Raw genomic sequence first — 288,358 nt, forward strand, 5'->3', positions numbered from 1 at the left:
TCGTAGTTTTCAATTATGCTCGTTGGACACTTTGTTCAATTGCGTTTCATTCAAAAGTTTATAATTTAACCCTTAACTACCCGCGCCCTGAATTTTCACGTAACTACCCTTAACTACTACTACACATGTAGCATCACTGTGTGACTGAGTGCCAGAGTAGGGCAAAAATCAACTAATATTTAAAAATGACTAATAGTCTGATTGATTGTTAGACAAAACTTAAAAAAAGTCAGTTAAAACTTTTTGATTAGTTGGTCATAACTACATAGCACTAGTTAGTCTCAACTCTAAGTAATAGTTCGTTATTGCTTATTTAGTTATGATTAATCATTAGTTAGTTTAAATGATAAGTCATCAATCTTTAGTCATCAGTCACTATTGTGCAATTAACATACATTAATATGTATGCTTAAACTATATCGGAATTAGCAGTGACCAAACGTGTCACAATCTGTATTTTATATGTTTATAAACTAATAGGCTATTTTTTTTGTTATTATTATGTCTTATTTTAACTTATAACCATTTTTAGTCATTGGTGATAGTGAAATTCTGAGTGGGTATTTAGTCATTAGTTATGCCAATAATAGTCAGTATTCAATATTCATCCCTAATAAAAATGTAGTCATTATTCATTAGTCATTACGCTCAAATACTTCTGTAATCATTACTCATATTCACGTTCAAGTATTTACTTAGTCATTAGTTATTAGTCACTTTTGTGGAGCTTATGAAGTTATTAGTCAATAATCATAATTGTGACTAGCGTTTGCCCAACTCTGTTAGCGAGCCCACTCTACTAGATAGCCTGCTGTGCTAGCGAGCCCACCGTGCTAGTGAGTCCACTATACAGTGGATAACAAAAGTAAGTTAATACTCATATTTTCAATAATGAAATCACGATAACAGTAATATTTATTCACTTATAAACATAAACAAGTTGATTACATATTTAATGGTAATGTTGAAAACAAAATTTATCACGATAATCACAGTGATCTGAAGATTTATCAAGATACTGATCATTCTATACTAAATATACAAAATTTGGTGTGCCAAAAGTAAGTTAAACTATCGTTTAATAACACTGTCCAACACCAAATTTGTTTCACAATTACATTGTGACGGTGGTACTTATAGAGTTTTATGCGCTGATTCCGAATCTGCCCTTAATTTTTCTCCTAGACGAACAGTTCTTGGGAAACAAGACTTCGAGAAATTAATATTTTTCAACTTTAAACAAATATTGTGATGGTATTATAAAAGATATTGAATTGTTCTTTACAGCAAAAGATTCTGTAGACTTTCAATAGTAGACAATTCAATATCTTTTATAATACCATCACAATATTTGTTTAAAGTTGAAAAATATATTTTTTTTTCGAAAAATTAAGCGTCGTTTACTATTAAATATGTAATCAACTTGTTTATATTTATTAGTGAATAAATATTACTGTTATCGTGATTTCATTATTGAAAATATGAGTATTGACTTACTTTTGTTATCCACTGTACGAGCTAACTGTGCTATCGAGCCCATTGTACTAGCGATTCCACCGTGCTAGCGAACCCACTGTTTCGTAGATCAACGCGCTGTTGACGTTTACGAGGAACGACAGTTTTCCAAGATTTGACGGGCCGAGAGGTGCGCGAAAAGGCGGAGGATTCGATCTCGAAGGTGTGCGCACGTAAACGGGTAACGGCAGCATTACACGGCTGCTTTCGGAGAGATCAAATGTCAGGTAAGGAACCGTGGCATCGGTCAGTCTCGGAGAACCTCGGGGATGTTGTACGACAATTAATCGAACGAGGCGGCAGCTGCTCCGTCACGGCTGATTTCCGTAATTACGATACGTCTTCCCCTTTGGTTGTCCCGCGCTGAAAACGCTGACCGGTGCCGCACACGAGCATCGCGAAATTCATCGGCTCATCTTTCGAGCCGCTATGTCACGCGTCAGCTTAATTTGTAATACACAGACCGGGCTGCGAATACAATTAACTTCTGCCAATTTCCGCACACTCGCTCGCTCTCCTTAAATAACTAAATTAATTTGTCAGCGATCTCTGAGGAAGCAGGTCCCGTTATCATCTCTGATAGCTTCGCAGCTTGTTTTCCCAGTTTTCTGCTCGCTAATCCCTTGCGAAGGTTTGGCACTGTTCTCCAAGTACCATACATGTAACTTTTTCTTAGATATGTGATATGGGTACCTTGCAGATTTTTTGTTTCCATTATATTGATAATTTTAAGTATCTTCGAAATATATTTATATGACTGAAATCTTCAAACTGTTGGAACGACTAGATTTTCTCTAATAATTGCTTAACAGAAAAGGAAATTGATATGTATCACATGTCTATATTTATACATATGTATAAATACGTTCACTGTCATTTCATCCATAGGTATATGGGTGACGGAATTATTTGTCCATATTTGAAACATGAAATTTTATTCATTGTACCAAGTTTGCCGAAGATCTGAAAGTAATAGAAGTTTGTTGTACTAACTCTACACATTTTAATCTTTCAATTTTCGCTTCATTGAATAAATTACTTTGATTGTGTAGAATTTTTTGAGTTTGCTGGAATACTTTAATATTGATAACAAAGGGACACAGAATTTTATTTCGACTTGAAAGAAGATAGTAACTTTTATATTTCTTTAAACTGTTACAAAATGATTAGGAGTAAAATACAATTGATATCGTATGTTTACATTTATTCTAATACTTGAATATTGAAGATGATTTTGTTTCGATTAACAGAAAAGAGTAGTTTTTATAAGAAGTTTTGTTTGTTTGACGTCTGCATTAAAAAATTCATTTTCTGGTTTAATTATTATAAGCTAATGCTGAAATGAAACAAAGTGATGAATTTTTATTTTCATCGGAAATATTGTATCACAATATTACGTAATCGAGTTAATATACGTTGGTCTGAATATTTGGACACCCATGTTTTATCCATCTGTCGTGCGGAATACACCACTAAACTTTGAATGAAGGTACCGAGCACAGCGCGAACGTTTCATGGAAGGCCCTTTGCAGAAGGGCGTGGGATCCATCTCGAAACTTTTCATTATGATACATTGTGTACACGATATAATGCATATGTATACAATACATATAAGAAATAGCTAATTTTCGTAAGACACGCGTGACAGATGTTTCATCCGAAAGTGACTAAGGACTTACCGATTAGGACGCCACTGTCTTTCCACTAAAAATTAAGGTGGCCATTCAAATCGGATTAGACTGTCCTAACTTACCGAGAGGAGTATATTAAACCGGAAGTAAACGACCGTAGATTAGCCATCGTGTGAATTATAATATTCAAGTTGTATTTCCATAACATTACTCTTCCTCCGATTAAGCAATCAATTAAAAGAATTGAATTTTTCATAGAAATTCGAAATGCTTGTAAATTAAACAATGCTTTCCAGAGATATAATGCAAATTACATTGTATTTTCTAATATAATATAAATGGCGTTCGCTTAAATTTAAACTATTATTTTCCTCGCAGAGTTTTGTACAAACAAAAAATAAATAAAAATGAATTTTTAAAATATAACACGTCATCCAGTTCTGAGCTATGTTTAAAATTTCAAGTCTAGCTCATCGGGAAGTTAGTTTAAAATCAATCGCAAAATTTGTACCGAAGAGACAGACAGACAAGAAAGCAAGTTAATAAAAACGTAGTAAAAACGTAGTAATATGGCAAGCTCACTATTATTTCTATTGTTGCATGTTTACGATTAACGCTCGAAATTCTTTTTGTCCCCGCTCTACCTTCCCGTTGTACTCTATCATCTCTCTGTCGTCCGTGTGTCCGGTACTGGCAGAAAGAGGGCAACTTCATCCCCTCGATTTGTGCTTCATCACCTCATCCGGCGACTCTACCGTGAATCGTTGCATCTCAGAACGCATAATTATTTTCCTCGAAAGTTTCGTTCGGCAAATAAGTGACCGTACAGTTTGCGTGAGTGAAATACGAGCGGAAGCTTCCGTTTTTCTGCATTTGAATTCAGCAGAACCGGAGAGAAACGATCAAACAATAACATGCTGATGACCCGGCCTTTGTCTTCGCTACTAAACCGCGTCTGTTGCAAAATATTTCGAACTCTGTCCATTCAGATCCTACTTTTATTCAGAGTTTCCGTTTTTCCAAGCGGAGACTAACAAAGCAAAAAAAAAAAAAAGAGAAGAAACGGCTCGGATACACGGTCCGAGTTTGTGGGAAAATAGCGACGCGGATAATTCACGAAAGAAACCAGATGGAAACGAGAAGACAATGAGACTCGAAGGGCGGATGAAACGAGAGAAAGAGGGACAGTAATTATCGTAGGAATTATACACGTAATGCTATTGTGAGAATTGCTACCGAAACAGCAGCTGTGCGTATGGTAGGACGCATTCTGCACGGCAGTACTCGCGTTCGCTTATGCGAACGTTCGTGTACGTAAATGTCGTTACGCGTACCATGCGAGTATCCTTTCGAGATATAAATGCGCTCACGAACGAAAACGAGACACGCCGGATTGCACGCATTCGCAGCAATAATTGCCCGGTCAGCTGTGTACGAATATCAAAATGACAAAATAGCTATACCAGTCACATTACGGACGTGGAAATTATTTACATTGTGCCGTAACAGTCGTGCGTGACACACAATTATTTATGATACTTAACGACTAATACTCGCAACGATCTGGTAACTAGACAGCGGATTTTATATGCATTTATGACAAAAAGGTGTTGGTTAAAATAATTTAAAAATATTGTTATATTATTTTCAACCTGTGTCAAACATATTAACCCTTCGCACTCCGAATTATTTTTCAATTTTGTTGCCAACAATTCCCTACTATTTTAAGTGTTTCATTTTTGAAATTTACTAGAAATGACAGTTCTTGACTGCTACTTATTTTAGACAATTTTGATTGCTAATCACATTAAATACTTTGTTTTTAACCAGAAAATAAGACAATCAAATAAAGGAAGAACCGAATTCATATAAAAATCCGTTTTATTTACATCTTTCTTTCTGTAATGTCGAGTCACACTCGACAAAGGAGTGCAAGAAATATAAATGTTTATTTCACTGCAGTTTGTAGCAGTTCAAGTGGAAAAGTATTATTCTGCATCAAGAATAAAGTGAAATTGAAAATAGTGACGACATTAGAAGAATTAAAGAATATCATAATCATCGTCATATCAAAAGTGGTAAATGGCCGAAAATCTTGAAAAATTGCCAATTTTACCAGTTTCGAGTGTTTATAACTCGTGAACCAATTAACCAATTTCAATGAAATTTTCAGAGCGTATATAATTTATACGAGTTGACCAAACACATGTTTTAAATTTTCGTTATTGGCTCAGCTGAAAAAGTCAGATGTAATTTTAAATGTCATTTACTAAACTAATTCTTCTAGCCTTACAGAGAAATTGAAGTCGTTTGGTCCATTCATAAAAAAGTTATTCTGATTTAAAGTGTGTGCTATCCAGTTATGCTCCTAACTGTATGCTTGCCTGAAGAAGTTGATTTGTAAATTTCTGATAAAAATATTTTCACATCAATGATTGCTAAAGAAACAAGTAGGAACCAGTAATTTTTTGGTGTGCACTCGATTTTACATGGCCACAATGAAAACGATCCTAACGAGAATATTTTAGATCAGATGAAACGTGTTACTACTGGAACCAAAATGGCGTTAAGAGCAAAAAGCGTTAAATAACCCCCTCTCCAAACCCTACGTCCTAAAGTATCTCATCTGTCATACTTTATATTATTTCACGCGCGCGTATCAGACTTGATTGAGATGCAGGGATTGAGATCTATAGGAAAAAGATCAATCTCTCAGGATAGCCGTTAATCTCGATCAGCCCGCAAACCTGAATCTGCATTTAAATAAAGCGGGCGTAAAATCCATGACGACAAGACCGGGACACGAAACGCAGCCCTGTTAGTTCTGGCAATTCCGGGTCGGTAATTGGCGGCTTCGAAAATTGGCTAGAGAGTGAAAATCAGCCAGCAGCAGCGACGAACGTGCAGTTCCTCCTCGCTGTGGGTGGAGAGGACCCGAACGCGGTGATTACCGGCTTAATTCGCTCCATTATCGGGCCACGAGTGACCCACATCTCCAAGGCTTCCGCTTTCGGAGAACCATTTCGGAGCCAGCGATGGCTACGAAATCTCTCGAACAGTGTAACAAATGTATTTAACACTAAACCTACCACGATCGGTCAAAATAACCGGTTCCAGATTTATTATTTTACAATCGTTGAAATATTAAAAATTATTTTATAAGAAATGATTGTATAAATATCTTTAGTAGAGCCACGTATCACAATAGGAGCCGCACAAAGTCTAATTAAAATGAATCTTATAATTTTTATAAGGGAAAATGTAGTTACTTTTAAGGCTCGGTGGATTTAGCGTTAAATACAGTCGAACCTCGACAATTCGAATCTCAAGGGAAGAAATAAAATCTTCGAGTTATAGAAAAGAAATATATATATAGTAAGAGAAAATTTACGAAAATTCGACTTTTACAGGGGGTTTGTACAAGAGTTAATAATTTGCCGCTTGATACAATGACAGTGAAAATAATGATCCTTTTATCATTTATTGAAGAAATAACGTGAAGAACAATAACGAAGAAGTAACGTTAGTTATGATAACAATCTGTTAAAATTTGTAAAAAAGCAGAAACAACGTGACTCATGACAACAATATTTTAAAATATATAAAAAAGAAGAAACAACGTACGTCGTGATAACATTCTTCCTTGCAACTCTGTCAATATTTACATATTTATCAGATCAAAAACATGAAACACTATTTTACTCTAAACACAAATTACAGAAGCGTTTCATGTTCCACAACATGATTCAATGTAAAATGCCATGGTATTCGTTAACAGATTTACATATTCGATAGAAGTATACGGTATGTTACACGTATTTCAATTACAGACGCATTGCTCGTCACTGCATGCTGTGTGTGCAACAATTTCGTTAAATTGAAATCGAAACATGTCACTGTTCATCCGGCTGTAACTGTACTTGATTACCGTGAACCAGAAAATACCATGGATAATTTCTCGAGTATTTTTCAAGTCCGGTACCGGGAATCATGCTCGTCACGTGAATGGCAATCGCCGATCAGTAATCAACGATACGAATGGCCAGTCTTGCGGTCAAAATCCAAGCAGGAGTGCGATTCGAGACGCATCGTACGTGTCTCGTCCGAGGATGATCCTGATATCAGTGACAGACGTTCAACGCGTGCGTAGCATCTTCCGACCTAAAAGGCGTCATTCCCGAAATTCTCAATCACTGAGAAAAATTCAGGTCACGTATAGAAGACATAAATAAACAGACTTATTTTAATGCAAACTAAAAAAATTGTCTGCATTCATTTTAAAATACAGAAGCTACTTACACGTTTATTTCTTTTCGTAATAATTTTAGTTCTGCATATTATCTATTCACTTTGGTCATAAATTCATCAAATCTATATGTATCTGCGGATCTTTATGCAAAATAAAAATTTTCTTAGTCACTTACAAGATGGAGGAACGACGACATATTTTCTGTATATCTTTAACAATTTTAATAACTTGATAATTACATATTGGACCTTGTTAAATCGTCTTAATGTTCTTTCTAGTTTCATTTACATCCACCCATTTTTGTCACAAATGCATAAAATCCGCAGTCTAGAATAATAATAGAATAAAAATAGAATAATAATAGAATGAAAAACTGAATATGTGTAATGCACAGGTCAGTTCTTCTTTTAATAAGTTATAATAGATCATTTTTACATGGCTTCTTCCTTCAAGACATTTATATAATATAAAAGAAATTATACGAGATATGCATAATGCACAGGTCAGTTCTTCTTTTAACAAGTAATAACAGATCATTTTCACAAGGATTCTTCTTCAATTTTTTAAAATACTACGAATGTACAATAAGTTATACTAACAATGAATATCATGAAACTATATTTCCCTTTTAGTTTATTAGATTAAATGTCGTGCAAAAATGAATTTTTAACAAGTAGATTGCATTTGTTTACAGGGAAAACAATATATGTATATTTCTGAAGCTACGAAAAATATCAATTTACAAATGATTGATAACATTTGAAAACAATATTTGGTTAATAAATCAGCCCAAGTAAACAGAAGATAATGATGATCATTACAGAAATCATTTCAGTCATCGTGGATGGTAAATACAAAGAGGGATGGGTTTGATTAAATCATAATAAGCTCACGATGAATGCTCGAAGATAATTTTCTCTTCGCGATATTTCGTCGATTGTGCAAACAAAAAACCGACTAAGTACACACGGTCATCGGCCTCCCCCATGAAAAAATATAACTAGCTGACCACATAATGCTCGCGAAAATGTATTCGTACCTACCTGACAATAAGTGCAGTAGAAACTGCATCTGATTGCAGACCGCCGATCCCATTACGACACGAAAAATCATCTTGGTAACCACTACCTGTGGAGATTCCAAAAATTGCTTTCCGAAATTTCCCTCGTCGATTACGTGGAAAAATTCGGGTTATAAATTGTGGTCGCTACAATCAATAAGATTTCAAATTTTTTTATGTAAGTGTTAAATTCATTTCACGAACTTATACAAGTTTTAAAATATTTTTATACTTTCGGATCAATTTATAATTTATGCAATTGACTCATAGTATGGAGGAGAACTTTTTCTGTCGTATTTTAAAGGAGACATTTGAATCCATCCATAAAAATATATGTTTCATATTACTATTATTATTATTATTATTTATTATGCACGGACCGAGGTCCATTTACAATAGAATAAAGACTTAACATAAATTACTAAGAAAGGACATGCATAAAAGAAAAAAAAAACTATTGGTATAAAGGTATTGATATTATGAGTTAATCCTGCGTAATTTTTTTTTGAAAGTTTGTAACGACCCATTAAAATAGTCAATACTATTATATAGAGTGTTGGAATTGGAATTATTCAAGTATGTAATTTCCATTGTTTGTAATAACTCGTTGCCATTTTTCAGATAACCTTTCACTTCCTGTTTCCCAATGACTCTCAATGACTGAAGAATTACCTCCTTATTTCAAATACGACAGAACTTTCCATAGCTTACTCAATTTGATACGAAAATATTAGGATAAATGTTGTGGATAAATATGGTAAATGTTGGGGTGAAAAAACCGTTTGGGTAGTAGAACTATTATATATTCTATTTTGAAAAAGTGGAAAATTTGTTATTTATCTAGAGAAGTATGTATTTCCTTGGGTGCCTGTCTCAAAACGGAACTAGCTGCACAGAGGCCACCCATGCTCCACTTTCAGTCAGCTTTTAGCCAACTTGACTCAGCTACGCAAGGTGAATTTTTGCGCAGATGGATGCGCACAGTTGAAAAGCTAATCGGACTTAATATCGGTTTCGCATTCATCCGAATGTTATAAAGTTGAAGGTGTACCAATCCCGATTTCGATTTCTCTTCTGCACGGCATGAAAAACGTCGACACTTTCACAAAGCGAAGCAAGCAGCTGTTCCGAGTGGAACTCCCTGCATCTGAAAATTGCGGATAAATGTCGACGGGGTTGAGGTTGAGGCTGAAGCTATGTACATGTCCGCTAAGTGTGCACCTCCACTCTGTTACACGTAGCGTCGTTACGATTCCATGTAATATGTGTCTTATATTGCTGTTCTATCAAAAACAACAATTTTATTGCCAGGTGTTTCGTATAAAGTTAATTCTACAACGATAGAACAGAAATGATTTCTGCGAAATCTTTCGAATTCCTTAACAAATGTTGGAAATATTTTTCTCGGCTAGCTAAATCCTATTAAGTTGGAAAGAAAGTTCTTGCGGTTTTTATCATAAAATCAAAAGAACGAAAACCGCAAGAGCTTTCTTTCCGATCTAATACAAAATATTTTACTTTATACAGGATAATCTATGTGTAAGGGTGGTACAATCGAAAAGAGGGTGGTCCTACATCAAGAAAATACATGGATACAATAGAATTAAATATTAATATGAGGCTTTGTTTTCGAGTAAGGTGGAGTGGGATAAGTGTGTGCCCTAGTTTTTGCAAAGTTGGACTTTAAACTGATGTATTTTCAGTCTGGTATGTAAAAACTTAACGCTCTTGGTATCAAACTCTTGCCACAGTTATTACTGATGAATAAGTATTATGTAGGATTCTAATCTCGCTTGAAAGTTATCCTTTTGATAGGATATTGTTCAAAGTATCAACTACTACGCACTTGACCAGAAAATGGGGCGGTGTATATTGACTTCGATATCCCCCTCCCCACCATTCTAGTCCTCGAAGAAATTTTACTACATGATTGTACTCTTCATACCGAACAATTTTTGTAAACAAATCTTTTTCGTAACTTCAGTGCGTCACAAGATATTTCCGTTGTTGGACAAACGAAACACCCTGTAGGGGAAGATGACGCAGGCGGTCGTGTTAGGTAGGGTAGATGGAAACATTTTCGTACGAAAGCGAGCCACATATACAGAGTGAGTGTACAAAGTATTTGTACACCTTTTAAAAACTAATAACTTTTTTATATAATAATTGTACCAAACGACCTGATTTTTTATAATCAATTAGAATCATTGGTTTACGAACTGATATGCAGAAAAGATTTTCCAAAAATTACAATTTACAAAGTTGAATGCAAAAATGAAAAAGGCATTTTTTAAAACTTTTCTATTTGGGCCCTTAATGTGAAAATTTTAAATATTTGTTTTCTAGATCTATGTTCTTTATACACATGTTGCAAATTTTATCAGAAAAAAACAACAGGCATCGAAAGAAAATGGATTTTAAGCAGAAACTGATCAAAAGTCGTGGAAAACTACGATTTTCACCATTTTCAACCGCTCGTAGATCGTGTGTAGGTTAATCGATTTCAATGAAATTTTCGGAATGTGTTTGTCTAACATAAATCTACAAAACATATATTTTAGATTTTCATTAAGTACCCAAATAAAAAAGTTTAAAAAAATGCCTTTTTCATTTTTGCATTTAACATTGTGAATTATAATTTTTGGAAACTCTTTTTTGCATACCATTTCGTAAACCAATGCTTCTAATTGATTATAAAAAAATCAGGTTGTTTCGTACAATTATAAAAAAGTTATTAGTTTTTAAAAAGTGTACGAATACTTTGTACACCCACAGTATATTTGTATGTATCAAAGAAATACTTCTCGAGTCCATTATCAAAGCCATTGAACATCATTGCGGGCGTACCTTCTATCACCTGCGACTTGAATCGAGAAGAGAAACCGAACAACCTTTGCGGTATCGTTCACGTTTTCACTGCCACGGTAAATCTTTAAGTTTATGGGAATATTGCGCCGAAATTGTTGAAAACAACGAGTGATCGTGCAATCAAGGAGAAAACGACGCGGCGCGTAACAACAAACTCGCGTGTAAGCGCAGGTAGCTGCACCGAAAACTAAATTGGCCATCTGTAAGAGCGCGATGTTGATTGCGAACGTGAGTGGTGGAGAAGAGCTTCCTGTGAGAGATACAATCAACCGATAACCAATCTTCCAATGCATAATGAACAGTAGGTATTAAAAACAAGCACTTAACCTTGTGTAAAGCAACAAATGTATGTACATACACCTCGATTTATGCAGACCAAATGTACTGTATCATTCTATGGTACTCATTGCATTTTTATACTGGTAGCGGTTTAATACTTTTTTATCGCGTTATGGCGGTTTCGTACTCTACACGTTGGTCGTGACGGGGATACAATTCTTCGCCTTAAATAAAGTTAATAATAAATTTTATAAACACTTTTGAGATGCCAGAAAAAATTCAAAGAAATAATAACTCTTTGCACTCCGAATTATTTTTCAATTTTGTTGCCAACAACTCCCTGCTATTTTAAGTGTTTTATTTGGAATTTACTTCTCAAAGGGCAGTTGCTCTTTAATATAATTATAAATAATTATTTAAAATATAATATAATTATATTAAATATAGCTCCCAAATTTTGTTGAAATTTATATTTGTGGAACTTATATTTGTTATTAACTTAGAGGATAAAACGATTAAATAAATAAAGGAAGAACCACATACATATAAAGACCCGTTCTAATTATATTTTTCTTTCGCCGATGTCGACTTAAGCTCGACAAAGGAGTGCAAAGGGTTAATACCCATAATCAATCCTAATTTTGCAACTTTTCTTTTGTCTTTGCTTCGATTTTGTGGAAGTTTTACAAATCAAGCAATAATAAACAACTAGTCTGTCAATAAAATTTCAAAAAATTTTCAAAAAGTTTTGGAGACGATATTTTATTCTATTAAAATTTAAACTATGTAGTGCCAACATCGTTTCATAACTTTCTTCATTATTTTAGTGTACCTACTCATTCATAATATCTATTTGGATATCACACAATTCTACAATTATTCTAACTAATGTAATTGAAATATCATTTTTAAATTGAAATAGTTAATGAAATAAAAATGAAAAACATCTGTTTTATCATAGTGATCATACTTTCATACCTCTTGTAACAAGCAAACTATTAACTAATGTATTAACGTGATGATCAATGAGATACAATAAACAAATACAATGACGAAGAAGAGTAATCTATAAAAGTAAATAGACACTAAAGTCTCATCCTTAAATGGGGGACGTAACAGTCAACACGTCAATAAATAAATAAATAAGAGAACAAACAATAGTCATCTTTAATAGTATCTAATAGTAAACTAAAATTATATGAAATAACTATCACGGTAATGAAGGGTAAAGTAATTAAAATCAAAAAACTTATTTTATGATTAACTGCCATGACAATGAAAAGAGTAAATTGATTAAAATAATCATAAAATAGATTTTTTGAAATAACTACAATGACAAAGAAGAATAAACTAATCATAAATTACAATGTCTTGAAATAGAAACATATGTGGATCAATAAATACAAATTGATTAGAACAATCACGAATGAAAATTTGATAAGATAACTACGATGACAAAAACACAAAAAATGGTTTAAAATAAAAAAGATAATTTTGTACGAACATTAAGCGTTACATAAAATGATCAGTAATTGATTTACCATGCGTACATGATTATTCGCAAACGGCACCGAGTTATATCACGGTTAACGGGTAGAATGAGTGTGCCGGTCAGCGTGAACGCGATACAAAGTGAACGTTCCATGTAGGAATCGTATAGCCGGTGTTGTTTGTCAAAAGTAAACGCGAGCCAGTAAAAAAGGTGAAAAAAGACGGGTCGCGTCGTTGTACGGTAAGCCCTTAAATGGCGTACAGCTGCGAATATGCGACAGCAAGTGCAAGCTGCGCATTGAGAAAAAGAAACAGAGCCCGCGAAAGAATTATCCGGATCAGATATTTCAGTTTCTCAATTGGACCGGCTCGATTCGTTTTTGGACTGACTTTACCACCGAGTCGGCCAAAACCGGAACCACCGCAACCCGACGCGCTGCTGCTGATTCTTGGAAGCTTATGGTCTTCTTCCCTGGCCAACCACTGCCCTGACCGATTTGGACTGTCACCGATACATCAGATATCGAAATGTAATGCGACGCACACCATTATTCGTCTCGATTCTGCGACGGTACCGCGCGTCACTATTTATATATCACCTTTTTCTTTATCACATTATTTATTACCCGCAGCCAGTCAACATGTTAGTACACCCTTCGAGAAACATTAGTTTTTTAAAAATAAGTTCTTACGACCTGGAGCATTTTTTTTTGAGACGTTCGAAAAATTAGTTTACCAGCTTGTACACGGGGCTTGAAGGAAAATTTTCAATTAGTTCTGATATTCTTGATCTTACTTTTAATCTTTTTATCGCGCGTTTTAAATTAATCTGCTTTGTTAACACTGAACATACAGCCGCCGGTGAAATAATCGGTTTTATATTTTTCATGTTACAATTAAGGTGGAGTGGGGTAAGTCCGTCAACGGGGCAAGTCCGTTAATTGGTTATTTTTGTTATAACATCAACGAAATTTCTCTGGCTTGTATTTATTAATGTAGCATAAGTTAGTACGAACTATTCGACATAGATGTCGCCCAAGAATAAAGGTGTTTTCCTCGCTTAGTTTATTCAATTTTGAACATGGACGTATTCGGAAGTTTAGCCGAGATTAATAACATACATATTTATTAGACTGTGTTGAAAATCTTTAACACGAGTCTGACACGATATTGTAGGGCAAGGGGTTAATAAACAAGAAGGTATTAAAGATATAACCAACTGTATAATGCCCAACATTTACTTTGTGTAATTGATTTTTTTGATTTACTTCGTACAACGGTATTACAAGTTTCTACCTATAAATGAATCGAACGAAAATGAAAATCGACATTCAATTAAATCGTTCTTCCGATTCTTCCTTCTGGAAAACGATCTCGCGTTTACCGGTTAAAAGAAGACAGAAGTAGGCCTGATTGTTCGGCAAAGATAAAACAGCATCACGGTGAGAGATTCGAGCAAAAAGACAAAAAGGAGAGAAAAAAAGGATACGAGCGACGTTTAAATGGTTCATTGGTCGCGCGAGAAACGAAAAAGGGTTTGGAAGTTAGCTGGTACGGTGGTAACACGGTTAAATAACTGGGTCGAAGACGCGGGTCCGATTCCGATCGGGCCGATACCTCGAACAATTACGGAAATTGATTTTTGAATTAATTCTCGGCTCGTGTCCTATCATGTGGGGAATGTGCCGCCGGGTTAAAAAATGTTTCATCCGACGATCGTTATCACCGGCCACGACCGGGAAACGATGTTTCATAACCGTGAGGATTTTTGGCCAATATTCGAATAATTTATTTGTGAATAAGACTGCTAAGGGCTAAAGAATTATTCATTATTAAATTATTTCTTATTCTTTATATCCAGTCTTCCCCTTATTTATTATTCATTTAGGAGCACCCTTATTCCTGATTTGTCAGTCATCATTTCTTATTTGCGGTTACATCTCTAGAGGGGTGTAATAAATAGACTGCGGATTTTATGCATTTATGGTAAAAATGAATTACTCAAATGAAAAACTGTGATAAATAATCAAACAAATATCAAATAAAAAACAGGTATTGCATTCCAAATTCACCGTTTTGCAAGTTTTTGTAAAAAATATCAAATCAAATGTAAATGAATAGTTATGAAATTCTCAACATTCTATCTATTGCAAAGATATACATCAAACACTTATTTGAAAGTGATTGTAATTACTAATTCATTAACGTTCTAGTGTATGAAAATTGTGTGATTAATAAATTTTTAAAACAAAGTAAAAATACGTATGTGTTTTATTGCTCACGTGTGAACAATATTGTAACAACTAATTTTAAATATTGTTAATGGGTGAACTTGATTGCAAAAGGTTAAAATTGATTTACATACAAAAGAGTGAATTTAGAGTACAAAATCTATATTGAGTCTTATATTTCCATCGCGATAATGACACCATTCGATATAGATAAATAGATAATTAATTTTAAATACCCTTAACGGGGGAAATTGATTTGCGAAAGGGTGAAATTGATTTACAAAAAGGTGAAATTGATTTGCATAAAGTTGAATTCAATGTGCAAAAGGTTGAATTTAATTTGCAAAAGGGTGAATTTAATTTGCAAAAGGTTGAAATTGATGTACGAAAGGGAGAATTTAATTTGCAAAAGGTTGAAATTGACTTACAAAAATCAATTTTGATAAGGTTTATAAGGTTGAATTTGACTTGCCAAGGGTGAATTTGGAGTGCCAAACCTATACACATTATAGTACTGTTGCGTAGTGTATGCAAATAAAATGTTATTCGAATAATGGCCGACAGTGGCCTGTGCGTACTCGCGCCGAAATGGAACGAAAAATGTGAGTAATTGTAACGAACGCGATTGCTCTCTCGCGAGAGTAGCCATCTAATTGGCTGCACGCGTTTGTAATTCCGAGCTTTTCGCGGTGAGGGACAGAGGGACGTATTTCATCGTCACGCTCCAATAAACTCCGATGTACCTACCCACTCGGTTCCGACTGTCGTCAATTCCGCCAGTGGAATAATTGGGCCACGATAAGGAACATTACAGACTTCGATTTTCTTCATTGCATCACAATTAACGCAGGCCGTATAATTATGCAGAATCCGACGCACTTCGGATTATTTTATTTTTACGTTTGCACGCACTATATGTTTTACTTCCAAAATTTTACGATGGTAATTAACAACTATATTAACCTTTTTTTATCGATCAATTAGCGTATAGCACGTAAGTAAGGTTATTGGAATAGTATTTCTTTTTTTTAATTAATACAAACTTTTTAATTGAAGTTGTATAAAATGTTACTTTCAACCGTCGATGGTCACGCGCTTTATCCATACACAGGTTATATGTATATTTCTCTGGATATAATTACAATACTTTACATTTCTTCAATGAAAAATAATATATGCAAATTCAAATTAAATCAAATTAAAATCTATTTGAAATATATAAGCAATCATACTAAATATAAATAAATAAATGTTTGTTTTACATCGTTACATAATTGGGTACATAATTTTTACTAAAAAGTTACACGATAATTACACAATGAATATTTGTGGTGGTATTATATCTGGCCGACTATGGTTTTTTATTCCATTTTATCGAAGCGACGAAAACCTTGCGCCTTTAAAGTCCTCTGAATAATTATAATTGTACGAAGTTTCAAGTTTTCTGTATCAACTTCTTAATTTAGGTCGAGTGACAATAAATTACCTACGCAACGGTAAGTATACAGGGTGTCCCAAAATTTCTTCAACAGCCGGAAATGGGAGGTTCCTGAGATCATTTGAAGCAACATTTTCCTTTGCAAAAATGTTATCCGCGTCTTTGTTTAGGAGTTATTAACGAAAAACACGGACCAATTAAAGCTCGACTTAGACGCGAGTTGGCACAGTTGGCCAATAGACAGTTGGCGCGGGGCAGTAAGTCGCGCTCTAATTGGTCCGTGTTTTTCGTTAATAACTCCTAAACAAAGCCGCGGATAACATGTTTGCAAAGGAAAATGTTACTTCAAATGATCTCAGGAACCTCCCATTTCCGGCTGTTGAAGGAATTTTGGGACACCCTGTATATTGTACATACATATACACATATCTGGTGTAGAAAGTTGCAAGAACAGTTGAAAAGTGGTCGGATGCGTTGCACGTATATATATTCAACATAATTAAAAAAGTGGAGTTATATCGCGAGTTTAAATGCATTCGGAAAGCAATAAAAATTTATCTTGTAGCAGGTGGTCTAAGACATTTGCACAATACCGGCGATATGTATAGATGCAGGTATTCCGAAGCCGTTTGTCTCAATCCTTGCAGGCACGCTTTCACCGATATCGAATCTCTTATCTTTCGTTCGCAACTCCATCGAAAAGTTAATCGACCTCATAATCTCTCGCATGTTGACTTCCGAAATTATCCCTTGGAGCTGTTCATCAAGGTCTTCTGCGTGACTATCACATTTGAAAAATATCTTGGTACGAAAAGGAAAATCAAGATGGCGTTGAACATAACAGTAAAAAAATATTTCAAAATGATTAGTACAATACAATAGCTTATACATATTTTAATACATAATTACAGTACTATAAAACACAACAAAAATATAATAAGAGCTCTCCATTAGTAATTTCAAATTATTATACGTGTTCTATACTGCAGAAGTATTTTTAGTTCTCTGAAATTCTATACAGACAGAAAATTTCTAGAGAAGTTCTCTAGAGAAATAATAGTAATAATTAGACACTGCGGATCTTTATTTATGGCATCTGATAATTTTAGAAAAATGCTGGAACGTAAAATTCGATAGAAAATTTGGTACGATTTTTACTTATTCCAGATTTACAAAGGCTACTACCACTGAAAATAAGATTTCATTTAATTCCACCTTCTTGAAATTTGCCTACAAAAATTAAAAAATTGCATAAACATCCGCAGTCTAATGTTTAGATTAAATGGTTGAATGATTAGAAAAGTTGGATGAATATGCAAATATTAATATTAAATATCTTAACACATTACCTGTTGATGGTGATTTAACAGCTTTTAATATTGATATTAAATATCTTAACACATTATGGTGATTTAACAGCTTTTAAGGATTTATGATTTCTAAAGATGATCCACACACCCACATATACATATATGGAACCACTCACCTCTAGTAACAAAACCTAATTTTGCAGAATTATAATTATTATTTCAAGAATGATTTTTTAAAGATATAATAGTTATTTTATATTAAACATACGAGGTTAGGTCTATTTTGTCAATATTTTCTTGAAATATAACCATTTGTTTTAACCTACTTTTATTTCACTCAACTACAGTACTTTTTATAAAGATAGATACTTTATAATCGACATCATAACATTTTTATAACAATAACGATGTTGAATCTATATTTTCCAGAAGTTTAATTTTTCAGACTTCTCTTAAGAAACCATCATGACCAGGTTCGATACTATACTTCTCACATTATACCTGCGCACCTGTACACCAGTGACATTTCTTGAACTCAATGAATTTCATGTGAAAATATCCAGGGGACACCGATAAAACGAAAATGTCGCTAGGTATTGTCAATTAATCAACCTTAACGGATATTCCAGAAAAGGAACGTGTTAACATTACAAAACTGCAGGTGTATAGCAGAATGAATTGGGGTGGCTGCTGAACATTGTTGGTCGCACGTGCGTGAGAAAAGCCATCCCCGAAGAAGTGTCTTGAAGAAGACCGCAGGCAATAGATAGGGGGTAAAACAAGCCCAAGTCAATAACACTTGGCCAAGACTGCCAAGAACATGCGGGAATGGTTAACGTACTTTTCACTTTTAAACTCTTGTTACTATGCAACACGTGTGTTAGAATCGTCGGTTATCATCGGACAGCGGATTTTATGCATTTATAAGAAAAATGAGCAGGTGTTATTTAAAATGGTAGAAACATTAGGAGAATTTAAAAAATATTGTTATATTACTTTGAATCTATTGAACAGATTAAGAAAGAAAATGAATTTCTATTTCACTCCAGTCTGTTGCAATTCTGGTAAAAAAAATTTATTTTGGTGTTTTATTTATTTCGACACACCGTAACAGTCATTTTTATCAACCAGAATTGACGAAGAACGTTCGAGAATTTTAGCAGAAATATTTAATGTCAGTCAACATTTCTCCACAGTTTGATTAGTTTGTTTAAAGGCAACCTGTACTCAATTGCGGAATACGAAAACGTGAGATATACATATGCACCGGAAACGGCATCCGTTATAGCTTCTCCACCATCTTCCGCGCCATTGGACAATTTGAATATAGGCGACGTTAGGGTGAGACAATGTCCAACCGTAAAAAGTACACCCCGACAACGATCTATTTAATTATACGCAAGAGTATGTATGTCTTGCAGGTGTACTTCTGAACACGGCTTTTTATTTTCATCCCCCGTTGTCTCGCGTGCTATCGAACTGATCGACCGTGTGAACCAATTCTCGGCTAATGCGAGGAAAGAAATTATTCTGCCCGCATATCAAAGAGTCGTCGTGGGAACGATGATGCGTGACATTTTCATTTACGAACGTCGAACGTTCACCAGTTCCGATGAAAATTAATGTGATTGTTTTCCTAACGAACATTTACCATTGTCCCCAACAAATACAAATGATCGTAATCCTTATTCGACAGAATAACTAGTTGCCAATATTCACAGGATTAATTATTATATTTAGGATCTATTGTGCTATATATTGTAGTGTTTTTTATAATATATTATGTTTTATAAGTTCGTTCAGTTTTTTACATTGGAATAAATCACAAAAACCGAACGAACTTACTTGCCAACCCAATATGTACATGCGTGAAATAAAAAATATAATTTCAGATTAACAGTTTCCATATGTAGGATAGAGTACCTGCAATTTCGAGATTTGCATATTTTCAACCGAGCCTCGTTATATGCATTTCTTTTAATGGTCGTCTTAAAATGTTCAAAATTAATGATTATGACAACGGTAACGTTAACTGCACAACATTAATGAACAGAGTAAGTACATATGTGGGCTGATTCATAACAATTTAATTACCCAGTCGTGTTATTTCTTTCTCAAATGTAAATATGTAGGCTCAATCGATGCACGGCTGAAATTGTAATATTAATTATTTTTAATCATTGATCTTTCACATTCTCTTAGATTTCGAAGATCTAATTGAACTGTTTGCTAAGTCTTGGTATTTAACTTGAAAAGTTATTTAACACTAAACCGACCACCACCGGTCAACATGACCAGTTCCAGATTTATTATTTTACAATTATTGAAATAATAAAAATTATTTTAGAAGAATTGATTGTATAAACATCTTTAGTAGAGCACGCATTATAATAGGAACCGCACAAAGTCTAAATAAAATCAATCATGTCATTCTTATAAGGGAACATGTACCAGTTACTTTTAAGTCTCGGTAAGTTTAGTGTTAAAGTATTTCTTTCATTACTTATTCATTTTGGTAGGTTGAAAATACAATAGATGCTATCCAATACTTTTCAATTTTCGTCACAAATGTATAAAATCTGTTTTAATACAAATCAAACAGCAAAAAAGAAAACCGAAAACTAATTGCGGCTGAAAGGAAAGGGTGCACGTAGGCGAATCTGTCTGAAAGGAAGCGAAACGTTGAAGAAAGATAGAGAGAGAGTGGAAAGGAGGAGATAAAAAAGGAGAGGCAAGTTTGACGAAGGGGTGAGAGAGAAGATGAAGAAGAAGAAGAAGAAGAAGGAGTAGAGCACGAGCCATGCGGCTCCTGCACCATCTGTTGCATCGTTTCGCTGCATGCCGAAGTCTTCGTGGGGACACCATATGCTCTCTCTCTACTGCATCGGTACCTACAGCCGTTCCGATGCAGGCATACTTCGCATACGTAATGTCCTACCGGTTTTCTCAATCACACCGTTTCATCATGATTTCCGTGAGCCATGTGCCGTGTGCCATGTACCGTGCGCGGTATACCATGCACCGTACATCGTGCGGCTTCATTTTATTGTGCTTTTTGCCAGCTCGCCGAGAAGAACCTTTCTGCAGAATTTCTAACGAGCCGTTATAATTCGACAAATCGCTTCTTACCAGACACAACTAAACCGTCCCTCGGCTTTTTATGGCGGCGATGATAGGCCTATTCTCGGCACACGACCAAGCAAGTTCTCTTCAATCCTGATTCTCTTTCGCCTTTTCCGAACCCCTTTAACTGGGAATCTCTTTCTTTCCGTGCAAAATCTTGCATTTTTCTTCCAAGACAAAGTAATTAATTAATTTGAAACTCCGTAGGGTCTTTTATTGTGATTTTATTAATTTATGCCAATTTTTTCTCTAGTATCCTGAATATATCTATTGCTATTAACTCTTTAACGGGTGAATTTCTTGCTTTCGTTGAATAATGTCGATCCTGCATTTTTCTTTAAATACGAAGGTGTATTTAACCAATTTGAAACTCCGTATAAACTTTTATTATGCTTTCATTAATAAATCATCAATTTTTTCTCTAGAATTTGTTCCCCATTCAAGGTATACATATATGTATACCTTTCTATTTAAAAAAAAAAATAAAAGATAAACATTTTTTACCAAAAGTAAGAAAATTCCACCTAAAGGGGTTAATAACGAATGGGGAAAAAATTCTAGAATAAATAAAATCTCTATATATATTTACCATTTTCATTTATATTTTTTAAAATGTTATGTAAACGTGCAACTAATTTTAAACTGTGTAAACTGTGTACGTATCTAATTGGGCCGAATTATAACTCGATTTTTATTGAAAAAAAAAAATAGTGCATCACCTAGCAATGCAACTGTTCATAGAAATGCATCGAGGCAGTAAACAGTAGATATTGACAAGGTTTTTGCAAATTAAAGGTTCGTCTGTATATATTCTCATTTGTTGCTTTTTTTCAAATCACATATTTGCGTTTGGAGGCCTAGTACTATAAATATTAGCTAAACCTCGTTACAAAATTGTTGCTTCATTCATAATTGTGCTGTTTAAAATCGCGTGAGGTGAAATTGGCTTCCCCAGATAATTCACATGGTGGTTTAATGTTTGCTATTAAATGCGAATCTGACAAATTATGTAGCAATTACTCCTGCACCGTTATAGGAAACATCTTTATTTATTCGTACATTTATTTTATGAAAATAATAGTTCTCGGCGCAAATAATTTCAATTATAGTGATTTCAGAGAGTGATTTATTCATATATGAAAAATATAATGGTATAAGCTCGTGAATATTTATAATAATTAGCAATATCATTAGATTGGAGTGACTTTAAACTATTTCAGTATTTGTATTAGAATTTTTCCTATTAACCCTTTGCACTTTATTTGCACTTTATTTACACAAATATAAATTACAACAAAGTTTAACAGCTATATTTAATATGTATAATTAGTGAAGAAAATTGTTTAAAATAAGTAGCAATCAAGGAACTGTCCTTTCAAGTAAATGTCAAATGAAACACTTAAAATAGTAGGGAATCGTTGGCAAGAAAATTGAAAAATAATTCGGAGTGCAAAGTGTTAACAATTTTATTTTCATTCGTGTGCTCGTGTCAATCTTTGGATTCACTTTTTAATCTAATAAAAGATCTAAACTGCTTTTATGCATTTATAATCCCAAATACATACATACGTTTATCAGCCGAAAAAAGATTACAAGTTGATAATATATTTGTCATACATGTAGATTTTTGAAATGGTTTTTGTGCCGATCACTGGGTGATCGCGAGTATCAGAGCTCGATTCGCATTGTCACGGCGGTATCACAGTCAGCGTTACAACGTCACCGAGTGGTTCCACGCGACAGACGGAACATCGGCGACCGAGGGGCCCCTCCAACTGTCCCCCGAGGCTAGCACGCGTCGCCACGTGGCCAGGTAACGAAAAAATAAAAGAAGAACAGAAAAGGTAAAAGCCATCCTCGAGGAACAAACTTATTTCTGTACGAGCGGTGGCGGCGGCCTCGTTTCATGGCCCCCCACCCCCATTCCCCCGGCTTTCAGGTAAATACACGTCGATGCTTTTTCAATGCTTTTTGATCTGCCTCTCAATCGTGTCCGACGCGAAACATTTGATTCTCGATTGGCACTCTCGTCGGGATTATGACCCTACCATTCGTCATCGTCGAACCCTGCACACCGAAATGAAACTCGTTCTTCTTATCTGTGATTAATTGCGCCCGACTATGCATTTTATTTCATTCTGAGGACACCTTTCTCTCAACTATTTCATTTGTTGAACCCTCGCGCGACCCTCGGATTTGAAAATTCACCTATTTTCTCTCTTGCCTTATTTACAGCCAACACTTATACATATTTCACACAATTATAACACGATCGCCGAAAAATGAAATGCAGCCCAAGAATTGTTCGACCAAGATCTGTATTTAAACTTTAAACGGTGATAATCTCGTAGAAAATGATCGCACGACAATCATTAATTAATTGTTAATCATTTTACTTTAAGATTGTTCTTCATGATGTAGCGGGTGAGAAACTGTAGTCACGGTTTCTTTCAGAAGTGCTATGCACCCGAGAACGTCTGTGAAAACTTTGAAAAACTTTTTCCGTGACTGAAACTACATATTAGACTTAGAGATTGAAGCTTCCCCTTTACATTGATATTTGGAAAAATAGTCTACGATTTTTTGAGTCATTTTATCGAGAGCTTTGGATGTGCGGTGCGCCGCGAACTTTACACGACCGAACTTGTTCCTAATTGTTGTTCCACAAAACAGTGAAAGAAAAAATGGTATCAATTTTTCAGAAGCCGTTCTAAACAGTTGGCTTTTCTCTCAGAGATAAAAATAAAAATAAAATGAAAATGGAAAATACAGGGTGTCTCAGTTGAAGGAGGCCACCTAAATATCTCCTTCATTTCTAATGACTCAAAAAATATTTATGGCATAATTTGAATAGTATCGAAGGAGGAATATCATAGAAGAACAATTTTTCTTGTCCGGTTATTTTTTCATAGTTCTTTCAAGGTCATCGTTATTTTTTTATCGGGACAACTTATCTTGTTTTATTCCGTCTTGTTAATCACTTAAGCATATTCAAATGTATTTTTTCAGCCGCTACAAGATGGAATAAAAAAAAGTTTTCCCGATAAAAAAATAACGATGTCCTTGAAAGAACTATGTAAATATAACCGGACAAAAGAAATTGTTCTTCTATGATATTCCTCTTTCGATACCATTTAAATTATGCCATTAAAAATAAAGGAGATATTTAGGTGGCCTCCTTCAGCTGGGACACCCTGTATATTAATTTTTCCAATTACAGAATGAAGATGCTGACATCAACAGCCGAAGAAAGTGAAAACGACTTTTTAAATACTTAAAAAGAAATATTCTTTGAAAGAATTATGTTTCTAAATAATATGCAGATTATTACCTCACGACAATCGCCAAAGAAATTCAGGTTTTTCGTTGTACTCAGTTCATAAAGCAAATTTTGATAAACGTAATTCACTCGATACTGCGGCGTTGGACGTTTTACGAGAGAAGAATACGACAGCCGTAAAAAACGACGTAAAGCGCAATTGCTGAGGACGGTGTATCTGTCCCGTATATTCGCTTCAAAGCCATATATTTAACCCCATATAGTCTGTCACGTGATCCCCGAGCGTTTTATATTGCCAGTCTGTGTTTGCTGTGGGTCATATGCATGGGAACTTTGGAAAAAACATATACTCACGGCTTTGCTTGCATCGATCAAAATTCATCCTTTCCGGAGGCAAACATTTAGGTTGTTTTATGTACAAACTGTCCAAATTTTATGTGTTCTCATGATGAAGATATTCGCAGTAAATTAGTAAATATTTGCACATATACAACAACAACTTTACTTATGTACGTATAACTTTAACTTATTAAATCGACTACCACTCTGGTCAAATTCACCAGTTTCATATGTTTTATTTCATAATTATTGAAATTATAAACAGCTTCCCATGGGAAATGATTGAATTAATTTCTTTTACTCGAGCACGTATTAGAATAAGAATTAAATTAAATTACAAATTATTATTTTCATAGAAATCTACCTTCCATCGTGATCGAACTAAATGCTGTACAATTAAACAATTCATTTTCTGTAGCAACGATATAAAAGAAATGATTACAGATGAATACTATTGTATCTGGAGTTACATCATTGCCAAATTGAAAATTGCATACAGATAAGATATTTAAGTATTTCGTTAAAATTGAAAATTCCCTGCTATAACGAAGAAAATAGGTAGAGTAAATGATGTATCTGCACATCCTTTCGAGAAGGCGAAAGGATGGATGGGTTCTTTTGTATTTAACAAAATATAATTCCGCCGTTGTGTACACAACTGGCGAGCAACGAGGGAACGACTCAGCAGCTTCATCTTTGTAGTTTCATCCAATTAGGATCTCGGAAAATCAGGCGTGTCCGATCGAAGTGTGAAATTGTGTTTGCCACATGGCACGCGTCTGCGGACAGATTGTTAGCGAGAAATTAGCAAAAATTTTTTTTCTTTCACAAGAAAGAATTTGATTATACGGTGTATGTTCATTATCCATCGTCTTCCCTTGTAATTAATTCAGCTTGTGCAACGTACGTATCGTGCTTGGCCCTCATACATCTCTAGCGTATATCCTATGAATAATACACCTAATTTCTTATTTTCCGTGGCGAATGTTAAATATCCTTTTCATTATCATTATTAGACTGCGGATGTTTATGCAATTTTTCTAGGCGAATTTTAAGAAAGTCGAATCAAATAAAATCTTGTTTTCAGTGGTAGTAGCCTTTGTAGATCTGAAACAAATAGAAATCGTACTAAACCCGATCGAATTTTATATTCTAGCATTTTTTGAAAATTTTCTAATTACACTGTCCAACAAATTTCAACTTGTTTTTGACATTTCGATTTTTACTATGCGATTCTTATAGAGTTTTCCCCTAGACGCACAGTTTTTGAGAAATTTGATTTTGAGGAAAGACATATTTCTCAACTTTGAACAACTATTGTGATGTTATTATAAACGATTTTGAATTGTTCTTTACAGTAAAAGATTCTGTAGACTTTCCCGAATACAGTGATATCCAATATTAATACGTTATGAAGATTTTTAAACATTCAGGATCAGTTTCAGCAGATTCGAAATCAGCGCAAAAAATTCTATAAGATCCGCATAGTGAAAATCGAAACGTTTTTTGACTGTTGGACAATGTTATTACTATTATTTCTCTAGAGAACATCTCTAAAAATTTTCTGTCTGTTAGAATTTAGAACTTCAGAGAACTAAAAATATTTCTGCAGGATACACACACACACACAATATGTATAATAATTTGAAATTATTTTTTATTTTTTATTTTTGTTGTGTTATATTGTACTGTGTTGTATTGTATTGTATTGTATTCAATGCAGTCAATGTATTGTATTGTGTTGTGTCGCGTTGTATTTGTAAATTCCAAACAATATTCAAGGAGAATACATTTGGCATAAGTTCCCAAGGATAGGAATACCTGTCACGAAAATTTCACATAAACAGATATTTTGTTGAATGAAATAAGTAACGTTAAACATTTTTTTTTCAACAAAAAACAGAATACGGAAGTTCATTTCGAGTTCTGATTTTTCAGACCGCTCGACGAACAATTTTCGCCGATACTGTATTATACGAAAATGAGTAGAAAGTTAGTGTACAGTCGAGCGTTCACGATCGTGTTTAATTTTAATGATTGATGATGATTATCGATCGACGATAATAGAACGTGCTGTTCCAAATGAAGTTTCGGGATTCAAAAATCGCAGGGGCCAACTGACGTTTCCACGGTAGCGTGGCAGAGCGATCAAGCTGGATTACCGATATACAATTAACTCCGACCCTCCAGGAGTCCCGATATCTGGCTGTGTGCTGAAGTCTACCCGCTCGTATCCCTCTGCCCATCAGCTCTCCGCCGATTTCCGCTCGTCGGAAACGTCATGTGGCACATTAATTGGACCGGTACGAGATAAAGGAAGATTCACTTTCAACGTTGTTGCTCGAAAGTCTGCGAGCAACCCCCCATTATAACATAAATCCATACGCTGGCACTGTATTGTTCGCTGAAACGCGAACGTCACGATTTCATTTTTTTTCATATTTTAAGCGTTATACAGTGGTCCCGAAAAATTCAAGAATAATTCGTCCTTACAAACGAATACTGGATTATGACATTCATAAATATTATTTTTTACAAAGCAAGTGAGTAAGGGAGCGAGATTTTCAAAATTTTTGCATGTGTTTGATTATAACATAAATATTATTTTTTACAAAGCAAGTGAGTAAGGGAGCGAGATTTTCAAAATTTTTGCATGTGTTTGATTATAACATAAATATTATTTTTTACAAAGCAAGTGAGTGAAGGAGCGAGATTTTCAAAAATTTTTGCATGTGTTTGATTATATTTGTATGTGTGTAATGTATTTGATTGTATTTGAATGAATGTATAAGGCATCTGAGGACATATGCCTTTTCAGGACGGCCGAGTGTAGGAGCGAGATTTTGAAGATTTTCTATATACGTGTAATTATATTTGGAAGAGTGTATTATATGTGTGTGTGTGCGTCAGTCGATGCGATACATCGATTGACTGCGTAACCAACGGTGTAAATAAAGAGACAAACGAAACGCATGAACAAAACATGACAGCGAGAAACATATAAAAAAGACGCGTTCACGCAGTTACGGAGATTCTCGAAAAACACGAATAGATATTGACGTAAAAGTTTATACGATACTATTACGATTAGGGAACGGAACACGACGAATTACGGCTACGCGATTTACTATTAAAGAGTTTACGTTTATTCAGTTACATATACATATATTGTTATTCTCAGTTGTGTGCTACTTTTCGTTCAATAAATATTTACAGTTTAACATCTTTACTCTTACACAGTTTTTCCTTAACTCAGTTTAAAAATACAGTATAATATCTTAATATTGTAAGGAGGCTCGACACGACACGTTACGATCCGTTCCTCCTTATTTGAGCGAATTTTGGACTGGGTGAAGACTCATTCTAAAGAGGAAGGTTAAATGCAGCGCGCTCTGGTCATGATTTAACGAGATTATGTTTATATCGAATAATACGAGTGTCCAAAGTAGTCCAAACCCACCAAAATCTAGTAAAATCTAGTTAGATTCTAGTTCTTTGCTAGTTTTGTCACGTGACTACCCTTCCATCTTAAGAGGAAATTGAGAGAAAAAGTTACCCTCTCTCTGCCAATATCGGATTAGTCACGTGACACTGTGACATATGCGCGACAGAGACGGAACGCGTCACGTGACCGGACTGTGGTAGAAGCGGAGGGGAATAGCATCGTAGAAGGAGAAGGTAGGAGATTTAATCTGGCGACTAAATGACCCTGAAAATGCTAAAGATATTCAATATGAAAATTGAAAATATTGTTCGTTATAATGTGAATCATTATACTTCTGTAGACACGCAGATTAAATGACAAGGTACATACTTTGTCGTGGTGAAAATAATGAGAGACAAAGCATCAGAAACGTAGCTGACGTGACTTAAATGTTACATGACGGTTGTACAGGGCTAAGAAACATGAAAGTACGAGACTGTCTCCGACACGAGCAATTACGACACAAAATTATCCAATGTAGAAAAATGAATTTTTTCCGGGCGCAGATAATTGGCGAGGAAGGCAAGAAACCGGCGAAATGCAGAACCGCTTTCCTTACGGGCATAGTGCGCGTTCCTCGGTGCAACACGAAAAAGGAAGAGAATTCGCGTGGTCTGCGCTCGATCTGTTCGGATTTCATGGTGCCAAGGGAAAAGACAGAGAAAGTCTTACTCCCGACTTTTCGATGGCGAGAACGTGGTGACAAATTAAACTGAGTGAGAGAGGCAGGTGGTAGTATCTCGGTGGTTCGTTTGAAGTTATGTATGCCGAGCCAGTTTTCGGTGCCATATGCCGCAACGAGAGACATTACAATTCGCGTCGCCGCAAAACATGTCCCTTGGAACGATCTTCCTTTTTATTCATGAGCCCCGAGCCACGATACGATTCACTCCACTCAACGGGCGCGTAATCTATACCGAGGATTCAATCAACGCGGCTATTAGGGTCGTCGCACAGTCACAATGTTTAGCCCGAAAACTCGGAAAAAAGTCGATCTTAAAATTCTCCGTTAGTATGGATTTATAGTGGAGCAGCAAGGTGAGCTGTGCGGTGAAAAAAAAGAAAAACAATGAAAATACATATGTACTTTTTCTTTAGTATGTGTCGAAATGTTGTCACGAATGTTGGTTTGTTTTCACCGCGCCTCTATCATCGATGCTCGCCGCTCCACTATAAATGCACCCTTAGTCGTACAATTTTTGCTGTTCGACGTACTTAAAGGTCTGAGAAATAAGGCCTCAGTATTGACTTTTCTTATTTGTACAGCCGTGAATTAGTCTACTTCATCCAAAGTCGAGACATTTTATTGCACGGTTTGCGTTCTGAAACAATCTCTGGAACAGCGTTCATTCAGTAGCGATTTTCAAGTGTTTTAAGGAAATGTATAGTAAATCTCACGAAAGAGTAATCCCGTTTCGCGTAGCTTAGAAGATGGTGGGGGCGCAGCGAGCCTATCATCTCTCACTCCACTACCCACTCCTCACTTTCTTGAACCAATTAGGGCGAAGATGCGCAAAGACGAACGAAAACTGGTCTTTCCGCGGGGTTACTCCCTCGTGGGATATATCATTTAAGTGTAAATTGCAGAACTTACATTGCAGAAGCTTTTTAAGTAGGTGCACAGAGCCCTTTCGCACAGATTTAATTTCGTGTTATCATCTAAATTAGTATAGTTATTACTATTTGAACGTAATCAATCATCCTGTAAGCTTTTTTACGATTATAAAACTTTCGAGTTACTACTAAAAATTGCTGTACCGTTGTTCACAATATTGTTTGCATTAGTAAATATGTTGGTATCTAATTAATAGACTGCGGATCTTTATGCAAAATAAAAAATGTTTGCATTGATTGCCGGACGCAGGAGCCAAATGAAAATTGTATTCTTCTTTTAATCATCCTATTAAGGTGAAAATAATAAAAGCTGAAAATTGATGTCCTCGAATATTTTTAACATGTCCACTGCTTTAAATTGTACGTGGCCGTTTTTGTCATAAATGCATAAAATCCGCAGACTACTAATTAATTACTAAACATTTAAATATTGTTTGAAGTATTATATCAATTTGATATCCATAAAATGAAAAAAATCATATCGAGCGGAATTGTTCTAGGTCGGAGGAAATATCAGAGTTCATAAATATTCACTTGCACTGTATATAATAATAGGTAATATTATTCTTGTGCTTGATTCATGCAAAAACCGATTGCTACGATCTTTTATTGTCGACTGACCAGATGCGATATTGAAGGATGTCGTAAAAGCCGACTTTGTTCAGCTTTAACGGCAATGTCGCGTGATGTTCCCGAAATGGATTTACATGGATATCAAGGGACAGCAATGCCCCGCTATCGTGAAAGCAAAAATCTTCCCCAGGGACTCTATTCCCCTTCACTTTTGTCATTAAATGCGCATTATCGCGCTGCTTGCACAGGAAAGCCGATCGACTTTCGTCCACGTGACTTATAATCGAATCGATCGACAGCACCCGTGACACGAGTATTTCTATTTTGTGCTGTACATACAATTATTCTGTAGTAGCACATGGAATCACTATTAAGAACAGGATGAATGATCAAATTATATTGTTTCTTCGCCACGGTACGCATTCAATACTTTTTCTGATTAACATTTCTAAAACACAACTTTTAGTACTTTCTCTGCGATTCCAACCAATTGCAATTTTTTCCAAATTTTTGCCACGCAGTGTAGTCAATTGTTCTAACTTCGTATAGAAATCCAAGTCGCGTGGTCCAATATTAAAAAAGTTTTCGTCTTTTTAAGAGTCTCCGAATGTTATTGCGATTAATTGTAGCGCAAATGGATAGCCGAAGTTCTTCCGATTAAAATGATTCCAAACACGATGTAAATCGGACTATTTTTTCGATTTAAGTAAATAACTGTGATGTAAATTACACCATATTAAATCAGTAAAATTAGTCCGATTTGTGTCATGTTTGGACTCGTTTTAATCGGAAGAATCTCAGCTATTCAATGGTGCTACAATTACAAAGATAAGACGACAACTACTGAAAATAAAATTGTCAACAAAGTTTAAGAATCGACTAGAATAAACTGCAATTTAATTATCTAAATTGCAGCAACATTAGAAACAACCCTTATGTTTTAATAGAAAATTCATATTTACAAATGTTATTGAACAAATAGGAAGTACATTTTCTATATCGTTATTATCAAAAGGAGAATAACATATTTTCCATATTGTCATTATTAGACAGCGGATCTTTATGCAAAATAAAAATTTTCTACCCTATTTGCAACAAACCGGAGTGAAATAGAAATTTACTTTCTTTCTTAGTATGTTTAATAGGTTGAAAATAATATAACAGTTTTTGTCATAACTGCATAAAATCCACTATCTAGTCATTATCGAAAGGAGAGAATAACATATTTTCTATCTGTCAATAGAAGAACTCTTCTGCAAATGCTGTCGCACCGAACAAAGGGATTGGTGAAGAGAAGTCAATTTAAAAGACTTGAATCGTTTCAAACCTGCATATTCACCACGAAATACTACATAAAAACAGGACACTTCGGTGTATTTCGAAACTGAAGCAGCTGTAAAAATATAAATCGTCGAATATAAGAACATCGGAATAATTGGAAACAGCAATTTTCTCTTCCTTCCCGAGATAATTGAGGCTGTCGATATTGATGATACAACACTAAATGCATATACCGAATGTCACTGCGACGCCGTACATCATTGCCGCTCTCATTCGACGCGGATATGAATTTTGATGATGAATAATTTTCAGTTCCATGGAAATCAGAATTATTTATAACTTTCACATAGGGTGTTTCTTCCGAGGCAATGCATCTTGGCATACTCTATGATATACCAATGCTTATATTTGACGAAAAGAACAATTTAATATTAAAACGCGTGAAGCTTTCTAAGATGTTTCTAAGACTTCTCATTTTCAATTGAGTGCTTTTGAAATAAATTCTTTTTGTTAATATACAGGGTGTCCCAAAATTTGTGAAAATCTCGAAAGGGGGTGGTTCCTGAGACCATATCAAGCGACATTTTCCTTTGCAAAAATGTTATCCGCGGCTTTGTTTAGGAGTTATTAACGAAAAACACGGACCAATCAGAGCGCAACCTAGACGCGAGTTGCCACAGTCGGCCAATAGACATTAGGCTTCCGGTAGGTAAAGTGTTAATAAAAGTCACACACGTTATTCATATCCTGAAGTAGTATGCAGACATAAGTTTCGGTTGCTACCTTTTTGTCCCGGAGTGTAGCTCCGGCAAGACAAGACTCGCCTGTGTAGGACCGTAAAACGGAAAAGCATACACGAAAAGAAACAAACTGTACAGGTGGCGGTGGAAAACGGTCAGCTGCGCGTTCCTGACTTCACGAACTGGCTCGTACAGGTAAGTAACTCTGTCGTAGGCACACTCATGCTACCCGCATATCCTGACGTGTCTCCTTAGTCCACAATTTTAGATTGTTAATTTCTTTTGATATTTGCCGTGCCGATGTCGAGTATAAATGATCTTTGGTAAAGATATTACATCTGATAAACTAACATTCTCGACATTTTTGTAAACTAATGTGTTCAAATCGGCATGAACAAGATGAATAAGGAAAAAATGTTCACATCCCGATCGTTATCTGTTAAATTGTCTGTGAGAATTCATTAGCGTATATCTTCTCTAAATACAATGTTGCTGATTATTTAATCGATACCTTGTATGAGAAACAAGAAAGCAAGAGAAATTTATTACTTTTCTTGATTTGTTGAAAGCAATGTAATATTGTTCTGAAATTTCTTTGATGTTTTACTTTCTTGTGTTTAACCATTCTTGCTACGAATGCATAAAAGCCGTTATCCAGAGAAACAATTTAACATCAATATATCTAGAATTATAAATATAATATTTCCAACTTTCGTGCAAGTCTTTTCAATTTAAATATTCAAAAACTGCAATCCATTAAATATTTCAAATTGGTTTACACTGGGCATAGTCTGGTCTCATAGTGTTTTGCTACAACTAAATGTATAACTCCTTGCCTATATATGAGATAAACATATACAAAATATATTTATAATTGTTCAGATACAGTTTCTCAAAGTACGTCAGAAATAATTCTCTAAATAATTTGTATCGTTTACTTCGAGAAGCCCGTGAATCTAAATTCATTTGCACATTCTGTAGAATTACTATAGTGATAAATAGGCAGTGGCTTAATGAGGTAGACGTAAACAATTACGGCTATTGAAAATTTTCAAAAAATGCTACGATATATAATGCGATAGAATTTAGTAATTAAGTAACGTACACATTGAGTAATTTACATTATATTGTATTCCGATAACACTCATGATTCGCGTAATTAGCAATTACATTAAGGAAAAGGTTCGAAGTATACATACAGGGTGAGTCACCCAACGTTGCCACCTCAAATATCTTTGTTGTTTTTAAAGATACGTCAAATGTCTGAAGGACAAAGTTGATTGATAAAATGGGGCTCATACGATACCAAAAAAGTTTTTGTTTTTATGTAATTTTTTGTAGAGATATGAAGGACACCTTCATTTCTTAAATGGAATGTCCTATTTTTTATACCATAGATGGACAGAGTATAATATAAAAGTGTTGACCTTCATATGTCCTAAACCTAATAGTTAACGAGATATTATCGAAACAATTTTCTTTTTTCTTTGGATAATATCTCGTTAACTATTAGGTTTAGGACGTATGACGGTCAACACTTTTACACTCAGAATTTGATACTCTATCGATCTATGGTATAAAAAATAGGACATTCCATTAAAAAAAATAAAGGTGACCTTCATATCTCTAAAAAAATTACATAAAAACAAAAACTTTTTTGGTGTATCGTATGAGCCCCATTTTACCATTCAACTTCGACCTTCAGACATTTGACGTATCTTGAAAAACAACAAAGATGTTTTATATTGGCAACGTTAAGTGACTCACACTGTATAATGCAATTACAGTGTAAATCAATTACGTAATTTTCTGTTCACATGTAAACTAGTGCCAAAAACAGATTGGCAACAATGAACTGCTAGAAATATGCAAATATAACACATACAGAATCGTATAAAACATAAGAAAAGTTCTAAAAAATGCTATCCAGAACCTGTACAATGTAATCAGCAACTGTTGACGTGTAAATTAGGACAGAATAGATTGTATGTAAAATAGATTAGATTAACCCGTCAAAAACGGTCTTTGACTGTAGCCGAGGTCAAAATGAATTCATTTGCGAGCGTAAAAGATACAAGCCACAAATGATTAATTAATTTCAAGCGGCACGAACCATTTGCATAATTCAGGGTTCATTGTGGCTCGTTGATCCCTGGCAGAAGGAGCTGGGGAGATGTCGGCAGGTAGTTCGAAAAGAAAAAATAAAACAGGTGCAACGCTCAGTCCCGGCAGCTAGACTCGTTTTATCTTCACTGATTTATCGGCGCCGAACAAATTGTACGCTATACTTCACCTGTTGCCGCCATAGCTGGATTCTACCCCGTGGTAAGACGTAACAAATTTCAAACAGTGAAACCGAATATCTTCGTTTAATCAAACGCAACGATCTTTCAATTTTCAATTTCCCCGAAAACAATAAAATCTGTTTTAATTAGCAAACATTTTAGTTTGTTTCGATTGTTCATGCGTGATTCTTTATAACCGCTGCGATTGTGAAAATAACCAATTTAAGCCACCACGCTTAAATTAGCAATTTAAACGTGTCGAATTAATGAATAATTTTTCATAAATATTTCCCATTCATTAATGAATACAGCTATACAATATCGAAATATTACTTAAATTAGATTAGTCACGTACAAAGATAAAAAGATTTTTTATTTGATTCTCTTATTTCTGAATACACAGACAGCAATTACTTTAATCCTGGATTGAAAAGCTTTAAAAATAATGTATTTTCCAATATGACCGTATCTTAAAATCTTAACTGTAATTATCATTATAAACGAGATAAAAATTATACAATCTAAAAGGGAGAGTTGAGCTAATAACCATCAGATGAGACATATCAAGCACTCCACGATAAGAACACATTTCTGAGATAAAGAGGATTACAGCGAAGCATCGCGCGAATACTCATTTTACTTGTTTTGATTCAAATTTAATAGCCCAAGCATATTAACGTATTTTGGCTGTATTCGTGTTCTCCGGTAAGCAAGTATTTGTGTCACTTTTGAAAACAAAGGTTCCTTAGATACACAAGTTGCTGGTATACACAAATATTCCAATGCAACTCCCATAAGTTTTGGAAATAGAGCTTTGCCTTCTGTGTTCCACCATGATATTGGATTGGATTTCCTGTTAATCAGCTTTGATCGTAGGTACCTGCAAAAATTTAAAACAATTACATTAATGAGTGCTGACTTTGCAAATTATTTCATGTGATAGTACCATAGTAATTAGAACTACTATTGTAAGCTGATATATGATCAAAATTTATCGAAACATACGTTTGCTTCTAAGATCTGAATTCTGGGATTTCAAGGCCAACGAATGGTTTTTTACCGCATAAAAAGTGCAAAAGATCAATCTCATCAAGAGCATCGATCAAAACTCGTGGGGCGCATGCAGTAGATAATTGATGCATTAACACCTAAATCACTAACAATTTTATTGCACTGCGAATGATATGAACTGTTGTGCGAGTTTTCTCAACGGCAGCTACTCTCTACACCCCTTACTATGTATTATTATCTTGCGCCCCACGTTTTTCGTTTTAAACCTTTTAAACAATTAGGAATCTGTATGGGGCTAGGAAAAATTATTTTATACTTTTTAGTCCGATTTACAAACGTGGTATTTTTAAAAAATTTATGTTTATTTAAATAATTATGATCCTTGTAACGAGTAGAATAAGATGCAATAAAAGAACTTGTTGGCCTCTTGACCTTGAAAATTATTGTCCGCTTTTTGTGCGTTTTTATTTTGCACAAAACTCCGCAGTCTTCGTTACTCGTCCGATGGAGTGCACAGAGAGCGATGATATTTTGGAATGAATTTTAATTAACAATCAACGAATCCACGACGAAAGGGTTTCGAATGAATTTGTTACTGCCGACACTGATTAAGAATCTTCAACGGTCACCTTTCCAACTCATCTTTCAGCGAGTTCGATGAGCACTCGGTCTCAGCTGCTGCCTGCTGAACTTTTTTATCAAACTCTGCCCACAAAGTATCGTTGGCTCCAGTAATCTCATCGTTCATTTGTTGCATTCTGACACGCGCGTCCGAATCATTGTTACCACTTTCGCCGAGTCTGCATCGGGACATCAACTGATTCTTAACGAGCACAACAGACTCGTACGAATGAAACGCGATGTTCTTGTACCGAGGGTCCAGGAACGTAGCGAACGAATAAACAGGGTGAGTCTCGATATTCTCGAAGCAGACGCCAAGTTCGTGCAACAAATTCGCGCGCAACAATGTTACATCTGCCGGCAGTTCCCCCTGGTTTTCCAGAGCAGCCTGTACACAGTGAACGATCGGTATAACTTTCGATATGGCGACGTTGCTGTCGCTTACAGACACCTCTTCCGTGGCCTCGTATATCGGCTTCAGAACTTGTATCACTCCAGAAACGATCTCCCATTCTTTGTGCGTTATGCGCGGCACACCTTTCGGCGATAAATCCGTGTTTGTCGCTGATAAAATAGATCGCAAATCCAAAAGATTGCACAACATCAAATACGTGGACTTCCACTGTCCGGGAACGTCCCGTCTCAAGGTCAAAGGTTTCGGATAATTCTGTCGGACCTTCTCGGTCCTCAACGCCTCCACCACAGCTTGACTGGACTTGGAGAGCTCAACGATGTCCCGACATTTACTAAAAACGTGAACAATATTTCTAGCGTCCTTAATTGCATTGCGCACAACCATGTTCAGCGTGCTCGCGAAGCAGCAGATCTGTCGCCAGGGTAAACGGGTGTTCGCACCTGGGATGTTGTTCACGCAATCGTAGACAACGGTTTTGACCTTGGGCGTAATTTTCCAAGCGTCTGCGGTTCGACTGATGATCTCGCACAAACTTTCAGTGTCGTGCCGCGCTGGGATGTACGACACCTGCAAAGCGTTGTCCTGCAGCGTCTCCTGACCGCAGTAGTACGCGGTGATCGACAGAAACGACATTTTGCGATTAACGTCTGTCCACGAATCAATCGCCAGATGAATGCTCTCCACGCTCGACAGCTTAGCCGCGATTTCTTTGCACCTGGACAGGTACAGCGCCGGTAAGTATTTAGACGTTAGGGCTGCTCGGGTAGGCAACTTGTACCTTTCGTTCAGCGTTCTCACAAAGCTGATGAATTCTTTACCGTTCACTACGGAGAATGGGTACACGTCTGCAGCTATCATTAGCAGCAAAGAGTTAGTTATTTCTTGAGCTCGTTTCGAATCCGCCGGGTACTGTTGCACCGTGTCGCCAGTGCTTGATGGAGCTTGCATATCTTCCCCCGGTAGATCCATTGCAACAGTGTTCGACGGAACCATACACTGGTTAGGGGAACTTTGACGTTCCGGTTCCAACGGATTCAGCGATCTCAAGGTGCTATTTAAGATGCTCTTGTGATGTATGCGAATGTGCGACCACAAGTTTGTCGTGTTCCTGCAGTAAGGTAGCGCAATGTTGCACTTGTTGCACTTGACTACCGTGCTTCTGTCGTGTTCACTGTACTCCGAAAAATGCAACCAGATCGCACTCCTTTTTGCTCGAACTTTCGGCATTTCGGTGAGACAATTCGCGTAAGCACACTGGAACTTTAATTCGTTGATTTAATAATGTAGATTAATATTTGCGGTGTACGTTGGTTTTTTCCTCTTCACAATTTTGCGGATTTTTCGATAACAACTCACTCGCGAGCGTCTACGTTTCTTTCTACTGAAAATGGATGACTCAACATATTAGAGATGATACATGCCTTGTCGATAAGGTATCGATAATATATCGAACGAAGTTAAGATATGAACATTAGAAGCGATCAGCGATCGAATGATCGCTTTTTTTCAGCGTTTCACTATAATGTTTTGTACAGGGTGTATAAAAAGTAATGGTCATCCGTCCTAGGGGTGAATCTACGCCTCTGGATCGCGGTGGACATTTGTAACTTGCCGCGGAATTGTTTTTACCGAAGAAAATCGTGGTTAAAGTTTGTTTTTACATCAACACCCACTACTCGTTGGGAAGAGAAAAAGTTTGAAACCAACCATATGTCGCAAACAAATATGTATTAAGATATAAACTTTTAAGGTTTTTGCAAACCTTGATTATGTGGAGTTATACGTATACATGGACGAAAGCCTACTACTACAGTTCACCTGACCGTGTCGACGAGACAGAACATGACCGTGTGCGTGTCTCGAGACAAACGAAATTTAACCAAGTCATCATCGCCCCCCTGTCCATTCAGATCATAAATTTGAAAGGAAAATCCCAATTTTGTTATTCAAATTGTAGCTGTCGCGGCTTTATGAAAGTAGCCAATAACTTTATTAAGCTACCAGAAAGATGGCAAAAGATCATCGAACAAAATGGAAAATATTTCAACGATTGAAGTTCATTGCTTAAAGAAATTTTTATTTCACCATAAAATACCGAAATTACTTTCTTGCCAACCCAATATTAAAATAATCTTGTATTCACTGTCATCTTAAAAATTTCTGGTTACGCAAGGAAAAGAGCAGCCTTCTTTCCAGTTAAGGTGGAGTGGGGTTAGTCCGCCAGAGTTTTTGTATTTTCTGTATTTTCAGTCTGGTATGCAAAACCTTAACGTTCTTGGTGTCAAACTCTTGCCACAGTTATTACCGATGAATTAGTATTATGTAGGATTCTAATTTTGCTTGAAAATTATCATTTTGATAGGATATTGTACAAAGTGTCAACTAGGACGCACTTGCCCCGAGAATGGGGCAAATCCGTCCCTGAGAGTTAAAAATGCTTTCGAACCTTGTTTCAAGTGCTACGGGGCAAGAAACAAATTATTATCAAGCCTGCTACAAAATGCTTTTTATTGCAGTTTCATAGGTACCCATACAGTACGCACTTACCCCACCCTGATAGTACGGACTTGCCCCGTGTAAAATAACAACACAGAATATATTAATAACTTGTAAACTATTGCACGTTCAGGGTAACCTCAAAGTTGTACGTGTACCTCGTACGTGACTGTTGACGTGATTGGTTGATTTAAGCGAGGAAAACACCTTTATTCTTGGGCGACATCTGTATCGAATAGTTCATACTAATTTATACTACATTAATAAATACAAGCTGGAGAAATTTCGTTCATATTATAACAAAAATAAACAATTAACGGACTTGCCCCGTAGACGGACTTACCCCACTCCATCTTAGTAATAATGCCACATCATTACCGATATACGCGCTCTCTGTTGGGAGTCGATTCACCAAACGCGATCCTACATAAATACATAAAATCCACAGTGTATTAATAAGTAAGAAACAATTACCCACGCGAAAATCGTCCGATTTCATTGCTGGGTTTTACTGGGTTTAGCCCAACTGATATTGCCACGCAGCGCTGAATACAGGTGGCCACGGTATTTCAAAAGTCTTGAAAAAGTGTTTGGTTTCCTTCCAATTATTAACGCAAGCTGCTGGAAACTCGAACTCGTACACGGCGCCCATACATACGAGCGACGATGTAAAAATTAGCGATGCATCCCCGTTGCACCGGGAACGGCACGCGCGTGTCTTAAACTGGGCCAAGTGCACGATAACAAATAATTCGTGTGCCTGACCCGATCCGGTTTAATACACGGTGCACCGTCTCACGTCGTCCTTTTATAAGTACGTACAACACGTACTGGCCGATAGCCCGAACGAGTACATATGATCGGTCGATTTAGCGGATCGGCCCGAAATTTCCGAATATCGCGTGACACTTTAAACGTGCAAATTGCGACGGCCGCAAATGGACCTGGTCCCCGTGCTAAACGAAAATCGGCCGAGTGTCAGGTAACATTAAAAACGCTGGGAGATTTAATGGGCACGCTTATGGATCGATTTTTAATCACACTATCACACCGATTTTCTTCTTACAAGCATCTTGCCCGCCGAATTCGGGGAAGCGACCACTTTCCCGACTCGCATCGCGGCGAATTGCCGATCGGACCGAACAAAATGCGAGATCGGCGATATTACGGCAGGTAATGCATAGTTGTTCAGGTTGTTGCATAGGAAATGTCCGATTTTTAACACTTTACCTACCGGAAGCCTATTACCAGCCTATACCAAAAGAAAGCACCGAAATTTTCTTTTACATTGCAGTTTTCAATGAAACTATTAGATGACGTTATTCAGGGGGAGTTATTAGTTTACAATGAAAATTGCTGTTGCTATTGAAGGTACTAAATCTAGGGATTTAGGGACTAAATCTAGTACAGAACAGTGAAATAAAGGACTGCCTCCTAAAATAAAGGACGCATAGTCGCCGTATATCATAGACTTGGAAGAAAATTGAATTCCCGAATTTCGTCGACGAGCATAGCGTTTGGTAGTTGCTGATTTTCTGTAGGAGATCGAGATGTTTGAATGATCGTGTATCGAGGCGCGTAAGTGGTTACGTTCCTCTGAGTATGGGCACGCGAGCTTCTTCAGCTGTCCCTCATTATTTACGCGCCTCACGAGCAGTGGATAGAAGGAGCAGCAGACATTGCCTCGGTAGAGACGCAGGAGCAAACGAGGAAGCGAGCGAACGGGCCTCCGTCGAAGGAACGTCTCACGTCGGGAAAAGGGAGAGTGGCGACTCGGTTCCGCGTGACATTTATTTTTATGCCCGCTTATAGTGCCGAGCACGTGCTACCCGGATCGATTGAAAGGGGTCCGCACCGCCTCCATAACCCATAATAAACGTCGCTCCACGTCTTGCCAAGAAATCGTTTCGCGCGACGCATCGTTCGCGTACCGTTTCCATCTTCCGATCGCGATACACCGCATCGATAAAGCAAAAAGGCTAATCATTCCTCGGTGCTCTCCTTTCGCCCGGTAGACACCGGTTGAACGAAATCAGTATTGTTATCCATCCAGCCCGATGCCGACGAATCAAATACGAAAACGAAAGCGATCAGATGCGAGCAGGACCAGAGTACCGGTTCCGATTCATGCAAAACGATCGACGACGTTCTCCGAGATGTCGAGAAGACGACCCTACAGCTGGTGGTCGGCCCGATTCAGCGATATACTAATTAATATTAATGTACGTCGGGTCTGAAGTGTATCAATTCAAAATAAAAATGTTCTGCATTGATTGTGGAACTTTTTCCCATTTCCGAAAATGTAGAAGTTTTTTATATTTATATGGAGTCGATTTAAAATTGTTCTCTTAGAACAGAAAAGTTAAAAGTGAAAAAAAACTGTTACATCGGAACTAATTGAAAATTTTAGCAGTTTCCATGAAGCCCAGCTTAATAATATTAATGATTTGTTACAGTGGAGATGCAGACATTCTTTATCAGAATTATTACAAACTAATATTTACCATTATCACACACATACATTTAGCAAATTCTACAATTTTGAAGATTTTCTAAGAATTCGAAATTCCACTCACTGTATACATATGTACTGTCCAGCGAAAGAGTGTAAACTAGCGGGACGGGGAAAAAACAAAGAGTCGGACAATAAAATGGAGGACAAGTAGAGCGGAAGACAAGGGAGGACAACAGATCATTGACACAAGATTGGTGGTCTGGAGCGGACGAAGTGGTTGAAGAGTGGAAGAGAAAGGAAGGGGGTGGAGAGAAATATCAACGGAGATATTTAGAAACGATGCTGCGAGAGAGGGATAGAAAGGGAGAGATTTATTCCGGGTCCCGGTCAGGTTCCGGAAAGCTGCAACCGGTTCGAGTTTCTGTAATCGGAGTTAAACGCGCCTCGAGGCAACGCGTTTAAATCCAAAAAACCGCGGTAACACCGGCGATACCTTTTAAACCACTTTAATAACGCTTCGGCGCATCGCGAATTTAAAATTACACTGACGACTTACTCGAGCGGTGCCGATAAAGATCGTGGACGATGCAAAAACCAGTCCAAGTCAGTGGCGCAAACTGATAAACCGCGATAAAACGGTGCACGTGCATCGAAGATATCGACGTATATCCTACGCGGCCGTGTGCACGCGTACACCTTTCGCAGAGATTGCAACACTTTCACGAGCAACACGAAACAATTAACAAAGCTGCGACCTTAGGTACTCGAATAAGCTTCTGCCGTTTACTAATGGTTACTAATCAATTAATAAAATGGTACGCTATACTGCACCTGTGGCCGCCATAGTTGTGAATTCCACCTCCAGAATTGTTCCAAATAATTAAAAACCAATCTGTGCTAAGTGTGAGCTCCATCGGATAACGGGGAAACGTGTCCCAAGGCCACCAAACATTAGAATAATTAATTAAATGCACATAAAATCATTTCTCTCGAATATCTTCTAAACTATTTACTGCATCGAAAAATATATTAGACAAAACCTGTAGATCTGGACAGGCTGCGTCGTTTATGTCGTATTACTTTTTTTCGTAAAACAAACGGTTGGACCAAAATCAAAAGATATTTTCTGAAATTTGAAAATTGAAGTGAAGATTTTATTATCTTTCATCGATAAGCATTAGCGAAAAATGTATGCTTTTTTTAACTCTTTCCTTCCTTACTTTTTTGTTTCAATTGCACATTATAATAACAAACTTACTAAAAAGTTAATAAAACATAATTTTTTAAATCTTGTACGATTCCTACCAATTGCGGTTTAAACAAATATTTTTGTTTACTCATTCTCTAGCAAACTAGTCGGTCTAACATCTTGAAAAAATTCGACTCCTTTGGACCAATTTTAAACAATTTATGCGATTTTTTAAGAGTGTCCACTTAATATTGTCCCCGACTGTATGTATTATGTATTAGTTTTAAAATTTAATTGCTGTTTAATACAATGCAGAAGAATATTTATAAATAAAACGGCACCTGAGTCGCAGCCAAACGAAAGCAATGAACATCCGTGATCGCAATTTTACCTGCAAGCTGTAGAAATACCGGCGTGCGATACGATAAAACGATTAAGCGGTTCGTTGTGAGTTTGGATGGCAGGTGCCAATAAAAATCGGTTAAGCCTTATTACGGGTGACCTAGATTTGGATACAACTACAAGCAGACCTTGTAATCTTAATAAGGTGATCCACCGAATGAACCAGGCCCGGCTCGGCCCGTGCCACTTGTCCCGTGATGATTGAATAATCTCGCGGGAGAAAATGAGACCTGATGTTCGCGGAAATAAAATGTCCACGCACGCAACATTTTTTTCCGCCTGAAACCGTGAAATCTGCTTCTGCTCTGCAATTCCTCGTGATGAACAGTTTCACAAAAATTATTTACGATTCGTCTTTCAATATTCACGCTTTCGAGAATTTTATACATATAAACTGCTCAGCTGGCGAAATAATTTTGAACTATACATGAAATTGATTGTAAAATAATGTCGTATATTATAAAGTAGTTAGGTACTGCATCAATATTTTAGAACACGTACGTTTTTCCAGTCTTTCTTAATGATATATATATATAACAAGAAAATTATGCGAATGATTTAAAATTTCTGTTCCTGATGTAATTCACATTAAAATTCATTTAGCAACAATTGTCATATATATCTGATTATTAAATCTTAATTCACTAAATATAATATTAAAATTATGTAGTGATATTTATTTTAAACAATTTTGTTTACTCTAATTATATTAAATATATATATCTCTCACACTTTGTTGTAATTTGTATTTGTGGAACTTACGTTTGCTTTTAACAAAAAAATAAGATAACTAAAATAAAACCCGTTCTATGTCACACTGGACAAAGGAATGCAAAGGGTTAACTTGTGGGCGGTTACAGATTAATTGTCAATCACAAAGTCTTATAAAGTCTTATAAACTAATAAATTGAGAGAATTGTGGGAAATAGAAAATGAAATCGAGAATAATTATAAAGTATAAATTGAATCATTGGCGCCTGCAGTGTGCAGATAAAGTAGATTTCTGTTTAGGTGAAGTTGCCGTGTTAATGGAGCAGACATCCCCATCTAGCGGGGATGAACGGAAAACAAAGGTAGATTGACACAATTGGCACAACGCGAGCGTAGCCCTGGGGATTTGGTTCGGAAACGAGCAAATCGGTATTTGGTGCATCGTGCATCAGAAAAGATCTCAAAATGAAAGTGCTGTCGTGATATATTCTGTTTAAACCTTGCGTGTTGCATTTGGAACGTGATTTGGTTACCGAGCACGACAACGTTCGGCATGTGACATCATGCTATAGTTGTAACCATATCGAGAAAAAACGAAGCTGAACACGCATATCAGATCTTTGTTTATTACTCGCCAGCTGAATAACTACCTAAATTGCGTCGAAGTCTTATCAAGTTTGTCAAACGTGCATCGTAAATCGTCACGATCATCATACAGTGAGTGTCAACGATGTTCCTATCACGCTTTCTCGCATCTACGGGTTGTCGAATTTTTTAAAAACACTTCACACGTTCGAGTGCAAAGACGATAGTGTACGTATCAGAAATGCCCGATAGAGGTTCTGTCATTTATTCAGCATGTCAAACTGTGTTTATCTGTAAAAACATTTCCCCTTCTTGCTGTCTTTCTTGTTTTGTTGTTGTAAGATACATTTCTACTAAAGATTTCATTTCGGAGGATTCGCATGCTTCAGCTTTTAAATTGCAAACGCTTCTAAATACAATCAAACCTCGATAACTCGAACCTCTTTAACACTTGAAAACCTCTATAAGATGAAAATTTTCCTCATGCCCTTCCGCTGCACTTTGAAAACCTCTATCAATTGAAATAAAACTTCCTTTAACTCGAATTATTTTCCACAAATGTGGAAGCTAAATAAGCCAAAACAGCAGTAAATGTTTTACCAAGTTTCGTAGAGAGATGCGATGATATTGAAGAAACTGTATTCTCTGCTTTGGGTACATTAACAATTTCCATTCGTTCCTTTTATTACATATGCCCTGCAATTGGCACCCCTAGCCACTTGACGCTTGTCGCTAAGACCCAAACACTCTTCTGTTACACCTTGGCCCTGACAGCCTTCCTTTCATCAGGACCCAAACAAGTTGGCGCCATGATGTGGCATCCACGGTTACTCTAAACATTCACACCCCTACATAATTTTATTAATTCAAATAAGAGAGACTCTCCTGCCTCTGTTCTGTCACAAGTAACATCTTTCCGGCTCGCAATAATACTTGAGACAGTAGAAAAATGAAAATATGTAGACGAATTGAAAAATTGAGTAAGACATGTGTATATTTGAATTGCAGGAGTTGGAGAAGATTAGGGGTCCTAGTGCCAGCACGTTCCAGAGCTGTGGTGGTTGGTGAATGGTGTTGCAGATAGACTCGGTGTGGGGTTGGGCGTCACCCCCACTGCGCCTCCAGCTAGGGGGGTCGAGGGGCGCCTCGGGGAGAGCGACCGCGGGCGCCCCATCCTCGCAGAGGATGGGTGAAATGGTTGTGGAACGTGCACCTTCTCCAGCCCGTCTCAGCCATACCTCTGAGAAGCATCCTCGTGCTACGCTCACAGAACTGAACGTTCTTCGTCGCCATCGGGAGCTCTGCGATGTTGTGCTCAATGTCGGCTCTAGAAAGATATTTGCGCACCGCGTCATCCTTTCAGCGTGTAGTCCGTACTTCAGGTGAAACATCTGATTCGTAACCAAGGATCCTTCAACCAAATTTGACTGGTAACTAATATTCTATGTATGTCTCTTGTAGAGCAATGTTTACTGGGGAGTTGGCGGAATCTCGACAAACTGAAGTCACGATCCGCGACATAGACGAAATGGCAATGGAATTACTAATAGACTTCTGTTACACTTCACACATCATCGTCGAAGAAGCAAATGTTCAAACTCTCCTTCCAGCAGCGTGCCTTCTCCAGCTAGCAGAAATTCAAGACATATGTTGCGAGTTTCTTAAACGCCAACTCGACCCCTCTAATTGTCTAGGTATACGAGCGTTCGCGGACACTCATTCTTGTCGAGAACTTTTACGAATCGCGGATAAGTTCACGCAACATAATTTTCAAGAAGTATGTTTCTAGACTCTCTCTGAATTGTCTTTCTAATGTATTGTTTCTAGAGGTCTGCGAGAACCTGAAAATGTCGGATACCCGATGATCGGTTGGGTGGGGAAAGGTAACGGATCGAGAATCCTAATATGTTCTCGCGCGACGCAACATTTTCGGGTTCTCGCACAGCCCTAATTGTTTCACGTTGATTACTGTAACATCTATTTTCATTTTGAAATAGGTAATGGAAAGCGAAGAATTTCTGTTATTACCTGTCGGCCAATTAGTAGATATTATCTCCTCGGATGAGCTGAACGTACGAACAGAAGAACAAGTATTTAGCGCGGTTATGAATTGGGTTAAGTACAATGTTACCGAGAGGAGACAGCATTTGGCGCAAGTTCTTCAGCACGTTCGGCTACCGCTTCTTAGCCCAAAATTTTTAGTCGGCACCGTTGGGTCCGATCTTTTAGTACGATCCGACGATGCATGTAGAGACTTAGTGGACGAAGCAAAAAATTACTTGTTGCTTCCTCAAGAAAGGCCTTTAATGCAAGGTCCTAGAACACGCCCTAGGAAACCAACTAGACGCGGTGAGGTATTATTCGCCGTTGGAGGATGGTGTTCCGGCGACGCGATTGCGAGCGTTGAAAGATTCGACCCGAACACTGCAGATTGGAAAATGGTCGCACCGATGAGTAAAAGACGATGCGGTGTAGGAGTAGCAGTACTGAATGACTTATTGTACGCCGTAGGCGGTCATGATGGGCAAAGCTATTTAAATAGTATCGAACGATACGATCCGCAAACGAACCAATGGTCCTGTGATGTGGCGCCAACTACGTCTTGTAGAACGAGTGTAGGTGTTGCAGTATTGGATGGTTTTCTTTACGCCGTGGGTGGTCAGGATGGCGTACAATGTTTAAACCACGTCGAAAGGTATGCTATCTTGTGAATATACAGTGTGTCCGGTTTAACTGAGAACATTGGTGTCTAGTACTTTCTACTTGTGGGATTGAATGTATGGAACATTGTATGTAAAAATGTAATAAAACAAATGTAATATTAATAATCAATTCGATCTAGGTACGACCCTAAGGAAAATAAATGGTCTAAAGTATCACCGATGACTACCAGAAGACTTGGTGTTGCTGTTGCTGTGTTAGGCGGTTATTTATATGCCATCGGCGGGTCTGATGGCCAATCGCCTCTAAATACAGTAGAAAGATATGATCCAAGGCAAAACAAATGGTTTCAAATATCTCCTATGTCTACGAGACGTAAGCATTTAGGCTGTGCTGTATTTAATAATCTAATTTATGCCGTCGGAGGACGAGATGACTGTATGGAACTCTCGAGCGCAGAACGGTATAACCCTCACACGAACTCATGGAGTCCGATAGTTGCTATGACATCAAGAAGAAGCGGGGTAAGCGTACATTTTTTATAGTACGATAGAACAGCGGCAGCGCTTATTAGAATGAATTGGATGGTACACACATAATCTAATCGATTTACGCTTTCCTTGTGTGTTGATGCGAGTGTTCCTTCTTAACCCTTTCACTACCGTGGACGAGATATGTCGCTTCTACGATGTCGAAGAAACGATGCTGTGGACGAGATATCTCGTGTATCTTTATTACTGATATGAAATGTTTCCATTGTAAGTTTGACACAAGTAATCGATTTTTAAGGCATGTCATCGTTGGTGGAAAGTACTTAAAGATGATAAATATTGAATACTCCATATTTGACACAATTAAAGTTTTAATTGTTTATTTCGTATGGAATGCTTGAAAGGATGGTGAAATGCATAATTTGACGGAACAATTTTTACTGTAATATCTGGTCTCCTTCTGTCGGCCATTTTTTTTGCAAACTATACATTCTACTGTTGAATGAGATTTTTTCCTGCATTCCATATACATAAAATAAACAATAAAAACTCTAATTTTGTATAATATGAAGTATTCTATATTTATCATGTTTAACCACCTTCCACCGACGATAACATGTCTTAAAAATCGATTACTTGTGTCAAATTTTCAAATAAAACTATATACGACGACATGATGGCAAGATATCTCGTCCATAGCATCGTTTCTTCGACATCGTGGAAACGAGATATCTCGCCCATTGTAGTGAAAAGGTTAATATAAGTTTGCATTGAACTGTGACGATCTGTTTAACATTGTTTTCTTTGAATTTCTCCTAGGATAGTGTCCAATTATTTGTATCACATTACAGGTGGGTTTGGCGGTAGTGAACGGTTTGCTATACGCTGTAGGTGGCTTCGACGGTACTGCCTATTTAAAAACGATAGAAGTGTACGATTCGGAACAAAATCAATGGAAATTGTGTGGTTGTATGAATTATAGGAGATTAGGTGGTGGAGTGGGAGTAATGCGGGCCCCGCAAACCGAAAACTACATTTGGTAGCTCAGGCCCCCCTCTTCAGTCCAAGTGGCTGAAACTCCATCAACTCCTCTCACACCGGTAACTCCTGTTACACCTGTAACTCCCCCCGCTCCTGTATCGGTTCCTGTTGTTATAACTAATACTAGAAAACGCTTCCGCCGATCGATGAGCATTATATAATATATGCATTTTACAAGACTTTGCCTTTCTAAAGATAAAGTCGTTTTTATTGTAAAATCGCGTTGCATTAATTTTTTAGCTTATCAGGATGTGAGATAATTAGTTTGTACTAAATATGGATGTATATTTTCCTCTGTTCACGTAGAAAATATGTCCTTCGAATGTTTATACTGCCGCGAGTCCAGCATTTTTTTTTCTCTGTAATATCTTAGCTTTTTTAAGGTATTTCCTTTATATTATTTATACACCCTATTTACTAATTGAGAGACACGAATTACGATAATTTTAAAGATAAGTATTGTATTATTGTAATTTTGTTGATGGAACAGTTGTGTATATCGTGAACGTTTAAGCAATATATGTAAGTGTGAAAGAAAGCAAATAGAAAGGCAAAATCTCTTCTAAACTCTTCTGGAACACAATACTCATTTCGATGGGATGCTCGCACCTTCCATTTTACAATGACTCAGAGACATAAATTTTTACAATTCGTATCAACGACAGAACTTCGTTGTGGAGGGCTGCTCGCACACCCACCGATATAATAATAATAAAGAAAACGAAACAACCAAACAAATGATTTCTGTCTCTACAGTATGCTTTTTACATGCATCGTATTTATCAACAAGACTGAACCGAAACCAAAAATTACTTAAACCTGATGAATGAAACTACCGCTTCTGGCTCTAAGCATGTTTCTGTTTACAAGCAGTGAAAAACGCATATGAATTGTAACACGAGCTCATCTCTGACTATATATGTTGGAACGCATAAATACCTTATTTCTTTTTGTTCACATCACAAAAGAAGATTACATTTTATAAGTTCAAGTTTCTTTTAAAGTGACAAAATAGTCTTATTGTACAAAATGGTGATAGGGATCATTGTCCAACAATTTCATAATGTAACGTTTGTGATAATAAAATAATAAGAAACAGCAAATTCGGCTGGGAGTGTAAGCAATATTTTACTATCAAATATGCTTTTGTAATTATTTAAATAGAAAGTTATAAGAAAACTGTAAAGATTTTTGTCGATTAATTACAAATTGAAAGTTTACAAATCACTCTAGGTTTGTTACATCTATGAGATTGTTGAAGGAACCAGAACACGTGTCTAGTATAAGTGTATACTGACGATATGATGTAATTGTCTCTAATAGCTTGTTAAAATATTACTATTAGAAATTCTGTATGTTTTCGATATCATATTTATCATTTGTTGTCCGAATTCAGACAAAACGATTTTGTTTCGATTAATAGTAAAATATGAGGACGTCTCATCTATTTCTTCATATCTACAATATATTTCTAAAACCCCTATAGCAAATGTGAAATATTTATGTTGAGTTCGAGTAATCCGACTAGAGATTTATAATGGTACAAATTACTGTAATCACTAAACAAAGTTCAAAAGCAGAGTGTTCAATGTGAAACTTGGTTTACAAGTAGACATCCTGTAGTTTAAACATAAACTACTATATCTTTTTCTAAGATTCTCAATCTCCATTTAGCGTTTAAATTAATAAAAATCTTTATTAATTGACAAACATCTTTCAAGGAAGAAGGTGTACCGTTTACATTTATTACTTTTCATTTGGTTGTAATATCATGCTCTCCATTAACAGAAAACTTTATTATATTTAATCCAATAAACCAATCGTCTTCAACTTTATTCGATAGTATATTTATTAGCACAAATTTTCGACTTTATAGCAAATTACGCAATTAAAGCAGACAATCAAAATAAACGATTTGTGTACACAAGATATAGAGTATAATTCACGATGAAATTGATACTTAAGTAATTTAGTATGATACAAAGACAGCATAATACAATAATTGATTATATAATAAAAATATGTTTTACTAATTGGTATATTAAAAGATAAACTAAAATAACACATTAGATAAGCGTGGTAAAAAGGATATGTTTGAACAAAATTTTCCAATCATACCATGAATTAGAATCCATCTTGTGTAGCAAATTAAAAGCTACAAATGTTTCCATTTCTATATTTCATTACCATGCGTAAACATCATAATTCATATTACAATTGTCGCAGTTTTTTTACTTTTTACTTTACTTTTAGAATGACTATACATATATACGATGAAATAATAAAATTGTTGCATTTCTCATCAATAATATATATCTTTCTTTGAAACACGAGAGCGATGATCTTATTGTCATATAATTGTTCAAATTGTAATAATAATTAACTTACTATTTATATAAAAAGAATTAATTCGAATAATTTGTAATTAATTGTTATCTGAGTATATTTATATATTAATGCATTTAAAATTCTTCAAGCACACAAGATAATATTAAACGTAAAACATATTTTCATTTCATTCTTGTTTTATTTTTCATTGTTTTATTATAAAATCGAAATCTTATGAATGAGAAATTTTCCATGATCAGAATGTGAAAAAATTATATGATTATACAGGGTGTTCGATCGGAAGTTTTGTTAGTTAGAATAATTATGTTCAAGTAGAGCATTAAAATGATTGCACCAAATTTTTTGTCAACCTTCATCACCTTCTGCAGTTTTTTTATAGATGATAAACCTACCATTTTTTTACACCCATCTTTTAGGGGATACTGGGACGAGTTCGGCAAGCATCATATAAATATTTGTTTCGAAACAGTGAAAACATTAGAAGAATTTAAAAATACTGTTATATTCAGAAAGAAAATAAATTTTTATTTCACTCCAGTTGATTGCAAATCACGTAGAAAATTTTTATTTTGCGTAAAGATCCGCTGTCTAATTATTAATAGTTTCGTCTCGCAGAGATTTGAGTCGAGATAATGCCAATTTTTACGTGAATGTTACAAATTTGTTTCTTCATTCTTATTGGATATTTTGAACGTACCGCCAATATTATCGAATAGAATAAAGCCACAAGTTCCATACAAATCACATTTGTTTATACGGTGTTACAACAATTTATTTTACGGTTTGTACCCTGTACATTAAATAACAAAAGCATAAAAATTAATCAATTGCTTTTTCTATTGTTTCCGCACTTTATGTTTCTCGTATAACGGGATAATAATTCAAATATATAGTTCCATAGTGTAATTATTAGAATACCTGTTCAGCAATGTGGTTGTTGATACGAACTTTTTTAACTTGTCTGTTACTTGCACACTTTGCAATCGGTGGTCCAGAAGAAGAGCAAGGTGTTAAATATGCAAATAAATGCGAAGGTGACTTCATTCATGTTATACACCGTATACAAATAATCGTATAACCTTATATATCTTGCACAGTGATGAATACTATCGTTTTACTTTATAGTTTGCAAAGTCGTGGCCACGGAATTGGAGGCCAGACTTAACGAAACTGGAAAAACGCACGATGTACTTGAAATTGGCTACTCCGTCGATGACGTTTCGCCCAAGAAAAGGAAAGAGTACAAAAAATCGTAAGTTACTCTATATACACACTGTGTGTTTGGAACTTAAAAAATAATACTAATTTACGTGACAATATACAATACGAATTTTCAATTGCAGAGAATTACGTTTAGTAGAAAGTATGGAGGGTCTCTGCGAACGAATACTGGATTATAACATTCATAAAGAACGTTCGGACAGTACCAGATTTGCTAAAGGGATGAGTCAAACATTTAAAACTCTTCATGATCTCGTGTAAGATATTTTTATATTGAAAACACAGGAGATCCCCTGTAACCAAATGTTCTCTCGACCAGATCACAGCGTGAATAGTTTCTACGCCTAACGATTTGAATACAGAGGACTTCGCTGCATTTATTTCCTATGTTTTTGAAAGTCATTAGTATTATTTCATATTTATAGAGACAGAGGTGTTAAAGTTGAATTGGGACTTCCGTACGAACTATGGGATAAACCATCTGTAGAAATTACAACTTTAAAATCGCAGTGTGAAGACTTATTGGAAAATCATGAATCTGACGTAGAGGAATGGTACCACAACCATCAGGGACAAATTCCTTTGATTAGGTATTGTCAATGTTTCCTCGATCTTTAATCGATTAGACTTAACTAAACTGTATAATGTTTATGTCCTTAGATATTTGTGCTTGGAGAGAGCGTTAAAGAATGGAGATGATTCCTGTCTGAAAGAAAAAGGTGACACTGCTGAGAATAAAAAAGAAAAGAAGAAAAAACAGAAAAAGGGAAACGAAGATGAAAACAATAAAGAAAAAGAAAAGAAGTTGAAGAACGAATTATAAATCATCGACAAATTTTTGAGGTTCTTCTTTGTAATTATAATGGCTACTATACATTATACGTGATAATTTTAAACTGTATATTTGCATCTAGTCTGTAAATAGTAAATATTCTTCCAATTGTTTGCCATTTATGTACTTTTGACTATTTTTTTATTAAATAATTTTACATATAATAAAAATTACAAACTTATGATATAGTAAACTTCATTGTTGATAAATTTCAATGAATATATCAAATTATCAGATGATTGCATAAGTTCGTGTGCGATTTTCATGGATGTTGCAAACTACTGCACAGCGGAGTGTAAAAAAGAAAAATTTTATAGTCACCATTCTTTTCTACAATTAGAAAAGAATCCCACCCAACAGAATTCAATAGTTTCGAATTTTTACTACAGTTTACTATTAAAAATGTAGTAATTCTAGCTCCAACATTGCTACTACAAGTAAGAATATTTATTTTTCAATCTACATTTTGGTTTATTTTTGGTTTTATTTAGACGGAATACATTATGCATTGTAAGTATATTATATATTACACGAAATACATAAAGCAGTTTAATAAATATTATTTCCTATGGGGTGGAGGAACCCATTTCTTTTTACCACGTAATTCTCTCATACGTTCATACTCTTCTTTGAAATCTTGATGCTCATCTCTGTATAGACCATAAAGTCTAAGTTGCTTCATTAATAAATCAATTTCCTGATGTCGTGGATAATAGTCAACAATTTCTGGACGTTTTTGAATAGGCTTTTCAGTGAACAATTTTACAACCTTCATAGATTTTGAATTGGTGTCTCTAGTTACTTCACCGAAAAGTTTATTGCTTAGACGATTCATATGTTTAGCATAAGAAGTACCCACTTTTGCAAGATCCACATATTTATTAGCCATTTCGGTAAATTCACAAACACGTTGTTAATCCGTATTCTATCCTAAATACAGAAAGACAAAATTGAGGTTATAAAGGTTATAGTACAAAACGTTATGTTTTACATTCAAACTGCAATTATTAATTGATAAATAATAGTTTTTAATTCATGAAGATTCACTATTTTCTGTACAAGTGTTAGTTAATGAAAATTGATTAAAACAGAATTTTGTAAGAGCCCCATCATTTCATACCTGGACCACAAACAATATAGAAGACAGAGAGGAAATGAGATGATTATGCCGGGATATGGCGCTAGTGTGCCATAATTAGGGATGGCGTAAATTGCTACTTTCAGATCACTCGGGATTTGATCACGTTCGTTCCCAATCACGGTGATTTTTCACAGTTATTCGTGATTTTCGTGATCGCTTCTGATTGGTGGAAAGCATAACTGTTCTTTGCGCAAGTCACAGAGACATAATCAAAATAAAATTGCGAGTTACATCGCATGTTTACCAAATTTATTAGATTTGTAAGACGTTTCTCAAAACTATCATTCGCATTTCCTATAATTAATGTTAAGTAATACCAGAGAGTATATGAGAGTGCTCACGCATGGGGATTGGCCGTGCCACTTTTGTCTGCGCATCATGTTTAGCCTGGAACAGCTCCAGAACAGCTCCTACATCATCTTTAGTATGGAACAGAACCTAAATTATCTTTAGCAGGAAACAGAACCCACTATACCTTACAATTGGTTACAATTTTTAGTGATCTGTCACCACAGACGAGATATAGGAATTAATTGGAAAAAATTATCGGAAACCTCGAAAATTGAGTTTTGTATTAAGATAACATGATATCAAAGAAGGTATTCGTAATTCAGTAGTACAACTCAACGACAAGTAAGACGGTCGAAAAATTGTGTTTTCAAGGTTTCTAAATAATTTTCGGGAGTTTTGGATTTCTACAGGTTGAAAAATAAGAACACAATAATTTGTAAAAATATGTTTTATTTATTACTGTGTACAATACAATTTTAAATGTGTATATGTAGAGTTTGAAAAATTGCGTACAAATTTCTTAATTTATTCTTTATTTATTTTTTTTTTTATTAAAACCGCTTGATTCTTCCGCACGACTGTGAACCATGATAGAGTGGAAGACCAGACCAGCCTTGATCTAGCAACACTATTGTTCTTGGACTCTGTAACAGCAAGAACAAATTCGTTTAAATTCAATCGATCGCCGTAACACAAGAGGATTGAAAGAAAGAAAGGAAGAAAGAATTGAAATCAGTGGGAAATAAATAATTCACTTAAGCACAAAATTCATTTTAAAAGTAATGAAAATCAAAAAAATAATCTTGATATCTATCGAGAGGACGCGGGTTCATATCTGCACCGACGAGATACTAGTAGGCGGTGGTTCGGCGCTCTTTACCTAAACAGAACCAGAGACTGAAGAGAGACATTTAGAGAGATTGAATACTACATATATTTTGTTCTGAATGAAGGTGAAATTGCAAAATGTTATGGAAGGCACACACACACACACACAATAGGTATAGGAATAGAATTGATTGAAACTCAACATATTTATTAAAAGTGCAGCTATTAGCTCGATATTATCCTTTATTCATAAGACACTAGAAGTCCTTACAAATAGAGGATAATACCGATTGCCCATGTCTCACCACGAGGAACTTATACGTTTTATAAGTTTTCATTACTTCTTTTGCACAGTTTTATTTAACACGGTGTTTGGAGGAACATATCTAGCGTGTGAAGAAAGAGTCGAGTGTATTATGCGACCAGTAATTAGAAGTTTTGAACTGCAACACATTGTACCTGAGATTTTGCGCTGCTTCCCGCAAAGAACCCGTCCAGAAGTTTCCTCGATTCTCTAACCTTGTTAGGATGGGATCGTGTTGCAGATGCCTTGGATTGCCTGTATAGTGAAGTATGTAAGTAGGGTAAGGTTGCTCAAGTCGGAACTACGGCGACAACAGCACATACAACGGCAACCAAATACATATATGTATTGTCTGCCATAAACCAGCCTCATTATAAATCCTGTCATCAAGTAAGTCTATTTCAATTTTCTTATAATTCTCTGCATATGTTTGGTAGTTAATCTTGCAAGTAAATTATTGATAAAATTATGTTCTTTATTAAATATAAATGCAGCAGAATTTACAAAATCGTTTGGTCGAAACGAAATCGTATTAATTTTATTCAGTTAGCTTATGTTTACTTTTTAAATTTAACTTGTGCCGTGTCTTTAAGTCGTACCCATATGAGATTCCTAAGTCGTACTACCTCGTCAGTCGAAATAACGTCAACGCGGAATAAAGAAAACATAAAAAATGCGGCAAATAAAAGAAACGCAGTAATTAATAAAAAGGAATTGGCATTAAAAATTAAAAGGAAGAAAAGCGATTGGTTTCGTTTTATTTGTGGAGAAGATCGGGAGGAAAAGATGATTCAATGCTTGAAATGCAAATCATGGGTGCACGATGTATGCGCTGAAGTTGATAAAAGAACAAAAAAATTTGTATTTATGTGATGTTTGTACCAACTGAATACCTATGTGTCATGTAAACAGATTAATAAAAAATACGTTTTAATTATTATTGTTGCTTAATCGAATTCTTAGGTACGACTTAGGCTATAGGTGGTACGACTTGGGAAAGTTGGGAAATTTAGTTTATTTTAAGTGAAAGCATATAGATTTTCTAATTTCGCTATAATAAATAGCAACAATATTAACACAAATTTTGAATAACACATTTAATTTCGATTTATTTGATAAATCCTAAGTTTTATACGGGTTTCTTCTTAAGGAGTACGACTTGAGCAACCTTAGCCTACATACGTACAAAAAGGAGTAGAGGTTGAAGAAGGGCATATAAATTATTAGCGGCCGTGATTGTGTACAACGTTTGATCTGATAGTTTTATTTCGAAACATCGAGTTCCCCGACGTCTAACGTCTGTAATGCAGATACCAATGACAAAATGATCGTAACTTATGAATATTATTGACGACTTGTTAAGCATCGTTAGGAAGGGCCAAGCTGCTTGCACGCTTCTTGTCGTCATGCGGGCGCGTCTTTTCTCAATGACCCGTCGATCCGTCATCGATAGTCTCGAACGAAACGGATTGCGAATCTAAACGGACGCATACATTGACAACATTTATTGTTCTAAAAATGTTTTTAACACTCGGCAGTAGGAAAGGGCTGTGTAGGAAGATGTAGAGAACGCGAGCCTCCGATTCGTTTATTTGTTTCGCTTTTCTTGTTCATTAATTCGCTGCGTTTCGTCATACACACGCGTACATTCGATACATTGCTTCTTCTCCCCGCTCGTTTATTTTTTTTTTCTCGTTTTTATTCAGACAGAACGATTTTCATTTCTTGCGCACGCTTTCTTTTTGTTTCAATTATAATTTCGCAACACACACGCACACACTCTCCAACATTCTTCGACACCGTACACATACATGCACAAGCATTCTTGCTTTTTTTTTCTTGTCCTTTTGGCACAAAGTTATCCGGCACTCGGTTTAACAGTGACCAGCAACGAATGCCTTCTTCACCGCGGCCAGAGTAGCACCGGTATAAACAGAAATATAGACAGGAAGTGTGATAATTTGTTGCTACGTCCGGTGAACCTTCTGCTGCGACTATTGGCGCCTGAACTTTGCGCAGCTTCGGCTAAACCTAGAAGAGAAATCGAATTTTTAGTATGTTCGAGTCCCCTGACAGCAGTAACAAAATTCTGTACACGAGCCGACAAAAGTTGTAAGGCGACTACGAGGCCTTATGCAAAATAAAAATAGTGTACATCTGTGAAAGCAGGATCTATGTTTCCATTTACTTCCGTGCTCAGAATTGGATGAAATTTTGGGAATAGGTTCTTTTTTGACTAAAATGATGATTGTCAGAAGGATTTTCGGCGACTCGAAAAAATTTTTTATCATTACAATGTGAGTCCCTACCTCTCTCTCTCTCTTATCGACAAATTTTTTTACTATTTTAATGTTATTCTAAAGTTTAAGTAGAGGTGGCATTAAGAATGATTAAGTAGGATCTCATTTATTTGTTTCATTCACGATACAGTGGGATCTCGATTATCCGAACTAATCGGTACAGCACGAGTATTTGAATAATAGAATAGTTGTCTAACTGCGAAAGCTAGATGAAATATTTACTGATTTGAAGAATATAATGTGTTGTCAACTAAATTGTTAACTGATCAAACGAATATACTCTGACCTACGTCATGTTTGCTCTCATTTTAATCAGAAAGATGCCTCTAGTATGTTCGCAAATGTTCCCATGACGAAACTTTTGTATTATTCTCGTATTACTCTCGAATTTTTTAAAATTATTATAAAGAATAACTTACCACCGATAATTGATACATGATCCTTCCCGCCTGACGACCTGTCGAAGCCAACTATTTCTGAAAATGAACCAGAATTCTCGTTTTAATATTCACGTAAAAAGTGTTTCTTCCATCCTTTATTATCGAAGTGCAAAAAATTCTAAATGATATTATTACTCGTAAAGTATTTAAATGTTAAAATGAAGGTGCGTTAAAAAACTTCGCCGAGGAAACCAGAAATTTTTAACTCTTTCAAATTTAATCCTGTAGATTTCGGCGAGAAAATTCCGAAAATCCAAAGTTTAACCCTTTAGCTACGGCTGTCGTCAATAGACGACGGTACGAAACTTTTGTGAGATACAATTGAGATGGATTATGCCGGGAACGGGGTTTTTTCTTTTTTTGTTTTGCGTTTAGACAGACACAATTGTAAATATATACCAGTAGCTAAAGGGTTAATCTTAGGAATCCGCTGGTTCAAAAATTATGCGTGTATGAAGTTCAGCGTTTTTAAGCGTTTTTGACTGTTACGGGCGCCGCCATGTTGGTATGTAGTGCGCGTCATTGAAAAGTGGGCCGCAAAACTATACATTGGATGATAGGTCTATCTTTATACCTAGTCGGTGGTGCAGAGTGTAGGTAAACCATAAGTAGAAGTGTCCTTTTCTCGTTAGTGAAATGATTAACAACAATTACGGTAATTACTGTAACCACGAAGAAAATCGTACGGCAAGGGGTCAACCTGAAACCTTGGATCGAAATTATAAGGCAAGGGGTTGAAGCTCCGTAGATCTAGTGTTAAACGAAGGAAGGAAAGAACGCAACTAATGAAAAAAGGGATGAACAATGAAAGTTATGTCATTGTCGAAGCGTGTACGGCTAACGCAAGTAACAGTAAACTGGAGGGACCATTCGGTTCCGTTTTATGTCTTGGAAGAACTTACTGTACAGCCTTAAATTGCCGTCGGCCTTGCCAAGACTGTTCGTCGACACGCATCTGTAGCTGCCCATGTCATGTTCCGTTAACCCTTTGATTAACAGCTTCATAAAAACTCTGTATCCGGATCGTTCTTCTCGCACGCTGTACTTGGGTCTGCGGCATCGAACATAGCCATAAGTTTACCATTCGTAGAAAGAATTCAGAATTCCTAACCCTTCTGTTCATGACTGACGAACACACTGTTCCATACCTGGGCTACAATCACTGAAGGATTTGTTGATTAAAATTGGCGAACGAGATTTATTTAGGAAAATTTCGTTTGTTCAGTGTCACTGTCAAAAATCATTACCTGAACGGGTTCATCAGGACTGTAAATAAACTCTGTAAGTACGCGTAATTAAAAAAAAGATTCAAGTACCTAAATCCTATCGAGTTCGTGCCCGACTTGAAAATAAATTCAATGATTAAAAATTGAGACATTCCTGTCCGTTTCTCGCACGCTCGGCTAAACTCGGGGAAACCGAGTTTACCCGAATAGCGTTTCACCTCGGAGCGTGACGGATCAGATTCGTTCAGTGCTCAGCAGTTATGTACGCGTGGTGCGCCTAAAGAAGTTTCCACTTAAAAAATGTTTAGCTCAAATTCCCAAGTACCCGGAGTCATGAACAGAATGGTTAAAATGACGGGAACTAATGATCTCTCACCCTTCGACCAGCATTTCGTCCTCCGATCCCTGCCGGTTCTTCACCCAGTAATTTATTGTGTTCGGGAATGCCTCGACCATGCACTGCAATTGCACGTTCGGACCCAAAGGTGTTCCCAAAAGCTGATTAGGTACACTGACGACAGGTACAACTGTGGAAGCGGTTTCAAATTAATTGCCCGATTTATCGCGATACACACGGTTCACCAAGATTTTGATTAATGTCCTCGCCAGCAGAATATAGACATCCATAATTTGTCCGGATTACATATCTCTATTACATGGTTTTCTGAGCGGAGCCGCGTGATTTAATGTACCAATTAGAGCTGTCCGAGCAGATGTGAAAAATCCCATAAATTTTTATTTGGCACACTCACGAATGAATCATTTGGTTTTGTTCTATTCGCCCCTTCGCGGACGAGCGTTCTGTACATGCGCTATCAAACATATTTTCCTCCGAGAGATAAAGTTGTTGATACATTGATTGTTAGTGTGACCGATCGGTCATGTCGGTTGTGATGGTTAGAAATTAATCCTTAAATTATTAATAAGATTATTGCTTTTCGCCATCTTACATCAGTTTTATAAACAACGATTTACTTCATGCTAGTAATACTTTGACTGGCAACCAAGCAACTTCGAGAATTCCATAAAATTTAAGTAATTTGTCCAATGAAATAAAAATTATATAGTTAATATGTATAATACTCTTTGCATCTTGCCGATTCTAAACCTCGTTACATTGAATAAATCAGCACAAAATAAAAAAATTAAACCGACTTCGAAAAAACGCACTAAAAAGTATGGAATAATTTCCATTTAATTTATGTGAATACACGCGAACTTAAATACAATACAATCCTTTCGGAGGCGGCGCAAAATTGAAAATTTTCCAAATGACAGATCAGAATGATGCGGCGCTCAAAGTGTTAATTAATAATTTGTTCACGACTTCAGGAATTAGATCTGTAGACTTCAATATGGCGACGCTCGTCCGCAAAGGGTTAGTACACGATCTCTCGAGTAAATATTTTCTGCGACATTTGACCAGATGATTTTCCACTCTCGCCTGAGAAAACATGAGAATATTGAAATGGAAATTTCCGTGTAAATTGAACAACAATTTGATCGCTCGAAGTAACTCCAACGCAGCTTCTTACGCTTATTATCTTTAAATACTTGTTTCTTGCAATTTCGTCGTTAAGAAGGACAACATCGTTTATTCACTGCAACGAAATTAATCAAGAGTCTCTCGATTCGCTTCGTTAATTCCTTTATTATTGTATTATCAAGAAGACGATTATTTGTTTTCTACGGTTCAGAGAAATCTACAATATCGACTGCAGTACTGCTGCTGCAGCAGCAGCGTGCATTTGTGAAGTTGAATTCGAAGTGCAATTTAATTGTAATGTCTCGTTCCATTTAGAAATCAATATTTTCTATTCCATTACCGCGGATGGCGTTAAAAGAGCGCCGAAATTAAAATACCGCCGACGGTTTGCTCTATTGTTACTACTCGTATAACAATACAAAACTATGGAACGTATAACGCATTATCGCAGCTGAACATAATTAATTCTCGGCCGCGTCTGCTGTTTTCAGATAATTAATACTGATGGTAGTTATGCAAACTGCGTACCGGCACACACTATTTCGCATCTCGAATAACATATAGATCTGTAATCCTTATTGTTACCACCGTATCAATTTGTTCGTACACGAGCAGCAATTGCGAATGTGTGGTGACACAGCTATCAAAGAAAATTGTAAAAATGTAAAATTAATTGATTATGTATTCACTGGGAATGAAAGAATAAATGGTATTTAAATTTAAACTACGGCCCCACTTGATCCTTTGCAGTCGGAACTATGTTAACTTGAAAATTAAATTAACGCGAATATTGACAATATTATTGATCGTGTACGGACCACTTAAGAATTTAAACAATTTCCATAAAACACTTGAAAAACGCTAATGAATGAACGCTGTTTCAGAGATTGTCTAAGAACGAAAGCGTGCTGTACAATCTCTCGACTCTCGAGTAGAGAAAAATAATGAAGACGTATTCTTCAGACCTTTAACTACGTCAAACAGCAAAAAGTGTACGCAAAATTTTGTAATCGACTTTTCCGGTGAAATACCCCACTGTGGCGATTCACGGTTTTAAAAAATGTCGCAGCTCTTTGCCCAAGTTTCATTAATCCCTGCAGCTTTGTCGACATGCGACGCTTACACGGCGGACAAAACAAGGGGACGGTCGCGCGCAACGCTGTCGAACTTTAATATCCCGACAGAAGGACTCCGAGTCGTTTGGTCGCGGCGTATAATTGTAAAACTGTAATTTTTACTGATTGTATTTGCCCGGAGGAATTATCTACCGCGAAGCATTATTAAAATTCACAGCGGCTACGCGACGCGACGTTACGCCGCGGCGGCTTTCATTGTTTACCGAGAAACAAAAGCATTTCTATCCCGGATATAAACGTTATTGCGTCGCGCAATAAATTCGCGAACAGCCCCCGCAAGCTTTTCTCTATATCCCGGGGTTTAATTCGCTTTGATTACAGTTGATAAGCAATCTGGAATCTCTTTCGCAGCATTGTCGGTAAACCGAGGAGGCGGATCGAGCTTCAACGGCGCGGTGGCTGTTACCGGAATGAAATTGCGCGGGAATCTGATAACCCCGGTGATTATCAATGCTTGCATCCGGTTACAACCGAGGAAAGAATCAACCGAGGAACGAATCAACCGTGGCGGGGCGAGACGGGCAAGACGAGCGGTCAACGATCATTTCTTGTAGAAATACTGCCACTTCACAGGAAATATGAACTCTTAAAAAACGCTTCGAGTTCAAGCAGCAGCCCCACTCAGCTTGCGAAGCTTTTTAAACGTTCTAACGATCAGTTTTCCTCGTGTTAGGATCTTGCTTTTTACCGTGCTCTCTGCTTCGATCGGGAGCGTGCCGTTTTCAATACACACAGGGTTGCCGAACAGTTTAACCCTTTTATGGTGGCAACCTGGTACCAGAGTTGGGCATTAGTCAATGAAAATTTTAACCAAGATTGATTGTCTGATGTGTACGATTAAAAAAGGTAATCATTGAGAAATCGGCGATTGATTCAATCGATTGATGAAGTTAATCGTCAATCGTTGATTAAAAAAAGAAATCATCGAAAAATCGGAGACTGTCTATCCATAAAATTGTAATAAGGAGGGAGATAGAGACAGAGAGCGGATTTATATTTCTTTCATTAGAATTGAAGAGAATGTAATCGTTAACCGCAATTAACGATTAAAGTAGGAGTTCTATGTACGTGTACCTCGCACGTGACTGTTTGGCATTGGTTGATTTCAGCGAGGAAAACACCTTTATTCTTGGGCGACATCTATGTCGAATAGTTCATCCTAACTTATATTACATTAATAAATACAAGCTAGAGAAATTTCGTTCATATTATAATAAAAATAACCAATTAACGGACTTACCCCACTCCACCTTAATTAATTTTGAGACGCGATTTATGAAAACCGTGTTGTAAGAGAGTTGACTCTATTCAAATAGATAAGATAAGAAGAATTCGATGAAGAATATTTGAATGGGTTTCTGGAAGAAGGGCCTATGTGAGGTTTTAAAAATTTTATAGGAGTGCGCGCAATTAGGAACTTATTTTCTTTCAAAATTTAATAAAGCAAACCGTAAAAAAAGTCTTTCAGTTTTCAGCGTTATTCCAATAGAAGAAGGGCTTACGGCATTTTCAGCTGGTTTTTAATTCACGTTTGAGTTTAAAATTGCGCTCCTATAAAACCTGACGTAGGGCCTGTTTTCAGACATCCATTCATTTATTTTGCATAAATATATCCGCAGTCTCATAACCAGTTTTAGTGCTGGGTTGCTTCAACGTGACGTCGCTCGTCAATTTTATGGAGCGGCGTGAGGCACAGAGTTCCGTAGTCCCGAAAATCGGTCTTATTAGACGCTTTTATTCGCCAATAACTCGTAACGAGGGCGGCTCGTCGTTGCCTATTAGGCATAGAAGCTCGTGGCGAGGTACACTCTTCGTTCCATTGGGGTTCAGAGTTAACATGCCTATCTTGGCCCGTCCGCCGCGCGCCGGTTTGCCCGGGGGTTTCTTGTGGAGGGGGCCGGAATCGCTTTAATTCACGGTAATAGACGATCCTTAGCGGTTTACCGGAGACGAGGTAGATCGTAAAGCCCGTGGAAGTCAGGCGCGGTTGCGCCAATGGCCAGAGTGATTCGTCACTGCGGAGAGCGTGTCGTTACGTCAGCGACGACGACGACGACGGCGGGGGTTTTCGCGTCGCATTTTGTCGTCGGTTCGGAGCCTTTCTGCCGGATACAATCAGGGATTAGGAGGGAAACGTGCTTACAATTCACGGCGAGTGTCACTCGCTTGCTAACAGCGGGCGGCACGTCGTTGCTGGCGATGCAGAGATACGCCCCCATTTGTCGCCTCTCGACACGATGGAATTGCAGCAGGGAACCGTTGTAGGTCTCGTGCTCCTCGAAAGTGTTGCCACCTGCGCACCCAAGAAAACGGTATCTGTCTGCATATTTTCTACAAAATTAACCCCCGATCGCTACCCTCCAACCCACACCCTTCAATCTCTACAACCAGGATAGACCGTCGCTAGACGGCTCTGACCTTATTCAAGGCCGCACTGAGATCGTCCTTTACTTATACGCGATCCAACGAGACGAGTCAGTGTTGACAAACAAAGCTGGCGCGTCCTACGCTATAACCTTAGACTATAATCATTTTTTGATTATTTTAGAATGCTCTTTTTCCATCAAAAAATTACCAGTTGTAGATGCATTTCCTCCCTATAAGATTCCGGGGTCAAGTTTGTCCAAAAATTAATACAGTTTGGGAAAAATATATGTTTTTGGGGTTCTTAATATGGTACACCTTGAGTCCTTGGACCCTTGGTAGTGCCATATTGGGAACTCCACGTGTGGACTGATAATACTAGCTACTGACAAAGAGAAAATGAATTTCAGCCCAAACATTTGGCAAACATTAATATAAATAAACTGAAACTGCAGATATGTTCGAACACTTCAAAATCACTTACCTTCCTCGAAAAAGATACAATCGAAAATCTAACCACAACAATATTCAACACGTGGAGACACACCTGGCGGAGGATCGATACTAAAATCTATGGAACGGTGCGATCTTTTATCTAAATAGCGCTTTTGTCTACTGAAAACCCCTATTTTTGCATTATCGAGAAATAAGACGGTGCATCCCGCAGCCTTGCAATTCTAGAAACGAGTCTACTCCTAACCGTCTCGTCAGACTACTCGGACCATCTTCAAGGCCACGGAGATCTTTACCTGGTAACCTCGGCCCAGGTCTTGTATCTTCAACGTTACCGAAGGCAGAGAGCCGACAGGTTAAGGCCGAACAGCCCCGTGTCCTTTTCCTCTAGTTCTAGAGGTACATATGTACTGTCTTCGACGGTGAAGGTTCACAGTGGGTTGCTGCGAGCTCTCTATCGGGATAAATGGGGGACTTTGGGGACAGAGTTATCGATGCCCCGGATTTGTTTGACGCTATCGGCGCTTTTATACGTCAAAAAGGCTGCCTCCGTGCACCCTCTTGTACTCTTCCGCTCTTTAGCGTACGGTAACTCATTCTACGAAGTGTACACTTGACGATGCTTTATGGAAATCGACTTGAATAAATTGGTTTCGGGGCGTGCGATGCCGGATTGCCAGGCAAATGGAACCATTTCTCTGCTTTGTTTTATGGGGGGGGGGGGGGGGGGACGAACATTGCGCGGTTTCATGCAGTTTTCAGATGTGTATCTGATTGATCTGTTTTTTGGATCGTCAGGAGCTAACGGGTGGCAAGATTTTTTCGACTATTGTTTCGTCAAAGTTTCAGCAACGTGTCCGTCACATTTTTCTAGTTGAAATGAGTCCAAAGACGACGTACTTCGGAGTATGTTTACTCGTTCAATTCACGATTTAGTAGAACCTCGATTATCCGAACCGATGCATGTATTGGTAAAGATTTTATCTGATACTGTAGCTACGTCACTGTTCTATTATACGAACGTCTCATTGATTAGTTCGGATAATCGAGATTTCACTGTACCGTGAATTAGACAAGGTAAATATGGTCCGACGATGTTTGGCGACGTTTCAGTCAGAAAAGTGAATAAAATACGTCGATGAAATTATAATAAACATACATTATAATAAATTATTATTTTAATTCGCGCATTATAATCAATTATTATAATGTATATGTTTATTATAATTTCATCGCGATGTATTTTATTCATTTTATTATTAATTCAAAATTAACAAAAAATTTAAAATATGTTAATTGTAGAACGATGTGGAGAACAACGTACATGAAATTATAACAATCATACATTATAATAATCAAAACGAAAGGAATGAATCCAATCTTGCCACTATTCCAAAGTAATGATTAATAATGGATGAGGAGGACATTTGTTCAAAATCAATAAAAAATAAAAAACAGACGAAGGTTAATTTCTAATGCAACATAACTGCACAGTGCTTGAAACGATAAATGGTTCCACGAAGAAAAATTAATGTATAATTCTGTAACACCTCGTAATAGTAATATAACAGACAGAAAATGGATGGTTAGTGGGATGAAGGATATTACCTCTCCACTTTTATTATAATATAATATTCAAGTAACCCCTCTGGAAAGCAAGTCAATGCAAAGCCGCATGCAAATGAATAGAGCACACTTTGAAACGTGAATGCAATTGGATGGAAGTTACTTTACTTTCTCCCGTGGCGCGATTCTTTTCTTATGTTGTCACTGATATTTTTCAAATTCAGTCTCCCCATTTGATCCCGGAAAGCGCGTGAAGCAGTTATTAACATATAGAATATTTCGTTTTGATCCTTAATGATACTGTTTATACTGCATCCGTGGAATAAGAAACCCGAACAAATCCGTCTTGCTAAGCCAATAACTTACCTCGCAGTTGTATCTGATACGAACACGGTGCTTGGGAATTGATACGAATCAGTATTAATAAATACAAGACCCAGCTTGATCCATCACTACTTCAAATATTATTTCATGTTATTCAATGTCAAGATTATTTTATGTTTGGCGTTCAATATCAAGTTTTGTCGTGGCAAGAAATAGCTGCAGGCTACTAGACTTGTGAATCGTTTTTATCTTATTTCGAGTTTGAACACATTTCTATGTATACTATACAGGGTGTCCCAGCTAACTTGACCACCTTGAATATCTTTGTTGTTTTTAAAGATACGTCAAATGTCTGAAGGACAAAGTTGAATGGTAAAATGGGGCTCATAAGATACCAACAAAATTTTTTTTTTCATGTAATTTTTTTTAGAGATATGAAGGTCATCTTCATTTTTTTTTAATGGAATGAGGTATTTTTTAATACATCAATCGATGCAGCTGGACATTCGTTATAAAAAAGTACTAACCTATGTATGTCGAAAAGTTAGTAGTTCAGGAGATATTTCAATTTAAAAAACTCCAAAATACCATTACTGTCGTACTAATTGTAAGACGTTAGTGTTTACTTACTTATGTAACGTATATATATGGAAAAAAATCAGTTGAATGTTTATATAAAAATCAGCCAAACGAAGGAATTCAAATTATTTTTTCGATCATAGTTACTGCATCGTGTTGTCGAATTAAAACTATATTGAAAATTATAATATCGTGTAACACAATTATGAATAGCTTGTTTTTAATATATTATATCTAGCAATATAATTATAACTGTAATGAAAATTAACAGACAGTTGAAATTTTCATTGTTTTCAGCAATTCCATGCTACATCAGACTATTTTGGACAGTATAAGTTAATTAGCCTAAAAGTATTTGAAGTGTTGGAAATGGCAACATAATTAAGTGGTAGTACGGTCGAATGATAATACTAAAATATACTCGCGGTTAATTAATTATTATCGTGCTTCATTTAATGGGAATTGAAGTAGGAACTTGACATATTTAGGTGAAACTTACCAGCTGCGATTTATCAATAAAAAATATTCATGCTTCCTCGATGATGTGAATAAATAAATAATGTGATATAAAATTGACACACATATGTATATTGATACACGTATAAGTATAGTAACATGAATAAGTACTGGTTACTGGTATAACAAGACGTTTTCTTCCCGACTACAAATTTTTTTATGAAAGCTCAATGAATTTTCAACTCGCAGTGAATAACAGAAAGATAACAAATTTCTGCAACATATTATTCCAATATTCTCCAGGAAATCGATATGCGTGCACTAAATTTTTAAATACTCGTGCTTGACTAACATTAAGATTGTTCAATATTGTCAATAAACATTACTATCATAAAAATCGTAACAATCAAGAAGAGCAGCATGCAAATGTCGAGTACAACTACCTGCAACATTTAAAGTTACACGAATTCTAAAAAACAAATGCTTGAGGTACTGAAACTGTATTTTTACAATTTTCAGTTATTGTCTTCAATACTTTTTCTTTAATTGATGCTAGTTACATTAATGGAACTTTTGTTGGAAATAAATCGATACAAAGATATTTTTCATTTTGGTCACAACAGTCACTTTCCAGACGAGTGGCCACGATTTTTCAAACATTTCCAACAAATGTTTTCAATCAAAATTGATTCACAGTATTCACTATTCTCTACAAATTGTAATATAAAAGATTTTTAAAAAATTTTCTAAAAAATAAGGTCACCTCCATTGCCAAAATAATTTTCGCGATGAAAAACAGGTTTCCAGCACATCGTGCGTGGTCTGTCAACCCTGTGACGTCAACGTTCCATTTCACTCGGTCTCGATATGACCGCTGTCGTTCTTCATCATCGTCATCGGCCAATAGCAACAATGCGCGCGCTGATATCGGAGTTAGGATAGTTTGAGAACGTAAACAATATACCAAGCCATCATCTAGCGGACGGACAGTACTAGAATAAGTTTCTGCTGTTTACTAATAGACGTCGCAGCTAATAGTGCTTGTATGCAATTTGAGATGATGTAGCATGCAATGGCCACTACTATAAACAAGCTTCAGAACTTAGTGTATGAGATCCGAGTCCGTTTTCATGACATTGAAAATGTTGAATTTCGTGTCGACGAAACAGCAATGTTTATCAAATAATATGTGGAAAGGAAATAATTTGCAATTGTATTTCTTCTAATCAGGACGCATAACTGTTATAACCAAACAGAAAGAAAGTCATAGAACAACAAGTATTTCATCGACTAAAATCGTATTTGTTACAAATAAGGATTATAAGTAACCGAAAATTTTTTCTCTTCTTGGTACATAAATGTTATCGTTGAGAGAAAATTTCGATCACTTATAACAGTCATCAATGAGAGAAATTAATTTCGCTGATAACAGTTATTGATGGAGGAAATTTGTAATAGTTATTATGAAATAGTACAAATGGTAGACAATCAATTATTTCATGAACTTTTTATTCGTAAAACTGACTGACAGATTATCAAAACCTTTTGGGTACTTCCCATTGATCTACAAGCTTGAAATTTGGTACACGGGTCCACCATAACAAACACTCAAAGGAATAATGATCAAAGTTTGAAATTTTACACCTTAAAGGGGTTGTATTCGACCTTCCTCCGACTTTTCGGGCCAAATACCCTACTGTGCGGTGAGTTCGTTCGGCAGTGGATATTACGGGAAACAGCAAAATGGCGTCGAAAGTGAATGTATAATCCATTTATAAATTCAGCGTGGCGGCGCTAAATCATTTTCGGAATGGCGGCCGTGCGTTTATTTTGTGTACGAAGGACAAGAAACGAGAATAGAATTGCTAAGCGAGGGTAACGTTCGTCGAGTAGGTTCTTGAGCAGGAAGGCGGCGACGATAGTCGGAGGGGAGGATGAAAGATTGCCGACGGAAAGCCGCGAAATGGAAAGAACATATCTTGGGACAAGAAGTTACAGCTCTCCGTCCCGGTGGAAACTTTGATCTAAACGAAACCGGGTGGGGAACTTTTAACCAGGTCGAAACCGCAGGCTAATGCAATTGAACGGAGGAACTAGCTTCTGCGAGGCATGTCGCATGTAAAACAAGAGAGAGAGACGGGTAAACAAGAGGAGAGGCCGAAGGGGAGAGGCCGGAAACTCGATACAAAACGTTGTAAGCGAAAGAAAAGATGAGAAGATATATGCTTAATTCACTACTTAGCCGGCTAACGAGTTCCTTAAGTGAGCGAACGCTAACGAGTTTACAAAGCTCGTAAGAAAAGCACTATCGTGTCGGTTGTGAGAGCAACGCGAGATGCATGGCGACCGGCTGCAACGCGGTTTTCTCGGTTTAAAAGAAAACCACCGGCGTAGACAGTGCCCGCGAAACCGTTTTGTAATTTGCGCTCGGGGAATTTTTCGTCCCCCGGCAGCCTCGCGACCTTTGTCTCCGCAGATAGAATTTTTATTCTTCTACCTTTGTCGTGTTTCACGACTCGCGTCCACTATTCGAGTATCAGGATTGCCAACGTTCGCTCACCGCGAGCGCGAATGCTTAATGAAATTTCGAAAACTCGATCGTCGAAACAGATTTTCACCCCTTCGAGCTTTCTTCTCAAATGTCACCACAGTGTACGCCACTCAGAGTTGTCCTAATTCAATTACATTGTAGTTCAATTACATTGTATTTCGATTATACAGGGTGCTCATTTGAAAACTTTCCAGCCAAATATCTCGAAAAGTGCGAAAGATATTAAAAAAGTGTGAAACACGTGTCCATGGATTTCGAGGGGGAAAGAGGGGGGCAGTATGTATCAGTTTTTTATTTGACTGGCTTTTTCAAGGTCATTTGAAGGTCAACTTTGTTTTTCCAAATGGAAACCTATGTTTTTTATTATGGGATCTTATTGTACGTAAAAAGATCAGCAATTTTCGTTGGATACTTTTTTTTATCCGCGCACTTTTTGTTGTCCGGTTATTTTTTCATAGTTCTTTCAAGGTCATAGTTATTTTTTTATCGGGAAAACTTATTTTTTTTTTTTATAATCACTTAAGCATATTCAAATGTATTTTTTCAGCCGCCATAAGATGGAATAAAAAAAAGGTTTTCCCGATAAAAAAAATAACGATGACCTTGAAAAAAACTATGAAAAAATAACCGGACAAAAGAAATTGTTCTGCTATGATATTCCTCCTTCGATACCATTTAAATTATGCCATAAATACTTTTCGAGTCATTAGAAATAAAAGGAAAATATTTAGGTGGCCTGTGTTGATCTACAATTAGAAAAGGATGGTGACTATATAATTGATTAATAACGCTGTATTCTTTCTCTGTATACGTTAAAAATTTACAAAAAAACTGCTAGATCATCTTTACCATTTTAAATGTCACTGTCGGTAGCGTCAAGACAATTTAAATGACTTCGAGAACAATGAACTTGGGGATGACCTTGATCTGAGAAATCAAACATTAGCGAAGGTTTTAACATTCGTTGAATTTTATTTTTATCATTAACTAAATTAATATTTAATATATTTAAGAAAATGAATAAAAGCTTTTGTTTGCAGTGTCCGTATCTGATATCGTATTGTACGTTTTCCTTTGTGTTCCTATAGTCCAGATAATTTATTAATTAATATTGACAGACAGTAGCGCACACATTGATCTGTGACCCAGATTAAGCACATTTCGATTATGGATGTTCGTTATTAATTGAACTTTCAGTATCTGGCATTATCATTATCTGCTCTATGAAGACTGCGGCCATAGAATATTAGAATATCATATTGTGTATTGTGACGTATGTCTACTTCTAAATGAACTTCATTGTCCTTGCACTGATCATTTCTCGCTTGCATGGTGTATTCCGATAGTCGGACAAAGGCGAATAGTAATTTTGAATATGTCAAATTCGGTGGTAAAGATAACAGCTTTCGGTTAATTACTGGTTATTGGTAATGCTAAAAGGTTTAATGAGTAACATATGGAAGAGCATGGAAATTACATAATTGGACAATGTTGGTGGTGCATACAATATGAATGGACATATCACAAAATATATAAGATAATTCAAATAAGTAAAATATATAAAATAAGTGTGTGTGTGTAAAATATACAGGGTGTCCCAAAATTCGTGAAAATCCCGAAAGGGGGTGGTTCCTGAGACCATTTCAAGCGACATTTTCCTTTGCGAAAATGTTATCTGCGGCTTTGTTTAGGAGTTATTAACGAAAAACACGTACCAATCAGAGCGCGATCTAGACGCGAGTTGCCACAGTCGGCCAATAGACAGTTGGCGCGCCGGGCCGACTGTGGCAACTCGCGTCTAGATCGCGCTCTGATTGGTACGTGTTTTTCGTTAATAACTCCTAAACAAAGCCGCAGATAACATTTTCGCAAAGGAAAATGTCGCTTGAAATGGTCTCAGGAACCACCCCCTTTCGGGATTTTCACGAATTTTGGGACACCCTGTATAAAACAAGTGTAAAATATATAAAACAAGTAAAATATATAAAATAGATAAAATAATACAGTTATTAAAATACATAAAATAATACAGTTAATATATAAAATGATACAGTTTTTGGTAAATTAGACAAATAGCATGATTTAAAAATTCTAAGTCATGATAAAATAGTTTCATTCACTGTTACAGATTTCCCACAATTTCTCTCTTAATTTATGATACACATTTTAATGGTGTTAACGACGAACCAATTTTTGCAAATATTTTCTTTCTCTTATTTAAAGCCTATTAAATAAATCTCAAATGACATTTTAGAAACAATCACTTGCGATTTTACATTTTGTGAGACCATGTTTTATAACTGCCTGTCGAAAATTTCGTTAAAACAAGTGCCAGATTTTTCTCCATTCACTCGTCTGGCCAAAGTTCTGAAAATCGTTTTACGAATTTGCATCACAGGCGAGTATATTCGCGCACAGTCAAAGCCGGCTTTGCAATAAAAAGTAATTAAATATCTGTGATCGAGTCAGTACGAATTTATACACTAATAATGAAAATTTACTCTGTCAAATCGCAGTGCCTTTATTTTTATTTCGACGGTATTTCAGACGATTCAATGGATACAGATACGAGCAAAATTCCATACATGATTTTATTGCACAGAGCAATATTTGGACGCACAAAAGAATTTTTCAAACAACGATTTTTCTCTGAAAATCAATCGGAGCGTGAAAATAACGGGGTTCCAATCGGTTTTATTTGATGTCGATCTCCAAAAAATTCAACTCAGCGATGTGGATATATTTCTCGGATCGACCCTAATAACACAAAGTGATAGAAATAGTGATAAGAATAAACGATGTGCATTATTGTTCGATTCTCAAAGATATATTTCAATTATCCGAATTAGATTCGAAATTATTCAAATTCTGTATGAATCTGACATAAATATTACTTTTTAATAACATAATATCTAAATGCAAATGTTGAAGATTGCAGGAGATTTATCAATAAATCAAACGATAATAAAAATTGAAGAAATTAAAAATTGAATAAATATGAACAAATTAACGGGGTGTCTAATCGTTTTGTGCCAGCAATTACCCAAAATAAAACCGTTTTGTTACAGTTTGAAGAACCGAGGAACAGTGCAACGACTTGTACACACATTTGTGATACCTACCGAATAAAAATGAACAAATTAACAGGGTGTCCTTTCGTTTTGTGCCAGCAATTATCTAGAATAAAACTGTTTCGTAGCAGTTTGAAGAACCGCGACCGCCAGCACACCGGTCCTCGAGATGTACGAGCAATTTCTCCGGAGGTAGGTGGCGTAGCCAATAGCGGTTAATCGAACCGCCATTGTCGAAGAAGAGCGATTTATCTTCGTAATGAGTCTGCACTTTGGCTCTCTTCCATTAATTCATAAGCATGAATATGCCTATTCGTGCATTCAGCTGGATCTTAATAGCATTCTTCGCGACGACAATCGTTAACTACCGCGGCGGCGGTGGCTGGGGGAAAAATATCTACGGTCGAAAAGACAAATACAGGGAGCCTTGAAGCGTTTCAGCCGCATCCGTCGTCGGGGGTTGAAACTGGGGGGTGGAAAGGTGGTGGCAAAGGGGGGGGGGGTGAAACAGAAAGCGTGGGTGGTGGAGGGGGACAGGAACAGCGGTGGGAACTACGCCGGTCAAAGTTTTGCTAACTCGGGTCTCTGCAGCGGAAACTACCACCTGCCTCCTCCTCCTCGTTGTATGTGCGAACGATATTGCACGTATATGCGTGAGGCTTCTATGTACTCTTCTCTCCTGGATAGGACTGTGGAGAAGCGTTCTCTGCCGCGGTTCGTTGTACGTGTCCGTATACACGACCTTAAGTCCTTCGACGGTTGTGTGTGCGCGCCGTACAAGATACCATGAAGAGAGAATTCTCATCCTCTGTTTCTTTACACGCGCGCCCGCTGTTCCTGTCTTCGAGTTCAAAAGGTGAAACTTGTTTCAACGACCTGCCTCGTTATACTCACTCCGCCATGTTCTTACGCCCAATCTGTGTGCTCACGTCCGAAAATTTTCCCGGCTCTTGACTTCACACTTTCCCTACGGTTAGCCTGCCGCCGTAGCCAGCTCATCATCGATGCAGGGACATAATGGGATTAGCCTCTTACGGATGATCGAATCAACACACTCACTCCATTTGTTTCCTTCTTCATCGACTAGCTAGCTGTCTGGCTCATTTATTTCTTCGTTCATTCGGAGGAGAGGGACTTAACGATTTTAGCTACCGAAAGCCTATTGGGCTTTTAAATCATTCTGCTGTACCAACAGGAAGCTTAAGAATCATAATTCTTACAGCAGCTTCTGATAGCTACGACACTAGCAGTTAATTTATCGATCGACCGATTTATTATCGAAATCGAAGTGAATTTGTAAAGTTCTTAAATAATAACGCGGGAGATACGTTTTAGTACAGTATAACAAGCATACATAATTAATAATTAAAAAGAAAGTATTAGATGTGATTGCATAAGTTCGTGCTCGATTTGAAAATAAAATTCAATGATTAAATTTTAAAGATTGGTTAAATTAAAATTACTACAATTAGAAAAGAATGGTGACTATATGTATAATCGATTAATAAAGTTGTATTCTTCAAAATTTAACCATTGAATTTTATTTTCAAATCGGACACGAACTGATGCAATCATCTAATACATATATACGGATAAACAATTCTTCCACGTAATAATACAGTATACTTTCAAAATCTGTATACAATCATTCGCAACAAATTTTCAGTTAATGTAATTGTGAATAATCAAGATAAGGTGAAGAATGCATCTAAGAATATTTAATTCTTTATAAAAGTGAATGTTTGTTAAATAAAATATCATTGTTAACTAGAGACTTGTTTTGTTTCATTTTTAAAAATTGATCTAGCCTAGCAAACAAGCTTTTGCATCCACAAATTTTTAACCAACCTGTCAGAGTCCTATGACTCTCAAACAAATGGAGTTTGGTATTAGAAAAGCAATTGTTTTATCATCAGAAAATTTAAACTGTCGAGCGAAAAGTTGGATCGATAAATATTCGAATAACTAGTCAAAGTTGATGTCTTAAAAAGAATAAAATTGATTATAAAAAAAAGCAATTCTTTTATTACCGGAAAATGTTGTGTCGAATAACTTTAATCATAATAATTGTCTACCAGTAACAGAGGTTAATAGTTTCGAATAAATTCCGTCGCAACTAGCGAGCAATTAAACAATTAAGTCGAGCAGCGTTGTTTACTGAAAATCTCGAAATAAATGTTAACGTTATACCGGCTGTACTGTATAAAAAAAAAAGAAACGTCTAAAATTACAGGCGCATCATGTCCGTAGAAACTTTTCCAGTGAAATGTAGAGAAAAGTTCTTTCCTCCAGTTAATTAACGAAATAAGGTTAATAGACGCAATGAAAAATCTCGCAAATATAGAAAGATACGTGACCCGACTGCGTAAAAGGTGTAAACCAAAAGTTTCACATGTCATGTCAAAAAAAAAAGCTTTATCCGAGTGGTGCTGCGCTGACTGACGTAATTTCATCCTAACGTCCCTTTCATTCGTTACACGGCGTCTGGAAAATAATTTCGTTTTTTTCCCAGATGCCCTAATGAGCTAAGTGTATTTTACAACACTAATTACGCTACAAGCTCATGAATCTCGCAGCCTCCATCCTTCTGTTTCGTGTGCACAGAATACTATCCAATTATTTAAATTGCTGGTAGGCAAGAAAAAGAACGAAACGCCGGTTTTGTAGCGGACGTTTAAGAAGCACGTGACGCAACATACGCTGGAACTCTGGAACAAGACGTCACGAGGGCTGATTTTATTTTACCGGAAACTTTGACCTGCTCTGACACTGGAATTCTATTCTCCTTTTTAATTGTTTCTCTTCCCTTGATTTTGTCCAGATATGTAACATACAGGGTGGTTCACCGAAAGGCGCAGCCGTAAGGTATTCATATTTAATCATTTTTAGAATCACAGATCACTTCAACGTCATTGCACTATCTCTCAGAAAATATGTGTACAGGGTGTGTCCGTTAAGTTATGTCACCATTTTTTAGGCATTTCCGGTAGTATAATTTAAAAATGTTTTAGACAAAAGAGTCTCAGTACTTGATGAGCTACATGTTCGCATATTTTTAAATCTGAAAAAATGCTTTTTACGTAAAAATTAAAGGTCACCTTGACTTTTTTAAATGGCACCACATGCTTTGGACATCATGGGATTGTTTCTGACGTCGAGACGAATGTAACAGTGTGTTACACTATGACCTTGAAATGACCTCAAACTCGGAAATTTTGTGCAAACGTAATGTTAATGAAAAATTATTTCTTACAATGTAAATCAAGTTACATCAGATGTTCGAACTGCGATCAATCTTCTACGATACACAGCTCCGTCACACCCTGTATACATATTTACAATGGGTGTATGTTAAAGTGGTGTTGAAACAATTTTCAAGGTCTCGTTATTGAAATGTAACGTACAAATGAAATACTACATACAGTGAAATACAAATCAGAAGAATTAAGAATATTGTTACGTAGTATTTGTAACTTATATTAAAATTATTCCGCGAAGAAATACATTTTTGCGTAACTTCAATTTTTTACTGTTGACAAATATTTGGAAAATATTTTCTATGCAATTTGTCGGAAACGGAGTTCATCTTTAATCACTTTTGGAATCAAAGGACACTTCAAAAATATAAAAAATATATATTAAATATATCTTTTGTCAATTTTTCAAAATTTTCCAAATGAAATATGAAATATCGAGGGGCACTTCCAACTTGTTTCGAAAATATAGGAAAAAGAGGTTTGAACGCAAAATATTGCAGCAATAATATCTGGATGATAAATATGTATACAAACGAATCTGTGGAAGTCGAAAAATGGCAAAGAAAAATGTTGTCACTATCACCAACGGTCTCCAAATGAACAATTTACAGTACTCTGCACTTTGAGTCTAAATAATAAAATCGAAGAAGAAAAATTAGAAAGAAACACGTACGCGATAAAAGAGTAATTCGCATGCCGGCAAAAATAATACATAGTTGCCGAGTTTCTTATTCCGTTCGGCGAATCAAGAAAATCGTCCGTTCCACAATTGTCACGAATCGCATGAAATATTTACCATTGCAAATCTTCAAAGTGTTGACCGTTCATTTGAATGCAGGCTTCTACACGTTTCCCCAATGGATTTCAGACACGTTCCGAATTGACATGCTGTACTTTGAATATACATACACACGCCGTTCTATAGGATACGTTATGTAGTCGCATAAGGAAACATCGATTTACGTACCAAACAGCCAGAATATTTCTGAAATTTATATGCTGATTATATTACGCTACGTGTTTGCGCGCAATCATTTTTTCTCTCGCCAATAAATCCTCTTGACTGTGAATATTTTTACGAAAACTGTGAAATACTGTTACACGTACCTTCGGCTCGTTTCGAAAACAGAAAAATGTCTAACAGTAGTAAATTATGTGATTTGAAGGAATAAATATTCTGCATCATGTTTATCGTTCTGAATATTTCATTTCCGAAATACTCACTCTGTTGTCGGCCATTTTGACAAATAACCAAAGCGTTGACAATTTGCATTAACTATTCAAGCACACGAAATTATTTAAATATTTATATAAAATGTTTCTCGGACCAAAAATTTATGGTTATTTTACCAGTTAATTCTGTTGGTACATTTCTCAATCATAAATGATTGAAAATTAGTTACAATTAGAAAAATAATTCTTTTTATTAATATTTGATGCATGTGACATTTATCAGTTATATTTCTTGTGATAGATTTTGTAATTATAAATGACACAGACATAAAAAATAATAGAAATACATGCATTATTGAGTATCAAGTAACCACAACTGTTTAGAATTTATTCAAATATACTACACAAATCGAATTTCCCAATACCAATTCTTTTCAAATACAATTATATAATAAAAACAATTATATGATATAATATATTATATGTATAATATAAAAACAATTTATATAATAAAATAAATGGAGAACTTTCTTATTGAAATATACCAACGAATTCAAGAAATTTTCATATCCCATAGAATAAACGTAGAATGCGAAACATACTGCAAATGTTTACCGTGCCCTTTATTTATGATAAAACAGATTCAAAGAGTTCCATCGGCAATAAAAACAATCGGGACAAATAAATGTAACGTTACAAATTAATTTCGTCAAAAAACATCAATCTCTGCGTGGAATACATCGAATACAAATAAAATAAATTGAATAAATTGGTCTTCTGTATGGAAGTAATTGTCGCATGCAACAAAATCATTAAAAACATTGTTGGATCAACAATAAGACAGAAATGGAATTTCCGATATTCTGTATTTTTGTAATTGCATGCAACGTGAGGCAAAAACAATCTCGACTTCGATTAAAATTATTTAAATAAAAAGAAATATTGTTCGAGGACTTCGACGTTTATTCATAGTTCTTTGCGATCGCTCGTTCGCTCCTCGAATCTTAAGTTACGTGTGGCACCGTGTATAGTCTTATTACTGTAGTAAATCCTCCTCGTTGCGCGAAGAGAACTTCAACTAGGATATTAGGGCCGCCTAATTACCCTATTAATACCGAATTAATGTGGGGTCATATGGCGGTGAATAGCGAATATTCTTTGGTACTTACGCCACCGAACAGCCTGGTAGTTAAACTTCAAACTACATACGTACTATCAGGCGGTAATTAACAGCCGTGCCCCATGAATGTACAAACTCGATGTATGTGTTTACACGACCGCGGAATTATACGTAATACAAGTGGCCGAATATCGAATGCCATTTTGTTTTTTCGAGTATCAGTCTCGCAAAGCGGTCGGGACAATAAGCAACTCGTATCGGTATTAACACTTACTGAAAGGCAATCAAAATAGGATTCTCAATTAGCGTATAATAGAAAGAAGATCACGAATATTCATCAAGGGGATACTCTGGCGGTTTGCCATTTTTGCATGAATGTTTGGCAATTTTTTCAGAGTTTTAAGGCAAGGCTTTAAAAATAGCACAAACATCATGGCGACCGATTAATGGACCACCCGAAGAAACTCCCAAAAAATGATTAAAGGTTTCCCAGAAGTTTCTCATTGAACTATCGTATTATTATACATACATATGTATAATTGTACAGTTGCAGTTATTAGAATTTCTCTTTGAAGTTCATCATTTCTTGAAAGAAGAAGAAGAAAAGTTATACTCACGCGTAGCGAAGCAGGGTAGGAGCAATATAAAACAGTTGATAGTGAAGAAACGGGGCATCGGTAGTGGGGGAACCGATACACTGATAGAGGGGGAACCGGTGCACTAGTAGTGGGGGAATCGGAACACTGGTATTCATTGGGGCATCTGAAACACTGGTATTGGGGGAAGCGGTACACTGATAGTGGGGGAAGCGGTACACAGATAGTGGGGGAACCGGTGCATTAGTAGAACACTGGAATCCAGAATACTGGTAATGGGGGAACTGCCGGTACAGTGATAATGGGGGAACCAGTACAGTGATAATGGGGGAACCCGTACACTGATAATGGGGGAACCAGTACACTGATAGTAGGGGAACCGGTGCACTAGTGCACAAAATTCAAAAATAATGACATCATCTAACAGATTTTGTGGAACCCTACTATTTTCGTTTCAAAGATTTTTCCAACACATAAATACTTCCCGAGAATTGAGTATTCCGCAGCTCTAATTTGTCATGTTTGACTGATTATAACTCGATAACTGTCCATTATTGACCTTTGTACCCATTACATCTTTTGATGAAAAATCCAACTGATTTTACCGGGATAGATTTTCCATATGATTACTGCGGGGTTCTTTTTTATAGAGTACAAGGAGTTACACTGTTACAAATAACCTCAAACATAAAGGCAACACCAATTCATGTGCCATGCTGTATATAGAGAAGCTCAAAAAATGATGAAAATATTCCGTCAACTGTAAGCGCCATAATTTTAAACGAACGGTTACGTCTACCATTAAAATTACTGTACATGCTATCACGTCGACAGCCACGTGCATCTTTTACATCGCGCGGCGTAAAAATATTACTGCATGCAATAAACCCGGTTACTGGGTTTAATCAAAAACCGTTAGCAATCAAAAGCGTAAAAATTCCAAGTTAACAGGTCGCGCGAGCGAGCGAGCGTTCCGGCGATGCATATGCAATACGTATTACGCTGACGTTAAATATATATTCGAATAAACGGCAGCGCCGCCGTTGAACACATTCGGACAAAAGCCAGGAAATATAAAAACGGACACGATCGAGAGGGCGCGGCGTCGCGATATTGAAAATGTCCCGACGACAAGTCCACAAAACATGCAAGTCGAACTGTGAAATTTGTAAAATAAAAGCTGGCCGGAGCACGCGAGCCGTACCAGGTGAAAATATCGGGTCGGGCGTCGCGCGTCGGCGTGACCGGTGTACGGTTTCGATATTAAAAGCATAAAGTATTGCGAGCTCGCGATTGAGGGTGTGTAACCGACGCGGCGGTGGAGGAAAAAAAAATGCGGGGGCGGTACGGAGGTAGGACGGAGGAGAAAAAAAAGAGAACCGCAGATGTTGCACATTCCGCATTCCGTTATCGGTGTCGTCGCCGACATAAAGAGTCGAGGCAACGATCACCGGTTATAAGTATTGTAATAAAGCTCGGCGCAACCCCGCCTCCGATGGAAACCGAGGGAGAAGAAGCACAACAGGACACTGTGGGAAGAATGGCCGGCGGAAAAAGCTCGTGGATCCTTTTATATTTTAGGACAGAAGAAATTTATTTCGAACGGATGACTTTACGTTGCCTTGGACAAATATTTGCACGCTAAACACACGGTTCTCGAAAAATTGCCTGGATTTAAACCATGAAAACAGTTCATTCGACCCTCGGTTCCTTTGAGAATTTTGTGTTTCTCGATAAGTACAATCGTGCAAACATGTGCAAAGTTTGAGACTAATTAATATAATAGTTGTTTGAATAAAAAATAATAGAAAGTCGACATTCGTTGACCAAGAGAAAAGCAATTCCCTTAACCCTTTCACATGTCGAAGAAACGATGCTATGGACGAGCTATCTCACGTATCTTAACTATTGATATGACTTGTTTCATTTGAAAATGTGACACCTGTAATCGATTTTTATTTTACTTATCTTTGTTGATGGTGAAGGTGCTCAAAGATGATAAATATAAAATACTCCCCATATTTTGTATGGAATGCAGAGGGACAATTGTAATCGATATAGAACATCTAATATGCAGAAATACAATTTACAGAAAAAATCTCATCCATCAATAGAATGTGTAGTTCGCAAAAAAAATGGCCGACGGAAGGAAAGCAGATATTTCTGTAAAAATTGTTCCGTCACGTTATGCATTTTACCATGCTTTCAAGCATTCCATACGAAATGAGCAATACAATCATTGATTGTGTCAAATATGGAGTGTTTAATATTTATCATCTTTAAGTACTTGTCACCAACGATGACGTGTCTTAAAAATCTATAACTTGTGTCAAACTTACAATGAAAACATCCATGAAATGTCCATAGTATTGTACGACGAAATCATGGTGACGAGATATCTCGTCCATTGTAGTGAAAGGATTAATCGCTGGCCCAGAAAGCTTGGAAATGTCTGAGAAGATACAGCGATGGCGGACGTATCGGTTTGTAACCACAAATTTTTTCCATCCAAGCCGTTTACCGTTAAAGGGGTTGTTGAGGTAGTAGGCGGGAAGGTGTAACGGGACCACGGACAAAGAGAGTAATGGTTAGCAAACGAAATTAAACCAGCAACGTCTCTCTGCCTTTTTCACGAGGGGTAGCAAGTGAAAGAGGTCTGTCCGCGGAGATATCCGCGAGTTTTATAGTGTCATTATATACCTGGCTTAAGGGCTGAGGAGGCCCTTATAAGAATGGGTTCGCCGTCTTCCCTTCTCCAGGATACTCTCGGGGCCGGTCGTCCCGTCGCGCTGCAGCTTAGAGTCGCGTTCTCGCCCTCCGAAACTGCCAAGTCGGCGCTGGTATCGCCCCCATAAACGATATCCGGTGGCACTGTCGGATAGAAATGAAAAACGGATGACAATGAGATGAATCCCGACCGTGGCGAGACGGCGGCGTGCAACGCCGCGCTAACAAATTCGCCCGGCTTTTGGCAACCGGCGAGCTTGCTCTTATTTTAGGTCTCTTGACTCTGCGGAGCTCGCAGACACCTCTTATTGGGCTAACGTGTCGCTGAAGGACACCGGAATCTCAAATCTCTACTGCGAAACTAGCTTCTCCATAAGGATGCAATTTCAACCCTTAAGGGGGGAGACCCGGGGTGACGGATGGACAGGGACCATTATTTTCAAGGTATTGCCGAGCTTCTTATTAGACATTTTTTATTACCGTACTGGCACACAATACACGATGTACCAGCCAACGTATTTCTTGCAAATAATTGAGAAAACGATGGGAGGACCAAAAAGTAATACTATCTTTTGCAAGCAATGGCCTATGCAATTTTTTTTTGTGTAAACACTAGTTTAAGGGAAACGGAATGCTATACAGGGTGGCCCATCTGAATATCTCCTCCAATTGTGGGGCTACAAAAAATATTTTGTGTACTATTTGAATGGTTTGAAGAAACCATTATATTGCAAACAATATTTTATTCCGAAGGTCATTTTTTTCGGACTTATCAAGGTCATCGATGTTTTTTCATACATAACTACATTTTTTTTTTGTAATCGCATCGTGTAACCGATCGAAAAATACGTTCAGATATGTATAATAGCATGACCTTGAAATGACCTTAATATGTATACTTAAACTATATCGAAATTATAGCAGTGACCAAACGTGTCATAATCTGTATTTTATACGTTTATAAACTAATAGGCTATTTTTTTGTTATTATTATGTTTTATTTTTAGTCATTAGTCATGAGTGAAATTCTGATTGCGTATTTAGTCATTAGTTATGCCATTATAGTCAATATTAAATATTCATCCTTAATAAAAATATAGTCATTATCCGTTAATCATTAATTATTAGTTATTTTTGTAGAGCTTATGAAGTTATTAGTCAATAATCATAATTGTGACTAGCGTTTGCCCAACTCTGCCACGGTGTTCGCACGCGTGACAATAAAAAGAGGGTAGTTCCGATTCTCTTTCGCAGCTCGGTCGAAACAAAAGACGACGGTGACGGATCAACGGTGACCGGTATCTGCGGTCTGCGGGTTGAACTTGAACCGAAAATGGAACAGCACGGCTTGCCGTCAGATATTCCAGCCAAAGCTCGCCAGAAGGGTCTCTTTCCGCGTGCGATGTCAGGGATTTTGATGAAATTGAGATGCGACGTATTTCCGAGAAAATTAGGAGCCGGGTTACGCCGTCGTCGTTTCGCTCGAATATATTTCGAATATATGAGACGTAAACATTTAATACTTCTGAAGAACTAGGTGTGCATGTTCAATCAGGCACGAAAATCCGTTAATTCGCTAGATTTTCGTGCAAATAAAATGATGACATTCAAACTCCCGGGTCTCTTTTACGACACGGAAAATCCTGCATTTTCTCGAATCCGAGAGCCTCGCAAGTGTGATTCCTGTAACTCCTGCCACTCGTGTAACTAGGGAAATTATGTATGCTAGTAATTATGGAAGTGGGTTAATTGTAAAACGAAAATCTGTGGAAAGTGGTCGCTTGTTTAGTTTTCCGTCGGTTTAGTTTGCACACGAAACTGTTTTTGTGCGAGTTTAAATGACATTTTTAATCATGGGATTTTGAGAACAAGAACTCAAGTATTTTAACTGAATGGATCGACTAGGAAAATTGAATTGGGACAAGAAGTGCGTGGAATATAAATTCCGATATAATTCAATTTTAGTAAATATAATAAATGAAAACAAATATAATGTAATAAATAAGAATAAATATAATACAACATATAATAAAGATGAACAAATATAATATGATATATAATATAATAAATAAGAATACATATAATATAATGAAGATGAATAAATATAATATGATATATAATATAATAAATAAGAATACATATAATATAATGAAGATGAATAAATATAATATGATATATAATATAATAAATAAGAATAAATATACTATAACATATAATATAATAAAGATGAATAAATATAATATGATATATAATATAATAAATAAGAATAAATTCTAAATATCTTAAAACACAATAAACTATATGCGCTAGATAAAGTTCATAATCATACGAATTTGAAAATTAAAACATGCAACTAAACCGATTAAATAAGTGAATAAAAAATAGATCGGAGTCTCGATAAAATACGAAAAGAAACGAATGTATTGTGGAGTTATAATAACTGTTTCGTTTTTCGTATAACTTTTAATAGTAATTAAAACAGTAGTATGTACGAGTTATTTGGTATGACGCATTTTGACGCAGCTAAGAGTGTACGCTGCAATGAACACGGCTCATCACGTTTCGAATTCTCGAGATCTCGAGCATTGGTATGTATGTACCACGAAACTTTGGAGATCTCAGGAAGACGTACATGCGAGATTCCGAACCGATCCCACTTGATTTTTTCCGACCCAAGTTGTACCCGTGATCTCGACTACCACGGCTGCGATGAATTCCACCAAGTTTCTATTAGGACGCAGACATTGTCAGGTTAGCAAGAATGTTTCCTCTATTTAATTAAAACTGACTGTCCTGACTAAAAAATATGTATATATTGTTTTATAAAAAGTACAAAATTAAACTTATCTAGATTTCCCACAATTTTGTTAACAATATGTGCTTGAATAAAGAAGAACGTCCAAGTAAGTTCAATCTCATTTTTCTAAGGCAGCCGATAATTTAGTGGTTAAACTTCACCTGAGGAAATCAAACATGTTTAACTTCTTTAAATATAATTTTAAATTGGATCAGCTCATTTCTCTTACAAATGCACAAAATCCGCAGTCTAATCATTACTTGCCATTAAAATCTAGCTTTTATCGAATTTATCAGAGCGTTTATTGATCGTTAATTTTGATCTAGCCATCAAACATGCCCGAACAAACAAAGTACATAGTTTGATCTCTACCACGGTGTAGCATCGCGGTGCATTCGGTGTACGTTCTTCAATTTGCTTTGTAGATTCGATATACACACACGCAGAGCACTATGACAGCGGAACTGCCTTTTTTGCACGAGCGACGAGGGTTGTTTTGCCGGTAAAGTGTTCTGCCGTTCAGATTTCTATCCGTTTAGTGTGGGGAACAGAGTGCGTACAACTGTGCGCCGCGTCGGTTTGAGAGGGATGTGCGAGAGCTCGAGGATTTACAAAATGGAGCACTTTCAACGCGCGGGACACAAGTGACCGTGTAGAGGACCGTCTATGGGAAGAGAATTCGAGGAATGTAAGGTACCGCAATTGCTGCCGCTATTTACGCCGGCGATATTAATCCCGGAACAACACACGCTTTCATTTTACTGCGTAGGCAACACCTTATTAGTTTGTATTTGTTCAACGTTCTATTAGGTTGTCGCACGCGATTTTGTACAGTAACGTTGAAGAAACATATCTTTTATCGAGATACACCCAGTAGAATAAGTCTCCGCACAACCTTCAAAACAGAATAACTTTCTAATAATTATGCCAAATATAACCTGATGTTTTGTAAGCTTTTACAAGCATTGGTTTACTCAATGATGTGCAAAAAATATTTTCTAAAAATTACAATTTACGAGGTTGCATGCAAAAATAAAAAAAGGCACTTTTTAAAACGTTTTTATTTGGGCCATTAATAAAAATTTAAAATGTATGTTAAAGGGTGTACGGAGACTTATTTTTCTGAGTGTAGATTTATTGATGAAAGTAAGCGCCATTTTAATTCTCGATTAAATTCTTATATAAATGTTTGTATAATTTATAATAATAAAGATCTTGGAACAAAGTCAATGATCGATTACGAAGAAAAAACATAGAGCCTTTCTCTAGCTTCAAAATGAGTTAATATTTATTGCCGTACGATAATTTTTTCAAAATCGGGTATTTACGTAGTGTTCAAATTTTTAGTGAACCCACTGCACGCGAAACTCGTATAAACACCATGTAAGTTCGTGTAAACCATATAAGAATTTCAAATAAACAAATAAACATGTTTCTACTGCAGAAAAAATATATTTTTTGTACTTAAATATCATACTTTCCATAAAATTGCCAACAGAAAGATTTGATTCTACAATTTCAATTTGTTTTACTATCAATGACAACATTAATTACAGAATACCTCGTAACATGCTAAAAAATTCAATAGTTGTGTTAAATATTGAGAAATTTATTTGTAGAGCAACCACAACTCGTTCACACCATGAATCGTTATCAAATTATGAACGAAAGAATTATACAATGGCCAGTAATTGGTAAACGATTTTCACGAAGGTATTTCACGAAGGTAAGCACGTCCTTCGCGAGAGGCATTGTAATGAGAAGGTCTTTAATGTTTAGTCAGTATAATTAGAAGCAATTTAGGGTCAGGAAGATAGGGACTGGGCAAGAAATTGCTAATGTTCAGGTCGTCGGGAACATAATAATTACCCTTACCAAGCACGCCCCTCGATATTAAGTCGCAGTTAGAAAAGAAAAGGGGACTGCTGGTGAAGAAGGGAAAGATGTACACTTCGCTACTCGTTATAGTGCACATTATGTCCGATAAAAAGCGTTGATTATACCGGGTGGTCCACCTAAATGTAGCCACCTAAATATTAGGTGTGCAAATAAAAGTTCTTTCCCCTTTTTTCCAAATTCAAGATTTTATTACATTTTTACGTACATAAAATGTAATATAATATGTTTCATTTTAATTTCAGTATACTCATTGAATGTTGAAACAAATTTTTTTAAATTTGATTATATGAAAAAAAATGGATTACGTAAATATAAAAGTCTTTATAAAATAAATACAGTGTTCCTCTGTTCTCTTCAATTATCTTTTAATGAAGCTTGTTGAAGGATGTCTGTGTGGTAGTTAACAGTTTCGCCAAGACATTATATTAAATCAATTATTGCATAATTATTACAAAATATCGGTCGAGTGTAGATTTTTCAACACGTTGACTTTAATTTCGAAAAGTCGTTATGGCATGTGCAATTAGTTTCATAAACACTCGCCGGTATTTAATCTAACAGCCGCCATTAACAGCGTTCAACTATAATAAATTCTGTTTAGACGTTAATGTTCAACAGAAAATGAGTATCGTAACTGTTGGCATAAAGGAATGCAGCTTTAAATTAACTGCTTCGCCAGAAATAAATTAATCTGGCCGTCGTTATTACTGTACATGGAACACTGTAAAATTCATGAAGCTCGGATGATCGAACTTTGAAGTAAATGTGACTAAATGATTGTATGATACGTTGCTGGTATGTTGCAAAACAATTGTTTCTGTGTCGATGACTTTGTTTCGAAACCATTTTACCACGTTTTTACTAACTCGCTTTCTTGTCCGTCTGTTTGTCTGTTCGATAGAAAATTCTGAGGTTTGAATTTTGGAAATTTATAAAATGAAATTGTTACTTATTGGTAACATATTGTTTATATAACATTTTGCTAGTTTCATACAGCATGATGCACGATTAATAAACTATAAATTCAAACGTACAGCAATTTTCAAATATTTACGATATCCATGAATTTCTCCCACTCTAACTGGGTTAATATACTCCTTGCCGGACATGAAGAAATAAAGCTTGAAATCAAGTATTAGGTTTTATCGGAAATCTCTGTGTGTTTGTTGCGAGCAAGGAAGGATATAAAAGTCTAAGATTGTGTACAATAAAGAGTATAAAATACATAAAAGTATCTGTATGTACTACGATTTTATTTTCATTGACATATGTTTGAGAAAACTGTTGTTACATACTACATATGTACATACTTGGTTATGGATATACACTTTATACACACACATGTACATATAACTAGACATGTCATGATCTTCTCTAAATTTTGATAGAAATCCAACTTTCGTTCCAAAATATTCTTTGAATTTATACACACAATCAAGAAGTCTATAAAAATCTTACAATATAACTAATGGTATAAGAACTTGATTTTGCAACAAATGAAGGTCTGGAATTCGCGAATCGTGGTAACGTCTGCGGTAAGAACACGCCCGCCCCTCATTACAAAGAATTAAAAAGACTAAATCAATAGGGGCATTCGACTGCGATACCAATTTCTCGGCAAAATCGATTCGTCAGCGAAATAAACGAAATACATATATACAATTTGCGCCGGGAGACAGCCAAACCAGAATTGCGAACATAGATAGACAAATAGATGGATGAATTTGTTGGCGAGTGCCCAATGACTCAGAGGTCTCCTTTTTTTTTTTATTTTGTCCGTCGGGCTCACGATGCACTGCGACCGGCAGTAGGCAGTCGTAAGGGAAACATTTCTCTCGGTCGGGAAAATAAAGAAGCTGGAATTTTCCCGATGCCGTGGAACAATCCGTGGAATCCATGGTCGCTCGGACGCGCGGAAAAACGTATCCGGCTGATTACATTATTACATTATCAAATTCCTCAGCATAATTATTGTTTGAGTTACGAATTCGGTTCATTAAGAAAGCAATATTTGCGAGTTGTTCCTCGGAGTTCATTTCTCGATGGAGGATGCACATTTCGCTATAAGACACTATAGGATGTCCCAAAAGTACACTTCCTTGAAGGAGGTGATTTCTGAAGTCGTTTGAGACAACTTTTTCCTTTTCGAAAATGTTCTACGAGGCTTCGTTCAGGAGTTATTAACGAAAAAATATATAGAAAAAGCTTTTTAAAAACCACGGAAGTGGTTTAAAATTCGATTACAAGATTCGACGCATACAAAAATGCGGGCCAATCAGAGCGCGGCTATGACAAGCTGATTGGTCCGTGTTGTTCATTAATAACTCCTTCACGAAGTTGCGGAGAACATTTTTGTTTGAAATGATTTTAGAAATCACTTTTCTCAACGAAATACATTTTTGGGACAGGGGACACACTGTAGATCGAGTCTGAAGATTCTTTGTATCAAATAATTAATATAAAATATGTTTTGCTCCACGTGACGCGTGTATGTGTACTGTATATTGTTATTTACTGTAACATTGCTAACACCTGCTTTAATTACAGTGTGTCAGCATTTAATGGACAGTATATGAGCAAAGAAGTTGCAAGGTAAGTCTAAGAATATTTAGTTAATTATACCAAAAGAGAGGCAACAAGTTATAAATCATTATTTTTGTAAATCAAGAATTTAGAAATTAAAATTCGGGAATGCTCGTAGTTTCGTAGCGCGGGAATTTCAAACGATATCTTAGATTTGATCGTTTTATCTGTGCCCGAGAGGGCCGAGGGCGCTCGAAATAAATCGGAAGTGAAATTAGCCAAACTAGGTCGTAAAGTGTAGTTTATGATTAATCTTATCTGCATATTTCCAAGATCACGAAGAAGTTATCGATCGGAAGCGGGCGCGGGTATCAAGCCGGCGCGGAGGCATTAAACTCGTAGATTTGCGATGGCCAATGCAAACTATATTATACGGTGAAATATACAGTAGAAAAACTTAGGCAAATTGGTTGGAAATAAGGCAGTAAACTGTTGCAGTTTTTATGCGAGCCGTATGCGCGCGAGAAAGAGAGAGAGAGGGGGAGTGTCGGGTTGTACATAGTGTATACAGGGTGCGCCCGGTAACGATGGCACAAATTCACGTGAGCTGATGGCTCGTGTAAAAATAAAGTGAAATTGCGCACTGAATGTAACTCTTCCGTGCGCGACCGTACATTTCTGACGGCTTCTGACCGCGATAAACGCGGTTAATTGGCCCATGATTGTCTGCGAACTTATCATACGAAATCAATGGCCACGGTAAAATGAAAGACTGAACTGATTTCATAAGATACATTGTTCACGAGCTTATCGAATCGTAACAGTAAAATAAAAGATTGAATAAAATTCATGAGACACACATTGTCCTGGAGCCAATTGTTTATGAATTTATCAAGGCCAATGGTAACAGTAAAATAAGAGACACACACACATTGTTCTTGAACCAATTGTTCCTAATTTGATCATACAAGTCCAATGGTAACAGTAAAATAAAAGATTCGATAAAATTTATGAGACACATTGTTCTTGTACCGATTGTTTAGCAATTTATCATACAAGGATACTGGTAACAGTAAAATGAAAGATTGAATAAAATTCATGAGACACACATCGTTCTGGAGCCAATTGTTTATGAATTTATCAAGGCCAATGGTAACAGTAAAATAAAAGATTGGGTAAACTTGTCGACGTACTACTTCTTTTGCAATTTCGATGATCTTGAAATAAGTTGTCAAATGCATAGATTAGGTCTGAATACAATTCAGAAGAGACACATTGTTCTTGAACTAATTTTTCATGAATTTATCATAGAAGGATAATGGTAACAGTAAAATAAAAGATTGAATAAAATTCATGAGACAACTTATTCTCGAATTCTTCATGAACTTATAATAATTGTGATGATGATTGTTATTATTAGTAATATTACTTGAATTCACTTCAATTGTGCAAGTATTAATAGTTCAACTGGCTCATTTTTGCTTTTAGTTCATTAGTTATAAATTACCAATACCTGTGGGTGTACAATTACCTATATCCCCTATAAATAATTGCTATTAGCTGAAGCGAGCAAAATAAATACAGTGGTATTATATGTATATGTATTAATGGTCACTATGAAGTAATAGATTTGTAAATTAATATTCATACGAGGATTTCGTGAGAGATTCGTTCATTTCATTTAGATAAAACGAGAATCTGTTGTAAAATTGATAGCACTATTCTGGTAAAGTAATGGAAAAATATTGAAAATCATTTTTGCAAAGGAAGCAAAGACGTTTATTTTATTTTCATACTGGCAGGTAATTTTTCCAATATCGACATTTCAGGGTAAAAATACATTCTGTGATTTTTCGTGTATTATTAAATATGTATATTTCTATAATAACGACAGCTTCTCTCAAAATATTTTTATTTCTTATCATTAGACTGCGGAAAATGAGGAAGTACAATTTGGAAAAATGAAAGAATTAAAATATTTAAGAAATACCGACGTATGATTTTGTGATTACAAAAATTATTAGTAGGTTAGTTCATTCAATTTATGTGAACACGAAAGGACTGATAATATTCGCATCGTTAAGCGAACACAATAGCGAGAGAACGTACGTTTCAATTATGATTTAGGTAATTGTAAGCAGCATTGAACGAAGACTCAAAGACGAGAGCAAAGTTCGAAAAATCTTGGGACTAAATTAAATCGTCTGAAACTAAGCTTCCATAGGTTCGAGTACTTCCAAAAATACACAAACAAAGGATTTTAATGATCAAGAATGGAAACTTGTTAGCGAGGTTCCTTTGTGCTCTGCTCGTGACGGTTCCATGTCGTCGCAATTCAAATTACGTTCATACTAGAGTGGAAAGATGAAGTGTCCGATTACCATATTAACCTGCCACTACTCTGTGTGGAGTAACATTCATTACAGGCCTCGCTAATTGCAGTTATATTTCATCGTGCCCGCAATATATGTACAATTTGTACGATTTAAAATCTGTCCAATTCTATCGTATGCATTAAGTGCCGCGAGAAATTGAGAAATGGTTCATATCGTTATAATCTGAAACGCGAACACGCAAACTCTTTTGCGGATTGATATCACCGTTTCTGCTAAATCATCGGAATTTATGCGACGTGTCCTGCGCGTTGCACGATTATTATAATTCTTCAGAATCCCGCGGAACGCGGAGCATCCGTGCGTTATGAAATATAATTTACCACTGCGTAATACACTATTCTCTCTCTACTTCGGAAATAAAAATATTCCACATACAATCGTGAAACGCTATTATGGATTTTATCAATTTAATTTAATGAAGACCAGAGTATCAAAATTTTGTGTAAACAAATCTGGTATGTACAGTGACAAACGCGATTTTTAATTTCGCGGGAATGATTCTATTTTCTGTTCTCTGTTCTTTTTCTTGGTAAACAAACACTATAGTATAATAATACGTAGTAACTTTGTAAACACCGCACGGAGCTCGAACGCACACTGAGCTCCTTCGGTGCGAAGCGGGTCAGTGGAGTGGGGATGAGTCAGAGTGGGAACCGAGTGGGTACTACCGAGCGTCGCGCGGGGAGGTGTAACGGTTAAATTTTTAATAGTTTATATCTCCTAAACGCATAGGCTTTTTAAAAATTTTTTTAAAAATATTGCATTGTCATCCAGTTCTGAGCTACGTTGAAAATTTCAAGTCTCTAGCTCATCGGGAAGTTAGTTTAAAATCAATTGCAAGATTTGTACCGAACAAACAGACAGACAAGAAAGGAAGCTAATAAAAACGTAGTAATAAAAAAGCGAGCTAAATAAAAACATGGTAAAAAGGGAATATTCTTACCGAGGATGTCCAAACATCCGAGCTGCGATATCATCGGGCTGGTGTTAATCTGGCACATGTAACAATCCCTATCCGACTCCTTCAGCTGACGAATATGAAGCCGCCACGTGCCGTTGACGACTTCCTCGGTGGCTTGGCTACTTCCTGTCACCCCAAAGGCGTTCCCGGATACTACGCCGGACCCGGAACTTCCGCTGGCCTCGTACGAGACCGCGATACGTGCATTATGCGTTACCGTCCTCGTGTTCAGCGAGAGAATCGTCTGGTCCGAGGCACGTAGCCAGCCAACCTGGAAAATCCATTGTCATTTCCCTGGTCTTGCTTTGCCAACGACCAACTCGTTACCGCAACAGATATTTCCATGTAGTTGCTCTCGGATAACCTTAATGATTCTCGAGTGTGTCCCCGTGCCGCTTTAATTGCGAACGCTTTGCCTTCGATGTGTGCTTGATAACGCCGCTGTCATCCCAACCCCGCGGGTATCGCGAATCATCCGACAACTACATGCAAAATCCTTTTCTCTCTTTTTTTTTTTGTCGTACGTGTACAGCCTTTAGCATTGCGGCTACATTAAATTCAGTTTTTCTTTTTTTTAACCGCGCGTGCTTCGTCTCGATGGCGAAACGCTCTAGGCTGTCCAAATTGTTACGCATGAACTGCCAAGGTGCACCGAAATTGTCTACGGCCCCTTTTTGCTTGTATGGGCTCGATACGGTCTGGATTTAATGGGACGACACCCTGGGGTTGCCACTGACAACACGTTTTAATCTTGCTTATGGCGGAGAGTTATTTAGTACTACGAAGTTAGTTATAGACGCGTGCAGTACTCTTTTCTTTCCTCTCTAACAGGTATCGCAAAGTGCAGTTAGCGTTTCTTACGACATCTTTTAGGAGGATGGTAATCAAACTTTCGGCGGATATTACCACAATAATGCTGAATAATTGATTGTAGAAAATAATGTCCAACTAGCAGGAATGTGTTTGAACGTTAAATAATTGATTTGTCATCTATTTGAGTGTTAACATATAATTTTACTGAAGCAAGCGTTTCAATAGCAAAACTGTGTACTTTTTAATAAAGAATCCAGCTGGCAGAACAGATTCCCGGAAACTCCCGTTTGTTTCAATAACACACGGAAAGACAGTGCTGTTTTGTGAATTTTTTATCCACTAACTAGAGTACCGAAACTTCTACCGCAGTTCTAGATGCCGGATTGCGTTCCGACACACCAGCAATGGTGGTTGTGGTACTTGGATCTACCAGTTCCCATAAAAACAGGGCTCCACGGATCAAAGTTCTGATTCTTCTGGCCGGTGGAATTTTCCTCTTGGGCATTCCTTAGCTGCTGTGCACTTTCGTTACCCGTATAACTCGTCCGGTTTAGCTCTCTGTGACTGTTCCTCGGTCCCTGAATTGTGTACGACAATGAAGGGATGATAAATCGACTGCGTTTCGGACGTTTCAAACACTCTGATCGCTTTTTTCCGATCGATACAGAGTGTATTACAGATATTTTCCAATTTGGTGTAATTACCTGAATCGCCGGACTCCGATGCCGACCTCTCCTGACCGCAATTTTTGAATTACGGCGAATTAACGACACGGAATTTTAAGGAGGAAACCCCGTAGTATTTTTTCAAAATTTTAAACACTTGAACAAGAGGTCAAATTTGCAAAATAAAAATAGTTTTGCATTACAGGCGATATTTGCGTATAAAATGATAAATAATTTGCGAATAACAGTGTCTTAAATTAGTTGAACTAAAACAGTGATTTAAATTGTTTCGTACAGACAGTTCTCGTATACATATCGACCAAAATGGCAAACTTTGATTTGTACTTTTAAACAACCTCGAAGATGACAAAATGATGACTCGAAAAACGAACCCTATAGAAAGTTTTATTTTAAACTTTAATATACTTCTACTTGTAAAAATTAATATTGATATCCGGCCGTGTGATCGAAATTAGTTATATTTGTCTTGTGTGTTTTGCAGTAATTAATAAACAACTAGTTTCTTTGAATCGAGATGAATCAAAATAATCAACGAACATTAACAAATGAATTAAATCATAATTTACGTATGAAATCGAATATCTATTTCTAAAGAATGAGAAATATTATCTTCTCAATTTTTATTCCGTTCTTATTTTCACTTTACTATACAGGGAGTCCCAAAAATGTCGTAAAAAAACCAGCGTACAAAAAGTGAGTGGAATTGTTTTTGACTCGTTAAAAAGTTGGCTGCGAATGAATACAAATGTAAATATAGAGGACAGATTTTTTCGCAGATCTTTTCGAATCGAAGCACGCAATTTTCCTGAACGGTAGATTAATGTTGCACTAATTTGTAGTATTCCCTAGCCCCAGGACCGTTAACGTAGCTACTGGAACAGGGACATCAAGATTGCAACGATATACGAGAACGATATTTTCACTGAAGTCAACTTATCTCGCCGTTAATGTAATTTATCATAGTGGTTCCAAGGATCTCGGCACAGTCGTATGGCGGAAGGCAGTGAAATTAGTTACAGTGTAAACTAAACTAGACCGTGTACAGGGAATGACGTTGGAACTCATACCACCGCCGATGAAGATGCTAGCCGGTGCTATGCATCGCCTGCAGAAAATGTACCCCTGGGATTTAGTATTATAGAAATTTCGACTGGGACAATGCACCAATCAAATCAATGGGATGCTGGCGAAACGAGATACCATACTATCTACAATATTACTCCTTGTAGAAAACAGACCGGGTCAAATTTTATTTCGTACTGAGATAAGAAATTTGAAATCATTTACAGTGACTCCCACTAATATATCGGACACTGATAAAAAGACAATAACTTTCTTTATATTGGATCATACTATTTGAACTTTCTTGAGAAAGGACCCCGCACTAAACCACGTGAAATGTCCTCGGTCCTCGGCGAAAATGGCTGAATTTGAAATATGTTGTATCTTTTGGATCACTGAACAAATGTATGAAAGGTAAAATGTCTAAAAATGGACAGTTTTGTTGTTTCAACCGATCCAGAGGTGTAGATTCACCCCTATGACGGATGTGACCATTACTTTTTATACACCCTGTACAACATATTTCAAATTCAGCCATTTTCGCCGTGGACCCATTTCACGTGGTTTAGCGCGGGGTCCTTTGAGAAATTTCATCAAAGTCGGTTGACGTTGCAATGAGCTACAAACGTTTAAAGATGGTAAAATTTGCAGTTTTCCACGATTTTCTGAGATTGGTACATTTCAACTTTTAACGTCTGTCGTTTTTTCCCGCATCAATCGATTTCGACGAAACTTTCACGGTGCATATAATTGACACAGATTTACGAAAAGTATTTTTAAAATTTCTGAGTATAGATCCACATTCTATTCTATTTATTACCTTAAAACTTCCTACCCTTTTAAAATTATTATATTGCTAAGAATTAACATGATGATTTTATACGAATCTCAAAATTGTAGGAACTACTAAGAACTGCATAGGTTCAATAAATTATGTACCATTAATAACAGAATTGCAAAATTAGAAAGTTTCAATTTTTTAATTCCAACCCACGAGTTTGCAGTCACTGGTTTAATTATCCAGTAAACCATTTTCTACATATTCAGGATGGAATAACTATCTCACACAAAAACGTTCGATTAATTAAAAGCATTAAAATGTATCCAAAGTTGCGCTATGTGTTAATCGTTAATCGTTCGTAATTTCAAGAAATCTGTTTTTTCAAAAATGGTCCCCATCCACGGTCGAACTAATATTTTATTTAATTTCTTTCTACTTTTCTTCACTGAGATCCCAGCGATTAATCATTAAAGCCAACTGCAACGACCTCGGTGTCCTCAGATCTCGAATGGATGGATTTGCCCTTTCTTGAAATTAAGCTGTTGTAAAAATACTTTTCCACCGATTTAAAAAGACAAGAAGATCTCGCAGTCGACAGATATTTTATGAACTGAAAGAGTTATCCCTACGGTCCCGTTCAGTTAGTAGATTAACAAGAAAACGGTTGAAAGAATTTTTAACGTTGCATTAAAATTTAAGCTATCTGAAATCTCGTAATTCTTGATTGTGAAGTTAACTGGAGCGCCAGTCAAGAAATAATAGATGATTCCTCTTCCGGCTGAAATTTTCGGCAGATTTAATTATAACGCGTGTATTGATTCGGCGTCTTTCGTCTTTCCAAGCAGACGTTCATTTATTGTTAACTTCAACGTTGGTGAATGTGAACATCATTCATTTTCTCAATAATTTTTAGAATCATGCCAGCTGAATGTGATCGAATAAAACTGTGTTAAATAGTAAGGTAAATTACTGTAGAATAATTTCAGAAAATATATGTACTATATATAGAATAACTAATATTTGCAGTCGTATCAAATGAAAATTTGATCAGGCAAACCAGGCCTATCCAACTTCTTCGTCGCGAGTCACATATGGCCCCACCATCGATCAATCCGTTCCCCCACTACCTAAGCCTATGTCAAATAGTGGGGGAAGTCCCATCCTTCCCTTCAGCGAAATGAAGAAGTGGAAGAACGAGCCAAATGTGCAATGTGCCTGAAGAAAACAATAACAATTAGAAGTCACAACAAAGTGCAATCAATAATTACTAGACTGCAGATTTTTTGCAGGTGTATACTCATTAGAACTAATGGATAGAAACAAGAATTGTTGGTCTTGCAGTTTTCCATAGAAGACACAATTAATTCTGAATTAAGCAATTTTGTATTAAGAAATAATACATAACTGCTTCCAATCTGTTGTGCAAGAATGAGCACCAGCAGAATTAGTCAACAATAAACAGCTGTAGTAGAGAATATAAAATTTTGAAACTCGATTTTATCAATAATCGTAGTTTATACAAGAATAAACAACAAAACAATAAACAATTTAAGATGCTAACAGTGATTAATCAATGATGATTAATCAAGTGGAAAATCAATTAATAAATATCTATATGACAGGCAAAAATAAATATCATTTGTTTAATTTTCCAGGTGTTAGTGTTTAAACTTGCAGACGAATATGTTGTTATTAACAAAACCAGGAGTCAGGAAACAGTTAGAGATTTCAATGAACCGATCGAACAGGTAAAAGATAAAGTATCTTCCATGGAAACATTTATTTCGTTTAACTCTGGCGAGCAGCATCGGCCACAAACACATAAAGATCTCTCGATACCACCGGCTACAAGGTCCCTGAATTTCCATTGAAGTAATATTGCCTGTTCGAAATAAGATCAAGTAATTCAACTGATGAAAGCTATAGCGGAACAAGGTGGCTGATAGTTTAGCTGAAAAGAGTGCGAAAGGGAGCCTCTATTGGAATCTTCCGTCCCCTTTGGTACCGGTGAAGATGGAGCTTAGAGATTGGAAGTAAACCGGGGAAGAAGAACGTGTACGGCTAGAGGAAGAGCTATGTCGACAAGCGAAAGCCTTCTTAGGATTAGGGCAATCGGCAAAGCGTTGAAAAGAGTTGTTAAGTGTACTTGTGGCGGCCGGAGGGAATATAGAGACATCACTGAGATAAATCTAGGATCATTTACACATCCTTGCGTCGCGTCGTACACTCGAAAAATTCAGAACCAAAGTATCACTTGCATTCTGTACAGGGTGTTTCAAAATTATATGTCGCGACCACTACAGCGTGATTCTGCACCTCTGGATCGGTGGAGATCTGTTACAAAAAATAAAAATAAATTTTTAAAAAATGCCACGTTGTTACAACGTACTAGAAAGTATAAAATAATTTGTCCTAGCCTCATACAGATTCCTAACCCCGTACAGATAGTCCTGAAAATTTGTGATTGTGAATTTTGAATAGCCATGAAAATGATTGTAAGATTTAAAACGAAAAACGTGGCGCGCAAGATAATTCATAGCAAGGAGTGTAGAGAGTAGCTGCCGTTGAGAAAACTCGCACAACAGTTCATATCGTTTGCAGTGCAGTAAAATTGTTAGTGATTTAGGTGAACTATTCATGCATCAATTATCTATTGCATGCGCCCCACGTTTTGCGTTTTAAATCTTACAAGTATTTTCATAGCTATTCAAAATTCACAATCACAAATTTTCAGGACCATCTGTACGGGGTTGGGAATCTGTATGGGGCTAAATTGAATAGTTTATATCTCCTAAAAACGCATAGGATTTTTTAAAAAATGTTTAAAAATATTGCAATGTCATCCAGTTCTGAGCTATGTTTAAAATTTCATGTCTCTAGCTCATCGGGAAGTTAGTTCAAAATCAAGAAAGCAAGCTAATAAGAACGTAGTAAAATGGACCGCAAAATTCACCTTAACACTTTACCTACCAGAAGCCTATTACGGCGATGGACTCGTTTCCAGGATTGCAAGGGTGCGGGATTCGGCTTCTCATTTCTCGATAGTACAAACACGGGGTTTGTCAGTCGTCAAAAACGCTAGATAAAAGATCGATCTAGGGCGTTATCTCTATAAAAGCTATGAAAATAGCTGACTGAATTACTATTGTCTCAAGACAGATCATGTTGGACACCTCGACGATGAAGCTACCGGACCCCTCAAGGGCGCAGCTCTTTCATATAAATCGAGACATCGCGGTACTCCATTTTCGAAGCGCAATTCCACTTTTCCCCGGATTTGAGGTGGCAATAAAAATGCAAATTCACGTAAAGATTCGCAGTCCGGTTACATCGCAGACGGTGTCCTGATGAAAAAGTTGAAACATCGAGCCAGTGGACATGGAATAGCGAACGGTGATAGAGAACTTTGTTAGGGGCCGAGGGTCGGAGAGGTGCGAAAGTTATGAGAGTCGCCTCGTGGATTGATGTTCTACAGTGAAGCGATCTGCAAGACTGTCACCTAGACCCCCGAATTCATGGCCTCCCGGTGGCTAGACTAGCCCCGGGCTATGAAGTATGAAGTAATAAAGATGGAAGTGGAAGATTGACCGTTCTCTAGGACACAATTTCTTATAGATTGTCAAGCAGACGTCGAGCAGCCTCGCCTTTCATCAAGACGATGATACCTCCCGTAGTCGGAGAAGGCACATAACTTTGAAGATTACTCGTCTTAGGAACAGATCCCGCGATGCTTCAACAGAGTTCCGGCCAGGCCACCGGGTTGAAACGAAGTAACTAAGCAAAGTATTGAAGCGTGCGGCCACGCGAAATTCTCCGACGGATTGCCGTGCGGTCTAAATCCCGGAGTTTCGAGATGATACAACCCATCTTGCGCGGTCGACGAGAGCGAACAGAGATCCCAATTGTTATTCAGTTTATCATATCTACCTACTTATTCAGGCAGCAGCCTGGCTTAGCTGTTTAAACGACCTGACTTATGAAACGCGACTTTCGGGATTTATTTTTCAAGGCACTTCATGGAACAGTTCCTCGTGAGACTTTTAGGATAATTTATTTGACGTTCAAGGAATATGCACAAATTTTCTCGCTGAAATACATGTATGGCGTCGAAATCGGTATATGTGAATACCTACACGACTCATAAGAGCAAGGCGACTTTTTTAACTTAACCTAATTTAGTTTCTTTCGCTGACTTAAACTTTCAAGAGAATGATTCATTATTGATCCATGGTTCCTGTGAGACGTTTCCTCCTCTCGACGAGCAGCACATGATAGAATCTTAAAAAAAGCTTGACGTTCAAAAACTCTGTCAAGGTCAATCCTCACAAAAACGTTTTCACAGATCTTCGCCGATCCTAAGGTGTAGAATCACGCCGTAACGGTTTTCTTTACAGATAATTTCTTGACACGTTGTACAAATTTTTCGTAAAAGAATACGTGGTACTTCATAAATTTACAAAAAAACAAAGAACAAATATTGATGGAATGGTAGGATTTTAAATTTGAAAAATCAGAAATTTTCGTGTTTGTGCATTTCCAAGTTTTAAACTATTAGGTTGGCAACTAAGTTCGCGACCTCCAGATTTTCTCAAACAAAGTCATTTATATATATTTTTTAAGCACCAGTATTTTATATCAAATTAATCGCAAAATTCAGAGCGTTCCAATGACATATAGTTCAAAAGGAATGGTCACTGAATGACATTATAATGATGCAATAAAAGAATTACAAGGCCGCGAATTTAGTTGCCAACCAAATACATACAGTTAGTGTAATAAATATTTCTTTGTTTTAGAATTTGTCTAGTAATTTATTCGAAGTCTAGTCATGTTTCTACTGCAAATATTTTCATGATTTAGAATTATGAACCATGTGTAACAAGGTTTTCCTTCCGTTTTGTTTTCGTAATTTCAAAAAACGTTATATATGAGCGATTTTCGAAGTAAATCTGATTTAAAGTTTACTGAATACGACTAGTTTGTATTTCATTGTGCGAGAGGTCACAATACCAAGTCATTGTCCATCTCCAGTTTCATATAATATTGTCCAAACCACTTCTGAGATCGATCCTTTCGACCTATTCAACTTACGTGTCCTTTATGCTCCCGGAATCATTCGGGCGAAACGATTGCAAGGTTTTTTCCCTGCTTTTCCTACTTATGGGGTTCACTATTTCTGAGGATGTACGACGTTTCATGGGAACTTAATTCTTTTCCAAATGGACATCAATTTGTCTTCGATAAATCGTTACGACGTTCGAGAGTAATAGGACCAGTCGATCATGAAGAGTTTGTGGATGCTCGAGTCTATACAGTAGTAAAAAGTTCTTCCATAGGGCTAGAATTCTTCTTTTGCAGAATAACGTTCGCGAAAATGTTGAAAACGCTTAATATCTTCTGAAAATATGAATATCTATATTTACTTTGACTTGTAATCTCTTACATTTTACAAAGACGTCTCAGACATGTCGTACGACAATTCATATATTGCACAGAGATTTGCAGTTTTTTCATCAACAAGCACGAGATAATGTACGCAATTCAATTTTACTCACAAAGATGGACACGCTGATGACCTCGGTCAATCATTAAAATTGGATAAAGCCGATGTGAAAAAAGAATTGATAGAACCATAGTTTTGATAAAGCAGACTGACACTTTCAACAAAGAATAATGTCTCCGCCATTCATTTATTATAATTACAAATCCCGCTCATTCCGCAACATAATCGAAACGTCCCAGACATTTCGTCCCGAGGAGACAGAGGATCAAAGCAGCCATAAAATCCGAAGTCTAATAAATCGACACTGCGAGGAACCAGCCGGTTCCGAAGCAGGGTAAGCCCGAGCTCTCATTTCTCGGTTAGAGGAATGATTATTCCCTGATTCGTACAGTGTCGGGGCGCAAAACAAAATGGAAGTAAAACAACACGAGTTTGGCTAGTATTTCCGCGGAGAAAAGATCCCCGGGAACTATTTGGACTAGGCCTCCCACCACTCCCCCGAGCGAGCTTATCTTAATCCTTGCCTGCCTGCCAAGCTGCCTTGAGTGGCTTTCTATAGACCGAATATTTCATCTCAGTGGATACTTTACGGGCGGAATCTGTCGCTAGAGAAAATGTGTCTCCGTCTCTACTTTCGCCTTTCACGGAGAGATCTTGCCACCGCCTAGCGCCTGTTCCCTCTTTTCTCGTTCTTCCCGTAGCTCGTCGTCTCTCTTTCCCGCGCTCTTTACCCTCGCCCGTGGCTCGTCCATCCTTCTTCCCCCGGAATATATAGATTTCGATCGGAAAACTTATTACTAAATATAGCCGGCGTGGCGTCGCGAGAGAGGACGGCTTTCGGCCGGATTAGGACGGAGAAGAAGCTGAGGTGAGGAAGAATTTTCCGCAAACACGTACACACAAACGCAGCAGCCGGAATGCGGACGAAATCACTCTTCCTTCCTTCCTTCCTTCCTTCCTCTTTCCTTCCTTCCTACCCTTCTTTTTTTTTCTTCTTCGTACCTGTACCGCGTGCAAGCGATTTAAGTCGATCCCAGCACGATCTGTTTGACTTTTACGCGGTCGCGCGAGCACGTACCCTGTTGTATGAAGATTAAGTGGCCGTTGATGTAAGAGATTTAGAGAGCAACGGAGATAGAGAACCAGAGGAGAGGAAGGGGTCCGACAATTTTTCGTTTCCGGTGATTCAATTCCGTCTCGTATACGTCACCTTGCTACACACCCATTCTGTAGAAGTGTGCGCCACACATTTTTGGGTTTCGTCTCAGCCATGGGATCGTGTACCGTCTCCTTTTTATTCGAACCTCGTGAGCACGCTCCGCAAGGATTTCCTGTCTGTCGTGGATGGAGCCGTTCAAATCTTTGTACATCGATCTTTCGACGTGTACTTCGAGGACGTTTTTTCACCGATTTTTCGGACTCTCATAGATTCTGATGTATAGAGTGTCGAGAAATTATTATTATTATTATTATTATTATTATTATTATTATTATATACGGACCGAGGTCCTTTTATACAAATGTGTACAGTTTTGACAGTATAACTGATATAACAAAAAGAAGATATGACAAAAAATCTTGACATAAAATCTTAACCCAAGTCTTAACTAAAATTGACATAAAAATGGACCGTGCGAAACTAAACAAATACAGGTACGATTAACATATAGTATTGCGCAATTTTATTTTGAATGCCTGCAACGTGCCATTAAAAAAATCGATATTGTTATAAAATATGTTAGAGCAAGCAATAATGCGATTTAATGGATTTCTTATTCCATATGAGGATTTGGATTTCATTGTTTGAAATCCTGCTCTCGTTCTCAAAACACGTTCAGGTACGTAGAAATTGATTTGCCTAAAGGAGTGCGGGACAATCTATATTGTTATTAATTAAATTGAAGATAAAGCTCTGGTCGGAAACTGTTCTACGATCGGATTATGTGCAAAATGTGCGGAAATTATGTGCAAATACCGTTACAGCGTGATTGTACATCGTAGGATCGGCGACGATCTGATAATAATAAACCTACCGACCATCAAAAGTGACTGATGCGCGTGTAGTATTATAAAAATAACAAGATTAAATTTATTTATATTTTGTGTGATTTTTATTACTATAATATTGTCACGTCCAGTGTTAATAATAATTGATAAAATGAATCATGTATAATTCATGACATACATTTTCTGAATTTCTTTTTATACATGCTGCAATAATGATGTACGAGAAATAAAAAAATATTATACCACTGAAAACTGTAGAAGAAAATTGTTTGATAGATTGAAGTGAGCGTACCGGTGATAAATTATTAGTTCATGACTCAACACACGAGCATTTCCTTTATGATATAGCCGATTCGTGTAAAACTGTTTGACTCATTACAAATTGAAGAACTCTCGATAAATGCACTAAATTATGCACGGTACATGCCACGTCAATGGCGTTATCCATTTTGTTATCGTAATTATTCTGAATGGTGGATTTACAGTTCATGAATTTAATACAATAATTACTAGACCAGTAATGAACTGGCTTTCATCGTGAACTTTTGAAATTAACATCAAATATTTAGTTTGTAGGTATAATAACAGTGGGATAGCGCACTCCCAGAGATGCAGGTGATGAAAATACAGAAGTTTGTTCAAAATAGTTGCAAAAAATCGTTGTACTGAGAAGTTCTAAGTATTCATAACATTTAAATAATTTAGCAAGAAGGTAAACTGATATATGTATAGCTTGTGTGGAATGCATTCACGTCATAACTGGAGAAATCAAATTAATTTGTCGTTTATGTTATGTATGTACATACCACCTTTTAGTAACTTTCTATTTTGTTCACCATTCGATCAATAATCCACCAATAATAATCAATGAAGATACAAGGAGAACACTCAAAATTGTTAACAATACGGAATTGGATTTATCGAGGAGACAATACTAATCCAATGACAAAACATTTTTGTTTTAAACTACTTCTTTACAACACTGTTGTAGATACACACTTGTGACATCGTCCTGATTAAAATGAGACCAAACACGACACAACTTGGAGCACATTTATTTGCGCAATTGACGATTCAGTAGAACCTCGATTATCCGAACCAATGATTTCTGAATATTCAAGGTGCTCACTATCCTAACGCAGAATCCTTTTATTTGTTAAAAATTCACATTAATGCTTTTATAAACAAGACTAGAGGCATCCTGTACAACACGATTCGTTGTACAAATCCGTTACTGTTCTATTCTACGTATAATATATCTTACCTGTTCTATGTTCTGAATATATACACTAATTACCAGCGGATTTTATGCATTTATGACAAAAATGAGTAGGTGTAATTTACAATAGTACATACATTAGAAGAATTTAAGAATAGTGTTATATTATCTTCAACCCACTAAACATATCGAGACAGAAAATAAATTTCTATTTCACTCCAAATTGTTGCAATTCAGGAAGAAAATTTTTATATTGCATAAAGATCTACTGTCTGCTGATTACCTCCTGATCACTTCGGATAATTGAGATCCTACAGAGCGTCGTGAATTAAACAGGCAAATACAATCCAAATATTGTGTAATGTTTGGAGTAATTTCAATCAAAAATACACCACGAATACGTTGGTACACGTTTCAGTAAATTACATTTAAAACAAAAAGAGTTTAATCATTGAATTAATATTATCTCACTCAGTCAATCATTAATCATGATTACAGGAACACATATTCGCGGACATCGAATTCTATGGACACTCGAGAATCGTTTGAGTTTCATTTTGAAAGCTAATACCTGTGCAACCATGGCGCGAGAATTTAATTGCTATACTTCGTGCGGTTTTATGTCGTCCATTCTCTACGTGATTACCTGGTACTTTCCTATGTTGCGAACGGTGCAGGAAAAAATGACTTCGCGGCCAATGGCGGCCGTTTGATTTCCAACTGGAGTGACGAATATTGGTCCTGAGTTGATGTTCGGATCTGAAACAATGAACATGCAATTAGATTCGAATAATCCATTCATTTCTATTAGAGCTGAAACTTCGTTTAAACTGCAAATACATTATGCGATCTGCCGTATACGAACATCCATTAGCCAACTACTCTGACATCTGCTTTTCTCTCCTCTGTTCGGACGAGAATGTTCGTTAGCAAATATGTAGCTGTTACAACGGCTCCAGTTACGTGTACTCTAAATTTCAGTTCTATTAAATGAAAATGCAATAAAAATTATGCTTTTCGCGGGGAAGAACACGCGGAAGAATTTATAAACCGTAGAGGAGCATGCCAGCAATTACAGTCGAACCTGTTTTTGTCTATGGCTAAAGTAATAGAGTAATTTTGTGAACACTTGTGAATGGTCTTCCATTAAGAGGTGTCATTTTAATTTTCGCTCTACTTTTAATTCGAGAAGATTAGAATTGTTAAAAAATTGTTAATTCTAAAAAAATAGCGTTTTTTCAATAACTTTTTATAATTGCATGTCACAGTTTGGTAGAAACTTCAGACATGAATATTAAAAACGAAAAATGGAAGAAACTTAAGAAATATTTTATTCCTTGCGAGATATGCTATTTTTAATTTGCAAATTGCTGGCTCCAGAATTTATCGTTTGGAACAGAAATGAATGAGTGACGTGTTTAACTCGAATAACTGAAACTTTGTTAAAAATATATCGAGTTTACAACTACAATTATGAGCAGTTAATGCGGTTGATAGTTTGATCTTGTTTGCTGCATATTGAAGTTAAAATTTCTCGTGAACTTCGCTCACGAAACTTCTAATGTTCGTTGGATCGCCTTAATATACATAGGACGCAACATAAATTATGACTGTGGTTTCTTAACATGGATAGTTACATCCTGAATCTATTATCATCATGCTGCGCGCTGAAGCGATATTTTCTATGGGGTGGCCTCTGGACATCTGATAGAAAATTATCTAATTAGGTTCGAATTTGTATTTGAAATGCTTTATGTATTCTTTTAATATGATAACCATTTTTTTAAAACTGCGTGGTACGATTAAAATGAGACCAATAAATGTTCCGTAATTTTATGTACAATTACGAACACATGCATTAGACTACAATTTTATAATTTTCTACAGATAATTTATATTTTTAGTATTGTCACTATTGTCATACAGCATCATAATATATTATTCACTGTTTAAAAAGAATGCAGTTAATCGTACTGTTAAAGAGTTGACTAAACATTTAATAATATTATGTACAGTCACAACAAATTTTTATAATTTTGTACAGACAATTTAGCATCATAATATTATTCACTAAATAATAAATCTTAATATTATTCATTTAAAAAGAATATAGTTAATCGTACCATGAAAGTTGACGAAATATTCGATAATATGATGTACAGTCACAAACTTAAGTATTGGCACAGCTACTAAACTAGCTTTTAATTATAGTGTCCCAAAGATGTTCGAGTTCCTTGAGAGGGACGATTCCCGATGTCATTTGAAGCGACATTTTCATTTGCAAAAATGTTCGCCTCGGCTTTGTTAAGCAGTTATTAAAGAAAAACACGAACGAATGAGAGCGCGGCCTCGACGAGCCTCGACGTGTATACTCGTCATTGCTTGATTTTAATGTCGCTGTGACACATATTTCGAAGCAACAAGTGCATCTACGGCTGAATAAGAGTGAGTTCTTATTAAATCAATTTCTGCTTCTTCTATTGTTCACTACTTCACCGCGGCGCGACACCAACGCTACGCTCAGTGGAACCTGCCGCCGAGTCAGACTCTCCCCGCTCTCATTGGTCCGTGTTTATCGTGAATAACTTTTTGTTAACATAGCCAAGGCGGATATATTGGCAAATGAAAATGTCGCTTCAAACAACTCGAACTTCGTAGACATAAATTTTTACACTTTGAACGCGTGTAAAGTTCTACGGAAGGCTGCACTGTAAATTGGGTAACCAGAAATTTTTGACTTTCTCGACTTTCCATCCTAGGAGATTAGTGGTTCAAAGATTACGAGTGTTTAAAGTGTTTTCGATGGGACAGCATTTTCTCTCGATTGTATAGGAGAAAGGCAAAAATTTCTGGTTACCCAAGGCACAGTTTAACCCTGCATAAAATTGCGGTGAACAACCGGTTCACAATAAGTCGATTATGGCGCACTTACACCGACAATGTTGGTCGTTTAAAAGTTGCGGCCAACTTGATCAGAGACTACAGGAACTTTGTAATTCAATTACGAGAAAATTCTCTATTGGAACTTTTCTTTGAATTACCGCGGTGATAAGACTACAGGGAAAAATCAGCCTTTGCTGCTCCGTAAGTTTGGAATTGACGGAGAAATTGAATTTCATATTAATCTACATGAATTGCTTACAGCTTCTTCACATTCTTTAAAAAGACTTTCATATACAAGTATATTCTGTATTTTTTAACATACTTTAAATACTTTTATATATCTTCTTTAATTTTTTAACATACTTTAAATACTTTTATATATCTTCTTTAATTTTTTAATATGTTTAAAAAACATTCATATACAGTCTAAAAACTACTAAAATTATAGAACTTCAATGTTTATGCCATGTTTTACGTTAAAAAATTTAGAAAACGTTGTTATTGGTTAGCGAAGAAAATTGCGAAGAGAAAAATAAACATTCTAGTATATTTGCCAGTAAACACACTAATTCTTCTAACGTGTTAAAAAAACTGAAGTTGCTTGTTTTACTATTTCTATAAGTTTTTAAAGGGTGTCCACTTAATTTTCGCCCCATCTGTACATTCTGTATTTTTTTTAATAAACTATAAAATATTGAAAATACTCTTTACGTCTATTGTGTACACACGTACGTGAAAGTATTGTATACAGGCCGTTTTTATTTTGAAACAAAAGGATATATTCGGATTACGAGTGTTCTACCATCGCATGTTTCACCAGAACTAAAAGAAACAATTGCAGTTACTTCTGCTTTGTTCCCTGTTTTCCCCACATGCGCGTTTTACACCGGTTCTCTGAATACAAATATCATCCGTCGGAAGAATGGTAGCTGTCATTTGGGATGGCATACTAATTCCAGCGGGAAGGATATTACGTTCTAACGGCGTACGGCGGTGGCTTGGGTCTCGCCCTTCGCCGACATTTTTCTTATAATTTGTCCCAGCGTTGCGTGCAAAAAGGAGACAAAAAACGAATTAAACCCACGGAAGCAATTTAGATATTACTTACGTCGAGAGTGGTTGCCCGCTATCTAAGGGGAACCGACGAAGAAACACGGGGAGAAGAGTAACAAGCGCGCGGAAAAAGAAAGTGAGACGCGAAAGGTGATGCTCGTGTGTGAAGAAAAAGAAAAGAACGAGAACAGAGAGAAACCGGGGAAGAAAAGAAAACGAAACGAATGGGAAAGTAACACTGAATGGACTAAAAAGCCGTATAAATGAAAATGTCTGGGAGAACAGAAGGCATTCCCCTGGAAAACGAGACCAGCCGGAAAAATAAAATCATTGAATTGTTGCTGTTGTGTCTCTACAAAGCAACATAGATTTATGTCATTTCTAGGCAGAGTCGTCAGATGAGGGGAATTGACTCGAATTAAGGGGAAAAATGTTACCCTCTCTCTGCCAGTACTGGATAAATCCAGCTTAGACTATATGTATGTGTACAGGGTGTCTAAAAATTCCTTCAACATCCGGAAATGTGATGTTGAAGGAATTTTTAGACACCCTCTATTTAACTATATACAGGGTATTTCACCTAACTTGACCACATTGAACATCTTTGTTGTTTTTAAAGATACATCAAATGTCTGACGGATAAAGTTGAATGGTAATTAATCGTTATTTCTCCGAAACGGATAGACTTTTTAAAAAATTTTTTTTTTGAATAATGCATTGTCATCCAGTTCTGAGCTATGTTTAAAATTTCAAGCCTCTAGCTCATCGGGAAGTTAGTTTAAAATCAATTGCAAACTTTGCCACCGAACAAACAGACAAACAAACACACAAACAAGAAAGCGAGCTAATAAAAACGTGGTAAAATGGGGCTCATATGGTACCAAAAAATTTTTCTTTTCATGTATCTTTTTATAGAAATATAAAGGTCACCTTAATTTTTTTTAATGGAATGAGGTATTTTTTAATACATCAATCGATACAGCTGGACATTCGTTATAAAAAAGTACTAACCTATGTGTGTCGAAAAGTCAGTAGTTCAGCAGATATTTAAATTTAAATAACTCTAAAATATTATTACTGTCGTGTGCGTGTGTGTGTACTACATTCTAAAATAATAAAAAAATGACATCAACAAAAAGCGGTTCATATTTGGGCACTTCACCCTAAACTTATATTGGGTTGGAAAATAAATTCGTTCGGTTTTTTACATTGGAATAAATCACAAAAACCGAACGAATTTATTTGCCAACCCAATATTTATCGTTATTATCGCTATAATGAAATTATATAGCGACCTCCTTTATTACTGCCTAATTTAAATATGTCGTATTGTGACGCATGCGTCACGTGACGCGTCACGTGACCGGGCCAGAAGCGTGGTTGAATGATACAGTCGAATATGAAGGTTAAAAATGCCCTCGAAACAAATTAAATCGATCACTCGGTAACTCACCAAAGGAAAATCATTGCACCAAGCTTCAGCTCTTTGGTTCGACCAGGAAAGGGTAGTTACAGAGAAAATTCGGATTATCGGATTTCCATTTATTCTCTCTATTTAATCGCATGCAAAAATTCTGAATAAAATCTGGCACGTTGCAGATAACGGGACACGTACTAGGCAATTTTTTCCGTTTTTGTCCGTTTGATATTCCAGCTGAATAAAATTATATTCCGTGGAAGACTCGGGAAGCGTTCAGTTTTTTTTTATTGGAGTTTAAAAGTAACGTAATTTTGTTATTGACAAAATATTTTGCTGAAGTTAGTGCAGAATATTTTTGTAAATTCGTTGGAAGAGTGTGTTGCAGTGAAACAGTTAAACAATATCAACAATCGGTTGAAAAGTTTGCAACTTAAATAAAAGCCAATAGAAAATACATCAAATGTTACATACAATTACGAACTTGTTATCAACACTTCTCCTAGATTGATTTTCATTATTGTTTTTCAAATGAAAAAATTAATAAGATTTTACGAAATATTGGTGTACAACAAAATGGCGACAGTTTTATGGTACAGTTGCGGTTTTTAATGAAAGAGTTTCTCACCATTAGGATAAATAAGATACTACATTAAGACAAACTATAAATAAATAAATATTATAGAGCATATTGTACTATTGAATTTTTAGATGATACATAACCCAATCAGAGCTATAACTTTGTACTAGATAAATATTTTTACACCAGAAAAATTACAAAATATTCTCTAAACTAGACCATTTTATATAGCAAAAGAATTTTTTACTGTAGACCTTCAGTTTCTGAGAAAAAAATTCCCAAAAATAACTTTTCTTCGGTCTCGTCAGCCCTTAAAACTGTTATCACTGTGTTTACTGTTCCCGATAAAATATTTTGTGCAATACGCTAAGAATAGTGTATTGAGTGCTACCGTTTAAATGTTTCAAAATCGTTAAAGTTTGTCAAACACTCGTCACTGAACATCAGCATAAATAGAAATCTGGACACGTGAAATCTGTCGATCTTGTCGAGCAGTCGATGTCGCAGCCATATGTCATTAGTCGACGCAGTAGCACAGACTGCAGAAGATTGATGGTTTCTTTGGTTGTGTGCGCTGCAGCACCGTCTTGTTGATAGCACGTATCTTTCGGACCTCGGCCATTCTATTCAGATGCCAAAAAGTAGCACAGCGTCTGACGATACCATGAACGAGTGACAGAATTGGCATCGCCTGCTATTTTCAAGACAAATGGCTCGATATCAATGGCGCTGCAGAATTTAACATTTCCTTCTGTCGACAGTTTATAACGGTCCAGAGCAATTTCTTGAAGCGTTAAACCTTTGTACAGAATTTCTGAATTTATACTGGGATGGTTCGTTTGAATTGTTCGCTGAACTGTGAAACAACGTAATTGTTTCAATGATCTATTAATTATTCAGGAAGAACGTTCATTGTTCGTTCTGCGTGATAGACGTAATGTTATTGATGTTGCCATAATCTTGGACTTTCCATGTTCACGATATGCAGACCGTTGGAACTTAAAATATAAATTGTTTGTATTAATTGCAAAACGTAGAAACTTAGTTTGTGCAATGAATACAGACAATTTATATTTAGTATCAAAAAATCCGTCTATTTGTAAAACTGTATAAGACTCTAATGAAAAACACTATCAAAGCCGCTGAAAATCATTTTTAAGATAAGATACAGTGTGGGAAATTGTTTGTGTATTTTAAGTGCGCGTTTCGAATATCGCGGCATTCTCCACCGCTTTTGTGGCTCGTAAAAGCGATGGAGATATGATCTGTAAAGAAGCGGCAACACCAGCTTCAAATTGTGCCCAAGGTCCCTCGATTTGGGGACGTGTACATCAAAGGTTCCGACTGAAGTTTCGTCTCTGGTTAAGCACTCTGTGTCGCTGGCAAAATACGTGAGAATCTCTCCCATTTGAATGCTCGCAGGCTTGCCAATTTTTTCGAATTTTCCTGTAAATCTCCAGACTATTGCAGCCCGCGACAAAACTGTATGACGTGTGACACTTTTTAGAATGAATCATACATTTTTTTTTACCTGTGGAGATGAAGTCTCCCAATAATATTCGACGATATGCGGGATACCCATTTGAATCGAAAAATATTAAATTAACTAGTGCATTAAAATACAGGGTGGAAATTATAAAGCATTAGAGACGAATATCTCAAAAAATATTGATTGTACGCAGAAATGTTTCAGATAAAAGTTGTTCAGTACCGAGGGGGGCATCATGTGGTAGGATTCTTATTTTTCCCGATGAACACTCCAAGGTGAGGAGAAGGTCAACTTTCTTTTTTTAAATGGAATGTTTTATTTTTTATACCACAGATCGATAGAGTGTCAAATTCTAATTGTAAGTATAAAAGTGTTGACCTTAATATGTCCTAAATCTAATAGTTAACGAGATAATATCGAAAGAAGAAAGAAAATTGTGGCATAAGTGGTATAAAATGAAGGTGACCTTCATATCTCTAAAAATAATTACACAAAAACAAAAATTCTTTGGTATCGCATGATCCCCATTTTACCATTCAACGTTGTCCTGCAGACAGTTGACGTATCTTTAAAAACAACCAAGATATTCAAAGTGAACAAGTTAGCTGGGACACCCTGTATATTGACATCTTCAATATTTAAAATTGTTCAACAATTTCGGATTTCATATACCCAATTTTGCTACAAATGCATAAAGATCCGCAGTCGATGTAGTTATAATTCTTTAGTACCCTTTGAATATTGAATTGTCGAGCAGTTGTGACTTGGTCGACCACCTGGTTGCTTATTCGTTTTCAACGAATAGCGACAGTCCGTGAAATGGCAGGAGAGCTTGGAAAGAGTGAGGTATTCTTACTCATCATCTGACTGATGACAAGTGCCCAACGCGAGTATTAGAGGAATTGGAATAAAACGCGTGCGCCGAAGAATGATCGTCCTGCCAAGGGAAAGATTGAAAGAATGAAACACAACCGGGCGTGCGCGCGCGCGACAAGAGGAATGAAATAGAGTGGACGTGCTAGCAGCCGAGTATGGAGACACATAGAAATGAAGGTATGAACGGGAAACAGAAGAATCTCTGCTCGAAGCGAATGAGATAAGAGAAATGCCCCGCTGTCGCGTTAACGATCGGGAAATATTTTCTTCCGCTGCGAACAGAGACAGTGGCGTGTCGATGCAGCGATTTACCGACTTTAATAAACTTATCTGCCCTACCTCGGTCCTTGTCCTCTGCTATCCACTCAATATCCGACTCGCTGCCGGTCGTACGTGCGCAATTTTCTCAACTCCCGTAAACAAATTGTCTGTACGAGCTAAATCAATACCCTTCGTTCTCAACATAATATTCCGCGGTAATTATTTACAAAGAGGCACTCCTCTCCGATTTTGATAACATTTACCACGCTTATATTAGCTTGCCGTGTCGATGTTGTCGTTGTCGTTGTAGTATGCGTCGAATCGAATTTTAAACCACTTCACGACGAGCCAGAGACTTGAAACTTTAAACATAATAAAACATGCAGGGAAATGCAGCAAACAATTTACAATGAACACGCAATAAAAATTTATTTCTTCGTTGAAATGACGTTCTTTGCAATTGTACCTTCCTTTCCAATTAATACAGGAATTGCAGAATGGAGTTTTAAATAGATTTCCGTTCATAAGTTTTTAAACAAACGTTTTTCTGTATTCCAACTTCTGTAAAAACATCTCTTTTTGTCAACCATTCTTTCCACGATGTATCCCGTTTTATTCTAGGGTTAGAACACTATTTTTGTAGCTAATACCCTGAGCCTACTATGTATCGCTAAAACGTCGTCTATCGATGTCATGGTCAGCCCATAAAACTGTATACTGTATACTGTTAGGTTTGCCAGAGTGTGCGGATGTGCACTACGAACCCCCACTGCACCCCTGCAGGCCTGTGCAGACATACTTGATAGGCTTGCTTTAAAGTGCTTTAAAGCTTGCTTAACACACATCGGAAATCATTGATAAGCTTTAATGAGCTCCATAATTTTCTTTTAAACAGTAGGCCTGCAACAAATTATATAATTGGAAATTATTCAATTGGAAAATTTGCTATGAAATCCTCAGAAATTAAACTTTAATTTAAAGGGACCGTCAATATGTTGGCGACTTAATTTGCGACTTTTTAAAACATTACCTATAAACATTAGAAAATCTTTTCTCGCGGTTGAATGCACCAAAGAGTTGACGTTCGAAACGGTGGGCGCTTTAATATAAGCGTGGTTTTTACAAAGTATTGTTTTATATATTTTCTCAATAGTAGAGTGACTTCAAGCCAAGGTTAATTCAGCCCAGTAATTTCATTGCGCATTTCGGGTAAACACGTATGCGTCCAGCGTCGCAGTCTCTAATTTTGCAGACAGCTTGATTTGATAGTCTGCCAGGTGGCAGCGTCTCCAAAAAAAGAATTGTCCTCAGTCAACAACGGAAAAAAATTATTCCATGCCGCCTTTGACCTCGTTTTCCACTGGTCTGACATTTATTTCGGAGATCACGACTTATCTGACAGATACGAGGGGAATCTTCTTATATAAATATTTGTAGACGGACACGTCGTAAAGTTTGCTGACAAACAGTATCCGATATACGATATTTAGTAAACCCGTGTACGCTATATGTACAGGTAATGCTAACATCGACACAGATACAGGTGCACCGACGACGACAAGTAGAGGAAGAAAGTGGCGAGTATTTGCCATTGCATCTGGATATCTCGGAGTCTCTCAAAATATTTTCGCAAGCTTTGCGCGACGTTTTTGCGTTCCCAGCACTGCAATATCATTTCTTTTTTATGTGTAAACCATCACCTGGGAATTTTTTTTTATCGTTTTTCTTATCGTGTTCTGTCACAAAGGAATATTTAAATTTTATAAATTGTGTTGCGTTTCGAGGAAGTTTTCTGCTCTCGTGCAGCTACAGCTCGCGTTTCAGAAAAATTAAAATTGTAGCACAAAATGTTAATGTACAGCCTGGAGAAACTCTCGGAAAATATTCAAGATAAAAGGACAGTTTGAATGGCAGAGGTTGTATGGTTCTTCTCGTATAATAACAGGACCGAGATCATTTCCTAGGAAATTAAAAGATGTAGAGACCGCACAGGGTGGCTACCCTTATCTCAAACCCTGCCACTTTGACGATAATAACTAGACTGCGGATCTTTATGCATTTATGAAGAAATTGGTTAGGTGAAATACGAAACAGTAAAAGATTTAAGAAATTCAAAAATGTTGCTTTTCATGTAACAAAGTCGTTAAGGAGTGAAATCAATTTTTTATGTTATTCCTGCTTCCCAAAATCAATGCAAAATATTTCTATTTTGCATAAAGATCCGCGGTCTAATAATAACTAAAAATGTAGTGTGCCTGATTCTGAATTCAACGATAATATTTTTACATGCATAACTTTGTAAAACGAAATCAGTAATTGAACAAAATAACTGTTAATTCTGTACAAACTTTATTTTATATTGCAAACAGTTTGAGTGTTTATTGACTGTTTATTCTGTAAATATTTTGCGATTCGTTGCAAAAATGTATAATGTATTCAAAAACGTGAACAGTAATTAAATAAAATAATTGTTAATTCTGTACAAACTTTATTTTATATTGCAAACAGTTTGAGTGTTTATTGACCGTTTATTCTGTAAATATTTTGCGATTCGTTGCAAAAATGTGTAGTGGATTTAAGAAGTTGAACAATTAAATACTCGATTCTCGAAAATTGCCCATATTCGAATTGTAATAATATTGTTAAAAAGAAGTAGTAGAACAATATTTTGTAGCCGCGTGCAAACATTCGCGCGCGGTCTGATTTATGGCGCGTAGCATTTGCGATGTAAATCGGCCGGCACAAATCATCGAACACCACTTGCGCTCCATTTGAATCAGTCACTCAAAAGTAATTTTCCGAGTGACAGTTCGAGTAAACGAGTCCGCGACAGGTCAATCTTGGTCCTTGCGAACCCAAGAGGATTTAATTGGATCCACGGCTACGTGTCCTTGATGCACGCTCGGTTGCCACTCTTATTTCGCAGGATTGGGGAACTTCATTGATTTATTTGAGTTCGTTGCTCGCTAAATTCCGATTGGTGTCTGTAATTAACACGGTGGCTGTCAGGTCGATGACATATGATACCAATCTTCGATCAGGTTTCGAAATTTATTTTTATTATGTCTAGACTGTATCTATAAGAAATGGTGTCTAAGACAATTGTCGGAGACAGAAATGAAAGAAAAATATATATGTACTTTTTTTAGAATTTTGAGTAAAGAAAATATTCTTCCTCGTAAGAGAACGACAACTTTTTTAATATTGGACCATACGATTTGAAATTTTGTTTGGGAAGTTGGAACAATTGCTTCGCTACACAACGCGACCAAAATTTTTGAAAAAACTTGCCAGTTGTCGGAATTGTAGATTAAATAATAAAAGTTGTATTTTGCAACTTTTTTATTTGGGCTTGTATACAAAATTTAAAAAACGCGTTTCGTATATCTGTATCAATTAAACATATTCTGAAAATTTAATTTAAATCGGTCGACGTCGCAATGAGCTACAAACGTTTAAACATGGTAAAAATTGCAGTTTTTCACGATTTTTGGAATCAAACTGCAATGCCTGTCGCTTTTTTCCACATCAACCGGTTTCGATGAAAGTTTCACTACGTAGTTTCTGTATCTAGCAATCAACACAATTTTTATATTGCATAGAAATCCGCGGTATAATGATGGGGATTTGCATAATGAACCTCAATTTTTTAGCAACGAGAATAATTTTTGATTCGTCGAACATCTGATTTGCAGTCGCGGAATTTATACTGACCGGAAAACGTCGGCTTTATTGTCTCGGACCGTAAACTTTTCGCTTTTCCGCACCTGAATGGCAGACATTCATAAATTCAGGACTTTTCGAAGACCAAGTTAGAAATTAGTTTTTAACGGTTCTTGGGGACCCTGCCGGTTAAAATAGGGAATTCGGGCCCTCTCGAGGAAATTCCCCATCATTGGCGAACTTTTATGCGCCGCAGTATGCATATAGTGAGTGCTGTCGAGGGATTTCGCGAAGGGTGCAATAGAGAACCGAGTGTTTTCGTGAATGCTTGAAAGAAAGCACCATTAAAATCGAGCAGTTATTATTTTTAATACACAGCGAGCGGGCAATAAACTATGAATCTTTATAAATATATTAAGAATCTCAATAAACTATGACTCTTTATGCAAAATGGAAACTGTATTAATTAAAGAACACATAAATTTGTAGTTTTATTAAGCTGTAAGAAATGTGCCCATATACTAAGATTCTTTTTGTGATTTTACTGTTTCAAATTACACCCACCCGTTTCCGTCATAATTTATTAGAATCATTTGCACAAATTGTGATATTTTTAAAGCGAAACAATAATTTTTTAGATAAAAGTTCAACTGTGTATATTTACATTGATAAGGAATATTGTATTTATAAATTTTCAAATATAAGAAGTGTAGAATTGCATTCGATACAATTTATTTCATAATATAGAAAAATGAACAATGTTCAATATTAATAATAATTTTAAGATTTCTTGTTTAATTTTTTATTGATTTAACAGTTTAGAAAAATCAACAGAATTTTCATTTCACATTTCTTATTTAATTTGATTGATTTAGCAATTCAGAAAAATCAACAAAATTTTCATCTCAGATTTCTTATTTAATTTTATCGATTTAGCAATTCAGAAAAATCAACAAAATTTTCATTTCAGATTTCTTATTTAATTTTATTGATTTAGCAGTTCAGAAAAATCAACAAAATTTTCATACCCAAAATATAGAGCCTTTTGCAATTTCATGTTAATAACAATCTGGTTGAACATTTAACTCTATCTATACAAGTCTGTGATTATTTACTAACTGCAAATGTTGCTTTTACTTAAGAACAGTCATTCTTGTCATATATTCGACTAATTATTATTGTTAACCCAGAAAAAACACGTCAACAACATTTTTTTAAAATTATCTTTTATAACACGTTAAAAATACCATGACAAAAATGATTAAAGTACATACATAAATCTATATCACATAAACAATTAATATCGATATTAATATTTAATCATTATTATTAAATTTAGTATATTAATAAAATATCCGAGTTGGCCATTCGGTGTAAGTAGTAGTGGTTACTCAGAGTCATCACTAAAAATGGTTGTACCATTATTCAAAATATTGTTCACATTATTAAATGTATTTGGATCTAATCAATTACCAAACATTATTGTGTAAGGTATTATATCAATTTCATATCTGTAAAATGAAAGAAATGTTTTATTTTCCAGTTAAAATAGCTGCGAGTGCAAAGGGTTAATATTTGCGTTACTTTACGGTTTGTAAAAATTGCGAAGAAATAGTGTAGCAGAGGAACAATGGCTTTCAGTAATTGGCACGGATGTTTGATCCATCGGCGTCAGAAGACTGTCGCTTTCAAAAAATTCGTGATTCGTTATTACGGGACAATTGGCCGTGTCAGAAATATTGAAACGCCCACATCATAACTTTCCCTCTGTCGGCAGTCTTTCAAGTACTTGAAAATCGTATATGTGTAGAACCATGTTCCGCCGCGTGTATGTATCTACAAGCAGATAAAAGGCTGTGCAGCAGTACATTGTCCCTGGGCGAGGTACAATGCGATACATTTTAAGGTAGAAATACTCGAACGAGTTGCTTCTGCCTTTTTCACAGATGTTATCATTGAGAATTTCTCGTCGGGCGATTAATCTTCAATGTCAGAGAAACAGTTGTCTGAGATTTTCGATTGTTTTCTGTTTGTGCGCCATTGTGCACGCTCCTATTGTCAGTTATGTTTATTTTCCCAGTAAAAACGGTCGAGTGAATGCTACAGTGTCGTCGGAATGTTGACACGTTCGAGTCAATTATTTCGATTACTTAATCGTTAATTGTTTAAAATATTTCACGAATACATTCGTTGGGAAAATTAAAGAAGATAGACACGATTTTAATGTTACTTCGTTTTCGAGTAATGTTATTGTTCGTAATTTGTTGAATATTTGTTTGAAATTTCATTTAGGATGTTATTAAAAATCATTGACGCGTTGTTAATAACTATGCAAAGTGAATATTGAATATTTTTGAACGCATGAGGTATTGTATACGACAAATTTCAGTACTCCTGCGATATAAATTATCGTATATATATAATTTATTAATAATGCGACCGGGTCTACTTATCAGGTGTAATTTATTTCGAAAGCTTTATTGTAACAAAATGTATATGTATTCATAAACTAATTGGGTTATTATTTATTTTTTACTTTCCAAAACAGGTTTGTCGAAGTTTAAAAGAAACATTAAATTTTAAAGGAGGCACACAGTCGAACAGAACTTTGTTATAATCATAACATTTTTTGTTCTCAATTATTTTTCTATGAATTGTCTGCCAACAAATTTGTGACACTTTTATAATTGAAATGATACCAAACGCGACACAATTTGAAGAGTTATAGTAGAATCTCCGTTATCCGTATTAATTACTAAACCATGGATGTTCGGATAACATAATAGTCATCTAGCTATAGTGTTAGGTTAAATCTATACTGATTTGTATAACGAATCTACGTCTGTGGATCATTTTCGATTGAACAGATTCCTCAAGTTTGGATAATCGAGGTTCTACAAAAAATCTTGTGTTAAACAAACAAATATCACCCACACCGTATCGTGTTTGATCTCATTTTAATCAGCAAAATGTCGCCAACAGTACGGTAAAAATTTCATTAAAAAATAACTAAAAGCAACAAAGTTTTAAACAATTTTTTACGAACATCGTGCACGTCTGAAAAATATGGGAGAGAAACATCACTGTCTATACAAACAGTACGACCATTCGTTAACATTTCATCATTTGGTGAACTTCCTACGACTCAGCTTACTGTATTAAAAACCCATTCCGAGCAGCATCGATCGAAACAAACTTTCGGGGCAAGCTAATAGATTGTCGAATTTATTCGCCGCGTGTCGAGTCGCGCGAACTTTCGCGAGAGTTAACAACCGAGGGGCGGTGGAGGAGGTGCAAGTAAATCATTAATAAAAATTCTCCGGCTCGATCGACGGGCATCGGTCGAGTAATTGATAACTTTCGTTGGCCCTGTGTAGTTACCGCGAGTTCCATTACATCTGTCTTTCGAGCGTTCCCTGTGAATTAGACGCAGCACACCGGAAAGCCGTTAATGCTTTCGCCGGAGTTTGTTTCACGGTGCTCTTTCAACAAGAAACGACACCGGGCAAAGATGGGAATGATCGAAAGCAGAAAATTGCGAAATACCGGAGAATGATTGATTGTTTTCGTTCGGTGTTCCTCTGGCAACCGTGAGAAGCGAAAGAGGCAGCCGTTAGGTGCGATGAGCGTGTCGGTGGTGTGGGTGTTGGGTGGCAAAAGAGATGAAGACGACGACGACGACGAAGAAAAAGCCGTGGCGGAGGGTATATTATTATTCAATCTGTTCAAGATTGTCAAGGGTAAGGCTTCGTGAAATGTGGAATTTTTGCAACTTGACACGTTCATAATAATTTCGATGATTCTCATTCAATAGAATTTATTTCATAATGTGGAAAAATGAATAATGTTCAATATTAATAAGTGACGAAAAATCAACAAAATTTTCAAACAAAATATAGAGCCTCTTGCAGTTTCCTATTAATAACAATCCATCTTAATTGAATTGTTTAACAATCTTCATTATAAGCAAGGTTTTCGTAAATAAAAAGGAGCTCGAAATGACTCCAAATGTTGCTTTTACTTATGAATAGTCATTACTAGACTGCGGATTTGATGCATTTATGGCGACTATGAACACGTACAATTTAAAGCAGTAGACGAATTAAGAAGATTTAAAGACATTAGTGTATTAATTTCAGCTAAATAAAACAATTAATAGAAGAAAGGAATTTCTATTTGGCTTCTATGTCTTGCAATCAATGCAAACATTTTTTATTTTGCGCAAAGATCCGCAGTCTAGTCATAACTATAAGATATTTAACTAATTTAAAAGACTCTCAATGGAGAAATTGTAAATTATTGTTAGACCAGGAAATGTACCTTAACAAACTTTTTTTTAAATTGTTTTTTGTCACGTTCAAAATGCGACGAGTGTGTCGGTGGTGTGGGTACATATTGGGTGGTAAAAGAGATGAAGACGACGACGACAACGACGACGACGAAGACGAAGACGACGACGGAGAAAAAGAAGAAGAAGAAGAGGAAGAAGGAGAAGCCGTGGCGTGGAGGGTATATTATTATTCAATCTGTTCAAGATCGTCAAGGGTAAGGCTTCGTGGATAAATACGTCTGAAATTATAATGGCCACGTTCTCCGTTGGGGATAAGGAGCGCGAACGATTCATGGATACCCCCGTTGTCGAGAGACGGAAGTTAATTGCAATATCATTATGAAAATCGGCGACGCGTAACGTTTGTCCCATATTCCAACCGACACGAAAAACCTCGCGCGGTCTCCTCCGCCTATACAATATCCGAGCGGGTTAATGCGAGCCAGATGAATGTGTGTACCTTTTACGAATAACATTTCTTTACAATCGATTTTACCATTAAAGTAATCAGGTCTTCGGCCGGGACCCAGATGTTACGGGTATTCGTCCGCCTTTTGGGAATAACTAGCAGCCCCAGCACTTTAATCAATCTTTTTTCCACCCCGACCGAAACACCGGATTAATTTTTCTACAGCGCGTCTCAGAACTGGCGGTCCTCTCTCAGTTATTATTTGATCAACAAGCATTTTTCCTTTGTTCATCCTTCTGATTGGTTGTCACGGTTTTTTCATGATGTTTACAGGTTATTTGAATTCGTTTCGATTTAAAAAGACGAACGTTATTTATTTATTCCAAGGTCCGAAGAACTAATGTCACTAATTTTCGTATAATGTTGTTCCAAAAAATGTGGTACTTGCTAGAAAGGGATTCCCGATCCTCCGCGGCTTTCATAAGGATTTATCAACGAAAAATATGCACCAATCAGAGCACAGGTCCCGCTAAACGTGGCGTTGGCATTGGCCGAGCCGGACTCCCTTCGCAGAAACCGGGCTCTGGTCCGTGTTTTTCGATAACAATTCTTTAACAGAGCCCCGGAGAACATTTTCGCAAAGGAAAAGTTGCTTGAAATGATCTTAGGAATCACCCCTTCCAAGGGAACACAACAATTTTCACACACTCTGTATAACTTGTCATTGATTGGACTTAATTAATCCTTGAGATGATTTATAGTCTCTGTGACTTGAAAATGATTCACTCTTTATTTACTTCATGTCATTAACTGAAGGATACACTTTCAAATCAATTGTATGTCTGAAGTAAGTAAAAATTTGTTTACTAATATATGTCAATTTCTTGTAGCGAGTAATTCAATGAAAGCAATAATGAATGTGTCTTATGCATCACCGTGTACACAATATTATGCAGCTCTAAAACTGCGAGCGAATTAATATTTATAGAACTCCGGTAACCTTATTTATCCGACAATAATGGACGATAATTCAATGAATTGGGCCGTGAATAAATGAAACATCACGCATTTGCATGTAGACGATAAACGAATCACCCACACACGCAAAATGATTTACAAAATCGCTATAAGCTATTTCGCATGGAAATATTTATAGCGCGGTGAATAAATTACATTTTCATTAAACGATTGGATAGAACGGCTCTTCTGGAACATTATTCGAGGTAAATTCGGGAATCTCTTTTTTTATACACGCGTACGTACGTGTTAATAAAGAATAAATAGAACTTTAATTATCGCAAATGGAGCTCGACTCTCCTTCCTTTAAATATTTAACAATGTGAAAGTGCTAATAAGTACACATCGGATTTTATACATTTATGGCGAAATGAAAAAATTTAACAATGTCAGTTTTCAAACTATCATAATTGGAGTACGGATTGACAATTGACAAAACGGGAGATTAAATGAAAATGTATTTCTTCTTTCAGTAATCAGTAGGCGAAGAATATTCACTAGAGTTTTTTACTTTATGTTTGGTTTCCATTTGTTGCAATTGAAAATGTTTATTTTGCATAAAACTCCGCAGCCTGATGATACATATTTTTGTTGTTACACCGTACTATTGTAATCATGGATCTTAGAATTGAATTCGTTTTAAGATTTCGCATAATGCAAAAATCGAGATCATCTAATACTTGAAAACTCATTTGAAATGTATAGAACTCGTTTATCCAACTATGTCGCTTCTACGAACGTGGAAACCACTTCATTCTCTTTTGCTCCGTAGGACAAGCACTTTCAAGAAAAAGGCTGGGAAGTAATAACAAAGCTGAGCATACCTCTTCATGAATATGGAGACACAAAATCTGAAATTAATTCTCGGTTAGCCTGATACGTAAAAAGAGATATGGTAATTGGTGGATAAAAATATCTTACAATTTATAGAATATAAATTTTCTTACACATTTTCGTTTAAAAGTTTCGGAATTAACATTGAAATTGCCGAGTCTGACGATCGTGCTTACAATAAATATTTTTTTGTGTCGCATGAATAAAAGTTCTGGCGATTCCAATCTGTGATCTTGGCAGGTCTGAGTTAGGATAAGAGCATGAGAAATATATTGCACTCTATCGGTATACGGCCACCTAACATTATTTTGATTTACGTCAATATTATTACCCGCAGAGAAAAATGGATTTATAGGGACGGCGCGGCGCGCGGTTTCTAAGGGAACATAAGATGGGTCAAATCAAATTTTTCAAAGTGGAGCTACTTTGGGGATTTAAGAACAAAATCTCTCGATTTTAGTAAGACACTTATGATTTTAAGGAACATAGTACCATATGCTTAATGAGGATTGATCCAATCGTCGATTTTTCTATGATTTCTTTTTTTAATCGTACACATTGATCAATCAAATGATGATTAAAATTTTAATCGATTAATGCCCAACTCTGGTTCACTGTAAATCAAATGTCAAATACCTCGCGAAGGTTTGGTGTAACGATTGGTGTAACAAAAAAAGGTGGATTGCATCGAAGAATGAAGTGCAGTTGCACCTGACGGATGCATCGGTGCATCCACATAAAAAATAAGGTCATACGAAGGACGTATTATGACACACAATTTTTGTTCTATTTTTAGTCCCAGTTCACAGAATCACCCTGTATACACAGAAGAATATTTATATTTGTTAGACTTGTGGGGGGACGATAAACATATTGATAAGGATCATTTCAATTTTTTTGTTATAGTTCACTGTACAAGATACGATTTTTCCGTATTGATTGTGGGCCAAGAGACAAGACCAAGGGACAAGTAATTATTCTATAAAAAAAATTGTTCTGCATGATGAAAAAATAGCTGAATCAATTTAAAAAAGAAAACAACAGACTGTGCGCATAAGACCGCACGACCTAAGCGAAAACTTCTATGGCGATTGTCGCGTGACGTTCACCGCCCAACAATAGTGTACGCTGTGCGCCACAATGTTAATGCGACCTTTATAAATAAACAATATAAGAAGAAAAAAGAAGTTTTCACTTCAGAAATGGTAACGTACGACGTTGAATCGAAATGAACGAACAAATTACGATAAAATACGAGGTTAAATTTTGCAGAGAATTCGCATTAGACTGATTCCTTAAAATGTCGATTCGTTCTGCATTGTGCGCGAGAACGGGAGCAAGCTCGTCGACAAAAGAAGTGTCGGTAGTAACAGTATTAAGCAATAACGCGTTATCGAGTTCTCTGGAAACAGCCGATCAGAGATCGCTGTCATTACGTGAAGAGAGGGGCGAGTGTATCCGGTACGAGGGATCATTTTTCACGACGGTTCAAAGAAAAAAAAAGCCGGGCATGTCGTCCTTAATCATTGAAACGATCCCCCGGTACACGCTGTCGCACCTTTTTCACGACGTTCGTCCGTCCTACGGTTCCTTTTTTTTCTATTTTCTGAAATGCGGGCTGAGGAACAAGAAGAAGGGGACACGAATACGATAGCTGGTGCCTATAAAAGACGGGCCAGGGGGAAGAAGAGTGAGAGAGAGAGAGAGAAAGAGAGAGAAAACCAGGGGAGATGATCGGGGAGAAAAGTTTAGGTCGGTGGGGCAGAAGGAAATCCCCTTTCGGGAATTCCTTGTTTCCGACCTCGATCGATTTTTTCCCTCGTGAGCTCCGGCCCGCCGTAGCTCCACATCTTCTGCTCGAAATGAGTTCGGTTCTGGTGCTCGAATATGAATATAGGACTGCGCGGAATGACGGCTGATGCTTTCCGCGAGACCTACGGCTCCAACGGTAGTAATTATTATTGTTTTTCTTGTCGGCGATGACGAATAGACTGGCTCTAGGCTCCGGGAAACAATTGATGGAATATAGAGGCTCGCTGTGCTTCGCTGTCGCCTGCGGTGCGCTGTATTTAATTATGCTCTATGAATGCATCGCGGATTTTATGCATGCAGGTGATGGTTGTCATTCGGATTGCGAGACGAATTTGTTCGGTTGCAAATGCAAATATGTTTTAATTTCAATTTTCTCGAATGTATTTGAAAATGATTGGAAACTCGTCGAGTTATACAATTCTCAATTCAATTATACAAAAGACGAGGAATTATACAATTCATTGGGTTCTGTATTTTTTTTATGAATAAATATAAAAAGATCAAGAGACTCTTTATTCATTCGATTTGCATCGCGTGTTCAATTGTATATTGGATATCACTATATTTTGCTGCAAAGAACAATTCAATATATTTTATAATAACATCACAATATTTGTTTAAAGTCGAAAAATACGTTTTCTTGCGTCTAGGAGAAAAAGTAAGGGCAGATTCGGAATCAGCGCAAAAAACTCTATAAGTTTAACCTTAATTTAAATAACTGTAAATAATTAGCAAAAAATTCTGAAAAAAATCTGAAATATAGAGTGTATCTATATCTTTTGTTTGCCATTTATCCCATGTCGATATCTTTTCTCGTGTTAGAGCAAATTGCAATTAAGTGCGGGGGAGTTTATCTCAATATCACCCCTATCGGTAGGGGTAGACATTTGAAATTTTACACAATGTTTTTTTAGACATAAAGCGACGTTTTAAGACAGGAATCAGGAAAATCGGAGCGGGGGGGGGCCGCTGGCCCATGCTTATCCGGCTAGACCCTTTGGTGTTGGACAGTGTAATTAAATCGCTATTCCTCTTCACCATGTCTTATCGTTTTGACGCACCGGTTTTTCATGTAAACTGATATAACTCCTAAGACACAACGTAAATAATAGCAGTTGCTTCGTACGTTACTAAACAGAGGATACTCTACACAGATCTACAATATACAAAATCATTGTGTACACATCATTGGTATTGAGAAACATTAGAAATCTAGAGGTGTCTTATCGTTTTGTCGCGGAGTGTACATTCGGAGCCCGACCCTCCTAAGATGTCAGGGGTCGACACAGTGGTGTGTCACGGTACGAAAAACTTCGAACAGGGAATATTTCTCGGGCTGAAGGTTGGATTCAAAATTTCAATTTCTTTTTTATGCAAAGGATCCCGGGAAACTTCTTCTCGCATGTCAAATCGACACGTTGCAATAATTCTGCAGCCGAGCTTCTTGTCACAACCGCGCTCCGAACTCTGCCACTATAAAATTATACCTTCACCCTCGCGAAGGCAGCCAGGGAACCCGGTCACGTACCGGTTTCATTTAAGCGGTGCTGTATTTAAAATCGTCACGACTTCTTTTACTCATTTGCTCAGAAATTGGTAGAATACACTGGAAATCGTTGCCGCGCATACATAACAGGCACGTGACTAATTTTTTTTGTTTCCTTTCTTTCTCTCACTCTCTCTTTCTACTTTCTCTCTTTTGCTTTGCCACCCTCCGGCAGACTCCAACCCCTATTCGCTCGCGCTTCTTACGCGTTCAACCTCGGAATTCAAACAACCGCAACAGGTAAAAGATTGACGGCTCGGATGTCACGCAGTTAAAAGTTCCCGGGCGAAACCGGGAATTAAAATTAGTTCGGGACTCCAATTACGAAGACTCAGTGATACGGTGTAATTTAGGGTAATTTGCGCGATCCTCGCGCGGTGTACACCGTCCATCTTCGCCTCGTCACATGGTAAACGATTGCAGTGGACTCTCTTACAACGTGATCAACAACATTATTTACAGTGACAATGTACATATATGCAACTTCTGTGACAGTAAGTGTACAGTCTTTTTCACATCTATTGTACATTCACTAATTAGATTAGGTGGAGTGGGGTAAGTGCGCACTAGTTTTTGCAAAGTTGGACTTTAAACTGATATATTTTCAGTCTGGTATGTAAAAACTTAACGCTCTTCGTATCAAACTCTTGCCACTGTTATTACTGATGAATTAGTATTATGTAGGATTCTAATTTTGCTTGAAAATTATCATTTTGATAGGATATTGTACAAAGTGTCAACTACTACGCACTTGCCCCTTTTTCGGGGCAAGTGCGTCTCTGAGAGTTAAAAATGCTTTCAAACCTTGTTTCAAGTGCTACGGAACAAGAAAAGAATGATTAACAAGCCTGCTATAAAATGCTTCTTATTGCATTAAATATATTGTTTAGTTTTATAGTTATTCATTTTTAAACAAAAACAAGTAGTTTTATGCTGAAATATCAAAGGGGATACAGTGATATTAAAACAAAGTTTAAAAAATGCTTTCGAACCTTGTTTAAGAGCTACAGGGAAAGTAAAGAATTATTATCAAGCCTGCTACAAAATGCTTTTTATTGCATTAAATATGTTGTTTAGTTTTATAGTTAGCCATACAGTACGCACTTACCCCACCGTGATAGTACGCACTTGCCCCGTGTAGTAATATTCACGGGGCAAGAGCATCTTAGTGTTTTTCTCAATAAATTTTAAAAAATACAATAAAAACGGTTTATTTAATGTAAACCTACATCAATATTTGTTGTACTTACCTAGAATAACAACACAGAATATACTAATAACTTGTAAACTATTGCACTTTCAGGGTAACCTCAAAGTTGTATGTGTATCTCGCACGTGACTGTTTGGCATTGGTTGATTTAATCGAGGAAAACAACTTTATTCCTGGGCGACATCTATGTAGAATAGTTCATACTAACTTATACTACATTAATAAATACAAGCTAGAGAAATTTCGTTCATATTATAATAAAAATAATCAATTAACGCACTTGCCCCGTTGACGCACTTACCCCACTCCGCCTTTTAATAGTGTTATTAATCAATCATGTTGTCACACATTTTTACAATTGTCTTTCAACGTTTTACTGATGCATTATTTTATTTCCCATTCGGTTTCACCTCGATCCAAAATCTTAATAAATACAGAGATAATGGTTCTCTGAGAAAATGTGCAGTTAGTATAATTTTGTTATTTGTAAATATTATGGGATTAGAAATTCTAATCATTAGAATAGTGTTTTAGTAAAAGTTGGTAAAATTCCCGAGAAAGTGTGTGTATTCTGATCGGTATTTTACAATTTATAGATATTGTAGGATTAGTATAATAGCATTACGAATTGTCACTAGTATTAGAGTTTTAATAAAAATTGGTAAAATTGCTAGAAAAAGTGATATACATAGTATTATGTATTTATTGTACTAAACGCTAGAGAGACATGTCATTCACAACGGCATTCGAAAGCACGCATATCCATCAAAAAGTCAAATTCGATTTTCTCTAAAAGCTCTCGAAGCTGCATACAAAGATTTCATTCAATATTTTCCATTTAGATTTACACATTGCATCACTTCCGGTCCATTTGTACCTCGAATTTTAGTCAATGCTTGCTACGCACGGTGCTTTCCAGTTCAGTTTGCATGCCTTTACTATGCACATATGAAATAAAGGACACGTATCTTTACAGCTGTAAAAATAAATCAGAAATATACAATGAAACGTTTCGACGCGGTGCGGTGCTCTGTTTCCGGTGAAAGTTCGTGCGAAAAAATTTAATTGATACAATCGAGGCATCGGCTAAAGCAAATATTATATTCGTTGAAAATAATGACTCCTCGACGCGCGTTTCGTTTCAAAATCTTTAAAATTCAAATGATTCTTATTTTCATACTGTTTATCCCGCGAGATTTCAAGTCCTTTTCGAATTTCACGACCGTAATGAATTGCCACGACCAGACAGCGGAATTTCCCACATTTACGGCTCGTAAAAAGTTTCGAAAACGATAAAGCAGCAAGTTTAATTTCATAAAAGTTCGTCGTTTATATTCTGCATACTTGATTAAAACAAGGGTCCATTTGCTACATTCGTTCGCAGTGATAATTACCGGAACTGATAAAACCGTTTCACGGAAGATATGGAAAATATTCAAACGAGAATAGTTGGAGAACGTTCTCATTTTTAGATATAAAATTTCATAGGATAAAAATTGCGCAAACAAACGTATACCGTTGGAAAGGTACACTTGCTAGCTACATTTTCGCTGCAGAAAGTATCATGATCGCGTTAACGGATAAAAAGTTATAGCCAATTTTCTGAAGACAATGTTTTTGGCCAAAAAAAAAAGATATTACTGTGTTAGTTGAGAAATGAAATTTCTTATAAACGAAATTTTTTTACGTTCCCAAGGTATTAAAAGAAGGTTGGATACTTCTAAACTTCGTATGTGTCGTCTCGGGTCTATTTTCCGTTGAATATTGCTGCACGTACGCAGCTTATAATATTAACTTTTTGCTCTCTAATGGCCACTATGAGGCGTCCCTCCACGTTACTAGGCAACTCGAAACAATTTTCCACATTACTAAGTTTGCCTTCGATGGACTGCTAAAAAACATTTGGGTCAATTGCATCATCGCATGCACAAGATGAACTCAATTTCAATTTATTTCTTGTGAAAGTAATTCCTGGAGTCATTCGAAGTAACTTTTTCTTCTGCGAAAATGTTCTTCGTGGCTTTGTTAAGGAGTTATTAACGAAAAACGTGGAATAATCAGAGCGCGGCTACTACAGACGTATTCCGGCGCGTTCAGCAGGGCATGTGCTTTGATTGGTCCTTGTTTTCCGTTGATTCCAACCGGGAACACTTTCGCATAGGAAAAAGTCACTGCAGAAGACCTCAAGAATCACTCGTTTGAAGCAAGTAAATTTTTGGGACACCAGCTTACAGTTGTTGGGTGCAGTTGGTGAATGCTAAAGTCATGAAAACGACTGTTGCTTTGGGATTTTCAATAAAAAATTGTGAATTGTCTGCGAACTTAAAATCACTTAAATATTTCTGCGATCTGGCACTGTTATTTCAAATCTGTCTAACAATAATTAGTAATAATTAGTAAAAGTAATATTGAAGACATTCACACTTCTGTATAAACAAATATTGGACATGCCATCTTAAACAATTTATTATAAAATCAATAATTTATTTCTGATTTATGGAGGACTATTAACCCTCTCTTTCTTTTCACTCATTTAAATATAAAACGGGCTTTATATGTATTTGGTGTTCTTCCTTTATTCATTTATAATTCTCTTATTCTTTAGTTAAAAACAAATATAAATTACAACAAAGTTTTAGAGTTATATCTAATATAAATAGTAAAACAAAATTGTTTAAAATAAGTAGCAGTCATGGAACTGTCCTTTGAAGTAAATTTCATATAAAACACTTAAAATAGTAGGGAGTTGTTGGCAACAAAATTGAAAAATCATTCGGTGTGCAAAATTTTACGTCGATTAACGTTCCGTGATAAAAGTTTGTAAAAATATTTTAAATAATTAATTTTCGCTCTTCTCGTTGCGGCCACCGAGAAGACGTATTACGAATTAGCAAATTTTTCATGTACACTGGAGGAATTAGTCCCCGGCTGTTCTCGAATGCCACTTCAAAGAATTCGGAGTTCCAAGGAAACTCGGAGTCATTGTCGAAGTTCCGGTGTATCCTTCGAAGCGCGTTAAGATTGTAATGAAAGGGAGAACGGAATGAATTCGCACGGATGTATGTGTGCTATACAGTTGGTGGAACTTTCCTTTAGTGGATTAGCAATCAAGCAATTAGTCCGTAACAATCACCGGAAGGATTAAGGTAATAGTTTACCCTTAATGTTACTATTCATCTCACGAGTCCATGCTAATCGTGTATACAGATTCGAAAAGTTCGGAAATAAGTTCTGGAATAGAAACTCTGATCGAGTTTCCAGCCACTGGATTCGATAATAGCAAACTTACTTTAAAATACGCTTTATCCGCGTGTGTATAAGTGTGCATTGTGCATTCAGCTATAATATAAATTATGTAAATATAAAATGCAGTAATAAAATGATAAAATGATTACGATGGTTACGTGAGAATTATGAATAAGATCGAAGTAGTGAAATAAAATGTTGCATTTTGTTGCTGAACCATTATGAAACAGTTTTATGCGAGTGAAAAATGTTACAGTTGTTTTGAAAACTGCGATATCAAAAGATAGTGATGGGATTCTTTTTGCATTTTATTGCTCACCGGGTCCCTTTACGTGACAGATAGACAGTATCAGCCTATTCCCTGAAGGCACCTAAGGGACACCGATCTGGGTTTTGGGTTATCCAGTTTTTGTAAAGGAACAACGTAAAATTGTTTTATATTCTGCACAGAGATTGCTCAATTTATCAACTTCTTCAACACACACATCGCCGCGAAAACATTACAATTATTCATGATATGCATATTTTCTAAACGTTTTTCTTCACATTTTCTGGACAAACACTGAGCAATTTAACAGTAAAAACTATTGAAATTATTCCCCATTAAATGACATTCTTTTTACAATTTCTGAGCATACAGTGTATAATTTTACAATTTTTTTGCAACAAACAGTATTCGCACACCTCTGCTTTGTGTTCTCGGTTCTATTTCTCCTCTTCCAAGAATAAAACCAAATTAAATATCCTTTTTAATCAAACTACTGTGAAAATTTCAATTTAATTGTACTTTCATTTTACTGTAGAACTACGTAGACACAATGTAGAGACGCCTGCTTTCATTTTATCTTAAATGGTTAATATTCGCATCTTTGCTTCTTTAAAAAGGTGAACATTCATTTCAATTTCTTTTAAATTACATTTTAAAACTTCAATGCTATTACTGTTTTCATAAAACAGCGGTTGCTCTCAGCATGTTTCAGTCGGAAATTATTATCAAATTACCAGATACTAATTACTGTAACGCGCTCATTAAATTGTTCCTAACCATTTATAAAAGCTTACATTATTTTCCAGGCAAACAACATTTCCATTAACGCGTATGATACTACCGAACCAACTATACGTGTGCTCTCAAAATAATTTTGGATCCATAATACCACATAATACATGCTGAGAACTTCCAACACACAGGGAATAGTTTTCAGTATTTCATTTATGCGCGCGGTTACTTGATGTTTTAATCAAATTGAAATGTTTCTAAATTATAATGCACAGATGAGAGTTGTGTTAAAATTCTTGTTAATAACGCGATGGTACGAAATGTACGGAGACAATTAAATACTTGTGCCGAGGGATTAAAACAGTTTCATGCAAAATGAGTTGTTATTCATATTCTCTCAAATCCTATTTTGCCACAATTACTTCAATTGTTTTAGTAAGCTATCAAACTTCTCGTGCTGCGGCTATTTTCATATTCTCCGACACCAATTCATTTATGCAAACTGTTTCTTTCAGACTGTAATTGAATACGGTTGCAAATAGAAACAAATAGATTCATTCTACATACTCATAGTTGTAACCAACAAAAGGCCACTTCTAGTATTTTAAATAAGAAAACCATTTTTTATTCAAAAGAGAAACCCCGTTTTAACCCACATCCGACCCTCAGGTCAATTTGACACAGTTTTCCCGAAATAAGTTACACTGTTCTGTTATTTGTAGACACGGTATTTATAAACACTGATATAACCGGAAAGAAAAAAAGTCATGGAATAACAAGTATTTCATCGATTGAAATCGTATTGGTCACAAATAAGGATTATAAGTAACCGAAAATTTTTTCTCTCGTTGGTAAATGTTATCGTTGAGAGGAATTCATTTCGATCACTTATAACAGTTATCGATAAGAGAAATTTATTTTGATCGCTTGTAACAGTTATTAATGAGAGAAGTTCATTTTGATCGCTTGTAACAGTTATCAATGAGAGAAGTTCATTTCGATCGTTCATAACAGTTATTGATGAAGGAAATTTGTAATAGTTATTATTAAATAGTACAACTTTCAAATGGTAGACAATCAATTATTTCATACATTTTTTATTCATAAAATTAATGGCTACAATCAAAATTTAATGTGACAAACAAATAGATTCTGTGTTCAATTCAACTCGGCAAGCTAATATAAGCGTGATAAAAAGCGCATTGCAGAAAGACCTAAAGGCTATCCCAAAGATCGAGTTCCAGAAGTGTTTCAGGGATTGAAAGAAGCGCTGACATAAATGTGTAATATCTATAGACTGCGGATCTTTATGCAAAATAAAAAATATCTGCATCGATTCCAAGACACAGAAGCTGAATACAAATTTCTTACTTCTTTTAATTATTTTATTAAACTGGAATGAATATGTTGATGTTCTTAAATTTTTTAGATACGTCCACTACTTTAAATTGTACATAACAATTTTTATAATAAAATCCACAGTCTAGTAATATCTGATGGACACTATTTTCAAGGGGATAACATTCATGTAGACGAATGAATAAAATTTTTTCCGAGAAATGAAAATTCCCGTTAGTTTTCGAATACACCTCATACACCGTTCGTACTACAACTCTAGTATAATGTAGTAGGTAGTAGCAAAGCAAGGATTCATTACGGAATTCCAAGATAATTTAAATCAAATTAAAAGAGTACAAGTTCAATTCGTGGATCTCTCACAGATCCAAACCGTGCACGGAAGGGTTAAAGAATGGTTGCTTGACTGGTTCGCGGGGGGTAATGCATGGCGGTATTCGAATCGGCGAAGCGAGTTTAGAACAACATTGAACTAAGTTCCGTTTCGGGGCTCTCTATCTCTGTACTAGTGTTCCCGCGAGTCCAACCAAAGCTGCAATAAGGGAGATAGGCTTCCCTATGGATTGTGTCAATCCCTATGGCACCGGTTAAACTTACAGGTCAAGTTTACAGAAAATTTACCCGATTTCTGCTCGAATCCCGGCACCACTATAGCTACATACAACCCCAGGTGCGAGCAAGTTGTCTCCAACTATTTTCCCTCCGTTTTGTCTCTCCAGCTTGCAATCAGGAAAATATTTGCTCGTAGGCGAGATCGACGATCGTGCAATTTTTCAGGTAAAACTGTGTTGTGCGTAGAAGCTGTCCCAAAAATGTTGTACTTCCTTGAAGGGGGTGGTAACGGAGGTCATTTGAAGCAAATTTTTCCCTTGCGAAAATTGTCTCCGCAGCTTCGTTAAGGAGTTATCCACGAAAAACACGGACTAATCAGAGCGCGACTCGGCCAATACCAACGCACGGCTCAGCGCGAATCCTCGTAGCCGCACTCTGATTGGTCTGTGTTTTTTTAAATGTTGTTTTAAAAATGTTCTTATGAATTATTAAAACAAGAATGTACCATTTGTTACTATTGATTCGACTGGTGGAAAACAATGAAATAATTTTTCAGGAAAAACTGTCTCGTGTATAGAAGTTGACCCAAAAATTCCAATCTACAGGAGCTAACTGAACATTTATTTTGCTAATTAACAATTTTGATATGGTAGAAATAGTATATCGACTCATTTCTGTTATAAATGCATAAAATCCGCAGTCTATTGATTAGATTCCAATTATTAAAACAAAAATGTACCATTTGTTACTATTGATTCGACTGGTGGGAAACAATAAAATAATTTTTCAGGAAAAACTGTCTCGTGTATAGAAGTTGACCCAAAAATTCCAATCTACAGGAGCTAAGTGAACATTTATTTTGCTCATTAACAATTTTGATATGGTAGAAATAGTATATCGACTCATTTCTGTTATAAATGCATAAAATCTGCAGTCTATTGATTAGATTCCAACATATTTAATAATGTAAACAATGTTTTGAATAATGGTACTGCAATTTTTAGTAGTGACTCTGAGTGACACCACTCGGGTGTTAAGGGGATAATGAATTTTCAACTATTATTGGTTACGATATCTTTTATCCTATGTATTTATGCATGTATGGAGATATGTCATCGATATTCTGCAGTTATTTATTATGCACGCGGAGTCACGTCAATCAATATTCCGCCGATGCACAGAAAGTATATGTATACTAGGCTCTCTATCTCGAAACCGTTAAGGAAGAATCTAACCATGATCGCTGTGTCGAAACGGTTGACGACTTGTCTCGGTAAAGACTTTCAGAACTCTTTGAATGCTCGTGAGAAACATCTTCGGGAACTTTTCGCGTGGCAGAAACTTGTCGAATATCCGCAATATATAGTTTGCGTGTTCGCGTGCAACCGATTCTACAATTTTTCCACAATATCTTCACTGTGTGATCAACTATCAGGCAATCGTTACTATTTATACATTATAATATTCGAGCGGGCAATAAACATATCTAATAAATTATTAGAATAAATTAATTATTAGTAATAATGTAAAATAAAATGTTACTATACGTAATAAATAATATTCTCATCTTTCTTTCACTACTAAGATAATAATATTCTCATTTAGCCACTGTAAAAGGTTTCATTCTTTTCTGTTTTCAGATTCATCGTGAAATAATAATATGTGTAAGCATTTTATGGGAGAATGATGTGTTTCGAATACAAAAAAAAATTGGTGGTCCTCAAAATCTAATACAATAATAAAGAAAATATTAAAAAATAAAAATTTCAGCATGTGTATAACTAACATAGATCTACAAAACATATATTTTAAAGTTTCTTTAAGGGCCCTAATAAAAAAAGTTTTAAAAGATGCCTTTTCGTATTTTTGCATGTAACCTTGTAAATTATAATTTTTGGAAAATCTTCTTTGCATATCATTTCATAAACCAATACTTCTAATTGATTATAAAAAATCAGGTCGTTTGATACAATTATCAAAGAGTTATTCTGTCTTAAAGGGCGTTCGAATACTTTCGTTGCCCACTGTGCATAGGTTAGTACCTTTTTTATAACGAATGTCCAGCTGCATCGATTGAAGCATTAAAAAATACCTTATGCCATTAAAAAAAATTAAAGGTGACCTTGATATCTTTAAAAAAATCACATAAAAACAAAAATATTGAGTCATCATGTGAGCCCCACTGAACCATTCAACTTTGTCCTTCAGACATTTGACGTATCTTTGAAAACAACAAAGGTATTCAAGGTGGTCAAGTTAGCTGGGACACTCTGTATACAAAATGGTCGGAGCTCGAAGTTCTCCTTCATTCGTCGTGCAGTGCGTTTTAAAGAATTGACTTATTCATTTAAATTCCTCAATATTCTTACAGTTTCCACACATATCCTTGACAAACGCGTGTAACATCCAATCCGAGATGCAGTCATGGGGGCAGCAGTGTTTTTCGAAAGTGCTTTCCTCAGCAGAAGAATTCGGTTGCCTCGTGTTGAAGCGTTCTCCTGGTATAGAGACACCTCGACAAATGAGCTGCGGTCTGGGTTCGGGAATCGGCTTGATCAGCCGATAGAAAGAGAGAGAGAGAGAGAAAGCGAGAGAGAGAGAATTCGAAAGGTCCTGCCTGGTAGAACCTGCTAGGACGTGCGGACTCTGCTCTCTGGAACTGACTTGGTAGTTCACGCGATGGCGCGTCACGTGGCCGCGCTAATTGCGGGATCTCAATCCCGCGTTTGTGTGGTTGTTCCTGAACAGCCCTCGAGGCAGGTGCCGACACGTAAATCTCATTTAGGCGAATGCCTCGAGTGCTTTAAAGCTGAGAAATGCCTGAAATTTAACGAGTATTGTCACATTATCGCACGGGGGGGAGCCGAGCAACGACAGCGCTTTTGTAATCGGTGCGAGCGGTCGATGGAAGACAACGAGCTGGAATACCACACTCGAGCGATCAAGCATTCATCGAAGATTTTACTCTAAGCTGCGACTACGTTGTCGCATTATTCAGCAACGCGTCAATCATACTCATGTGACACAATTACGTGTCTAGACTAGGCAATTAATTATTACGATAATGGATACGGCGAGACGCAGGAGTTGGACCATTTTGCATTATGCTTGTCGACGAAAAATTTCAACTATTTGCCGACGAACATTTCTTGACGTAATACGTATACGAGGTCATTTGTTTCCCTCATTGAATTTATTGATCTGCCTGAGCTTATTCATTATTTGCAGACAACTAAAAGGCATTTTACTGAAAAAACATTTTTTTCGTCGCTTCTTATGCATCTTACAAATAATCAATGTATAATTAATTTAATTTTTACATTGATTAATTTGTACTTCATTTGTACTTGATATTCTTGATTTTAATATTATCTGAACTAGAGCTTTCGTCTATTTGTTCATTGAACGAATTTTGTGCATTATCAGAACGATGAAATTTTCAACTGTATTATTTTCAACAGATTAACATGTTGTCAAGAAGATGAACAAATGTCCACGTGGATCCTGTGTCTCGTAATTGAAGAAGACATTTGCCGACCAACATTTCTTGACGTATTACGTGTACGAAGTCATTCGTTTCCTCCATCGAACTCATTGAATTTATTTATCTGCCTGAACTTATTCATTATTTGCAGACAACTAAAAGGCATTTTACTGAAAAAACATTTTTTTCGTCGCTTCTTATGCATCTTACAAATAATCAATGTAATTAATTTAATTTTTACATTGATTAATTTGTACTTCATTTGTACTTGATATTCTTGATTTTAATATTATCTGAACTAGAGCTTTCGTCTATTTGTTCATTGAACGAATTTTGTGCATTATCAGAACGATGAAATTTTCGCAAAACAGTAAAAACATTTCAACAAATTCATGCATGCAACTGTATTATTTTTAACAAATATAAATGTTGTCAAGAAGATGAACAAATGTGCACATGGATCCTGTATCTTGCAATTCAAGAAGACAATTTTTATTTCGCATAGTTAATTAATGCGAAATTTGTACCGGTCACTATAAGTCTTTATTATGCAGCAGTTGAATGTTTATAGTCACTTCAGTAAGCAAAGAAACGTTAATCGTAAAGTCGGCGAAGCAACATCGCGTTCAAGAATGAAAATACTGCGGAAGCGAGACCTGCAAAGTGTCAAGGTCATTAAATATGCAAGCCGAAATGCATTTCATTCATCCCGCGGTCGCAGAGGCAAGAACCAGAAATTATACGCGGTCATGTAGAAAATTCTGAACCGCGGCGCGCGCAATTACGCGTGTACGAAACTCGCGCGACTTCATATCGAACGCTGCGTACCTCGGCAGCGCAGTAACTGTCACGTTTATTGTTATGATTACCATTAGCATTATTATTGCTGGTGGTATCCGGCGCGCCTGCACAGAAACGTTCGCTCATTTTTGCGATAAAATCGTGGGACCGCGGATAGAATTAAGAGGGAGATATACTTTCTACATTAAACTCGAACACTCTCTTGCACAACAAGGAAAAATAATTTCAAATAATTCTGATAGAATTTTGATGCAGCTATAACAGACGTAATATGTTTAAACCCTCTCGTATAACTTCGAAGTCGCACACTGATGCATTATCATTTTCGGGCCTAATTTGATTGTCAACCACAGTGTCTCGCAGAAGTAGATAAAATTATCCAGGCGTGTTCCAAAATAAAATCTGGGTAAACTTTGCCGGACTACAAAATTATTATTTAATATGTAATCCACTAAAAAATCAAAGTCCTCATATCGATTTTCAACGAATGTACAATGTTTCTTAAATGTCCATTACTATGTCCATTACTATAATCCGAATTTTTTTCAGGTTTTTCATTTCCTACAATCGAAGTAAGAGCAACGAAAAAATCGGAAAAAATTCTCGAACATGTGGCACGATATGCTTAATGTGTCAGATTTTTTTTAGAATTTTCGGTAGCGATTAAATGGGGAAAACGGTACGAAAATAACTGGTTGAAAGGATTCTTTCTGAGTAAGCTATCAAATCACCCATTTCCTGTGAAATCCGGAATCCTAGAGCTTTTCAATCATGTTCGTCAACCCTTCTCCCTATATTTAATTCCTGACTAACGAATAAGGTATCAGTTTACTTCCACACATACTCGGAAGCGCACGGACGAAATATGTATACTTGATTTCAGGCGTGAGTAAAATCTCTGGGCAGGCATCTTCTCGCGAGGGAAGAAGTACCCGGAACCGGAACCGGAACAGGAAGCGAGTACGTACCTACAAGAGCCAGCGGTCTTTACGGCGTATAAATATCCTGGGGGAGAGGGGATGGGGGTGAATGGTTGTCGCGAAAAATTTCAGCACGGGAGACCCGGGGTTATCTTGCCAATTTCGTAGGGTATCTACGGATACACGCACCCTTCTGCGACCTAGATGCCGCGCCGGGGAGGAAACGGATGAACAGGGAGAGAGCATAGGCTCACCCTTCAGGCTGAAACGGCTGCGGACAGGGTGGGGAAAAGAATCGTACAAAGTACTCCGTTGTCGTGCACCTGTAGATTCCTTTTAGATAGGCTCGTCGATTTCCGAGCGCAAGCGAGAGCGGACCCTTCGCTAAACTTTCTTGTTGTCAGCTTTTAAATCATACCGCATAGACCTAAAGTGGTCTCCCCTCACCCACCGAGGTCTTTTCACTGTTTTGCTTCTTTACAGTTCTGGCCGATTGTTCCTCCGACGGGCCACGTGCTCTTTGTTCTTCCATCTTCTGGCTGGCTTCCCGTCAATTTTTGGCTGAGTATGCGTATAAAGGCTGTCGCCCATTTAACGGAACGGCATCGGACAAACCGCGCTCGGTTGTCAGCGTATCGATGGTCTTCGCCGAGCACCTTGCGCGCCCATGTGTCCCATGGGCAAATGTGTACCCAGAGCTGTTGTTCACTCTTCGCTACTCGCGTGCGAAATTGTGGACTTACGAGGTGTGTTCAAAAAGTAACGAGAATTTTGTAGTCTCGCGGGTTGTATTAGTACGATTCACGCCATTTCTTCTTTGTCGTGTTGGTAAACATGTCTGGAAAGTGTCTGCACATTGGTTGTCGTATTCGATGCACCTGCTCACACTTCATTGCTTGATCGCGATTTTTTGGCCAAAACCAACACTGTAATGATGTCCTAGTTTCCATATTCACCAGACATGGTTCCGCGTGACTTGTTTTTGTTCCCAAAAATAAAGAGAACCTTAAAGAGTCGTCGTTTTTTAAGTATAGATGAGATTAAAAGCGCATCGCTGAAAGAGCTAAAGGCCAAAGATCGAGTTCCAGAAGTATTTCGGGGATTGGAAGAAGCCCTGGTAGAAGTGTGTGTTATCTAATGGAACCTATTTTACAGGGGAGAACATTCATGTAGACGAATAATTCATCCTCGGACGGCGCGTCATCCTTATTGAAAAGTAGAAATACTCTAATAAGGGAAGGACTCCAAGTGTTCGACTTCGATTTTGATAATCTTTTGTGAGACGATGGTATATGGATCCCTAATGATGTCTGCAAAATATTAGGTGTAGTTACTCAGTAGTTTCAAAGATATAAACAATTGAACTTTCACGCAATCTGCTTACTCGGCTAATGTATGAAAGTATGAAAGTTTAATTGTGTGCAACGTTGACTGATGAAATTTTCAGAATATGTAAAATTGACGCAGAGATCTACAAAATGTATTGTTTAAATTTTCCATATAGGCCCCCATGAAAGAAGTCGTAAACTTCTAACATTTTCTCCGTAATTCCGACACCTTGCAATTTTCCTAAAAAATTTTTGTCACGTTTTGTAGCAAACCAATTGTTCTAACTTCGCAAAAAAAAAGTTCAAATCGTGATTCATAAAAGACTATAATAGAGCAAAGTTGGATAATTTCGAGAAACGAGTGCGGTCATTGTGAGAAATTTTCCTCCGCATTTAAATCTGTCTATGGTGCCTGTCTTTATGGCAAAATGGAGTCGGGACATTTAGAAATATACAGGGTGTGTCCGTTAAGTTATGTCACCATTTTTTAGGCATTTCCGGTGGTGTAATTAAAAAATGTTTTGGACAAAAGTTTCTCAGTACTTGGTGGACTGCATGTTCGCATATTCTTAAATCTGAAAAAATGCTTTCTACGTAAAAAAAAGTAAAGGTCACCTTGACTTTTTAAAATGGCACCACTTGCTTTGGACATCATGGGATTGTTTCTGACGTCGAGGCGAATTTATATTTTAATTTTGAACGAAGTTGAAAACTTTTTGAGCCACCGTGCGTTTCTGTTCGCAGTGGGGATTCGCGTTGGGAAAAAATCAATCACGGATTGGTTCAAATTACCTGGCAGTATAGAATCTTTTTAGCTGATCGGAAGGAAGGTTAAGTTTCTTGTCACGTCGGCAGGGAACGTCTCTCGGTCTTTTAGTCGTTTCGTGCTTCGTCGGTAATCCATTGTTCCTACGCCGTTCGCTCGAATTTCTGTTTCACTTCGAGTCCGTGCCACCGGCTGCATTCGTTTTTCCAGATTCCTTGTATCTTGTATCTTTACGCGTTGTTACGCTCGCACGAATGCGAAATCTCACTCTGATAAAATCATTCGCGCTCCGCTGCTCGCCGATCTCTTCCGTATCATTCTGACAATCAACTTGCTCTTCATTATCATCTCCCCTCCCTTTCTCCCCCGCTCCTGCAACCCTGTTTCAACCATTGTGCATCAACGGGCAATCCGAGTCGAAAAAGATATGTATTTAAGTTTCGCTGAATTCTTCTTTGACTTCAAGGAATCCTTTTTTAAATTCGACGGAATTTGTACGCGTTTTAATGGAACGATAAATTGTGCACCTTTATGCTAATTCCTGATTCTATAGATTTTTTCGCGGAAGTTGGAACAAAGGACAAATTTATTTTATCTGACTAAAGGAATAACGTAGAAACATCGTGAATGTTAATGCAAACCCTTTCACAATTTCGGAGATGCTGCGAATCCGTAATGATCCAATTATCACGTTTCGTTAATTAATAATATTTTAGTTAATTGATAATTAATAATTACTGCATTATTAATATATTTTCAGAATTCGGGGGATTAAATAATTATTTTCTAGATGCATTCTGTGCTCTTTGTAGCTTCCTCATATTCATGATTTTGTAACATTTTTAACAATATGTACTATTTGTAGAAACAGTTTTAATAAGTTGTTAATTTTGTCATGATAGTGATCAGTTGCTCCTGCTATCAAGCTTAAACTTTTCTGTGCCTTGGAAATTTTTAATGCAAATTTCTCATAAATTATTTTTCGTGTGAGAAAAATATATACATATTTGTGGAAACATTTTTAACAAGCTCTTAATTTTTCACAATGTTGATCAGTCTCTAAACATTTCTGGGCCTCGTGGATTTTTAATGTACGCTTTACTTGATTTATTTACCGAACGAAAATTTATCTGTTTAATTCAAGGATTTGGATATTTCTATTAACGATTCGCCGTATTTTTTACTTCATTTTCGCTCTTCAGCGTTAGACTTGTTTAGCCAATTATAATCGTTCCTGCTTATTTTGCGGTTTTAAAGCCTGAGTTTAAATGGCGGATCGATCTTCCAGTCTTTCTGTGGGTAGGTAATCTCCGTTTCATCATACTCCTGGTTTCAAGGATTTTTCTTGTTCCCTCAATTTTTCTTTCCACTCGAAAGTTTCTCAAATTTTTCAACGATCTTCGTTATTTTCCCTCTAGTCAACAATCCCTGTTTTCTTAACTTCACCGCTTCAATATTATTAGATTGCTGTTGGAATCTTTGAGTCTTCGAAAATTTTCAGATTCATTTCAAAACTTATTTCAAACGGAACCACTATTGGTCAAAAAATTTACTAGTTTTAGAAATTTCTTTTCTATTATGGCGTATACATATAAAAAAGCAGTACATTATTGTGGAGGATCAATTATGAAAATTGTGAATAATTTTGAAATGAAGAATTAAATAGAAGAGGAGGTTTCTAATGAATTTTAATACAATAATATTTCATCAATATATTGCTGAGGCATTTGTGACAATAATAAGTAGATCAAATGCAAAACAGTAAAAACATTGAAACAATTTAAATTTCAGCTTAAAAACAAATAAATGTTTATGTAGCTCCCGTATTTAGTTTCTATTAAAAATCCACAGTTTATTCATCAGCTCACAGTGTTGAATATTCTATAAGATTTTTATTTCTGTGTTATACTTTTCCTTCCTTATCCGCGGTATTAAACACAGTCGTGATACGTGCTGCAGTTTTCAATTTAATATTTAAGCACATTCGAACTTAATAATACTCGCCGCATCAATATTGAATACCTGGCTAAACTAGGTGAAGTTGTGGTTACGCTCTGTATACGAATTTTATACATTTCAGCATCACCAACTTTTTAGTACGCGTATAATGATTATTTCTCACTAACACCGTTAACAATTAAATTCCAGCATGACATCTGCTATTTCAATCTTCACAATATGCAGTCCATAATATATTAATTGGTAATTACAGAAGTGGGTCATGCCAGTCACGAAAATTATTAAGATTTAATACAACAGTATTCTTGCAATTTGATCTTTAATTAAGATAAGGCACCACTAATATAACTTGCGTACCGACGTTATAAAATATTAGTGTTTCTCAAAATAAAAAGTTGGATCCGCTGTCTACTTATTAAATACTACACAGAAAAGTATATCATTCTAATTTGAAAACGTATATAAAAAAGTGCATTTTAATATAAAGCGTTGTTTTTAAAGAGTTTTTTTTATATATTTTTTAATTTTCTAATTTTTAGTCTTTTTTAAATGGAACACAAGCTATACATAGTAATACTGCTATGAAATAGTAAGATATATATAGAAATACGCGAGATAGAATGAGGGGATGACTTCGAGAGACGACGTCTCTTTATGGAGTCCGAAATTGTACGAAATGGAACTGCATAAACGGAACTCCACACTGACAATGAGCTCCTTCGGTGCGAAGTGGGTCAGTGGAATGAGGATGAGTCAGAGTGGGAACGCGTAGTGGAGTAGGGAGCGCTGGCGCGCGGAGTGGGGATCGCTGAACGCGATGACGTACTCTGAGTGTCGCGCGGCGAGGTGTGACGGTTAATATAAACATTTGTTTTTTCTCCACACGCACAGTTTTTTTAAAAAATTTGTTTTTTAATATTGCATTCTCATCCAGTTCTGAGCTATGTTTAAAGTTTCGAGTCTCTAGCTCATCGGGAAGTGGTTTAAAATTCGATTACAAGATTTGACGTATACAACAACGACACGGCAAGCTAATATAAGCGTCGTAAAAAGGAGTCCCCTACACGTCCACCTACAAAAAATAACTACCCTCACCAACAGCAACCGAGTTATTCAGGTAGCTCACCCTCTATAAATTCTTATATAACTCACTATATTTAAAAATCTCATTCACTAATACATTAGATGGAAGAATTACTTCCTTAGTGACTGGAATCTAATTATTAGAAATTAAATAATTAGTTCTTAACGATTGATGAAAGAAAGTGTTTTCAGTATTGTGGAATAATTAGCCCACGTCTAAAAATTCATCTGGAGACTTTTGGGTGAATTGAATGAAGGATTTAGAGCCGATAAGGGTTAAATGGGGAAGAGGGGATGGAATGAATAGGATAGTGTGAGGGTATGACGAGGCGAAGGATGGTATAGAGTAAGATTACGCTAAGTAAATTAAGTAAATAAGTAGAGGGTGATGGCGAGCGACGAAGTTATGGGCGCAGGCGAGTTCAGAGGGACTAGTATGAGAATGAGGGCTGGGAAGGCGGCGGTTATAAGATTAGTACAGCAAGAATAGGTTAAATTAGCTATATGCACTATTAGGGAACTTGATATGTACGCCGATAGATAACATTAAACGAATCTATCCATCTTTTTAGCTCTAGGCGATTCGTATTTCGAGGGATGTACTCAGATTTTCTGATTAAATTAAATTCCGTTGGTCATTATTAGTATTCATTATTTGGTCAAAATAGAAATGGTTTGCATCGATTGCAAGAGATAGAAACTACATTGAATGTTACTTTTTCCCTTAACGATTTGAATAGAGGAGAAATCATATATCGACATGTTCAATTTTTAAAATTTTCCAGCAATTTTGTTTTTCAAGTACTCAATTTTACTATAAAGATCCGCAGTCTAGTCACTGTTGAATGATAAACTAAAAGGGAAAATTTAGGGTTGTATGTGACCGGACTGTGCACACAATTTCAGAGAAAATGGAGGAAAAAATTGTAACACGTAAGAAGAATGTTGGACCTTATAAAAATCGTATGATAGAATTATGAGGCATACAGGAAATTCTAAGGTTTATGAAAAATGGAAGAAAAGACTAGACCATGGGAAAAATGTTGCATTTTCTATGGAAATTATAAGACTAACGAGACTTGTCAGAATTTAAAACACTAGAGCTAGTAAAAATTCGAAAGAACGGTTTTTGAGATTTACAAAAAATGTTATAATGTATGAAAATTGTAGGAGAGATTGCCTTTGAAAAATATTACACTCTATGAGAATTATACCGCCTTCAAAACATGTTAGAATCTAGGAGAACTGTAAAGCACATAAAAATATACGACCCTGTGAAAATTATAAAAATATGGTTTACACAAAATAGTAGATCCTGTGAATATTAGTACTAAAAGATTGTATAGTTTGTAAAAACATTGGGGGCTGTGAAAATTATAAAAAGATATTGCAGAGCCGTCAAAAATATTAGAGCCTGCGATAATACATAGTAACATTATAAAAGTACAGTCAAACCTGTTTTTGTGCGGTAAATAGGGGCCGCAGAAAAAAAAACCGCGCTAAAAAGAATATTCACAAGCTTCATAAATAATTATTTATAACAAATAACTTTTCACAACATATTAAAGAAAATTTTTTTTATGCGGTGGAGAGGGACCGCGCATAAAAAGTAACACTCTATTTTAGAATTTCGTAGATATGAGCTTTTTAAGTGATCCTTTCCTTGCTATCTCCTATTTCGTCATCAAGTGAGAATTCTGGACTCGGCTATTCTGAAGAGAATCCCCGGAGACCTGGCAGAAATAGAATAAACCAAATAGACTAATTTCGCGAGCTGCTGCCCTTACAAAGTTAGCGCAACCCACTGGAAAAACAATATACTATGGGAGAGTGAAGATCCTCTGAACTTTAGAGGCTGATCAATTTCAGCTTGAACTTTTTCAGCTGGCACAACGAATTGCTCATCCTTCCTCTTCTTAAATGACTTTGTTTACTGGTCATTCCAATATTAGTTAACAACTGCACTCATCTTTTGCATTGTTTTATTAATTGGAGCCTTCGCATTACAGGTAAGACCTTTTTATTAGCACTCATTCGTTTCTTAGTGGTCCACCTTGTTTTATCCTTTGGTCTGAAATTGACACAATGATAGTAAATATATAAAGTGTACAAATTAATTCGTAGCTCATTCTTTTTTAATTTGTGGATTATTTAATGACAATCAAAATACATCTATGTACGTCAAAAATAATCAGAATCACTTATAAATAAAATTCAGTTATTAAATAAATTCGATAAATTCGAGATAAAACATTCGAATTTAAAATTACGTTACTACTGATTGATCCTGAGGGTCACGAATTAATTGGTTCAGCCAATAAATAAATGAATTTGTGATGTCCCCCTCTGAAATCGAAAAATTTCAATTAAAGTGAGACAATTTGCATCGTTAAACAGACGACCAGGACTTTTTCAAAAACAACAAGAAATCAAATGATTGAGTCAAATTGACACAAGGCTCGGAATGACATTTAATTTATATCTCTGAATCGATTTTTACATTGATTATTCAGAGACAACAGTGGAAATGCGAAGTATCCGTTTGTGTTGGAAATATATTTCTATATTGTTGATTGCAGAACGTTGAGTTTCTCGGTCTTCAAAGCACAACTCCAGGGATCTCGATGTTCAAAAGTGACACAGAGGTAGTGCAGAAGTTATGTGACAACCTGTACGAAATTTCATGCGGTTGGGAATAACTCTACGCGCAATTCGGAGCACACGCGGGGAAGTTTCGTTAAATCGCTCATAAATATACCGAAACATATTACTCATAAATTATGAACTCGGATAATTATTGTCATGCATAAATTTCGTGAACTTTCAAAAGTTGGTAAAAAGAGATAGCCACGGACCGCTGCAAATTCTATTCTTTTATCCACGTAGTTATTTCTCTGGTTAGTTCATAATTCATGCAAACGAAAAATTAGCATACCAATACATATAGATTAGTATTAAACTGAAATGTCGGCATTCTCCCCCAAAATTTAATAGCTTTCCTGAACTGGTTTCCAATTATAATATTATATTTCCAATTTTTACGTTTTAATCAATAATTTTGTAGGTATAATTTTATAAATTGTACAGTAATATCCCATTCTAAGTCAATTCTTGGTTCTGTGTTGTGACATACATCGGAACAGGACACTATTTTCTTGTGGTTCCGTCGGCCGGGCCGCACGGAGAAAAGGACAGCATGTAAACACGGACCGCGCGGCCGAAGGCGCAACAAAAAATAGCGTATCGGTGAGACAATACCTCTCTGAGGTTTTTTGAAGTTAAAAGTTTATGCGACCAAGCTTTGAAGGAGGAGATTAGACGCTGTAACCTTGAGATCTAGCTACAATTATGCCAAAAATTGATTGAAAATTTCGTCGAAAGAACCCAAATGTCCAAGCAAAGCCGAGGTGGGCATTTACCAGATGTGTTTACCACATGTCTACTTTATGGTTAAATCAAAATTTCGGTAGTAAATCAAACAAACTGTGTATTTTATTTGAATTTAAATATTCCACTCTTGTTGGGACACCCTTCTGCAGAAGCAGTTTACGACAATTTCGTCGCAAATGCTGACAAAAAATGGAAATGCTTGTCAGAGACGGGCATTAATCGATTAACATTTTAATCAAGATTGACTCATTAATGTGTACGATTAAAAAAGTGATCATGGAAAAATCGGCGATTGATTCAATCGATTGATGAAGTTAATCGTCAATCGTTGATTAAATTTTTGTCCAACTCTGGCTTGTGTGTGACGGGAGTTTACCATTTATTATAGCCATTACTTAAGCGGAACGTTAAATAATATTTTCCCAAAACTGTTCCTCCCAGAGACGTACGTATCTACTTAGGTGTGAATCTTGTCAGAAGTTCGGTTGAACTTTGAAAATTATCTTTCCTATTCCGTGGGCAATCGGTTGGGAAGTAGATCCTTCCGTAATCCTAAGTGCGGGACTCGGCATGCGCGAGCGAAGCTATTATGTCGGAGTCTGGTACAATGTTCTGTGTTCTTGGGAATGGCGGGCGTCGCAACCCGAGCATCCACGCCATTCGCACGATATAAATGGTGCGCCGCGCCTAAAATCCACTTGAAAGACTTGTACTTTATGAGGAGCCGCGTACCGAGGAGATCCACGGTATGATATTTCAGTAATTTACATCGCCGTAATTGAATCCAGACAATCATCATGCTTGCGCGGCAATGCATTATGAATCGTTCATAGAGTACCTAATGCTTGTACCGGTAGTAGCGTGATAAATGCGTCGTTAGAATTTGTTTGCGCAATCCGACACAGTAATACATTGTAAGCATCGTTTATTAGGTCCTGTTACAAATAATTCATTAATTTCATTTAATATTCATCCGTTATTAATTCCATTGATTTTATTTATCCATTCATACGTTAGCTAACTGCATTTGTTTGTATAGCCGTCGTATTTTTATATGTATTAACCCTTTGCACTCCGAATTTTATTTTTCAATTTTATTCCCAATAATTTCCAACTATTATAAGTTTTGAAGTTCACTTCAAAGGACAGTTCCGTGACTGCTACTTATTTTAAACAATTTTGTTTACCAATTATATTAATGAAACTTGTATTTGTTTTTAACTAAAAACTAAGACAATTATAAATAAATAAAGGAAGAACAAAATACATATAAAAACCCGTTTCATTTAGATTTTTCTTTCTCTGATGACGCGTCACACACAACAAAGGAGTGCAAAGGGTTAAATGCAATTAGTACTTTCGTAAAATATTAAAAATTATAATACAGCGTGTTAATTTTAACCGCTGCTATTGAAAGTAAGAAAAAATGACGAAATAGGATGTACAATGGCTTTAAGGCGTGCATCTGATGGTGGTAAAAAGAAAATCCTGTCGGGGTCATTTTAAAATCAAGGTTTAAAATTATTTTTAAATTTTTATTTTAGATTTAAAATCAACATGTATTTTTATACCGCGATGTGGTAGTCGGCGTCGAGATGAGTTCAACGACCTACACACTATAAACTCAACGTTAAAAAGTAATATATCACCTTCTTTTATTAATTGTTTGCACTCGGAGATATTTTAACTCGAAAATGAAACTAATTAAATCATTCTGTACGATTTTTTTCATTTTGTGGATATAAAATTGATATAATATGTCATACAATACGTAAATTTTTAGTAATTCGTTAGATCCCAAATGAATAGTGTTAACAATATTTTGAATAGCGGTACAGCAGTTTTTCGTGGTGACTCCCTGAGTCTTCTCTCAGAGTCTCAGAGAGTGTTCTGTTACTTGTAGGTAAACTTGCCCGAAACTTCGTGTCTTTTAGTTTTTTAATGCGAAACACATTACCGAAAAGCTTAAGATGTAAATGTTAAGTCATCAATTTGAATAAAAGAACATCGAAAAGTAACTGTTTACCTTGTTATTTCATCGATCTGTTACCACTGTGTCCGTTTCACACCGAGGGATAGATTCAGTTGGTGAAATGAGGGACGAATAAGGATGAAACAAGAGGAAGCTTGAGAAATAAGCGAAACTTGGAAAAAAATGGAAGATCAACGGACAATTGCTTGTTTTTACATGCTCGTGTTATCCAAGTAACCGTGCGCTCAGCGAGAGAAACTTCTGGATACTTGTGGACGGTAGTCCGAAAAAGTCAATACGATTTTCTGATCAATTACCGTTCCTCGTTAGGTTGGCCGGCGCTTAGAATTAGCCGTGCAGGGTCACGCAGTGGTTTCTGCGCGCTGTTGCACAGCCATAGAGCCAGAGCTTAGCCGAGCGACCCTGATTCGCAAGCTTGACTCTCGCAACAGGTCTTTGCTGGAGCTCAAAGTTTCCCGTCGGTTTTCTGACGCTAAGACGTAGCGGCCGTAAAATCGGCAACGGCGCCGCAAGATGATCATCCTGTTCGATCGGCCCGGTAATTAAATCCCGACAGCAAACTCTTACGGTAATTCGACTTCATTGTTATCGAACACGCCCGACGCTCAAACGTTTACCTTCCGGCCGGCCGCAATCGATGGCGAATCGGATAGCGGTTCGTGCGATTTCTCGGGATTCCGAGGATCTTTGAATTATTCGCGGATCTCGTCTCCGGTGCACAGTCAACGATGGACTGAAGTCGATAGATCAAATCGGCTGACGATTAAACGTTTCTAGAAGTACTACTGAACTTAAGGATGTTCTGGAGGTACAATGGGAGACAAAAGTACAAGAAATTCGAAATCCATCAATATATGTATTGGCAATGAAAGCCATTCATGAGTATATTTTTCTTTTGGAGTTTCTAGTTGCGTTTTTTCAAGGTTTAAATAGGGTTTGAAGTGGAATTTTATGAATTCTCCATAAGAAGACGTGTTAAAATGTGCAAACTTTAAGTTGCTATAATTCTTAAACGGTAATTGCATTATCTTAGTAAGAATGATATTTTGTCAAATTTTCAAAAATTTTGTTGCGTTTTTATATACCTCCAGAACATACTTAACCTTTCGTCGTACTTTAACTCTCGCAAGGTAAGGTCTAATAACTAGACTGCGGATTTTTATGCATTTATCGCAAAATTGAGAAGATGAAATTGAAAATTGTTAATTTCACCTCTATTAAAATCATTAAGGGAAGAAATAGCATTCGATTTAGTTTCTATTTCTTGCAATCGATGCAGACAATTTTTATTTTGCATAAAGATCCGCAGTCTACTAATACCACATAAATAGTAAGGTGTTTTATGTTTTGATATTGCAAGTCCCGAACGCCACGGAAGCGCCATTTTTTCCGCTACCGAGGGACGTTGAATCTCCCGCGGGTTTCTATTTAGTAATTAACATGGAAACTGATTTTTCGGTTGGAAGGGAGAGAAAATTTAACGAAGTTTTCAAGGTGAGGGTTTAACTGGATGATGCGAAGGGTAAAAAGTACCCTTAAAATAAATTGGATTCGCGATGGTTTCCAGGATCATGTTAGCCTTCTATCTTCGCCGGGAGATTAATAGCGTTTTCTACGCTAAATGAATATGCGATTTTGGTTAAAAAGTCTCTTAATCTTTAATGAGAAAGGAGTTTCGGAAGTTAAACGATTCGGTATAAAGCGCCTCGAAGTTACTTCCACGCGCACATATTTCCGGATAAAATATTCTTGAAACATGCAAAGCGTATTTCCAAGTTCACGTATTGCCTTTTAGTTGCAAATTCGGGAAATTATTTCCCCAAGTTTCCGTAAGAATTTGAATAAACCACTCGGTTTAAAACAATAATAAATAAATATGTACGAGATCTATAAATTATAAAATACTTGTGAATGAACTGTGTCGTTAAATATGTCGCATCTCTTGAAACAATTACTATTATTAACAAGGCTTTGTCACCGTAAAAGTGTCGATACGATCGCTCTGAAGGTTCGATAAGGATGGCTTCTTTTTTGCTGGTTTTAATTTTTTCGAACCGGAGATTTCAACAAAAAGGATAACAGGGAAAAAATAATGGACGCGTACCACGAAAAGCGCTCTCTACCGAATTTTTTCAGTTCTTTTCCATCCGGTTGTACCGGGAAAAGAACGAAAACTGATAATCCGGTTTCCCCTGTTCTATCCTCTCAGTCAAGATAGAGGGTTGTGCCTGGTACAAAACGTTTTCCCTTGGTAAGGTATTGAATGGTCCATCGCAAGTCCAATTTGGTTTAAGGGCACTTTTGACCCCTTTATCCGACTATACCCGTCCTTTGAGGTGGTTTACTCTATAATATGCGCGCGAATTCTTTGTACAGATCAGGATATTTGTGCGTCGAGTGTTCGCTTTACTCTACCCGCAGTTTTCTGAACAATGCCGAGTATTGTGGAAACTCTAGTATCGGGGAAACGAGTATTCTGTTAGGCGAGTCGCCGTGTGTATTTCTCCGGTTCCACTTAACTTCGAACTACTAAAGTTTAAGTCCTGTGCAATAAAATAATGCCTTAAATATAAAGGTTATTCAGATCGATTATATCTAATCGATAATAGAAAGTGTTATGTGTTTGGAAAGTTTTAGTATTTTTCAATTGTTCATTTACGACAAAAATAAATGGCTTAAATACAAAACCGTGAGAACATTAGAAAAATTTAAGAATCATGTTACACTACTTTGGAGTTCTCAATGTAATTTTAAATGAAGAATTTAATTTTTATCTAATCTCAGTGTCTCACAATTGACTTAAAACATTTTAATTTGTCATTTTAGTAATTTTCGTCATTTTACTTGTCCTCTATATTTTTTCTTAGATAGTAGATATATTATATCCAATTGTTTTTTCTAGTAAAAGCAGCTGAGACGTTTGTGTAAAAAACTGAGCGAGTCCTTTTTGTTTAGTTTATGCACCAGCAAATACATAAAAACATGTTTACTTTCACCAGCAAAATTTTACTGAAAAGTCGACTCTGTATTCGAAGTGGCTGCAAAAACAAGTTACAAATTCGAGGTGATCAAGTTACGTTGTTTATTCTGTGCACAGGGTGTGGCCGGGTACAACCGGGCAGGGGATGATTCTACGTGTAAAAATAGTTTGTAAAAAGAAATGACATTTTTTCGTTTGATGCCTCATTTTCGAGAAAATCGATTTTGAAGATGCAGAAGTCATAGGTTCTATTAAATAGGAATCGTCTGACACGTCTGATCATATAACCAACCTGTTCATACTTCAACTCGATTTTCAATAAACACAAATGGTTAAAAATTCTCATAAAGTAATGTGCTCTTAGTGCTCCCTAATCCTAGTATTAAATAAAATATCAAAATGAAATATTTCTTAGTTAGTACATTTCGGATTGCTGAAAAAATTGAGTCTGAAAAAGAATGCTGTAACTAGCAAATTATACGTGAACGAATTAAAATATTAGCGGTTCCTTAAGTTGTAATAAATGTAACATTTTCTGCGGTCCCCAGAGTTTCAGTAAATGCATAAATAATTATCTGGAAAAATGGTTTCACTGATCAATTTTGCTCCCTACTGTAGTGTCATCAGTAGACAGCGGTTTTGATGCATTTATTTATGACAGAAATGAGTAGATGCCATTTGAAACAGTAAAAACATTAGAAGAATTAAAAAATACTGTCAATTCAGATGGAAAATTCTTAATTTGCATAAAGATCCGCTGTGTAGTCATCAGGAGAAGACCTAATGTTAGTATGTGCCTTGTGGTGTTTTATTATTTCGCTCACATGGCGGTTCATTACTCACCAATCAAAAACGGGAATGTTTAATCGTTGGATAGCTTACACCCTCAAAAAGCCGCAGAATATTTGACGCAGGTGACGGCGTGACCGTCGCAAAGAATCGCATCGCGAGCGACAGTCGCGATACGCGGATGCACTTGGTGCGCGATGAAAGCGAAGAGAAAAAAGCTGCGGTGGTTTCTTCGGGACAAACGGAACTCTTCGCCGCGCTCGTATCACACTCAATTGCGTCGCTCATCAGTTTGCATCCCTCATAGCTTATTTACGATCGTTGACGAACCGACCGTGTGCCGGGGTGCGCGATGAATTCTAAAAGCCGCGGCATTATCGTCTCAGAACGGAGAATGTGCGGCAGACAGGCACGAGGAAGCTGTGGAGGAGGAGGAGGCGGAGGAGAAGAAGAGGGGAGGGGCTGGCAAACGAAAAAGAAAACAGACACGTGAAAGGAAAGCAGGCGTCGGCCGTGGAGGAAAGAAAAGCTAAGTGGGAACGAGCTGTGCCGGAAGAACTGACCGGATGAGAAATGGAGCTTGGAACGAGAGGGCTGAAAGAAAAGAACAATCAGCGGAAGAAAGTAATCGCTCGTCTCTGAGCTTTCCTCTTTCATTCAATGGCGGGCCGAGAGAGCGTTTAAGCGGGCAAAACGGAAACAGAGGCGGAACGACAATGCGCGCGAACGTGTGTGTATGTATTCTATACCTACTACACACCGATTGTACATCGCAAGAACCGATTTTCGCGTGCCGGCTAAATCGAACCGGCAACAATCGATCGCGCGCGCGCAACGCGGAAAAAAGTTCCCGCGCAAATTGAGAATAACCCGCGATGCCCATAAATCAAACGTCGGCTCGATGGGGCGCAAACCAACGGCCGGAAGTTTCTACACGTAAACGCGAAAACCGGCTCCGCGATCGAGAGAGCACTCCTCGCAACCTTACGGACGCGTTTTGCGCTTAATAAATACAATAACGCCGGAAACTGCGCGGCGGAGGCTGAAGCATCGGGAACCGTTCAGGAATTTTCCGGGAAAGAGCGTCGTTGTTTAATTGGAAGGCTCAAGCCTTCGAAATGGAATTTTTTCGTTAACCGATCGCCGCGCAAACGCCGAACGTATGCTTTTGCCGCGCTGCGATATTGGCGGTAACGACCGCCGGCTATCGATGCCAATCGACTATAATTTCTTCCGAAAATTAGAGCCGCTGTGTATGCACTTTTATTGCCGAACGTGCGCGCAGAATTGAATTTTTCCCGAGGCTTTGTGTTTTGTTGTTTCCGACGAAAGAATTAAACTTGCAATTTTGCACACTCTTCGATTTTTTTTATTGAATTATTTAGGTCACATCAGCACATGTGGTTTCCAATTAAGTGATGCAGTCTGATATACCCTAGGGATATTTTAGCACAAGAGTTTTCATATTGTAGCGTTTTTTTTCTAAGTGAACTATTTTATGTTGTCTTCTACGGACAAAATGACGCCAATAGGAGAGTAGAGTTGTTTCAAGAAGAGATTTTCGTTAAACATGATGCTAATATTCTGTAAAATTACCATTTCGTTGTGCAACGTCTAATATAATTTTCTATTTTTCTGTTTTAATGGATTCTAATTTCTAATAATACTATTTTTGAACTATTTATGACACTAGTTTCTCATTAACGCTTTTCAACAAACATTTTCGATAATATTGAGGTCAGACGAATATAGAAAATAATTAAACTGATTGTGAACAGAGATTGTTTATAAAGATTTACAGAAACTATGAAATTTTGGAACGTTCACAAGAGAATGCGTTAGTAATTAGAAACACATAATAACGTATAACATATTGTATACATAAATTGAATAGTTTTCATGCGCTTAATCTTCCACTGCAGTGTTTATTGATTAAACTATAAGTTCATTGTGTGGCCACTGAATGTTCCCTGAATAATGTCCCAAAATGGAAACAGTAGACCAGTCGGTAAAATAATGTGCAGGATATAATCTCTTACTGTTGCTAGTATAAATACGGTTCATACCGTGGCTGGAAATGTTCAGATTACTTTAATTATTGTTAAGGGAATCACTTAGCCGATGAATACGCAGATTTGTCAATATACGTGTATGAACTTAACAGATTGAGGCACGAGTTTCATATTTAAGAGCATTAGTGAACTCACAATCAAGGTGGAAACGTTTGCGCATTGTTCCATCAAATCCGATTACGGAGGAATTTATTTAATCAATTGTACTTGTTTCGCGTGGAATCTAAACTGCCATTTAAATAGTTCCGAATTATTTGACCGTTTTTTTGTGCGCGCGTATATTTCAGACGATTATGTAAATGCTTTTCTCAACTTTCACGATATTTAATAGAATGTTGGCAGAAATGAAACACGATATATTTTGAGAACGAGACAGTGAATCTAAATTAGTTCTGTATTTTGAACGTTTCCATGAATACAAACACTATTTGTTGTATCTATACAATTTTAATGCTCAATTATAAAGTTTAGCCTTCGTAAAATTGAATTAAGTATTATTTTGCATCTTATAGATGTGGGAAACGACAAATTCGAGTGAAATCTACATTTTTAATAATGTATTCAGAGAGTGAGACTATTAAATCTGGATCAATTTATTTAATTATTATCGAGTTAAAATTGGATGAGAAAAATGAGTCATTAATGGATAAATAATTCTAGATTAGTTCACCTTGGACGACCTTGGAGGTTATATCGATTTCTGCCAGAGAGCGCTCTAAAATGACCGGTTTTCGATTTTTTAAATTATGGTCCCCCACTACAAAAAATCTAAAAGAATTATATATTAACAATCGAACAACTAGATGCTGAAACTGTAAAAATATAATCTTAGTATTCCATAACTTGTACAGAAAATCGGCGTTTCGAAATGTTTTCGTATTTTTTAAAGTTCAATTCATGCACACAGATGTGCATTCTAATAGCTAAAACATTTGCCTAATTTCTTTCAGAATTTTCAGTTAAAGAGATTACGGAGAAACCTGATTTTCTTTGACACCTGCATCTTCAAAATCAGTTTGGTTTAGGGGCACTTTTGACCTCCTTATCCGTCTAACTTTTTCTGATAACTACATTTGAGAAAATGAGACATAAAGTGACTTCATTAAAATTTATTTACTTCATATAGAGAGAATACAATTTTAGTACGCGCAACGGAATTTTAGAAAGCTTCTGTAAAATTTGATGAACTATCTATATTTTGTGTATCTGTATAAGAGTTTGAAATACATATTTTCAGTATTATTGGATAAACAATTGATTTAAAAGCGATTAAATGCCATTATCGGCGCTCGGGCTCGAAAGGCGAAGGAACAATAGGAATGGCACAGACGCAACAAGGAAAACGAGACAAAGATTTAATAAACTCCGCCGGCATCGTACAATCGCCTGACGACCGAAAATAATTTACAATCGAAAAAGTCCGGCAAAACGGCTTTCGAAAACAAAAAAGAGTTCACTGTACGATTTCCCGGCTGGGTTGCGGTTTGAACGTAACTCCGGCCTAAGCTGCAGTCGAGTGGACGGTTTCGCATATGCGCGGAAAATAAGAGTTTCTGCAATTGCTGGTCGGTCGGTAAATACAGGTCTAACCCGTAAATAACTTTAACTGCGCTAAATAGCGTGTCCGCGAAAAGCCGCGGCTCTAACTTTTTCAACAAAAATGAACTTGTCGGAAAATATTTTCTACTCCCTGTCCGGTCGCGGCACATTTTCGCATAAAATGCGACCGAACGGAACGATCCGCTTTATATACCGCCCCACCTCCCCCCCACCCCACCTGTGTTCCGACCGGGAGGAAGGATTCGGTTTGTTTATAAATACGTGAAACTCTTATCGATGTACGAGCACTCGTACGAGCTCTCTTTTCACTTTTGTCCGTCCATGAAAATCGAATTTCTTAATACTGTTACCTGCTGAAACATATTCGAAACTCTTCAGCACCATGTTCTTATATAATTTTTAATAAAAATGCATGTACTTTTTTGCTAGTGCAGTGTAGTAACTTAAATGTTGAAGCCTTGAAGCCTGAAGTTTCCAATGATAGTATAAAAATGTATAATAATTATTTTCTCCAGTAATGATCTCGAAGGAAGATTTTATTCTTACGTTCTAGTTAGAATAATTGTTTATTTAACAATTAAAACTTATATTCATGGTGAAGAATTTTCTAACTTACAGGTTATGTAAAAATTCCAATAGAAGGGTAGAATGGTAGACAACACCGTCAGACACATTTGTTTCTTTCATCTCCTTTATTATTGGAAGTTGTGTCCATACTCCATACAAGCCCACACACAAAGTACCATTTTCAATACTTAATATTAACCATGCATGCTAGTGCGAGTCGAAAATATTTAATAAGTATAGAGTTTTACTTTATCTTCTAAAGCAAATAATACTAGAGTGAACGTAAGTGTCTTGGAAACGTTTTATTCGTACAAGACGACATTAGGTACCATTTTTCAACATTCAATATTAACCGTGTATGATAGTAAAATAATAAGGCAAAACAATAAGTCTAGCTTTTCTGAAACGAATTGATGGCCCAAATAATATTAGACAGTACGTAAATATCTTGGAAATGTTTTATCTGTACAAGACAACATTAGGTACCATTTTTCAACATTATAATATTAGCTGTGTAGGGTAAAGTGCCCAAATATGAACCACTTTTTGTCGACGTCATTTGCTGACTATTTTAGAATGCTCTTTTTCGCCCAAAAAATTACCAGTTGTAGATGCATTTCCTTCCTATAAGATTCTGGGGTCAAGTTTGTTAAAAAATTAATACAGCTTGGGAAAAATATTTTTTTGTGGTGTGTCATTTGCAGATTCCAGCGAAAGGGGTTCTTAATATGGTACACCTTGATATTCGGCACCCACACCAAGAATGTCAATATACATATAATATATAGCTATACCCATATTAGGGAACCCTTGGTAGTGCCATATTGGAAACTCCACGTGGACTGATAATACTAGCTACTGACAAAGAGAAAATGAATTTCAGCCCAAACCAACAGTTGGCAAACATTAATATAAATAAACTGAAACTACAGATATGTTCAAACATTTCAAAATCACTTACCTTCCTCGAAAAAGATACAATCGAAAATCTAACCACAAAAATATTCAAGCTGGCGGAGGATCGATACTGAAATCTATAGAATGGTGCGATTGCACTGCACACTGTTGAGTAAACATGGTAAACTATTGTTTAAGGATTTTCTCACTAGACTGCGACTTCTTCTTTACAAGGTAGTGTCATAATAGGCGACTATACCATATTTGGGCACTTTACCCTATGCTACTATAAGGGAAAATAAAAATGAGGCTAGTTTTATTGAAAGGGTTCGATAGTCCGAATACTTCTGGACCTTAACTAAGTGCCTTGTTAGTTTCATTCACACGAAACGACACTAGGTACCATTTTCAGCAGTTAACACTATTATGTTAGTATGAAATAAAAATAATGAGGAGGATTTTATTGGAAGAGTTTGGTGGTCGAAATACTTCCGCATATTGCATAAGTGTCTTGTTCTCTATTATGAATTCACTGTAATAACCGCGGCCGGCTGAATGTCAAATTTTTCTTAACGAGCTAAGAATAAAAGTAAACGCGAAAGTGAAACAACTATTCGGCGTAACTACGGAAATGGGACGCGGCACTAAAGTGAGTCTCTCCGTCCAAGGAAACTTTCCAGATTGTCCCCTTCCCATTTCAACTCTCGAATTACGGTTGATACTTCAGTCGTACGACAAAACCGAGAAAGCAAGATTGTTTTTAACACCTTTCGTGAATCGCAGTTTTCAGCACCGGTCTCGGTGTAAGTGAAAATAATCGGGTTTACTGCAATGAAACCGTCTGGCCCATGGAAGAAGTAAAACTCGGTAATTAATTTAACAAATATTCTCGAACATTATATAGACCACAAAATGCTAATAATTAAAATAAGGATTTTATGCATTACTCTATGTATGTAAAAGTATAATTTTAACAATCTCACTTTTTGTACATTCTTACAGAGAGGTCCACAGTGTAATAAATAAATTAGTACGATCAAACGTACAGATAATATAAAATGAGAATATACTTTTATATCAGAACCAAAATATTTCATTTCTATCGCAAAAACTGTACAAATAAAAGAATCGAGTATGTTGACTTATGGACAAATACGTACAAGAATCATTCCGAAGAGTTCATTGAAATTAGCAAAAATTTTCCCATATGTTTTCGGCTATATTATTCAAATTATATTAGTTTACAGTTTCCACCGCTTCATCCTGAACGATAATCGATAGAAGAAATATATATTAAACACTTTTCCAAGATCTACTTTCCGCGAAGATTGCTGAAAAACCGACGAATGTCTTCAGTATACACCATGGAGAGAGTTTGATCATCGAGCTATCCAACTTCTCCAACCGAGAAGCCGTTTCAGTCCTGTTCTGTATTCCCTCTACATTATACTTCACTATCTAGTGAGAGCTTCGCCTATGCAAACACCGTCTCCGTAACACGGACTGTGTTTATTGTACAGCGAGCATCAAACATACATTATCTTGTCAAACGTACAAACCAAAGATAGAATCCCTTACAGGGTGCAGTCTAAGGAGCATAAGCACTCCCCAGCCATCCACGTATCCAGCGCTACAATATTCATTATGTTAAACCATTTAAATAAATACCTCGATCCTGTACCACCAGAGTCGCCGGATGAGGGAGGAAGCACGAATTGAGGGGAAAAAGTTACCCTCTCTCTCTTCTAGAACCGGGCACATGCACGACAGAGACACGAAACGCGTCACGTGACCGAGCCGCGGCAGAAGGGGAAGGTAGAATGGGGACACAAGAATTATTTTTCGTGTTTATTACCAATAATTCCCTACTATTTTAAGTGTTTCGTTTAAGATTTACTTCGAAGGACAGTTCCTTGACTGTGCTACTTATTTGTAATAATTTTGTTTACTAATTACATTAAATATAGCTCTCAAACTTTGCTGTAATTTATATTTGTGGAACGTATATTTGTTTTTAACTAAGAAATAAGACAATTATAAATAAATAAAGGAAGAACCAAATACATATAAAAACCCGTTTCATTTACAGTTTTAAAGGAGTGCAAAGGGTTAATATATATCCTTAAAATAATTTCGTCATCTTTCTAGATCAACAATTAATTTTTTTTATATTCTCTTGGACATATTCGAAAGTTCTTACTAAATTGTTTACAAAAATTCACAGTATCAACGTTATATAAACAGCAATGAAACGATACTTTTTCTAATAAGATTCCCTTTGTACTGCTGTTTACAAACATTATATGTTTAAAAGAATTTATTTATTTGTGTTACCAGAGAGAGAGTTGCTAGATGGAGACTTGTGTTCCCACTTTACTTCCTTTTCCCCCCCACGCCACGTCTTAGTCACGTGACGCGTTTCGTCTCTGTCGTTCATGGATTCTTGCGGGTAACTGTTTCCCCTCGATTCGAGTCAGTTCCTCTCATCTGGTGACTCTGAGTGTTACTGTACCATTTGCCGACTTATTGAATTTATTTTCATTTATCTTTTTCGTCATTGTCCAATTGATTTAGATAATTTTTATAAGAAGAAATACGTCTTCATTTATTTTTTGTTTTTATATAATACTATTGACGTACAATTCCACAATTTTTATTAGAAGGCATTCGATTTCATTTACCGTGACTCCCATTAATATTCGGACGCACTTTAACACGTTCGCTGCCGAGCGACATTTTCAAAAACGGTTCCACCACGCCAACAAATTTTAATTAATTGTAAAATAAAAATACAAAACATGTATTTATGGGAAAGATATTGAATTTAGATAACTTTTAATTGCTTCGTTAATTATACGAGTTATATCGTAGTCGGTTTTTGCGATAAAATGTTTTACGACAGCCTAAACACAAACTTCGACCTACGAGATAACTCTTTGTTGGCAGCGAATGTGTTAAAAAACAATAACTTTTTACATATTGGACTATACGATTTGAACTTTTCTGAGAAGTTAGAGCAATTAGTATATAAAAGTCGTGAAAGAAATTTTTTCAAAAACTGCAATACGTCGGAATTGTAGAAAAAAATACTAAAAGTTGCATTTTACAACTTTTTAATATGTTTCATGCATTGTGAAACTTCAAAGTTTAAAGTAAAAAATGACAGACATTGAAAGACAGAAAAAATCCTTGGATTTATTGGCGTTGGAGGCAAAAAATCGTGGAAAACTGCCATTTTTATCATGTTTAAACGTTTGTAGCACATTGCAACGTCGATTGATTCTGATGAAATTTTCAGAATATGTTTAATTGATACAGATCTAGGAACAACGTGTTTTCCAAATTTTTCATATAATTTCTTTCAAAAATTTTGGTCACGACGTACAGCAAAAACAAATACAAATCGTATGGTCCAATATTTAAAAAAGTTATCGTCTTGTTAAGAGTGTCCGAGTATTAGTGAGAACCACGGTATCTTCTGTTTTTGTACAATTGATTTGAATAATTTTTACAAGAGGTACGTTCTCATCTATTTTCCGTATTTCCACGAGTGCCTCAGACAATTTGTATTTGCACGAAGATCCGCAGTCAAGTGCATAATTACTTTTTTCGCCGTACGAGCATAGCCGTCGTGCTGAGCAGAGGGGTCAGGCTAAATCACAGGTGAGCAGCAGCTGCTCGTCAGGCATTCCTTAATTTGCCATTCATTTGGGACGGAGGGAAACTTCGATGCGGTCCGGTAGGCTGTTATTTAGGCTGCCAAACATTCCGAGACACATTGAGACACGGAGAGCTCTCTCTCGCGCGCGCGCGGGTATGCGGATGGCGGCTAAGCAGCATAAATGCGCGCGAGCATGGCCGAACAGAAAGTTCTCCATGTAAAGTAGTGCCTACGCCGTGCTGGTGGGCCGACTAAACGTCAGTCCTTAATTAGTTTTCTGCGCTCGGCCTTAATTAATCCACGCGATTGAAAGGAAATTTGAAATCAAAGGAGAGCAGCGTGTAACTTGTTTATTGAATTCCTACGTCGTACTGCGGCTAAATGCGAGAGAATGTTTAAACTCGCAGAAGTGAATTAAGAGTATCGAGTAACCGAAGGAAGTTTCAGAGTTTCAAGAAATTAGCAAAGTTTGCACCGCGAATGCCCCTCCACCCCCGTTGCTACCCCCTTCCGAAGCACTCCCCACCCACGCCCCCATCGCCATTCCTCGTCGAATCGGAGAGATATCGCGGTTCAATGCTTCCAAATAAGGCCAACTCCGAACTGATAGGGTTTCTTCGTTACTGTCGGCACATGGGGAATTTCGATACACGCAATGCTCCGCTTATTAGCATCTGTGTGTTAGATTCTCGATCGCGGTGAAACATAACAGACCATCTATTAACCTGTTAGCTCTCCATCTCGATTTTTAAGGCATATACAGTAACTGATTCCACACACTTTAAATCAGAACAACTTTTTTATTAATGGACCAAACGACTTCAATTTCTCTGTAAGGCTAGAAGAATTAGTTTAGTAAATGATGTGTAAAAAATGTGTTTTGGAAAAATGCATTTGGACGGAATTGTGAAAAACAATAGTAAAAATTGATTTTTACAACTTTTTTAGCTGCGCTAATAACGAAAATTCGAAAGATGTGTCTGGTCAACTGGTATAAATTATATACGCTCTGAAAATTTCATTGAAATTAGTTAATTGGTTTGCGAATTATTAACGATCAAAAGTGGTAATTTGTAGTGTACCATAAAGTGGCAAGTTTTACCATTTTTGATCGTTTATAATTCGTAAACCAATTAACCAATTTCAGTGAAATTTTCAGAGCGTATATAATTTATACCAGTTGACAAAACACATTTTTTAAATTTTCGTTATTATGGGCCAGCTAAAAAAGTTGTAAAAATCAATGTTTTAGTATTGTTCTTCACAATTCCGACCAAATGCATTTTTTTTAACTTATCTATTAGACGTCATTTACTAAACTAATTCTTCTAGCCTTCCAGAGAAATTTAAGTCGTTTGGTCTATTCATATAAAAGTTATTCTGATTACAAGTGTGGGGAATCAGTTATGCTCCGAATTATTTTATTTATGATTATTACATTAATGAATGTTTAGGTAGAACTCTAGCTACACTGATTTCTCCTTTTTTTTGTACTCGAAATGTTCGAGCTACTTATACAAATTAACATGTCATTATTAAATTAATTAATCTTTTAGTAGAGTCTTTTTTTAGCCACATCGATTTTTTATTTTTCTTGTTTGATACAACTAAAAATGATAAAAGTAGTATAAATAAAACACGAAACTAAAATCACTAATATCGGTACAATTTTTCAATTTTATCTAATGTTCACGAAACTGCAAAAATACGACAAAATGAAATAAAAAATTCAAATCTGCAGAGAATGTGAATTATAATTTTTTAGAAGATGTACATAGTAGTTTTCTTCCGGAATGTGGCTCCAAAAATCCACGTTAAATAACCATTGTCATCCGTCAGTCCGTTTGCTACCTCATAGAACTGCATAATAGAATGGGTTCGCGGATTTGCGTGCCAAACATTAGCCTGATTCATGAAGATTAGTTTCACTACAATATGCTCGTGCCTGGGGGGATTTCAAGTCAATTTAATTTCTACATACTAACATTTGTATTTTAAAATGGATGTTCAAATTTGTTAATAGTTGAAAAGAACATATCGGAGATATATAACCCCGAACAAATACATTCTTATTATTATTATTAAATAAAATTGTGTTTGTTCTTTAAAAAATTTTTATAAGCCGAAAATAGTGTAATTATATTCTCAACACAGTAACTACCAAGCTACTCAAAATCACTGGTTTCTGATTTCTTCTTTACGATGATTGAAATTAGAAAGATAATCTCAATTTTTTGAAGGAGCTTCATTGAAACACCTACTATAATAAAGATTGTACAAAATCTAAATAAATATAATCTTGTCGTTAAATTCCAATATTTTTCAGTTCTGTGTTTCATCTATTAATTTCCGTCATAATGGCATAAAATTTTACGGACGGATAACTGCAGAAAAATTCGCAGTCGGTAACACGCGAAAAGAAAAGAATTTTTATATACGATCAGAATTTAATATCAACGAATTTGTCTGACCCGTTACTTCTCCTCTTTTTTCCACTTCGTTGTCGAATGAGTATACTCGAGGCACTCGTGAAGCGGCTGAAAATTGTGGCGCGATGCAACACCGATAAACGTTTCCTTTTTTCTTTTTGTTGCTTCCTTCCGATCACAAGAGCCATTAAGCTCTTCCACTAGAGTCGGTTAAGTGTCTGCTAATATGTACTCTAGGTAAACGAAATGCAGAATCATTAATTGAAATAAAAAGAGAATCGGCAAGAAACAATGGCGGGATAAATATGTTGCATACTCTTGGGATTCGCTACGTATCAGTTCGAAATAAAATATCCTTTTTTCTCATGTGTTACAACGATTTTCACAGTCGGATAATTGTATGTGGAAAGCATAGATACGCTCTCTGTTGATACGGTGAACTTTCCGAGATTTAGTCAGTATTCAATATTCATCCTTAATAAAAATGTAGTCATTATTCATTAGTCATTACACTCAAATACTTATGTAGTCATTACTCTTAGTCACGCTCAAGTATTCACTTAGTCATTCATTATTAGTCACTTTTGTAGAGCTTATGTAGTTATTAGTCAATAATCATAATTGTGACTAGCGTTTGCCCAACTCTGATACCAAGAACGTTAAACTTTTATATACCAGACTAAAAATACATCAGTTTGAAGTCCAACCTTGCAAAAACTAGGGCGGATTTATCCCACTCCACCTTAATCGTAAAAAAAATGTGATGTAAATTTCTGAAAAATAAAAAATCCAACTCGTACGGTCCAATGTTAAAAAACTGATGGCCCGTTAAAAGTGTCAGAATATTATTGCGAGTGACTTATGGTCTAACAATGACGCAAAAGCCAAACAGGTTTCTCTCGGTGCAAACATTGAGAATTTCAAACAGTGCTGGTCGACCGGGTGCGCGCTGTCATTTATTAACGGCGTCGGTTAGCGGAACGGTTAGGGGAGAGGTTGACCTGTAGTAATCGGCGAGCGAGAAGGGTCGCGAAAATTCCGCGGACTATGATCGTCTGATGGAGGGTGCGTGCGTGCAAGCAGCCATTCGTTTCTCGAATATTAACAGAAGCAGCCATCCTGTCGGAAAACGAAAATGAACGAGCGACAGGCGGCCGTTGTCGAACACAAACACTCGGGCGGCGGACGATTCTGGTTGTGCTTTGTTATCCGACAAAGGTAAAAACCGCGAAAAAATGAACAGGCGAAAAGAAGCGCGCACAGATAACAGATTTGGTATAAGTGCACGTTAAAAACGCACGGCCGAGAGTGTCTGTGTACATATGTGTGCGAAAAAGCGAGCGCGCGTATGCGCTCGGCGTACCATGAACGCTCATACAGTTGCATATGAAATGTTTCACGACCATCAAATAAAAAGCAAAAGCGTGTACCACGAAAATACGCGTCGTAAAATTCGCATTAAAAGACAAAAAAAAAAAACAGGAGGAGAGCATCGCGGGGAGAAGCGAAAAACCGACGAAATCCCCCCCCTCCCCCACTCCGTTCCACGGGAAAAATAATCCGGATAAGATTTCCGAATGGAAACAGTCCGATTCTAAAATTTTTGCATTCATCAATGAAAAATAAACGAAATTCGTTTACACGACGGAACAATAGAATCAATTTTCCCAGAAGCTAACGTCGCAAACATTTGACTGCGTCCCGAATAAAAATCCAGTTCATGCGCGCCATACTGTCAGTGCTGAGAGAGCGTTTCAATCTCTACCGCAGGCTCCCGCAAGAAAATTCTGCGGAACTTTAGTATGATTAAATTTCAGCTTCGATTTATTTCAAACGGCCCCGGAACAATGTTCGAAAACTGATAAAACTCGGCCACTTTCGCTGGTAGCCAGCGACACGTCCGCCGACCGACTCTGTTTTTGACGTTCATTGCATGTAATTACTTGGGAAAACAAATTCCGGTTCCGCTAATTAATTTCGAATTTCCGTAAAAGTTTAATCGCGAAGTTCCGGCGTTGCGCGAGCCGGTATCACGAAAGTGTCTTTTTAAAGCGCCGTAAAAGGCCGTAGCGACGAGTGAACTTAAAGATATGGAGGAGTGGATGCCAGCACCTTAATCTTTCTCACGGAAAAGTTTCTTCCGTCGCAAATCTTCCCTGGTGCCACGACCTACCCGCACCCCCCCAACCCCTGGTCTCACCACCCCCTCGGGGAATACAGGAACGAGCGTGTAAATCAGGAGACATTCGACTTTTTAAACAGATTACGCTCTTTGCGAGCAGGACGATGAATATCGCACCTTTCCTATCGGCTTCGACGTGTAGAAGGGACTTCCTGCAGCACATAATTTGCTGCTGCACGTGTTGCAAGTGTTTAGTGCAGTTTTTAACCCATATTTCAGTCTTGCTTCCCAAACTTAACCGTTGAGTCAATGTACCGTTTAATAATATTGTAATTGTTACATCATTGCGCAAAAGATCCACATACAGTGAATCCAAAATATATTTGAACACGAAATTTCCGATTCTAGAGAAATTGTCCTGAATATTTGAACCTTGATAATTCCGTAAGAAAAAAGGTACGAAAACGTACCTGCACTCATTTTAAAGCCGGAAGCTTTAAAAGCGACTCTACTTATTTCTCCTTGTGTAAATAAAAATATATATGAAAAAAAACTTTTTAAAAGCCACGCTTATATTAAATTGCACTAAAAAGGAGAAAATAATTTTTTTAGGCATTAGTGACCATAAATAAAAGCGTGGCAGAGTCAAATGAGACACTCTTTAGATAAAAATCGTCTAACGCGTCTGATCATGGCCAACCAATTCTACTTCCTACATATACGACAGCAGTGGTCGGCAAACTCGTTAGTCAAAAGAGCCAAATATCAGCAATATAACGATTCAGATTTCTTTTGAGAGCCGAATTTGTTCTCAAGAACCCTGTTTTTAGAGGTCGGTTAAAATTAGGTACACTGAATAAAACTAGATGTCATACTTTATAATAATCTTATATGTATATTGATAAAAATCAATAAATCACTAATTTTCTATTATGAAAATTAGAACATTTTTATGTTCACAGTACTAATATTAAATTAAAATAAAATTAATTTATTTTAATCACATCTCTCAAGTATAACTCAAGCACTTAAGTAACCAAAGAGAAGCAGTTTGCCGATCACTATACTAAAGTAATGGAAACACTGCATTTCCCATTCTCGAGAAATTGTCGATATTTAAACTGCGACAACTTCGTTAAAAATAATAGTACAGCGATACACCTGGATTCATTTTCAAGCTTGAAACCTCTACTCTTGCCATGCATTATTCATTTTTTCTAGAATATTTATGCGCGATATAGCAGGGGAAAACTAAGGACACGTTTTTGGTCCAAAATGTTACAGATTGAAACGTCTATAAAAACACTGAAAATTTTTATCGTGACTGGAACCGCCGTAGATTTAAAGATTGAATCTTCAATTTTACAACGAATGCTTAAAACTTGTTCCACGATTTTTTCTAGTCGATTGATCGAGTTTTGAATGAAAGGTATACCAGCATCTTTTATGTATACTCATTTTTGTTCTATAAAACAGCGAAAAAATTGTAGATTACGTTCTAAGCAGTTCTAAGCATTGTAAAGAGGAGGACTCAATCTACAAATCTGTAACAGATTATTACCAGAAAAATTTTTTTGATGCAATTTGTAGCATTTTTTACAAAAAACATGTCCTCAGCTTTTCATCTGCTATATCATGTAAAAATATCCTAGAAAAAAGGGAAGGATTGTCTGCGAATGTAGAAGCTTCAAGCTTTAGAACGAGTCCACACTCAATATTGTACTACTTTTTTTAACGAAATTATCATGATTCAATTTAAGGCAATTTAGTGTTCGAATACTTTTTAGATCCACTGTAACTACAAACACACTAATATTGTACGAGTGAAATTAAAAAATTGGTTTCCGATCAATTCGTGGAGAGTACTTACAGTTATTATGTGCGTTGTGTCGGCTACCAATACCCATTGGTTTTGAGACTTCTGAAAACAAAACTCAGACTATTAGAAACAATTCGACTGTAGAATAGCATTTTAGAATGCAATAAACAGCATTAGAAATGAAGGGAATCGCTTGGGATTGATTTATTTGTGACGAATAACTGACAAATAATTAACAGGGATATGAAATTATTTTTTTTTAATCTTACTCTAGCTCAATTTGACGAATTTTTATTCACTTTGGGTGATTTACTTCCTGTAAGGGTAGTTTTCTATCTTCTTGTTAGTAAAAACTCCAAAATCAGATTCTATTAATGAGGAAATCTTTTTAATACGTATGTATAATATTATATTAGTCATTAGTAAACAGCGGATTGTATGCATTCATGACAAAAATGTGTAGGTTATAATTTAAAATAGTGAAAACATTAAAAGAATTTAAATACACTGTAATATTATTTTCAACCTATTAAACATATTAAGAAAATAAATTCATCTCTACTGCACTCTCCATTCGTTGCAATTCATGTCGAAAATTGTTATTTTGCATAGAGATCCACTGTCTAGTCGTTAGTCCTTGAATACATTTAATATTAGTCCTTTAATACATATAATTTTAATGACATATAACTAAAACTAAAACATCTCTATAACTCAAAGATTTTGGTTCTTCTCTTGGGATATTCGAGTTATCGAGGTTCAATCGTATTTTGTGCGTTGATTCTGAAGATGACACGCACTGTACAGGGTGTATAAAGTAAATTACCTGTAAATATACAAAACATTTCATCAAATTCATATGAACATTTTTAAAACAACATTTTTCATTGTTTTGTTCCCTGTCCGCTTCTGAACAGCGTGCCAAAACTTATGCTAAACCCTGTACGAACACGAACGTGCGAGGTATCCGATTACTATGTCAAGCACCGTGCTCCCTACGCACGGTGACCCAGGCGAGAACGAATTACAAAGTGCCATAACCAGGGCATGCTAAACGCGTGTTGCAGGTTAAAAGGCCGCGGATAATCGCAGATAATTTTTCGCAGCCAGGCCCGGTCCCGTTAATATGCAAGTTTGAATTGTGCAATAACCAGACGGCTACTTTGTGCACTAATGAAATTCAAGCCTCGCGTTTTATTTACGCGAAATTATGGTATTGTAGAAAGTTGGAGTATAAGCCCACGCGACGGTGAGAACGAAAATACCATAAAACGTGGTAATCCAGTGTTCCGTCCGGAGTTTCATTATTTTAAGCGGTCATTATGATATGCAGAGCTTGAAGCAGCCCTAAAGGAGGGATTAGGGAGGCTAGTACGTTATGCTTCTCGTAAACCCAATATGATGGTCAGTCTGTTCTGGTACCACACGGCGGCCGACGCTGACAATCAAACTTATTATACCGCTGTCCTGTTCAGATATTTTACCTAATCGTCCTCTGTATCCGACTTTTCATTCGAGTCTCGCCCCCGCGGGGCAATACAATTTTTATACTTCTCACAAGCGATTATACAGGGTGAGTCACCTCTATCACCTCAAATATCTTTGTTGTTTTCGAAGATACATCAAATGTGTTGAGGAGCAGAGTTGGACATTAATCGATTGAAATTTTGGTAAAGATTTATTGATTAATGCGTACGATTTAAAAAGGTAATCATTGAAAAATCGGCGATTGATTCAATCGATCGATGAAGTTAATCGTTAATCGTCGATTAAAAGAAGAAATCATGGAAAAATCGGCGATTGATTCAATCAATTGATGAAGTTATTCGTCATATCATATCGTAAAAGACGAAGTAAAAAATCAGTAACGATCAACACACACACACGGACTAATTATTTACATGAAAATTACTTGTAGCGGAATGAAATTAAAATACAATCATCGAATATTATATTTTAATCAGTTGCAGTCATCCCAAAACTCTGATATTAAATTTCGATTAAATGAAAGCCGATTAAGTCCGCAGATTACTAGCAAATAAATAAATTAATATCAAGCATGGATATAAACGTTTGAACGTGGAGCTGGAATCTTCTGAAGTATTATGAAACTGTGCAAAAATTGAAGGGGATTCCGATGATTAAGAACCTGAAGATCACAGGTTCCAATTCCGCTCGCTCGGTTCCTCATTAATGTATTAATTAATCTCGATTTTTCCATCGTCATCTTTTCTGACTGACATCGATCTGTCGAATAAAGCGTTTTTGAGCATTTTAATAATTTCTCAAGTGATCCTACAATGTAAAAATACTGTCCTGTGCACGAAAGAAATTGTCATGAAAAATATGAATTACGTATTGTAGATTGAATAAATTGAATGAGCGATGATTTCAATTTTTCGCGAGTCGTTCGGTTTGGCAACCGTATACTCAGCTGGAACAATTAATGCGATAGTATACAAAACAGTTGATGTAGACGAAAACATTCCGTTTGCTGTGTTATACTGTGGGCGGATCCAGTATAATTATGCAACACGCAAACGGTTCACATGCATAAATAAACAACGCAAATGTAACGACCACGGGGCAAATAACAAATCAGCGCCGAGACTTTTGTGATGATATTTTCAAACGTAATTACCATTATGCGGCACTGCGATGTTTGTAATACTACAACACCGTTAATTATTCTTCGATCGTAAACATTCATTAGGATCCGCGAACTTTGCAGTTGACAAAGAAAATAAGCGTATAAGGAAACACGCTGTTATTTTACGGTTGACAGGCCAACAAATTACCTTGTAACGTTGATATGTATTTGTGAAATCATATTTCAAAATGCACAATAATTAATTAAACACTTGATCAGAACGAAATTATTATTCAGAATTTAATGTTTATTAAAAATGTAATCTTTTCGATTCTCGTTTTCTAAAATTAATCTAACCGTTTGAAACTGGTCCACGTATTAATATAAAATTATTAATTAATCATAAAATTATTATGCATATAAATCACAGTACGTTGACAGAATTTTCACTTCTTTAGATTTAATATTTACCAACCTCATTTTTGCATGAAATGGATGAAAAACATGAATACCCTTTTGATTCTCGCATTTTCACATACGTTAATCTAAAGGTATGAAATTTGTGCATGTATGACGTTGCTAATTAATCCTTTCACAAAGTAAGCAACATTTTTGTTCGTTTCCTTACCGAAAATATTTGTAGCGTTGTTAATTAATAGATTTCATATTTATTATCCGTTAAAAAGATTTCCCAGTAATAACAGAACGTATTGCACAGTCCACAATCAGTAAAAATGGAATCGATCAGGCTATGGTAAATGAATTAATATATCCCCACTAAACTGTAATGGTTTCTGTCGTATTCTCTATGAAATATATCGTCTGGCATTACCGTAGTGGAAAACAACTTATTTTCTGGAACTAATGACGCTCGTTACTCTTCGATTGCCGTCTTTAACTGACCTAATTGTGAACAATATTTTATATAAAGGAGCACTCCTTCTGCTCCCGCCAATGAACAATAAATATTTACTTGGAGCATGAATCATCTATTCCATTATTGCACTAAGCATTGTAAAATCTATGGAAAATATAGGTGGTCTTTAATCATGTTTCCTCGCATTCTACGTGATTCACATAATTCCCGTTTTGTGCATTAGTTTATTGACATTTTACATCAAAAAGGAAGAAAGAAATTTTTTTAAATTTAGAGAAATTTGTTTATAAAAATATATAATAAGATTTCTGTGTCATAGTTCAAGCAATTATACACTAGCAATAAAAATAAAAATAGAACAAGTTGTCTTGAAACTTACTCGTCAAGGATTTACTATGAAAGAATATTTAAAGACTAAAATCCAAAGAATACAAATTAAAAATGAGCTCAGATTCTTCAAACGTGTTAGAATATATTCAAACCTTAAAAAATTAAAATACAAAATACTAAAAATACAATAAAAATAGAATTTAAGGGCATGTTATATTTTCGATTTATTAAAACTATCAAGACGAACAATTTTTTATTGAACCTGTGTTTCCTGCGAGCAACCATCTTTTTATTTTCCATAGAAATCCTTAAACCGTAATTTACTCTTGCATTCTCCTTTCGAAAAACCGTAAACAAAATCTTAATAGAAAGCCTGGTAAAAAGGAATTATAAATGTATGAAGGCTGCAGACAGAGACCTCGAAAAACTGTCGCAGCCCAGAAATGTGGCAGGTATACCTACGTTTTCTATGCATTGAAAATGATAACGAGTATGGAACTACATGCGAGGATTCCAAAAGCATGTATGTCATTTACATTCCGTATATTAAAACAGTTTCTCCTGCATACATTATACAAAGTAAATACTCCGTAGGTAATTATGCACTGTTTATATTCGTTTGTATTTGATTATTTCTTTCTTGTATTCAGGTTCTCTGCGTTTTACATATTACCTTTACACGAAGCGAAGGGAAAGAATCACGACCTTGAATGAATATTAGAGTAAAAGATTATGTTCGCAGTTCAAGTAACACTATCATTATTAAACTTCAATATTAAAGTTGATTTAAGAAGGTATGAAGAAGTGTTTGAACGTTATAAAGTAATCAAAGTATCTTCTGAACTAATGATTTTTCATTATGTGTGTATACAAAAGATATTTTTATGGCATAATTTAAATGGCATCGAAGGAGGAATATCCTAGAAGAACAATTTTTATTTGTCCAGCTATTTTTTCATAGTTTTTTCAAGGTCATCGTTATTTTTTTATCGGGAAAACTTATTTTTCTTTATTCCATCTTATAGCGGCTGAAAAAACACATTTGAGTATGCTTAAGTCATTAACGAGATGGAATAAGGAAAAATAAGTTTTCCCGATAAAAAATAACGACAACCGGACTAATAGAAATTGTTCTGCTATGATATTCCTCCTTCTATACCATTTAAATTATGCCATAAATATTGTTTTTGTGCTATTAAAAATAAAAGAGATATTTAGGTGGCCTCCTTCAGCTGAGACACCCTGTATATAGTACCGAGTAGTGTATTAAATTTTTTAAAAGAGTTGACCATTATTCAATAACCTCTGCGCGTCCACATAGAAAAAAGATGTCTACATCGGAAAGTGTGGCCCCTGAAACTGTTTAACTTTCGTCTGGAACATTGTCAAGTATCGTCAACAGTTTCCGAGATATTTTAACAGAATTTCCTTGACTGCGAGAATTCTTGAACAAACTCGCTATTTCACACACCGACACAGAAGAACGAATCTTTCGACGTTATCAGAGATTTTGTTGTACTCGGCCGAAGATTCGCAGTCAGGTAATGAATTAGGGAAGGACAGGTGAGGTAGAGTCGGCAGGAGAGAGCGAGCGTCAAGGTGGAATTTTCTTCATTGAGAGACCCTGAATGACAGATTAAACCTAACGGAAGGATTATCTGGCAGAAAAACGAAGCGAAGAAGTTCGAGATACGGAAATCCCGCTAAAACGGTAGGTTCCTCGGAGGATTTCTCAATTACCAGAATGGAATGTGTGATGAACTGAAGAACAGAGATGCCAGGAGGACGGATGAGCCAGCCCCCGGCCGAAAGTACAGAAGTGACAAGCAGCCCGACGGGATTTTAAGCTCAAGACGTCACGAGAGTTTAGTGAAACGGTTAAAGGAGCGACCTAACGAGAAGTCCCTTTGTCCCAAAGGATAACCTTCCTCTCCATTAACCGGTCCGCGCGATAGAGTCTCTGATGTATCAGAGAATCCCTTAAGAACAAATTAGGCGAATCCTACCTTAGATCGAACTTACCACTACGCCCAGCCCCACTATACGGTCACCTAATGAATAATTTTATTCCGACTTTGATCTTTAATGCCTTCTCGAACACAGGGCATTATCATTCTCATCTATCGAGAGCCGCGGCCCTCTACGAAATTCTATCGTGTAACAAAGGATTAACCGCCGCTGCGGATCTCTAATGATCCTGCTCGACTCTACTTACTTCGAGCGTCATTCATCTCGAACCAAAGTTTGTGAACAATCAGCTATACATTGTCAACTTCGTATGTAATTATGAATAGGTATTTTTGCGAAATAAAAATCTGTAGCGATCTCGACGCACAGGAGTCAATTTTTTTTAAAAAAGGAGCCAAGTAGTTTGGTTCTTCTTTTAAATAATTATAGTAATTAAATATACTAAATTGAGACTAATTTATCCACATCCTCAAATCCATTTACCACCGGATTTTTGTCATAAATGTATCAAATTCGCAGTCTAATTGTTACACGAATCACGAACAACGTGAATTTTAAACATTTTTCTGAAGAATTAATTAATGTACAACTTGTAGTAATTTTTCTGCTGCAAAACTTTATTCTAAATTCTGTGTGTTATTAAATATTCCTTTAAATAGATCTGTTATTGAAATAAAGATGAGGTATTGAAAATATTGCTATACAGGGTGTCCCAAAATTCGTGAAAATCCCGAAAGGGGGTGGTTCCTGAGACCATTTCAAGCGACACTTTCCTATGCAAAAATGTTATCCGCGGCTTTGTTTAGGAGTTATTAATGAAAAACACGGACCAATCAGAGCGCGACCTAGACACGAGTTGCCACAGTCGGTCCAATAGACATTTGGCGCGCCGGGCCGACTGTGGCAATTCGCGTCTAAGTCGCGCTCTAATTGGTCCGTGTTTTTCGTTAATAACTCCTAAATAAAGCCGCGGATAACATTTTCACATAGGAAAATGTCGCTTGAAATGGTCTCAGGAACCACCCCCTTTCGGGAAGTTCACGAATTTTGGGACACCCTGTATACAAATAAATTGTTATACGTTGAGAATCGAGTATCTTAGAATGCAATTTATTAAAATTCATCGTTTCGCAGACAAGAAATTTGTTGATACAATATAATTTTAAAACGCGTTGATTATGCACCATAAAAATGCAAACAATTTTAATGAAATATTCCGGTACAGTGGTCAGAAATGACGTACGTGGGGAGCTCTATAATTACTTTGACAAAGTATTTCCATTTTTCCTATATTCATTCATTGCAGGACGCCCAGGGTATTTTTCTGTTTTGACGTGCCGCTTCGAACGGAAAAATGTCAACAGTTGCACGGATGTCGCAGGTGCAATCTCCACATATTTTTAATATAACTGCAAATATTTTTAGTCGCATGTTGCGTTTTACTTGAGTTGGTAATATTAGGAAAACATTCTCTCTCTCTCTCTCTCTCGAGTTTTTTCCCGCTTTTCAGGCGATCGACAATTTATAACTGACGTGACAGAGTTTTGTTGTCGACTAAAAAATAAATTCGCGAGAAATAAGGATTATTAATCCCCTCGTGATCAACAGCGTGTATTGTTGAGCGTCGCTGTGTTGTGCATGACGCGTTCTATCGTGGATAAGAAGATTACTGTCCTCACGCATATTTATGGTATAGAATCTCTGTTTCATATTTCTATGAAACAAAAAATATATATATATACACACAGTTACTCGAATTAATATTCGGACGCTTTAAAATGACGATAACTTTTTTAATATTGTACTGTACGATTTGAACTTTTCTTGGGAAGCTAGAGCAATTAGTTTACTACAGGATGTGAAAAGAAATTTTTTCATAAATTGCAATTGAGCGGAATTGTAGGGAAAATACTAACAGTTGCATTTTACAACTTTTTTGTGTGGGTCTATATTGAAAATTTAAAAAACACGTTTGGCTCGCAGAATTTATGTGACTGCATTGGCAGGTTACTCACTACTATTATGTATAGATGTATGTACACGTACATAAGACCATTGCTTGTACTCACACCAACGACATTTACCAATTCCTTTAATTTTTATGATAGGGACGATTCAGGTACAGAATTCTTTCAATGAATTCAGAATTCAGTCAATGAATGAAAGAATGAATTGGAAGTGATTGATCTGCCGGTCAAAGTTGGGCATTAATCGATTAAAATTTTAATCAAGATGGATTTGATTAATGTGTACGATTAAAAAAGGTAATCATTGAAAAATCGTCGATTGATTCAATCGGTTGATGAAGTTAATCGTCAATCGTTGATTAAAAGAAGAAATCATCGAAAAATCGGGGACTGATTCAATGGATTGATGAAGTTAATCGTCAATCGTTGATTAAAGAAAGAAATCATCGAAAAATCGGAGACTGATTCAATCGATTGATGAAGTTAATCGTCAATCGTTGATTAAAGAAAGAGATCATCGAAAAATCGGAGACTGATTCAATCGATTGATGAAGTTAAGATTAAAAAAAGAAATCATCGATTGGGACCTCTCGTTGGCGTCCATGGTCGACCACATGATCGCTAACGAGGAGTCCTGGAAAAAAAAGGATGCAGTCTTCTTGTACGAAGACGTAATGTCGCAGAAGGAGGATGTTGTATGGAGGACAGTTCAATCCGCAAATCTATGACAGTTTCACTTACCGAGACAAATTTTGGAAAATTTCTTAAGGCATTTTTACCTCACCTGATGTATCACGTAAAAATATCTTGGACGAAAATGAACATTGCTTGGCGAAAGTAGAGGCTTCAAGCTGTATCATGGTCCAGGCTCATGGTTGTACTACTTGTTTTCACGAAATGATCACAATTTAAATATCGAAATATAGTGTTTAAATATACTTTTTGGATCCACTGTATTTGTCAAATCGAATCCAGTTGCTTATTCGCCAGTGATCTACGGAATTAGCTGTTGACGCCTACGCCTGTGGCAGTGAAAACCCTTTACGAGTTGGCCTCGAAGGCCACCGGGCCCAAGGGGGTTGCTTGCCTAGCTGATCCGTTGAAGGCTACGTCCCGTTTTGAGGTTTATGACACGTCAATCACTATTGGATTTTAGGAACCATATCGCGCAGAAGTTGTAACCGGACGTTCGCAGGAATATCTTTTCGCGAATGAATTCCGCATCTAATTCGATAATAGATTGCAGCTGAAGTGATACCAAAATATAGCCACTTCCATGTCATAAATTGCTTTTCATACATCGCGAGCTATTGGATGGTAGACGAAGATATTTTGGAAAGCGACCATGTTCGTTTAGTGACGCAGTTATCTCTTATTCATTTTAATCTATGCTATTCTTGTTGAAATATTTCAAGAATTACCTTCAACCCTTTAACCTGGTAACTCGAGGCTTAATTTTATAAATTACATTTGTTATTCTGTGACAGAAACGAAGATCTCACCTGTGTTAACGAACATCTAAATATTTTCCATCGAAATTATCGTTTTATGTAATGCAGAGTTATTTATATTGGAGTCGTACTCGAAAGGACGGCTCCCTTCCCACTCCTGGGTCCTCCCAACCTAACTCCTGTGGAATGTAGAAGGGTTTGGGAGATCAGGGTAGGGGAAAGGCACGGTAGGGGCAATATAAAACAGTCGGCAGTGGGGGAACTGGTACTCAGAGTGGGAGTCGTGAAGCGACAGCGGGGAAGAAAAGTTGCCCAGATCTGCAATTTTTGCATACATTTTATACAAATATTGTAAATAGTGTACGTTCATAAAAGTGTATAGAACTCATATCTATGAAATAAGTAGTAAACAATGGATTTTATGCATATTTATGACAGTGAGTCAGTGAAACATAAAACATTAGAAAGATTACACGGGTTTAGCATTATTTACAACCTATTAGGTCGGAAAGAAAGTTCTTACGGTTTTTGTTACTTTGATTTTATAATAAAAACCACAAGAACTAATATTAAAATATTATTAAAAGAAGAATAATATAATATATATTATTTTTATGTAACTCCCTTTTCTTGTAACTGATGCAGACAATTTTTATTTTGCACAACTTATATAAAAGTGTGGTTTTCGACAATAATTCATTTACAACTTCAAATTGGACAAAAAGCGTGAGATTTTTCACTTCTTCCGGCGAAAAATGTGACGAGCCGAAACCTGAGTCTTTCTCAACATTCGCGAACAATTGCCACGGACAAGTTAAAGTGAATCAAAGTTGCGAATCCCCAACAACTCTCGCCGAAGTTGCCAGAATATTAATTACCTACTTCGCGTGCTGTATGTGATTTGAAAATTTACAATCCTACGCTCTCCAGTTATACCTTCTTACGGTCTAAAGTCTAAGGAATGGCTGTGGATAAGCTACATAGGAATAAGAGATCCTTTTTATTGTTAGCATTCACTGACAGTCAGTTATTACATCGTAACTGTAGTCGACTTTCTGCAAATACTTGCCATAGTCGGAAAGCAATTCATGAATTCCAGTCTCAAAGCGTTTGCGTAGGGTTTTCCGTGCCATTTTATACTTGCTTCCTCCATGGTACTTATCAGTGGTCCGCGGATCTTTATCCATTTATAACGGACCTTGCTAAATGAAGCTTAGTCAAATAAAACGGTTCGTACTCCTAATTACCTTGCAGAAGCATTAATTAGTATCTGAGAGATGATCAGCACCCTTCATCATTTTTAATCTGTACAAGTAGATTAACTTTGGACGCTACGTCGATTTGTAACACTTTTCAAGGGATTGCAATCTTATTACAGAAATTAGGACATTATCTGTAATTTAAAACATTATCTGTAATTTAGAACAGCATCATTATATGTGATGGTGTTTGTAATTCTCTCCAACTGCATTACATTTTCTTAGAAATGACCTTCACCTTAACTTTGAATGATTTGTATGTAACTTGGAATGGTTCGTATGTAACTTGATTTATATTGTAAGAAATAATTTTTCATTTAAATTACGTTTGCACAAAATGTTCAAGTTTGAGGTCACTTCAAGGTCATAGTATAGCACTGTTAAATTCGTCTCGACGTCAGAAACAATCCTATGATGTCTAAAACATATGGTGCCATTTAAAAAAATCAAGGTGACCTTTACTTTGTTACGTAAAAAGCATTTTTTCAGATTTAAGAATATGCGAACATGTAGCTCACCAAGCACTGAGAAACTTTTGTCTAAAACATTTTTTAATTGCACTACTGGAAATGCCTAAAAAATGGTAACATAACTTAACGGACACACCCTGTATACCAAAATTGAAATTGTTGGAAAATTTTGAAAATTCAAGATGTCGGTACATATACGATTTGCCCTCTACTAAAATCATTAAGGGAAGAAATAATAATTGAATTTAGTTTCTATTTTTTGCATAAAGATCCGTAACCTAGTAAGGACTGTGCTCCGGGTCAAAATAGACCCGGGCACCGCCGCCGTAGGGTAAACGCTAATCAGATCGTGTCGATGGGAAAATAATTCGAGTTTCCCGTTCCGCGGAACGTCGTGATACAGTTTAAACAGAGATCGAGGAGTTCGAAAGAGTGTACACAACATCAAAAAGAAGTTTCGAGAAGAGAAATAGCTAACGTGCGGGAGGAATAGTGGCAGAAAGTTTGCGGAGTGAAACGTTTAACGGTTCTTTCCATTAACTTGTGCACGTGATGTAGCCGGCGGATGTACCAGAGGGTCCCTGAGGAAGGAATTAGGCAGGCTCAGTGTAGACACCAGGGGCTTATCGTGCAACGTGGAAGCATCTGATAGAATTGTGCACTCTGTCTTCTATTCAGCTTCAACAAATACTATTTTATCTTTTCCCTTTCCACTCTTCCTCTTTTTTCCGGTTCCTTTATTCTACTCCGCGGAGCTCTCCTCTATTCTATCCTCCTGTATTCGTTATTTTCTGAGTACATAATTGCGTTTCCCGTTTTCTCTTCGACACACAGCACTCTGTAAATATTATTAACCCTTCTTCTATTACCCGCTGATATCTTTACCCTAGATATCTGCCTCGAGACTGTTTGAACAAGACGGTCGAAATATACGCCGGAATTCGGTGACTCTTCGTTCAGTCAATTACAAAGGAGTAAGACGATTTCAAAGTGTAACGTTCTTCTATGACTTTCAAACCACTTTTTTCTAGTTAATGCCATGTAACCCTTAAGTGATGTATGGTCTTGTTTTTAGGATCTTTCTAACATTTTGTAAAACTTTTCTGAGAAATTTTTAAGACTAAATATGTGATAAAAATGTTAAAGAAACTTGATAGAACCCAGGGTACTACCGAAGTCACCATAAATTATTTTATAAAAATAGCAAGAGAACGTTTATTTTGATCTTAAGAGATTTTTATCATGATAAAAAGAAAGAAATTTATTGAATAATTTAAATATATATTTATAGACAAAAGGGATTTTGTAAAAATGTGTCTCTAGTCTACGCAAGAAGATTGTACCTCCGTTTCGTTAATACAGAAATTAAAATATAAAAACATATGCAAAATAGTATTGATAATTTCATTTATCTAATTTGTCAGTTGCGTAAAAGCCACTAATGAAGTTACTAAAAATAATGACGAATATTTTACGGATTTTAGGACCGACACCCAATCTGAAAAATCTTTTACGTTAAATTATAATAGAAATCTTAAATATATTTTATTGAAAGTGGTACTGCAGAATATTTTTAGGACAGCATTTTAGGATACCTTAAATACTGTTTCATAGTCCACTTCATGTTAAAAGAAAGTATGTTCAAGCTTCTTTAACATTAACATTTCCCTGTCCCATCATTCCAAACGTTTATTGCAATGAAACAATAAATTATTTCAATTCATTATTCAACTATGAAAGTCTGTACTCAAGGTCATTTGGAGGTCACAGTATATACCTGTACCTTAATAATCATTTTGAAAATTTTCCGAGGCATTCCAGATTATTAATTAATTCATAACAAGAATTATCCTTAACTTAAGGGGCAGTGCACAGCGCACTGTGAGTAACGCACAGTTTAATCCTTCAAATCCGAAAACATTTACAGCTGCATCCGAGCTAACTTATGTTAAAATCCAACATAACCCGAGCGATAAACTTTGTTGTTTATTGTTGTTGTATTACAGGAGAGTTCTGTTACGCGAACAGAGGTTCGCGCACCAATTAGTTCGTATAACGGAGATTCCGCTGTACACTTAATATCGCTCGAAGGTCTGAAAACAGTGTCTTCTACGTTCACACGACTTTACTTTCAGGCCGGGCTCCTTCCGCCGCACGGCAACATTCGCGTGCAATTTTTTCCCCTGGCCGTCATTGTCCTTTCTATTTCGCCGTTGTCGAAGATTGTCCGCCGACACGAAAGTCCAGCATTTTCAGCAACACGGTTCTTTTAGCGGTAAGGAGGACTGGGGCGCCATTATATCTTCCGCACGAATAAACGTAGGCATCCATCTAAGCGGCTCCTGGAGCCACCGGCGAAAGCACGAAAGAAGACGTGAAATTAATTTTGATGCTGTCAGCTCTCTATCTCTCTCTCTCTCCCCCCTCCCAGCCCTCTATATCTCTCTCTGTCTCGCTTCCTTCGAAGCCGAGTTATAATTTACTATCGTGCCGAGTGCTAAGCGAGTGGATAGGGTCGATGAAAGTACGAATCAGAGTGCAGTATTTTAAACTGACCTGGATTCACCCCTCCTCCCCTCCCGTCATCCCCCTCCATCCTTCCCCATCGACCAGGGAATACTTCGTTTGATAGTTCCGACGCTTACAAGTGACCGACGGGAAAGTTAAACGAAGAGAAACTGACAACCAAGCTATGAGATACTTAGCCGGCAGTCTGTACTTACTGTTCGGAACTAGATAACAGGACCTTCCGTGGGATTCTTTATTTGAATATCATTAACCGGCACGAAATCCCCGGCTTTCGACGTCTGGCTCGCTGCTGGAAAACAGCTTCGCCTTTTGACAGTACGGTAATACCTCGATGTATGCGCAACACATGTGCACGATATTTGCGACTCAATTCTCATTACCTCTTTGGAGATGATCGTAGTCTAACACGACATGCGATTAGATACGTCGGCGAGACAATGCAAGTCCACTGACAAACCACGTTCGTTTTTAATTATTTCTTTTTGTGGAACTTGCACCAGCGTATCCGTGATATTTTCTTGATTAAAACGAGTCCAAACATGACACTATTGGAGCCATATTTGCCCGTACAATTCACGATTTAGTAGAACCTCCGCTATCAGAACAGTTCCATCTGACGAGGGAAGGACCCCAAGTGTGCGACTTCGATTTTGATAATTTTTTGTGAGATGATGGGAGAAGTTTCCGTTTACGTCCATCGTCAGAATTGGATGAAATTTTGGAAATAGGTTCTTTTTTGACTAAAATGATGATTGTCGGAAGGATTTTTGGCAACTCGAAAAAAAATTTTTTACCATTTCAATGTCACTCCCCCTACCTTACCTTTCCTGTATTTTCGTATGCGTGGACGGACCGGCCCTCTCCGCCTCCCTGCCACCTAATCCTAACTAATTCTGATCGCATAATCTTCCCATTGTAGATATTCAATTAATTGGTTTAACAACTGGGATTTTGAAAACATTTATATACATATTTAATATCTTCAATTGATTGCAAAAATCTATCATCACCAGCTTTGTTGACCTCATAGCGCCATAAAAATTCACACATGTGATCTATGATTGCATCATCCTTAATGCCACCTCTACTTAGACTCTAGATTGGCATTAAAATAGTAAAAAATTTGTCGGTAAGGGGGGGGGTAGGGAGTGACGTTGAAATGGTAAAAAAAATTTTTCGAGTCGCCAAAAATCCTTCTGACAATCGGAGATCAAGGTTCTGCCTTGTCGGGTATTAAACGAGCAAACACGACCAAAGTGGTGTCGTGTTTGGTGTCCTTTCAATCAAAACATGTCACGAATACGCTCGTGTGAATGTTTCATAAGATTATAATTAGAAACGAAGAAATATTGTTGAACTGAATGTGTTGGTAATTGGATATTCGTTCGATGCTAGCAACGAGAGACCAAGGATTAGTACACGAGATAAGTGACTTGTTTGTTACTTTGTTATTCTGGTGGACAGTTGAACTTGATCTTATTACGTGTATTAGCGCTTTCCAGTAACACATATTTGTACCGCAGGTAATGGCAGTGCAATCTGATGGGATTTTAAAAGACGAACGCGCACGTGCGTTTGCTTGTTACAAATTCAAGGTTCTCGAAGGGCCACATCGCATCTGGACCTAATGGCGCCCAGGAATATTGTACACAGTGGGGTTGGAAAATCCTGGGGCTGGGAAATACTACCGCGCTACTATCTACCCATCAGTTAGAAAATTGTTGCAACCTTCTCTTTAAAAAGATGGGACAGGACCAGACTCTCGAAATGTCTCTCGGAGGGAACTAATTAGAAAATAATGTATACATCAAGAGGGTACATGAATGACTTATGCTTGTAATGATTGTAATAGACCATAAAGGGACCAATTGCCTTTAACATTTGCACATTTGTCTTCAATTCTGCACAATAATTTTTTTAATGGCCTTCAAGATCAAACAGACAGCGGATTTTTATGCAAGATAAAAATTGTTTGCATCGATTATGACGACAGAAGCTGAACAGAAATTCTTTGCTGTTTTTTATTTTAATAACCTTGCTTTAAATTGCGTCTACTCATTTTTACCATAAATAAATTCTTCCAGACTAAACCTATAATAATTATATATAATGTCGCATAGAAAGATGAATTTCCGCCATTCGCAATAATTAGTTTACCAGACTCCCAGACGAAAGTATTGTGACTTTTGATAAAAGGAACTATAGTGTCCCACAACGAGTATGTTGATGGTGTTCTTTCTTGTAGTATAAACAACGTACGATAAATTTTGTTCCATTTTACAAATGCAGGAGGTGGAATTATATTATAGATGCGAGACAATTTTATTGTACGAGTACTGTAGATGATTTCCTGCTTGTGCTATTATTTTTGAACACGTGTACGTCCAACCTAAGATCTGAGGGAAAGGAAAAATCCCAGGGGAACTGGTCCGAGACTGATCAGCCGCACTCGAACCATCACAGCCACGATGCCTTTCCAACTTTTCCTAAATCTCCTAACGCTTCTGAAGGAACCGAGGAAACTTGATCCCGCGATTGTGCATTATATTCGGGTTTTATTCTTGCACTTCAGACCATTTATCAAACCTGCCAATTTTTACAATGTTTATTCACGCTTAGTACATTATAGACGTGATTAAATGCCTAAATTATAGTAAAATAAAATTTTTACTGAACATAATATTTAAAATAGTATATGTATATATTATTATTTATTATTTATTTAATGCTTTAAACCAAGTATGGCTTGTAGCATAAACAATACATGAACAATATGTATGTATTATGTTATATATTTAAGTTTAAATTATGTTATAATATACATACATAATATATATTATTTGAAATATTATGTACAGTAAAATTTTAATTTACAATAATTTGGAGAGCATTTAATCACTTCTAAAAAATGTAAATTCACAATTATAACGCATGTTATATATTTAAATATAAATTATGTTATATATGTAAATATAACATAATATACATATATTATTTTAAATATTATGCACAGTAAAAATTTTTGTTTCTAGAATTAATGTCTAGAAAAATGTAAATTCACAATTTTTGTAGAAATTGTTTTGTAGAAATTCAGAGTTTTTGTAAGAAAATGTGTCATCACACTGAATGAGACGTCCCAGGAAATGCACTAATTAAAAACGAATTACACATAACCATTAAGGTACGAATATAAAATACCAAGGAAAATGTTTGACTACATGATTCACTGTCTCTCTCTCTCTCTACCGTTCCTGTCAGTCTCGAGCGAAACAAGTGTTATGACTAAGCTGTTCGATCGTTGGCATTTATAACAGGTTAATGACAGACAGCGAGCTTCGGTAAAGCGATTAGCGAGATCGCCGACCGCAAACCGTAGTTACCATAACCCAACATAGCAATCATGCACCGGTGCCACTCGTACATCTTAAAAGCTGCAGCTGAAAAGCACACATTCGATGTGTTCCAACTTTCCGGCAACTTCTCGCAATTTATGGCTGCCGACGTTTCCCAGTCACGCGTACCAGTCTCTCGATTTTGCCCTTTCGATCATTTTACTTCGAATTGCTCGATCAATTATGCAAATTAACCACACTTGTTTGCGAGTTTTGCCAAGCACTCCAACGTGGAAATCAATTAATTCTGTCCCAAACTCCTGGACTATTAAAGATGATTGATCTTTAGACGGTCAAAGTTCAGATCGTGCTTTAAAAAATCGTGATTTAAAGTGTCTTATAACAGGACACACTGTAAGATAATCACGTTTATCGTATTAAATACGTCATTGTTGTGAAAAATACGAATTCAGATTACTAACTTTAAAGATTGATTTCAGAAATTTTAAACAATGGGGACTATATAGTCACAATTTCTAAACTTGTAGCTAAAAATCAAAGTATAGTATATGTATTCACCTTTTGAGAAAACTTTGAACAACTTTTCACAGTTGGTTAACGATATTCAGAGAAATATATTCGATTGATCCACTTGAAATTGCAAGTTTTTTTTTTTAATTACTATAAGTTTTGGAAACTTTGTGAATGAAGTCGAACATCAAATTCGAACAGTTAGAAGAATATTTCTTCTTGTTAATTGCAGATTAAATAATAATCATACGTGTATAAAGTAAGACCTAACAGGAATTTTTAATATCAGATAAACTACAGGATCAATATCATTGAAATAATTGATAAAACAAACTGCATTTTTAAATAAATGTTACTATATGTTACTATATGACAAAAGTATTGTGAAAACACGCGCGAAGTTTCAGATTGATAAACTCCACTTGTTTTTCTCGATAGAAATTGCTACAGATTCGATATCGTTCATTGAAAATAGAAAGAAATTCTCTCCTGAATTCGTGAATGGAATTTCGGAGAAAAAATGACGAAAAATCGCGAACGCTGGTTCAGTCTTGTTTAACTCAATGTAATATGCAAGACGTATCCGAGCAATTCTCATCAGGTCGGTAGAACAGCGTGGACCTGCAATCAATCATGACCGAAGTCACAATTAGACGCACGAGATCGATGGTCGGTGTAAATTCATAAACGTCACTTTAAACGAGACGAATTTTACAACGGCTATTAAAACTGACAGCGGAACAGAAGAAAAATTGTTAACCGTTCTTGAATGCTTTACATAGATACGCTGGATGTTTGCACGAAGGCGTCTACACTCGCACGTAATTTTATTAAACGTAAAATCAGAGCGCGCGAAGGAAATATTGTGGAATAATTTAAATTCTAAAATTCATGATTTTTTACATGTTCCATTTAAAAAAAGCATAACAAGCAGATTCTGTCAGTAACCTGAAACGTAGCTGCGTCAAAAAAGGCTGGTGTGAACTAATTATGGTAATATTATCTGTCATTTTTTAAATATTCATCACTAGACTGCGGATTTTACGCATTTATAACAAAAATGGGTGCGTACAATTTAAAACAGTGGACATATTTAAAAGGTTTAACGCCACCAGTGTATTAGTTTCACCTTTATGAGGTAATTGAAAGAAGAAATAAATTTTTATTTGACTCCTGTGTCTCTGGCAATCAATGCAAACATTTTTTATTTTGCATAAAGGTCCGCAGTCTATTCATCACATATTTAATTATCACTGACTAATTTATGTTATAATAGTTCTGCGATATTTCAAGACTACTCAGAATCGTTAGGACCAAAATAGATGTAGTGGTATTTTAAATTGAATTACATAGATTGTTAAGAAGCATATTTGGTTTTGTGGCAGTTTTTAAACATTGCAAAACTGCAAAATGTGGTACTCGAATACATAAAAATTATTCAGCGAACTCTAACCTGTATTTGGAAGTTATATTGAACTAGGCTTGCTCATTTTCTAACAATATTTCATTTCTGCAGAAATTTTTAGAAAAACTGAGAGAAATAATAAAACTTTGCTCCCCAATTACCGATTTATAACGAAGAACTGCATTTACATGACGTCGAACCATTACATCACTCTACAAATGTGTAAATCACAAAAAATATGAACAAAATGTACCTGTACTATTATTAATTATTGAAGTACTATATTGCGCACAAGAAAAAGAGTTTTTCTATGATAAAATGACAGCCGATACTCAACTCACTCGTAAAATCTGAAAAGAAAGAATATAAAAAAATGGCTGTAGTAAGATGTCAAAGATTTATAATGAATTTTGATTGCAGAATAATATTAATCCCTCAAATAATATTAGATATATAAATTTTCATATTAATTTAATAATATTTCTAAATTCTATATAAAATTTCCATAAATAATATTAATCCCTCAAATAATATTAGATATATAAATTTTCATAATAATTTAATAATATTTCAAAATTCTATATATATAACATTCTATAAATAATATTAATCCCTCAAATTAGTGTTTCCAACTTCTCTTAACCTGTTAATTATTTCGAAATTGAGCCCACCATTTTTCGTCATAAATAAATCAAATCCGCAGTCTGCTAATCACTTAGGAGCAAAATGATAGAACGTCAAAGGAGATCTTGTACGGTGAGCGAACATTTTCGCCGGTCACTGTATGTCCTCGGACACGGGAGTTAGAATGAATCAGGTGATCTGGGGAGCCGGTAGCATGTTAACGGGGTCGTTACCATTGCCACGAGATGAGCACAGCGTGGGTTCAGACTTTCCTAAAACTTCCGTGTGACAACGTAACCCAAATCAGTCAGCGCGGTGCAATCGCGGCGACACCGATGGCTGTGAAACGGGGAAGAAGGACGATGGACGAGTGTGTCGAGCGGGGAAAAAGAAACAGAACCTGCAAGGAGACGTGCAAGAGAGAGAGAGAGAGAGAGAGAGAGAGAGAGAGAATACCTCGGGCGAAACATCACGTTCGACCCGGTATGAGACCAGAAAGTTGTACGCCCGCGCAAAACATACTCGAACTAATCTTTTTTTACCTACACTCCCGAACAAAATGTGTGCTGTTATTAATCTCTGTGTCCATTCTCTTCCCAGATATTTTTACATGATGTAGCAGATGGAGTACTTATGACCCAATTCTCTTAAAAAATGTAAAAAACGTCTCTAAGAACTTGAAAATATTTTATCATAAACGAAACTGTTGTAGATTTGAAGTTTCCACTTTACATCGAGTCCATAAAAATTAATATATGATTTTTTTGTTACTTATTCTAATACTTCTTGGACCCACTGTACGTATGTACCAAGATGACAAGATGGTCCCCGAGGCAGTGTCGCCAAATCAAATATTTCATTCAAGTTTTAATTGCTTGGAACATCTTATTCTTTAGTAACAACTTGTTGTAATGTTGGAACAACTTCGTCCAACGACAAATAAATGAAAAAAATATAAAAAACCTAGTTAATGTAAGAAAGATTGAATTCAAAATAAAGTTACAATTGATTCACGGCATGTGAGCCACGAATTAATTTCTACACCTAATATGTTACTTATAATTCCGCATTTGGAACATACTGCCAATGCTTGTGTCCCCACTCTACCTTCCCCTTCTATGACGATATTCCCCCCGCCATGGCTCGGTCATGTGACACGTTTCGTCTATGTCGTACACGTGTCCGGTACTAGCAATTTGTGTGTGCTCTCTCCCCTTATATTTCATTGTCATCTTACCAGAATATATCAAACAAAACACTGAAACTGAACAATGAAAATATCCAGTGAATTCATAAAGTGTAGAAACTGTGATCTTACTTTATGCATGTATGGCTGATGAAGATGTTCACAAAATGCTAGAATATAAAATTCGCTAGAATTTTGTACGATTTTGATTTGTTGTGAATCTACAAAGGCTGTTCACTTTCTTAAAATTGATCTGTAAAAATTGGAAATTGCATGAACATCTGCTGGTCACTTTGTATGATTATTTTAGAAGAAACGCTGATGAAAACAATCTTTACAGCCTTTATTCTGGATGAACGTGAACAAGTGTACGAGTTAACGAACAACGAAAACATCCAGTGAATTCATCAAGGGTAAAAACTGATCTTACTTTATGTATTTATGGCTGATGAAAACAATCTTTACAGCTTTTATTCTGGATGAACGTGAACAAGTGTACGAGTTAACGAACAACGAAAACATCCAGTGAATTCATCAAGGGTAGAAACTGATCTTACTTTATGTATTTATGGCTGATGAAGATGTCCAAAAAATGCTAGAATATAAAATTCGTTAGAATTTAGTACGATTTTGATTTGTTGTGGATCTACAAAGGCAGTTCACTTTCTTAAAATTGATCTGTAAAAATTGAGAATTGCATGAACATCTGCTGGTCACTTAGGATGCTCATCTTAAAAGAAACGCAGATGAAAATAATCTTTACAGCTTGCATTCTGGATGAATGTGAACAAGTATTCGAGTTAACGGGTCGTTTCACTCTGCATCGTAACGAGTGTTTCATTCAGAAATTTTACAAACTCGACAAATTGAAGATGCACGCGGCATTGTTTTGTCGAGGAGTGTACCTTCGACCTCATACTTTTTCTCTACCTTGTTCCAAATATATATCCCTCAGTTTTGTCTGGCCCGCGGCGGCCTATGGATGATCGTCAGTAACGTAGAACGTATACGATATCGTGACGCTCGCTATTTATTCACCGCCCACGGGAACGAGCTTTTGTCGTGAGCGACGGAAGAAAAATTGCAATTAAGACCGGTGACACATTTTTATTGGCGAGATAGATACGGACCTCTCTCTCTCTCTGATTCGCCGGTTTCTTTGCCTTTTTATATCTGGTTTTTTCGCATACTAAATCTGCCGAGCTCGGGGCGAGGCGTACTCGCGTGGACGAGTTCATCGTGTGCGACGCTATTTTCCCGTGCGTTCAACGTCAAAGTTGTTTCGCGGATTGCGTTTTTAACCCTTGTCGTGCTGGTTCGCTTCACGGTTACCGTGATTAGACTTCTTTGTTTTCGGTAGTTCCTTCGACGAAAATATGACCATCCATTTTCTAGGCGATTGTGTCTGCGTTTATGCACACATTCAGAACACAATTTCATTTTCTAGTTGAAAGAAAGGAGTATATTTTCCTACTTAAGTAATTGTGCTTGGTATCTTTATAATTCTGACTGTACAAGTTCTTCTTCCTTTCCGAAAATGTTTTCCGCGGCTTTGTTTCAATGTTATTAACGAAAAACGCGGATCAATCACAGAAGACCATGATGAAGTAATTAGACACAAATCAGATGCAGACAGGACTTTAATTTCTAATAACTAGACTGCGGATCTTCATGCATTTATGGCACCTGAAAATTTGCAAAAAATGCTGGCATATAAAATTCGATAGAATTTGGTACGATTTTTATTTATTCCAAATCTAAGAAGGCTGCTGCTACTAAAAATAAGATTTTATTTAATTCCACTTTCTCTTAAAATTTGCCTACAAAAATTGAAAATTACACAAACATCCGCAGTGTAGTATACTATACTATAAATTTGAATAATAAGTATCAAATCAAGTAAATATGATATGCAGTAAAACGGAAGATTAAAACAATTTTAGAATATTACTTTGATATTAAATAATTTTTATTTTTTGGATTCGATGCAGACAATTTTGATTTTGCACAGAGATCCGCAATCTAATGATGATAGAATGATTTTCAAGTATATTTCGTCCTCTCATTTGTCTTTGATCGGCCAATATAAACTTCAATGCGTGAATATCCCGACGAAAAGTCCGTAAACAACCGTAAGACAAAACAGCGAAGTTGAAGCTCTGTTAACTAAAGGTTTCACATATTTCCCATCAGTCTTGTCGGTTACGAAGTTCAAAGAGTTCAATTTAGTTCAAAGTACCATTTACTTTTGCACGTAATAAGGTTCTAGTAGAATGTTCGATACTGTCTGAAGTTCTAAATGGTTTTACACTGATCGGAATTCTAGTTAGCTTTCGTCGATATTTCAAGTTACGTTTTGCACCTAACGCACGCGATACCGCTAAAAGAATTTCGAAATAATTAACCACTTGCCGAACTTCGAAAAGGATCAATCGCTTACAATTTTCCTGAACAATTTTAGCGCCGAAAACATTTATAGATTTTAATAATGAATTAGTATAGTGTCCGTAGTTGTAATTATTTTATAGTGTCCGTTTATTTATTTTAAAGGAATTGCAAAATTAATTATATGTCTTTCTATAACATCGTCTTCTCGAAAAAACATGGGGTGAACGAGGGTTGAACGATCGACTGGAGTGTACCCACTGGGAGCTGTCAGAATGGGAAAAGATGTAGTTAGTGTCGCTTAGGAGCCATATATGTTGGACGAAATAGGAAGGCGTTAGTCTAGACCCCAGAAGGCAGGGTGCCATTTAACACACCGCGAAGGGTGGTTTAGGGATCAACTATCCCCCGCAAAAACAAGGCTCTCAGGATCGAAGACACGAGTCTCACAGCCGCAAGGAATTTTATTAGCTGATACGGATTATGTGAACTCGTCCGGCGGGGACTGGCTCGTTGGGGAAGGTACATTGAGCGTTATTTAGAGCGGTAAAACCACTCGTGGAATATCCAGGCGATTAGCCTATGCCTTCGCTGGAAGGAATAAGTAGGGCGAAACCACTAGTAAAGGTGGACGAGTCGGGATAAATTGCATCGGCTGCTTTTAATCAGTGCATTCGTCTAAGGCACTTTGAACATTCTCCTCTGGCCGCGGGAAATTTTTCTCTTTGGACATTCCTCAGAGAAGGATTATCTGAAAACATTCAAAGAATCCGACTGCTGCCTCAGAACCGAACAGCGATTTTCCTTCCGAAACTGGCTTTTTACCTTCGACAATTTCTCGCAGTTAGTTACATCCGTTCAACTTGTGATGACAACTTTCTAATAACTTGATTACAATATCTTTGTAGCGATTTTCCTGAAAGTTTCATTCAAAATCGAGTGAAACCGCTGCTGTTGGAATTTGGAAACTATCATTCACGTTTGTTCAATTGTCTAATATATTTTTGATAGGACTTATTACTATATTTTTCATAGTTTCTGTCTTACAAATAGAATTTTTACGTTTACAATTTTGTTGTGTGTTTGCGCAAGTGTCTGATATATCTAGGGTTGCCAGAAATGTTTTATCCAAATATAGAAGAAGTAGTGAAAACTGCAATTATGTATACAATGAGATACGCTCAAAATATAGGAGTTCAAGTGAAAGAGGTACACAGCACATTTTAAACTTTTTTATTCAAACAAAGATTTTTGAAAATTCAATTATGATATAGGAGATCAAGTTCAAGTATAGAAGATCTGGCAACCCTAGATATATCAATATTATAAATAATATGGTTATAATTTCTTAAAATTACAGTCACTCTCAAATACACTGTCCAATGTTATAAAAGAACAAATTCATAGATTTGTGTTTTTAATAGAACATCCTACAAATAGTATATTAATCATTTTCAAACTCAGAATCACACTTTTCAGTTCACGTATCACCTTTGTTGATCGAATGAAATTCTTGAAAATTGTAGTTACTTTCATGTATGGTGACACAATGGGGTATATATGCACAAATTCTTAGGTATAAGTCTACTTTTATTGCTTTTGGGTGTCCCTAGCTCCGCCAAAGAAAAGTTCTGAAGTCAAACGTGCCAATGAAGATTCGCGTCCGGAAAGTTTTAAATGCTATATACTTTTTGTGGATTTTTTCAGAGAAACCTTGATTATTCTACAAAGTTCCCTCTTTGTGGTATTAAACGCGGATGAAGGCTGAGGGACCCAGGAGAACAGCCTGCTTTGAAAGTACATAGTAAGTTTCGGCGTTTGACCCAGAAGGCATTATTTCACTCGACTGTACATCTAATGTAACCTCACTTCTTGAATAAAATGTTGAGTTATACTGAAGCATGGACAATTGGTTCCAACTCAAATATTTCAGTTCATTATTCGCCACAGGAATAGGAAATAACTTACGGTTCCTTGCAACATTATACTCGAGTGGTATTGTTAGACTGCGAATATTTATGCTATTATTAATTTTTTCACTGTTTTATTAAAAATACAATAAGAGACTATTTATTTCAAAGAAATAAATCATTCTTTCTGCTAAAAATGATGTAGAATCAGGATGTTTGTCAATATAAACATTTTCTTGTATTTCATTTGCAATATGTTGTGAACATGTAAAAATTAACAATCTAGAAATGCATAAAAGAGTCCATTGAAAAACATATATCAAATTGTTCGTCAATATTTTGTATAAATTTAAAGATGTAAAAATGAAATGATATTAAAATCAGTTTAGTGGATAAAGTTTAATTAAAAATTTAGTCAAATAAAATTATTGAATACTGATAACGAAATGAACTTCCACGCAGGAAAACATAAAAACAATTTATAGGTTCATTTAATACTTTTTACATGAATGAATCGACATAAAAATTACAACAAATTGTTTAAAACTGTTGAAAGTTCGACATATGAACTGCTCACGTCAAATAATATAATTCAATTATAAACATCGGCAGATACGTACGATTACACATGGAATTAATATTCTTTTCAAGAAATAAATATACGGATCTCTACATTGTGCAACTCCTCGCGCATCGATTACAATGACCGTGCCCAAAGCAAAAATAAATTCAATACCAGCGACCATAAACTTTCGCAGAAATAGCGATGCAAAAACCCTATTTATACGTCGCGGGGCAAACGAAAAATTGCCGGGCAGCAGAAGAGGAATTAATTAGCGATGTTCAGTCGACCAATCATTTGTTATTCACTTTAGCGAGCGCAGCGACATTGCAAATTTATAAATCACCTTGCTCTGACTGTTCGCGCGCACCGCTATCATGGAAGCTAACTTCAATACCACCGAGCGACGCGTAGCGCGGTGAACATGAAAGCATGTAATTAAATATAAAGTATGACGTGCTCAATATAAATATGTAAATGGCAAAATAATGGGTGCAATTTACATGCTGGACCCGGGCCCGGTTTTATCACGCCGAAGATATTGGTAATTGTCTTTAATTTCACCGCTGCGCCGGCCAAACGTTGATATTATCGATCCGTGGGAAATTGAACATTTCTATAAACCGTAATTACCGTAACTTTTACGACAATAAAATGCACTTTGCATGTTTATCGTGAAAAGGGGAGAGGAGGGGAGAGAGAGCACGTAATTACACCTCCCTGTTGTTTCTGTTCGCGTGCACCCCGGCTCAAAATGCGCCATCAATAAATTATAGTGCCGTTTAAATCGGCAGAAAAATGTGCCAGCGCTTAACGGAAAAGAAAATACTTGCCCCCCCCCCTTATCGGGGACACGTTCATTGCGGTTGATACTGATTACTCAAATTTAGAGCTTTCTCGAGTGTATCAGGGTCATCGAGATAATTTTAAAGGCTGGAAACGCCAAGAAAGCATACCAAATATTCACCTCCTAAATCCGTTATAATAAACCGAGGAGGATAATTGCATATTCACTGGTTCGCGATAAATTCCTCGGAATTTCTTCCCGTGTAATAATTTGTACAAGCTCCTGCACGTACTCTTTACTTGTGTTATTTGCCAGATAAGACCCGTAAGATTTAATAAACGTATCTGATACCACGGCAGTATACAAGATGTTGAGATTTATTATTTCCATTCTAAGTGTGCGAGACATTCGTGCCTAAAAGAGTTCTTCTTTTTTGGTATACGTTTTATGTGAGAAATAGTTTTTACTTGTCCATTCATTTTGTCATTTGAACCATTAATTTGTATTGCGAAACAAATAATTTGTATTGTCAAAATATAATCGAACTTAACTGATATACTATTACAAATCATATTTAGTTTTCATCCCTTGTCGATTGCACGTAACGAAACGATTGATATTTAATAATATCGGGTAACATGAAATGTATGCAATATAGATTCACTTTACAGACTGCTTTTTAAGCAACTGGGAACGAAAATTAAATAGATAAGCTCGGTGTAAACAATAATGCGTGGAATTATAATGGTAATTAATATCTAATGAATTTAAATGAAATAGTTAATGTTTAATAATGTTTGGTGAAATTACGAGGATGAATATAGAAGTATGTTAACCCAATTCTGGAGTACTTCAGTACGTATATCTCACAGTGTAATAATAATAGATTAATTTGAGGCGTAAAAATTGCGTTGAAATAATTAAACCTAAGAAATATAATACTATTGGACGTCGGTGAAAATTTTTCATAATTTTATTTCATATTAATTTCTCTCGAATTGGACGCGTTATTGTTTGCAGTGTGCTCATCTTATCGATATAATGGCCGCAGTTTGAAACTTATGTCCAGTGTACACAGAACAAGACATCCAGTTTTCATTAAGACACACAACCCCGAAGAATCGTTACAAAAGCACTGAAATGACACATATACACGTAATTTATTGCCGAGAGTATGAAAGTAGTAGAGAAACTTAACATCACTGCCGACGAACTTTTCCTCGACGACATTGTTCGAGTACAGTTACACTTACAGCAATTCATTGGTGTCTTGCCTGGAATGGATCTGTCTCATCCGTTACCCTTGATACAGATAGAAATAGGTCCCGGCCGGATACTTCAAAATAGAAGAACGAGAACTTAGTGCGACATCAAAAGATCGAAAATCATTTATACTGGTATATACGTAATAACGATAACTATATTTTATTCGGTAACCTGGCGCCTTTTTTCAGTCAATTTTCGAGGAATTTTAGAGAAAGTTGAATTTTCAATATTCTATAATTTTTATTAGACAAATTTTCAACTCTAAGGGCTCTACTAGTAAAGTTAACTTTGGAACTTTAAGCATTTTTACTAGTCTTTACAAGTTTTTAACTTCAAGACTTTTTGCTAATCAAATTTTTAAATTTAGGAATTTTTACTTTAGTCAAATTTTCAATTTTATGTATTTAAGCCAACTTTCCAACTTTAAGGTCTTTCACTAGTCAAATTTTCAACTTGAAGCACTTCAACTAATAAAATTTTTAATTTCAAGAATTTATGCCAACTTATCAACTTCAAGATCTTTTACTAAACGAATTTTTAACTGTAAGAATTGTTATTGTTTTAACCATAGTAGCTCTACATGGATAATTCTGTATAATTTTCCAAATACATCGGATATTTTTTGTTAAATTATGAACATTTCAACATGTTTAAACAATGTCCAAATCGAGTGAGACACCTGTAACGCATAAATTTTGTCGAATCGTTGTCAAATTTATTTTGAAAATGAACAAATTTTAGCAGTACATTTAACACTGTATTTAATATACGTATACCATATGCGTATAATAATAGCTACTATGTTTTATGTTACTATAATAATTAATTTATCATGAAAATATAATAAATACAGAAATTTCTTTCGAAAAGTTTGAAGATATACAGTTCATTTTCAAAAATAATATCACCAGATCACGTCTATTTCAATCTAAACTTTTACCATTTGCTTGAAATATTGCGAAATTTCTCAGGAATGTACCAAAATGACTGATTAAGATAAATGGATAAAGTCCTGAAGTATTATAATATATAATTCAAGAGACAATGATATTTCATTACGAAAGTGAATCAATAAATGAAACTCTCAGATATCCAGTACGACAATTCTAGATTATTGAAGAGAGATGTGTGATTATAATATATAATTCAAGACAATATATTTCATTACGAAAGTGAATCAATAAATGAAACTCTCAGATATCCAGTACGACAATTCTAGATTATTAAAGATGTCTGTGTTGCATTTTGTGCAAATGATAAAATAAATATTCTGCTATAAATTATGTTAATTCTACATTCAACACTAGTTCATCTGAAAATGTCCTCAGTACGATAACAAGTAAATTAACATATTGCTATCCTAAAATATGATTACTTTATCGTAAATACTATCGGATAACACTATTTATAATAAATACATAATAACGATGGAGGTCCATTAAAATAAAAATTGTAAGAAAATCGAACACATATTTCACTGCACATTATCAAAAAATTTAGCGAATTAATAACTACTAATGTTACGAATCCATTGTCCAATTTTGTTTAAGACTGTATATGTTGCGAATCAATAGTTTAATTTAATTACTACTACAATGTACTCTCTTCGTGCGAAACATCTGTGTGAAATGTAAGAAGCGAATTACGTATGTGTATATGTCGAACAAATATTTGATTTGAATCTCAAGTATTGTTGATGAGATAATAAAGTGAGATAATAAAGTCTGCTGTCAACAACTAATGATTTTCAAAAAATAATATATTGAATAATCAGTATGTTCACTACAGATAGTAAAAGAGCTCCGTGAGTTTTAATAACGCAAACGACAGCAACAATCAAAATTCTTGTACAGTTAACAAAGATTTTTTTGTTTGCTTCTAACAATTTAGAATGAATATTGTATAGCTTCTGATAAAGAACTACTATTTTGTAGCTGCTGATAAAAATCTAGAATTAATATTCTGTAGCTTCTGATAAAAATCTAGTATTAATATCTTCCGAGTTCTGATAAAAATTTATTATTGATACCTTGTCAACAAGGGTCGACAATTAGCATGACACGAGACCACAGTTATAAGTGATGAAAGGCCGCGGCCGGTTCGCAAAAGTTTGCGGATATTTACATAGCTAGGCCGAGGCAAGATTCAAATAACACCAAGTCGAAACTTCGCGACGATTGATTTAATCGAAAACTTGTCGGAGGAACGCATTGAATTCCCAATTCCGTTCGTACCAGCGGTACCATTACTAATGAATCATTTCCAACTTCGAACACAACGGTGGAACGGAACGTAGACGAATGTTCCAGTTACTATTGCCGATCCGTACAGTTTCGCCGGGGCGAAAAAAAAAAATATATGATCGATCACGGCGAGTTCCACGCTGTGCCTGGAACGACGAAAATAAATTTGGCAAACGGTCCATTTCCCCCGAGGAGCCCGGGAAATTCATACCGGTTTGCCCGCGTTCAAGTTTTCTTAATAACAGAACCCTCGGTTAGCCCACATGCTTCGCGAAGTATGCACAACCGCGCCATTCACGCGCGATCCTTTATGCCCCGCGATTTCCTGTCGTCACACACACCGTTTTCGAATTTTCCGCGAAATGAAATTTCTTCGTTATGCTGCAGCCGCGCCGTTTCGAACCCTGCCACACACAACGTTCCCTCATTTTTCTTCGGAAAAGAACTATGGCTGTAAAATGCATACACCCCTTAGACTTAGACCATTATAATACTTATAGACCCGGCATAGGTATACGATATGCATAGGATCCAGTGTTCCAAAATAACGGAGTATCTGGTGCCCATATACAAGGTATTTCACCTAACTTGACCACCCTAAATATCTTTGTTGTTTTTAAAGATACGTCAAATGTCTGAAGGACAAAGTTGAATAGTAAAATGGGACTTATGTAATTTTTTTTAGAGATATGGAGGTCACCTTAATTTTTTTTAATGGAACGAGGTATTTTTTAATACACCAATCGATGCAGTGTAACGGTTAAATTTACTAGTCTACATACATCTCCTAAATGCATAGGCTTTTTTAAAATTTGTTTTTCAAATATCGCATTGTCATCCAGTTCTGAGCTATGTTTAAAATTTCAAGTCTCTAGCTCATCGGGAAGTTAGTTTAAAATCAATTGTAAAATTTGTACCGAACAGACAGACAGACAACAAAGCGTGCTAATAAAAACGTGGTAAAATATGACTTTTGAGGGCGACTGCGGCCTAGATTGATCGTTTTCGTCCGATTTGGCCGACGTCCGACGCATCTGTCCCTTTTTTCAAGCGTGCGAAAAAGAGACACAATGTCGGACGTCGGCCGAATCGTCCGACATCGGATCCACTGTGCTCGTATCCTAACCTGGCGACTCTGGTCTGACCATTGCTAGTGATTTCTACTTGCGTCGCGACGTCCTGAAACAGCGACAGCTATATTTCGCAATAATCGTATGCAATTCAATTACCACCCGTATTCGACGCACGTGTGTCCAATAAATTTTTACCAAACGAAGTTGTACACCGAAAAAAAATGTAAATGCAATTTTGTATTCATTCGAAAATATGAACGCAATTTCGTCGATGCATTCGAGATGAAAAAGTTGAGTAGCACTTGTACTATACGAATGCCATTAATCTAAAATGTCCATTAACGGGATCGCATATTTCCATTTATGATTCGATCGATTGTGTTACACGCGGCCATGGAGTCAGCCGAATTAAAAGATTTGATCGAATCGCTCGAGTTATGTGTCTGGCTCTAGATTATTTTAGCATGCGTTAGTGCTTTCAATTGTTCGTATTACACCATTATTTGAATGCACTCTGAAATTTCTCAAGTTAATGAAATCAATATTCTGCACAAAAATGAATGAGAATATCTTGGGCATCTCTAGAGCAGATTCTAGAATAGCCCGATTAGACATAATAAATGGACGAGACGCAAATAGAAATTAGAAATGACGAACGTGTCAGCCAATTATGGCATCGACAGTTTGCCATTTCGTTTTATCTGCCAAGATTACCGTTCCATACGATCTGCATGTTATCGCAAACGCAGTCGGGCTTCTGTTGACCGCTCGCACAAACAAATTTCTTCGTCAAAGTTTCAATTAACTGGATTGGATCGATGGAATTGTTCGTACTGAGTGACTTTTATCCGAGAGAAATCAGTCGTTCGGGAATAGCGCGCGCGCGCGCGCGTATCCTCGGTTTAAATGTTCAATGTAATGCTCGGAACTGTGAAAATTAAATTCCATATACTCGGTTTCATATTGATTAAAGTAAATGTCTTTGTCCGTTTACTGCAGCTGCTGTAACTGCATATAGGCGCCCCGATTGCGCGATCCGTAATCCGAGAATAATATTTCTGCAACGAAAAATAAGGAACTGCGCTGATATTTTATTTATATTTGTTCGCTGTTCATTACCTCGATTTTCTCGATAAAAATTTATTGATTGATGTCCAAATTTGACGCGTTCCATTGCAGTATAATTTCATTACTTTTCCAACAAATCAAATTTTTATGTTTTCAAATAAATTGTTGAATTTTTATACAAAATCTGTGAACGTCCTAAAAAACAATTGTTACGCTAGAATACCTTAACTTTTCTCGATTGAGACACTTTTTGTTTGCAACATTCCTCGATGTCACCTACAGTTTCGTACAAAATGGAGCAATATGCGAAATTGATTACCAGGAAAATCGCATGTACCTCGAAATCCTCTTTGACGCGTCTTCGAATAAGCGAAAGGAAAAGTATTTCCCTTTGTGAAAGAGTAAAACTGCTCGCTGTTTCTACAAAACGTTCTTGGGTCATCGGTTAAATAACAAAATGAGAATTGTAAAACAAGTTTCATATCGGTTGCTTTTACTTTATGCTTACTGAAATAATTATTGGAGGAAATATCCTGTTTCTGTAGAATTATTAAACAGAATTGTTAAATAGAAATGTAAAACAGTGCAACGTAAAGCAAGGATTCATTGAAGTTTGCATTTATTTTCTGTTCATCGGAATAATTATTAAAGAAAATATCGTATAACCGCGTAGGATCATTATACGGAATTATTAAACAAAAACTATTACATCAGAATATAAAACAGGAATTTCATAAATTTCTGTATAATTTGATTGTAGTTCTTGTTCATTCTTAAAACTGTGGAAGAAAATATTTTATTTTTTAATAGAACTATCAAAGAAGAATTATTAAGTCAGATTATGAAATAAAAATTCATTAAATGCAATTTCTTTTGATTTATTGCTCATTGAAAAACGACGAAATCAAACATTTTTTAAAAATTACTGAATAGAATTTTCAAAGAAGAATTATCAAACACGAGATAAATTGCATTCACTCTTTGTTCATGAAACCATCGAAAAATATGCGATTTCTGTAGAATCACTGAATAAAATGATTAAAGAAGAATTATTGAACAAGAATGTGAAGCAATATGAAATATAAAAGCGAGAGAATCCATTGAAGAATTTAATAGATTAAAATTTATATTAACATTCCAAAATTCTTTTATTTTTCCTATTTGAAATTTATGAATATTGATCTATATTATTATTCAATATCGAATGTGGAGTATTTAATATGTGCAAGGCATTTAAATTTCACAAATCCAGTAGCAAAAGAGCGTTCTCGTATATAATAAGAGAATTTATAAAATAGATTACCGATGTACAGTATGTGTTATTGCCATTAATTTACAAGCCAGATTTATGAGATCACAAATAACCCTGGCTCCGAGCTGTGTGCACGTGCTGTTGACAAGGCGCAACAAGGGCACGGAAATGTTCAGACAACAGCCTGTGAAATGTTTCAAAAATTCTTTCATAAAATAACTGATGGGGCATAGCGCGCCCCTGTAGCGGCAATTTATAAATCGATATAAATTGATGGTATTATCTCTAGTGTCTCGGATGCTGCATGTACACATTTCTCTGCAGATATTCCCCGTATTGTATCATACGTAAACTCGGAAAAATTGAAAAAATATTCCCGCTGGCGTATCAAGAGCACGACAATCCACGAGCCACAGATATAACGTACAAAATAATGTCCTTACTCGTGTATCGGTAATCGAAACATTCCATTTTTACATGAAAAAATATAGGATTCGTATACATGGTTAAAATTGTTATTTATTCTGAAAATATTCATATTTGTAGTTGTACTTGAAACAATTATTAATTACAACTTAACCTGCTAAATACATGCTCTTTTATGCAACGAATAGGTTGTTAATTATAAGTATCAATATTGAAATAAAAATAGCAGAACAATAACCCTCTAGTTTATTTATTAGTATCCTCATTTGATAATTCTCGTCAACACATTTTCACTATTAAAATTTAATCTCAATGAGAATATATTTTATTAAAATTGGATAACAAGCTTCGTATTAAATTCTGGAAGTACATGTTCCTCTAACATTTCTTCTGTTTAACACACGCACAACAGAAAATCCCTGCCTTTCACAAAATTGTTATAAAATAATGTAGCCATACTGGACACAATAATTAAAAACGGTAAGAAGATTATCTTCAACCTGTTAAACATATTCAGAGAGAAAATACATCTCTATTTCACTCCAGTTTGTTGCAATTCAAGTGGATAATTTAACAGATCCGCTGTCTGATAATTACAATTGTTCAGCTGATATTAATTTTGTTAAACCCACGTACTTACAACAAGAAACGACTTGGTACCCATAAACTTTCACTGTAAGCTCGAAGGAGGCGATTTTTCCGGAGAAGTGCATGTTGAATAAAACTTATTTAATCCCAGCCCGTAAAAAGTTATCTGACAGTCATTGTCAAAGGCTGTCGACGCGGCAAAAAAAAAACAAATGAATTCAAGCGAATGCAGTAATTAATAATAAAAATCCTAACAACTTTATACCCGGCAGTTTGCTTAAGAGATTCGTCCCGAACAAAGGAATATGTTTTACGATCGGCGCGAACGATACCGTTGTAAAGGTGTCCGAAGAAATCTGCGAAGTAAAATGAAAGAAGGATTCATGGAGGCAGGCAAATTTTTCGCCTGATGAAACAGAGAATTTGCAGTGGCACGGCGCGATGTAACATCTAGCTACGTATCCCCCCCCTCTTATCTCTCGTTCGCCATTCTTAAAAGCGGCCGTAACATTTTTAACGTGTCCCCCTATAAAGATTTCACTCTCGCCCGAAATATTAAAAAATACACACCGGGCGTAAAGTCCGCTCGCCGGAGAACATCCTTATCGGGCTCGAGAAATTAGCCATCGCTTGTAACGAAGCTTATTGCCCCCGGGAAACTTTCCCGGTAAAGGCGTGGAACAAAGTCACGCGATGTAAAATTATGCGAATCGACTACGGCGCGCCGGCAGCAAATTCGGAAACGGATGCACAGTTTTCCTCCGGTGGAACTGTAAAGTTCGCACGACCTTCAGAAAACTTCCTGGAATTATTCAAAGCACTCTAAAGCTAGAAGTAACTTCCCGGTAAAAATAATTAATTAATTTCCGACGACTATGCACGCCCAACCTCTCGCTCACAAAGCGCTCTGCCTACGCTCGCCAAGTTTCGAATATTCGAAACAAAGAACCAAAGTTTTTCGACGTTCAATGGACATTAATTAATTTTTCGCTTGTACGGACTCTGCAAAAATGATCACGCTTTTTGTTAACGTGGCCATGTAATGAGAACGTACGGATATCCATACACAGATCGTATGGACATAATCGAATATTCAAGCGAGACACTTTCGTACCTGTGCCCTTTGGCTGAATAATTAATTTGAGAAGTTTGTCTTAATAGCTGCATGCGGACTCGTTGTTGCTCTTTTTTGTATCACTTCTTTTTCATTCAAAACCAATAGAAAATTAATAGCGGAGGACCTGTAGCGCGGAGCAGAGTCGTGCTAATTCAATTAAATTGTAATTCAATTACTAAGTATTTTAATCAGATTTGTAATTGAAATACAATATAATTGAAACACAATGTAATTGAAATACAATGTAATTGAAATAAAATATAATTGAATTACAGTATAATTGAAATACAATATACTTGAAATACAATATAATTGAAATACAATATACTTGAAATACAATATAATTGAATTACAGTATAATTGAAATACAATGTGTAATTGAAATACAATATAATTGAAATATAATATAATATAATAAAAATACAGCTCTCCAAAGTATAGCCCAGAACTTGGAAAAGCTTGCGATATATTTTTATATTTATATAATTGAATTACAATTTAATTCAACTACTTTGTAATTATAATTCTGGAGTAATTCAATTGTAATTCTGCACAACTCTGGCGCGTAGTAGGGATATCACGTGGTTCCCACTAGTTTCTCACTGCCATATGGACAATCAGTACTAAGAAATATTAGCAGCGAAATCAATATTTTCACATCCTGGCATCTGCACGATCAGTACGTGTTTTCATTTAAAACTCATAAAAAGAAATGTTGAAACATGTCAGTGATTTGTATTCTCTGAAATTTATGTCGCAGCACGAATTTGCACGATCAGGGCGCGTTTATATGAAACTGATAAAAGATTGGTGTTCATAAATGCAAACAACGAATTTTTTAGCAGCAGCCCGAGGGGTCAGTCAGGTTTTTATTTGAAACTAATTAAAACTCGTTGTAGACCGACAAACGCAAACAACGGATTGAAAATTTTTCCGTCAGGGAAAGTTAGTAATGTTCATAGTAATGGAATCGTTATCGCAGAGATTGCTCAGAAGTGGCTTGAAGCGTTTGGAAGTGGACGTAACAGCGTGGAGGATAATCCGCGTTCCTGGTTGCGCCGTAATTTAACAACGATGCTTTGGCTATTCTAGTGGATGCGGAGCCTGAACCAACACTGATCAGATTGTGGAGAAGTTGAATTCTTTCAATGGAAGTACCACGTAATGGAAACAGCGGACCGTATCCAAGATGGAGTATATTGGGAACCTTATAACTTCTTCAAGTTCGACCAGCTACACATAATAACCATTCTCACCTCTCTCGAGGAGAATGGCCCGCGAAAATAGCTTATCCCAGCTGCATTATAATTAGGATATCATACATTTCTTACAGAAACAACTTTCTCGGATACTTCAAAGTTTCGTCAATTTTAATCAATACTTCTCTTCGACTGTAAATAGACTTTTAACAAAGTTCAAATAATTTTTCATGAATTGCTTCTAACTACACATTAAAAAGAAATGAAAGAGAATAAGTTATGCTGCGTTTTACAAACAATGTTATAATGTCTGTAATTTTTGCTTTTTGAGGTGGTCTTCACAAAGTTCAAATAATTTTTAGTGAATTGTTTCTAACTAAACATTAGAAAGAAATGAAAGAGAATAAGTTACACTGCGTTTTAATTTTTGTTTTTTAAGGTGATTTTCAATTCTTGAAATGGAATGCTACGTATCTTTTTTACCACGCTTATATTAGCTTGCCGTGTCGATGTTGTCGTTGTTGTATGCGTCAAATCTTGTAATTGAATTTTACACCACTTCCCAATAAGCTAGATACTTGAAACTTTAAACACAGCTCAGAACTGGATGACAATGCAATATTAAAAAACAAATTTAAAAAAAAACCGTGAGTCTAGGAGAAATAAAATTTTAATATTAACCGTCACACTTCGCCGCGCGACGCTCGGAGTACGTCATCGCGTTCAGCGATCCCCACTCCGCGCGCCAGCGCTCCCTACTCCACTACGCGTTCCCACTCCGACTCATCCCCACTACACCGACCCACTTCGCACCGAAGGAGCTCATTGTCAGTGTGGAGTTCCGTTTATGCAGTTCCATTTCGTTCAATTTCGGACTTTATAAAGAGACGTCGTCTCTCGGACTCCACACACATATCTTACTATTTCATACCAGTATTATTATATCTGGTGTTCCATTTAGAAAAGACTAAAAAGTAGAAAATAAAAAAATATATAAAAAACACTTTTTACAACCACGCTTATATTAAAATGCACTGAAAAGGAGAAAATAATTTTTTTTCCTGCTTCTCCCCAAAAATTTAATATAAATTTAAATAAAATCATGACATTAGGGACTATAAAAATAAAAGCGTGGAGCGCTAAACTATACTGACGTAATATCTTTGTGGGCCCTCCACGCTTTTATTTTCATAGTGACTAATGTCATGATTTTATTTAAATCTATATTAAATTTTTGAGGAGAACCAGGAAGAAAATTATTTTCTCCTTTTCAGTGCATTTTAATATAAGCGTGGTTTTTAAAAAGCTTTTTTTTAAGTCGTATGAAAGAGTGTGTGCCGAAACAGATTCATTCCTACACGCCAGAATTACCTTCAAGGTGACACAAGGTCAAAGATGGAATTTTATATTTATAAAAAAATGAGCGAATACAAACTATTAAAAGTAAAACTATTTAAAGTCACTGAAAGAACAAATCACTTTGTTACAATTAACAGAGAAAATGTATATTCTGCATAAAAATCCGCGGTCTAGTTAAACATACTGGCTCCCCCTGAAGCACGTTGCAGTAGTTGCAATTTTAATGAGGTATTTGCTTTGAGCCCGATAAACCCACCAACGGTATAAATATTCTGCAATGTTACATAATTAGAATTTTACAACATCGACCACAAAAATCTGTGTACGCACAAAAATTCGCCAAGAACGATGGTTCAAGTTCGCGTAGAATAAAATTACGTGGATAAGCAATTTTATCAGGACTCGCATTCGCGAATAATTCGTCGCATGCGACAATTCTTCTTATGAAATTCTGCGAACAATGTTGTTCGTTGTGTAGCAGAATTCCTAAGAGCCGGGCGCCTTATTATCTGGGCTGGGCTTTATCGGTTTCGTATTACAGGGGCGCGGCGAGTATTAAGATACATCTGCGCGTCTTACTTTGTTGACAGTGGGATTTGGTTGTTTCGCATAAAGTTCAATAAAATTTCGCCCGGCGGAATTAATAAAGCGGGAAGTTGTTCGTTGAGCCGGAGAGAGTTTGGTAGTGTGCACGGTGTACATCGTCGTTGTCTTTAACATGCGATTCGCCGGGACAAGGCCTCCTTTCTATACAAGCGAACCGGTAATATCGAGCGATATTAAATTTCTTCATCAAGATTCTCATTAACGAGTCACTCTTCATTCACGGGCTGATCGATATTATAAAAAGAAGTGTCCAATCGGAAACATGAACAACGCTGGATTGCAATACAATGCTAGACAATAGATTTTAGAGGGCCGTCAACGGGAATCAATCCGCGGGATTACCGACCAGCCCGAAACGGAAAACGTTAAAGATGATTGACTCTCGAACAGGTGAAGTTGTAATTAAGACAAATTCTGGATACGCTCTACCAGACAATAAGAACATTACGGTTTATTCGAAAACTTGCTCTGCAGTATTTTTAACAAACTGGTTTCGCAATTTTCATAGAAAGACATATATTTATCTAATTGACGCTAGAGCTACCGAACGGTAAACGCGGTTTTCCAATTTCTACAGTAATCATTATATTATTTCTACAGTTCTCAATCATTTTTGTATGAAACTTTTGCCAACATATTCCTGACGTTTTTCCGATTGAGATCATTTCTTTACACCCTGTAGATGTTAATATACTATTTTCTAAATGTTTTATTACTAGCTTCAGAGCTACACATTTGTTAGTAAATGTGTTTCGACATGTGTGGAAAATACGGGACCAAAATGTCACTTACATCGTGTGTACAGATTCTACTTTCTGCTAGGACGTTTAAAAGGATAGAGTAAACAAACACTCGACAACAGAGTATCAGTGATACAAAATATATATCCGATAACAAAACTCTTTTCTTTCTAATTATCTTTCTATGAAACCTTTACCAACATATCCGTGGCATTCTCCTGTTTAAAACGATACCAAACTCGACAGAATTCGGATCACATTTGCTTGTTTAATCCGCGATATAGTAGAACCTCGATTATCGAAACTAATCAGAGGAACATTGTGGTACATATTTGGATAATAGAATACCTAGCTAAATTGCTAGATTCAGCTGCTTTGTTCAATGAATTGCTTTAAGTTGAACTGATCGTATTATGCAGAATACGTACGCATGGATCATCGGTTCGGATAGTCGAGGTTCTACTAAATTCTGAATTGTACAAGAAAATACACTCCGAATCATGTCGTGTTTGGACTCGTTTTAATCAGAGGAACGTTACAAATACAGTGGTAATGGTTAAAGAAAAAATTAGAAACTAACAAATTCTATTACAATATTTAATCGAGTTGTAGTATACAACGGGATTAGTATGCATTTTGTTATACACAGATCATTTTATATTGAACTACTATACACGTACTGGATTACGGAGAATTTAGACACATCATTAGTTCGGATAGTCGAGGTTCTACTAAATTGTGAATTAATCATGTCATGTTTGAACTCATTTTAATCAGAAGAACGTCACATATACTTTGGTGGAAGTTTGACAGAAAAATAATGAGAAGCCAGAAAGTTTTGACGGTATAATATAAATAATTCCGTAACATTTTATCCAGCTTCTTCAGGTGAAAGCGGAGAAGAGCAGACACGACTAGGATATCCGAAAGCACGCTTGCTCCATGAATTCTCAAATTCGATTTTCCCGAACACGAAGTTTCATAAGTAAAACTTATATTGCACAGTTTTCGATTTATTTCTTTCGCGTAGAATCTCCACTTCGAGTCTACCAAAAATAGCGCTGCGCTGTGTGTGTAGCTTTAATATTCCAAGAAAAACACACGGACATTTTCTTAAATCTCGCGGAAAAACTTGATCGAGGAATGATATCTAAATGTTTATTGTTAGCTCTACAGTTGCACTTCTTTCAGGCTTCAATTTACTTCGCGGTCGTATCGTTGCAAGAAATTCAAATTAAGAAATGTAAAATAATCGAGGAAGACATACTTTTTAATTTCATTGGACAATAGTGTGTTTAGCGTTGTTATAGAAATTGTTAAATCTTTTTCAGATTTCAGTGAGCAATTTTTATGGTCAATGAATATTTGCGTTTTCACAGAATTTGGAACAGCAGAAAATGAAAAAAACTATTTGTGAAGAATGAATAGCGGAACAATGTTCAGTCTGTAATTGCAATTTCCACCCGAAATCTTTTATTAATAAAAAAACCAGTAAACCAATTTCGATGAAACTTTCAACAGGCATGTAACTTATTTGAAGCTACAAAATAAATTTCATAAATTTTCGATGCAGATAAAAAAATTGTAAAAAGAAAATTCAGACCGAATGAAATTTTTTCAAAATTTCGACTAAACTAATCCTTCCAGCTTTGCAGGATAATTTGAGTGATTTAGTCCATTTGTAAAAAAGCTATTCTGATTTAAAGTAGGCGTGGTGTAAAGTAGGAGTCGCTGCACATCAGTCGAATTTATTACTCGGTAGTTCTATCGTTATTAAACTTTTATTTCACCATTTTATTTTCAAATCAGACAGGAACCTTAGCAATCATCCCTTACATTGTTACGTAAACAGCATTTCGAAGAAGTGTTTGCCGAATTCCGTCTCACCCGAAAAAATAAAAGAATTTCCACACACATTTACCAATTTTAAAAATCTATTCACCCGGCGGCTGTCGGTTGCCGCAGCTAAAGAGCCGTCGCGCGCAAAGGTTAAATACATCGAGAAGAGCGTTCGTTTGCATAAGAATTGCACGGCCTTATGAAATCGATGCCTGAAATCCAATTCTCGTTAGAACGAGGGGAAACCGATTCCGATTGTCTTGGCGAAGAAAAACGTGGCCGCGGTAAAGGCGGCCGCACCGTTACAAATTTCGCCGCACGACAGAAATAAATTTGACAACCTCAAGCACCCGCGCATTTGCACATTCTCGAGAGCCCCGGAAAATTCATACCGGCCAGCATCGAAGTTTTCTTAATAACGAATCCGGAATTTCCTGACTGTTCCTCGAAGTAGGTCGCGTCGCATGCGATTCCCCGCGGTCGCGTCGCGTCTCCTCGCACCCCTTCGCCTTTTCCACCCTCTTAACTCTTTCCTTCTTTCTTTACTCTCCTCCACTCTCCGTCACACTGCCACCACCCCGTCAATCCTTCATATCTATCCTCCCTAACTGCCCTCTGTATTGCGGCAAGATAAACTGTTGTCTTACCGTACAACTTGCTCCCATGCGCGAGCTCTATACGCGTCGAAACGAGTGCGGAAAAGTTACCCTTCCGAAGGGTCGGAAAAACCTCTGTTACCCTCGAATGCCTACTATGGCGAACACACCGTTCACAGTGGATATAAATCGTCGCGCGACGCTCGATAGTACGTCATCGCGTTCAGAGATCCCCACTCCGCACGCCAGCGCTCCCTACTCCACTACGCGTTCCCACTCCACATTTTCTAATTTCGTTATAATAAATAACAACGATATTAACACAAGTTTTCAATAACACATTTAATTTCTGTTCAGTTTTATACGGTCTTTTTCTTAAGGGGTTCGACTTGAGCAACCTTACCCTACTATTGATAAATAAACATGGAGTTGACAATCTGGAATAAACATGAATAAACTGAAATGTGAGGTAAGGGTCCAAGGAATTCTAAAAATTGTGTCACTTTATGTCGTCACTCGAGAATAATATGAAAGACGAAGAATTCAATGAAATATAATACAACATTTCCGAGGAGCTTTCCTAACTTACAAATGCAACAAGTAATTTTTGAGTAAATGGAGATTTACAATAATTTTTCCTTGCTGATTCTTATATTAAATCACTCGTACACTCATTCATTCGTATACAGTACACGACATAATGACATTCAAGGTTATTCGAGGCCGGAAAAGCTCGTATAAAATCTTATATTACTTTTCAATAGATTATAGTATAATAATAGAGCATAATATGATGCGTAATATTATCCTAAATTATGACTGTGATAAATTGCATATAAATAAAGATCTTTATGAATTAATATATAATTTTATTCCACTATGCCGTCACTGTATATCACCATAAATCTTCTCTAACACTGTACGAGCTTATGGAAAACATTTATATAGACATAAAAAAATGTTTAAACAATTTTATCCGTATCACAATGAAACACAACCCCTGAATTAAAGGAAGATATACATTTTTAGCAGTAAATGCAATATATAGTAGTTTCGAATGTTAAAGCTGAATCTAATTGTTTATTTATAAACACCGACAGTAACTAACTATACATAAAGAAGGTAGTAAGTTCCTGGCGGCATAACAGTCTCGAGAGAGAGACAGAGAGAGTTCTACTTGTAACAAATGAAGCAACTTCTGGCTGGATCTAGTCATCGTTTTTCAACCACAGCTTTGCAAAAACATTCGTTATAGACAAAGACAAGTGGTAGTCACAAAGAGACAGCTCTGGATTGCAAGATGAATGCTGCAAAAATTCCCATCTAACATCCTTTATTTTTTGACCAGGGTCTTAGGGGTGGTTTCCTCGGTTCGCTAACGCCCCTCTGAATTTAACCCTCGTACACTCCTCGGAAACAGTTACACAAAAGGTTCCAACCCTAATATTTCACCCAGTTTCCTTCATATTTTAATTCAACAGATTGTGCTTTATTCATAGTTTCATACTTTAGGCGAACGCTACAGAAAAAACCGAATTGCCACCCGAATTTATTCAACATCCGTTTAAAAAATTATTCATAATTTTATGTTTTAGATATAATTTCGAGTATATATACTATGGAAAACCTAAAAATTTTTAGCTAAATAAATTCGGTACCAATCTAAAAAATATAAATGGCAATTCTACTTTGTGCTTTATTCATAGTTGCATATTCTTTAGACAAATACTACCTTTCGAAATATGAACGACAATTAGTGTCTGTCACCATCAACTCTTAACATAGAATTATGGCAATCAGTAAGTATAATCTTGAAGATCATTCTGTCGCATACAAATGAATTCGTTTTGGCACACGCTTTCATATGATATAAAAAATGCATAAGCATTCCATTTAAAACATTGAAGGTCACCTACATTTCCAAACAAATAATGCAAATTAAAAAAATTGTACAGACACCATTGCATTGCTCGCAAAAAAATTATATAACTTTTACCTCTTTAATTTTTCCTGATGTTTACTATCTGCATGGAAAATGCTGGCTAGCGTTAGGCAACATTTTTGAATGACGTTAAAGGAATTTAAGAATGTCGCTAAAGTATTTTTAAACTTATTAAAATAATTGAAAAAAGTCACATATTCATCTAACTTTCATTTGTTAATACCGACTTAGAAAATGTTTATTTTCCATAAGAACTACATATGAATAAACAGTTGAATAGAACTAAAATTGAAGGAAAAGAGTAAAATTTGTTTCACGTAGTGAACATCGTGCATTTACAATAAAAACCACAATGTATAATGTAATGCCGTTTCGCACCGCGCCAACAAATTTACAATTCGAAAAAGCAACAAATAATGGTAAAACCGTAGGAACGCCGAAAATACTTGTGCAAGCCAGCGCGTATGAAAAGAGAGGACCGCGCTCGCGAACGACTGCACAGTGCACACCGTGTTTCTATTTTGCATGCGATTCGAGAACTCTCCGGCCGGAAATGTTCTCTATGGTATTTTGTCGAAGAAAGCAACACGTGGTACGTAACATTGGCAATTAACGTTATTGCGGTTCCCGTTGAATTTAGATCCGCGGCCGCGGCGCGTTATGTTTCTTTCGTAACGGCGCCGCCGCGCCGTCTTTCGCTAAATTCGCGGTATCATTTCGCAAACACTTATCTCATCTTTACCGGGCCGATTCCAACGTTAATTTCTATCACTGCCTAAACGCGTCATTGAATTTTATACGGTGCTCGGGCACGTGACTTTTGTATGAATTGATCCGTTCAATGCGAAAGCGTTGAAAGTCAAAAAACTCTTGGCTGCTCTACAATTTTTCTTGAAAATAATAAATATTAGAGAACAAATGAAAGAGGAGAAAGCAATATTAAAAAAAAAACTGTGTTTCTTTTACTAAACTATATATATAATTTAAATAACTCTAAAACACCATTACTGTCGTACTAATTGTAAGACGATAGCGTTTACTGACTAGTGTAACGTTTTAGTATGACAGTAATGGTATTTTAGTTATTTAAATTGAAATATCTCCTGAGCTACTAATTTTTCGACATACATATAGTATTTTTTTATAACGAATGTCCAGCTGCATCGATTGATCTATTAAAAAATACCTCATTTCGTTTTAAAAAATTAAGTTGACCTTCATATGTCCTTTACGCGTCCACCTACAAAAAAAGCTACTAGCATCTGATTAACGACCCCTCGAAACCAAGCAAGTTCCATCTGATGCATTTCTTCCTAACAGTAATAGCAGCCGAGTTATTCAGGTGGCCTGTTTCTGGCGCCTCTCACCCTGTATATTTAAAAAAATTAGTTTCCAGCACTGGAGCAACTCCAATATCTACAGGGTGTCCCAAAATTTCTTCAACAGCCGCAAATTGGAGGTTCCTGTGATCACTTGAAGCATCATTTTCCTTTGCAAAAATGTTACGTCCGTGTTTTTCGTTAATAACTCTTAAACAAAGCCGCGGATAACATTTTTTCAAAGGAAAATGATGCTTCAAATGATCACAGGAACCTCCTATTTCCGGCTGTTGAAGGAATTTTGGGACACCCTATATAGTTTCAGAAATGTAGATTAACTTTCACTTTATTTTAGTTTGCGATACTATTAATGTATATAAATGACGCAAGATAAAAATTTTTCCGTCTATCTAAGAAAAATTGTAAGTTTCCGGCACTAGGGACGCAACCTATAGGAAGTGATCGAAAATTCTGATCAACAGAAGAATTAATTTTAGTTGTTAAAAATTCAGAAGGAAAAACGTGATTACCAGCTAGACAGGTGCGCAATCGAGTAAGAAAAGCGTGGAGTTTGATCTCAGTCCGTCAGATATATTCATAAAGCATGCGAATAAGAAAATGTCTGAACGTAGATCCCTTAGGATTATCGAGGTTCAGAGATCGGATAAATAGGAAATGCAACCAGTAAGACCTTTCTAGTGAGAACTTGAACCGCCGCGCCGCCGCTAAGAACTTCACAATAGAACTTCGAATCGTTCCCGATACGATAAAACCTAGTTTTCTATGAAAGTTTGTTTATCAGTTCACTTCTCGACGCTTCTCCCTCTTCTGTTCGCGCGCATATTATCGATTTAAAGAATATCTCTGCATAAAACATAACTGCATATGCATACAATTTCATCCTCTCGAATTAAACGATACTTTCCATGAATAAAAATTAGACAGTAATCCGCCTGAGCTCATTTTTAACACTGAAATCCTTCACATTTTCAAGTCCTTCCCATTGAAATGTGAAGACAGTATTTTTTTTTTTCCCCCTCGAGTATAAAGTCAAACTTCGTTACGGGGTTTAAAAAATTTATTTCGCGACTAAACCTAGCACGAATGCCATGAATTTAAAGATTGCAATCTCGCTTTTACAACGACACCATAAAATTTGATGCATGATTTTTTGTTGCTGTTTTATTGCACTTTAAACGAAAAGTGCGGGCCAGGAGGTAACACGGTCGCGGATTTGTATGTACGCCGTGCGATGAATTCAAATTCGTGCCACTGGATTTTTAGCGAGATTCGCCATACCTCTATAGATAACATCGTTGCGCAAGATACGCAAGTCCGTGCAACGTTATCCTAATGTCGGCGGCACGGTTTTCATTTAAAGTGCAATAAAACGGCGACGAAAAATCGGGCATCAAATTTTATGGGGTCGGGGCGCGGGGCAGGCTTCAATCTTCGCGTATATGGAAGCGGGATATATATTTTTGAAACTCTGCGAAGAATATGTCAAAAAAATAACACGGAACGCACACGGAAGTTGTTGTTTACAACTTTTATATGTGGGCTTGTAATCTAAACAATTTTTTAGGTTTGTGTCAATTATATACAGGTTATTTATACAGTGCTGTGTGTGAATAATTATAAACTCACACTTATTTCCTGTATTTTTTCGTTACTATTTCCAAGAATCCGCTAAGTAAGTTTGACTACGTTTATGATGAGCTAGTACGACTTTTTCTATGTTAACAGATTCTTGCTATCTCTTCTTCGTGCAATGTAGTAGCCGAATGTTTCGAAACAAGGAGATTTGAGCTGTGAATATTTATAAACTCAGTCGCTGTTCATACCTCATTCAGAACGTTCCCGAAGTTTTGTCAGATCTTCCAAGTGATAGTAATATTACAGCAAATCTCTAAAAGTATTTTTGTAAGGATCTTTGAAACAATTACATATCACAAGTACATATCAAACTATCATACAAGTATAAATTTTAACAGATTTACGCCAGTTGGTATTTTTAATTTATTCGCGCTAGAACTGACTTCTAGACCACAGTGGGACGGTTTAAAATGACAGGAATATCTGGGGACACAAGATATATTTAAAAAAAAAAATGGGTTTACAGACATTAGGTATTTTGCTGATTATACAAAGGATAGTTTTGAAAGAGCCGTAGCAACGAATGACTAGAATGACTCTAAATACTACACGACTGTTCAAGGTCATCGAAATCTGCAAGGATCCACATCACCGACAACTTAACCTTATAAAATAATAACAGAATTATGATTATCCATGAAGAAGCCGAGGTCTGCACATCAGACTCACGTGCAGCGCATCGAAATCTCCGAGAGTCGCCTATTGATTATATCAAAACAGCGCGGGACAAAGATCTAATTTGCGGAGCGACGTACGATAATTCAACGAGGATTAACAAGACAAGGGCAACGAGCACTCGCTTAATCGCGAATTGGAAAAGTCCCTGGAGTACGTGATGAGTAACCGGCGCGCGGCGCGGCGTCGTCTCTTCCGTTGTTCACGGGAACGGGCGAAGTACAGAGGTGCGCCGCGATGTAAATCGCGTCGGTTTGCACGTTCGAAACCGGAAGAACGAGGAGGGACGTTGAGAAGAAAGAAACTCGAGACAAAAAGATGTTCAGGGTGGTAAAACCCCGCGAAATACGGTAAGCAGCGGCACGTTTCCCGGCTGTGTGAAAAACCTGGCTGCGACCCGACACTTTTTGCGAGCTGTGTGCGAATCATCTGGCAAACAGCGAATTTAGCTAATCGAAAAGCGGAATTCGAATGTCCTATTGGGAATTTTATGATCCGAACCTTCGATAGCTGAAGTCATCGACTTTATCACGTGAAAACAATTTATATGAATTACACAGGGCGTCCTAAAAATGTTGTCCTCGAACAGGGTGATTTCCAAGGACATTTGAAGCGACTTTTTGGAGTGGAACTTCTTTGCTGAGGGGGCTACAATTTTCTAGCGTTACGGAAGTGACGAAATTTCGCGAATAACCTCGAATAGTTTGACAAGTAACATTTTCATAATTAATTCACTAACTTTAAAGACTTCATTGGCGAACTTTTAAGATTGTAGAATGTAAAATGAAGCCTTGGCTACAGTCTGATGCTTAAATTGTTAGTTATTAACAAACTTTGGAGAAGTGGTATGTTATGTATGTCTGTCCTTGTCGCACAGTTCGACCCTCCTTGTCTTACGCATTATGGGAACTTCCGAAACAATCAGCCCGCGCAACAATTGTTAATAACTAATTAACCAGATTTAATTTCTGATGCTATTAATTGCATCAGAAAGATCTAATTGCAATTTCTTGCAATTGGATAACATAGAATCAACCTCCAGCTACTTTCACATGCAGTTTCTTATCGGATTTTGTTCCGACTGAAAGATTTATAAACAATTATCCAAACCCTTGTTCTAAACTAACCTGAAAAATTTTGATAGGTGTCAGGTAAGTAAAAATACATACGCGTGGAAAACCACGCGCGGCAGAAGTAAAAATTCTTGCAGTCTAGTAATGTTTAGAAGTAAATTAAGATTGGAAATGGTAAATAATCTTAATAAAGCGACAATAAATCTCGAATATTTATATCATATTTTAGCTATCACTATATAGAGATGGGATGAACTGCTCATTCCGAATCACTTGTGATTCGATCACGTTCGTTCTAAATCACGGTGTTTTTTCACAGTGATTCGTGATTTTTCGTGATCGCTACTGATTGGTGGAGAGCATAGGAACATAACAGTTCTTGGTCACTCTATATAGAAGTCTATATACTCAGGACATTTTACATAACAAAAAATAAAAACAAAAATATAAGTTATATCGCATAAAGGCAAATAGTATATTAATCCATGAAGAATATTGAATAAATTAATAATTAGTAATAACTAATGACTATGAATTGTAAAAGAAAGTTCAGTTTTAAAATTTTTTTCGAACTTTTAACTTTAAGGGATGTTTTACATTGTGTGGTATATTGTATATATAAAAGATATACAAATGTATAAAAATTTAACACAAATAGTACAGTTTGAATTGAAACAAAAATATAGAAACTTAGTAAATATATTTAGGGTTAGGATCAAAGTCGTGATCGCGAAATAATCGAATTATCATTATTAAGTAACGTATATACTGTCTGGTATTGGTATTTAAATAAGAAATTGTCTATACCTTTCTACTAATTACATAAATAATACCATTTTTTACCTCAAAGATGAAGAAGTACTATGACTCGAGATAAAAAACTTGATAAAAGTACAACAATCTTGGGACACTTTGTATATGATTGAAATGACTGTAAAATGTTTGAAATAAAATTGTTCACGAATCAACTCTCCCCTTTAAAACGGGCCTATATTGGCAGTCCCTAATGAGAATGAATTTTTGGATCTGGAGTGGCTGTTTGCCCCATTGTCAATAGAGAATGAGGTCCTGTGTCTGTTTTCGGGCTCGGTTCACCCAACGCATTAAGAGTGCGAATTCCGGATCGTTCGTTAAGCTGCTAGCTTACGTGCCCCGAACCACGACACTTGCTCGTCACTAATTTTCCGCGCTCTTTTTCTTGTCGCTGCTATTTGCTCTTAATTAACGGTGATCCGCTCGCGCGTTTCCGCCTCACGAAATTTAACGCGTTTTCCGACTGCTCCTTTCTCGTTCTCTCTCTTTTGTTTACAGTAATTATTATGCTCGAAGCGTGATGCACGGTCGAAAAGTTTCTTTTCCGAGCCTCGTCGCCTGTCTCATTAGATCCCTAATTTATATTATTCGACGATTCCACGCATACGTTAACCTCTGCGAAATTTCATACGCGTCGAGTTAGACGAGATTCCTGCGAAGCAACGCGTCAATACTGTTAATTAGTCGCGGATTGTACGAGGCGGAGCACGTAAGTGGGAACACCAACACTTCCGTCTGTAAGTGTTTAAACACTTGTGTGCACAGGGTTGGCCATACGCGGCCTGTCGCCGTTCTAACAATTAAAGGCGCGCACACACACACCACAGGCACATTTGCGTTAATTGGTAATCTCACGTTGAAACGAACAATTTTTTAGGATGCTCCTTTTTCTCGGAGAACCGACTTCTACTTCAGCTATTAATTGCTCGTTTTTAGAGCATGTTGGAGATGTACATTTTAGCCGAAAGGGAATCTAGAGGTAGTGAATAGAGAAAATTATGCAACTGTAGGAGGGTTTGTCAGGATTTATTTAACGAGTGTTCTCCTCCGATGCTCGAAGCAGCGTCTCCACCGAGCAAAAATATTTCGTACTAGAATATACTAGAAAAGGTACCAGATTTGAAAAAAAAGTACAAGATTTTGAATTCCTTACGTTTTATTCTAATTAGGGGCATTGTATATACTATATATACCGCTTATATGCCTATGTACCATAATATTACAGATAAACTCAATATAAAACTGTTAGATTCTATTTTATTCTATTATCAAGAGAAAAGAGTTCGTGAAGCAGTGTTCTGATATCGTCCAAGATTTTTCGTACGATGGATGGCCGCTGGTGGCGCTGCGGGGAAAAAACAGTAACGTATCTATGATGACGAGGTAGTAGAGCCCTGCGCCATGACTTGTGACAGTTATATTGGCGCGAAAGTACCGAAACAATCTGTTCCGGACAAAAGAACTTTAGGACGTGTCCTACAAGTTACAAAATATACACAAATACACATGTTATACATTCATTTTTCAGAATCAAATCATACAAATCTTTTCAAATTCACGAAAGTACTAGATTTGGTGGTGAACGTACTAGAACACTAAAAATTTATAAAAGGTACTAGATCTAGTACGAACGTACTAGCAGTGGAGACACTGGCTCGAAGCTAACTGCCGAACGCGGTGCCCTGCCGGTTTCCTCAAATCGCGGTAACAACGGAGCCACGATCAGGTCGCTCGGCATTTGTTCTGTTTTTCCAAAACAGATTGCTGTCGCGGTGATGCTCAACGGTCACTCTGCGACTACATTGTAGCCAGGGGCGGTCGCTTCAAAGATTTTACATTTTGACATTAAAAAATCCTACAGTGCCCCGCTGTTCTACAAAAGACTGCGAGCTCTCCGTACGGCGCACAGTGGGCTAAACCGACGAAATCTGTGTCAAAATCAAAGAACTGATTGAAAAAACTTACATGCGGTCCGCACAACATTTTTAAATTTGTAGCTGGCCCGTTGTAAAAAAAGGTTGCTCATCCCTGAGCTAGATGATCTACCGAATCGTAACACGTCGATTTTAATGGACTTTTTGTATTGCATTGATTTTAAAGCGATATAAATTATTATTCATCGTCGAGTAATTAAAGGGAAATTAAATAGTTTTAATCTGAAACAAGTGAATGAAATTATGCGGCAAGAAGTTTAGAAATGTAAATGTTATTTCCATCTTTAAAATTGAGATAAAATAACATTTTTCTCTTATCGTGATTCACTTTCAAAAAATTAGTGATAAAAGTGTCCGTCGCGCACGGTCGCAAAAGAAATTGGATGAAAATCTAGATGACAGCGCGACGTATGGTACCTCCAGTACTTTCTCCAAAAAATATAACATATTCGGCTTGCTTCCGCTGACGAAAATTTGAGATTTTATGGAGATTACACTCTCGGCAGCGCTCTTTTTACGGGGTCGCTCTAATTTGACGATTGAAGAAAATTAAATTCGTTTCATCCTCCCCGCAAGATTCATACATTGTGGAAATCACTCGAAAGTATCATCGCAGATATAAACTCGAAGATCACTTCAGGATATCGCCGTACTTTTTCGATATTTTCGAACCCGAAGTTAAATTTTTTCACAGGTAATCTAAAATATCGATAATTTTTTGCTTTATATTTTTCCACGTATTTTCAGTAAGTGGCCCTTCCTCTCGGCTAAACTACAGTCCGCCCAATATTTGCGAATTTCCATTTCCGCGAGTAAAGAACAAAACCAATAGTTGGCAAAAATCAATTTTTCCAGGCGTTGCTATTTTTTTATTCCCCCGGCATTTTGTATTTATTCCCGTTCAAACGATGGTCACGCTCATGCGGAAGAAGTTCTTTTTTGTTTCGGCGAAATTTAAAGGCACGGTTTTAAAAATAATTTCGCAGGCGCGTTGCTGGAATACTGCAACTTTAAATTACGTTTGCATGGAAAAATATTTGCTGCGTCGCATAATTCAACGCTGATGAATCAAACCACAACTGTATAAATTGACACGTTTTTCATTTCCGTTTTTATTTATTTATGTTTGTGACTTCTTTTAAGTTGGCAGTACATTTTATAGAGTTTAATATTTATTTATAAGAGCTTGAGAGAGAGAGAGAGAGCCACATGAATAAAAGATTTTATGATTTCTTTTTTCATTATTTTTATATTCTTAGCAATAAACAACAAATTTACCAATAAAACGATTAATGTAAGACGTGAAATCCCATGCAAAAGAGATATTCCTGATCCCAGATGTTCTGTCGTTCATTATATTATAATTAAAAAGTGAAGCTGCACAGATTAGGACACGTGAACAAGCACGTATGGTAAAGGTTCGTATTTTGCAGGTGAAGAAATCGTGTGAAGTAAAATGAAATTATTCTCAGTGACAGAGGTATGGCAACGAGAGAAGGATATTACGCTTATTTGATCTTAAACGGTGTCATCACGTACCTATGTGTGAGCATACTTAACGAACACACCACAAGTACAAAGGGAATATTTGAGTACGATCAGATTTCTCTGTATTATATCTTGTGTGCTGCAGCACCTGGATTAACTCTATCGTGACGTTTACTTTCATTTGATGAAAGAGATAATGGCACAGAACGTAACTGAATTAATTACCTCTGCTTCGTACCGTGCTAATAAACTTTTTCCCTGTTCATTCTTTTAGTTTATGATGTGCACTTGTTTGACATTCTATGATACATTAGTGAACATACCCGTTTCGAAATTCTGCTTACATGGCAGGAAAGATTGAACTCCGAATAATTTTTAAATTTTGTTGCCAACAATTCCCTACTATTTTAAGTGTTTTGTTGAAAATTTACTTCAAAGGACAGTTCTTTGACTGTGCTACTTATTTGAAACAATTTTCTTTACTAATCACATGAGTATAGCTGTCAAACTTATATTTTTAACTAAAAAATAAGACAATTAAATAAATATAAAGGTAGAACCAAATAAATATAAAAACCCGTTTCATTTACATTTTCCTTTCTCTAACGTTGAGTCACACTCGACTAAAGGAGTGCAAAGGGGTAATAAATCCACGACAATCTCTTGGAAATTATTGGCATGTGCATTTTTCAGTTGTAGTACCGTGTTGAAAAAATTGTCGACCATGAAAGGTGATCGGTAAAGCTGGTGGTAGAACAAGAGGGTGAGTCTACATACAAAAAAAGTCGAAAATGGAGAATAAAATTCTTTCACACGGGTTTCGTTTCCAAGAAAGTGAATTGGAATCGTCTGACCCGTCTAATCATCACCGTCTGGATCTACTTACGTTGAACTTGACAATCTTTAAAGGCGATTTCTCTCGAAACAAAGACTTTTTATTATGTACCTTATTATGTACCTTATGTCTAAATATTTATATCTAAAAAATAAGACGGATAAATAGAATAGAATTTCTTCACACGAGCATTTTCGACACAGTTTCTTTATGTGCTAATGTCTAAAGTACACTAAACTATGGTATATGTCTAAATGTTTATAGTTAAGACATAAAGTAAAGTTTGGATTGTTTTAAAAATTAATTGTTTAGCTGACAGTTCAATAAGAAATATCCAACATATCTGAACGAAATAAATAATGTTTAGATAACGATCGGAGTTTAGAAACAGAGCAGATATCCCCGGAAAATATCAAGAAAACAATTATCATCAAAATCGAAAATTTTATGATAAAGAAAAATTAAAAATATCAAACCGAATTCAACAGCCGTTTCCAAAAACTCGAAATAAGCACGCGTGCCTTAATCTCCAATTAATCTTCGGATGACATTTCCATTGAGGTTCTTCCGCGATTCACAGACCTATTCGCAACGTCCACCGCGCGACTAATTTTTATTGCCGCCATTCAGTTGGGAACAATGCGGAGGTCAATCATTCGAATGCGGAACGAGCGTACGTTCGCCTCGGCGTATAGAAGTGCAACGAGCCGTGGACGTTAAAAAATGTCTGGAGGACATGAATTTGCAAGTAGCTCGGTTTACCGTGTACATTAAAATTAACAAACTTCAACGCTTCACACGGTCAAATACCTTTCCGCTCGTGGGGTCGGAGCAAACTTTCGAGTTTTAAAAAACATACTTTCCTCGTCCGTGCTTGTAACTTCCGTTCCGTGAGTTGGGCAGGGGTGAAGCGGGGTGAGGGTAGAGTTAATTTCTCGCGTGCCTAAATTCCGTTTCGGAAATTTCGCTCGAGATAAACATAAATAACGACAGGGATTGGGAATGCTGTTTTGACTTGCAGAGTTGCCGAAGAATCGTCGCCGCTGGTCGAGTGCCGATAGACATTTACTGATGATTTATGAAAAATTCATTTCCCCGCTTTTCAGCTGTCAATACGCGTTATCGTGCGCGGACCAAACACCGTCCTCTTCCTCCCCCAACCCTCCCTCTCTCACTCTCTCTCTCTCTCGCACAGCTAGCTCGATGGTCCAACGGGTTTTCGCGAGGCTTTCGTTGCAAATGAAACAGATCCGTTTGCCCTAAGGAAACCGAGATATTTATGATAGCAGAGCCAACCCTCCGAGGCGAACCTTAAGAGCACAATGGCGGTTAGGATGTTGTAAATAACAGCGACATCCACCGACCAGCACAAAGAGTTTGATGGCGTCACCGTTCGTTGCTATTTGTTTGTCTCGGGAAGTAGATAGTACCACCGCACGGAACCTAATCATTCAGAACTAATGGAGATCCTAGAACATCGATCGCACTGAGATCCGAGAATCCATGCGATTTCTTGCTCCGACGGCTCATCGTGATCTCACGATTGCGCGATCATCGGTTTGGCGAGAGATAATACTCGCATACTCCATAAAACGTTACTAACTAGAACAATTCCTTTGAATTTTTACTTTGAAACTTTGACTCGAGTGTGACGAATTTTAAAGAACTTTTCTTGCTGACCGTTCAGTCATTATTTTGATGTAAAACTTCCCGATGTGTTTTTAGCACATTACATTATTTTGTGTAGAACTTCTTTGTGGCATTTTTTTTCTACACATAACAGTTTGATCCCTCGGTTCTTTTGTTTATTTTTAAGGACAGTTTAGAATGTTTTGTTGTTAATCTAGGCGATGGCGTGGAGAATTACAAAGAATTTTTTGAATGAGAGAGATTATAGATTGTTACTATTTTGAAAACATCTTGTGCGTGTCTTTTTTTTTATTTACCTACAAAATTGTACACTCTTTGTCTCAGATTTTCCGAGACAATTTACAATTTTTTCCTTGTTCACCTAGTTCATTTATTTATCATTTTATATATGTAGTATTTATTTTATATTTATTTATATATTTATATTTTACATTTATATTTATATATGTTACAATTTACATTTGTATATGTAGATTTTTTTATATATGTAGTAATCTTTTTGTTTGGGATTGTTAAGGGATACAATTTCGTTCGATGTTACGCTTTAGGGAATTTTTAATCCTGCAATTTCGAAGAATTACTTAAAGATTGTTTATTCATTATTTCACGTAGAACTTCTTTATAATAAGTATAAACAAAGTTACGTGACTATCGACAATGTAAAAAAAATTCCATCCAGATGTAGTTTAAATACCCTTGTCACTTAAACATCTGCTAAACAGTCTGCAGATTTTATTTACAAAACAATGAATAAACCAAGTAAGGAACTACGGCGACAATGTGCTTATTTTGCGTGACCGTCCACGAACGAATCACCCGACGAATTAAAAAAATCGCACTTCTATCACAACATCGTACATAAAAATGAGCATTTGCATAATCGGCAGCCGCAGCAGCGCGGCATAGCAGTCAATCAATCCCCCCACGATTATTTATCGTAGCCCGACTAGTTTGTGCAGCCTCCACAAATGTTGTGATCTCTATACGCGAAGTTCAATTACAATTCCCATTAACCCTCATTATCGCGTGCTGCTAGATCATAGATCTATACCAAGTAATAACGCAGCTTAACTGGCGATGAGGTGGGGCGGAGGGGGGGTTAGGCTGGTAATTCCGTTAATTGAACGATCAGTTCCCATTACCGTTTCGGAAAGAGAGCTGCTTCCATAGATGTTGGCGAACGTCGAGGAAGAAGAAGAAGAATAATAATCGAAAAAGATAAAGAAAACGTGGTTGCAGAAACTCACCTTGATGAAACACTACGCGATTAGCATTGTGTCCACTCGCGTGTCCCATGCCGTCGATCCCGACAAACATCAGCAGAGAGGTGAGCAGAGCGATCATCGAGACGGTTCTTGCCGCGTGAACGGCACGTTCTGTCATTCCTGGTGATCGTTACTATCGAAAAAAGCGTAGGCCCGTGTTGCCCGAGGGGAAGACGAGCGGCCCGGAATCGCGGACACAGGCGATATTCGCAATTCGCAGACACCGGTGTGCAGCAGCAGCAGCAGCAGCAGCGACAGCAGGGTTCAATTACACTCGTCCCGCTTTGTTTCGCGTATCGGTGCCCGATTAGCGCACCTGATGCCGCTCAGAGCGCCTTCTGCGTGCGAGGCACGTGCTCCGAGCAGGCCCCGGCCGAACGACTGCGCTCATCTCCACTTCTTCCTCGGTGTCTACCGATCCTCTTCTTTCCTCCGACAGGTTGGAACCCCCTACGTTCACCACACGAGACAAGAGAAATCGGTTGTCCGACACGCGACGAAAGTTAGCACTGTGTTATATTTAGCAGGTCCCGTGCGCGGATCCGCGACCCGAAACGAAACGGAAGTGGTGTCGATCGTAGCTCGAGGTGTAAACGGAACTTGCTGCTCGGTGAACTTTTTTCAAGGCCACCAAAACACTCGGAAAAATACGGTCTGTCGCACGTATTAATGAGCAGAGAGTGAGAGAGAGAGAGAGAAGAGGGTCCACGACGAGCTCTCCTTCCCGAGGCCGGTCCTGGTCCCTCTGTCCCGGGCCGTAGACTGTCTGCTGCCTGGAAATCCTCGGTGTACGGAGTATGCTCCTGCTCTCACCTCCACCTCCACCGTCTACCTACAACCCCCACCTCCGGCGAAGGCACCACTTCCACCCACCACCACTCGCCGCCGATAAACTTCCTACGGGCACCCTCCGACATCCACCACCCTCGCTTCTATCTACCCTCTGCCGCCTGCAGCCCGCACCAGGAACTCGTCTACCGGCGCTCCAGCGCCTGCGCCAACCAAACTGTGCCCTGATGCCCGGGCACTGCTGCTGCCACTGCTGGTACCTCTGCTGCTTTCTCGTACCTTCACAAATCTCTCCTCCTCCTGCTCCTACACTCCACCTCCTCCACCTACGACCTCATCCTCCTCTAACCCCCTCGCTATCCTCTTTTATACCCCTCTCTTCATCGGTCTCGCTCTGTCTCTTTCCCTGTGTATCACTCGGTTCTAACCCGTCTTCCCTCGGACTTCTCCGTTCGTTCTCTCTCTCTCGGATCCCTCTTTTCTTCTCGTCAGGTCTCCCTCGTCTTTCTTTCCTCTTTCTCCGGGATTCTGTTTCTCCGATGCCGCCGGTTCTCTCTCTTTCTCTCGCTGTCGATGCTGTCTCTACCCGGCGACCACCTTCTCTCCACTCACATCTCGTCTTTTTCCTACCAACCGACTCTCCACAACGGCGACGCTGCCTACGATCGCTCCAGCTCTTCGTTTCTCTTCGGGCTCGTGCTGTTTGAGTTCCTGTTTCTTCTCGTCCATCCCCCCTTCCCTACCACCCCCCGCCCGTTACAGCTGCTTGGTCGACTGGCCACCGCCGCATCCCTCTTGCCTGCTTCTAGATGTCCCTGGTACCAGGTAACGAGTTTCGTTAAAGCAACTTCCAGGCCCTCGTAATCGGCGACATGGCGTGCCTATGATACCGGTTAATTCCAATGCCGGCCTGCAGAAAACCTGGCCCGAATTTCGCCGACGAACCTACGCGAAATTGATACGCTCGATCCACCTAACGGCCCGGACAAAACGTTAGGGGTGCCCACCGGTTCTGTGTGTTCCCGTACGATATCGGAAAGGAAATCTACTGTTTAGTACAATTACAGTGACTCACACTAATATTCGGACACTCTTAAAGAGACGATATCTTTTTTTAATATTGGACCGTACGATTTGCACTTTTCTCGGATGTAAGAACAATTAGTTTTCTACGCAACGTGAGCTAATTTTTAATGAAAATTGCAGGTTGTCGGAATTGCAGAGCTTCCCTAAAAAACATTTAAAATGTTATCGTTTTTTTTTTTTAGAGCGTCAGAATATTAATGAGAGTCACTGTATATTGCGTAGTTGTGTAAATATCTGTAGTATGTGTTCGATTGCTACATGAAAACATATTCAATTTAAGAAAAATAATATTTACTTATGTTACAAATTCTGAATTAAATCAATACATTTTGGATATTAATGACATAAATCAATGCAGAAAATGTTTATAATATTATATAAACATCATGATTCTTTTTCTGTCAAATATTTCTGATATTAATTAAAACGAGCGATCTTCTTGTTAAAAATCGCACTTTACAATACACAGTAGTCCATTTTGCTTGAAAACAATTTTTCGGAAAATTCTTCCTCCCAGGACTGGACAATAATATATTTTGTAATTGCTAACTATAAATTATAACAATGACTGAAGAAATCTACCATGAACATAGTTAGACATAACCATAAATTTTATATTTTTACTTATAACACCTATGTCAATTAACTTTCATCCACGAAACTATTAATGCAATAATGGAAAATACTAATGCAATGTCAAGTTAAGGTATGAATTATCCGCACTGGTAAATTGCATTATTATTCGTACAAATTCGTCATTCTACGCTATAAACGTAGCGCTTCATGAATGATGGGGCGATAAGGAAATGACAATAACGCATGAAATCACGATTTGTCACTGGTAAATGAAACAGAAACTTGTTCAGCAACCTTCAGAGTTTGTTTTGAAAAAAATGACCGCTTGAGCTCGATTGATAGGGAACTATTTTATGAGGCAAACAGAGAAGATGTATAGATCTCGTATTTTTATCTGCCGTAGCTTCACTGACTGAAATAGAGTAATGGGGCCAGTATGTGTGCTAACCTATTGTTAAATCATGCTAGATATTACCAACATTTATAAACCAATTAATCTACACACATGAGCATAAAATATTCCTCCATAAATTCATTTAGGAAGTAATATCTTGCCTAAATCTAAATTCTTAATTAACACTATCAATGTTTCATTTTTATTTGAAATTAATGCACTAAAAGCGTCGTTTTACTTGGCTCCTGGCAAATAATTTAAATTAGTACATGTTGAATTAGATTTAATGAGAAAATCAGAATATATAAATGATCTGTATCAAGAAATGTGTTTAGTACACATTTTTTACCAACATTTATAAACCAATTAATCTACATAAGCATAAAGTATTCCTGCATAAATTCATTTAGGAAGTAATATCTTGCCTAAATCTAAATTCTTAATTAACACTGTTAATGTTTCATTTTTATTTGAAATTAATGCACTAAAAGCATCGTTTTACTTGGCTCCTGGCAAATAATTTAAATTATTACATGTTGAATTAGATGTAATGAGAAAATCAGAATATATAAATGATGTGTATCAAGAAATGTGTTCAGTACAAATTTTTTACCAACATTTATAAACCAATTAATCTACACGAGCATAAAGTATTCCTGCATAAATTCATTTAGGAAGTAATATCTAATGCTATCGATTTCACGCTTTCCTAAATCTAAATTCTTAATTAACACTGTCAATGTTTCATTTTTATTTGAAATTAATGCACTAAAATCGTCGTTTTACTTGGCTCCTGGCAAGTAATTTAAATTAGTATGTACTTACATGTTACATTAGATGAAATATGAAAATCGCGAAGTGTATAAATGAAATGCATTAAAGAATATGTTGAGTAAGTATTTTTGAACAAAGATTTAAATGGAGCTAGTTATTATTAATTGTTCAGGTGTCGAAAATTGTGCAGCTTGCTGATACATCACAGAATTAATTTTTATTATCATGATAATGATCGTCCTACGAATCCTAATGCGCTCACATTTTTATCAATTGCAAAACTATGGAAAACTTGAATTTGATTTTAACAAAAAGATTTGCTGTAACATGAATAAGGTACATTATCTATATTTTTGAGATTATGAAGGTATAAATAAGGTCATTTCCATTTAATATTTTTTCATCAACAACTAGCTTGTTAATTGATCAAAATTTTTATTAAAAACGCTTGTTACGTCATGATATGAGCAGTTGCAATGAGTAGACAGCGGATTTTATGCATTTATGGCAAAAACGAATAGGTGTAATTTGAAAGAGTAAATTCATTGGAAGAATTACAAAATACTCTTATAATGTTATTTTCAACCTGTTGAACACATTAAGAAAGAAAATAAATTTCCATTTCACTCCAGTTCGTTGCAATTCAGCTAGAAAATTTTCATTTCGCATAAAGATTGAAATTGTTGCACTCGCGATTGAATTTGTTTATATGACGAACAACAAATTTTTTCTGTCCACGGGTTTGGACAAACTGGCCATTGTGCACTATATGATAAAAATATCTGGTCACTATTGTTACAAACTTTTGATAAAATTAAAACAGCAAATGTTCACAAACGAAAAATAAAAAGACAGAACGACGAGTAAGTTTCAATCTCGAAAATATCTATTGAAGTTGACTCTCCTCGACAAAAGGTTTGCCAGTTCCTGTTTGGTAGCAAAAATGCCGGAACGATTTGCAGACGACCCGTTCCGCCGGTTTTCCACGGAACATTACATCGAGTGATCGTATAATTATCGGTACCGGCAAATGTTTGATGAAGAAATATTTGATTATGAAGATGAAGGGCCACCGGAGAGATTTTAACAGTTTTTCTGCATTCTAATTATCAGTTTGAATTACGGGATAGGAAGGACATTACCATTCCGCGGTAAATTATGATTGTAAACGTAAAGAAAACTTGGACATTCAATTAATATTCCTGAAGGATTTATGCCCCGTTGTTTCCACGTGTATTCTCGTCGGCTGCACATTTACTTGCAAATATTAAACTGCGACAAATAAAATGGGCAATTGTTTACAAAGAGGCACTCCTCTCCGATGTTGATGAAATATAAATATGTTATAAATAGATTTCGACATTTTCACAACAACTTTTTCCTTTTCATGTAGTAGGGCCGCTCTTTTAGTTTTCGAGATATTTGCAAAAATATATTGCTTCTAGAATTCTTGGAGCCTTCGTTTGAAAAAAGGAAATTTGCATAAATTTATTAACGTGTTTTGGAATTCACAATTTGTTTTCTCCACCGGAATCCCGATAAATAAAGCAAAAAACGGGAACTTTGTATATGCTTTATTGACTGGAAAAATGAACGTCTCGTAAATCCAAATGTATGAAGCCAAAGAATTTCTGGTATTAAAGGATTTTCTTACACTTTCTGAATGACGCGTTAACATTGTACGTCGATGTTCACGCCTGTATTGTTCCAGCAAACAAAACGTACGCTCCGTACGAAATTTGAAAGGAACGATAACAAAGAAATGGGTGGATTAATGTTAACACAGGTCCATTTCGTTTTGAACTCACTTGAACTAATAACAAAGGAAATAGAATTTCACTTGATTCCCGTTTGTTGAAATTCTTCCGTAGAAATGTAAATTGCGACGAAGTCTAACAGCCCGGTTATAACTTGGAATGACCAGGTAGATAGAATTAGTTCGACTGTCTTTACACAAAGTGCAGAAGCGTGTGTGTCGAAGCTGTATGCTGCGCTGAGTGAAGGATTTAAAAATTCATAGACATTAAAATTTAAAACCAGTCCCGTAAATGACCGATACATCTTCAGAGGTAGATAATACTAATTGACAAGACAGTCTACAGTCTATCTTTGGATTTAACACTTGAATACTTCAACGATTATACGAATAACGTTGCTGTTAGAACGTTTAGAAGTGTAAATGGTAATTGATTTTTCACGGCGCACAGTTTCGATCAATTTCTTTTTTTAGAAGTGTCTCGGAAATAGTCAAGTATAGACAATATACTTGTATAGAGCATAATATAAAGTATATGTCGGAATATACTGGAATCTATGTAATTGATTGCTAGATTCCTATTTAATATAATATAAGGTATTATATAGGATATAATTGTAATATAAGATATATGTATAAGATATAATATAATATAATGTATAATATCATGTAAGATAATATTTTATTATTATATTATACATTATACATTATACATTATACATTATACATTATACATTATACATTATACATTATACATTATACATTATACATTATACATTATACATTATACATTATACATTATACATTATACATTATACATTAAACATTATACATTATATTATTATATTATAATGTAATATATGATATCATGTAAGATATCATACAATATATAATTGTATATTATGCTAGAATAGAGTCAATAGAGTATAATATGAAAGAATATAATATAATATAATATACTAGAATATATGTAGTGTAATAGAGTAAAATATAATAAAATACACAAAAATATAATATAAAACATTGAATATGCTGTTACACGCTAGTTCTATTGTTAAATAAATGCATAAATACTGCAACAGGTCTAAGAATAAAGATATTCTTACACAATTGATCAGCAAGTAATGGACGATAGACTCCGGGATGTCAATACGAGCTGACAAATAAATCGTTGGCAAGCGTACCCGGAAGAAGTTAGATATTTAGTTTTCTTACGATAGATTACACATGTCTTCTATTTGTCATATTGTTATTCAACTAATCTCTTTTTCCCGCCGCCGAGGCGGGAAGCACAGTGGGACAAACTGATGAATTCTGTGTCAAAATCAAAGAACTTTCGATAGAAATGAGACAGAGCGATAATTTGTTTTTATAGTAAAGCTGAAACATTGCAAAATATGGGAAAAATAGGGAGATTATAGTAGGAACGTTTTTTAACCTTGAAAAAATTCGTCAAACTTGCACAATTTCAAGGAAATTGTGGCTATCCAATACCACGCACGCAAAAATTTTTTTTCACACGGTATACATCATTTCCCGTAGAATTTTTCACGCTGATTTCAAATCTGGTCTCAAAATTTGCCTACGATTTGGAAAAAGTCGATTTTTGTGAACAAAACTGATGAAATCATTTTTTCGTTGAAATGAATTGATAATCCACTAGTTTGAAGGTATATTGTATTCTCTTATATAAAACACAATAAAAATAAATATAACGAAGCATTTGAAAAAATGATTTCATTAGTTTTGTTCACAAAAATCGATTTTTTGCAAAATCGTAGGCAAATTTTCTACGGGGAATGATGAATAGCATGTGAAAAGAAATTTTTTCCGCGCATGGTATTGGATAAACCACAATTTTCTTGAAATTGTGCACGTTCAACGAATTTTTTCAAGGTTAAAGAACGTTCCTACTATAATCTCCCTATTATTCTCATATTCTGCAAAGTTGCAGCTTTCATTTAAAAAAAATTTCATCGCTCAATCTCATTTCTATCGAAAGTTCTTTGATTTTGACACAGGATTCATCGGTTTGTCCCACTGCGCGGCGCGGCGGTTAGACGGCTTGTTCTGTTTCTCGACACGAGATAATGAGTTTCGTTGGGACAATTCCACGCATCTAAGAAGATCACGACCTACTACCGTGCCTCGCCGGGGCGAACTACTATGCCGCCGATGAGCACGAAGAAGCCGATGTAGATGGTAAGTTGGAGCGGTCTGAGCTGACATTATGAGAATACGAGAGGCGGAATTTAGAATGATAGAAGTGATTGTTCGAAAATTACGAGGTACGATCTCTGCCGTCATTACTGTGTTCAGATGTCTACGATCCCGTAGTACGGACGAGAAAGGAAAGGTAATTGACATTGAATTGCTTCAGAAAGGTATTCCGTTCCTCCCGCGTAACCTAATAATTATTAATATTTCACGGGGATCGTGGGAATTGAGATTTCTTAATCTTCTCTTGCTTCTCTTCGATAATTTACTTATGGTCTTAAATATGTTCTGTTCGAACAACTGCCTGATTCCCTGCAGAATTTCTACCGTGAGGTATCGCTCGGCCATTTCTTCGCTGTCACTAATTGGAAATGTTTTACTTGTGCGGAGTCGTTTGCTTCGAAATACGATATTCGTCCCTTTATGTATTTTATTGTATAATATCATACTTGATCAGCAAGGAGGAGTATAGATAATTATGTGCGTGTACAGTGCGACAAAAATTTGCGAAAATAATTGGTTAGTAATTAATTATATTATTTTATGTACTTCAAGAATTTGCTATTCATCATTCTGGCTCATTCTGTTCACATTGCAACCAGATAAATTTTTCGAAAACTTAAATCAATTAGTTCCTAGCTTGTTTTCAGTAGTAATAATCAACCACAATTCCGTAGTATTTAAAAAAGTCAATATTCATTGATAGAAAATTAAATTTGTACATAAAAATTATTATACATCTAGAAAATATGTCCAGGAAAGTTTGTGTTAAAAAATTCAGGCCAACACGTGTTTGAAATTACAAATGTACTATACTGTGTCTGACTATAATCTACTACTTCTACTTGCAGCGAACATTGATCATTTAATCTATGGATGTTGGCACAGAAATAAATTTCTAGGCACCGATTTACAGAGATCACGATCTAGAAAAATTAGTATAGTCTCTAATGAGCTTCAATAACCCGAACACTAAAATCCATCTAGCTTTAAAATATAACAAATAAATGTATCACAAATGCATAAAGTCAACAGTCCACAAATCGCACTGCGCATCTGTCATCGAACGTTAATTTATATGCCATTTTTATCGATAACAAATACGATTAAATCACCGCAAACGTTTCTAAACATTGTCACAAGTAGAGATAACCACCATTGGTCGGACGAGCGAATGAAACAGCGCTTGAACACACGCGATCCATTTTCCTCGACAATTTCATCGAGATCTAATTCAAGTATGTAAACAAAAAAATACCGACATGCCATACTTTTTCTACGCTTTCTCGTGTGAAATCGTTTCGTTCTCCAATTCAGCATGGATCTTTCTCGTCAACGATGGGTTAGACGATGCTCGTCGCATAATAGCTTCCCCGAGTCTTCTTCAATTTTGGATTAGAAGCGAGAATGATACTGGCAGTGTTTTAACACGTTGTGCTGCGAAGTGTGAATTAGGATTTTTTGGGTTAGGATGGTGGACTTAGATAATACAGAGTTCGAGTTACTTGGAGTTTCGATGACGTGGCGGAATGATGACTTGAAAATATTTGTGCAGAACCGATCTAAGTATTATAAATTACATTATGTACTTGGGACGGGGCAAATAGTTTGTAAGTAACAGATTTGCAAGAACATTTTCCCTACAGTGTTCGTGGTGTACTGATAACTCACTGTGATACCATTAGACTGCGGATCTTTATGCAAAATAAAAATTTCTTCCCTGAATTGCAACAAACTGAAGTGAAATAGAAATTTACTTTTCATCCCAATTAGGTTTAGCAGGTTGAAATTAATATAATAGTATGTTTGAGAATTAATAATATGTTTATAATGCGCATTATAATAGTGGGAATGCACCAATCTTGTTCTTTAAGTTAAAACCAAACACACTTGCAAGGTATACGAATGTAAAAGTTACAATGTTCCCTAAAATAATTTCCGAAAAGTATAAAAATTTTCTTTTTAAATCTCCCACATGCTAAATGCCCGCGGAAAAATTATTAATAGTAAATTATGTACTCTCTTAGAAATCATTAAATCATTATTTGGAATATTAACACTGCATTATAATAGATAATAGAAATTAGTTTGTGTAAACAATTTAATGATGATTGTCAGAAAGAGATAATATTAAACTAAATTTCGAATATGAATGTTTAAATTGGTTTTCAATTGTCAAAGTATTAAAAATGATTATCTGTAATGTTGTTTTTAAAAAGGAATGTTTGACGTTTCAAATGGAACAATTTGAATTGAACAATTGGTCAAACAAGTTTTTAATTATTTAATGAATCGGCTCTGAGAGTATCAACGATGTTACAGTATTGCATCATTTCTATGTTACCATATCCCATTGTTAATATTTACTATTATTACGATTCGCCAGATTTGAAAGGTTGAAGTGCAGTTATCAGTTATTAATGGCTGCGTGAAGGCATCTCTGTGACAAATTTAACTCCACTAGTAGAGAGTGAAACTCCATGTGAATTTCGATCGATCGATTCTGTTCGAACGCGGACTTATTTACAGCAACTGTGGCCTGCGCGTTCTAAATACAATGTAAATTCTCTAGCAGCGTAATAATTATATTCGCAATTATGACTCTTTTTACGTGATATCGATCCCGTGGTAACAAAAACATTTCACTTCTTTTCCATTTCGGAAATACCATTATAACAAAGCGTTTAATGACACAATTTAATAATTAATTACTAGTTACGTGCGTTACATTTTCGAATTCATTGTTACATTACGTTAATTCGTATATTCACTAAATATGCATGTGGAAAGGATTATTCGATTATAACAGACTTATACCAAAAGATATACAAAAACACTTATAACAAAAATTATAAATACGCTTTAAAACAACAGCGAAATTTCTAAAATTTTAGAATATCAATTTTCCATTATTGAAATTCTTAAAAAAGGAAAGAAATTGTTGTTTGACTTCTGTACCGTAAAATTAACGCATCGAATTTTTATTTTTCCCCAAAATTTAGACTTAACGCGTTGAACGTTATGTTAATTCCTTGGGACCGACAGTAGATGAAAAAGTTGTACAATACGTACAATATTAAAATTAAATTAAAAATTAAATAATTATAAAATAAATATAATAAAAAATAATAAACAAAAATATAATAAAACATGTATAAAAATTAATATATCATATTCCTTTTAATTGAATATATCTTGCACATGCATGGAGACTGTATACGTGGACAAATTAACTACATAAGAATGTGAATATTTGTTTCCTTGAAATATTTAAGTACAAATTATGTTTAAAACATTAATACATAAATAAAAATAAACCGGATCTATTTAATTCGATTTTCCAAAAAATGTCAATATTTAAATTATGATCACCTTATGAAAAAAAAATAGTACAATCATAAGCGTGGACTAATTGTGAAGCTTGAAACTTCTATATTGGCAAAGCAGTGTTCATTTTCCTTCAAGGAGAAGCAACAATTCTAATAATTCGTTCTGCAAAAATTCCATAAGAATTGGATATTTTCTCAAACTAAAAATTTAAGTTCGTACAGAATGGTTTCGAAAACGGAGCGGATCGTTTAGTTTCACTGCTGCACAAAACAAGAGAAGTTCTAGTTCCCTCGTTCCATCAAATTCCATTATTGTGGTGTTAATAAAATGATCGAAACGTCAGCAGGAAACATTGAAAATCATTACACATTCTCTGGCGGAGGAACTTGAAAATATTATAACGTCGCGCGACCATAAATTAATACTTTAACCGCATAATAAAAGGGGGAATTTAACCGAGCCGACAGAGGCAAGCCCACCGCACGGCTAAACAAATTCGAGTGTTCCCGTCGCGCTGTCAGATTACTTTAGACTCGCGACAAATACTCGGACAAACATAATACGTGGTGCGCAATTTTAAAAATAACCGAGCGTACGGAATTAAAGCTTCGCGGTTTGCCCGTGCTCTGCATTGAATCCCGTTTAAAAATTACAAGAGAGAGAGAGAGAGAGAGAGAGAGAGAGGGAGAGAAAAAAGGGCGGAAGGAAGCGAAGAAATGCAAAAAAACGGAACAACGCGGAATTACCTAAGCTGAACGAATGCGGATACACGAACGGGTAAACGTCAACAAGTGCATAGAACGAACATGCTAGTATCCAGCGCTAGCACTCGACAAACGAACGTCACGAGAAGGAGGAAAGGAGATAAATGCTCCGTAGAGCCGGGTCGGATATCAATTCATAATAAGACACTAATTGCGAACTGTTTCCGATGTTTGGATTTCATCCCTGCAAGAATAATACACGTATCAGAACGCGTTCTGCACCATCGTGGATTACAAATCAAGTCCACGCCAGCGAATCGTGCACTACGTCTTCCGATACGTGTGAAAAATTCGGGACCCCCAAATGTTACTTATATCGTGTATAAACACTATTCCTTCATCTCTTGCGTGGAAATAGGTATTTCGAGCGGTCTAATGTTCAAGATGGCTGCTGGCTCAGGGGCAATTAACGCTCTAGTTCGTAAACCGTGGTTCGTGTAATTTACATTCTCAAAACACACATATCGTTCGTCATGGAATAATGTTCAAAGTCCAAAGTGAAGAGTAGAGGTTAGAAAAAGTAAAAGTTCAGAATAAAAGTTCAAGTTCAAGTTAACTTCAAGTTCAAGTAAGTTTAAGTTAACTTCAAGTTTATAGGGCTAAAGTACGAATGATGTATGTGTGTATTGTATGTATGTACGTGTGTGTATTAACTGACAACCCTATGTATAGGTAAATTTTGTAAAATAGAGAATCGCAAAGAACAGAAGAATTGTAAAATTACAATCGCCAACGAATTGCAATAAAAAAATTAAAAGAAGGCAGATCGAAACGAGCGCCCGCGACAAACACGTTTGTCAACGATTGGTTATCGTTTCGGTTTTACAAATAAATACGGCTCATTCCTTACAAGTTCAAGTTAATGTTCAAGTACAAAGCTCAAGTTAAAGTTCAAGTTAAGGTCAAAGTTCAAGCTCATGGTTCAAATTCAAGTTCAACGTTCAAGTCACAATTGAAGTTCAAAGTTCAAGTCACAATTCAAGTTTATAATTCAAGTTCAAATTCAAAAACACTGTTCTAAAACGTAGGTTTGTAGCGTTCTATGGTTCAGAATGCTCTTGTAGAAGGTTCGTGATATTCTCGTCGAAAGATCGTAGGGAGTTAGCATGGATAGATAATGGAGAATATCAGCGATCGGATAATCGAAGTTGTACTAAATCGTGAATTAAACAAACAAATATGCTTCGAGTGATATCATGTTTATACTCATGTTAACCCAAAAATCATCACAAATATGATAGCAGAAAATTCATGAGAAAACAATTAAATAATAAGAAATGAGATCAAAATATCGTATGGATAAAGTTGAGTGGGTGTTTCCGTTTTATGGGGAAAGGAGAACCGAATTATTTTAACCTACGTTTTATTTCTTGTAGCCCATGGAAAATTCTTAGTAAATAAGTGGTGCACAAAAATTTTCAGTATTAACGGAGTTATAACTAGGACGCGGCATAGTAATAAAAAGCGATTGCTGGAGCGTGCAACGCGCCGGTAAAACAACTGTGTTATTTCTTTATGGATACCATTTGTTTTATAACTGCAACGCCGTTTAGAGCAGCGTCGAGGTTAGCAACGTTTGAATAGTTTATTTTTCAAATCCAAGAGCCTAATGATTTTTAATTTGAAGTTGAATCGTCGTTCGCTACGACAATGCGACATCTCTAATACTGGAAGAACTTATTATTAATGAAAAGTTACACAATGAAGAATTATGTTGGCAAATTAATTGTTAATATTTTTATAAATCACGGACCCTTTTACGAAATATGGAAAAAATCGGTACTGTTATTATTAATAGTAAATATTACTTTTTTATAAAGTATTTTTCATGAAGCATTCATTATTTATTATAAATTTAACAATTCTGATATAAAAATATCGCAATTTCTTTCTGCAACTTCAATTATAAATTTTTGTTTTCCATATATCTTTATACGTGTTTTTCACTGTGCCCCTGGAATTTATATGGTTTCTATAGTATGCAGGTGGTGGAGACAGTAACGGTTATTAAATATTTGCTTGAAGCCTTCCTTTACTTAATATCTAAAACAATTTTTCTGCAAATCGATAATAAGTATAATCACTTTTCTATCGATGAGAAATCGATAGGCCAAACATTACGTACCCTAACAAGTTTTGCTATATCTGCGCTAATAATCTTCACGAAATTTAATGTTAGTATCGAACAGTTAACAACGCTTCTTTAAACAATTCATTTCAAATTATTCAAATTATTAATCAAATTATGCCACATACAATATTGCCTACGGCGTTGCTAAATGTATATTTACAATTTGAACATTAATATATCTCAAAAAAAAAAGAAAATAATAATTCTATGAAATTGATTTCATTTAAAAATTAAATGATTAAGCGAACTTACATAAGTGAAGTTCTATCGTAATTGTATGAAGTGGCATACAATTGTACAAATAAATACCCTGTAATACCCTGTACAAAGTACAGTGAAATACGTTAATAATATGTACATCAATTTATCACTTGTCCCATGGAAAAAGTATCAATTTGTTTACAACAGATCGGACTCTTGAAGTTCAAATATTTAGCAAATCTCTATATAAAATTCGCCCGCAATTGCACGAACTGCAGTATTGCACAAATAAACAGTCGCGGAACGTTAACATTTATTGCTATCCCCTCTGATTAAAGTTGAAAACGATTGAAAAATATTTTCCGGACATGTTCCTACGAAACGTTCGATTCCCGTATTATTGTACGTTTCACGTATCTGAAATCTCAGAACAACATATCGACTCGGAAACCACCGCTGCAGGCATTCTCGTCTGCAATATTTTCGTCTAATGAAATCTCGACTCCTGATAATAAACACAATATTTTCTCAGAATGTATTTTCCTATTATATATTCGCTTTCTTCTACAGTATTGCCTTTATCATCGTTGCATTCTTTATATTGTATCTTCCAATGTTTTTCAGCGGTGATTAAAATTGATGTTTCTGAACATTGAACGCTATTTGTTTAGCGTTTGTGATCGATAACAATCGGATAAAGGAAAGTATAGATTAACAATGTATGTAGTATTATCGCATCAGTATTTATGTGTTAAAATCAATGGCGGAGAATGTGTGCGTATTATCGTTGTCGTCGTTAAGAATAATTCCATTAATATAATCAATCGTTATAATTAGCCTTTCGTGCAAAAACAAACTTCAAATTAAGAAGCAGAAGTTAAATGAAAATGCATTTCCTCATTTAGTCATTTTAACAAGTCAAAAATAATGCAATAACATCTGATGTTTTCTAATATCTTTACAGTTTCTTATTTTCTTTATTCCTTATTATTTATAGTTATAATATTCATAATATCTTTATCGGTATGTTAACTACGCGTACTATGAACCCTTTCTTTTAAATTCGATTACGTAATTCATAATTTATTTATTATTAATGTTACGAATAACTTTGTGAACCGCGTCTCTAGATAATTACTCAAGGTAAATAATTTAGAGGCACGAAGAAATATGATGATATAATTAATCATTTAATACGACTATTTTTCCTGAAACATACCGTAAAGTATCATCTAATAACATCTATTTCATTAAATCAAAGTCTAATTAGCAGATATGTTGAGGATAATATTACAAAATATGTATCCGTACTGTTGGATATATTCAGACTAAATAATTTATACATAAACAATTTAAAAATACATTAAAAGATAATATACTACACAATATCATATTTGTTCATTTAGTAGCTGTTTTCTCAGTACAATATTGGTCATTTACATACATATACTTATTGTTAGACTGTTCATTTAATACATGTATAACGAGCCAACGAAATACGAAATTGTTATATTATTTTCGACCTATTGCAATTATTAAACGAAGAAATGTTTTACAATTGACCTAGAATGAAGAAAGAGGAGTACATTATTAACCCGATCAAATGATTACAGTATCCGTAATACCGTCATTACGAAATGCACGAAATACGAAAGTTCACGGTTTGATTCCATATTATTATCGAGTATGTGCGTCGAGGATGATTTCCCGGAGAGTCCGTATCCAGGTTATTAAATAATGTACCAGCGCAAAAGAGGAGCGAGCATACGCGCCCGTCAATTTATATTTTTCTCTTAAAAACCGCACAATTTTCCATACTTTATCCGTGGTACTTTGTATCCCGCATCAGCCGGGAACGTCTGTTGCTCGAATGAAAAGACAGTCGCCTCATAATGAAAACGAAACTTCTATAAAAGTACAAAGGGAAAACTTAAGCGGGGAACGTTGAAAAATTAAACTGCTCGGATCACGTCGACGAAGGAAGCAAGCCAGTTTACCACGCTAGCAACCGACAAGATGGTGGAAAAGCGTGGGTAGATCGCGTCGGGTTCGGAGACACACACAGAGAGTGGGAGAGAGAGAGAGAGAGAGAGAGAGAGAGAGAGAGAGAGAGAGAGAGAGTAACTCATAACGCGTAACGTTAATTGCAAAACGCTTCGCGGTTGAATTTCCTTCCCGTGAACAATCGCGTATCCCGATAGGTTTGTATCTCGACCAATTGCAAACCCGATTACGTGTTCGCATAATACGACGAGCATATAATTAACAGACGTCGGCGGAGGCCGCCGCGCCGCTGCAACGGGGGAAACGTGTGAAAGTAATTAATTGCGCCCGTCACGCATGACGAGGAAACAGGCCAATTAACCTTGCCACTAGCCAGTCAAGGCAAAAGTGTTTAATTTCTAATTGTTTCCCCATGCGCTTAATACCCGCGTCAATATTCGATACCCTGTCGTTAACGAGTTCCGTTAACGACGCGCCGCGACGCTCGATTGGCTGGTCGCCGGGGCTGGTTATTACGAAGTTTATCGTGCTAAATGCTTTTTTCGCTCTTCTCTGATCACCATTCCCATTCCCACGTACTCCGGTCGCCAGACAACTGCTACTAAACGCGATAGTTTAGTACAATTACTCGACCAATTGAATCGGCGAGATCGAAAACAACGTCTACCTCTATTCTTCCCCCACGGTGAAAATCGAAACACGGCGCAACCGTGTTTTTGTCTGAATTCGTTATCTGAATTCGTTAACACGTCCGCTGCCTAATACTCGCGCCACGGACCATTCCTATAACCATTGTAGCATGTGAAATGTCCGATTTAAATTGTGATCTATTAAAAAAGGGTATAGCTAGTCTCTTGAAAGGGTGTAGCTAAAGTCTGTTATTTTCCTTAATTTTTTTCGAAATCCGTTCGTTTTACGAGAAAAAGTAATAGGCCATGAAAGACGCAGCCTGTCCAGATCTACAAGTTTCGTCTGACATATTTTTCGACCCAGTTAATAGTTTAAAAGATATTCGAGAAAAACGATTTTATGAGCATTAAAATAATTATTTTTCCCGTTTCCCCAACACACAGAAAGAAAATTCTTTTTTAAATTAAAATTTGTTGGCCAGTGGCCAATTTAATTAATTGCAGGAGAAGCAATACATGCCAAATTTCAAAATTTTCTTCTGTTTATCTAGAATTGATGATCAATGAAAGAATAGTCTCTTAGTCTCCCTATATAAATGAAAGGTGAAAGTTTCTCGAGGTGTTGCAAAGGAAGGCGTTGAGATTAGAAAAATGCGCGCTCCCCCGACACGTAAGAAAATAATCCCGTATACACATTAGCAGAGTCGACCAGCCCGTTTCGCAGCCTAGCAGAGAGAAAAAAAAGACCCGGCTTTGTCGTTTGTTCTGCATGGCGAAGAGATATGGCGGGAGCAATTGGCAGTTGGAAATGTTATATACATGAACGGACTCTGAAACACGCTCTATGTACGCCCGGTTGCCAGCTATAGAATCATGGTTCCGGGAGATTTAAGCTTATGCTCCCGCGCGCGGACTATTTGCCCGGGCCGGAGCAAAATCTGTTCCTGGGACGAACAAGTTGCCCACTTAAATACTGGATGGGACGGGATGAGGAATGCAATCGGACAGAGGGCACGTTTACATGGAGAAAGAAACCGAAAATGTAGTAAAAGGTTTTCCCCATACGGAGGACCGTTCTTTAGGAAGTCAAAGGTAAACATACGTCGGACCTGCTCCAGCGCACGACTGCCTAATGCAAGTCACTATCCCATACTCATTTCCCTTGCGCCACCGTCCGACATGTCTGCACGTTTACGGTAGCATCTACTGGTGTCCGCGCACCCGGCAATTTTCGAGGAATGGATTATTCAACCATTAATTCACGGGGAATGAAAGGTGACAATTTTTATAGAATTCTATTCCATAATACTCTATTGCTTATGATAATCTACAGGGTCTTTCAAAATTATATGTCGTGACCACTGTAGCGTGATTCTACTCTTTAAAAACTTATTCTCTTAAAAACGCGACTTTAAAGATTCACCAATTACTACTTCCTTGAGATTCAATATTCTTAATACGAGTAAAACAACATGGTGACGAGGATATACAACATTTTTGGGATACTGTATAATATGAAATAAACTCGCAGGATTATAACAAAAAGGTTTTATCACACACGTAAAGTCCATTGATTGCAGAGATCTACGGAGACTCTGACTGTCTCGTCGAAGCAAGACTGATTAGCAACTTCTTCTATTCTATTACCGTGGAACATCCCTTAAAATCGAACTGTTAAGGAAAATAAGACAAGAATATTTATTGGTCAAGGAGAAACTTAGTTTCCTGATAAGTAGACAGCGGATTGAACGCATTTATGACAAAAACGAGTAGGTGCAATTTAAAATAGTAAAAACATTAGAAGAATTTGAAAATAATGTCTCATTATTTTCAACCTATTGAACGTATTAAGAAAGCAAATAAATGTTTATTTCACTCGAGTTTGTTGTAATTCAGGTAGAAAATTTTTATTTTGCACCGAGATCCACTGTCCACTGATAAGAATCATTAATTAGGGTCGTAAGAAACACTGCAATATATATTATAATGTCATAATATTAGATAAGTAACACAGAACATTGTCCTCTATAGAAAATGATGAATTATTTTTCCAAGCTAAATTGCATTATAGTATCAGACTTCGTATAGAAATCCATCATACCAGAAGGACAAATACAAACAACAATTAAACGTAGACGTTATCTGTAAAATTTAGAATCAAAAATTTCCATAGACTCATCCATGTGCAGGGTGTTAAGAAATTACGTGTAAAACCGTCACAGCGTGATTCAACAATTTTGAATCGGCGAAGAAGCTGTGGAAAAATGTTTGTGTCAAATTTTTGTTAGAACTGGGTAAAGAATGAAGCGTTCTCTTGAAACTCTACGTTGAAGTACAAAAGTGGAGAGTCTCGAAAAGAGTCTTGTGAGATTACCCACTCGCGAAGCTACCAAAATGGTGTTTCTTCGGCGAAGTGCTCCGGAACCCATGAAACTGAGTTAGAGTATTCAAATTACCCCGGATTCGTGAGTACACACTGAACATGACCCCAGCCGTGCTCTAGACGGTGTTTGCATTATTGCGATTCATTTCCGGCGCGCGTAGCCGACTCCAATTCCAGAATGGGGTGCTCCGAAGATCAAAACAAAAGGCGGAGGCACGCGCGACGTATATTGTCTATGTATTTAATTAATAATGCGCGGGGGCAGAAGGGGGTGGGAGTGGGGGCGCGTGTCCGGTGAGTCGAAGGTCTGCGTCAGCCAGTGGGATCGGGACGAGGTTTACATAGGATCGTCGAGTGGGTCCATCGTCGTCGTCGACAACGACAACGAGATCTCCATTTCCGTCGGTAGGTAATCACGATAGGGAACCTCGCGCAAGGTATACGGCTTAAAGCGAACACCTTGCCGATAGTTAATTATTGCCGAGCAGAACTGATTTGCAAGTACGTCGTTTATAATCCACTTAAGTTCTAATCGAATCCTGACCGGAGCCGGTGACAACAGACAATCGAATCCTACGATCCGCCGCGGATTGAACCAGAACCGAATGTATTTACTTGTTCCGTTTGTATGAGGCGCTTATGAAAATCAACTATCGCTTCCGGAGGAGATGCCCTGTCTCCGATGGTGTCAGAAATTAATCGATCCCGCATAGCGCCGCGTGGAGATCGGCGATCACGTCAGTAGACGACCTGCACCATGATTTCGAATCTAGCGTCGATTTGTTCGGATGTAAACATTCGAAAATCAATTTCGGAGGATGGGAATTCGAGCGTTTGTATCAACTACATATGTACTAATTGTAAGTATTTTGTAGAGAAAGTTTAGAAATTAATTTTAAATGAGAAGGGTAACGCCAACGGTTAACGAACCGATTTAAAAGTACCGTGCGATTTTCCTGTAAATCATAAATGTTGGAAAGGATCAGCCGAGTATAGATCGGCCGGAACACTGACTGATACGCTGATGTTCCTTGAATTTTTATAATAAACTCATCAGTTATTTGTGCGATGGTGTAAATCTATAGGAATTAGAATATCCAACGAAACAATTTGTCCAGCCAATGTTGTTCGATTCAGTAAATTTGGTCCGCGAGCTCGGCAAAGTTAATGACGTTATCTCTGACTCATCGATTGTTCTAAATGTTGTACATTCGGAAGTAGCTTTAGGAGCTGCGTGGAACCTCTTGCCAGACTTAATATAAATAATTGACGAATTACGTTGGCCATTAGAAGCTTACAAGTTAGACGGAGCTTTTGAAAAGCTGGGTCAGAATGGAACTACACACACGGCCGAAGAAGCGTTCATCCGGGGAATTACTGAAAGAACATACGGAACGTCATCATTGAAAATAAAATTCTCTTTACTCGGCTATTGAATCGAGAGCGATCGGAGGCAAAATAACCCGATCGCGAGTCGTGCCATAACTATATTCAATACAGGTATTAATCGAGTATACATATATATTCATAAATTAAATGCGACCACTTCGCTATCAAGAGATTAAACATTAAAATGAAACGTTTCGAATTGGGAGCTGCCGGATCGTAAATAAATCGCAGACGAACTGCGAAATATAATTTTGAGATACGCGTGTTTATTCGACGGTGCGGAGCGATTGGCGAAACGACCATCGATTTTAACGTTTATTAGTTTTCGGATCTTCATCCTTCGTAGATGCTTGATTCCGCTTCTTACACGATGCCCGCCGATCTCTCGAACGAATAATTTCAAGTGGCTTTAAACGATCCTCGCAATTTCTATCGATGAAGAAGCAGAGGAGAAAACTTATACAAGAAACTTATATCACTCGCAGGGTAGTTCTCGATACCCGGAAAGAAAGTTGAAATGAAATTATGAAATGAAGCAGGTTCAAATAAAAACCGGTACACCCTTAACGAGCAGTTTTCAACAAATTCTACATTTTCGCTTCGGGGAATTTCATCGTAAAGTTACATTTTAGATAGTTACCTGAAAACAGTTTTACACGGTACATTTTATTGAAACGCCCCTGAGAAAATTCAGTCGACGTAAGCTAATAGAAAATTCCTTCCGAATTGATAACAAATAATGTTGCATTATAAAATAACATATTAACAATTAAAAAATTTTTGTTTGAACGAATAATTGTAATATAATTCTTGCAATCTCTTCTGCATAGGCAGCTTTCTATAATTTAAACTAATCTTTTAATTATTACGTAAATTTTTTCCACATAGAAAACCGTAATTATCGAATCAGCGTAACCCAGCGGAATATTTTCAAATTGTATACAAGTTATATTACATTACAGAATTATATGTTATATTCATGTCCGAAGTAATAAGTTGTAAAGGTTGTAATATATAATTCTTGCCAAAGTGAAGTGCAAAGTTTAACCGAATATTGTAATTATTGCGTAAATCTGTCCATCCCCAAAAATGTGGTGGAATTTTTATTTGGATTAATCATTTTAATTTGATTTTCCTGTTTAACAAGAACTTGTTTCTTATACTGATTTTGTCATAGCATCGATTCTACTGGACGATAGCTGGGAGAATTTGCAAATCTCTCAATTACCCGTTTCTGGTGAATCGCTCGGGCAAAGTATTTTTTCAGTATTCACATTGAAAGTGCGCACGCAAAAGCAAAAAAAAGGAGGCTGAATTCCCTCGAGGAAAATTACCTTTGATCGATTAAAATTACGTATTTCACGCGGAAATTATTGGGCCTCATAAATATGTATATACTCACTTGCAAACTAAAAGTAGATAATCGCATTTGAAGTCCACGATGGAAAGGAAAGCAGCTCGATTAAAACTTTTCAGCAATGGCCATTAGAAAGCTAAAGGTACAGCACATACATGCATAATTGCCGACTGAAAAACAAATGATAATAAATAAATGAAAATCATAATAATATAATGTATATAATAATAAATGAAACAATCATTGACACGTACACAAAGAATGGCGGCCGAGGTCTCTCGAATTGTTTACGAAAATCTAGTAATACCAAGTTCCGTAATATACAGGATAATTTGTGACTGTACGACAAAACTTTCCAGACTAAATCCGCACACTAAAAACGAAAGAAACTTGTTTTAAACGAAAATTCGCATGAACGAAAATTCTGAATGCTGTATTTTCGGTATTACACAGAGGTAAATTTTACAAAATATTCGAATGCAGATGAACGTCGAGCTTCACGCGTAGTTAGAAACTTTAAGCATTATTAAAATCTATTATTCATTTTCTCTGAGGTTATGAATTTTAATCGTTTACGAAGCGTGAAGGGTGGTTTTAATCCGGTATATCATTTAGCAGTATTTCCTATTAATTTTGGAAAATGTCGAAGAACAAAGTTTGCAGTACAGGGTGTCAGAAAATTATATAGCGCGATTCTACACTCTACACCTACGATTTGGTCGAAATTGATATAAGAAATCCCCGCAAAATTGACCTTAAACGTGAAAATCAATTATCTTGCAAGATAAGTTTCAAACAGTTGATAAAGTCCTGGCTCTATTTGTAGTAAGTTATCATCTTCAAATGTCAAATGAAGATTGTAAGTAGACTGTGGATCTTTATGCAAAATAAAAATGTTGTAACGGTAAGCAACAGAAATCAAATAAAAGGGAATTGTTTCTTTTAATAATTATGTTAAGTCAAAAATAGTAATATTTCATTTGAAATAAAAATATACAATTTTTAAATTCTTCTAAAATCTTCGCAGTTCTGTTTTTATCAATTCGTTTCTCTGTCTAATTAGAACAAAAATTAAAATTTTCTCCATTTACAATTTCAACTGATGTCAGTCGACCACAATGCAACAAACACAGCAGTTTGCAACACAATCGCAGAGAAACAAAAAAGTGTCACATTATCCGGAACAGAAAATGGTTGAATTTTCCGGCAAGGGTTAGCAATGGCATTCCAGCAGAGTAGCAAGCAAGTAATTTTGATTGTATTCGCGAATCCGGCGTAAACTTGAAGCGTGTTCGCGTAACATTTCGCGCAAGGACAGCATGACGAAAGAGTCCACGGTGTTATTTCCATGAAACGTAGAATATGTGCCAAAAAAAAAGAGAGAAGAGAAGAAGAGAAGCGCCCAACACACCGAAGGAACGAGTACCGGGGCGAATTGAAAATAGTTCAGTGGCCAATTACTGCTGGAATTTTTACGGACGATTTAACGCCGCTTACCTTCGTTCTGCAGCGGGATTCCATGCCGCTTCCCTTCAGAAATCAACAATGAAAGCAGAAAGGGGGGTGGGAAATAAAGGAGAGACGGGAAAAATTAGCTAGGGATCTCTCGGAAATCTCGTGTCCTTATATTTGCATGTGATCTCTCACCGCAGGATTCCAGGAGCGAGGGACTCGGGGGAGAAATGGGATTTACAGAAACGAAAGGAAATCTACCGCCATCTTTCCTTCTCTAGCCGGCGTTACAAAATTTCTTGTCATTTGTTCCGGGACGATAACAGTTTGATTTATTGACACTTGCTGCCACTGCTTCCATATTTGCAGCTGGAGCTGACTCGGATGCAATGATTCCTTGTCTTGTAAATAAATTCTCGAATTTATGGCAAGTGAAACATTTTACAATTCTGCAAGTATGAGTAACCTGTTTGTTAATCCTGCAGTCGAGTACTTCACTACCATTTTTTAAGCTTCCTTTATAACTTTGTCACCGTTCGATGTTAATTTTATGATGTCAAGTTTTTCATTTCTTATATAAACATTTTATCCTCAGATTCGTACAGATTAGTCCAACTTATGTGTACAATTTTTTATGTCTTTCGTATAACATTTACATAGTTTTTAATCAACGTTTCGTTCTCTCATACACTGTAAACAATATTTTCATTTCACTAAAATATTTCTTGTTTGCATTAAACCTTAAAATATGTTGTCAAAATCACCATTCTGAACGACATTTCCGTTTAAAGTTTTAGGCGGCCGGCTTCGGTTTACGAAATAATTTAGAATTACCAAATCAAAACTGAAGAATGTACTGTAATATATTCTAAACAACGAATTATTTAATGGATGAACGTGTGCATTAGAAATTCCATAGAGCTAGAAATTTGACAATTTATGTCACGCAAGCTAATACTTTATCGATATTCGCGAATTAGATAGACATCTTCAATTTGAATTATATTGTTTATTATTTAGGGAATAGTAAATTATTTACTGGTATATGTAATATTTCAATCAAGTGAAGGCACGAAATAATTAGCATACTCGCTATCACCGTTTATTTCAATAGTGTCCATAGCTACACTGGTATTTCATTAAATACAGCAATTTTTTCTCTTTACAAGACTCTAAAAGTTTTTATAAAAAAAATCTCATTAACTTCCTGAATGTTACGGTATGCGTTACGGCTTTGACTAAAAACCGGTGTAAAAGTAAATTGATTTTCCTGAAGCAAAATTCAAAACTCTGGTTGTCATGTACACATACATGCGATTTGATAGCGAATATGTTAACGAACTTTACGAAGTATGGTTTAATATAAACGTTAATTGAGTCTTTACATCAGTTGATGTTTATTAAAATAAAAAAAACCTATTATGTTGCCCTCGAGATGGTCAACAGAATTTTCTCATTCTTCGTAAATACTTTATGAAGGTTGCTAGCGTAAAAATTGCAAAACAAACAGTTACATACTTGAAATGAAAAATAAGTAATATTGAGAAAAAAACTCTTTACTCATTTCGAAAAAATGGCAACTGCATAAATAGTAACAATACATATAACTGAGAGATGAATAGACAGCGGATTTTATGCGTTTTTATGAGAAAAATGAGCAGGTGTAATTTAAAACAGTGAAAACATTAGAAGAATTTAAAAATACTGTTATATTATTTTCAACCTATTAAACATATTAACGAAGAAAACAAATTTCTATACCACTTCAGCTTGTGGCAATTTAGATAGAAAATTTACAAATGTTTGACCAAAGAAGCTTGATAAAAATATAAAACTGACTTTTGAGTGAAAAATATCGTTCGCTAAACATCAGTGTGTATTCTTTCTCAAAAAATGGTAGCTCCGCAAACGATGCCAGTAGGACAGGTAAATCTCAACCGAGCATCCTAACCGCTTAAGAAGAAATAGTAGAAGGAATTCCATCATTTTTGTGTATGGGTGAAGCTAAGTTTCTCACTGCCAGTGTTAAACCACCTCGGTATATTGTGCTGAGACATAAATTGGATTGGCATTACTCGCGGGGCATGAAGAAGTCTCGCCGGAACAGCGGCAGAAAAGAGGATAAAACGAAAATTAATTTGAACCCCGGAAGTACCTTGTGCTCTAAAATTTCTATGTAAACTCTCGCCGTGGAACTTAAATGGATCCATACGTTCAAGGAAAGTGCTGAAAGAAGAATAGAATATTCTGTCTCTTTTGTGCGCCGCGGAAGAGATTCCCGCCAGGAATCTTTCTTCATCGCTAAGAACAGAAGTAAGACGTTCCCCCGGAAACGGATTCGGCATCCCGTGTCATCGATAAATCCGTTCCTTTTTTTCTTCTCTCCCCGACACAATGAAAACATGGAATTATTCATCGCGGTGGAACGATTCGAATCGATCACTTATAATTCTGACGAAGCGTTCGACCTTATCGGGATGTTCGCTTAAAAATTATGGCGTGGGGGTAAGTGTGTGATAAATTATCCTCGGTGTCTGAGATACAACAGATAATAAATATAGATTAGGGTACAAGTCGACAATTTCTCAAATATGAATAGTGTCGTAGATATTTTTGATTTTAATAGTCTATAAAATATTGTTCATCGCATCTTTTAAAAGTGTCGAACCTTAAAAATTACTTACAGAACATTGGTAAACAAATAATAAAGGGGTAATTATACTAAATTGCTACATGATAAAAATGATCGATGGCATTATCAAAATTTCTTCACAGATAGTCACAGATTATGATGATCTTATACACGGTGTTCAACCACAGGTTTTTTTATTATATTATTTTTTATAATAATGATTGTTAATATACGTGTTTTTTATTAATTTAGAAAATGTATACTTAAATATTACAAATGCATAAAGGCCTCAGGTCTGGTAATTATACAAATTTCCGGAGAATGTAATCCGGAGATATTTATGTGGCTGATTTTGCATAAACTTTGTTACACAGACTGCAGATTTAATCATTATATACGGCGTATTAGAGATACGAAAAAGTATAAAGACACCCGAGCGATGGCGTGAAGGGAATTCGGTCGTAAATCATTAAGCTTATAATCTCCGATTATTGTATAATGGAGTTTCAAAAGTGAGGCATATTGCGTGAATACAAGCTTGAATATGTATGTAAATATATTCACGAAGTGCTAATGGTTATTAGGTGAAATAAAAATGAGAGCGAATAGAACGTTTTTCATTTTAAACAAATTAATCTCTATAACCTCGTGATAATATTTTTAATAATAATATTTTAATAACACCTTTCTAATAATAATATCTTATACACGTATAAATATATTATAATAGCAGCAGTTTACTATTTCTTCCAACAATAATAATAACATTTGAATAATTAATAGAAATTTAAATTTTCAATTAGATGATTATTTTGTTCAGTTAAAAAACTTCTGTAGCACCAAATACATTCACAGTGAACATTTTATAATTGAACGGATCACGTAGAATTATAATTAAATCTAAGTAAACATTAATCTACATTATTATTACTGCAGGAAATTCGATCATGTTGTAAACCATAATTTCTTTACAGTTTATGCACAATTTATACAAAATGATGCATACACATATTATATTAAGCACAAATCCCCTACACTTCCTAAACTTTCCAGAAACTACAAATTTATATTTCATAAAAAAGTTCGGTTGTTACCAGTCAAAATTGATTAACCACTGCAGTTTGAAATTAATTAATGAATTTGTTTGCGATTAAAGTTACATAAAACATGAATGTAACGCTGGCAATGCTAATGAATTCCATTGCTTTTTCGTTCGTTAGTGATTATTAGGCTACTTCAGTTTCATTACTATATTATTACTTTATTTTAGTTCATGCACAATTTTCAATATTTCTAGACGAATTTTAAGAAACTCGAATCAAATCAAATCTTATTTTCTGTGGTTAATTTCTGTCGTATTTTATATCCCAGTATTTTTGAAAATTTTCAAAAGATGGCTTTTGAATATATTTATAATTGCATAACGATCCGCGCGCAGTCTAGTGATTATTATTAAAGTAGAGAATTGTCACGTTTTTAAGTGTTGGGTTAACTTTACTTTTCCGTTAACAGTGCATTATGAAATTGAACAGTAGAAGTAAAAAGAAATACCTGTAATATTCTCGTTACGCGATTTTTTACACATAGAATGTAAAAAAAAAATCGGAATTCGAGAAAATCCGAAGTCCACAATTTCGCCGTGTACTTCCAGCGTTAAGATCGGTAGCGACTGCAAACAAGAATCCTTTTTTCCCATTTTTATTACAATTCCATCCTGTGTTTTATCCACGCATCAACGTCTGTAAACGTACTCTCCGATGGCGGCAACGTGGCCGAGCGTCTATAAAACCAAAATAAAAAAAAAAAATGGAAGTTAACAGGCTGATACGGTGTATAAATTTGAAACAATCTTCTTTGACGATCGACAGTTAAACCTTAGCGACACGGTGCGCCTGGCAAACGGAGGAGGCAGGAAATGAAAGACGCGGACAAAGGAGGGAAGAAATCAATTTGATTCCGCGGCACATCTGCTATCTGGAATTTGCATGTAAATTCTTACCGGAAGATTTAAGAGAAACAGACATTTCCCGCTAGGAAGGAAATACAGTCGGCTCCCTGGCCACACGTGCCAATTGAATGCTCTCCAGCTAGCCGAATTACAAATAAGAAGCGCATACCTCTAGAGTAAGATCTACATCTACAAGGTGTAAAGATATTATGCGTCGTGATTCCGCATCCTCAGTTTGATGGAAACTGATGTAAGAAAGGTGGCGCGAAATAAACTTTGAATTTCATAATCTCTTCGACCTTCAAATTCTAGGTCGAAAGGTTAAACATTTTCTTTTTGCATCGTATTTTTCTCGCCACAAGCATAAAAAGTGCATCGTGTAAGTAAACAGGTGCCGAAAAATTAACTTTGACCTTGAATTTGAAGGTCGAAATGTTAAGCCAGCCAAAAAAAAAATGGTAGCGTAAGTTTCAAGCAGTCGTTGTACAGGGGAAAATTAAATCTTCAAGTCTGTAATAGATTCACACATTCAGAAAAAAATTTGTTTACGCTTTTACAGACGAATTTAAATCAATTTCGGACGAAAAACCTATCCTCAGTTTTTCATCTCCTATATCTCGCACTAGTATCCTAGAAAAAAATGAATGACGGTCTGCGAAAGTAGAGGCTTGGAGCTTTGAAATGAGCTCAAATTGATTGCCATACTATATTTTTAACGCAATTATCACTCTTTAAATATTGACAATTTCTCGATAACTGGAAACTTGGTATACAAACACTTTTTGCATCCACTGTATATATCTATCGATAATAATCAATAGAACCACTGTTCTATTCACCCCTTCACGGAGGGGGAGGGGAAGGGGGGAGGCACAGACCAGAAACATAGAACAGGAAAAACTAGGCACGATGCCGTAGTGAGCCGAGCGTGTAAAATTTGCATGTAAATTCTTACCGCGGTATTTACGCGAAAGAGACGTCGCCGAAAAAGATAGAAAGGAAGGCAAAAAGAGAAGCATCTCATTCTCTCTTTCCGCTCACGTGCCAGTTGAAAATACGAGAGAATACCAGGGGGACGGAGAAAGTTCCGCGAAGTGACGTAAAAGTGTTGCGCGATTTTTCCGAAACGCGAATAGAAATCGTATTAAAATCGTATTTGGCCCGAAAAGTCGGGGAAAAGTCGATTTCAAAATTTTGCGTAAGTCGTACAATTCTTGATGTTCGAGGTCTGAACAATAAGGTTTCAACATTGTTTTTTTTTTTATTAACACTAGAACTACCGGATGAGTCAAAATGACTTGCTCCTGATTTGTCCTCTTAGAAATATTAACATTATAAACACGTTCTTCCGAGAAATATTTTTAGCGAACTTCTCTATTCAAGTACACATTTAAACGAAGCTGGTATGAAATTTAAATAAATGCAAGTTTGTCATTATTATAATCTAGTGTAAAATTTCATAAAATGTACATTTACTGATTAAAAAAGTTTCGTGATCTACATATTTAGTGTATTAAAACGATACATTGCAACATTTCAACATAATTTTCATGCAAAAATTATTCTTTACGATTTTTCAAGGGTTTTCGATAATCTGAGGAAAGAAAGTATTTAATCATCTACAAACTTCTATACATAAAATTTCGAAAGAAAATTTTGTTCCATAAAAAATAAAATCATTTTGTTTTGCAAAATGTTAGAATGCATTTTTTTAAGACCTTGATTATGACCTTGAGCTCATAAATGACGTTAAAATAGTTTTTCTTACTTTCCGTGCCAAATACTCCGCTTTGCGTCGCCGTTCCCTCGAGTGGGGAATTAACTACGCGGATAAGTTGTGTTAAGTCGCCCAAAAAGTTTCCATAAACCTTTCCACGTTCGGTAAGCACGTCAAAGAACTGTGCAACTTTGATTCGCCGCCCAGGAGTCGACGTTCGCCTCTGGCGCACGGCGTAATGCATTGGCGTAATTAAAAAGACTTGATCAAGAATTGGTCATAGATCGTTCAGAAATTGATTGTTTGTCGCGGAAAATTGCGAGCTTGCGAGCCACAATGTCGAGAGATGCGAAAGGGGGAGCAAAGTTGCTCGGCGCTCCAGAAAGAACTCCGACGTGTGTTGCTATTCTAAATATTGGTGGAAAAGAGGAAGGCGAAAAATTCTTCTGGGAGTGCTATGACTACAATGTAGATTTCTATGTAAATTCACTCTTTTACGGACCTGTTTTCAGAAATGCTAAGCAGAATTTATATTAATTCCTCTGTTAATGCCTCTATTTCATTTTATACATGCGCGAAAATTCTCAGTCGATGTAAATTGTACAGTAGAGTATTTCAGCAAAGATTATTATATATATAATTTTTGGAGCAGTTTGTTCATTAATCTGGGCATTGAAGAGATGTCACTGTACATACTTACTATTTTACGTTGAAGGTATTATTTTTTATTGTCCTCAAAGTTGGGTTTGTATAATGATACGTTCCTGACTTTGTAGGGAAGAATGCAAGAATGAAATGAAAGCGCAAATATAACAAAGCCGAAAAAATATTCAAAACCTAAGAAGCTTGACTATATTTTTACTAGAATATTATGTGAGAAACTGTAAATAAATTCCACGTAAATTTTGTTCACATAAACAAGTACTGCACCGACAGTAGTTGGCTTTGAAATGATGGTCCTGTACAGGAACATTTCATTGAATTTTTCCGTCTTAAATCTGTGTAAGTAGCAAACTATGCTCTATTCTCTAGCCTTCAAACTTGAGCAAGCTTGGAAAGGATTACGACTAAATACACACACTTCAACATATGCTGGAAGCCACAGATGCTATAAGGAACAAGGTTCTAGAACCAATTATGTTCCATCTAGTCATACATAACATTCTGTAACTCCCATTATAAACTATGTATAATAACCGTTCAATTGATTACACTGTCCAACACCAAATTTGTTCCACAATTACTGTTGAGTGATTCTTATATGTAGAGTTTCTCGCGCTGATTCCGAATCTGTTCTTAATTTTTCTCCAGACGCACAGTTTTTGAGGAACGTGGCTTTGAAAAAGAAAACATATTTTTCAACTGTAAACAAATATTGTGATGTTATTATAAAAGATATTGAATTGTTCTTTACAGCAAAAGATTCTGTAGACTTTCCCGAATACAGTGATATCCAATATTAATACATTATAATTGTTTAAACAATGATTAAAGACAGAGAGACACCACTTTTGCAGCAATTGTTCAGGATATTTTTAAATTTGTCTCAATAAATAAGGGTCCAGCGGAAAATCGAACTATACCACGCGATAGAGCGGACTTTTAATTAGAAAACATTAAAAAAGTTGAAATTTGTTGTACAGTGTTATTGAAGATCGTTTTGGACTAACCTTGCCATCTATCTGTCAGAATTGCAAATTCTCTAGAAAAACAGCACAAACTAGAGTTAGGAAGTTTATACATAGTCTTATTTATAGTTATAATAGTGATGTCAGCTACTATTCTTCAATGTAATCATCGAGTATATTTAATGTGTCATATCGGTGAACCAATTTACGTATTCCGTGTCTCGAAAAATATGTGTCCGTTTCCCTGAAGTCATTTTATTGATTGCTTCCTTCGCGGTACTTATCAGTAGTCTGCGAACGTTTGTGGGAATTTATGTGTTTGTATACGTGTTTAGGGCAACTGAGGCTGTGTGAAATTGAAATTTCTATTTTGGTAGTTTTCGTACAAAAGAGATCACAAACAACTTGAAATATACAGTAACTTATGCCGAAGCTGTGCGACATTTTTAGTTTTTATTTTATCATTTAGTGAAATTTATATTTTAGTGGTTTTCCTGCTCCAAAGATTACCTAACCCAATTTAAGCTACATAACAATTTAAGTTGAAGCTATATAAAATTAGAAAAATGATCAAAAATGATCTAGAGCTATTTCCAAGTATTTTGAATTATACTGCAGTAATAAACTATCTAAAACTAAAATCTTGCACTCCAAATTATTTTCAGTTTTGTTGCAAGGACAGTTCCTCGACTGCTACTTATTTTAAACAATTTTGTTCACTAATTATTTTAAACATAGCTCTCAAACTTTCTTGTAATTTATATTTGTTTTAACTCAAAAATAAGACAATCAAATAAATAAAGGAAGAACCAAATACATATAAGAACCCGTTTTATTCACATTTTTCTTTCTCTGATGTCGAGTCACATTCGACAAAGGAGTGCAAAGGGTTTAAAAATTCATGAATACTGAAATTCTCTGTGTCTCAAATATAATGTTCTCGGTCAAATAAAATTGCAAATACGTCTGAATAAGTAACTAGGAAAGTCTACAATGTAGCTACGTCTAATTAACTATTTTCGGTGCTCTCCTTTTATTTTCAATTAACTTATTAAATTCTCGAGCTTCTTTTAAAACTTCGATACACGTTGTACCATCTAATTAACTTTCATCTGCTCCAGCTCCAGGTCCGCATACATACATATGTTCACCAACTTATCGTAAGCAACGGATAGGCGCACGGAAAGGAGGTCACAGGATTCTATTCCATCACTCTTGGTTGCTCGAACCTTCATCTTCTCTTAAATTCTAAGCCGCGAATTCATATGGAAATTCCGAAAATCTGTATTTCTTAAGACGGGCTTTTTGGCGTTGCAGCTTGCCGGCAATATCGTAAACAAGTCATTACGATATTCGAATTTCCAATTCAATTTTCACCAGAATGCGTACGAATCAGTAATAATTTACTCTGGTAATAATTCACTCGATAATAACATCCGAAAATTTCCACCAATTAGTTCGGATAGCCGAGGTTCTACTGTATCGGGGATTAAACAAGTAAGCATGATCCGAATGGTGTCGTGTTTGTTTTAGTTTTAAACAGGGAAATGCCACAGATATGTCGGTGAAGGTTTCATAAAAAGATGATTAGAGAGAAAAGAGTGTCATTGGATATATTGTATCACTGATATTGTCTAGAATTGCCTAGACATTGTGTCTGGGCCTGTGCTACGATCGAGTGGAACATTGTCAGTTTCGAGTTATTTATTTACTTTACGAACAATTTTGCTAATTTTCAAATAATCGACGTTTCGGTCACTGATTTGGACCATTTTCAAGATTGAGATGAATTGCGTCTATAAGAAAATAAAATAATTTCAATATAATAACATACAATTTTCAAAAAGTAATAACTATTAAATATTTAAATGTAAGGGAAAACAAATTTTTCCACAATTTTTCACTCACATGCTTAGGTGTGATTAAATATAATAATGTGAGAATCGTGAGACTCGTGAAACACGTGTGTTCACCATGTCTGTTTTCACGACACTGATCGTTTTAACAGGGATCTAGATCTAGGTTATGTAGATCGATACACGGCGGTAAATTCAAAAAATCATAATGTGTCTTTAAACTCACCCAGTGAAAATACCATTATGGTAAATCACAATTTATTGACATTCAATTATAACTGAATTCAAATATTCATACAGTACATTTTGTATAATATATTTACTTTGGTTGACAATAAAAAGAAATAAAAGAAAATATATTTTTGTATTGGAAAGGATTCATCATATAACATTACTGGCACAGTAATGTTGCGTAATATTCATGTATCATAGGTGTTTCATACCTAAGATTTACGCTATGGTGTTTAATCATATGAAAAGTTTCCAATAATAACCTTTGGTGTAAATTTTCTTCTCTGTCAACTATTTTGACATTGTCAAAATTAAATCTGTGATCCAGTTCCAATGAATGTTTCGTCAATGCAGTATGTTGTGATGGTGATAAAAAGACATTATGTTTGTGTTCTCTGATACGTGTATCTAAATTCCTGGATGTTTGTCCAATATACAATACTACATCATTTTTTCTTGTGAACTTATGAACTTTTGTGAACTTTTTTCTTGCGAACTCGTGCACCTTTTTTTATGAACTTTTTATTATAAATTTTATATTTATTACAAGGAGGAAATGAATATTGTTGCAAAAGTATACTGAAAATATTTCAATTTGAAAAAATGCAGAACTATCCATTGGAACACAGTCCATTAAGAATTATTTATTTAATTATTTATATTTAGGACACGTCTTACACCCGAAAGCCTCAACAAAAGTACAGTGAAAGCCTCAAATCTCTGATAATACTAAATTGGCTACAAAATTTGAATCCGGACATATCCGGAATCAAAGTTTGTCAGCTTATAATCACAAATCTTTACCGAATGTAATGAGACCAAAAAGAGCACGCAGACTCACACAGAAATATAACAAAATCGTCAATAAAGTTTTGTAATCGTAAAAGAACTAACAGAATTATTGGCAATGTTCAAATATTAATAACTATACTAATTTAGATGATAACAAAATGAAATATGTGCAAAAGTGCTCTGTATATCTTTCTGAACAACTTTTGTAATACAAGAATTTACATAATTTTTCTTAAAACACTTGAAAATCGCCAATGAACGGATGCTGTTTTAGAGACTGTTTGAGAACGCAAAGCACGCCTTAAAATATCTTAATTTTCGATGAAGTTTACTACTTGCAGCTTTATCCTTCAGACCTTTAACTGCGGCGGACAACAAAAATTTTATGACATGCGCAGAAATTTAGAAATCGACTTTGTTCCACTTTTTCAGGCCAAATACCCCACTGTGCGCTGTGCAACAGACTGACTCCTGAATTGATCGCTCGCGTGGTTCGTTCCCATTCAGATCCGTTCGATCGAATTGATAAACTTGTCGTCGGTTGAAATCCGAGTCGCTCGATAACACCGTGGAAACGGAATAGGAAAGAAATTAGCGAATTTCGACATTGATGTAGTAACTCAGCCTCGCCGTTGGAATCGTAAACCCGGGGTTTAAGGGAAGCAGCGAATCCAAGCAACCACGGCAGAAAGGAGATAACAGAGCGAATCCAGCCCTTCGCTTCTGTATGTGCGGCATTTGCTTGTGCGAAGAACACGGGCGAACAAGGTGAAATAGAAGGAAACCGTGTGGCTGGCAGATGTGCAGGTTTGCGAGCAGATTTAAGAACAGCGTGAACACTCTCTGTCTCTCTCACCCCCCTTTCACTCCCTCTCTTTCTCTCTGTTTCACTCCGTGACTGTCGCTCTCACGCGCACACAAGAGCTCGCATGCCTCCGCGCGTCCATATGCCCGTGCGAAGCTTCACGGATGGAACGTCAAATATTAAAGACAAATTGTGTACGCCGCGGTTGTTCGAACGACCGGCAGAGAATCGATGATTTTCGTGAATAGTGAAAACGAATTTTCTCGTTAGCCGAATACGTTACACTGTCCCGAGGAATATAAAATTTCCGGCCGAGCGGTCTTTCGAGAGCGGGTCTCCCGACTGGACGTGAAGGGAAGTTTAATCGGCGATATTAATGCGTGTAATTAGAACCCTGATGAGAGCGGGCTGAGAAGCTTTAAGCATTTGAAATATCCGGCTGGTACGCGAGCGAGACGGAACGTTATGTTTGACAAACTACAAAAGTACGGCCATTTTCAATGGAATTCGAACCGAGGCGCGACGACGCGGCGAGGTGGGGCGAGAAATCAATTTTGGATTTTCGAATGGAGCGTGAATTCGAGCGAATTTGAATGCATGCGGGTAATTGATAGGCTGTGTACAGACTGGGATTTGTATGCACATTTATGTACGTAATTTAGTCACCTAAATAGAAGAATAATATAATCCTCGAATTTTTAAAGGAATTATAACGAAACTGAATAGGTGAAATACAACAGAATTCTTCGATCAAATTGGCACAGAAAATTATAATTTTGCATAAAGATCCTCGATCTACTTATACGGCTATAATATTAGGTTCCGCTTTAAAGAATAAAATCATTTTTTAATATCTGTTTTGGTTCTCTCTCTAACTTATTCTGAAGACATTGCATACTACTGATCGTCCACCGTGATTTCCACGTCAATCCAAACAATAAATAATCATTTATTTGCAAATAAGAATTACTAAATAGATCACTTTTGCAATTATTTAAATTACTTTTATTTAAATAAAAAGTTTAGTTATTATTTGTAATTAAAATCACACGTTTATTTATTATTTAAAATGAAATTTGCCCAACGCTGTCTGCGACCCACAGTCGAAATCACTGCCTTCTCTCCCGATGAACTATCAGTACTTTATACTACAGTGACTCTCATTAATATTCGGATACTCCTTCAAAAAGAACGATAACTTTTTTAATAATGGACCATATGATTTGAACTTTTTTGGGACGCTAGAGCAATTAGCTTACTACAGGATGTGACAAGAGGTTTTTTCAAAAAATTGCAATTGGTCGGAATTGTAGAGAAAATACGAAAAGTTGCATTTAGAACTTTATCATGAGAGCCTGTCTATTCATAACTGATTCAACGTATCGATTTGAGAAGAGTACATATGAAGCCTGTCTCAATATTCCATCAAAGGATGTAATATAAGTCGCATGCAGCAAACATTGCGCTATAAAACACCGCCAGGGAAGGTCCAAACGTTGCTACGTATTCTCGGGCAAGCAATGAACTTAGCCGAAGAGGATGTGTGCGATACGTTTAAAGCCACTGGATGGATAACAATGCGAGAAGGAGCCCGAATCGACTTGAATTTTAAAGAACGCCGGGTAAAAGGGTTCCCGTTTTCCCAGGAAGCGAGACAAGCTCTGCTCCGAGGCGGAGACCCGGTTGGTCCATCGGTCCCCCGAACCCGAACCGCAGGAGAAGTTGATCGCCACGAGAAACCAAGGTTGGTTTGTCGTCTTCGTTCGCCTGACAATGAGTTCCAATCTCCGATTTATCGACGAGAGCCGACCAACACGCGGCGATCGACCGCTCTCTTGCCGATTTTCAGCCCTCTTGAACTTCTTCGTTTTCGCTCGACGCTTCCTCGCCCTTCGCCTCACCCCTCCCCTCCGTCGACACACCGTACAATTTTAGCCAACGCCGACCAACGGTGTTACGAATCGCCAATCTGCTTGGACAAAAGTCATTTTGGTGGCCGTCAGACAATCTAATCTTTACTGCAGGTTACCGTGCAACCTCTGCAACAACTGGAGACCATGAAGGAACTAAGTGGAGAATTTCCCTTTTTTTATTTTGAGTGAAATCATCGATTTGTAAATGTTTACGAGAGGCTTCTGTGACGATTCAGGTCATATAGTTAGGGACAACAAGATGGGGCACATTATTGGTGAGTGGGAAGAAAGATGGAAATGTCGAAGCGAACTAACCTACCAAACTAATAACAAATGTTAGGAAATAGGAAGGGTGCAATATTATTATGTTGTACAGAAAGAAATCCAGGTTTTTCGTTCCTTTATTCTAATTCCAATTTTATACCAATAAATTTTTACCTTAATTTAATGAGTTATATGCCATTTTAAAGCCTGTTTTACGCTGTATTTAATTATGCTTTTGATATTTCATTGTATTCACATTTTTATTTAATTATTTGGCTTTTATTTCAGAATGTCAAAACGCGATTTTCGCATTTTTTTCTATGAGTTCAAACTAGGCCGAAGTGCCGCTCAAGCGGCTTGGAATATCAACGAAGTATGGGGCGAAGGTAATAGTTTGAACTCGTAGAAAAAAGTAAGGCGAAAACCGTGTTTTGACATCCTGAAATAAAATATAATTTAATAAAAATTTGAATAAAATCAAATATCAAAAGCATAATTAAATAGAGCGTAAAACTAGGTTTAAAATGACATGTAATTCATTAAATTCAGATAAATATTTATTGGTATAAAATTGCAATTAAAACAAAGGAACAAAAATTCTGCATTTCTTTCATTACAACCTAATACAATTAGGTTAAGAATAGAGTATGCCAGGGTAAGAATGAATGAGACGGAGATAGTGAGAGAAGGTATGAACAGAATGTGTGAATAAGATAGATACGTAAAGTTAGGATACTGTAAACCAAGTTAAATTCCTTAGCCATAAGGCTGAGAAATAAAGCAATAATAATAACAAATATTTAATAGATAGCATGGATTTTCAATTTCCTGTAAATGTTTACCCCGGTTTTGTTTATTTGGTTCAGTTGGTAAAACTGAAATTTTGTTGCTCCCCATGTGAAAAGTTATTCTATCATTAAAAAATTAATGGGACATAATGATAGAACATGTGCTTGAAAAATAAAGTATTTAATAATATATAATAATAATGAATTTGATAATATCTCCAAGGAAAATACATTTGAATTCGCATTTTGCATTCAATCATCGAAATCATTTACGCATACTGTATCAATTACTCTTCTTCTCAGTGGCACACGTTACATTTATAACTAAATAGTATAATTCTGTAAACTGATTAGTGCATTATTGGTTCGTTAGCACGACTAGATCGCATTAACAGATTTGATAGGCTATAATATGTTGAGAGAATTTAACATTGTCAATGGAAATACGTTTATACCAATCCCTTTTCATCAATGAGTATTCCAAAATAAAGAACCGTGACGTTGCGTAATAATTATACACATTGGACTTCAATCATGCAACCATTCTAATGATTGAAATTGAGAATGGCCAGCAGCTAATTCATCAAATAGGGCAAAATTTTATTAAACCTGAATATTTGAAAAACGTCACTAATTTAGATTTAAATGACGCAAACATTTTGTTTGAATTAAAAGACATATGTGTGGGACCGGTATGCGAAAGCCTTTTAGAGACATTAGAGTTGGAATGTGCCCAACAAATTCGGTCAAAATGTTTAGCATTTTATATTACTGCAGTTCGAGAGATGCTTGCACGTCTGTCTTTGCAAGATAAATTTTTTTGGATCCAGAAATAGCTTTATACGATGAAGGCAGACTTAAAATCAAAGATTTATCTGATATCGCCAATTAGCTTTCGAATGGCGAATTCTACCATCATGTTTTCATGAAGAATCTAAAAAAGAATTAGCTTTATTAGAAATAGACGATATGTGGTGTGACATCTAAAAATTTACAAATTGCGATGAAATTATTAATTGAAATAGTTTCTCTTCCCCACTAAAATGCTGATGCCGAACGTATTTTTTCAATTGTTATTGATGTAAAAACTAAAGAAAGGAAACCTTTTGAGTACCGATACTGTGTCTTCCATTTGTGTAGTTCGGTCCAGTTTTAAATCTAAAAATGCCAATTGCACTAATTTTGAAGTAGATTCGAGACATCTCGAACTGCATAATACACAAAATTTGTATAACAAAAGCACATGTGATAGCAATTAACGCAATGTGCAATACTCTTTTTTGTTGTATGTATTTTATTTATTTTGTTTTTATTAGCTAAGGCCTAAGGAGCGGATGTGCAATGTTTTCTTTATTTTTAAATGATTGCACATTTTGAAGTTATCATTACTTTATCATATCATTGAACTCGTCCAATATCAGCTACAACACTATGAAGTTAAAAATATATAGTCTCATTTAAAAAAAAACACCGTTGACCTTGAAATGATGGGGAAAAAACGTTAATTATAAGATCTGTTGATACCATAATATTGCCCCCTTTAAACGGTTTCATTTCGCTTTTGAAACTTTCACTAATCCGTCAGAGAAATTCAGATGTTCTATTTTTCGTGACTCAGCCTGTATATGTATAAAGTTTACATTGGTGTACACGCAAACATTCCGTATACAAAGTCCAATTAATATTCGACCGACCTTCGCATAATTTTTGACCCGGGCTGCGCGTCATCCGGTAGAGCGATTAAAAGCCGAGAATACAATTTATCCGACTCCTCTCGCTTTCGACCGCGGTTTCGTCGTTCTTTTTCTCCCACTGGTGGTATAGGTTAAGCGCCCGAGGTACTCCATGAGTGGCTTTACTTCAACAGGGGAATGTTATACTTATCATCCGCGAGAAACCGCGGCCCTCTTGCGACCAAGCACAGTTTCGCGACCATGCAATTTCACCCGCGGGAAATGCTAATGAGGGCTCCGGGATCAAGCGGGAATTATGCCACTTATCAATCTCCAGAAATGTAATCGTTACGAGTTCCTGCTTCGCCTCGGTTACGAAAGATTCGCCAAGAAACGTGTGCTCATAAATGGGCTCCGGGATCTTTTATGCAAAATAAGAAGTTTTTTTTTTCTGCATCAGTTGCACGGCACAGCGATTAAATATAATCATTTTTGCTAATAACTTTAATGCATTGAAAATAATATACAATCAAACCACGATAACTCCAACCTCTTTAATTCGAAAACCTCTGTAAGACGAAATCATTGTTCATTCCCCTCCGCTGCATTTTAAAAACCTCTCTCTATAAATCGTAATAAAACTTCCTTTAACTCGAATTGTTTTCCACAGGTGTGGACGCTAAACAAGCCAAAGAGCAGTAAATGTTTTACAAAGTTTCGTAGAACGATGCGACGATATTGAAGAACATGTATTCTCTGCTTCGGTTACCGTTGAAAATATCGTTGATCAACAATTTGTTAATTCATTAACTCAGAGTAAAATCACAGAGTTCTTTAATATGTAATAGTAATATTATTGTTTAATAAACAAATCAAATTTTTAATAGAAGCCTAGCTAAACAGTTATTCTTTTATTTTCTGTGTTATACAATTTTATCCAAGACAATAAATATGTATTTTACGTGTTCGAATAATTCGATCATTCACTGTAGAATAAAAATATTTCAGATCGGAAACACTTATCTGGGAATAAAATAGCTTCGAGTGCAAAAGATTGGTGTGTGAAATTCGATTTTTCTATAAAGCTTCGCAGTCTAGCAATCAAGTACCAAATTAATAAAAATCATAAGGCTTCCCTGTTCGCTCAGTTCTGTATTTTATTGTGCTCACTGCTCACAATCGTATCTCGTCGGGAATGCGACTGTATGCGCCGGGCAGAATACGTTACGGCAAACTGAATGCATCTTTTATTTGATACAAACTTCAGAGGGAACCATCCTAAACGGCGGCAAATCGAATCTCGCTAATGGAGAGTAAACTTTGTTACGGTGTACAATCTGGAAGGAGCTTCGATCGTGTACCGTTATGCTTAAAGCGGGACAGATGTTCCTTTAAATAACTATCCGGTAAAACAACGGAAAAAGAGAGACGCGTCGACGGGAAACGTTCGCGAGAAGTCCGATTTAGCGAATCAACGCGGCGCGCACTGTTGCGAATTGTTCATCCGGCCAGGCGAAATTTAATTCTGCCATTTTACTATACCCTCGGTAATTTATACATCTTGAATGCGAATAATAATCACTAGGTCACTCTTCATTTTTCAAAATAAAAATTTTCGAGCAGCATAGACATTTATTTCTACTCTCAATGATCTTAGTTAGTTACCAATAATATAATTAAACTGTCTTTATGGAAGATAAAAATTGTCTAAGTCGACTTTTTTCGATTAATATTTATTCATTATACTTAACTATCACGATTGAAAAACAAAATAAAAATCGTAGAATCATATCAATATAAACGGTGAATATTTCTTCATTTTGATTTTTTACATGTTAAGACGAATTCAACGACTAACTAAATATTATGACCTTGTGCCCATAAATAACGCTAAAATAATTTTTTCCGACTTTTCGAGTTAATCATTTTAATAAGTCGAGAATCACATAATAACATCATTCGACTCTTCTAATGTCTTTACAGTTTTGAACGTCACCATTTTTGTCATAAACCCATAAAATCCGAAGTCTAAATACAATTTTATGTTTAAAATTTATATTTTCCTTATTTTCTGTCCCATTTTTATTGTAAACATAAGTACATATAATTATTACAATTACAACGTGCGTTTCGCATTATTATATTAGCTTATATTAGCTTGCCGAGTTGTCGTTGTTGTGTGCATCGAATCTTGTAATCGGATTTTAAACCACTTCCCGATGAGCGAGAGACTTGAAACTTTAAACATAGCTCAGAACTGGCTGACAATGCAATATTAAAGAACAAATTTTTTAAAAAACTGTGCGTCTGGGAGAAAAAAATATTTAAATATTAATTGTCGCACCTCACCGCGCGACGCTCGGTAGTACGTCATCGCGTTCAGCGATCCCCACTCCGCGCGCCAGCAATCCCTACTCCAGTACGCGTTCCCACTCCGACTCATCCCCACTCCACTGACCCATTTCGCACCGAAGGAGCTCGGTGTTACATTCTTTCATTCCATTTCGGGTAATTTCGGACTCCATCAAGAGACGTCGTCTCTCGGAGTCACCCCTCATTCTATCTCGCGTATTTCCATATCTTTTGCGTTTCTATATATCTTACTATTTCATACCAGCATTACTATATCTTGCGTTCCATTTAAAAAAGACTAAAAAGTAGACAATAAAAAAATATATAAAGAGAAACTTTTTAAAAACCACGGAAAAAATTATTTTCTCCTTTTTAGTGCATATTATTTTTAATATAAGCGTGGTTTTTAAAAAGTTTATTTATATATATATATTTTTAATTATATTACTATCATTTATTCTTTGGAGATTCTCTGTGAAAACATTATTTATTCCACCAAGGACCCCGCCCGCTTCGACTTCAGCCATTCCTGATTCCATTGTTCTTGAACTCTCCAGTCTGAATATTTTTGTGCGTCTCCGCTTGGCGTTTCTAAATTATTTAGTTCGGTGGTTGTTGGCCTTTCTGTTACTACTATCGGACTCTGCGGGGTTCGTATTGCACGTTGGGGGGTTGCGAAACTAGCATTACACGAATTACAAATTTTCTTATTTGCAATATTTGCAATTTCATGACCCGTTAGATACTGCTTGGAAAACCCACCACAATATAGAAGTGAAATTCTAAACATTAATTGCAAAGTTGCAATGAGGTAAATATCATTTACCTCACTAAAATACCAGGATACACTAGAATATACCAGAATATATCACAATATATCAAGAATTAAAATATCGCCTAAACCAGTGGGTTTTTTATATGGGACGGTCAATAATTTCTTACTGACAATAATGTGCTACATCGATTGGTGTATTAGAAACTACATGATTCTATTGAGAATATTGAAAGTGACCTTCATATGACCTCTACTCCTCCATCTACAGAAAAACCCATTAACATAGAATTATACGTATACAGAATTATTATTATTTTCTATTGCTTGAAACCATATTGCACAGGATGGACCACGAAGCGTGATCAGCTTAGATTATTTACCCTTTATAGTCAACCCTTCTTTCCAGAGTTATATCAAGGTCACCTTCAGTTTTTCATAGGTAAACCTACAATTCTTTTCAAACATTAAAAAGATATCATTTACCATAATTGAATCGATGTTCAAAATGGCGTCCACTCAGCAGGACACTCGCGTGAAAAATGAACTGTTAGGAAATGACTTTTTCCATTTATTTAGATTTAGAAAAAAATATTTGTGTGTACATGCACGATGTCTGCCGAATTCGTCTCGAATTCGTATCCCCTAAAAGGTGGGCGTAAAAAAAATTGTAGGTTTACCTACGAAAAACTCACGGCGACTTTGATAACTGAACGTACGATCATCTCAAAACTCTCCCTGAACCATGTTATTTTAGCTAAAAAATTATTATTACAATTTCGGAGATATCCGAGTGGGTTACTTCAAAAGGGACAATCTGTGTATTGTGTGTATTGTTTGTGAACTTCAGAAGATTTCTTGTTTCATTAATCATGAGATCGGTGAGTCCGTGAACGAGCATGAAACAATTGTCTACAATGTTTCGCAATCTCTAGAATAATGAGAGCCATAACCGATACTGCGGCGAGTAACATTAGATCGGAAAAATGTGGCGGTGAATTGACATTTCGGACCGAAATTCCTTTTATATCCGGCGACGTAAACCTGAAACACACTGCCGCGGTATAACAATAGAAGTATCCTGAATTTCGAAGGACGTCCGGATACGGAGAGAATAGGGTCCTTTCCTTTTAGGGATCAAAACAAGCTTTTCGGCTCAAGCTGCTCTCTTTTTGAAATAGCCGGCTACCAATCATTCACCGAGACCTTCCTGATAAACTGAACCAGTTCCGGGTGGCTGTCAGTCGGACCTTTTTTTTGTGATTTAAATGGCGATCATCCATTGAGCCGTATGAATCGAACAGACCGCCAATTAATGGATCAATTATAAACGATTGAATGGCTGCGGAAGACAACATTCTTTATCCGTAATGAACAGAAAGTACCTCCTGCCTCCGGAATCCGTATTATCGATAAAATTGTACCAGTACCAGTTGAAAAGCTCGCTAAGGATATAGTTAATTCCAAAAATATCCGATCTAAGTTCTACGTCTTTTAATGCGTCTTTGTTAATTAACAAAGGATTAAATTGATGTGACACGTTGTTTACTTCAATCCGAAATAAATAATAGTAACCGTGGAATGGATAAAATAATAATTAGACAGCGGATTTTATGCGGTTATTAAACTGTTTTACTGTTTGTAAAATTAATTTTAAACTGTTTCAATCCAGTTTGTTGCAATTTAGATTAAAAAATGTTTATTTTGCCTAAAGATCAGCTGTCTAATAATAACTAACCTTTATCAATCCAACCAATCCCGGAAATTGTTTAAATAGCCAAAAGAATATTGTTCTTGCACTTCTCAATGTTTTTATTGTGAAATATAATTGTTTTACCTATGAGCAGTGTCGCCAGATCAGGGGAATTAGTTAATAACAAATAACACTATTCAGTAGGAATTATTAACGATTTTGTTGCAAACATCTCCCTATTATTTTATGTGTTTCATTTGAAATTTACTTCAAAGGACAGCTCCTTGACTTCTACTTATTTTAAACAATTTTGTTTGCTATCAAATATAGCTCAAACTTTGTTGTAATTTATATTTGTAGAACATATGTTTGTGTATTTAACTTAAAAATACGACTTAAATAAAGAAAGGAAGAACCAAATACAAACGAAAACACGTTTCATTTACATTTTCCTTTCGGGTTAATGTGATCGCAAGTTCCAATAGGATGGATGTGTGATGTGTAGACGAAACCATTTATACAAAATAATCGAAAACATAAACTACGCTGTTTTTTAGAAAGTGAGTATTGTGTTACAACTGAATGCAGAAATATTATTGGAAATAAATAGAAGACGAAGAAAAGCTGACAACGAAAGGCTTTTAAACTGGAATTGTGAATTGAAACGGTATGGGATTGTAGATGTTCGACTACCTATACGAGAACCAATTCCTCTGAAGGGGTGAAATCAACCCCCACAGTGTTGCATCGTTTTATGGATACAATTTTGTAACCATACAAGCCGAAGCGGAACTTCGCGTATAGAAAATAGTCAGACTTTTACGGACTACCAAGTAGTAAGTAGAAAATTATAACAGGATACATATAGTCTTGTAAATAAATAATGAATCTTCCTTGTTGTTTCATAAATGAGACATTAATCATACAGGATCGGGACAATTCATTCTCTGATAGAGAAGACACTGTTTTGAAATGAACACAATTATTTTGTAAATTCAATTTTGTAAATGATTGACTTTTTATAAGCACACACTCCTTTAATGCAATTACAAGAATTACACTTTTGCACATTTCTCTTCGACGAGTGTACCTACATTGTTTCCAATGATAAATCTCTTTCGGCATTTCGGCATAACAAACCAGTCCCGTTATCTCGCGAATAAAATTTCGAAAAAACCATAACCATCCGAGTCCCGGAAATGAAAGTAGTCTAAATGCCTGTATGCAGTTGTGTAACTCGGTTGTAGTTCAAACAGAGTTCCAAAATCTCACTCAAATGGTTCCGAAAGCGATTGCAGTGGAGTTATTGCAGTAAAACGATTTTAAAACTAAACTCTAGGAGTTATCCTCTGATCCGTGCTGTTTTGAATGATATAGTATCCTATGTACTCTTGAACGCCGTTGCGAACGCAAATTTGTGCTTGAAATCCTACGCGGATGTTGAAAATTTCAAAACCCAAAGAAGAGTTCGTTCAATCAGCTTTTTGAATGCTTTAGGATGAAATATTTTTATAAACAGGTCCATTTCCGAGAAAATCCAGTTTGATTATTCGTCTACCCTTGCATTAGTTATATGTATATTACACATTTCTGTATTTTATATTGTATTTTTATTATACTGTATGTCTGTATGTTTATAGTGTATTATTATATGCACATATATTCAACCATTTCCATATTTTCAGCAATATCTAACATAATCTGCATGTTCAATGTAATTGATCAAAAATACATCTTCAAAAATTGCCTATATTTGAACAGTGATAATTCCGCAAAAAATTAGTTCACCACATAAATTTGGAGAGATTAGAAAGCTAGAAGCTTCTAGTTTCATAATTCGTCATTCATTTTGTTCTAAGATTTTTCTCGAGAATGCTATACAATATTTAACCAACTGCGAAAACGTTGAAAAAATTGTTTGTAACTGAAACCACCATAGATTTCAAGACTGAAGCTCTCTCTTTAGAACAACACGTTCAAAATTGATGTCCGATTTTTTTTTTATTGCTTTATCGAGCTTTGAATGAGAGATGTACGCCAAGTTTTTACAGTAGTATCAGTTACAAGGGCTTTACAAGGCCGAACCTGTTCCTCGTTTTTGTTCCATGGAACAGTGAATAAAAATCGTATATCAATTTTTAAGGAACAGTTGTAAAGAGGAAGCTTCAATCTACAAATCCATAGCAGTTTCGTTTACGAGAAAAATGTTTGAAAGTTTTTGAAGACGACTGAATTTGCAGTATTTTTTTAGCAAAAATGGGTCTTCAGCATCGCATAAAATTATAAAACGTATCGTATAAAAATTATAGTAATCGTGTGATATTGTAGAATGGGCTTATGATGGAACTATTTGTTTCTAGAAAGTTATCAGAATTTCTCGAAAATCGGGAAAAGCTTGTTTTATAAGTGACAATGCTGAAATAATCAAACATTTAGTTTATCGAAGTTTGATAATGAAACAGGAGAGAGTCGAATAAAACGAATTCCAATACTTAAACATTTGGATAAAGTGAGCGACATTAATGAAACAATTCAGTAACTAATGTATTCACATACAATGTAGGTTTCCATCACGAACAATTTCAATAAATCCCATTTGATTCTTTAGCAAATATATACATTTTAAATGTTTATAAAAATATGGCATGCTGAATATACATCGCAGTGGTTCCTACAATTTCCACAACTTTCGAAATACTTAAAACTGTCTACATGACGAACTCATGAATAAATTTCGAAACCGTTCATAAATACATAAACGATCGTCTATTTTCGTTGAACGAAAAATCACAAACTGCAAATATAAAAATGATCTTCTCTTCGCTATTATAAGACAAAGTAAGAATAAATAAATATGCAATAATACGAAATTCCGATGATAAAATAAACTTTTCTGACGGGATTTTTAGAACGTGAAATGCACTGGCGTCAGTGACTTCGTCATAATAAATATATTTAAAAAATTTTCACCTTTCCGAACTTCCGATTCCAATCAAATTAAGTGATTAAATTGATTGACTCGTGAAACAGTTAAAAAAAACTCATTTTCGAATAATTTAATAAAAACACTATTTCGACTAATTTAATGGAATTTTCGGCAATAAATCGTGAAAATCTGCAATTTTTACCATCTATAAACGTTTGTAGCCCATTGCAACGTCGACCGATTTTGACGAAATTTTCAGAATATGTTTAATTGACACAGATCTACAAAACGTATCTTTTAAATTTTCAATATAGGCCCACAAAAAAAAGGTAAAAAATCAACTTATAGTATTTTTTCAACAATTCCGATCAATTGCAATTTTTGAAAAAATTTCTTTTCACATCCTTTAGTAAACTAATTTCTCTAGCTTCCTAAAAAAAGTTCAAATCGTATAGTACAATATTAAAAAAGTTATCGTCTTCTTTAGAGCTGTCTTAAACTTTTGTCCGCTACTGTATAATTCAATGGAAAAAAGTGTAACACGTTGATTTACATGTCTGTAAAGTCATTCAAGACCGAACAATATGCGAAATTTTACTCCAAAAGATCTCCGTTTTCGCGTGGAATAACCCAAGTTTTCAAAAATTGATAATTTCGTGTTGAGCGTCCAAATGCATTTTGGCTCTACTGTATAGTTCAGACATTTTTGCAAGCCTCTCCCATAAGCTGATCGGTAGTTAAAATGTGACATGTCCGTAAGTAAACGGCCAGCACTGTATATCGAGACGTTACCGTCGACTCGTTCGTGTAGAAGGGGTTAACTGTTTCGGAACTCGTTCCGGTCACACGGGTAGATCGATCGGGGATTTCGTTGGCTCGCTCGGAATCGGTCGGGGTAACAAACAAGAGCCGCGGGTAACTCGGGGCTTCTGCTTTCTAAATTCTGCGGTGAGTGCGCATCAAAATTCAGAGACCGAGGGGGTTTTCGATCGAGGATCGCGGAGGAAAGTGGAGCCTGCCTCTGGTGCCTCTTGAAAGCCGCAGCGAGACAATTGGGAACGGTTTAAGGAGCGTGGAAAGGAGACAGACGGAAAAATTGCGAAAAGGGTGCACGGGAACCCGGCAGAAGACGGAAGTGGCAAATATAAAGAGAGTGAATAGGTGAAATGGTAATACGAACAGCGGGGAACATAAAGCGCGGGGAAAACAATGGCCGGGCAAAAAGGCGAACGCGAGGTGTGTTATTGAGAGAGTATTTCCCGTTCGAAATGTCTTCCTTCGAACGACCATTAATATTTAATGGGAAACTGTTAAAAGATCCCCCCCGCCGTCTTCCACTTCATTAGATTTCTTTAACTTTCCCGTCGCACTGCTGTTAAACTGTCAGCAGATTAACTCGTTTATTTAACGCCGCACCGCTGCCGCCGCCGCGTTCGAATTTGCCTTTGTTTGTTCCACACAAACAGAGCTCGGTGAATGTTATTTCAAGTTATTCAGATCGCAGTACTTTCGGAAATAAAATGTTTCACTCGAGGATAAATAAGAATAGTATTTTTCTTGAAGGATACCCAGAACTATTTCCAAATAATTATTTATAATTTAAGCTATTAGAGTGCACTCATTTTATGAATTTATGAGTAGATGTAATTTAAAACAGCAAAAACATTGGAAGAATTAGAAAGGGAAAGAAATTTCTGTTTTACTCCAGAGTTTGTTGTAATTTAGATTGAAAATTTCTATCTTGCATAAAGATCCACTCTGTCTAGTTGTTAGACTGCGGGTTTTATGCAGCTATGACAAAAGTTGTTTTATTAAGAATATGAAACTGCAGAAATATTAAAAAAATTTTAAATATAGCTATATTCGTCTGATCAAACAAAAAATAAGATTGAAATATATAATTGAGAATTAAAAAAGAATTAAATTAGTTTAAATATAAGATTACTGATTGTTACTACAATTTTTATAGAACGAAACAAATTTTGATTTAGGTTTATATAAAGAATTTGTATTTTGAATGAGAAAAACCTGAGTTAATTTACAGGCGTATAGCTAATCATCGACAGCCCAATTGATTTTTTCGTCGTGACGTGTAACTTTTGTTCGAATTTTCGTGTTTCTGTTTCACCTGCATTCAGTCCGAAGTATTTAAAGTAGATTTTCATAAAATATTCAGATAAAAGTGGACAGGTAGAACGATAAACAAGAGTCTGAGGAATATTTCAATACCAGAGACAAATTTATGCATTAAAATCGTATTCCCGGGCGAATCCGAGCGATGCATCGGAAAAATATTGTGACTCCATGAAAACAACGGGATCGGCCTGAATTTTAAGGGATGCCAGGCACTCGAGGAGGACTCTTTCGAGGGCCGAGGCTCCATCACCTTCCCTAGGTCATTGACTACGAGAAGAGGCTGATCGTCCAAAGGAATCAAGTTGGATTTGTTATCGCCGCCTCCTTTCGAATAAATCTGACTCTTCGGTTTGTCGACAAAAATTGTCTGTTCACGAATGTCGCCAGTTTTATCTTGAACTTCATTCTCTTCTGCTTGTATTCGGAAACTTCCCTTATCTTTACCTCTTGAGCTCGTACGACCACTGCAATGTACACGGACTCGGTTCTTGTTAGCTTTTGCAATTCTTGTCACAAGTGAACCGATTATCTTTATACGAATGTTTATCTTCGTATATTATTTTATACATATTTATAGAGACACTACACTTTGGGACACCCTACATTTAAACTAAAAATTAAACGACCTATAGCCCAAAAGGAATCTCTAATTTATACACATAATAAGTGTGTACAATTTGAACACGACCGACCTTAAATTTGAAAAGTGACACGCTGCTGGAATCGTGGAATAATTTAAATAAGTGGTAAAGATGATTACATGAAAATTACAGTGAATTATTCTGAAATACAGCGAACCAAAGATTACTCAATATTGAAACAGGATTTTTAATAACATCATCCTTTCTCGTGAAATGTCGAAAATTGACAGCTCTGAAATTCGCTGCCAATCATTTATATTGAAAATCTACGTAATTCGATTTGTTATGTAAACGGAGATTACGACACTGGTATCAAACAGAACCGATTTATACGTAGTTTCCACTGGTCTGATTCAAGCTGGCTTTTCCTTTGTTCGTACCGTCAAATACTCTTCTGGCGGCAGATTTATCCTGTATTTTGAGCTTTCAGTTTTTATTCGAATTTGAATTGCGTGCACACGCCGCGGAGAGAGATACAGCGAGAGCTTTTCGTTTTTTCCTTTAACAGACCGTCCGATTCACGCGGGTCACTTCGACGTAAATTCATCTGTCTGCAGGTAACAATTTCGAAACAAATCAACGGTGACAGATTTTCTGATGGCAACGTTCCGTGATGGATGCGTCGTGAACGCGATTTACCTCACTAAAGTAACTGCCAATTCCGATGAACCATTACACGTTCCGTTACCGGCTGAGAAAACACTTGGAGAGATATCGGACGCGCTACATTTTCATTCATTGCAGCGACTTTTAATTGCGTTACAGAAAACGACACTCTCTTTAACGGACACGCACGAAATTACGTCGAAAACGTCGGGGGGTATCGATACGACGAATATTTTCCCGTTTCCCTCTTTCGACGGTGCGTATTTCGTTTTTCCAACGTGCATTAACGTGTCATCCGATCTATGATTTAACCCTTTCGCTACCGTGGGCGAGATATCCCGCTTCCACGATGTCGAAGAAACGATGCTTGGACAAGATATCTCGTCAGCTATTTTACTGAACAATTTTTACATAATTTATAATATACAGGGTGTCTCAGCTGAAGGAGGCCATCTAAATATCTCCTTTATTCTTAATGGCACAAAAAAAAGTATTTATGGCATAATTTAAATGGTATCGAAGGAGGAAAGATCATAGAAGAACAATTTCTTTTGTCCGGTTATTTTTTAACAGTTTTTTCAAGGTCATCGTTATCTTTTATCGGGAAAACTTATTACTTTTTATTCCATCTCTTGTTAATGACATAAGCATATTCAAATGTATTTTTTCAGCCGCTATAAGATGGAATAAACAAAAACTAATTTTCCCGATAAGAAAATAACGATGACCTTGAAAAAACTATGAAAACATAACCGGACAAAAGAAATTGTTCTTTTATGATATTCCTCTTTCGATACCATTTAAATTATGTGTGAATAGATTTTCTCCATTTGGGTTTAATTCATTCAGTACGAATGATTAACGAGAAAGGACCGAGAATCGTTCGTTTGCGACACAAATATCGATTTATCAAGCCAGCGTAATGCCACTCTTCTATTTAACACAGTTCTGTTCAGACGTACTTTTGTATTATGTTTCTCCTATTACAATTGTGTTCGTGATAAGTTTTATTCGTTAAATGGTCTTTGGGTTGTTTGATTAAAGTATATTTAAAATCTCCCACATTATGCCATAAATATTTTTTGTGCCATTAAAAATAAAGGAGATATATAGGTGGCCTCCTTTAGCTGAGACACCCTGTATTTAGAAAACAGAAATCAATTTGAATTTTATTCGAGGAATTTCTAAAAATTTCGTTAATTTTCGTAGAATCAAGGCAACAGAAAATTCGCATTGAAAAACTTATTAATAATTGTTGATTAAAGTTTTGTGCAATTATCTCATAAACTAAAGCCGAGCGGCAGAAACTTTAAAGGGAAATGTTGTTCAGAATGGTGACCTTGAGAACATATTTCAAGGTCATTGAAATCGAAGAGGATTATTACCACGAAATTGGAACAGGAAAACGAACATTTGGGAGGATCACGAAAACGAGATGATCTATAGAACGACCAAAAATGTAGGAACACATTGAAAGCGGTTGGAAAATGTCCGCGTTAAGGTGTTCGAGGGCCGTCGATTGAAAGTTTCTGAAATTATTAGCGCCGCGAGCACGTCGGAAGAGAATGCACATTTCACACATTGATCGAAGGAATGGGAAGGGAAAACTGTCCGCAAAATTATTTCGCGTCTCTTTATGTCCTGAATTCAGGGCCGTCTCATCCAATAGGCGCCTTAGGCACGGTGCCTAGAGCCTATAAAACTTTAGAGCCTACGAAAACAGGATTAACGAAAATCTGTTCGGGTATTGCGGTGGGACATAAAATTGTTTAATGTAGAAGTGGGTTAATCGAAAAGGGAAATCCAATACTGCTTACCATTTACGAAAATTGAATAACAACGATATGTACTACAATAAATCAATCAATAAAAGTGGGGCTCTTTTGTTATCAGAACAATTATATTACTTTTCTTTGCCGGTATGTGTTTAGTATGTAGAAAAGTGCTTTGTTTAAGATTATTGAAACAATATCTATTACTAGACTGTAGATTTCATGCAAAATAAACAATGTTTGTGATAATTGCAAGACACAAGAGCTACATGTGTATTTATGTTTATTCTTAGCAGTTTTAAAAGGCTGGAAAGAACGCAGTAGCATTTTTTAATACTTCGAATGTTCCTCATTTGTCTATTTATTACTTATATGTATTCATACTTTGATGACATTATAAATTAAATATAATAAAAAGTTTGAGTATTTTTGACTTGCAATAATGGCTTTTTTTAATGTAATATATTAATTTGACATTTCTTTAATTTGTTGAGACATTGATCTAATTGTTACAGTAGAATAAATAAGACTTTTCCACATTTTACACAAATATACAATAATAATATATTGAACAAAATGAAGTATTTTTAGAGACGTAGATTTGTTTCACAATTTAAGCTGAAGTATTTAGTATCAAATGCCATAATAAAGAAAATTGTAATAATGATAACTAGACTGCGAGTTGTATGCTGTTATACCAACTATGGACGAAACACAAAAAACAGCAATAATATAAAAAGACCTTAGCAATAATCTTATAATAATTTCATGCTTCCCACAATTTAAGCAGAAAATTTTTATTTTGAATGAATATCGACAGTCTAGTGACAAGGAATTAATTCCGGGGATACAGTTTACTCGACAGACAAAATAAAACAGATGTTTATTTGCGTATAAAGGAAAGATTTCGCGAAAAGAGGAAATCATCCCCCGGCAAAGCAAATCGGGGCGCCGCGCAAATGTCGTTTGTGTGTGCGGCAAAAATCAACGGATCGAAGTAGGATTTATTGCCACATCCACCTCATTCGCCAAACTTAGCTTCCATCTGCTCTCGCGGTTGAGGAAACTCCTCGATGGAAAAGGATTCTTGTCGGGCGAGGATGTGGGGGAAGCAATTGACGAATATTTTTCAGGCGTTGACGAACAGGCATCCTGTGGTAGGATAATGGCTTTGGTACACAGTCAATCTTGTGGATCAGCCTGAAGGAGATATTCTTACTTTCGAGGTCCTTTTCTCACCAGTTCTCACGAATTTTTATCAGAACAACCATCAAACTTTTTGCATTAGGATTTTGCACACGTATCCATGGGCATTTCGAGTACATAAATTATTTTTTTGAAGTGAAAATAATAAAAATTACACGTTTACACATTTTTTGATAGTCGAGGGCCTTTATAATGTGCTTTAAAGATATGATAATATAAGTTAAATTATATTTAATATTCATCTCTATAAAAATACATGAAAAATCTCCCTATATCCACAAATAGTTATGCTATTAATAGTTACACATTAAATATTTATCAAGAGACAAAATAAAAAATGTCTACATGAATTATAACAAACTCTAGTGAAATAGAAATTTATTTTCCGTCGTCATATGTTTAATAGGTTGAATACAATACAACGGTATTTTGAAATTCCTCTAAGCTTTTTACTGTTTTAAATTAGAACTACTAATTTTCGTCATAAGTATAGTACATAAAGATCCGCAGTCTATTTATCAACATAAATTTAAATGGAGCCACATCAGCCCCAACAGTTCACTTACGGGTAAAAAGAGATCACAAAGAAATTTGAAAACGATATCCACTGTTCACCGTCGTTTATTACATGGAAAATAATCGCTCGTTTGACGTAACGTGTAAAAAAAAAAAAGAACTCCGGGGTACAATAATGGAAGTTACTGTATAATAATGGCGCAGGTAAACGAGCATTTAAATTGCTAGACCATCGTATAATTACGCGGAAAGTGAAAAGTAATCCACAAAAGTGTGTGTTCGTAGTTAATTACGGAGTTATTAAAAAAAGTGAAAAGCAACGGGAATGAGTTCGTCCTTAGACGATAAAAGGAAATGGATACCACGGGGGGTTTGCTTGCAAAAGGCTGCACATTAAACAAGGCAAATAGAAGGAAAAATGTAACCTTTGCGGAAGAATACTCGGCGAAACGTGTAGGGCCAGCGTAATGTTTACTAATGAAAACAAGCATAACATTCCTGCGTCTGATGAAAAGCCGCGCGACGTAGAGAGGACAACCTGATGAATAGAAAATATACTCCAGCAAACCTATCGCTGCAATAAACGAAATAATTACAGTGACGCTAAAAAAACATTCTCGACAAAATTGACCACGTTAAGCTATTATAATTTCATTAAACAAACTTATAAAGCAGTAAACCAGGGTCACGTGACATTGTGACACATGCGCGACAGAGACGAAACGCGTCACGTGACCGGCCGTGGCGGAAGCGTGGGGGAATAGCGTCGTAGAAGGGGAAGGCAGAGTGGGGGAACGAGTCTAAATCTGGCGAATTAAAATTTTATCATTATTTAAATATCAACAATTTACGACAATCGGAAAGTCAGTGTGCAAATACTTTTTGGAGCCACTGCATAACACCGACGTGTATCTCTGACCACATTTTGTTTATATTTAATGTAAATATTAGTACTTTCAGATATCTGGAAAAATAATTTTGTTTGAGAATAATTACTTCACCGCAAATGATTATTATAAATATCTACATCGATTTTCGGAGACAGGTTTCGCCATACTACTTTACATAGTGATACAATTTTGGATAATAACGACACATATCTTTATACATTGTAATGAACTGTGAACTTCATATAAAGATGTACACACTCGGTAAAATAAGTCTTCGTACACCCTTTAAAACAGAATAACTGTTTTATAATTATACCAAACGACCTGACGTCTTGTAAGCAATTAGAAGCATTGGTTTATTGAATGAGGTGCAAAAAATATTTCCTAAAAATTACAATTTACAAGGTTCCATGCAAAAATAAAAAAGGGATTTTTTAAAACTTTTTTATTGGGCCCTTAATAAAAATTTAAAATATCTATCTATAGTAGTTACACACGAAAAGTTCACACGACTTTTGATCAGTTTCTGCTTAAAATCCACAGAATCTTTCGATGCGTGTCGTTTTTTCCTGCGTCAACCGATTTCGATGAAATTTTTAGCATGTGTATAACTAACATAGATCTACAAAACAAATATTTTAAATTTTCATTAGGGACCCAAATAAAAGTTTTAAAAATATTTTTTTTTATTTTTGCATGTAACCTGATCAATTGTAATTTTTGGAACACCTTTTTTGCACATCATCTAGTGCTTCTAGTTGCTTACAAATAATCAAATCGTTTGGTACAATTATAAAAAAGTTATTCTGTTATAAAAGGTGTACGAATACTTATTGGCCTGACAATGAGTGTAAAATAGTAATTTGTTTCTTCCCTTGATATGTTTACGAATAAAAAATAATGTAACACAGTATTCTTAAATTTTTCTGATACGTTCCCACTATTTTGTTTCGACTTATTTTTGTTAAAAATACGTCAAATCCGGAGTCTCTAGTCACGACATCGAAAATATTTTGCATACTGTGATGATAACTCTGTATAATGATAGTGCTTTCTGTATTATTATATGTACATGAATGGGAGCATGTTTTCATTTTACTGCGACCACATATTGGAGTACGTGTTACCGTTCCAAACATTGGAATACGTGTTTCTATACTTTCATTTCACATTCGTCAAAAAAAGTTGATCGAAATTGGCGAGCCCTCCCCCTCCCCTTGTCAGTCAATTCGTTACGTTGCCCTACATGGTGTCGAATAAAAAATCTCTTCTATCCTTACGAAAAAAATTCGTTGCATCTAGGAGCAGATCAAACAAATGTTTGTAATCAACGTCACGATAAATCGTGAAACTTCATTATAAATATTTCTTTTCTGGCTCTTCTGATACGATTTTGGGATTATACAGTAGAGTTCTTTAAAATGAATTTAATATATCGAATCAATACACAACACTAATACAGCTGGCCAGAAACAATCCACGACATCGTAACATACACGTTGTGCAAATTTAACTCTTCACTGGATTTTTAAATATACTTTAAAAATGCAATGATTCGATTAAAATATATGTAACAATAGAATATTTATGTTAAATATGCATCTGTATCGAAATGGGAAATAGAAGCGAGATAGTATAATATCTCAGTTTCATATAAATCCATAAATAGTTATATTATTAATAGTCACGCATTAAATAATTATTTGCATTTTGAGTGGGGTCACATCTGCCCCGTTCACTTACATAAGAGTTAATTGCAATTTCAATCATCTCGCATCTAAATTGCCAGATGTACCAACGAGCAATTTATGTATTAAATATCATGCACTTTAATTTATTTTACCACGTTTTTATTAGCTCGCTTTCTTGTTTGTTTGTCTGTTTGTCTGTTTGTCTGTTTGTCTGTTTGTCTGTTTGTCTGTTTGTCTGTTTGTCTGTTTGTCTGTTTGTCTGTTTGTCTGTTAATTAATAGGCCAAGGAGTCAGACTGAATATTGTTTCTTCCACCGATGTTTAAAAATGTCCTGTAACAGAACCTAAAACTAAGGGTTTGACATCCCAAAAAAAAAACATTGTTGACAACTGTTTTGAAGCTTTCGAATGAAACGGATATTAAAAATCCGGAATGACGTTACAGCTTTTATGGGTGAACAGTGTTCCAGCGTTTGTCAATTCAGTTTCGATGTCGTTCCAAGCCGATTTAGAATCGATATAAGTAAGTACAGACTGTGGAACCATAACCAGAATCGACGTGCTCACTGATTTTTGTCCTTTATCGCCGATATAGAAAATAACGGTTCCTCGAAACTGTTTCGATCCATTGGGATCGATATCGTAACAGGTTCCGAACCGTGTTTGAAATTTAAACTGTGCTCGAATAAAAAGGGAACAATGTTTAATGCTGGAATTAACATTACGCGTGACTTGTGTGCTTCCTATTTGTTAAATTTATTGGTTGAAAGTACACGCGCGATGGACAAGACGCTAAGACGCTAACAATTATTTTACATGTGAAATGTTTATAATATGACTGATTGTTACGAAACAATTGCAAACAATTGACTACAACATTGAATGAATTCTTCAACTGATTAGTTATTTATACAAATTTATTAATGAATTTATACGAGAGTATAACATTTATTATGGATCGAATAAACATAGAATTAGATTGTAAAATAGAGGAAGCTTTGAAATTGAATAATTCTGTGTATCAATGCAAACTAAATAATTCAATTATGTAGTAATGATTTCACAAAATTTTTAATATGATTTTTCAATTGTCACTTTTCAGCTTATTTAGTGTACGTTTGTATGTTTATTTCTGAGAACCTCCAAAAAGAGTTAGTAAAAAATGTAATGTTAATATAGAATAATGGCGTTCAATCTTGTAAACAAATGAGGTATTCGTCCATGATTAACATTCTGATTGTAGATAAAAAAATTAAAATATGTTTTTAAAGATTCGCGAAAAACTCTTCAGAAGAATACTTCATTTCGTCTTCAGCAATATTTCGCAAATGAGAATGCCTTCAGGGAAGTTCTCTTCATGTTCACCCGAAGCTAACGTCGCGTTATCAGGGGAAAAAATCGAGGTGCGAGCGCGGAAAATTAATTTTTAAAGATATATTGTAGCCAGCTGTGCTCCGCAGAAGAAAAGAACTTTCTTCACTGTATCTAGATAATGTCTCTCTCCTTTCAGTTTTCTTGAAATTTACGACGTAACCTTTCAAATTGCGGGCTTTCCTGCAAAATCGGTCGCATAATTCAATGGAGTCTCTTGATCCCTGGTTTTCAACTCGGGAGAGACGTCTCGAAAAGTGAAAAACTTCAGACTTCGTAAACAATTACACTGACAGTAAATTATACTTTACAAATAACCTAAAACACATCGACAAAAAAACTATAAGTTTATAGATATTTAAAACTTTTAATCTCGCTGATCTTTCAGAGATGCTGGATGTATAAATTCTGTTAACAAAGATTAATGCACTACCTCGTTTGGACCATAAGTAATCAATCAATTGACAACATACAATTTTGTGACAAACAAAGTTGTGTTATTGCATTAGTTATGTGTACACTTCTCGGCGATCGAGGTCTCTCGAGCTTCGCTGTCCTTTACTACGTTCGGCGCGGTCGACGCGACTACAAAAAGATAGTATACAGGGTGTCCCAAAATTCGTGAAAATCCCGAATACACTGTACAGTGTATGCATAGAGACTCCTATACTACACTATACAGTGTATGCGCATCATGCGTGAATCGGAATGGACCCTAGTATAGTGGAAGGGGATAAAGGCGGAGAGCCTGGAGGGGGAAATGAAGTTGAAACCAACTTCATTCTGGCATCACTGCCCCCGACAAAAATCGCGCGATTACTGTATTCGATCCCGATCTATGTCGCAACACAGAACCGAGAATTAACTTAGATTGGGACTTTACTGTAACACGCAAACCAAGGTCGGTCCGGCGGTAACATTATAAGAAATAGTTGTCAAGGTAAATCATGGCAATCAGCTATCGGAGCTGATTTGCCATGAAGAATTACGGAATCGTTCGTATGACGCTGTTGTCGTTGTCGTTAGCATTATGCGAAAGCAATGTCACCCAGCAGAATCAACTTTATGCGACGGGACAAGCGGTATCATTATGGTAATGATTATTCTAGTCCACAGTATGGTGTTCATAGAGAGGGAGCCATTGTAAATTCATGTCACGCCTTCGTTTCAGTGTCATCACAACATCTCACGTCATTGGAACGTCGCGTCGCGTCGTGATTACGACTGCTTTCGCGGGTCGAGGTTCATACCAAACGGTGACACCGGGTCGTCAACCTGTTTCGATATTATCGACACCTTTGCGATTGAAAGTAGCGCCGCGTCGATATCCCTTAAATTAAAGTGTGTTTACATCGCTCAACGTCCATTCCGTTCATATTTAAATCAGCTGAGCAGAATCATCTTGTCCCCGTTTCCAAAAATATACCGGAGACAACGTCGGAATCGAACGCTTTACTAGTTACCAAATTGTACCCATTTGATGAAGTGATTATTACTGTACTTGTTATCAACGTTATCACTATTTTCTTATTATTAACATTATTAACTCATTTGCGTTATTATCGTATTACATATTCAGGATGACCTGAATGGGCTGGTCTCGAATGTCTTCCACAAAATTACTACAAGTTAAATATGCACAATTTATCCAGAAATCGGAAACTTAGTGTTAAAATATACCAGGTAATTCACCTAACTTGACCACCTTAAATATCTTTGTTGTTTTTAAAGATACGTCAAATGTCTGAAGGACAAAGTTGAATGGTAAAATGGGGCTCATACGATACCAAAAAAATGTTTGTATTCATGTAATTTTGTTCAGAGATATGAAGGTCACCTTCGTTTTTTTTAATGGAATGAGGTATTTTTTAATACCTCGGTACTTTTATATAACGAATGTCCAACTGCATCGATTACTGTAGAAAATTACGTCCGAAATGTCAGCTGTAAAGATACACCACGATTTTGCGATTTAAAATAATTCTACACGAAGAACGAAATGACTTTCCGAACGACCCAACACGTTGTTGATTAATTAATATTATCGTTTTAAAACTTTGGATCCTATACAAGCTCCGTTTTGCGAAAGTTATATTTTTATCGGAACGTGCTGCTATTGCTAAATCTGATCTTTATTCTTCAGCCGTTTTAATATCGCGTCGCGAACGAAGGCTACGCTTCTGATGTATTAAAAGATGTTTCAATCTGACATCTAAAGCATTTCGAATGACTCCGTATTGTATTAAGATTTCGATTAAAAGAAGGAAAAAATGCCGTTCGGTAAAACCACGCGATGAATAGAATTTTTAAATGAAAATTATTGAATAAAATTTTATTCTCGAAAAGTGTGGCCGTAATAAGAGGTACATAATATGCGATCGATTCTAAAAGGTTTCAATCGTATTTCATTTTTACGAAATTTAATTTTCTGCCTCAATCGACGACATTCTTCGATATATTCGAAATAAAAAAAATTCGTTACTTCAATTAGTAATTCATTTTAAAAAGTTTAGGTTTTTGTTTTAAATTGCATTTTCTCGCTGAATCGATTACATTCGCAATGTTTGAAATGATCAGAATTTTTTAATTTCATTTAATTGCGATATATAATATTGGTTACATTTTTAATAAATGCGTGTTAGATATTCTGTCGCTTTTTCCGCGAATTTTCGCGCGAAGACAAAAGCACAAGATATAAAAGCACAGAGTTAAACGAACATGGTCGGAACACTGTAGGTCAAAACGAAAAATGAAAATGAAAAAACATTCGACTATTCGAGAAACATTGACTGATGTAAATCCACGAAGATGCGAAACACTCGGATATTTATAAGATATCGACCTGCTTTCCGTGTTTCTGAATCCTTTTGGACACCTGGTATCCTATGGATTCGAGTTTCGGTGATGTTTATTACACAGAAAGCATGTGCACAATGCAATTTTCATAGCAAACGATCTCACGCAAGAACGTATAGATTGAATTGTGTAGAGAGACATGTCACACATGTTTGTTAAAAAATAAATTATTAAATGATCTTGTGAAAAATTACGATGAAATCCAATTTTTTCAGGAAAAGGTGGTTTGTGTTTCAGTTATGGCTTAACAAATTAATTTTTTTCACAAACATTAAATTATTAAAGATTTCGAGAAGATGACAACCTGATTATTCATTGATGATCAAGAAAACTCGCTCTGTATGACACTTTTGAACTATAGCATTCCAAAACTATTGATGAACTTGCACAATTAATAAATGTAGAAAGATTAAAAAAGTTTCAAAAGTTGAACTTGATATATAATTTCTTGTGTGTGCCATCCGAGAGGAATTTCGTTAACCGCTTTGCTTCCTGGGTGAATAATTACCACAGTTTCTGCGATGACGATGTATAAAAATTCATGAATATCGATTCAATGTATATAAATAAGCCTACAAAGTTTTATGTGTATACGTTATTTAGTTTGTTAGAAACAAATTCAAAATATATCCTCGAACCGGGTCGAAGACAACAAGTCTAATGCAAATTGCCAAATAAATACATTTCTCGTAAATATGTCACGTAAATGTGTCAGCATGGACATTTTGTAAAAATACATTTCTACCTGCAATGTATAATTCATAACGATTACACAGGAGACATCGTTTGTCATTTCAGAATTCAATTTCAAATTGTTTTTCACCTTACCACAAAAATCACAAATGTCTATTGCAATTGTATCAAATGAACTTGTTATTAAAAAATTTTCCACATTTCAGCCATGAATTATTATACTATAATAATTCAGCATTGATTTGCATTGAATTAATGCGTATCACTTTCTTTGATGCGTTGAAGCAATAATTTCAATTAATAAATTCCAACAATTGATTGAATACAAGGAATGCAGAAAATTTCGTTTCCGGTTTTTACTAAATAATAGTTTGCAAATAAAGAGAATAAAAATAGCGTGCGACTGCATTTGTTCGATTGAACCAGTCTATCGATTTTTTAATAATAATTTTGAACAATCAAAGATCATTACAGGGACATCTGTTAACGTCCGTTAATGATCAACAGAAAAGAGGATAGGACAGCAGGTGGTGCTTGCAAAGTAGTCACCGAATGAAAATATTCAGTGATCCGTAATTGTTAAGCCCTGTCCATTTCTGAAATAACAATTTTTCAAAAAATGCAGAGAAATGTGCTATTTTAAATATTCACGTAACATGCATGGTTCCGTACACAGCAATCTTTATTAATCCCTATTGCCTGTTTTCAACTGCGGAACATGAAAATTTACACGAGAAAAATTTACAGGAGATTTCAGGAAGAAAATTGTTGCACTGCTTGAGAACTTGTTTAAAATGTAAAAAACGAATTTAACGAACGAACATTAAACGAACATTAAAATCCTGGATTAACCAATTTTCTGGAAATGTAATTCGAAAGTCAGCATTGTCACAAGTTTGTTTTAATATTAACCCTAGTTGGTAATAGTTGATACACATATTTTCCTATTTGCAAAAATTCGAAAATGTAATCGAGAGAATTAAACTGTCAGTTTAACGAAAAATTTCCGGAAATACAGTAATTCGTAAACCGATGTTCTCGGAGGTGAGTATTTGCATAAACCCCACTCGGTAATAGGCACAGGAATGGGGACATTTCCCTAGGAAAGAGGG

The 288,358-nt window shown here is 36.1% G+C and overlaps 5 protein-coding genes across 7 annotated transcripts; 2 read left to right on the plus strand and 3 right to left on the minus strand.

Annotated features, from left to right (window-relative positions):
• Positions 1-35,194: 35,194 nt before the first annotated feature.
• Positions 35,195-38,149, minus strand: LOC143207246 (E3 SUMO-protein ligase ZBED1). The gene is made up of 3 exons (XM_076420460.1): positions 37,849-38,149; positions 36,432-37,788; positions 35,195-35,671 (listed from the first exon to the last, which is right to left on the minus strand). The coding sequence occupies exons 1-3, from the start codon at positions 38,063-38,065 to the stop codon at positions 35,428-35,430; spliced, it is 1,818 nt and encodes a 605-aa protein (XP_076276575.1). The 5' UTR covers positions 38,066-38,149; the 3' UTR covers positions 35,195-35,427.
• A 6,290-nt stretch (positions 38,150-44,439) lies between these two features.
• Dbo (Kelch-like protein diablo) lies at positions 44,440-49,558 on the plus strand. 2 transcript variants are annotated; one of them, XM_076447582.1, is made up of 6 exons: positions 44,440-44,904; positions 45,685-46,058; positions 46,138-46,453; positions 46,674-47,371; positions 47,519-47,861; positions 48,680-49,558. In XM_076447582.1, exons 2-6 carry the CDS (start codon positions 45,745-45,747, stop codon positions 48,869-48,871), a joined length of 1,863 nt encoding a protein of 620 aa, XP_076303697.1. In that variant the 5' UTR covers positions 44,440-44,904; positions 45,685-45,744; the 3' UTR covers positions 48,872-49,558. The 2 variants fall into 2 exon arrangements, with proteins under 2 accessions (XP_076303697.1, XP_076303696.1); XM_076447581.1 differs by having other exon boundaries at positions 44,440-44,808.
• Positions 49,559-51,460: 1,902 nt separating this feature from the next.
• Cnpyb (FGF signaling regulator protein canopy b) lies at positions 51,461-53,464 on the plus strand. The gene is made up of 6 exons (XM_076447583.1): positions 51,461-51,999; positions 52,112-52,252; positions 52,344-52,470; positions 52,562-52,696; positions 52,865-53,029; positions 53,100-53,464. Exons 2-6 carry the CDS (start codon positions 52,147-52,149, stop codon positions 53,260-53,262), a joined length of 696 nt encoding a protein of 231 aa, XP_076303698.1. The 5' UTR covers positions 51,461-51,999; positions 52,112-52,146; the 3' UTR covers positions 53,263-53,464.
• Mrps33 (mitochondrial ribosomal protein S33) lies at positions 53,149-54,534 on the minus strand. Its single transcript, XM_076447584.1, has 2 exons — positions 54,392-54,534; positions 53,149-54,201 (listed from the first exon to the last, which is right to left on the minus strand). Exon 2 carries the CDS (start codon positions 54,158-54,160, stop codon positions 53,831-53,833), a length of 330 nt encoding a protein of 109 aa, XP_076303699.1. The 5' UTR covers positions 54,161-54,201; positions 54,392-54,534; the 3' UTR covers positions 53,149-53,830.
• A 2,845-nt stretch (positions 54,535-57,379) lies between these two features.
• Positions 57,380-226,665, minus strand: LOC143207613 (lachesin). Of its 2 annotated transcripts, XM_076421296.1 has the most exons (10): positions 225,629-226,660; positions 169,513-169,563; positions 105,954-106,066; positions 93,219-93,507; positions 82,634-82,804; positions 64,567-64,716; positions 60,178-60,328; positions 59,478-59,626; positions 58,555-58,611; positions 57,380-57,866 (listed from the first exon to the last, which is right to left on the minus strand). In XM_076421296.1, exons 1-10 carry the CDS (start codon positions 225,762-225,764, stop codon positions 57,739-57,741), a joined length of 1,395 nt encoding a protein of 464 aa, XP_076277411.1. In that variant the 5' UTR covers positions 225,765-226,660; the 3' UTR covers positions 57,380-57,738. The 2 variants fall into 2 exon arrangements, with proteins under 2 accessions (XP_076277411.1, XP_076277412.1); XM_076421297.1 differs by lacking the exon at positions 169,513-169,563 and having other exon boundaries at positions 225,629-226,665.
• Positions 226,666-288,358: the final 61,693 nt, after the last annotated feature.

The sequence above is a fragment of the Lasioglossum baleicum genome, chromosome 3 (genome assembly GCF_051020765.1).
Source record: "Lasioglossum baleicum chromosome 3, iyLasBale1, whole genome shotgun sequence".
NCBI classification, from domain to species: Eukaryota; Metazoa; Arthropoda; class Insecta; order Hymenoptera; family Halictidae; genus Lasioglossum; species Lasioglossum baleicum.

Coding starts and splice junctions, on each gene's coding strand:
- LOC143207246 (XM_076420460.1), bottom strand. CDS start 38,065: ATGCCGAAAGTTCGAGCAAAAAGGAGTGCGATCTGGTTGCATTTTTCG. Junction 37,789..37,848: donor GTTGGAACCGGAACGTCAAA/GTTCCCCTAACC, acceptor TACCGGGGGAAG/ATATGCAAGCTCCATCAAGC. Junction 35,672..36,431: donor CTGAAAGATGAGTTGGAAAG/GTGACCGTTGAA, acceptor AAATTTTTGCAG/GTACCTACGATCAAAGCTGA.
- Dbo (XM_076447582.1), top strand. CDS start 45,745: ATGGTGTTGCAGATAGACTCGGTGTGGGGTTGGGCGTCACCCCCACTG. Junction 47,372..47,518: donor TGTTTAAACCACGTCGAAAG/GTATGCTATCTT, acceptor AATTCGATCTAG/GTACGACCCTAAGGAAAATA. Junction 47,862..48,679: donor TGACATCAAGAAGAAGCGGG/GTAAGCGTACAT, acceptor ATCACATTACAG/GTGGGTTTGGCGGTAGTGAA.
- Cnpyb (XM_076447583.1), top strand. CDS start 52,147: ATGTGGTTGTTGATACGAACTTTTTTAACTTGTCTGTTACTTGCACAC. Junction 52,697..52,864: donor AAAACTCTTCATGATCTCGT/GTAAGATATTTT, acceptor TCATATTTATAG/AGACAGAGGTGTTAAAGTTG. Junction 53,030..53,099: donor GGACAAATTCCTTTGATTAG/GTATTGTCAATG, acceptor TTATGTCCTTAG/ATATTTGTGCTTGGAGAGAG.
- Mrps33 (XM_076447584.1), bottom strand. CDS start 54,160: ATGGCTAATAAATATGTGGATCTTGCAAAAGTGGGTACTTCTTATGCT.
- LOC143207613 (XM_076421296.1), bottom strand. CDS start 225,764: ATGACAGAACGTGCCGTTCACGCGGCAAGAACCGTCTCGATGATCGCT. Junction 60,329..64,566: donor AGTGACACTCGCCGTGAATT/GTAAGCACGTTT, acceptor CCGCTTCCACAG/TTGTACCTGTCGTCAGTGTA. Junction 59,627..60,177: donor GACGAAATGCTGGTCGAAGG/GTGAGAGATCAT, acceptor TCGATGCCGCAG/ACCCAAGTACAGCGTGCGAG.